We start from the raw sequence: 288,358 nt of genomic DNA, 5'->3' as shown, positions 1-288,358 counted from the left end.
TAAGCAGAAGTGTGATGTTTGAACCTGTCTCGCAGCTTGGGAATGTACTTTAGTTTCTGTTAGAGTACGTGCAGATTATGACTGTGCCATGGAAAGGGTGATTAAGGCAGTTTTAACCTTATAAACAATCCATGGTACAGGAGGACAGTTAACTCTTGAGAAGGATTTGGCTCAGGATGCACTTCTGAGGTTGGCATATTCTTCTCCCTCATTTTTTTTGCACTGCTTATTCATGGCAATGTTGGTTTATTATAATCCTGTCACTCATTCCCATCCTTGTGGCATGGTGGGCCTGATACTGAAAATGATGATACTGAATAGGGAAACACATTATTTCAGCTCAGTGAATTCTGTGGAAGAGCCATAGCGGAGATTTCCCAGTAACTGTGGGAAGGCTTGGGTCTGTTTCAGACACTCTTGCAGCCAAGTGACTGCAAGTGAAATCAGAAGGTGAGAGACTTCACTGTACAGGAATCTTATGCATGAATATTAACGATATGGCAGCTTGTTCAGAATCAAATGCTGCAGTACTTGGGATGTAGGCTGTCCAAACAGAATCCAGCTCTCCTATTCACCTTGCAGTGACTTAACTACATGAACACTTCTCTCACCTAGACAGCAGATGTGATAACCAAACTAGGGTGTTGCCCATGTTAAAGAATATATTGCCTGGAACTTTTATTTCTTTTAGTAATAAAAAAAAATCTTAAGAAGGTCGAGACAATTTATTGTGTACATTTTGTATGTGTATACCTTAAAGCACTAGAGAAATTTAAGTTTTATTGCAGATGAAACAACATGAATGTTTCTGTCCTGAAAAACTGTCCTTGTCCGTTCAGATTCCCTCCACTGCTTGCTTTCCTTCAGCATGACTGTTCTTACCTGCAACTTACACAACTGTCTTTTTCATTGCCTTCCATTACTGGCTCTGTGCTGGCCATCCTTCCATCTACTGGAACAGGTTTACTTTCATTACCCATGGGTGTAAAGGTACAAGGGTAGAGATGCATAGAAAACAGTTCACTTCTCTAGTGAGAACAAGCTTACATGTTAGTTTTGGGTTTGGTAGTCAAAACTGAGTCAGGTCTATGGTGCTCAAATTAGAAGTGATGAAAATTTCTTTACATGTGTAAACCTCTGCTATGAAAACAGTAGGCTTCTAATAGATATACTGGAAATAAATCATTAGCCAGATACATTACTTTTGCATGGCGAAGGATTGATTTTGAATTGTTTTTAAGCTAAAAGTTTTCAGACATCTGCAGGTCACTGGGAAGATGAGGTCACTTTGCATTTCATTCCCAGTTTTGTAGATGAGGATTTCTGTGGCTTGATGCCAGTATGCCTCTGGGAGTCAGAACTGCTTATGGGAAAAATCAGCATCAGAAAAACACTTACTTTCCTTTTACGTGTTTTTTTTGGTGCAGCTTAGCTGCTGGAAAGAGGTGAGATTGGGAGTATTTGACTGTCTATATATACTCTGTGTACAACCACAATGGTTTGATCCAGAAAGCACAATTAGAAACAACTGGCTGAAGCAGGTGCCAGCTCCTTGCTTTGTGTGGTACAGGGTTTCTAAAGCTTGCTGAAGTTTGCATCCTTGTGGAATTAGTCCCCTTTTGGCTTAGGAAGTAATGTTTTCCAGAGAAGATCTGTCTTTTAAAGCCCACTTTCCATCAGATCGTCAGGTACAGCACTGTAAATGATACATCTGCTGCTCTGACTGCTTCTGTAGCATGTGAACTGGCCAACTCGAGGTCTGAAACCACAGCAAAATTAACAAAACTAGAAGGACAGGATATTCAGGTAAATGTGATATTTTCATCACCTATAGACTTGGATACATTCCTCAGTGGGATACTCAGAATTATTATTCATGACAGAAAGAAGACATAATGCAGCATAGTCTCAGTTACTTTGTGTTCACTTTTCATGGTATACTGGAAAAAATGAAAATTGCCATTTTCCCCTTGAAAATAGCAAATTGTTCTTGGAGGCAAGTTGTCCTATTCAGTGATTGAAATTTTACCTTGCTGGCCATGAGAATGTGTGTTTTTATTTAACAGAAATTACAAATTCTATCTGTGATAGAGTACCATTAATACTCAAGAAAAGTCACACTGGGTATGAAAACCAAAACTTTGTAGCTTCTCACAGCTTTCTGACAGACCCTGAAAGCACATATCATTCATGGTATCATGGAATGATTCTGCACTTTCATGAAATGCTTCCTAGCTGATAATCATCAGAGGTAAGGCCCGTATGACAGGGTTAGATCTGTTACAGCTGCTATTACCCTACACCCAGCCACTGCAGTGCACACAGATGGTGAAGCACTTAAAGGACTCTGCTCCTAAAGCTGGGACACCACATATTCTGGTGATAATAGCTTGTGGTTAGTGTTGTGGGAATGAAATCTGAGGCATCTAGACTTCAACATTTATAGCATGTGTCATCTATTGTTGATATAAATACATATCTTTTATTCATAGCATGAGAATTAGAGTCAGAATCTTTTATTAAACAAAAAGGTTGTTTGGTTCTTGAGTAAACAGTGTACACTGGGTTGTGGAAGTACCACACCAGTGTTACATTACAGCAAGATAAATCATCAAATTGATTTTCCGTTTCTTATTTTAAGTAAGTACATAAATGGTCTATTTGTTTAACATCTGTTCTACACAAATTCTGGGACACAGATTATCTTCTGAATAGATAACTGTAAAGTAACTAACACATGATAAAGACCTCTATATTTTACTGTCATGTAAATATTAAAAATAGTCTCATCAAATGGCTTGGACTGCCATATGGAAGTTAGAATTTTTTTTTTGAGTAATTAATGTGTTAATGACAAGAAGCAAAGGATTTAAAATTATATTTATCTACATTATGTAATTTCTACTTCTAGACAGATTTTTTTTTCTGGTGAGTTTCATATAAGAGACTTTTCCCAGAGAAATCGTTTCCTATGTAGTTAAATGTTTACCTTAACCCCACTGCGGCAGCATCTGAGTTGCAAGGCTAAATGCTTGCAGAGGGTGCTTATATCTAAATCCCAACATAAAGGTTATGATTTTTTGGTGTTAGTGCCTAGTGGAATGTTAAGTTATGTAGAATTATTTGGAACAAAACCACAAAACACATTTTTAACTGAGGCCTTTACTAGAATTTAATTTCTGTAGTTTACATTAACAAATTAAACACAATATATAGAGGAAATTAGAAGTTCAAGGGCTGGAAATGACACCTAACCTATTTCTGCTGTGATGGCAAATGCTTTTTAGTGGTCATTGATGTTTGTTCAGTCTATATTGTGATTAGAATCCTACTGAGAGTTCACAAATAAGTTACAGGGAGATAAACTAGTGTTCAAATTTGAAGCATTTTAATAGTTTTGTAATAAAATGCCAACACATATGTTCTTATCTCAAGTAAATATGTGAGATATGTTGATCTGTAATGGAAGTAAAGTCTTTCTGCATAGTACTTGAGGTGTTAGTGTTGAGCTATAATGTCTTAGTCTCTGCTTGGGTCCCTTCAAGTTTAATGTCAGCTCTTTCAATAATCAGCAGAGGCTTGAGATTGCTTCCATCGTTTTGGAGATGAAACAGGACTCCAGCTGAGCGTGTTCCTTGTCATCTACAATTCTCCTAACTCTCAAAATCATATCTCCTGCCTTTTTTGATTGTAGATATGTTCTGCAAAAAACTGTGTGTTTGAACAGTATATATATGAGGCAGAGGATGGATTATTTTTTTTCCACAGTGAGGCTTATCTCTCTTTAAATCCATGACTTGAATCATTATGGGATGTGAGAAGGAAGAACATATTTTCTTTTTAAAAGTTTTATGCTTTCTTATTAAGTATTTAATATATTTTTTTCTGTTTTCCTGTGCTATATATGTAGTAATGTTTGTCTGTGAGGTATATGCCACCTCATAATAGTATCTTCTGGATGAGGTTTTTATTAGATGACAAATAAGCAAATATTCAACCCCTAATTTCTACTAGATTAGTACTGTGGAGTTCAGAGTGCTTTCAAGCTGAAGTTGTATTCTGTCCAACATGTATTAGAAGAATAAAACTGGAAATTAAAATAGTAACATTTATTCATAACTTACTATTCTGTGGGAGATGTTTGGTCTCCAAATACGATGAGCTAAGTGTATCAGAATCTAAGCATTGCATGAAGCTACAGAGCTTGGTGCTGGGTCCTGATGGACAAGTTGAATATGAACCAGCTATGTGTCCTTGCAGCAAAGAAAGCCAACAGCATCCTGGGGTGCATTAGGAAGAGGTTTTATCATCACCTGATGGGAGAGTGTAAAGAAATGGAGCCAAACATTTCTCGGTGGTATACAGTGGCAGGAAAAGTGGCAATGGGCACAAATTGAGATGCAAGGAATACGTTTAAAACATTTAGTTTTTTATCCTGAGAGTGATTGAAAACTGGAAGTGGTTGCCCAGAAAGATTGTGGAGTCTTCATCCTTGAAGGTACTAAAAACCCAACTGGAGAGAGGCCTGAGCAGCCTGCTCTAACACTGCTTTGAGAGGGGAGTTGTAATGCTGTGTCTGTGTACAGAACTGTGCTGGCCAGCCCTTTAAATCTAAACTGTATTAAAAAAGAGAATGAATTGGACCACAGGATTGTTAGTTTCACTCTCTTTTTTCAGGTAATATTATGGTACCTGGAATTCTAAAACTGGAAGACAGTCCAAAGAGAAACAGTAATATTTGCATTAGTACAGTTTTGTAGAGGCATTTTTTCTTTGATGGTAAAGATAGTTCAATGTCCTTTTAAGTTCGTGCTCATCGCAGTTATGATTGAGCCACAAAAAGCATCTTTAAAAGACCTTGGAAGTTCTTTAAGGTACTGTTACTGCAAGATGTAATTCATATGAAAAGGTGCTGAGCACTCCAAAATCTATCAGCCAGAAGAGTCAAGTCATGATATTGTTATGTGATTTTGCTTATACTCTCCAATAGGCTCGCGCACTTTTAAAGTAGTTCCAGAGAATTTGGGAGTAGATTATAATTAGAGTTATTTATTAGTGTGTTTCAGTGTGTCATTCTAGTGAGAACATTCCAGTGGCTCTCAGTAGAATTGCACTTGGATAACTAGCAGCTAAAATGCTGTATATTTTTAATAAGCCTTCTGTTACTAAAGCCTATAATTTGGTTTAATTTTTATGGTCAGTTTTTTTAATTAAATGTATCATATTTTCATTTCATGCCAGTTAATATTTTACTAAATGTAATTTCACCAGAATGAGATGCTTATAGTCTAAGATAAGGGTTCAGACAGAGTTCTACTGCAGATCAAAAATGGTAACTTACAAGTAATTATTTTGGTTATGTTTTGTATCTAGATACAGAGATTCATCTGATGTGATTTTAATGATCCAAGTTACTATTAATAATGATATTGTTTGTATAGTTTTTGAATTTTTCTCTGTTTGGGCAATGGAAACTGTTACAGTTTAGTATGATCAGTATTACTTTCAAGTTCTCACTTAGGGGTTTTGTTTTGCTTGGTGTGGAATACACATTTCAGGGCTAGAGTTACTAATTTAGGAGCATTACCATTGGAGTTAAGACAAAAGTCACAGAATATTTTACTTGGTCTGAAATCTAGTAGGAGCTGGTCTGAGTCAAAATTGACTTGATAGTGTCACATTAAAAGTGTATCTGAAGTGTATCACATTAAAAGATCTGAAAAGTATCTGTTTTCATTAAAACTTACTGAACTGTAATGTACTGAAAACCCTTTTTTTGGTAGTGCATAGGAAATCTTGCAGCATTCTGGTTTAGAAATGACAAGTGGAAAACGGCATGTTCACAGAAAGCTTTTGGGTTTGGGTTATATTTGTTTTTTTTCTTGAGGGCAATGTGTAAATAAATGTATTACTGAAACCTTTCTTGGACTTTGACTGTGAGAAGTTCTTGTACATAAACTCTCATGAGAAATATAGAAATGATTTTATTCTCATGCATATAGTGAGGATAATAGGAGGGGAAAATAATCAAAGGTAGCTGTAGGATGGCGGAATTCAGGAATAGAAACAAGCCCCAGGTATACAGCACTACAGAGCATATTGCAGAGGCTTATGACTGAGAGGAAAAAATACCTCAGGATTTAACATCTGAATCTTGAATTGTTGCAGATTCTTTGTATGCCCACAGCTGTTGACTGCTGCTGAAAGAAGCAGGAGGGAAAAGAAGACTACAAACACATTCATCAGCAGGTATCTGCATAATGTAAGTACCTAGTTACAGCCAGTTTGTTTCATACTTAATTTGTTGGGGGGTTTAATTAGCTCAGGTTCTATATGAAGCTTTAATTAGTCTACAGAAAAACTGTAACTGCTCAGAACAGTTGATATAGTGATGACAGCTCAGTGTGTAGGCTGGGAACAATCTCTTTGTTTTGGAAGAGCTAGATAATGTGAAAAAGATGTACTAAAAGGCAGGAACAGACTGTTAAATGAGTGGATTTGCAAGAGCAGGCAAACTGAAGAGGTGAAAAGACATCCACTTTGGCATGTTATGGGGACAACTTTGGGGTAAAATGTTTCTGTGAAGGTAATGATTTTTGAATTTGAAAATTGCATAGGAATTTTCTACTTCTTGTCATGTTGTTCTTTTTCCCTTTTGAGGCTTGTTGGTGTCTCAGAATCAATAGTTGCTTGAAGGGCAGAGAAATAGGAGAGCTTTAGTGGTCCTGAGACTTGATTTGAATTACAGTATTGCTGCTCCATTTAAAAGTCTCAAGTGTTTTCAATGTAGTGGGATTAGGGGGGAATAGTCTTGAGTTTGGTGAACAGTGTTGTGGCTATGTTAGCTAGTTTAGAAGAAGTTGAGGAGTAGCCCCTGAGCACAGGTGGCACATCTTGACACATTTGCAGTCCAATGTTCATTTTTTCTCTGTAAGCATCCTGATAAATGAAGAATTATGTTGACAGAAATGATCAGGTCAGGAGGAAAACTGAGAGTACTCCCTTGCAATTTATTACTTATTATGCATCACAACTAGCAAAACTAGATTTTCATTTGAAAGGACTGTGGATCATCTAGGAAATTGCTTAGGTAACAACATTACTTGTTCAATAGAAAAAGAATAACCACTGACTTTTCCATACACTTAGTTATGTAAGTTTATTTTTACAAAGTAACCTGAATAACTGATCTCGATTTTACAAGTCTGAGTTCCTTCTTAAAGGAAATAATGGTAAATCACATTTTGGTTTGCATGAAAACAGCCAAGCCCCCTGCAGCCCACACATCATGACCTTAATGTCAAGAGTCATAAACTACTGCCTCACCTTTGGAGGGCAGACAGGAATGGTGTTTTGTGAGCACTTTAGAAGGATGATATGAAAAGGAGTGTCACTGCTCCATTACTGAACAGGCTTGAGTATGGCTGTGCTAGGCATGTTAATGTTCCAGATTGACCTCAGCAATATCTTCTGCATCACTGCGCCCACAGCCTTGAATTCAGATAGCCCAGAACCGTCAGGCCAGTGTAGACCCTTGCTTACAAAATGCAGCCTTAGGGGGCTATGCTTGCCTGCTAAATATGGTTAACATCCAGAGATTTTCTGCATTGTCGCAAAATTGATGTTCACATTCCACCTGAGATAAAATAGGTTTTGTTTTCTATCATACCCTTGGCCTAGTTTATAAAAAAGAAAAATAAAAATCATAAACCCTTCCATTTGTTGATAAATGTGTGTAGGTCTCTAGTGATCTGAGTTGGGTCAACAAGGATGTTTTCTGTCTATCTAAATCATACTGAGATTTTTTATGGTCATTTTGTGGGTTGTAAGGCTATCATTTATAAGCTAAGTGCTATCAAAAGCCTTATCCTGTTCTGTTGAAATCAATTGGTGTTTCTGCTATTGCTTTTCAACTGTAGTAGGATTGATGACTGAAACTGAGCAGCTGTCGAAAGGTTAGTTTTAAAGTAGAATTGTGGTCAGAAAAGCAAAGTGACCCTGTCAAACTGGCATGCTGGGAGCACTACATTTATTTCTTCTCAGCAACTTCCAAACCAAATCTTCTCAGTTTATGAGTCAAACATTTTTTATTGACTTCCAGAATTGCAAAGTCAGCCTCAAATCAAAACTGTTGCTTCTGCTTCAGTCTGCAGAACGCTCTTCATTTAGAACTTGGTTGACATGTCACTGATGCATGGCTCAATCCAGCGTGCCTTTCTATGTCTTTCCTAACTCTGGAGGGTGAAAGCTGCCACAGTAAAGTTTTATTTGTTAGGAGAGTAAACAGATATGACTTGCAGAGATAAGGAGATTAATAGGGGAAGTTGGGGTCATTTTTATATCTTTCTTCTAGTTGTATCTGCACTTTAACCCTTAACTTCTGCCATGATAACAATTTAATGTTTTCAGATTTCTTTAATATGAGACTGGAGAGTCTAAACTGTCTTCATTGTAAAAGATAGTTTCAGAAGTGCTTAAATTTTATGCTGAAAGCGATGATTTCAGGATCAGTGTATGACTTCAGAAACCAGACATGAAAGAGGTGACTCCTCCCATGTCATGCAATTCCTTGTTTACTCTCAAGGGTTCACCAGGTTACACAGGGATGTGTATTGCAGAACTAATTCAGTTTATTACTGAAGACCTCTTAACATTATATAATCACAGGAGGGGCTTCAGCAGATGCTCTCCTGTCATAGCTGTGCCTTAATCTGACCCTGACCTAAGAATCTGGATGTGGCTCCTCAGGCAGCACATACATCATCTGATCTTAATTGCTTATTTGATTAATATACCATAGTTAAGATGTATGCTCAGTTGTAAAGTTAAGGCCAAAGCGCTTCCCTTCTATCACAAGTACAGCAAGTCAAACAGATTCATTTAAAGTCCAAAGCAGAACATCATCTTTCTAATAAGGAGATTAATTAGATCTGTTGTTTAAAATGTGAAGTGGCTTCCATTAGCAATCTATGGGCTGTTTTAGAAGTTCCTCTGGATCTTTATTTTGTCAGTTATCACAAAGAGCAGTAGTCATTCCCGTGAATGTGTGTGTGCACACTTGCTTACGATGAAGTGCGTGTGACAGATGCACAGTAATTTCTACCATGCTTTACACCACACATACTGTCTTGAGTAATGCTTTGTGGAACTTAAGTGTGTGATCTGAAACAATAGCTATTTTTAAGGACAGCCAAGCGTGAATGACTCTTCTGAAGTGTGAGTATATGCTAATTGAACTCCTTGGGTGCTACAAAAACTGGTCAGATTTTTACCATTTTTTCATGTTTTTTCTAGGGTTTTTTTCCCCATTCCTCAAATTCACCACCTGTGAAAGATCATAAAAGTGTTGGTGTTTGCCTTCATCTCTAGTGTTCTTCCTTTCTCCTGTAGACTGCAGCATTGTTTAGTGACTTTGTTTATCTACTGCAGGTGAGACTTTTTGTTTAATGAGATTGTGATATGGGAGGAGCTGCTTGTTGATCTCTTTCTGCTTTCTTTGTTGCTAGTAAACCTTTGAAGGGTAGAGGAAGATTGGTCCTCCCAGAGAAAAGCTGAACATGTACAGATTAGAGAAATTTTTGTGAGCTGGGTATTACAAAGAATGGGATAGAGAAAGTAAGGAGCAGGTAGAGAAGGGTGGAGATTAAGAAAGTGAAGTGGAGCAGAAACTTTTCTGCAAGGGGGCTACAGCAATATTTGTGGAGGTGGTAGAAAGAAAGAAGCTCCCTTAAACATGCAAAGGGTTGTTCAACTAGCAGCTGCTGAATGAGACTGTTGGGAAAGTTGCAGGCTTCAAGATTACCATCCTTGGAGTGCAGGTTGGTTTCAAACCCCAATCTTTCTGTTTAGTGTTTTGCCCTGCAGATGTTTTCTGTTTTTGAGGTTTCTCCCCTACCATCTTTATTTTGGGTGCAATCAAGAGCCAGTGTCAGAAATTCTAGGTGTTTGGTATTTGTTGATGTGCTTGCTTTTTAAAGAAGCTATCGAGTTGCTCTTACTTTTCAAATTGTGGTAAGGTGTATTTTCACGTGGATCCAGTGTTCCCTTTGTACTGAGGTATGTAATCTCTTTAGGAACTGTGATCTCAGTTATGTAAAAAGCCTGTGTGCAAACATATAGTAAAACTAAACCATTTATGCATCCAGATCAATGCATTGAATCCCTGATCCATTGTGTTCTACTTTGCTGTTTTGCTGTGTGGATCTAGCTCAGGTTAATAGTACAACAAAAACCAACCAAACAAAACCAGAGAAACTTTTTGTTGACTTGGGTTTAGTCAAGCAAAGCTATTTGTATCTTCCAGAAGACTGCCTTGGTTTTGAGATTGCCAGAAACTGAAGTACTGAATTCTTATGTGAATTAGAAGTTAATACATCTACTTTACAGTTTACAGGTGTTATGCTCGCAACCAGGCTACTCTTTCAGAATATAGGGAGACTTTCAGGTTTCTTTCAATCATGAAAAATACAATTTATGCCCTGAATATATTAGATATGGATCAGGTAGGCCAGAGAAATAATCTGCAAATATATTTCAAACATTCACTGGGGATTATCTAAGTATACTAATTCTGAGGGTGTTTATTTCTTGTAGATGTTGTTTAACATATTCCTTAGTTACTAATGGACTGGAAAGTACTTCATAATCTTGTTGTAATACTAATCTGTCATCCTGCTTCACTCCAAGCATACAAGAAAAATGTACTGAACCTTTTGTCTTTTCTACTTCGTTAAAAACATTCTGATCTTCACAAAGGACTTTGTCTATTGCTATAAATCCTTCTAGTTTTCCTCATTCAGTTCAGATTTGCCAGCCAAGTTATAGCAGCATAAGATTAGCTATTAAGAGGTCAGTTAAAATCTTTGTCTCCTCCTCAAGCTCCCAGTTAGCCTAAGACAATAAATTTAGAGTCAGATTTCAAAGATATTTTAAGTTACTACAGATTTGGGGTTTTATTATATGCATATGTTTTTTTCTTTGCTTAAACTTCTTACAGTTATTTGTTGTTTTTATTAAATCAAACCATCAGTATATTATTATGAGGGGAGAAACCACAATCTAAAAAAGCTGTTGAGACACTGACATGGACAAATTTGGTAAGAATTTATTGTATTTATTTTGAGCATAACTAAATAAAATTTGAGTTTAGAGTCAGTGCAAATAGGAGAACAACAATACAAACTACTAGTGTTTGGGTTTGGTTGCTCAGGAGGTTTTTTTGTTGCTGTACTGAATAGGAATTGAGCAGGCTACCTTGTTTATCTGCTGATGTACCACTTAGATGTACATCCTGTATTCAGGTTACAGCTGCTTAGATGTACACTTGATGTTAAATTAGTATTAGTGGTTTCATTTCAGTCTGTGTAGTTCCTGGTTCTGAAGAAGAAATTCTACAACCTGTGAGCCCATCCTGTTTACAGCTGCCCTTTCTTTCTCCAGTCAACAAAACTGCCTATGCCACCTTTTAAATACAACTTGGCCACCTCCTCTATATTGCTCTTCTGTGAAGAGTATTCTTGACTTCATTGACATTCAATGATGTTGAGGTATGTTGCTAATTATTGCCAGCATGAATGCTTGCTTATAATTGCAATTTATCATGAATGCCTAAGATGTATTAATGATTTTTTTAAAGTTTTTTAAACTGTTTTTTAGTTGTTTGGGTTTTGGTTTGTTTTTTTTTTTGCCTCAGGTCTTGAGGCTTTTAGTGTTTCTAAAGCTGCTGAATAACCTGCTGGTTTGAAAATAGCAGTTAATGCATACCACCTACTGGTAATAATTATATCCAAGCTTTTTGTTCCTTTTAGTCTGTTAATACTGTCGAGCTTTATGAAGTCTTTCCAGACAGAGAGCTCAGTTTTCCTTCAGTGCATCAAAGTTAAGAGTACAGTAGAGGCATTCTCTGGCAATACAGTACCTACATAACCCACCTCTTAACATTACATAGGCAGTGAAGAGCCCTGAAGCAGTTTTGCCAATGCCACAGCAGTACAAAGGATATGGAAAAGGTGACTTCTCTAAACTGAATAGTGGCAGTTTGCATGTGTGGTAGATATATATATGGCTATGGGCTTTTTATGAGATGGGTTTTCTTATAGCTTTGGTCAGGGCTGTGCTAGATCTGGTTTGATGTGTTTGAGCCTATTCCTGGAGCAGTTACTTAAAACTTGCTTTGCTCAAGTTGTGCTCTGTACTGTAGCTCTGCATTTCTCCAGGGATTGATTCTATTTTGGTGAGTGGCTCTGGAGCTTTGTGTCTGGAACTGATTGCTTGTAAGTGTGTGGGTCATATTTTCAGGCTTGGAAGCATCTCTTCTTTTTTCTCTATAGTGGCAAAGGGTATTGAATTTTACACATATACACCCCGCACATCTCCCCATGTTTCTGGGTAGAGAATGTCCTGAGATGGAAGTAACAGCAAATAGAAATATTGTAAAGTTCTGTTAATAAAGAGTAATTGTGTGTTTTAAACTGTAGACACTGAAACAAAATTCCTTGACTATTTATATGTAACATTGCTCTTGGACTTTCATTGGAATAAAATAGATTTCTCAAAGACTGACCAAAGGTATGGTTTGGAGAAACTTTACTCCAGGGTGTAGTCGCTGCTGGTAGTATGGTCAAGACTTACAGGTTTGACTTCCTCTGTTTTATAAAGTCCTCTTAATGCTATTCCTAAAGACCCTGGATCCTCAAGTATCTCCAGCTCATCAGAGCATGAAGTGCTTGCTCTTAGCATTAGGCAGTAGAATGCTGTGACAATGTTCTTGTTATTTCAACATAAGGTCCATGGAAGACCCAGGCCAAATGTTGTGTGGTATTGATGGGACCTGTCTGAATCAAGCTGTTGATGATGAGGAGCACAAATGGATGTGATCACTCCTAAGAGTGTCTGCTCTTAGCAACATTTGCTAATGTCTGCTGTTACAGTGCAAGTGGAACTGCTATGTGATGAGGCAGGTGGAGGTAATGGGTGTCCCACTGGTAGGTCTTTTCTGTACCAACCTAAATGCCATGTTATATACTGAAATAAGTTAGACTAAAAAACAATTATGTTAAATACTTGCTACTAGGGAAGATGAAAGCAAGAAAGAAAATATTTGGGTAGGGCTTTATTCATCATTAAACTCTCAAAAATCCTATTACATGTTTTGGACTTGCTGCTAACTGCTGGGTTCTTGATACTGCTAATTGAATTCAGGGCATAGGTTTTAAGAGAGCTTTAATTCTCATTGTATTGTCTGTATTTGAAGTTGTATGGGGGAGTCACTGAAATGTGCAAAGCAGAAAGGGGAATTTTGAGTGACTAGACAGATTCAGAAAACAATTATGAAAAGGAAAGTTGTGTTTGTAACTTCTTATCAGGGCTGTGACTTTGAAAGTGCCATCTCTACTGCCTGGCTGTGAAAGCAGCTTCTTTTTCCCACATGTGCTGATTAGAAAAAGAAGGGGTGGGATTTGCAGAGCAACCTCTGGGATGTTTAAGTATGTGTCTCCAATTAGTTTAAATACTGTAGTGTAACAAAGAAACTCTGCATGTTAATCTCGGGTTATGTGTTCCTTTGGAGAGGGGTTTTTGGAGGGGTGGAACTGTACAAGTGATGGAAATATTTAGTATATGAAGCTGTGTAAAATGTTGAGAAGTAGCTCCTGTCTAAAAGCCAAATGCTACTATTAGGATGAGTGAGAGGAAACAAGAGACTGCCTACTAGCCACCTAATCACTGCATGCTATGGTGTTGCTGCCTGTGAGTTACAGGGAGGAATGTGGTGTTTGTGCACAAATTTCTAATTATCTTGGGAAGTATAAGTTTATTTTGACTCAGTTAAAATAGCTATAGTATGATAATCTTTAAGTGAAAGCACAATTGAGACTGAAGGTGGGGTGTAAGTTGTGGCTTTACAGTTATGTTGAGGTGTTTTTTGCACTTCGATGGCAGTATCCATTAGAACAAATGTCTTTCAGAGAGTACCTGCCCTCTGTGCAACTCAAAGTTGGATAAGCCTCTGTGTGCCTGTCTTTCTTCCAGAGCTGGCCATACAGGGCACAGGGAAGGAAATCGGGATGGAGGGTTCCTCACTTCCTGTGAGCTAGTGTCCCAAGCGCACACAGAGCTGATCCTATCCATGTTATGGACCAAGCATGCTCCTGAATGATAGTGGCACAAAAGTCATGTCAGAATTGCTTTTTCTCTTTTCTTTTTCCTCTTGTTCCAGCTGCAGTTTGATGGATGGAGGAAAATCAAGCACAACACTAAGTGATTTATTTAGGGTCACAGGCAACAAAAATATTTAAGCAGATTTATCGTTATCTTAAAGAAAACCCAAACCGCTGAAAACTGGACTAATTTTAGACCAGTCTGTCTGCTATTTTAATCCAATTCAGATTTTTCTAGGAAAAGAAGGCCTGTGTTTTCCCAGAAATATGACTTTTATGTTTTGATATGCTTGCATCTGAAGAGGCTGAATGCAGACAAGTAAAGCAGTTAATACTGGCCTATGTTGATGTAAAACCTGTAGCATCTCAGTAAAGAATAATTCTTATGGCTAGGTGAAAATGGGGTCAAAACTTGAGAATCTTGATCTTGGTGTTTTGAAGTGCTAAAGTAATTCTTGTTTTGCAGTTGCAATAAATTGTTCAGGAGAATATTAGTTTGTGTAAGCTCAGCTTGACCATGAAAACATTGTTCCCAGTTTAAAAAGGAAATAAGTAAGAACAAAGAAATGGTGTGTGCTTCTGTTGCCGCTTTGAAGTCCTGGAAAAGGTTAGTCTGTAGCTCACTTAAGTTCCAGGGATAAGCAAAGGTGATCTTGGTGCTGTGGCTTGCTGCAGGTGTGTGACAGGAGATGGAATGAGGAAGCTGTAGGTCCCTTTGCCTAGACTGCCATCATCAGCTCTTCACACCAGTTAGCTCCAGGGCATGGAAGGCATTGTTGGCTGCTCTTCAGCACAGATTCTCTTGTGCCAGGGAGGTCTTTTATTCAGAGCTCTGAATACAAGCCTGAGGCCTCTTAATTCAGGATTAGCTCCAGTCACGAAGTCTCTGGCATATGTGTGTGGGTCATCTTTTGGTGACAAAGGTAAGGGGAAGAGGTGCTTTGCCTGGGTCAGGATGTATGCCCAGGAGGTTTGCTGGGTGCTATGGATAGTTGGTTTGGTTTTGCTTTTTGTTGTTATTTTCTTACCTCCAGCCACAGCCTGAGGAAGCAAGAGTCTAACTGAACTTCTTAGTGCTGTTCAAGCAGAGACTCCCAATCCTGACATGCCATACACAGCTCTGTAGGGAGGACTGAGATGAAGGGGGGCTGGTGGCTTTTATTTCTTGCCCTGCTCGTACAGGTGTTGCATTCAGAAGCTTTCTGTTTTCTTTGGGAACAGCCATTGTATGTAGTTTAATTTCATCTAACTTAATTAAAAAAAAGTAGTGCATTGTTTAATTTGTCATTAAAAATGCTCTCAAACAAGGAAAAAAACCCCAAACCACAAAACTTTTGCTGCTTTTGATGTCCTGCTGTTACTCCCCAGTGTTCATGTCTGACTTAAAGATTAATTAAAATAAATATCAAGTGCTACTGAAATAATTAATACATTATTTAATTTACATTCGATTGTAAGTGGAAGAATGTCTTACACTTCCCTTTAAAAAGTCAGCATGGTTCCAGAAAGGAAGGAAGTATGCTAATTACAATGCCTTCATGAGTCTTTACAATTCATGGATGAGAGCTGATCAGAAGATACAGAGGAGGCAAAGCAAGCATTTTAATGCTTGATACTTCAGTGCTTCTAATCCCCAAATTTGCCATTAAAACACATAGCAAACTTTGTAGGGCAGTTTGGTATTTCCTGAACTTTTCCATGAAGCATTAGAGACATTCAGGATTGGATGCTGATCCTGTGCTACTTTTGGCACTGAGGTAACGTGGCTGGAGTTTTTCCCAACTTAGACTGGTTAATGTGAAAGCAGAATTAGTTTATGTATCTTTTTACAAATATCCATATGTTTCATAGTGCTTTTCTTAGCATATATGTTATGACGAGCAGTGGTAGCAGAATTACTGAGAATATAGTGGAAGCAGTCTGGTTGCTCATTATTTCTTTTTCCTGCCAGCTGCAGTAAGAACCCAGCTCAGTTTTTGGCTGGTTAGTCTGTGCTCCACATGACTAGTTGAGAGGTTTGAACATGTGTGTATAGCATTCATGCTTAGGAAGAATATTCTCTTAAAAGGGTTTGTTTGGTTTATTTTACTTTGGTGGTTGTTTTGTTTAGTTCTGGCTTTAAATTTGGATTAAAATCTTTTCCTAGGGAAAAATAAGGAAGGCAACAACTAAAAATAATGTTTAATTTGATAATGCTGATTACTATTGGGTTTTGACCTAAATACTCATTAACCTTTGTCCCCAAAAGATTATCTAAATAATCCATGATTTATACTGGGAGTGGAAGAGCAGAGGATGTAGCTTTTTGAACTCTGTTGGAAGATCACTGCCTCTGCATTTAGAACAGGCTTGACCTTTCTCAGGCCCAGGTCCTGGGCTCAGTGTTCACCAGACTTTCTCAATGGTTTTTTTAGGAGGAAGTCAGCACTTGTCTGGCTTGAGACTGTTTCTAACACAGGTTTTTAGCTTGTGAAACTGATACCTTCAGAAAACAGGATGTTTTAGCTGAATGTCACAGAAAGAAAATGTTCTGCTCCATAGATAATTCTGTGGAATATGCATTGTTTCTTGCATAGAATGGGGGAAAGATGGATGATGTTGGTGCCTGTGAGACTTCTTTGAACTGATTTCACCGCATGCTTGCATTGTGAAGAAAGGCAGAATAGCAAGATAAAATGCAGTGGAATATTTCTCTTCTGTCAGTTTTATAGTACTAAATGTCTGTCTTTACAGGCAGCAGCATAGCTGACGATTTCTTATTCCGTTTCCTGAAGAGAAATGAACATATTCTTGGTCACTTTTATTAGTTAAATGTATGTATGTAATACATACACCATGGAGTTACTTGAATTTGTCATATAATTCAATATTTTATCTTCACTTTCTTTAGAAATTGGTTCAAGTAAGGTAGTAAAGATCAGTATGTTAGATGGTATTTGTGCCTATTCATTTCTCTAATGAAAATTTACAAGGAATTTTCAGAATTGGAGAGCATTGTAGGTTTTAAAATGGAAATTTGTGTCAGGAACAAATACCAACTCTCTTCAAATCCTCTAAAGACAGACAAAACAAAATTCAGGAGTCAGTTAGGCAAATGAGAGAGGTTCTTATCTGGAGACTGAATTCGGTTCTGTGCACAATTTAGAGGAAGTCTGGGAATTACGGATGTGTCAAACACATACATTGTTAGTTTATTGCTATGAATTTAATATAAATGATTGGAAGATAACTATAAAAAAAAAGCAAGCATCAAACTGCCCATCTAAGGAAATAAATCTGGTTAGCTTTGAGAAGGCTGCAGAAGGAGGACAAAACAGTGTTCTCCTATGCAAATAGCTGCTGGAGAAGAGAGCAAGAATAGTGTGTATGCCGGATGGAACAGAAGATAATAGATATTGCAGTAAAGATGAATTTAGAATAGAATTGCAGAGTCACAGAATGGTTTGGGTTGGAAGGGACCTTAAAGATCATCTATTTCTGACCCTGCTGCTATGGGCAGTGACACCCTCCACTGGACCAGGTTGCTCAAAGTCCCATCCCACCTGGCCTTTAATGCTGCCAGGGTTGGGGCATTAAGAGATCTTGTAAGAATTTTGTTTAAAAAACCCCAAAACTACGAAACCCCAAACTGTAAACAACAAACCCCCCTCATCATTTGATCTGATGCCCTGAAAAATGTGAGACCTTTAGGAACAAGTTAAATATCAATCAAGAATTGCATGAGATTAATTGATCCATTGCTAGTCCCAGCAATGTATTAGATTATCTTCTGGGGTCCCTTTCAGAGCTTTGACTTTATGATGATGAATTTCTGGTGCAAATCATAGGTTTTCAAATAGGGAAATGAAAATAAGATGGGAGCACATCAACTGGTGCTAGAAAAGAAAAGTCACCTAAGTTTTAAGTGGCACTTAGGTTTACTTAGTCATATGTTTTCAGTGTTTGGCTTCCATGAACCTGTGAATGAGTTTTAGTAGGATTAATGTTCACAGGAAATAAATTTTATGTTTTCACATAGACCTCTTTCAGAAATCACATCTTCAGTTTGCATCCATGTTCTATGTAATGACAGAATGTAAACAGTAAAAGCAGTGGCCTGGTAACTTATTCTGACAACCAATAAAATGCATCTTGAATTTTGGCTGTCGAATAAACATAATCACTTACTTGTAAATTATTCACAATTAAAAACTATAAAAGAGAGAGAAATTATTATCAATAAAGTCTGAAAGGGACAATTTATTTAATGATCAGGAAAAAGCCAAATTATCAGATAAAATGGATCATTCTGCAGTAAAGTATCAGTCTAGTATTTGAGAGTGATTATTTTCTTTTGGAAAGCTAATTTCTACTGAATAGTGAATAGAAGGAGCAAAGCTGATAAAAAATGCTGGTAGGAAAACGAGGTTATAGATTGTCTGAAACCTTGTAAAGTGGTCTTCACTTAAAGTATTTGTTAACAGTGTGTATTTAACTATCAATCAGTCTGCACTCTTCAGTGGCTCCTGTTTTCTGTAGCTGCTTATCCAGTACCTGAATCAGGTTTGAAGAACTGATTTTGTAAATATGGCAGCTGGCAAAGACTGAACCTGCAACGTAAACAGGCCATAACAGACTCATTGATGTGAAGTTACTGCTTTGTTTAGTTGCAGATCTCTACAAGATGTGAACAGTAAATTTCTATGTACAGGATGTAGTAAATCAACATCCAGAGAAGTAAGTTAACTGTTTTTAATCAAATTCCTGCAGAATCTCACTATAGCCAGGCATATAAAATGTAAAAAATGCATTATTTTGTTCAGTAGTGATTGCAAATGTGGCAGGCTCAGTTCAATGCCCAAGTCTTAACTAAATATCAGTGCTGTATAAAATCTGACTCTTGGACCTCCCCTTTTTAACAATGAAGTTGCATAAAGTGTCTTTCCTCAGACAAACTGAACAGCAATTGGATATCAGTACCATGTTCCCTCATTCTTTTTGTTTTGTTTTTAAGAGCATCAGAACTATTAATTGGAATTAGGGTTAGGGTTAGGGTTATGGCTTATGTTCAGGCCAGTTTCAAAGATGCCTCATATTGTGCTGTGGACTTTAATGTTTTCCCGAGATGCACAAGATAACAGTATAGTAGTTGATTTGCCCTGCTGCACCCTTGAATTCATCAGTCATACCTGCAATGATGATGGATCTGGACTCTGTGTCTTGTGACCTTGCTACAGTGAATTGGGCAGAGCATTGCCTACTGCTTTGAAGAACTTGCCCATCCTTGGTAATAGCTTCACAGCCACCATTTGGACATGGCTGCAGTTTGCAGTCATTGTTTTCTCTCCAAGCTGGCACAGCACTGCTGTCACAAGATGATGGCAGCTTCTGGATCTCTAAATCAAGCTGAGACTTTTATTGTATTTGTACCCTTAGGTATTTGCAAATCCTCAGTAATTTTGATATAAGCTTCCAAAGATAGACTTTATTATGTTGTTCTGCTACATAAGATGTCAGCATCTGATAGCCTCTATTGTTGGTACAGTTCTGTAACTTCACAGCATAAATAAAAAGTCCAAATTGACTCTGCAGGCCGAAGGAGGCATTTACTGTGTTGATATGGCTTTCCATGAGGAAAACTAGTTGTTTTTGTCTCTAAACTGAAGCTTTGATGCAGAAAGCTTTATGCTATGCCTGCTGATATATAGCTAATGTAAGGATTATTGTCAGATATGCTGTATTAGCAATACTGTTGTCTGATTATGTGGTTACTGTGTTTAACTATGGTATTTTATGAGGCTGTCTTTGAACAGTGGGAATCTATGTAGTACAATGTAGTTCGTTGGAGGAGTTGTTTTCCTCCTCTGTCATGGAAGTCAGATTGTTACTGCTTTACCTAATGGGGTGAGTGTGGTGGTGTGGGGGTTTTTTTGTGTGTGGTTTGGTTGGTTGGGTTTTGTGGTGGTTTTTGGTTGGTGTCATGTGTGTTGTTGTCTGCCCCCATCACAAATAAGGCCTCTTTTCTAGACTTGAACTGCCTATAATTTAGGTTTTGTTAATTTGTAGTTATATGCTGCTATTCTTTAGCCACATCTTCTGTGATAGACCTTTCCAAAGGGAGTCTCTGTTTCACCCATCACTGGCTGCTTTTAGGATGGCTTCGGAGTGGGTTGGTTTTTTTGGTTGGGTTTTTTTCCTGATACTGATCATCCCTGGAGTTGTCAGGCATCACACTTAGTCAAAATCCTTTGCATCAGTCACCAGCAAGTCCCTTCTAGCTTTTCCTTGCTTTGCTTATCACATTCTCAGATCTATAATGGAATTTGTACATAAAGAGAGAGAAACCTACTGCCTTTTGCTGTCCATAGTGATCTTCCTACACCAGCATATTGTAGTAGCTTGTGGCTATCCAGATTGCAGGACAAGAAAAAGCAATGGAAACTTAATACTGGACAGATACAGGAAGTACAAGACCATAACTGCATAAGAAAGCATTGCTATGTTTATCTCTGAGCCTTGTGGTGTGAACAAGAAGTGTATTTCAGCTGCTCTCTGATACTTGGAGCCTGCCACCAGGAAACTGACATTGCTGTGCTTTGACAGTGTTTTTGACATACATTTGCAGGATCTTTGAGACCTTGAAATCAGTCAGAATACATTGCCAGTGCTAGATTATGGTTTGGGCTATGGGATCTGTGTTAAAAACTGAAAAGCCATGTAGAAGCAGCACAGATGTTTTTTGTACTGCGTCAGATGCTGGAATCTATCCATGTATGATTCTTAAGACTTTATGGCATAATAGTTGAGTGCTGGTAGGTCTGCTAAGACTGCTAACTCATGAAGGTCTGTGAAGCTGTACCTCCACTAGTCTTTGGGCTTGTTGTCATCCAGAACATTCTGGGCAGTGTTCTAGATTCAGTGTTTTCTGAAACCATAGGTGGGCATATAGTCCCAGCTACTGCAGGCAACATTAGGGTCATAGAAACTAAATATATCAATGATGGATGTGTTCTGGAACACTAGAAGTACTCTTGTATCCCTTTCCTACTCTTTTGCATCAAGACAATTAGCATGTATGGCTCAAAAGTTTATCCTTCCCTTTCCTTTTACTTCATGTTTTCCAGTGTCTGTCTATATCTTTCCTGACACGCAAATCAATGCTAACACTTGAAGAGGACAGTTTGATATGCAGGATGCTGAAGTAGTTCTTGACTTCCCAAATGTTATAATTTTATCGGTTGGTGCTGGCTGGCCAACTATAAGTAGTAGTAATAACAATCATTTTATTTATTGGGCAACCTTCCATCGTTAATGCCCTGTTAGATGGCTCACAAAAGATATAATCTGCTGTTAATGTCCTACTTGGAGCCTCATAAAAGAAATAAAATAAAAAGGCAGTTATATGCTTAATGGTTTATGCTTTTTCTTTCATGTTGATGTAGAAGATTACAGTAAAAAGGCCAATTTTGCATCTTCATTGAAATTAATGGAGTTTCAGTGACTTATCTTCGTTCTGAAATGGATCCAGAATACATTAATGCTGGTTCTTTAGATTCAGTCATCTGATGCTGGAACACTCCTGATTGATTTGCAAGGTACCTCAACTGGATTAATTAGAGGACTAAAATCCTGTTTCCCCCTCTAAAATCTGCTTCCTGCAAAACCCACTTGCTATAAAATGTCATGTTAGGGAGTCTCCTTTTCCCCATCTTCTGCCTAAATTGCCATTTCTTATGCTCATTCTTTTCATCTTTTATGTTGTTCATTAAAAATGTTACGTTTTATGCCCAGTATTGTTCACAGTCTACAAGGTTTTTATCACTTAGATAAAAGCAATCTGCTTGATGCACAGCTGGTCTCCAGAGTGATCTGATTGCTTTTGTGATAGGCCTTAGACACCTAATGCTGTGCAGAGCACTTCTATGCTTTTCCCAAATAACTAAATTAAATTACTTGCAGATGAACTTGTTTTATAACAACAAATCTGAAGAAGATTTTTGGGTTTATGGCTGGTCTTTGTCATGCCTTCTTACATTTAGTAGCATTGTTTTCTTTGAGTGGTCCCCCTGATTTCTTGCAAAACAAGGTACAACTCTGCTTAAACATGACTTCCTTTTTCTCATTCCTCTGGAATGGGAGAAGGGAGGAAAGCTTCTCACCTCTATAGAGGAGTCACAACTGTAACTCTTCAGAGGAAATACATGCTTCCCTGTTAGTGTGGACTTGGATGTGGAATTAGTTAATTACTAAAGGTTGATGTTGGGACTCCTCACTGAATATCAGATAGCCTGGCCCACATACTTCCGTGAATCCTCTTTTTAAGGTGCCTGATTTTCTACATCTCTTTGAGACACTGGCCACTCCAGACCCAATTTAGGATTTCAGTGGGTAACAGGGCACCTTGCTATTGGGTATTGGAGTATGATGGCTAAGTTTTCTTTGCTGATTTAGTCTGAAAACAGTTGGCATCCTGCTTCTCTCCAGCATGATTCTGCTTTAACTGTATGGAATCTACTTGCTCAGAAACAAACAAAAAACTTCTTGCAGTAAGTTACTGCTTTTGCCCCATTGTGCAAAGTGTTTTCCTATAATCTCAGTTTATAGTAAAGCAAACAAGAGGTTTTTAAGAAAACCTCTTATAGTTTAGTGCACATACTGAGACCACTTAGCAGGTTTTCTTCTTTTTGTTGAGCTTTATATTTTAAGCTGCCAGCCTCCTTCCAGATGGTGTAATACATGGGTGGTAACAGTCAACTGGTACAAAATACACTTTCATCCACACTTCTGTAGGAATACATTACGTGGCTGGCTTTAGTCCCAACCAAGACAATCAAATAGTTGCAAATCCTAGGTTACTAGCCTTCATCAAATCCTGGTTAAAGTTAGACCTGGTCACCCTGTAGCTAAGCCAAACTCATCAGACTTTTTGGTCATGGGAAATGTAAATCCCATTCAGGTTTGATTAATTTTTTAGAATTTTTAAACCTATTTAACAAGAATTGTGTCGTCCTCTGTGGGCTTAGAACTGTTTTACAGAGTCTCTTCTGTTGTTAAGCACTGCCTGGCTTTGTCCATGCTTCATTAATGGCATGTAGTGGCTCAAGAGGATTAGGATGACTCAAACCCAGCATTTCTACTCCCAGCAGAAACTAATCTATTGAAAAGAAAGCTGTGCAGGTTTTGTTCTTGCTTTATGTCTTAAACTGCCTGTAGCTATGTTCAGTCAGTGTTTTAAGGACCCCAAAGCAAAGCTCAGTATAATAAAATGTTTGATTATGCCTCTCCCTGATATAGTCTCATATAAGCCTAATTACTGTATCTTTGGGCTTCCTAAATCTCTACAGTAGCAATGCCTATTGCTCTAGATAATGCAGGTCTACCAAATCTAAAAGACTATGAAATTTTATATTGCTATGTGTGACACAAGATAATTTAAGCTTCTTTTCCAAGTACTATGAGTAAAGTTGGCTTACCTCAAGCTCTAGTTATTCTCTGTGCTAACAGACACCAGATGTTTGCACCCTGCTTCCAGTTGCTGTTGTGGTTCCCTCTTCCACATCTTTCTTTCTTTCTTTCTTTCTTTCTTTCTTTCTTTCTTTCTTTCTTTCTTTCTTTCTTTCTTTCTTTCTTTCTTTCTTTCTTTCTTTCTTTCTTTCTTTCTTTCTTTCTTTCTTTCTTTCTTTCTTTCTTTCTTTCTCTCTCTCTTTCTTTCTCTCTCTCTTTCTTTCTCTCTCTCTTTCTTTCTTTCTTTCTTTCTTTCTTTCTTTCTTTCTTTCTCTCTTTCTCTCTTTCTCTCTTTCTCTCTTTCTCTCTTTCTCTCTTTCTCTCTTTCTCTCTTTCTCTCTTTCTCTCTTTCTCTCTTTCTCTCTTTCTCTCTTTCTCTCTTTCTCTCTTTCTCTCTTTCTCTCTTTCTCTCTTTCTCTCTTTCTCTCTTTCTTTCTCTCTTCCTTTCTCTCTTCCTTTCTCTCTTCCTTTCTCTCTTCCTTTCTCTCTTCCTTTCTCTCTTCCTTTCTCTCTTCCTTTCTCTCTTCCTTTCTCTCTTCCTTTCTCTCTTCCTTTCTCTCTTCCTTTCTCTCTTCCTTTCTCTCTTTCTCTTTCCCCTTCCCCAGAAAGAAAGGTTATCAGTAGTTCTTTATAAAAGCTTAAAATTTTCATGACTTTTTTTGTTCACAACAAATATGACATGACATGTCATGACCTATCATGACCTGTTTATAAGCTATATACTGTTCCATTGCAGTGTATCTTAAAACAGAGTCCATAGATACAGATGTAAAGGGGATGCTGAAAATAAGGAGAAAGTATTATGGTCACGTTTTGGCATTGTTCTTGGAAGCAATTACATCCAGAAAACTGCAGAGCTTATATTCCATTAGTCAGCAGCAGGCAGTCCTCAGATTTGAAGTGATTTGGATGTGAGCTCAACCTAGCAGTGGTGTATGTCTGTCATTGATAACCATCACTATTAGGTGATGGTCATCAGTGGTTTAGGCTAACGTGTTCTAGTTCATGCTGGTGTGGCCTGTGCTCACAGGGAAGCAAGTAGCAGTAGGACTGCTCCAGAGCAGGTAACTTGTTGAGACTTTGTAGCTCATCTGTTTTTATGCCTTGCAGAATTCTCCCTTTCTAATTTTCATGAAACTGAAGTAAGATTCTTCTGCTCTAATCAAAAGAAGATGCCTGACAGTTCCCTGTGTACTCATATTGTAAACAACTGTGGGTAATTGTGCTTTATTTTCTTTTGTTGTTTACTTCATTTCAGTTTTCTCTACTAATGTTTTATACAGCACTGTACAAAGTAGTAATCAAAGAAATAGAAATACATTCAGCATCTGCACTTTTTGTTTTCCAAATCGGAAATAATTTCAGGCTGTACTTTGGTTGTATACGTTCATATTCCTCATATACCTGAGAATCTCTTTACCTAAAAGTTACCGGGACAGATTTTTGGCTTGGAATTCTAGACCATTTGGGAACAGGAATCTTCACTGTTTGAGTTCTGTAATGATACATTTTTAGAAGCTTGTGGAGAAAAGATAAAAGCTGAGCTTAATAAGTATTGAGGCTAGACTTGAGACTCAGCTGACAAGATAGTAAAGCTGTGCAAATGTTTGTTGTAAAACTTCACCAAGTACTGGGAAGCATCATATCTGAGTGTGGAAGTAAAAATCTCATGGTTTTGCTGTCAAACAAACCTTATATTTTATGTGAACGGTGGTTTGGTTTCATTTAGTTTTGCTTTTCTTCCCTAGGTGGAAATTACTAGGTCATGTTATCACTCATGAGACAGGACCTGGAGTGAGAAGCTAGCATTTACAGTACATTTTCTGTATTTTTATTCTTTTATTTTATTTTTTCTGTGGGTTTTTTTTGTCTGTTTTTAATGAAACTCCTGCAATTTTGATAAACACGCTACTTGCACTTTTCTTATTACATACATGTACACATACACATCTTTATGGCAGAAGAGGACTCAAGGTCAACATTCTCTTTTTCTTAATGAAAACTGCTTTCCATCACTGCCCCAGCCACCACCATACAGGATATGGTTCATAATTCATTCAGAACGCATGTAGATATTGCAGTTTCTCATGCTGCTTTTTGTACTGTTTGGTTTGGTTTATTTCTTAAAGAAATCTCTCGACAGAAGTTGTAAGTAGAAGTCAGAACAGTGTCTGTGGAGAACCTGGTTGGGCAGGGTGGTGTGCAAGTATTCTACCATATACCAAAAAACCAAACCAAATCCAAACACCTAAAAACGCTTGCATTCAGCGACATTTTCATTTAGGATGGTTAACAGCTCTATGACTGTTCAGCTGTTGTCAATAGCATTTTCATATTGCACCTTCTGGGCGTTACTAACTTGCTATTTAAAAATAAATAGACTGATATATAGGCAGACAGACCAAAAAGAGGTAGTATTACTGACAACTCCACTATAACTTTCAGCCTGCTGACATAAAACTCTACCACTAAATCTCTCAGGGTAAACTATGCAGATAGAAAGCCCCAAGGTATTAAGAGTGATTTTGATATAAATTCCAATTTTATTTTATGACCATTTTACAGCTGCTTCTAGGTATCTTCTCTCGTAAACTAGAAGGTACAAGGCAAATGTTACCTCTTTCTTTTTCTGCAGGGTTTCAGACAGTTGGTTTATTGTGACATGTTAGCAGCTTTTTCTTTGCACTGCACATTCATAAAAATGAATTTTAATGACACTAAGCTAGCAGAAGACCCATAAAGAAGATGCAATTATGTTTTAAGTATTCATAAAAAAGTTACATTACGTTTACACATTTTGATTTTTGTCTGTGACAGTCGAAAGACATAGAGGGAGAGCATATGAGGCCATGTAAATCCATACAGTTGAAACATTACTGTATGGGCTGCATATCCCGAAAACATTTCTCCATGCAAATAGAAAGCTTTTTGCTGGGGAAGGTCAGATTTGGGGGGGGAAAAAATGCAGTACTCTGGCACTGCCAAGTGGATTCCTAATTCCTATTGGCATCACTGCTGATGGCAGAGAATATGGACACTTTTTTTATCCAGTTCCTCTTTTGATTGCAGTTTTATTCAACTACCTGTTTATATCAGTTTATCACAGTACAGAAATTCTGCCTTTTTTCCTTCATTATTTAGATATAATAGGATTTTTATTTGACATTTACGTCTTTACAAATTAAAAACCCAACACCTGGTAACTAATTCCAGTTCAAAACGCATAACTCAGTTCATCTTATTACTACTGTTCAGAGCCATATTATGCTGTGAAGAACCCAAAGTTTCTAATTTATGTTAAAAACTCATGTGAATTTGAGACTGAAAGGCTAATATCATGGGAGTACTTGATAAGTTCAACCTTGTTCAGCTTTTCTAAAGGTTGAGTCAGAGGGAGTTGGTGAATCCTGCTCCATCGACTTAGTACCTTTGAAGTTCTTTGCCAGTCCCATGTGGGAGCCTGCCTATTACCAGGCTAAATATCAGTTTCGCAGTCTAATGGGTATGCTTGCTCCTCCATGCCGGAGGTCTTTAAAGTACTCCAAAAGATCTTTTTATTTCCAGCAGAGTGCGTATTTGTTCATAGACTGGACATTTGAAGAGCAAATAGTTTTGCTTTGAAGTCTGTGAGATCTTCCTCCCTTGAGCCCCATTAATGACTTTCAATTTTTAGTATAGGATTATAAATATTTAGTATAGGATTGTGTCTAGATGCACAATTGTGTCAAATGTAAGCATCGCTTAGAAAACTGGATTTTGTATTTTGAAAAGACTTAACTATGGTTTAGATTAAAGATGTTCTTGGTGAGGCAATCTTTCTGCAACTTCTGTAGTTTTTCCATATCAGCTAGTTCAAAACCTGTATTTCATATAAAGTTGATGCTTCTTGACTGTAAACAACTTTGCGAGCACAGTGTTATAGAGGCAATGGTGGAAAATAGTTTTCAACAGTAAGTAGTTGAAGTATAGACTGATTATATCTCAGATATCCAAATATTTTGGAACAAACTGTTTCTGTTACGTGTTGCATTCCCATGTTTCAAAGAAAAAAGATACGTAGTACATGGCACCATAGTAAACGATTAGTGATGTATAGATCATTAATTTTCCACTGACTGTCAAACAGGAAAAGCAATTGAGCAATAGTCATCATTGCAATAAACTAAATTGAACAAGATGTTTCCTAATGTGCTTTATCGTGAATAACAGGAGCGTGTGAAATGATTCAACAGCATAAGGCAACGTTTAGTGCTTTTGCCCCAGGCTCATGTGCCACTGATAACATCTAACTAAATTGATGTTGTTAAACATCAGACAAACAGGCTCCTGGGGGTATGCTTGCTTGGGTTTAGCCAGTGGTTTATTTTGGTTACAGCTTTTTCTCTTTATAGTCAATTTAAGAGGAGCTGAATTCTGTTGTTTGTGATTTGGGAGAAAATTGTCCATGCTGTAATCTGTTTCCATTGATTTAACCAAAGTTTTAATCTCAATTGAGTATTCAGCTAGAGCATGTATAAGGAACATGGTAAAAAAAAACTCTTGAGTTTACGGTACATTTACATCTGTTTGACTTTCTCCCCTAAGTTTCCAAGATCCTCAGTAAAAAGTAGATCTTGTCCTGCCTTTCTTCAGTAATTAATGCCGTTATTCAATGACTGGTGGTGTAATTCACAACAAAGTTTGAGGAAGGCATTTTTGTATTTCCCTATTGTACAACTACAAATAGCTCCTGGCAAGAAGCTGTAGTGGTTCATGTTGTAGATTCCTTAGGAATTAGGAACTATTTTTTTTTAAATGCAATGAAATTATAGTTAAAGAAATGCTGATAAAAACTACATGGCAACCAGAAGTATTTCCCCATTTCATTCCTAATAGGGTCTTCCTTTGTTCACACATCAGACCCACTGCAACCGCAGTCTGCTAATTTCTCTTCTTGATTAAATTGAAACATGGTTCTGATAAAAGGTGTTAAGTATTTTACTGTAAAAATAGCTCAATTGAGTGATAAGGACTTTTTAATTGATAATTTTTTTTGGGGGGAAGAAAGACTTCTTGGTCAGAAGAAGAGCAGAGAGCTGAGACAAATTTTCATGTATAGTGTAACAATATCTAGAAAGAGAGAGAAGAAAATGATGACTTCTCCAAGGATGTCAAGAATAAGGTCAAACACGTTTGAAAAGTATCAGATCACACTTTGTCACTGTAACTGAATGCATATTCATTATTTATTTTCAAGCTATGGGCACAAGACTCCCTTATTAACACAGATACAGTATCATCATGTAGATCACCTTTTGTATCACTGTTTTGTTCATGTTATCGCATAGAATTATCTGCATACCTATTTTTATGTGAATATATATAAGGATGGAAGTTACCTTGATTTCTAGTGCTCTTACTAAATACATCATAACAATAATTCTGACCTTATTTAACTTCTTTATCTTTGCTGTATTTTAAGCTTACTACAGGAATTTTGATCCTCCTCATGATGCTGCAATGAATGAAAATGTCATCTGTCCTTAATGCCAGAAAAAAGAATAATCGGGTGTGGGTTGGGGGTGGTGTGTGGTGTGGTTTTACGGGGGTCGTTTGTTGTTTGGTGTGTAGGGTTTTTTGGCTGGTTGGTTTTAAATTCCATCCTTCTTGATGAGCTGCCTAGATTCCTAATTTGGGAGAGGGTGGGGAGAAGGTTGCAGTACCTGGTAGTATTGAAGTATGAATATAATTATGAAATTGTGTGTAATATAGATAATGCTCAGATTATCTTTGTTGATTCTCAGTCAAAAAAAACGTAATGGATTTTCATGAAGCACTGTCAATTTGTAGGCTGTCTGTGGATTTTAGATTTTCCCTAATACATGTATACACTATCTAAAACTAATTTTGGATTGTCTCTAAAATAAATTGTTCAAGACCGTTTTGTCTGCACAATTCAAGGCAGGTTAATGAAGTACTATTCTGACTTTGGTCCAAGGCAAATTGAGAACCTGTTTCTCCATTTGTGTTTTCAGTAAGCTTCTCTTTAAATAATATGTATAAATAGGATTAATGAGAAATGAAGGCTGGAAAAGCAATATGCAGTGGTCTGTAATCCTGTTATGGTAAGGTTGTTGATACTAGGCAGTTTTGGGTTTTACTTAATTTTAACTTTTGTGTTATAGTCAGCTTCATTGTACAGGGTCACTCACTAACACTGATCCTATACTTCAGTTAAATTATAAATAATTCAAAAATTACGAGTGTTACAGTTAAAAACACATAGTGATGCTTCTCATCACTGTATCTGTAGTGAACTGGTTTTCTGAAGTTAAAATGTATACAGTTGTGTCTAATGTGTTTGAGGTATACTCTGCAACACCTTGCACACAATGGATGTGCTCGTGAAGATTAACGTTACCTGCAGTTGACAGTTATGGTTGCACAGTTGTGCAATACCATCATATATTGGGAAAGCATGATTTAGTACATTAATATGGATGAAATAAGTATGTGTTAATATCAAGTCCCTCTTTGACCACACTAATTGTATAGTGATTGATGCTTACTGGTATAGGTAATACTAAATCAAGCTATTGTTTGTAGCTCTGCAAACCTGAGAAAATTTTAAGATAAAATAATTTATCTGCTGAAATTAAGATATTAATTGAAGAATGAAGAACCCATTTTCTCCTTATATTCAGTTATCACTGAACTACTTCACGTAAAATGAAGCGTTGCATGCAGCATCCTCATAAACAACTTTTATTAGTTAATTCACAAAGTGAATGTTGCATGGCACTAGATGCTGGTAGCAGGGTAGATTGAGATCTCCCGAGTCTGTATTGTGCCTTCCAAGATGACATTGAGATATTTCAAGAAGGCAAAGCAAAGTAGCTTGAATTGCTGCTCACTGCCGTATTGACTATCCTGCACTGTTTTTAAAAGGTACTTATTCCCATTAATGACTTCTGTGAGGTAACTGAGAATGTAATATCTACTCCTCATTTTAGTACTCTAAAGAAAAATACAGGAATGAAAATGATCCCAAAGTACTTTGTTCAAGCGAAAAGCATCAGAGAAGTGAAAGAATCGCAATCTTTTCAGGTTGATTTTGTGATTTCTTTAGTTTTTCAGGTGGTGACTAGTTTTATAAATAATAAATAGGTCTTTTTGTTGGGTTTCTTATGCAAGCTGCTTTCAAAGTTACTAGATTTGGTGCTCATCTTCTGGCTTATCCTGACTGGTGTCATCAGCAGCACCTGGTCCATAGCACTGTATTTGCAGCTGTGTTCTCGGAAGGGGAAAAAGGTGTCTTGGCCTAGTTGTCCCTCTGCATCTGATCTCCTTTCCTGTAGCTGACATGGTTGTCTTTTTATCTTTGGAGCTTGTGAGGACTGATGTATGGTGTAGCACACAAAAAAATACATAGAGGGTTTTTTGAGTCCATAAATCATGCTTAGTAGCAACTCTTTCTTCTGAAGAGAGAAAATAGGAGAGAGGAAGGAGAAGTAGGAAAAAAAAGCATCTTGTCAGGAAAAGTTCATTGTGTTTTCCCCTGTTCAGGTTAGAAAACTGAGCCCTATTTTTAATCCCCAGTTCACTGCAACAGAACACCAGGTAGTTATTTCTAGCAACTGTTTGTCATAAAGTAAGGTATACCCTAAAGAGACGCTCTTCATAAACACTGAGCACCAGAAATACTGTTCGTATTAAATTGGACCGCATGAATAATACAGAAGTCATGAATTTATATTATTACTGGCATTTGGAGAAAATGGCAATATTTCAGCCATTAAGTAACAACTTTGCTTTATTTCTGGAAACAGAAAGTTATTAAGTTGTAAATCATATTGATGCTATGGCTTAGATGTATTTCTGGTTCTCAAACCATCCAGACATCTCAACAGAACTGTGTTGCACTAAATTGTTTCCTTCAAGGTCAGCAGCCCGCTCCTGTGAGATGCTTGGGCAATAGCCATGCTATAATGGCATTATTTTATCATCCTAGGCTAGGTGCAACTGTTTGTGGAGCCAAACCACCACAGAGTTTTTGAGGTTGATTGTCTAACCCACCTTGTGTTTGTTTCTGCACTTCTGTAAGTGGTGGTGTTGGAAAAGCTATTTATTTAAAGCTAACTTGGGTACAGTACACTAAGTAGGATTGTTGGGGGAACTTTTTCTGCCTGTTTTTCTAATTTTACCTGTTTACCTATCTTTAACAGAGTAGGACAAAAGCTTTGCCAGATGATGACCTACACTGGTAAATAATTGTTTGTAGTCCGCAGCACTCATAATATGTGTTTCCCATTCCTGCTGTTCGTTCACCCAACCTACTATGACCACCAGTGAACCACAAATCATCTTAGTCATTTTCTGCTATAAGTGGCTTTCTTTAAGGAAAGCAAGTGTTCAGACATGCTGAAAATAATTACTCCTTTTCTCCTTCACACATGCCTATAATTCTGGCTTTTGAAATACTGGAATAAGTTCTTTACTGTGAGGGTGGTGAGGCACTGGAATGGGTTGCCCAGAGAAGTTGTGAATGCTCCATCCCTGGCTATGTTCAAGGCCAGGTGGGACAAGAGCCTTGGGCAACGTAGTTTCATGTGGAGCATCCCTGCCTATGGCAGGGGGGTTGGAGCCAGATGATTTTAAGGTCCTTTCCAACCCCAACTATTCTATGATTCTGTGATTAGAAAATTAACTGGTTTTGCTTGAGGTGTTTGGGGTTTTTTTTGTTTTGTTTTTTTCCTTTAGTTGTAATATTCTGTATTAAATAGAGTTGTATAATCCATGTGAAGAAAGAAATAACATTTGGGTTGTTCCACCACGAAGTGTAAGATAAAATGGAAAATCTTAATATTTCTTCAGGCTAATTAAACCAAAGATATAGCAAGGCAGCCACAGTTTAGATTAAGACACTTCTCAAGAAATCAGATTAAAAATAGGATAAGGCTCCCTATTGGTGTCTCATGATGTAAAATATTGCTAAAGCCCTATTCTTTATCCTTAGATTTCTCGTGCCATTTCTCAATTAATCTTTTCTTTGCAGAAATAAACATTTTAATAAGCATATACAATTACACCAATCACTGATGGCAATTACTCTAAGTAAAATAGCTACTTTTATTGCAGCAAATATAAAATGACAATTTTAATTATGTAAAGTCTCTAATGCCATAATGATTTTAGCCCATTTACCATGTTTGTACATGAATGCTGGCTCCACATTTTTACTGTTACCAGAGTTACAAGAAGATATTATTGGGCTTTAAATGTTTATTGTCATCTTAGCAAAGTGGCTTTTATTTTTTGTTTATGTTCTAAAAGCTTGGCAGAGTAGTGGCAATCCACACACTAATGGCTAATCTGGGTGTATGCCAGAAGAACAGTAATAGCTGCAAGCAGAGAAAAAACAACTGAAGAGTAAATGCCAAATTAATCCCTGGTGTAACTCTTTTGCCTTAGTGTAGTTACACTAGAGAATACATTTTTCATAGTGTGCATCCTGTTATAATCCTTTATCTTCTAAGGGATCTTGCCTTTATCAGGACAGTCCAGCACACTGGGTCTAGCCATTGCCTTTCCATCCAAAAGAATCCTAAATCATACTGACATTTGTGGTCTGTGTGCCTTGCTGTTCAGAAGAGCTAAATACATGTGATCTCCCATTGAGAAGCCTAAATGAATGACACCTTTACAAGTGAATTTAGCACGTTATAACTGCCTCTTAAATGCCATAAAACCTAAAGAAACAGGTAAGTCCTGACAGAGTCAAAATAAGTTTTAATGGTAAACACTGGTGATTTTTTGGCTTTGTTCAATACCGAATGTCACTATTTCGATGTATTTCATCTTTTAACCTGTTAATACGCTTATTTATTGCCACAAAACAGGAGAGTTGTTTTTTTAGAGAGACAATGTATGGTTATTTATGCTTGCTATGAGCTAAGTTTTGTTCTATAGAGAGTGGCAGTGTGTCATTGCCCCTACTGCAGGGTTTTAAATTCATCATGCTCCAACCTTGGCAAAAGGAGGAAAAGAAGGAGGGTTCAGCCTCCATACAAGGAGGTTTTTGTGAAGTGTGGAAAAGTATTATCTCTTAATAACGATCTATTAAAAAAGAAAGTTTCTATAGGCTGAGGCACCTCCCTCAATAGCCTATCATTAATTTGATTTAACCAAACAATGGGACAAAATTCATCACTGATTTTAAATGTATAGCTGTAGAATGTACCTTGGAGGGTTATTTTTTTCCTCCACCCACCTTGTATTCTGCCTGTAGTCAGTATAATTTCTTCATGACTTCTCTCACCATGTTCAGATGTATTGTTGGATTATAGAGTAAGAAACTCTTGGTGGTTCTCTGTCTGCATGGGCTTTCCCTGCTGGTAACTGTTAACCATAATAACTGAATAGCTCTGTTATTTCTCTGCTCACTGGTTGTGGACATGGTGCTTTGCTGGCCAGGTGAAGTCTGTGAGGTCTCTAGCAATGTCTTAATTTTGACTCTGTCTTCCTAGCCTGCTTTTGATACATTTTATAAGTAGCACTATCATTTCTAAACAGGGGAACCAGAGACTGTAACAACTGCCCAAATGTAATATTCACATTCACGGCTTCAGTTTTCTGTCTGCTACTGATTACAGCAATCAAGCTTACACATTATCTCTCAGAAGCTTTATCCAGTCATTGCCTAGATTTAATTCATCAAAATCCTGGCTACATTCTTGTCTGGGATCACAATCATCCCTGTTTTGATTTGTTTTTTATTGCAGCATTGCTGCTGTTACTTAAGGAATATTTGTGATCTCCCTATTGTTCTTTGGAGGTCATGATATTGTGTATTTTGAGCTGCATGTTCTTTGTGAGTTGATGAGCATTTCAGCTGATTGTTGCTGTTATATTCCCTGTGTAAGTAAAAATTTGTACTGAATTCAGAGCATATTCATAGAATACAAAAGATTTTCTTTGGAGATACCTGCATTACCAGATGTCATTATTGAATGTGCCAGAACCAGCCAGTGCAAATGCCATAGTAAACTGAGATTTCCACAGTTATTCTGATAATTCGTTAGGGCTTTACCTGTACCTGTTGGGGAATGAAATCACACTTCCTCTCTGGAAATCTGTATGTAACCCATTGACCTGCCTGGTTTGGAAATCGTCATCTCATCTTTTTTCCAGTGGCTGTGATTTACCTGCAAGCCAGTTGCTAAGATATAGTCAATATAGTTGTTGAATGAAACTCATTTATTTTCCATAGACCCCTTGAAAATGTTCTGAATTATTTCCAGTTATATTCTCTGATTGTGGGTGGGTTTTTCTTGTGCTTTTCCTGCTCCCTTGCAAGCAGTGATGTTCTTGATTTCTTATATTTCAAGGTTTTTCTTGCATTTTACTGTTTAAATATATGCCTGATGTTCTGTGTATCTTACTAAATTGTTACATTGACCCATCTGGGATGCTTCATCCAGAAATCAGTTGGTCATTGACCCAGTAAGCGCTCCACATGCCTCAGGCTTTTCATTCTGAATGCTTTGTGTGACTGTCTCTTGCTGTATCCTTTTGTGAAATATTTGCCTTCATTCTTAGTCCATTTTCCCTTGAATGCTTACTATATAGGACTCTTTCCTCTGTCATCTTGAGCATAATGAATAGTTAACCCATAATTATTGCTTTCTTCTTATGGAGGTAGAAGAAGGCATGAGAGACAGAAGTTCTTTCAGAACTCCCTTGATTCCTAGTTCTATCTCATTGGTTTAAAAAGGAGGGTAAAAAAAACCTCCCATGGATTTAGGGTGGTTTTTTTCTCACTAAAATGCAGAAGAATTTAGTTTTTCAATTTAGGAAGAGATGTAGGAGAAATGAGGATTGCCTCCTGTGAAATGGTTGTGTTCCAGCCAGAATTAAACTGAACCCACACATTTCTAAGCCTATGTCAAAAGCCGTAGACACTTGATGAGATGCCCAAAACCTGAACTGGCAATAAGGTTGTTGAAATTAACTGGAGTGGCCGGTTGTACCATTGTTGTACCATGCAAGCTGGTTGTACCATTGAAGGACACCCCAAGTGCTGTTGACTGTCAGTTTTTTAACAAGATAGTTTCTGATGTCTTCCATCTTGCTGTAAAAGAATCTGTGAGCCTAACTAATGTGAGGAAGCATTGCTACTGCCCTGAAAGAAAAATCTGAGCTAGGCTGAGAAACAGAGTTCCATTTATTTGTAATGATTTCTTCATTTGTGAGGAATTTGCCAGAATTTATTCCTGGCTGTCTTGAACAAGATTTTGATTGGAGATCCCATAGGGAATGAGGAGGTGGAAGAGCACTGTGTCTTCTCTGACAACTTGGTACTAATTCTTATGAAAGCAACAAGTCTTTTAGATAGCTTTATTGTTAAAGGCCTGTATAGTTTAACAGTGGAGAAACAAAATAAACTTTTCTGGGGTACATCAGTAACCCACTCCACAACTGCTTCCCCCCCACCCATTCAAATCCATGTATTCCACACTGATTGGTGTAACGTATGAGGGATGATACTACAAAGAGACTCAGAAATGCATATAAAGATCCCTATGCCTTCACTGAATATTTAAAATAGTCAACAAAAACATGGTAATTTCAACTCTGTTTCATTTGATCTAATATTAAATTAGCTGCTCTTGGGATACCCTCTTTAATCAATCAGAACATATTTGTACGCTCACGATTTTCTGTGGTGTTCAGTGAGAGTTAAGGAATTGAGCATCACTGCTTCAAGTAGAGATGAGAGACTTACCCATCCTTCTGCCTACAACACTAGATCATTTTGACCTTCTGATATTTTGAGCATGAAAACGATAATATCTACTTTTCTGCTTAGAAACAGGGCCATCACTGCTGTCAGCTTTCCAATACAGGAATGAAAACTCCATTATTTTCAGAAACCCACTGAGTCAGGCATATCAGAACCAGAACCAGTTCCAGGTTCTAGATTGGGAAAATGAGATGTAAAATTCTTGGAAGAAGATAAGATAAGGTGAACTTTCTTCTGAGGACTCCATATGAGAAGAGAAGTGAGCTTGTGGGAAGAGCAAAGTATCAATGATGTATATAATTGTGAGATTATTTTCTTTTGATTTAACAATAAATATGAAAAAGAGATCAGCAAGACCAGAACCCTTATGGTATTGGAGGTTGCTGCTATGTGATCTTCTAGTTTCATTTGTTTTGTGTGAGGTCTAAAAAAGAGAAAGTAAGTTATGGGTGTTTTAATAAAAATAAAGTTAAATATTAAATAAAATATCGTAAGACCACCACCACCCCCCAAAAAAACCCCAAACAAACAAAAAAACCAAACCCCAAAACCCCATTCAAATGAGAAAAGTCCAGACCCACTATGGAGGGGAAATGTGTGTGTGGGAAGCCCCTTGAGTCCATTAATTGCATTGCGTGTGATACTAAAAGAAATAGCTTTGGGTTAGCTAGCAACTGAAAATCCCATAGGAACGGGTTAGCTCGTGTACATGCTACCCAAGAGGAAAAAAAATTGTCACATATTTTGCTTAAGGTGTGGGAGGAAAAAATCAAATCAAATAGCATTTTACAAGCGCATGTAATAACTTGAATTTAAAACAAGATATGTATTATTCAAATAATTCTGAGCATGGTATAGTAAATTTTTCATGAGGGTTAAGAAAAGAATGACAGAAATATCATTTAAACTGAGTGTTTTTGATGCTGAACTTGAAAGTGGGGGATTTAATGGAACTTTTTTTAATATGATGAGTCTCGGATAACATCATATTTGGCAAAGTGCTTTATTGGTTTTTGGATTAGAGTTTTTTCATACATTTTTCTCTCCGAACTAATAAAATTGATGTAGCTGTCAGTTTGGATTTGATCCCTATTTTGTTTTGCCTCAACAGTGTAATCTCAATCAGTCTAACTTATTTTTATGCTGCATTTACAGCATATAAAAATGACAAATCACTCACGTCTTAGTGCTGGTATTTTATCAAAAGTTTAAATGAATGTTAAGGCTCAGGACAACAGAGAAGGATGAGGCTCAGAACAGCAACAGCTGTGTAACAACACGGGCTGGACAGATTCTTACGTCTTTACACCACTGCACAATAGTGCCTTGTCTTAACAGTCCTATATAAGTCAGCTTTGTACTGGCAAAGTGCAACCTCATTTGTTCTGAGGAAAGGTAGCAGAATCCTTGGGGAAATGGGGTAATAGGGAATTGGTGAGGTCTTTGTTTTACTTTGATTTGAGTGTCACTTCTAATGCAATCTTTGCATCTTCTTCTGATGTTAGTTTCTTTCCTGATTTGTGCAAAAGGGGTGATGGTGGTCTTGAGATTCATCATGAAAGGACTTCAAGTATACTGAGTAAACTAAGAGCAAGAAAACTAAGGACTTTCTATTATATTGGATTTATATAGATTTTAAACTTCTAAGAACAGGGACTGTTTTTTCCACCATGTTTTCATGCAACATGTGTCTCAAGTGAGATGTCTAGGTGGCACTGTAGCATGTAGAAATGTAAGAAGAATTAAACTCTGATAGTTTGAGAAATGAGTTTGCTTTCATAGGGATTTCTGTGCTGCTTGGTTTTTCTCTTTAACTCAACTTCTTTTATTCAACAGTCTTTTATTCCTGGCATGTAAGATGATGTGGAGAAAACAGAAATCCCTTGAGCATCCTTTGTTGACCAGGCAAAATGTTTCAGGGGAAGAAGTTGCAGAGAAGCATTTTTCAATTAGTTTCTTAGTCTCTAACTTGTGATGAGTCACGAGCAGGCAGGAATGTTAGCAGTGAATTTATCCTCCAAGGTTCCATCTCATGTGGCATTTGAGATGATTAGAGAATTAGGAGGATGGATTAATGTGAAATATCAGGCACAGGAGCTTCTTGTGCCAAAGTTGGAGGATCAAATATCAACCTTTGGAAATGAATTGCAAGTGCTGAATCAGAATTATAATGCGCTAAATAAGAGCACTGAAAGGGCTATGCATTTATCTGTAGCATTGGTAGAGGATAGCTTGGGACGTCACAGAAAAATGGAAGTTACACAAATCAAATTAAAATGAACTGGATATAACTAAAGACATGATGTAGGAGCTGCTTGATCTCTGTGTTTCAGCTGCAGTTGATGGAGCACAGAGTTTTACTGTGTTCCTCAAAACGTTTTTTTCCATTGTTAAATATATTTGATGGTGAAGTTTTTACTGCAACTCATCTTATTTCTTCAGAAGGGAATAAAGAAGCAGTGATGTAAATGAAAAGTACATGACAAGAAAATCACTGTTATTGCATAAGGAAGAAATATATTTTATCCTCATATAAACTCATTTGGGGGAGTACAGTCTGCATCTTAAACCAGTTTCTTGCCAGTACAGGCTTCTTGTATTTTGATTGTTAAATCGTCAAACTTTCACCATCTTCCTAACATAAATCTATAAGTACCTAAAAACAAACTATAAAGCTCTTTCTTAGAAGTTTTCTTAGTTTAGTTTTAGTTCTTAGTTTTTTCTTAGATCTTTCTTTAAAGCTCTTTCTTATGGCAATAATGAATATGTGGCATAGTGTTTAGTCTCACCTCTTGAAAAATCTTCACTTCTTACTAGTAAACAATCTCCAGTGTTTCTTTACCCTGGGTGAGTGGTACACTATCCAGTACCATTTGGTTTGTGTTTTGGTCAGTTACATGTTACTAATGAACTGTGACTGAATTTTCTAGGCAAGTCCTCAAAGTCCTCACTTCCCCTTTTCTCTTCCAAGCCTCCCAAATGTATGTTCTAATTTTAACCTTCTACACTATCAACAACCTCTAGGAATAAACAAATAGAGGAATTGAAGCACAGAAAAACTGACTTCATTTCACAGACTAGATCCCTGATCTCTTGAGGCTCTGTCTAGTGTCCATCACTTATGACAGCTTTTAGGTGGTCTTTAGAATCTCACAAGTTGAGTTTATGTAGTTTGCCTTTCTCTGAAGGTAATATAACACTTTGTTGCCAGGAGTTTGTTTAGCCCAGATAAAATGATTTGGTAGTCTTAATCCTTTCCATATGGTTTGTTGGGGTTTAGAAGTATGCTGGAAATGGCATCTCAGTAAAGACATGACAAAGACTGAAAAGGTAGTAAAGACAAATATTGTCTTTTTAAAAAGAGATTCCCCTCAGCACTGGGATGAGTTTTATTGTCAGTTTAAGGATATATTAATATATGGCCAATAATACGGGTATATTATCCATACCAAGCCTTTTCAGTGGTTTGAAAGCACTTGAAGCTCTTGGCTTGCCAACCTGGCTTATTTTTGATAGCATACTGTTAAGTTAGAAAAATTTTAAACAATTTTTATACCAACTTTTCATTATTTAGTATGAAAATGAATTTACTTCAAAGAATCTTCTTGCTGTCTTCGTAAAATATACTTTTTCTTCTGAGGCCAAGGCCAATTTATAATTTCACTAGCTGTGAAAACCCTGAAATCTCTGCCTGTATTGAAAGTAAGAAAGAAAACAAAACTCACTGATGTTTGTTATTCTTGAGAAAGTTGCTATCTCTAGATAATGAATTAGGCACAACTAATTAGCTAGATGCCACAACTGTGAAGATTCCTGTTAACTGAACTTCAAAGCTTTCATGCTGTTTGCAGGAGAGTATTCATGCTACGATCATCACTGTGCTTGTCTGTTGCTTTTAATAGTGTCAGCAGTAACATGAGATATGCACTGATTTCTTTAATAGAAGCTGGAGGTACGAGAATCCTAGTGATAGGAAGAGGCTTTCAAAACCTGCCTGAAGCATATACATATCTTAACTGACACATAGATATGGTCGAATTTCATAAGAATTTCCAGTTATGAAAACTGTGTCTAAAGGTGTATATTGAGCCAGCCAACAGGACAGACTTTTTACTTTATCATGGCTTCAGTTTATCCTGGTAATAATAATGTAAGAAGAATCTATGTTCTGTGTTTCAGTGTGGGCCTGTATTTCTCTCACAAATGTGATTTTGTAGATTATTCCTGTGTGCACAAAGTCCTCTTAATTCCCACTCTAAAGGCATGGAAGTCCTTGTAGTCATTCGTGTGGTGGCATGCATGCATACCTAATGCTCCAAGTGGATGGCAGAGAAACTTTGGAGTCAGCTAGCAGCAAAGAAGAGGAGAAGGCCTAGCAGAGACAGAAAGGGCAAAGACCTATGCTAGCTCACATCCAATCAGGATTTCAGTTACCTTAGGCAAAGAACTGAGAAGCTCTGTCAGTATGCTTCCTAGGAGCTTGGTGGCTCAGACAGAGGTAAAACCCAAGTCAGAGCCCCTTGCAAATAGCTGTCTTTATTTCCCAGTGAGCCCATTATTTCATGCTTATAAATTGGATATAATATTATTTCCAAGTTGAAAACTTCTTTGCTCAATTGATCAATTTCTTTAGGTTCTTCTGTACTCTGAATTTTCCTTAGAGGTATTTGCAATGTTTTCCAAAGCAGTGTTGGTTGCAAGTTTAATTAACTTCCTGATTATTTTCCTTTCTGACATTTGATTTAAATTTTAATATATTTAGCGTTAATAATAGTCTCTGCCATAAGGAATTTACAGTAGGATATGTAGAATATGTGAATGAGAATGTCTTGTTTACAATTACAAATTTGCCTCTTGCAGCTATTGTGAAAGCACTCTTGAAGAATGGAACTTGACTAAAAGGCAATTAAAGCTTGGCTTTACAGCTTCCGCCTTACGCTATTCAACACCTTCAGAAAAATGATATTGATAAAGACAGTAACTGCTCAGTGTTCTCATGAAATTTCTGAAACATAAATATCTTTTTCTCCTTTACTTTTTCCATATACCCTTTGTTTTTTGTACTTAAATCGGTGCTCTGATGAATGGATGTACACAGAGCACTGATCCTTATCTTATTAGCCTCCTGGATCTGATTTTATCTCACTTAGACAGAATCTGGCTGCGACTCAATGCTTGCTGTTGTCAGATGTGTTACTGGGCATACTAAGAGCTACTTTGCTATTGTAGTGGATTGCTGGATTGGGGACCAGCTCATCCCTGTTAAGCAAAGATCTGAGTAATGTGCATACTTTAGGAAAGCGTTGAAGCTGTTGACCTTAGTGCTTGCTGCAGGGATGGTGTGTCCTGATAATGCTTTACTGAACTTGTGCCCTCTTTGTTTATTAAGCACTGATGATTCGTTATACCATAGCAAGCAATTTTGGGGGATCAGTTTCTTTCTACAGTGCTGGGCTTTGGCCTTGCTTGCCATTACAACTCTCATAAGAATTAAATGTTACAAAATCTTAAAACACTATTAATAAGAGGGCAACTGGTTCCAACCGGGTTCTTTTTTACCAGGGTTTTAAAAAACTATGCCAAATCTAACCTATATGCACTTTAAATACATGTAAACACACTTATTGTTAGAAATCAGCGAGACTTCCATGCACAAAAAGATTGCTCTAACGCAATAGCTTTCACTTTACAGAGCATGTCTTGTTTGTAGCTTTCATGCTTATGCAAACTTGGAAAGCAGTAATTTTGAATTTACTTGCATGTGAATATGGATATACAAGCAGAAACTTCCTTAAGTGAACCTGGCAGAAAAGGGAATATCTTGTGTGGTGCTCAGCTGCACAGATGGTACTTGTTTCTACTGATAATCACTAAGAACAGTTTACAGTAGGTCATCCTAATAAGAAGTTTAGATTGGATATAAGGAAGCAGTTCTTTACTGTAAGGTTGTTGAGGCACTGGAATGGGTTGCCCAGGGAGGTTGTGAATGCTCCATCCCTGGCAGTGTTCAAGGCCAGGTTGGATGAAGCCTTGGGTGATATGGTTTTAAAGTGTGAGGTGTCCCTGCCCATGGCAGGGGGTTGGAACTGGATGATCTTAAGGTCCTTTCCAATCCTGACTATTCTATGATTCTCTTTTATGATTCTATGATACTCCTTTAATATGATGTGGAGATCATAGGCTATAAAGTTGTGGTAGTTGTTAAGGAGTTATGAACAGTCTCGTTCGCTTGAGTTTAGAATCTGTAACCCCTGGTATTTTAAGGCCCCTTCCATTGCTCTAAGTTAATTGAAGTTTTTAGCAATGATGCGTTTTCATACTTGGCAGTTCCTTTGTCCATTGCTTTGATGGTTCACTGGTATAGTATAACTAGAAAACTGTCATATTTTTGAAGCTCACATTTGAAGAAGTGTTAGACCAGAGGCCACATGTGGGTCAGCTGCAGTTCAGCACAAGCAGAAATGAGTGGGTGCTGCGTGTCTGTTGTCTTTGTGGGAAAACTTGGTTACTGAATCATCCCTGCCAAGCAATTTGAGCAGCTCTGGTTGCACAGTTGGACTCTCTTCTTGGACTTGGAGTAGCAAGGCTTACTTTGTGCCCGGCTGTCTGAGTGTTTTACGGTTCATGCTTGTAATTTTTCACTTGCCTGACTTTTCTCCTGCTTAACCCTCAGTTCAGTGATCAGGGCTGCAAGCCTTTTCTCCTTTCCTGTTCAGAAAATGCTTGCTTCATCTGAAAACCTTCAAAAGTCGTTTTCTATACTAAGCTGAAATGATCTTGTGTTCTTGTTTGCTTCTTAAAGTCTCTGAGAATAAAAGGCTGCAGTGCTGGTTCCCACTCTCTCAGCATGATCATCCCCTGGTGTGCTTTCTCTGGTTTTGACTAGGAAATCCATCATAGAGCTTAGAAACTTTTCTGGTGGAAAAAAAGTAATTTAGCAAGTTACATATTGTCACAAAAGGTTTTGGTTTTGAAAGATCAGGAGGAGTAATTGGGTTGAAAAATTCAGTTATCCCATTCGGTGGTGCTCACCTTGAGAATGGTGGGAGTGAAACAGGCTTTATCCCACTTACAAAGCTGCTTTCACATAGGAAGACATCAGTTTTAGCTGTACTAATGCGTAACAGAAGTCACTGAAACAGGAGCTGTCACCCATGTTGTGTGCTACTCTGGGAAGAAAGTTTCCATGAGGCAAGGCCTCTTCTTGCTGCCTATGAAGGATGGGGCAAGGCAGTGTTTGATATGATAAGGCCCTTAGTGGCATGGTGCAGTGGTGGACTTTGCAGTCCTCTGTTAAAGGTTGGACTTAATGATCTTAAAGGTCTTTTCCAATCTAGCTGATGCTATAATTAGCTATTCTCCTGCTCCTTAAATCCACCCATTGTATACTAAATACAATGTGATAAACCTACATTAGTACAGTGCATCAATTGGTCTAGCACTGCTTAGATCAAAATCCCAAACTGCAAGTGTCATGGTCCTGCCCCTTTTCTTCAGCAAGATGGCTGTTCATCAGGGAAATGTTATTCCCATGAATAACATTTAACAGCATCCTGTTCACATGCATACCATTAATTCTTGAAGTGCTTCATTAGTGGTCTGACTCTGGTTTGCTTTCCATTCTTCACAGCAGAATTGCTAAGGGCCTGCTTTGCCAAAGCAGCTTAGTTTGCTGAACTTCCTTTTTTCTTTGTTGTTGTTATGAAATGCTGAAGTTCAGATTAAATGGTATTGGAACAATAGAGTCAAATCCATTCTCAAAAGCACTGCAGTCATGACTGTAAGATTTTGACATTCTGGACAAGTGTTTTAATGTTGAAATGGGGCCCAGTTTTGCAAGTCTGCTAGTGGAGTTGGAAGCTGTTTCCTGATTGCTAATTGGCTTTTGTGGGGTTAAACAAGCATAGCTGGGGCGGCATTACTAAGCCCTCAAAATCAGTTTTAGTTTAAGTTATCAGGGCTTTTTATCTACATGCTTCAAAGTGTTTTTGACACTTTTGCCCGTGAGAAACTTGTAATACTTCATGTGTGGATGAGGATTTTTACCCAGAGCTGGCAGTATGAAAGAGGAAATACTGAATTGTGTGACTTCTTGGCTTCTTGTTTCTTCTTGATGCATTTTCTTTTTCTTGTTTTATAGCTTTTGTGGGTATGCTGTCATCTTTCAGGCAGCTACTGTTAGTTAGAAACAAGTATTCACTGTAGCTGTCCTTTTAAATCAAGGTGAAAAAGAGCAAGCAAAAAAAGTGTAATGGGAGAAGGATGAAGGAAGCAGCTAGGGATGTAAAGGAAAAAGTTGGCAATAATGTTGGAGCAAAAAGGCAGAAGAGAGAACTCTAGCTTGCCCAGAGAAAGCCTATAAGCACTGAAAGGCAGCTTGTAACGGGGTTACCCAGAACCTATTGCAGTTAACAGAATTGTTAAGGTGTTAGGTTAATATTTCTATTTTTTTTCCTTAATTTGCTGGGAATTTGGTCAGCTAAATATAGGCCTCTATTCACTTCCTGATTGGATTTAAATGTATTCCCAGAGGTGAGGTGGTGTCTTTTCTTATTCTCTTTCTCTGCTTCAACTCCTTTTCTTTCCTTACTCCTTTTTGTATCCTGGTTTCATGAGTTGTCAGTTTGCTCTCTACAACTTTGTTTTCTGTGATGTTCCTCTGCTCCACTTTTGCCTCCACTGCACTTCTGCTTTAGCTAATGCCTTCCTTCCTCTGCTTATTTCTTTCTCCATCCTCTGCTGCCCTCTCTGATGACTTTATCTATTTTGCTCCACTCCTTATTCGCTGTTCTTTCCTTTGCTCCTGATTTTTTGATCTATTGCTATACAGCTTTGCCTGCTTTATGGCCCTTTTTCTTTCTTAATTTCCTTTCTTTCTTACGTCTAGTAGCATTAAAACAACCTATGTCTTAATGGGTTTTCATACCGCTGGTAAAATATCCAGACCAATGAAATTATATGCAAGTTGGAATTAAAGGCAGACTTCTGCATTTTTCCTCTTTTTCCTCTCTGAGAATAAGGCAGAGGATCAAAAACCTCTTATATGTCAAAACTGGTTTTCTAGTTGTCCAAATGAATTTTAGCAGTTGCTAATTCCTAACCAAATGTGCTTCCAATAGATTTGTGATTGATCTCAAGCTCCATCAGGTTGTTGGGGTTTCTTTATGTGTTATATTAGCATCCTAAAATCTGCAGTGAAATCTGAGAGCACCATTATCTGTGACGCCAGTAGAACACATCCCTGAAACAGAGACAAGAAGCACAGTAAGATGTATCTCCTTAGATACAAGATCAAGTATATAAGATAGGTCTAAAGATGCATTTTTAGAGGTTTTTAGAGCCAAAGGTTTATTAAACATGTTCCCCTGGTGAGGTTGCGCCATCAGGAAGTCCAGAGATGGAAATAGATTTACAACAAATCTTGTGGGAGCCCTGACTATGTCAGAGCAAAGAAACACAGAGTTTTAGTCACCAGCTCCAGTGGCTTTTTGTCTCTTCAGCTATGAAAGTTCGTAGTGGTGAGGCTGCCCCATTACATTACATGAAGCTGTTGTTTTGGGTTTGTTTTCTGCTGTAGTGCTGTGCCTTTACTGAGGAAAACATGTATTTATTATGTAAAGGATTAGGAGTGTTTTGTGTTGCTGAAGTGCTTTCCACCTCGAAAGGAATATAAAAATCTGGAGTTTGGTCAGAAGGCTCATTTTTCCCCTCCGTAATAGACCTGAGTGGAGAATATAACTTTAGGGGTAACCCCTTCAAAGACTTAATATCCTTAAAATAGCAACTTTTAGTAATAGTCTTGATTTCTTTCAGTCTTGCAGTGGAATATCCCTAACACTACAATATTATGTAGTGCATTCCTTCCATACCTTCTGAAGAACTTTACAAGCAAAGTCAGTATCCTTGTTCACATTTTGCTACCAAATTCAACCTTATACAATAAATGTTTAAATCTTATAAACCATTTTTCTGCTTTTCCTCGAAGCAGTGGTGTGAAATCCTGGCCTACCTGAAGTTGGTGACAGAAAGCCCCATTAACCTCCAGTGGAGCTAGAATTCTACTCTCAGTGCCTATCATCTATTTTACTTTCTCAGTTCTTAATACTCTGGAAAATTGAATTCACTGAAGCAACATCCCCTTCAGGCCAGGCTCCAGGGAATTCTAGCAGCAATTCTGCCTTTAGAGATGTGGATGGATCATAAGCTTTTGCTTCTGATAAATGGAGGAACAAGGGGGACCTGGAAAACCCAGTATTCTTTCTGCAAACTTTCTAAAAATACTATTCAGAAAAAAACTCAAACCGAAGAGTGTTTCTATAAGGGAGTGTTTCTATAAGGGAGTGTTTCTATAAGGGATCCTTGTTTTGAACATGCTAGTTCTCTTTCAACAAGCTGCATCTCGCTGAAAGAGGGTATCTCTTGACTCATGCAAATGTTCCAGTGGTGCAACAAATATGGGACTGATAAAGATTAGTAACTGAACTTCAGCAGTTCTTTTGAGCTTATAGTTTCAGATGTGAGGTAAAGAGCAACGAAAAGAACTCAAAAATGCTTGAACCTCAAAAATGCAATGCGGAGTTTTCTTCATTCTCTGCTACCTCTGTAGGTTCTCAGTAGCAGGATGGCTTAAGCTTCTCTCTCGGAAGTTAAAAGGGGCACCATCCATAACTCCATATTTCTTCCTTTGGTATAGATGCCTACATAAATGTGTATCCAGTGGTTGCTGTAGTCTGCTCTGATTGGAAAAGGCAAAGTGGTGCTTTCTGCAATGAAAGCACAGGCTTTATGATTAACTGTGTGCATCTTAACTACTTACATGATCTTCTAGACCCTGAGGTTGAGTCAACTTGGATACCCAGATGTTCAGAATTTTACTCTTTCCTGTCATAAATTCAAGTCTCATGGCCCTTCCATGATTTTCTCTGCTTAAAGCTGCTTTTGGGTACAAAAGCAGTGACCATAATTGCTCTTAAAACAATTTGGAACTCAGGAGGCATGGGTTTATTTTGCAGTCATGATTGTTTCTACTGTGTTAATAGTCCCCTGGCTGCTGCTGTTACGTGCAGAAATTTGGGATGCCACACATCAACATGTGGCTCCAGGGCCCACCAAGTTATCTTATGGTCATCCTAAATGCTGTAAAGTAGTTACTAAATTTCAAACTTCACTCTTACTATTTTCTCAGCTGCCTTAATCTATCTAATCCATCTTCATCAAATGTGGCTAAATAGTTATTTTATGTTTTATAGCTGCCTAGAGACTTGTTTCTGATGGGCTTATTTTCATAAAAATCACCCACCAGTTCAAAGCAGAATCCCAGCCTAACCCAGAGAAATCTAATCTGAGCACAGAAGCAGGCTGGCTATGTAACAGTACAGCAAATCCATTGCAGGTTTCCTTATCCAGGCTTACATATGCTTTCTTCTTCCCGATACCCTTTAATGGTGTGCTTGAATCAAAGTCACACAGGTGCATTCTCAGAGTTGTCAGAACCTGGGTGGGTAAATGAGCTTCCATCCCTGTTCCAGCCACTTAATTAATAACAAGAAAGGTCGGTTCTTTTGGTTTTAGGACTGAAGATTTAACTCCTTTATTATAGCTTGTAGATTTGTGATCACTTAATCCTGACTCCTCTTTGTTTACTAAAATACTGCTTTGATTGGGTCTCACTAAAAAGTCTTTGTTTTACTGTAGCCCTTTTTATTCAGCCTCACAACATGTTCTGTGTAGCAGTTTCCTGAACCCTGTATGGAGGGTCCTTCTCCCACCCAAAAATACTTTGCATGCAAGTGCCAGTCACATTCAAAGCAGGAAGAAATATATCAATCAAAGAAGTGAATTTGGTTGAAGTACTGCTCCCACTTGGCCCCATCATGTCCACAGATTTTGAACACTGCAAGGACAGCAAGACTTCTTCATATTCAGTGATGGAGTTTAAAATGGTAAGGGTATCACTTCTCATTGTAAGGGTTCAAAGGGTTAATAGGGAATTTCATTGCATTGAGCACAGTACTTACAATAGTCTTGATTTAAACTTTAAAGGACAGGTGAAAAGAGAGCAAGGGAGCTGAATACTTGCCTTATATGTTGGAGAAATTGTTCATTCATGTGAAGTGCTGACCTCTGTCATCCTGCCAAGCTGACTGGGCCCTAGGGTGAGCGGCTGCTTGAGTGCCCATTGCAGAAGTTAAAGCTGCCTGGGGAGTACTTTAAAAGGACAATGTCAAGGTTGGTATACCCAAAACCTGACCTATCATTTATTTTCCTCCCTCTTACATCTATTTGAAAAGTTCATGTCATTTGTTTTTATGTTTTTTAAAAGTCTTTTAATCTAAACCAAAATGCTTCAATTGCTATTGAAGGCCAGTGATTAGGAGGAGAGCTTGTGAGAGGTTCAGTGTAGTGATACGGATGTTAAGAAGAAGGAAAAGTCCTGAAATAAAACACAAGTATCCAGATTACCTTTGAATTAGGTGATAGTAACAGAGAGTTCAGGTTGAAATGGTAAAAAGATCAATGAAAATGAGCAAGGATAATCTTTAGTAATGAAAATACAAATGCAGGTCCAAATTGAAGTTCACAGTAAGTTAATTTAAAACCTTCATTTATTTTTGTTCTGATAGTTTTTATTCTAGTTGTATGTACTAATTCTTTCTCAGTAATATCAGTTTGTTATTTGTAATTTGTCATAACTGAAATATATCCTTCCCTTTTATTTTCTTTGCCTGATGGCTTAAATAAAGAGCACATTATATCAGTATTATTTTTTTTCTATATGGTGTAGTATCCCAAGACTCCCATCACTGTTATAACCTTGCTGTGCTACTTGCTATAGAAGTCTCACACAAGCATTGCACTTACTCAGATAATTCCTAGTCTAATTGGAAAATAGATGGAACAGCTACATCTGCAATTCATAAAATGAAAATAACAAGGAAATTGTAAAACCAAAGTAAGGAAAATACTTTTTTTTTAATATAATTATGATGTTTACAAGAAGATGCAGGAGAGTATGGGGAAAAAAGCCATCCCAAAACCTGGACTCTGAGGACTGCAGTTCACCTGTCGTTTTACCCTGCAAAATCACAGAGAACCCAGATAAAATGATCTTGTAATATACTTGAATGATCACAAGGGGGCGACGAGATTAGGTTTACACATTTGCTTTCAAGCTTTTCAAGCTTTCATGAGTTTATCCTGTTTTTAACAAAGTTCCTGTGAACTGTGAGAATCACTTTTAGTTTCTTTCTCAGCTCTGAAAAAACCCCACACAGCTACTAAGGAAACCCTGGAATGTCACAATCTCTCTCATAGCTCCACAGTAGTATCCTTCCATCTCTTTATGTTGGACAGGCTCCATCCCTTCCCACCTGAATTGTCACAAACCATGCTATGCCTTGGGAATATTGCTTTTGCAAAACCTTTGGAGGATATGTAATGTTCCAGTACTTGCTAATAACAAAGATGATGACTGAAAAAACCCCACAACCAAACACCCACACCACCTTTTTGCAAGACAAACTTCTACAATAATAAGTTCTGCTTTCTCTTTGTACCTAAGGTTTTACATGTTTTCTAAAGCAGACTAAAAACCCAGGCAGCAGTAAAGAAGCTGTCTTGGTTAGAAGATACTCTGCCTCCTGCCAACAAGGCTATTTAGTGTTTATCTCTATTACAGCCATCTGTAGCTAATTGCATAGTTATGGTAATAGTGCCCTCCAGAGGAATTTTGAAGGAATTATAATACTCGGAGCTAATAAAAAAAGATGTTTTAAAAATGAGCGCAATAAAAAGAAGGAATATTATTAAAATGATAAAATACTTGAACCTCAGGGGGAAAAAATCTCAATATCAAAGCTCTTTCTATTTTGCATGTGCATTTACATCTAAGAAAACCATATCCTAGTTACAATAGGCTTCTTCATAGCCTGATAGCAAACATAAACTTGCATAACTTTGTTTGAATCACGGATATAAAAGTAGATCAACCAAGCAAAGAATGAGATAATTATTTGTAGTCTGCAGCAGACATGAGCAATGTACTGGGTGGGCTCCAGATTCACTATAGGATGTCTGGAGTTTTTCTGGACCTGCTGCTATAATGTAGGCATGACATGGTTAATTAAGGCAGGCACAAGTAAGCACAGATGTTCAAGGAATTCTGTGGATAAGGTTTATTTTAATATAAACCATGTTTATATTCTCAAATTCCAATATAGAGGCTTTTTTCATGGCCATTGATTGTAACATGCCGTGACTCTAGGCCTCAAAGGAAGGGCATGTTACTGTGGTTCAACGTGATATCTCATTTTAGACCATATCCTGGAGGCCTGCAGTACAGCCCTCTGAGATGACATCTCAGCACCTGGATGTCAGGTGTATTTAAGTTTGCTTAGTTTTCTTTCTTTAGGTTCTCAACCTATAGGGTCAAGTTGCTCTGTCTCACTTTCTGAAACCCCTGTCCCCTCCTCCTTCACAAAAACCCCAACCAGCCCTTAATTAAAACCTAAATGACAGTGCATTCATTTGCTTTTAGGCATACCTGAGGCTCATGCTTGACCTGAATGCTGCAGGTTTGCAGTCAGGTGTCCAGGCTTGGAGCTTTCATCAGGACAGTTCCCACGCTAATGCTGCCAGAACTGGAAGGAGCAGTCTGGTGTTCCTGTGCTTGGGATCAGATGGATCTGGTAAGTTCAGCCCTTCCTTGGGAAAGAAGGAAGATGGTTGTGCTGCTTGTGATGTATCTCTTTGTCACCACCATCAGTCTGAAACTTCTAAGCTGAGGTTTCTTATTTTGCATGAACTTCAAAGGAAAGCAAAGTAAGCTATGCATAGGCTGGTAGGGAAGGGTGACAAGACATCACTGCTGAATGCAGGGAATGTACCTAACCCCAAAGCTTCTTTATGTATAGACTGTCGTACTTCTTGAATGAGGGGTTTTCATGGGTTGGTGAATGGGTGCGGATGTGTAGAGGACTTTCCTTCTTCTCTCTTCTTTTCCTAACCCAATGCTTGCCAGATGATTGGAACTCATTCTGAGCTGGGAACCTGTCCCTGGAAGGTGGCAGCTACCTGTAGAGGTTTATTGTGCATGGATACAAACTTCTCCTTCATCTTACCCTGAAGTATCCCTACTTCAGTACAGTTTTCTCTTGCCCTCCACACTTCATCCGTGCAGTTCCTCTCCAGCTGTATATGTGCAGCAGTTCATCTCTGATGTGAAGCCGTGTGTTGCTGACTCTTCCCTTTTTGGGATCAGTTTATTCCTGCATGTGAGAAGAAGACATAGCGAAGTTGAAAGGCCATAGTATCAGAAACAATAAAGGTTGTCTGGGCTGCCCAACATAATGTAAGGCAAAACAGAAATCAGAGTCATAGCTACTGCAATGGGATGAGTTGAGTGTACTTTTATTACTGCAGAAGTGCTGCAGTGTGAGTATTTAGCGCAGCCCCTGTGTATGCACCTCACCCATTTAATCTACAGGTCCAGTGAGCAGGGTCTTCCCTGTTGATTCCCTGGTTCGTAAATACAAAACATCATTAGCAAAACCAGCAGGTTATTACAGGACCCAAAGCAGCAGAGAGCAGTTACTACTGCAAGAATCATAGAATAGTTAGGGTTGGAAAGGACCTTAAGATCATCCAGTTCCAACCCCCCTGCCATGGGCAGGGACACCCCACACTAAACCATATCATCCAAAGCTTCATCCAACCTGGCCTTGAACACTGCCAGGGATGGAGCATTCACAACCTCCCTGGGCAACCCATTCCAGTGCCTCAGCACCCTAACAGTAAAGAATTTATTCCTTATATCCAATCTAAACTTCTGCTGTTTAATCTGTGTTGGTACCATTGATGGAGAAGGTACTTTCGGGTGATAGATGAAGCTGGATTCTCAGTGCTGCAAATATCTCTTTGCCAGCCATTCATTCATGGTCAAGTCTAGTCGTGGTGGAGGACTGCTGTGAACTTAATGTCCACGTAGCAGTGTGCAGAAATATGTTTTATTGCAGGTAAGCAGTCCCATTGAATTATTTATGTGAAAACTCAAGTAAATTATTGGCTTTCATGCTGCAGGTAAAGTTTTAATGAAAACAGTATTGAATGCTTTCCTGGCATGTATATGCAACCTAAGTATGCAGCCAAATTAGCTATGTAAGCAGATGCTTTATGTTCTGTATTGCATATAAGGAATACTGTACTTTTGGTTTAAAAAATATGCATACATCAATGAACTACATTTTTTTTGTAAAACACCTTTTTTTAATAAGTGTTTCAGTTGCACTGTGAGCAATTATGACACTAAAATTCAAGTCTGAAGAAAGATGTAAGAACCTTCCCATGTGCAGGAGGTCAGGAAAAAATCAGGCATTGCATTGAGATCTAGCACTGCAATATATACACTTGAAAATACAAGCAAAACAGTCTTGTGGAAGGGCAAATGGAGACAAGGTTAATCCTGTGTAAGCAAGCTACTGTTTTGGCTTTAGATGCCTGCATTTTTATGCTTAAGCAGTTATTAATTTGTTTTCTTTGATAAAGACAGTAGAATCACAGAATCCCAAGGGTTGGAAGGGACCTCAAAAGATCATCTAGTCCAACCCCCCTGCAAGAGCAGGGTAACCTAGAGTACATCACACAGGAACTTGTCCAGGCGGGCCTTGAATATCTCCAACGTAGGAGACTTCATAATTGCACCCATTGTTGTAATTGCAATTACACCCATTGCCCCTTGTCCTACCACTGGATATCACTGAAAAAAGCCTAGCTCCATCATCCTGACACCCACCCTTTACATATCTGTAAACACTGATGAGGTCACCCCTCAGTCTCCTCCAAGCTACAGAGCCCCAGCTCCCTCAGCCTCTCCTCATAAGGGAGGTGTTCCACTCCCTTCATCATCTTTGTGGCTCTGTGCTGGACTCTTTCAAGCAATTCCCTGTCCTTCTTGAGCTGATTCAGATGTACTATGTTTACAGTGCATACTAGGTTATAGTATTGTATGTATTGATTTAGGTCATATGTATAAACTTAGTATAAGGTTTTATAATTTCACTGATTTCACTGAAGGTACTTGTGGCATCAATAAGAGGAAAGAAAGGATTCAGTTCTATTCATGTGAGTACTAAACAACCACTGAGCTCACATGTCATGTGAACTAAAAGTCCACTCACAGCAGAACCCTACAAAGAGTGAAATGGGTCTTTATTACTATTTCTACTGCCTTCTTATATAGGTCACTTAGGAGTTGAATTTAAAGTCATATTTAAGTTGGGTTCTCTTCAAGGCAATCATAGTATTAACAGCTCAGCTCCCTGAGGCAGCATGTCCAGGCTAATATAGTTAAGTCACCCTGGCTCTGGCATCCTAGCTGAGTTCTGCTGGAGTGGTTGAGCTCTGTGCTTTGGGGTGTTCTCTGCTCTGTTTTCACTCTAGCAATCCTGTAGAGCCCCATGCACAATGAACTGCAGTAGAAGGAGGGTCTTAGGAATGGTGGTTACCATGACTAAGTTTTCCATGAGGAAAAGCCTGCTGTAGTTGGCTAGGCAGTTTGTCTTAACAGTGTGCTAGTATCACAAGGCTGTGTTTTTATATTTGTACAGTCCATGATACGAACAGTTTCTGGAAAGTCAACAAACCCTATTGAATACACTGGAATGACAAAGCTGAACTTCACAGAAAGCCATTGAGCTGGCACACTGGACTGGGGAGACAAAAAGAGTAGCATAAGAAAACAGTGGAGAAAATCACAGAAGGTAAGAGAAATGGAATAAACCAGTTCAAATTGAAATGTACAAAGCCTTGTGAACAGAAGGTTTGCCTTGAAGTACTTTTCAGCTTTGGGATGTTTGACTCAGATGAAACTTGTGGCTTGACTTCTTTTCTGAGGTGTTTAAGTTCTTTTCTTGGGTCACTTAGTGTTTATGAAGCATTTATATGTATGTATACACATACTAGGCTTTTATAGAGAGCTCTTTATAAACATACAATTATAAGCATATATATGCATGTATGCACATACATGTATGTTTAGGTACATATATTTATATGTAAGCCTACATATATCAGAGTGTATGTGTATATATACAAATAAAAATCTGACTTATTTTAATTCTGTGTTTTAAGGTAGCTGTGATAGTTGCTTCATTTCAACACTGAATTTTCTCAGCAGTTGGGGTTTTTAAGCTGGATTGTTTGTTCCAGAAACAACTGCTAAAGTGTGATGTTCCCTTCAGAGGATCAAAGTACAAAAGATGGTCAAATAAAAGGAAAGATTAAAATCCATAGTCTGCGTTTAGTCATGGCTAGCTTTGCAGTTGGTGCATGCAGGCTGTGGAGGTTGCTCTTTCACAACAGCATATTTCAACCCTCAGGAGGGTGTTGGTAAGTTAGTAATGTATGTTGTATGTAGGTGTCAGCAGAGCCTGTGAAAACGTTTCAGAGTAAACCAAAATGTTTCTTTTTTTTTTCCTAGAAAAGTGAAACTTTGCTTCTCCCCCTGCCTTCCTTTTTTTCTCTTTGTCCTTTCCCTGACATGTTCTGTGTGAGTAAATAGTGGGTTAGGACTGTTTTTAGGGCTGAAAAGTACTTCTTGCCCTTTAGAGCAAATGTCATCTTTACTGATGAATCATTTGACAATGACTCAACTACTGTATTGTGTTTGTTGCAGCTTTTAGTTTCTTTGTCTGGCAGCATCTAATCTGCTGAGTTTTACTAAACTGGTAAGAAGACACAATCCCTGCTTGATGAAGCCCCTAAATGAGAAAGAAATAAGGAGCTGTAATACAGAAAAAAACCCCAACAAACCAAAAACCCAACAAAATAACCAATGCCCCCAAAACAATGTTCATCTGATGCTTCAGTGCAACAACATCTCAACATTTGTCTTTACCAGCACATGTAATTTTACTACTACTTTGTTATTGCCTTGGTGCAGCGGTACCTTAGAGCACTGATGTAAGAGGGGTATCACACAGGATACTACACAGGCAGGATCTCAACAATCATCAATCATTCCCATCAAGAGCAACTTTGACAGGGCTGTTAGTCAGTGATGATGATAGATACGATGACATTCCCTGCAGCAGGACATAAAGTTTGCCAGTTTCCGATGTGCTAGTCAGGAAACGACAGTAGGTGGCACTGGAAGAATAGTGTCACAGACAGCTAGATCGGTTATGAAATGGAGCAGTTTCCTCACTGGCTCTCAGTTTAGCTGGTTTTCTGGCCCCACGGATTGCTGAAACACTTCATTGCATTTCCTTTGCAAGCCTGTTATTACTCAAAGCCTCAAGGCTTCAAGTGCAAGGGCGTGATTTGGGAAAGATCCAAACAGGGAGTGAAGCAACACTGAGAGCAAAAACCTGCTTAAGATGCTGTGTTTCATCTCGGGGTGTGTTAGAGGAACTAACTATTTTAATAGCTCTTTGCATGCAGCTTTATATCTGACCTTTTACAGGTAGGTCTGATAAAAAGAGGGATGTAAAGAACTAGCAAAACTGCAATCCATGGGGACAGAATTATCCAACCTACCTTGTATGAGCACACTCACATATGGTTAAATTGAATATATGGTTCTTTAATATGAGTGAGATGCAGGCTTCTGACAGTTGGTGGAGCAGCGAGAGTGTCTAACAGAAGGAAAGGAGGTATCTCAGACAGTATCCAGTTTTCTTTGTCTCTAGAGATTTTGTCCCACATGCCAGCAAAAGAGGAGGAGACAATTCTTGGTAGTTTTAGGAGGAGTTACAGTAGAAAATGACTCAGCAGTTCCCTGCCTACTGCTTTGGTGGGAAACAGAAAAACAGTGGACATCTTAAAAGCTTAATAAACTCCTGAAAATGTTCAGTTTCCCAAGAAAAACCTTCATAACCGTGTCCTAGCACAGTTCATGTTAGGAATATAGCCTTTGTTTGCTTGGGAATACGAGCTCTTCCCACTCGTATGTCCTCTATTTTCTCGATCCTCCTCCTTTTACTGTGTCCGGTCTCTGCGAGATGAAACAATATCACACTGCCATAAACTGTGAAATGACAGCTCCTAAACTTGGTGTGTTCCTTTCTCTCAGGATCGCCTCACAATAATCACTGCTAACAACTACAGTTCAGCACAAACACCACCAAAGAGTTTATGGGGCAAGTTGACATTTTGCGGGTTAGAGAATAGATGGGAAAAATGCATCACCCTTCACCAACTGAAATAAGTTTTGTCCTTGGCTAACTGCTTTTAAATCACAGTGACATCACTGACAGCTTTTTGCTGTACTTTGAAGGGCAGGGTTTTCCCTGTAATGCTTTATCAACTTATTGCTTCATTTAGTTTATCAGATATAAGATATCTGAGATTAATTATTAACTTGAAATGCTTTATCATAATCTGTTCATGTTACTGCATGGCTTTTTATATCTGAACTATTGTTTTGTTGATACTGACTCCTTCACTATTTTTGAGGATATTTTTTTCTTCTCTGTAACAGAATTGGGATTTTGTGTAAATTCTGAATAACTCAGTGGAGCAATTTATACCTTTTTAAGGAATGGTATGAAATGTGAAGGCAGATGGTCCCTGAGGGAATCCTCTCTGCCTTGTGCCTGGAGCAGACTTTGCTGCTCCCTTTTATGGAGGGTCTCGGGCTCCTTAAGGTCTGTGAAGATGTTTGTGACCAGTGCTTTATTTACTCCAGCTCTCCAGCATGCCTTCTGCAGACGGGCAAGACTTCATCAGTCTTCCTCCATTAGACTGTCTTGGCTTTGTGTACTGAGGATTTGTACCATCCCCTTCTCCGGTGAGCAGACCTAGGAGCTCCTTTCAGAGCATGCACCACCAGTGCAGACAGATGGAAACTGCATGAAAGTGGAGTAAAAACTCTGAATCCTGTTCTGGTGCACAGGTCTGTTGAAGAGGCAGGTCTTTCCTTTAGACAAGCTGTGTTATTTTAAGCATGTTTGATTCTTGTACTGAAAGTGTGAGATCATCTACCACCATTTAGGGGAAAGAAAAGAAAGAAAGGTTGGGTTCCCAGGTTGAGAAAGAGAACAGATAAGGTGTTACCTTTTAATTGACTGCTGCTTGAAATTTCCCTCAAGGAAGACATGGGAAAGAGTCATTACCACAGTAAACCGGTTAGACAGGAAGGAAAGCTTCTGATGAAAACGTTACACCCCCTTGATACTGAAAGCACATAGGTCATCGGAATGTGTCTGTGAACAGGAAGACCTAGGAGACTATTCTTCTAACAAATTATGTGTTTCAGGTAAGAGGTTGCAACAAATATTCTTACTGCTTAGCGAGTTGCCCATTTGTCCCCTCCCGGGTTCTGATGAAAAACGGGAAACCAAGCCCATGGCATTTCAATCTTTTATACTAGAATGCATGTGCATGATGCAGCAAGGAACGAGCTCAGCAGCTACAATGTTGTGAGCACTGTGCCTTGCTGTCAAATCTCTTGATTTTTAGTAAATATTGTACAGAATTTGTTGGGATTCTCTCTTAAAACCCCTGACCCCAGAACCGCATGATTATGTGAAAACACAGCTGTCATTTCAAAGGAAAAAGAGAGCTTCTCATATGTAGAAGAAAAAAGCCAAACCCTCCAATATATGAACTCAGAAACCACAAGACAAAATAAATCTGGAAACGTAACTTATTTCTTTCCTTTTGATGCATTATATTTTCCTCATTAGTGATTTTTGAACATTCAGTGGTATTGATGCACTTTGTACAATTCAGATGGAACAATAGTGGCTGCCAAAGAGCCAAATCCTTTCCTGAACTGTGCTGTTTCGAAAGGGATTGGGAGTTGGCCCAAATATGGGCCCTAGTCTTACTAACCAAACTACCAGGTAAGACTTAAACCACAGAGATTTACAACATGGCACAGTTTCCAGTGTAAATGGTTAGTTTTAAATGCAAGCCTGTGTAAAAGAGAGCGCTCCAATGTGGTACAAATGTATGCTACCTGCGAGGCCCCCTCTTTGCCTTGATCCATGCTGGGAGAAGAACTCTACTGCATCATGCAGACTTCTTGTTACTCATGTGGACTTCCCAGGCCACTAAGGAGAACAGAGGAGCCCAATGTACTGACTAGCTTCTGGTATAATAGCAAAACTCCATGCTTTTAAAAACCACTAGGAAAGCAATGCTTCTGCAGAGACTTATGGAAAGTGCAGGAGAGAAGCATTCATATACCAATAAATGGAGGTAGGCTCTGTGTGTGCATGAATATTTGTCTGTTGGAGAAATATGGGATGCTACACATAGAAGTCCTAATGGTGAATGAGCAAGGTTAGCTGTTAGACATTAATGTATCATCATAAACAGAATTTGTTGGAAATGCAAAGAAAATAGTTTAGAAATAATTGGAAGGGTGTAAAAGCTTTATTTTCTTTGCCTGATCTTCCAGGTAGCCAAACTTCATTAAGGAATCATAGAATCATAGAATAGTTAGGATTGGAAAGGACCTCAAGATCATCTAGTTCCAACCCCCCTGCCATGGTGTGGAAATGTCATTCTTTTATCTCTGAATTTTCCTGAAGCCTTCAACTTTTCAAGATTGTTTTGGTTATCTGGTTATCTGGTTACCTGGCTTAGTGTTATTTCATAAATGTGTTGGTTTTTTGTTGTGTGGTTTTGATTTTTTCCCCCCAGGATGGTTAAAGGAAACCTAAGCACACAACATGTGGAACCGCTAAGTTGAGCCCTTGAAAAAGTAGTTCAGCCTCTTGGAGGTTTCATTTAATCCTATTTAACTTTTCATTTCTCGTCTCATTCCTCACTGTGGGTGACAGAAGCCTATGTCACCTAGAGTTTGACTTCAAATGAACCAAAAATAAGGTTATGATGAATACCTTCTGTTGTAATATAGATTTTCATTGCAAGCAGCTATTACCTAAAATAATACACTATAGATCTTGGGGACATATTGGAAAAGCTGGTTTTGGAGCTTAGCTTTAGCAATTTCTAAGCACACATTTATCTTGATAGCTGGTTTGTTTGGTTTTTCTTTTTTTTTCCTGCTAGGGATTATTTTTCTTTTTATTGCAGCATTAAGTGAGATGTTTCCTTTGTTTTGTTTTGTTTTGTGGGTTAAAGTACCCAACACAACTGTGTACTTTTTGTAGTACTTTTTGTGTTTCAGGCCACATCTGTATCAGTAAATGAAACAGGTCAAGGCCTTAAGGGCAAGTGGTCCAGAATAGATTTTGGTTTTAGAACTAAACTCTCTTCCTAAAAGAGATAGTCTCATGCCTACTGACATGTAGCATCATGACTTGCCTCATGTCTCCAATACATACTGCCCGTCTGAACCATAGGACTACTTGGCATATGCCAAAATTACATCAGGAAATTTGCTAGTAAGAGCATGAGTGATGATGAGTTCCTGCAGAAGTTCATGCATGCCCTTGCCTGTTAATTTACTAAAAAAGATACAGGCTTTGAAACTGTATCTGTTTTGAAAAGCAAAACCAAAAGAAGTCTGTAGTTCATTTATTTATATTTGGGTTTCTTTATGTATGCTGTATCCAAGCATTTGGGTTGTGGTATTTTGAATATTAGTTGGAGAGCCATGTCTTAAATATTCTTTGATTTAAATGATTACATTAGGATAAAAAGTGGTAGAATATGAAGACACTAAAGACACAAAAGAAGAAGATGTAAATGAAACTGCCACTAAAGTGATAATACAAAGCTTTCCTACCAGCTTGTTTTAGATGCCTGCATTGTGTGCTATACAAATGTAAAATAATTGATAACACAATTTGCCACAATATTTGTTAGAATTAGTATCTTATATTTAAATCAGTTGTTTCAGACATTCTGTTGCTGCTTTTTAGGAGTCCATAATAAGATTTTTTTATTATTATTTGATGATAATAATAATAAATATGTACTTGAATGAGGATCAGGCAAAACACTTTTCAAGCTTCAGATTAAAAAAGCATTTCCACCATGTGGAGAAAGTTCTAAAGCAAGAAAAGACCAAAGAAATGTATTGCTTTCATTATACTAGATATTTTAGAGTTTAACTTTTATTCTGTGTTTCATTTCAGTGGATATGTAACTCCTGTTCTGAACATTGCTCTTGACCTTGGAACTATTGTAAGACCTCCCTGAGGAGTAACAAGACTGAAGAGAAGAATCAGGCATGACATACTTTGGGAGGCCGCCTTTCTCGTACAATGAATATGATGAAGGACATCCTGAGAAGCAAGCATCTTACCCAGTATACCATTCTGGTTCTGCTGGAGAGGTCAGCCTAGGATTCGATCGAATAGTTGATGAAGTCAGCAATGAATATTTGTTTTATGGTTCATCACATTCACATCATCATGAAGAAACTTTCTTCCCATCAGATGTCTTTGGTCTGCATGTGCCTGACCAGCAGTTTTGTGGTCAGCCTCTGGTTGCTTATGGTGAGCTTTACCCTAGGAATCCTCTCTCTCACTGGCAACAAGGCGCAGTGTCACCAGCGGTTGGCTTCCGGTCTTCTTTACTGTCTGATTATCAAAACTTGGTTCCCCACTCCTACAGTCAGGAGACAGAACTCTATAGAGGGAATAACTTAAGACCAGTCACAAATGTGTTTGATTCAAATGTGGAAAGAGGCAACACAAATGTGAATTTTCAGACAGGCTTTGATAACATAGATGCTCCAAGTCCCGTTTTCACAGACAACTATCCCTTTGGACAAGAAGTGAAGGATAAAAGTGGAAATGGAGAAGTTCGTTTAACTGATCCCTCCAGAAGATGTGACATAGAACCTACCTGGCCCAGCAGGTCTGGACATAACAGAGAGGTATTTAAGTTTTCTCATATTAACAGTGCCTAAAGTTCTTGGTTCTTGTTTGTGTCCTTGCACTTTGTGTATTTGCTCAGCCTGATGCAACATCAATTAGAAACACTTGATTTAAAGACATTATGAAAAATAAAACATTTAGGCCTTGTGTGGAAGCAAAAGCATTTTACACTAAGAGAATCTAGATTATGGTCTAGAATGCTCCAATAGGCTCATTTTGTGGCTCATTGAACCATGAAACTGCCACAGAGAGGTAAGTACAGAAATGTAGAGTAAGATGTGTTTGAAAGAGAGACGATAACAAATCTTACGGTCTGATATGGAACCTGAGATTCAAAACAACAATGCGTTATCCTGAATCTGTTTTTCTGTTAAGCCAGACTGTTGTCTCTGTGTCTAGTTTGGCTGACATATCCTGATCCTGAGAGGGAAAAAATCACTGTGTCCTGCCTTCATGTTCTGCATATATAATTACTTTCTAAAAATAGGTGAATTTACTGTAACTGCAGAAGCTGGATCCTATGACACAGACTGTCATTAGCTGTCTTTGTCAAACAAATGCTCTTTTTTTTCCTCCTTCCATCAAGTGTTCTTAGCTCCATTCATGGTTTTGCAGTTTCTAATAATGATGTCTTATGGGACTCCCATGACATTCTGATGTTATATCTCTCCTCATTTTCTTTCTTTCACAATCCTGACATAGAGAAGGGAAAAGAAAATTATAGATCCCCCCTTTTCTCTAATCCTTCTTAGCATTCCAAATCATTACAGGGATCCTGAAATAGCCTACAGGGTATCTCTGCATCTGCACCATGAATATTAAATGACAGTTTAGGTTCACTTTCTGCTTTTAACTCCCAGTGATCATAGTATTGTAAAGTAAAAGTGAAGAGGCACTTGATTGACTTGTGTTTATGTCTATGAATAGGGAGAACTATAGAAGTAAACATATGCAGCCCAGACAGATGGGGAGGCAGGAGGATAAATATATCTGAGGACAGGAACTCCTAAGACTAGTCCTGGGCACCGCATTTTGGAAGCTCAGCGATGGATACAAAAGAGAAGGGGATGAATAAGTAGTGAGACAAAAGAGTGGTGGTGCTTTTTGCTTATGATAGGAAAACTAAAGCATAAGAAAACTAAAGCATCATGATGAACAAGGCTTCTCATAAGAAAAGTAGAAAATAGTAGGGTACAAATGAGCAGGAGGAGATTAAATTGTGGTACGGGAAGAAGAGGTGCTGGAGGAAGCAGACACAGAAGAACAGGCACAAATGCTTCTTTGACAGAGGAGATAATTATAGGAAGGAAAGGGAAGAGATGAGTGACTCAAGGGTGACTACAGCTGAATGTGTGGAAGGATTTGATTAAGCCAGGGAAGTATTTGAGCAGTTTAGGTAGAAGAGGAAGAGGTAGGAGAGAGGAAAGTATTGATTTGTACCAGAAAAACCCGTGTGGTCACAGGAATTCTTTCAGGCAGAAACAGGCAAGTCAGGATAGAGAGGCAAGATAAGGGGTCAGCAACTGAACCTTGAGATAGTAAGAAAGGGAAAATTGAGAGTGAAAGAAAGTTGAGATAGGGAAGGGTGAAAAAAGACTGTGAAGAAGTAAATCATTGCTACTGAGCTGGGAGTTGTGGAGAAGAGAAGAAGGGCTGTGAGGTGACAGGGTTAATGCAGAGAAGAAAGAAAATTAGCAAAGATTGGATTGGTGAAGTCCAAGATGTGGAAATGATGCATCTGAGTAGTGGGAGATGAGAACCAAGACTGCAGACAGAGTGAAATTGAAAGGATGCTGCAACGTGGAAATTAACATTGAGATTGGTCATATGTGTGCAAAATGAAATACTCATATAGTAACTGTCATCATAACATCTCTGTAAAAAGAGATTTTTTTTCTCCATATTAGGAAGAAAACTGAAAAGCAGCCTATAAAGTATCAAATATATTTGGCTGCTCCATTTACGATATTTGGAATCTAATTGTTTTCAGAAAAACTAACAAAATTCACTTCTTCACCCAAACCCAATCATTAGACCAAACTTCCTGATTCCAGTTTGTGTGCTTCAGAAATGAGAAATACACAATTAGTATTTATATTTGGGAAGGATGGTTCAGGTGACTTGATTAGTAGCATAACGTGAAAAATCTGTGGAAGTGAAAAGGTATATTCCAGTCATCCAAGGATGCACTGCCTTAGTTTATCACTGTTGTCATCAGTTCTCTCCATACATCCTTTGGTAATGATTTGATTAAAATGATAAACCTTTCCACAACAACTCAAGTTTCCTCTTCAGTGACATGTCATGACATTTTCAGTCATTTCTTCAGTGACATACCTGACATTTTAAGCCCCTTCTCTCTCTGAAGGGGTTTAAAAGTTGGTGTCTCAGAGGAACATTGTATATGTCTCTATGTACAAGGATAGAATGGGCTTTCTTTCATATGCAATGGTATTAAGCTCTTTCCTGGAGCTAATGTTGTAACTAAAAAGTACTATGGCAAACAGACAAGGGAGTACTTTGACCTATAATAGTGGCTCAGACCTTTGCTCTCCAAGTTTAGAGAAATTATCTAGTTTTTTTTCATGTTTAACAGAATACAATGGTTTCCCGTTACCTGTTTTAGGGACTTACTTGCCAGGTTGATGGAATTTGAAGGGATACTGAGATTCCTTCCATAGTAGAAAATGTGAAAATAAGGATTAAAACCCACTGCACCATAAGCTTCATTTTGTCCCCTCTCCTTTAGTCAACTAGGCATACATCTTCTGCATTTGGAGTGCAGACACAGATGGATTTTGAAAGCTTTGTCTGCTATTCCTTACATTCTGCACAGGGAGGGTGTGTAAAAAGTCATTAAACACAGGGTAGTTGATTCTTTGTGACTTTGTGTTTTTCCTCTGAAAGCATTTAGAGTGCAGTCAAAATGGTGCTATTTGTGCTTATTTTGGAGCCTCCATTGATCAAGTCAGGGGAGGGATAATAAGGTATGAAAGTTCTCATGGAGGCCAATGCAGTGTTAGCCTTGTGCTGCTTCAGCTTCTGTTATGATCTAAATAACTTAGTTCTGTTTCTTCTGGTGTCTTTCTGGTGTTTTTAGGCTACAGGTTGGTCTATCCAGCTGGTTGAAGCAAATCAAGGAAGTAATGAAAACACAGTTGCTTTTTGCAATGCAGTGGAGAAGTAAGTAATGAAAAAACCTGTATATTGTGTTTGAGGTGGAGCTAATTTTCCCCCTAACAGCTCCCCTAGTGCTGTGATTTGTACTAATGTGTTGTATAACTGGAACGTGCTGATACCACACTGGTGTTTTGGCTACTGCTGAGCTTTGCAGCAGAGCATCAGTGCTTTCTTTCCAGCAATTCCCCTTCACCAGTAGGCTGAGAGTGGGTGAGATCTTGGGAGGACACAGGGCCAGTACTGCTGGCTCAAACTGACCAAAGGGATACTCCAAACTATATGATGTCTGCTCTGTAATAAAAGGTAAGGGGGTGGGGGTAGAGGGTATCAGGGTAAGTTGCTATTATGAAGATTTTCTTCTGGAACAACTGCTGCATGTATGAAGCCCTACTTTGCAGAAAGTGGGTTGGACATAGAATCATAGAATAGTTAGGGTTAGAAAGGTTCTTATGATCATCTAGTTCCATAGTGCCATAGGCAGGAACACCACACATTAAACCATGTCACCCAACATCCCCTGCTGATGGGAAGCAGAGAATCTTTGATTTCTTTTGCTTCTGTGCATGGCCTTTGCTTTTGGTTTCTTTGGTCTTATTCCCCCTCTCCCCTTTCTTCCATCCTGTTGAGGAGTAGAATGGGAGTGTCTTTGTGTTCTGGAACAGAGCCATAATTCTAGGACCTACTTAAATATGAAATGCTCTTAATTTTGGTTTAAAAATTAAAATTCACAAGGTAATGTTAATTCCAAAACATATTTCCTCCCTTACCTGTTCCTGTTATCAGTGACAAGTACACTTAAATCTTCAGTGTTGATGGTTTATAGTGTGTGAAACTTAAGTTCAATTTTCTGCCATTGTCTTGGACAATATTAGTACCTGTATAGCTCAGAGCAGGGAAGAAATTGTTGGAGGGACTGACTGACAGGGAACAGAATTACTACATGCTGTCGTGATGACAAATCAGATTTAACAAGGGACAGAAAGTCCTTTAATTATTGTTTACCATTACAGGTAATAGCATAGCTTAATGGGATAGAACTCTCTTTACTCAATCTTCTTTGGAAAAAGAAATTGTCTTGAAATCCAAGAACACTTAAACATGCAGGTTTTTAGACCATCTGTGCAGATTCCTTTTCTTTGGTTAGGTATTCACTGGTCACACTGTGAAGTTGTTAGCACAGATGCATACTTTTTGCCCCAGCAAAGTGTTTGGAAAATAGAATGCTGTTGGGGGGGGTTGGGGTTAGGCTTTTTTCCTATCACATAAACATGAAAACATTCCTAGAACAAAATGTCACAGCAAGCAAAAGACAGCAAAAGTCATAAACATGTAAGTAACATTTTCAGTCTTGCCAAATGAGCATCCTTTGAGTCACAAAGAATCTTAATAACTGGCTGTTGTATATCGGAGGTGGGATGTATAATTCGAACTGTGTCTTCCAGGCTTGCACCTCCAGCATTTGGCTCAGATAGAAACCTATCAAATGTTTCTGTAGGTAATATTAATACAGGTAGGAATCGATAACTGAAACATTTCATTGTACACAACTGTAAAACAGTTTTCCAAATGCCTTTATCAGGTTACTTCTGCAACTACGGACATAGCCTATAGTGAATGTTCATCCATGTGTAGCTTTCTAAAGTGAGTTTGATAACAGAAGATGCCAAGTTGATAGCCTTAGGTTTCAATGCTGCAAAATGCAGTTTCCTGCACCTCCTACTGACTCCAGAGATGTGCTCTGCACGCCAGAGAAATTATGAAATGCTGTGAAATAACAAAACTCTCTAAATGTTCATACTTTCTTCATGCACTGAGTTGTTGCAGCACAGAAAGGAAGTAGCACAAGATTTCCTTCATTAAATACTTGTGTAGTACTTCAGTAATGCCTTGAAAGACCTAATCTTTCAGACTTTTGTGATGGACATGTTTTGCTCACCTGCTCAGGCCAGGTGCCCTTTAATCACTTAAAAACAACACATTATGCACATTATTCTAGAATACAGTGTGTGGGCAGGGAAGGAGATGAGGTTTGCTTAGTTTTGAAATGATTGCCAGAAGGTTCAGGAGGTGATTCGTGCCCTGTGTGTGTGTGTGTATGTAGTCCATTAATCTGATGCTGGAGAAAGAGTAGTGAAGTTTCCTGTCTTATTCAGTCCTTGGCCTTCTTACAGAAACAGGCTACAAGAGTGAATTTTGTGATAAGGGAAAGCTTTATGTGTATCTTGCTCGCAAAGAAAAGAGACTTGACAACGACTACATAGGTCACCAAAGCAGCCTGTGTAATATAATGATTTTTTACTGTAAGTATAAATCTATCTCATACTGAAGGTATTGTCAAGCCTCATTTCCTTCTACCCCTCTGAAACATCATGCCCCCTGGCTTTTCATTATAAGAAATGGGCTGCTTCATTGGATTATTAATTTTGGAAGCCTAGGCTTTTTTTTCCTTCTCATGCTATAGAAATACATGACATAAAACAGTAGTTCATACCGTTGTTTAAGAGAGTTGGGCAGCAGCCCTGAGGCAGGAGGTAACATAGTGATGAAGAACTTTATGCAAGAGAACTATGGCTCAAAATACACTGTAATCAGAGATGATATAAAGTGCTGCCAACTCAGAAGCTGCAAAATGCTGCTTGAACTAACAAACAAATAAGGAATGCAGTATGCTTAGTACAGGATGTTTGGCTTAGCTGCTAAATTATTCAGGCCAGTTAGTGAAATGTAAAGCTTCATTTGGACCAATATGTACCTGTACCTACAGCTGTAAAATGTATTTGCTTAAAAAGCAAGTTTAATCTCAGATGACAGGCATAATACCTGCAACCAACCTTCATTAGAAAATGGTACCTCAGGAGGAATTATTTTCTGCAGGTCTTTGGTAATTGGAAGATGGACGGGCAATATATTTTATAGGTAATGGTATATCAGACGGACTCAATGACTGTGATAGTTATTGCTCTCTACAGGCAGTCATATAAATACCCAGGGTTTTAGTAATGAGGATTTAAGATTGGATTCTAGAGCACTGTGAAAACAAGGACTTTTAAAGATTTTGCATAGAAAGTGTGTGCCTGACTTAATTTTGACCAGCTGTCCTAGTCTCAGCTGTCTGTACACATGCTCTTGGTTAGTTTTATGTTAAAAGTCTCCAAGTACATATTTGAGCTCTCTTATTTCTGCTGTGCTCAGTGTACACTGAAGTCTGTGTTTAAACTCCTTTTGGCTTCACTGAGGTCATGTTCATGAAGATGTTACTGATGGTTTTCCTACATTAGTAGGATGTAGTTATATGGATGTAAAAGATGTAGTTATATGGCTTCTATCTGATCTGCAGTTATCTTACTAAGTTTGAATTGCTACCATTTTACCCTCCTTTTGCACATAATTTTGTTCCTAACAGCTCTCTGTACTGTGCGTTAATGGTATCTTGTAGATCTCTTGTTTTGTTCCTATGAGAGTTCTGAACTGCGCACTTATTTAGACATCATTTTATCACGTTCTTTTCAGAATAAGGAATGCCAATCCTGCTTTTGACTTGAAGACAAACACTGGGAAAATCTGGAGTGTTGCAACAAAATTTCCCAGCCATATCCTTGGTGAATCAAAATTCAGAATCAGTGTTTGGACAGATTCTTCACCACATCCTCTGCTTCTTACACCACATGGTAAGTGATTGAGGTGTTCATATCCTTCCGCTATTCAGTTTCATGGAGATTATACAAAAAATCATTTGTTATCTAGAAATACACTTGGAGAGCAAGTAAGGTTGGAAAATGACTTAAAATCTCAAGTAGTGCTTAAAATAGTTCTCAAAATTCTAGACTATTTTTGAACAGCAGATTGTGCAAACTGACGTAACACTTCTTTATATATATAATATGTAATCATAGACTCATAGAATCGTAGATATCATTGAAATCATAGATATCATAGAAACATTAATACTATGTAATTGAGATATATTTCTATATAGTTATGACTATGCAAAATATTAAATATACTCATACTATATTGTATATATAAAATGCACCTGAGTATTTATTTCTTGGTTATGGCTAAAAAGGTGGCACAATAGAAACAATAGCAAGTAAAATTCTAGAGCCTTCTTGTGTCATGAACAGCAACAGTTAACTTTTGCATCAGCCCACGTGGGAATTGTACCAAGATATTAATCAGAAAAATAAAAATAAAATTAAAAAATAAAAATAGAAATTGCCATTTTTCTCATCCTTTCTGCTTAGCAATGTATTGGGTAGCAAATGGTTAATGTCTTCAAAATGGACAAAATGGATGTAAATTCTGTAACTTGCTGTAAAGTATTTGAACACAAAAAATCAGGTGTGGCTTGATCTAATTCCTCTTGATGGAGCTAGTCTGCAGCAGTAGTCAGGAATTGTAAGTAAATTCTTTGCTTGAGCATCTATCCTGGAATTCTCTAGCAAGCTACTATTAATTTTTCTTGCTATCGTTATTTACAGCTGGTTGTATCACTCGTGCCTTAATTGTAGAGATTCTCCAATGCATTAATCAATACCCAGTCCAGGAGGAATGCCTTCTAAGTGTCTGTGGGTCTGATGAATTCTTACAAAAGTAAGTATCTTATTAAGAGTTGGTATTGAGTATGTATTGTGTAATATAAGCTGTGCTTTTAATGCACTCTGTTTACATGCCATGTAAACACAACCATAAGGAGAGTTAGGGTTTTATGTACCAAACAATGCATAGTTTCTAAAACTCACAGTACTCGAGTTCTACAGAGAGGATGGTGTGCTCTAGTGCAAGGATTCAAATCCTGGCTTGCTATATAAGTTTCATGCAGCCTTGTATAATTTGTTTCACTGTTGCCCTTCTGGTCTTTCACATCTATAATAGGAGGATGCTGTGACTTTCAGTATCTCACAGGAGTGTTATAAGCATGAGAGGGTATGCATATCCTCCAAGGGGGAAATCACCAAAGAGAGGAGAAACAGTATAATACAACTGCACAGCAGGTGATTTTTCTTCATATCCAGTTGCAACAGTAGTAAATAGAGCAAATGAAGTCAGCACTTTGGTGCTGACTACAAGTTGACTAAAACCACATTATACATATAAGCAGGTCATTCTGAATGTATATAGTCTACAAGTAAGGAAGTAAATGCTCTGGTTTGCATTAATTCAAGCAAAATCTTGTGGTAAAAGCACTACTGGACTCAGCTAGTTGTTTCTTGCCCTCTGGCAGCTTAAATTCAGCTGTCAGCAAAAGGGAGCAGATTTTGTGTTGAAACAGCTGAAGTGCAGGCTCTTGTCAGCTGTGCTGTAGCACTGGTGACTTTCAGCAGAAGGGGAGAAGTTGGCAGTTCTCTGTGTAACATGTTAAGCTGGCACTGCAGAAGTCACAGCTCATCTGTTAGAGACGTAAAAAGCGTTAGATACAATAGTGTACATCTGTAATGGAAAGGGAAATCTTTAGAAGCAGTCGTATTTGCAATATAGTGTAAAGGTTGCCTGAACTAGCCCAGAGCAAGTCAGCTTGATTAATGAAACTAATGCAGTTGTGAGAAGCAAGTGTCACACTGTAAACTAGCTTTGTTCTATATCCAGCTTGGACACTTGTACTCTTACACAGGCCAAATGTTCAGATGTTTGTGATGAATTATGCTTTGCAACTAAAGATGGGAACTTCAATATTTCTAAGCCTGCTCTTCACTTGTTCAAGTCTTCATAAGGCAGGAACTGGTACAGCAGAGCACTGTGTGAAGCACTTACAGCACTAGAACCACTGAGCAGAGAATCAGGTCGTGCACAGATCTCTCAATTATATAAGAAGGCCAGGGCTTTTTTGTTGTTTAATTGTTGTTGTTTTCAAGACTTTCTTCTCATTTCAAACTAATTACTGAAGAAAATGGGAATAATGAGTCACTGAATTAACGGTGAGCTCAGTGCATTTCAGTACAGAACATAGTACGTTGTAAATAGTTGTATTTTCACTGTTAGGGAGAACACATCAATAGCGGACTGTTTAAATTCCAGCACTTGCACAATCTCTGCACGTCTCATTAGCAGTGAAACAAGGTCAATAATGTTCTTTGCTTTTCTTGCTTTGCTCCTGCACTGTCATGCAGAAAGCACTGAGCTGCACGTCTGGCCTTAGCAGTCTGTAATTCTATGCTGCGCAGTGCTTCCAACTCTCTTTTCTTCTGTGTCCTCATCAGAGTCCTGTATCAAATTTGAAGCTCCAGACCGTAATGATCCCCATGGTAGCTTAACACAGCCTTTGGAGTAGCCTCAGGGTGAGATTTTTTCCTGTGTTTGGGCTATCTTTTGCTGCAGATTGCTTTCCTAAAGATGTTTCTAACAGAATGATTTGATGTACTTGTGCAGGGTTCTTCCCCAGAAGAGTATTTGGAAACTGTTCAGTGATGAATACCTGCAGAAGTTCCCCTAGTTATGAGACAGCAAAGGGAATAAACATGTTGTTGCTTCTGCTTTATTGTAATCCAGAAAAAGCTAAAGTGAAGCCAAAATGGTGACGTGATGAATTGTTCTCACCAGAGTGTTTTAGTGAAGCAGACTACTCTGTGAAGATCTGTCAAAAGCTTTCATTTACTGTTATGTTGACTATATTAATGAGCACTTCACCCTACCTCCTGCAGAAGCACCTGATATAGACTTGATGATTTCTGGAATCCATTTAGCTTTGAATTAGATGGTGGAAAAAATACTTTGTACTAATGGCCATTACACTTAGCACCACAAGATTTAACCATCCATTATTCCCTTCCTATGGAGATATCCTCAAGCTTAGGCCCTATCTGACTCACAAGAAGAGTATCAGTTTTCAAATACCCAAATTTGAACAAAACAGAAGGCTGTGTGTAAACTGCAGGTCAGTCCTAACTAATAGAGCCATCTGTGAAATTCTGATTTATTATCTCATTTGGTTTCTGGTTTTAAATTCATTTTGTTTGCTGATCAGAAATCCTGGCCTTGCTTCTATCTGCAAGTTTCCTTTTTGCTTCTCATGCTTCCTTTTCCTTCAGGGTTTTCTTGCAGTACCTGTAGAAGCTGTCAGGATTCATTGCCACCTCGTCCCTTCCCCTTCTTTCATTGTAAGCTGTACGGTACTTACTTCCCCAGTTAGTTGCTGCAGTTTGGTTTTTAGATTTCAGTGTCTGAAAGAGACTCCTTGAAGGAAAAGAGGAGTAAAACCCATATTTGTGTCATCAATTTTTACCACTATTCATAGAATTTTCTGATTTTCATGTGCATCCCTAAACCCTCCTTCTCTGGGTTTCCCAGCTGTGGGTACACTCTCCACTGCCTTATGCTTGTGCTGTTCATTATAATCTTTTATTTCTTGGAGGGCCATCTGCTGTTTCTAAAAATTCTTTGCTTCATCATCCCATCATCCAAACCTTCTGCTCTCAGACTTCCCTGTCTTTTGTCAAATTTAGAATAGATGCTCCTAAAAATGATGCCTCTTCAAGAAAGGTGTTTTATACGAATAAATTAGGTTTAAGCAGCTTGTATCAAATAGCTCCTAGCTCTCAATGCCAGCAGCAAGACAAAACCAACCAGTCTCATGTGACACCAATGAATCAATCCATTTAGGCTTTTTTTTGCCTTTAGAACTACAGGCCACAAACTCAGGGCATCCTGAAACACATAATAGAACAAGGTGCATGGATGTATTATAAGCATACAAGGCACTCTATTTTTTTGTTCATTATTTATTGTTTTATTGATCTGTTTGCAAAAGGTTCCAGTAATGCAGAACCAACAAAGTCATGAAGTCCAAGGATATTTATAGGCTTTCTTCTAAACATCCTTTTTTCCTTTCTTTTTAATAAGGCATCAGATATTGTAAAGGATCTTTTGTGCTATGTGTTTTTAATTCCATCCATGCTCTACCATATTGTAATTTGTGCAGTTACCTTACTGCTTTGCAGTTTAGCCAACACAGTAAGCAGGGGTATAGAACAGATTCTGAATGCTTATTATTTCTCCTCACATGCTTACTGATGACAGGTTTTTGCCTTACTAATTCTATTCTCTGAGAATTAAGACCTAAGTAAGAACTTGTTTTCACTCAAAGTGAAGTTTAAGCTATTAATTATAGGCTGGGCAGAGTTCTATTCATGCAGACTGAGATTGTAAGAAGCAAGCACCTTCTGGATGAATATGTTCTTTGTAAAAAATAAACTTAATTTTCTCTTGTCACTGCATATTAAGTTTCTCATTCAGAAACACTGCTCAGCTGAGTCCTTTAGAAAGAAAGTCTGATTGAACTGTATTAGGATTTGGAGCTTATAGCACATCAGAGGACGTTGCTGAGGGGAAGCAAAATCATCTAGTGGTGAGGGAGTGTTGAAAGACTGACATTTTCCATTGCTCTTCTTCTGATGTATTGTGGGACCACAGGCAAGTCACTTTACTTTGACTAGTTCATTAGCATGGCCCTTAAAGACAAACACTGCCTTTTGCTTTGTCTTTTATCATGACATTCTCATGAAAACTGCATTCTCCACATAGTAATTCCAGCAAAAAATAGGGGCAAACTGTTAATAATGTTGTAGTGGTTTTATTTGTGTTTCCTTTACAGAGCTTGGAGCACTGTAAACCAGTTACTAATAATCCTGCTATCCTCTAAAGGGGGCTATATTACTTGTATCTTAATAGTACAGCTATAGTAGCAGATCCACATAGAGTGTTACAGCCTGGGGTATGGCTAAAAGGTAGCCTGTCAATCTATTGCAAAGCTGTATCTCTTTTACTTGTAGTTCACCTTTCATCTAGAGCAGGTTTCCACATTTATGAGGCATTGATTAATTTTGTTTAGTCTCTTGTGTCATAATTCCTGTCATAGTTTTTTGTGCACATAAAATCCACTCATGGATTCAACTCTATGGCCAGTACTTCTGACTGCAGTGACTCAGGCAGTACAAATAACATCAATAATGTCCAGTACCTGCCTGACACAAAACTAACACAAAGCACTAGTGTAAACATAGTTATAACTATATATGTAGTTTATCTAATCACAAAATTCAACTTCTGTTGGTGTAGCTTGTTTCACTTGGAAACATGATGACATGGAATAGTTATACTTGGAAAAAATGGGGTTTGTACATTTCTGGTACAAAACTGTAAGTAGAGAGGAGGGTATAGCTATATCACCTGTTCTAAGGTTGAAGTTAAGGGAGAATGGAAAGATTAGGAATAATGGTGGGGTAAAAGGTATGAGGCAGTTCTAAAGGATACAAGGATTTTAGGACAGTTCATCATTAATCCCAAGATGTAATTTGGTGAAATGAGGAGAGAGGGAAATGTTCAGGAAAGCCATGGGTAGGCACAGCACAGGTATGTGCTGAGGAGCAACAGAAGACAGTCTATGCAGTGGTACAGTCCCAGGAACCAGTCACTTGGACTTGTGCTTGTAAAGGGATTTGAGAAGGTTGAGGCATAACAGTGATATGCTTCCTGCCAGTATAGATACTTCACTGCATCGACGTTACCTTATCTCACCTTTGCATCTGTGCTTTATGCTCCTCAAATCAGGGAACTTTACAAATATATAGAAGCACTATAGAAGGACCTTGCCTTAGGTATTTACTGTGTTAGGTGGAAAGGTCTGTGACCTTTAATGTGTTTGGTTTTAAAAATCCTTACATCTACACTTTCACCTTTTGTGACCTGTAATGAAAAGTATGTGTTTCACTTAACTACATTATAGAGTAGGTGCAGAACATCTACAAGACACATAAATTCCCTGCAATTGTGCGGAACAGAACTTACATGCAGCACATTAATTTAAGTTTAACCATTCACTTGTGCTGGGGACCTCTGCTGCCATGTGAGATATAAGTCAAGCTTTCTATGATTTATTCATCAGGTTAGTGTTTTTTCCGAACCAAATCCAGACAGTTTTCAGGTATTCCATCAATTCCGTTTAGGTAGAAGAAACATAACTTATACTTGCATTCTGAGTTTTCTATGGCACTTGACAAACCAGAGAAGAATCGTCTTTCTGGCCCAGAGAGTTCTGGAATAACATATGTGCTGTAGATCTGTATAAATATGGAATATCCCTTTAGCACTTGTGTGGCTGGAGGCTTGAAAAAAGCAACATGAATGTAATTGGAAATTCACTTGAGTTGTAAGCAGTGAAGCATGTTAACTTGTTTTGGTGATGAATTTGCCTTTGCAATAATCAGTGTAATGTTTCCTACACTTTAACCCCACAGGATTTTTAAAGATGTAAAAATATGTTTGCCCTAACTCTGAAATAATTTTTACATTATTTCACCTGATTAAGACAAAGTTGAAAGGAAACAGTGAAATTATTTTTGTTCCAAGTAATTTTAGGAGTTATAAACTAAGGCTGTATTATAACTTGCAAGAAACTGCCAAGAGTGATAAGTGGACTAGAAACTAAATAAGAACGAGGAATTTCCCTGTCATGGGTTGCTACATCATACTAGCATATTTGACCAGCAGCGTAGCTTATAGGAACTACTCCAGCTGGGTGAGTAGAGCTCTGCATTTGGTCTTAGCTGGCATGTGAACTGAGAAGGAGGAAGACTGACTCACAGCTTCTTTCACCACCTCTCTGTGAGCTGCACAGGATAAGAACTTTAATGTCTTTTGCGAATCAAGCGCCACCTCTCTTAATGTAGGTGATCTTCAAACTTACAATTAATACTTGATTTTTTTCAACTTGAGTATCAAGCACTGCAACTCATTCTGCAGTGGTGCATTCATGACCAAGATACTCTGAATCAATTGTGCTGATTTGGTTTTGAAGGATATGCATGACTAATCTCTAGGTTTGGGAGCACATGCAGTTTGTTTAGGGTATTCTTTCTCTGTGTTTTTGCTGTTCTGTTACAGAACTTAATGGTCGAAGATGTAACTGAGCACTTACTCTAAAATTGTTTCACCAGTTTTCATTGTACTAAGTGCCAAGTATAAGATTTACATTATTCAGTCTTCTTTGTACTTAGAATTTAGACCATTGGTGCTTTTAGGAGAAGTGTCAAGCAGAGATAACCATTTGCTTGTGGTTTGTTTGCTTGTTTCCCCCCAAACTGCAGTAATCAAACTTTGGGCAGCCATGAAAGTCTTCGCAAGGCAACCACCTGCATTCAGCTTCGACTACACAACACTAGTAATCTGAAGCAAAGTTTGGCTCGAACGGTATGTCAACTTCTTTTCCTCCATTTTCTTTCAGCATCCCTGAAGGAGTAAAATCACACCTATCCTTTTAGGTAGCAACCTGCAGTAATAATCAAAGAGAGATTATTTGCTTTCGTATATTATCGCTGAACTCTAGTTGAGACTTAGTGGGGAACATCTCTGCTTTGCTCTTGTACTTAAATATAGTGAATTACCATAGAGAGCACGCAATTGAACAAGACCAAAGGTTACCTTTCCAGAAAGGAACAAAAAGCTTTTGCAGAATTTAATGCAATTATTTGAGATGGTCAGTACATTTTTTTTTCCTTTCTATGGTAATTCCATGCAAAGTACTGTGAAAGACTAATTAGATCTGGATTAATGTCATTACCACTGAAAATCAGAGGAGGGTGATAAAAGTCAGAATTGCACTTGGTGTATTTGTGCATGTGTGATGCATACTTGTGGGTGCATGTGCTTGTTATAGACATGCAAAAACGTTGTCCATAAAGGACATCTAGTCCTTAAGAAAACATTGCTTTATCATCATCTTAAATCCAGGGAGATTCCTATTCGGATTATTTGGGCTTAAGCAGCCTTGCAATGCATTACTGAGCTTTAATGATGCTGACCTGTGCTACTGAATGTGAGTTTTATTCTCAGTGGACAACCTTGAATTACCTTCAACACAAAGTTTGCAGTACCACAGAAGCTTTGTTCTGGGCTGTGTTCACTGGCAGTGTGTTGACTCTGTTCACAGAACGTACCAATTACCAGCTTTGCATGGTCTGCTGTCAGCCTGAGTCTGTCAATACGTGGGTCAGGTGGCAGATTTAGAACAAAAAAGGGCAGGGGTTTTACAATATGTGGCACCATGTGGGACATTAAGTTCAATACAATGCATTAAAAAAGGTCTATAATGAGGTCAAATACACACGCATGTATATATATGTATATGCTTGATCTCACTAGAGAAAATAGGTTGATATCTGAATATACCTTCAGAATGTATGAGCAAGTGTCCCTCTTATGTCCTTTCTCATCTCCTTCCCATTACACAGCAGTAGTAAGTCCAGTGACCACTGGAATAAGGTTTTTTTGGGAAAGTGTGGTGTCTCATTGTTGTTTAACTGCAAGTTGTTGAGATTGAAGCAGGAATCATTATGTGATTTCCATTCTCCGCATTAAAGAGATTCGATGGTCATTGTAGTGTTTTCTGGTGTTAGATCAGTAATGAGGTCCTGTGACAGAAGATGGGAAACTTAATTTTTCCATTTAATGCTGTCAAAGAAGGGATTGAGAAGATTGGAGTGTTGATTATGTGATATAATTATGGATGTCTGTAAATGTGTAATGGTGGAAAAATTATTTACCTTTTTTAGGTCAGCATCTCTATTTTTTAGATAGAATAATGTGTTATTGACCCTTCTGCTGGGCAGTTGCAGGTTTCCAACATTTCCGTCCTGAGAAATCAGTCACATAAATTAGGATTTTGGTACAAATGCATTATGCATATAGCATATGGTGAAGGTGGGTTTTTTTACATGTGTATATTGAAAGGAGGGAGCCTCAGTCAGCTTTCTGCTGATCTTCTCTTCAGTCTCCCAAGCCAGCGATTGATTCTCTGCAAGTTACTCTGCCTTCAAACAGAAAAAATAAAATATGGAGCAAATTACCTTTTTGCTGTATATGTATCTGCTATTACTATAGGTCTTCAAAATTCTGTGGTTTGGAACCAAGTGACATATTCAGGAGTCTCTTCTGAAGCTTTGAACTTCTTTGTGTGCTAAGGAAGCAAAACCTATACCAATGCCATCTGGAGAACGCCTTCATGATTCTTGCTTACCTTACATAACACTGTTCAAATCAGGATGCATAATTAGAAATATCTGTCTGTACATGCAAATTACTATTATTTTACTATTATGCTTAATAACCAGTATAAGTGGATACTTCAAAGTAATGTGCAACTAATTTATTTTCTTAAAGCCAGACAGCTTATTAACTTTACCAATAACTAAATGTTCACATTTCTTCAGTGAATTCAGCTGAAAGATGTCATTTCCTTTCCTTTTGTGGGAAATTAACATACTGTTATGAAGTGGTTATAAAGAAGAAATTGTCTTTAGCTGAGCAGTTGCAAGCGAGAAATATGGCCTGGGACTTAACATGGAATCTCAGGCCTTTCAGGCAGTGGATGACCTTTATATTGGTTTTGGGTTTTTGAGACAGATTGATCAGCCTTAGCACTCTGGAACAAGTCTTTTAAGATCCAATTTTTTGAGGTGTTAGATTTCTCTAAACTTAACATTTTGTCTTATTCACAGGATATAAAGTTATCTTTGTAATATAGAAACATATTGAATCTCAGTTTTCTACCATCTAGCAAAGCAGAACTTCTGGAGTGGGAATTCTCCTCATTGCAAGTTTTTCTCCACACATAGAAATCTTGAGAATGACAATGAAGATGGAAAAAATCAAATAGTCCTTTTGTCAAATGATGGACCAGTGTACAGAGGTTACAATAATAATGAATAGCAATTGCTATGTTTGTTTTAACTACACACCTCTCCTACTCTGTACTTACCCAGTGTTGGTCTCTAAGGGACAACATTTAAACATGAACTCCAGGAGTTGTAGTGGGTCAGAAGTGTTAAATTCTTAGTGGCTAGGTCATGTTTTAGAAGCAAGGCATAGTGGAACAGCACAGAAGCAGAAACCTTTGTCTGGGTGCCATTTCCAGTGAGTGCTGTGCCTGTTTGAGAGACCCATTTTTCAGAGCTGTCCCCATATACTGGTTATATGGGGAAAGAATGAATCTTTGCAGTGGAGAGGCAGCAAAGACTACTCTGAGTTTCTAATGGGAGTTTCACTTGCCCCCAGGAAAGGATTTTTGGACTCAAGCAGCCAGCAGGTGATATTTCCTTAAAGTTCTATATTCATATATACCAGTATTCATATTTTAACAGACATATTGATTTAAGTGTTCACATTCACAAGGCCAGGTTGGATGAAGCCTTGGGTGACAGGATTTAGTGTGAGGTGTCTGCCCATGGCAGGGGGGTTGGAACTGGATGATCTTAAGGTCCTTTCCAACCCTAACTATTCTATGATCCTGAGCATAATCACAGATTAAAAGAGTCAGTGATCAGTCATAAGGTGGGGCTTTTTTCCATTATTTGTTTGTGACTTTTTAGAGGGATATGTGTAGTATCTCAAATAGAAGGGGGGCTTTTCTTGTGTTTAAGTAGCCCATGAAATTGTGCTACTGTAAAATGCTTGATGTTGCATTAATATGTGCGAAGTCTCCTTTAACTGTTACAGTTTGACAGAACCAAATGAGGTTTAATATTCTGCAGTGCACAGTGGAGGAGAGACAGCATCTCTTGATGTTTCATGATGGTTACAATTACCAGGTAGAATGCTTACAAACAAGCAAACAGGTAACTGACAAGCTTGGGAGACAAATTAGTGGCAGTGTTCAGGCCATTAGAAAACATCTATTGTCTCAGAGGATTTGTGGAACTATAATAATCTACAACAGGGTTTAACCAGGAAGGGTGACATTTTAAGGTATCTTATAGTGAATTATTGATCACCTCTTTAGGGTAACTGACATGTCTCTGAAAGCTTCAGGCCATGAAGTTACTTCAGGTTTCTAATAATAGCAAAGAACATGAGCAGCTCTTGAGCTGGTATAAGTCATAGATCCAGAGTTTTCCTCTTGCTCCAGGGTATGCTTGTGACAGAGCACTTATATTAGGAAGGAGAAGTTCTGTTCACAGGCAAATCTGTGAGCAGACAAAACCGAACAGAGGGGGAAAATACTATGGTGCACTGAAAGCTGCAGTGTTGCCTTTCACTTTGGACCCAGTTCTTTTGGTCTACTGAAACCTGTGCCAGCAACCCTGAATTCAGGGATCTGAGGTAGTGTGCACTGAGCTCACAATCAGTTTTGTTGTTGCTGTTCTCTGAAACTTGTGGCTTTGGTCATAAAATGTATTTGGAAGTCACAGACTTAGAACCAGTTTATGGAAAATCAATTTCCTTCTCTTAGAATTCATGTAAAAAGATTTAAAAATAGTGTGCTGCCTTTTTTATGTAGCACAAAGACTTTTAAGATTCTTCAGCTGTCTCAAAGTCATGCACATATACAGCTACTCTTTATTCTTGTGAGTTAATCTGTGCTTACTATTGGGGAGAATTAGACTTGTGATCTATTGGATCCTTTTGGAATATGTTATTTTATAGAAATCTCCTCTGAGGCTGTAGTTTAGCTAGTGTCACAGATTATCTTGATGGCCCAGATATATAGTAATCAACCATATGTGTTCAGGCACTAAATAATTCACATACACTCACTTTTGCCCTAGTCCGTCAGGTCCCCTGAAGCTTCTAGATTCCTATCAGTCACACAGACCTAATTTCTCTCTAAGCTTCAGGACTTTGTCCTTCCACCTGTCTCACACTGTTTCCAAATACATCCCTGCCTGTCCTTCTAGTGCTGTCAATGTATGAGACGGAAAAAGAAGTTGTAATTTAACAGTCTTGCTCTGTAGCTCAAACCTTGTCCCTGTGATCATTTAGTCTGGATGTGCTCTGCTGTTTGTAAGGTCTCCAGAGGTGGCAGTGTGACAGCTAAACATTCAGCAGCATTATAAAAATGCAGGGTAGAACGTCTACACTACCCAGCTGTAATGTTAGTTGGGGTTTAAAAAAGGGTATGATCTGCTGAGAGTCAAGATGAATGTGATTGACTGTGGCTCTGTCTAGAAGTGGCAAATTCAAAGCATGATATTATAGCAAGTCACAATGGAGTGCTGTGTGCTATTTCCTTAAATGGACGCTTCTCATTATGATAACACTACAAAATACTCTCAGGGCTTGAGATATTGTACAAGTCCTCTAGCATGCATTGAATCATCATGATAGCTGTCAGAGGTCAGGTGCTCCGATCCTCAGAGTATAATATGGGCAGAAGACTTGAGTTGTGAGCAGAACCAGCAGACAGAGCCATATGTGGTACAATTAGTGCTGCACTCAGGAAACTGGCAACCATAAACTGGTTTTGTAGCTGTTTATGTCTCATAGTCATTTCTGTAGGAGCAATGCAGTTGGGTTCAGAGGCATAATCTGAAATCATCTACTCCCAAATGCATCCCCTAACCCCTAGATACTTATTCTGTCTTCTCTATAATACGTATAACAGTCACATGTTCATACACAGAGATAAGGAACACAGGTGTTTGTGTCCCTTACACAATGCCCAGACACAGCGGAGGTCAGTGCTTAGGTGTAGGACACATATGTCAAGGGTTAATGCATGAGAATGTTTTATTTCAATTACCCCTTCAATTTCATTCATCTAATTCAGCTTTCACTTACTGTCACAGTGTGATAAAAGAGATAGTAGCACTCCAGATGGGATTATTGCAGAACATCTGTAATGTATCTAGCTCAGCAGCATCCTGCTCCTTAAATTGTGCTATTGCTAAATCTCTTCATAGCAATCTAAAGCAGAATTAGTGTAAATTAATTCACATGTCAATTAACATATTTAAATTGAATCCAACCATATTATCAACACAAGTTGCTCAGGAATGTTAGCTTTAGGCCATAAGTGTACTACAGTTAACTGGAAAGAAATGCTAGTGTGGTCACCTTTCTGTGAACAAGCTTTCAATATTTGAATCCACTGACATTCAGAATATTAGGAGAAGGTTTCTTTACCCAAGCAAATAAAAGAATGGGCTTTGGTGGCTTTTTGTGTGTTTGTTTGGACTTTTTTGGAAAACACACATTTTCTTTCTAATTCTGTTGGAGGAGGGAGAATAAGGAATCATAATTCATCACTGTTGGATTATACTGTTCTCTTTTTGCTCACTGTATAAAAGTTTCATCAGTAAAAGATTAACAGAGTTTTTTTCTCATGGATATGTTGTGCTTAATGTTAACCCATTTTGTCTTCCTGCACAAAGGACCTGCAAGTTCCATCAATTTAGTCCAGCCTAAAATGGAGTCACCTTTCTGATTTTTCTGGATCTTTGGCCAGATATCTTTTCTGTCCTTTGCTTCACCTTTGAGCAACCAGATGTTTTAGATCAGTACACATGTAAACAAACATCTGTAGCCTGGTTTCCTAAGCTGTGCCCAAACCAGCCATCGTTTGCATTTCTAGGGGTACTAAGAAGAATAATGTCTGGCAGCTGCCGTAGCTGCACTAGATGCCTATGTGCTGTGATGCTGTCCTGCTTCTGTCTTATTGGAACTAGATGATCTTAAGGTCCTTTCCAACTCTAACCATTCTGTGATTCTTACTGAATTCTTTTCTCTCTCATCCCCTCAGGGTTATACCTGTTCATAAGTGTCATTTCCTTTAGGAGCCTTGACCACTGAATTTGGAATTGTACTTGTCACAAGCCCCTCATTAATTTCCTTGTAAGTTATAGGTGTATGGGCTCAACCATGAGTCAGGAAAAGGCAGAATTTCCAGGGCATGGTGCTGCATGCCTAACATTGGGCTGAGCTACCACCACGGGGTGGGAGGTGGCATTAAGGGCAACAAATCCATGGGTCTGGAGAAAGGATGTGTTGAATGGGCACAGGTTGATCAGCAGAATGCATCAAACTAGGCAAAATCACAGAATCATTCAGGTTGGAAGGGACCTCATTGGATCATTTATCCAATCCCCCTGCTCAAGCAGAATCAGCTGGAGCAAGCTGCACAGGTCAGAGCCTGGTCAAGTTTTAAATGCCTTGGCAGATATTCAAACCTACTCCACAGCCTTCCAGGGCAAACTCCTCCTGTGTTTGACTGCCTTCACTATACTTCTTTTTTCTTGTGTTAAGCTGGAATTTAACGTGTGTTAATTTGTGCTGTCTGCCTTGTGTCCTGTCAGTGAGCACTGAGAACATCCTGACTCCCTTGTCTTCATTATTTCCCATAAGATATGCGTACACGTTGATGTGATTTCCCCTGAGCTTTCCTTTCTCCAGACTGAGCAGTCCCAGCTCAGTCTGTCCTCATACAAAACATGCTTTAGTGCTTTGATCTCTCAGTGAAGCGTCACAGAGATGAAGTCCCTTCACAGAGTGACAAAGGATGGTACAGATGTTTTCCATTCTGTTGTTTTAGTGAAGGTAGCAGCAGAGAGGTGGTGGATGCAAACTGCATTCTGCTTCATGACTAGTGTGTATTGCCATTGCAGAGGGTTTTCTGAGGCCTGCTATAGTCTTAGTTGATGTGTAGCAGGAAGAACTATGGTGACGATTTGGCTTTTCCTCCTACAACCCAGTGTAAAATTAGAGATGCATCAATTACAATTTCAGACCAAAACATTCTGAACACTCCTACAGTTCCTAAAGAACATGCTGACTTTAAAAGAGAAAGCAAGTCTGTCCAACATGCATTCTTCCATTCAGCACACTCTGTTTATCTCACTATATGCCTCTGTTCTACAGCATGAGGATGACCAAAGACAGTTTGGTGTGAATCAGCTGTTAGAAGATACCTGTGCCTGGAGACTGACTCGGTAAGAACACTGTTATTTAATTTCTATTTGTAATTGTTCATGTTTGTATTGAGCCTCGTAGTCCCAAAGGACAATTCCCAGACCTACAGGTAACAGAAGTGATACCAAAGAGAAAATTGGTTTAAATGTTTTAGACTCTTATTTCCAGACTTTCTGATTGCTTAGTGAAAATCAATAATAATTTATAGATCTGTGTAGTTTTCTCTGTTCTCTCCCTTTCATGTCATAGAAGGTTTTAGTAGAGTTTTCATCTTTCCTAAAGATTCTCAGCATTGAAGGAGTCATAATTTTCACACATGCATTGCTCTTAGAGAACTTTTGAGAGTAAATACTGTAAAAATAATAGGTTTGCTCTTCATTATTCCTGGTTTTCACCGTTGAGTGATGTTTTATTTTGGTTTACTTTTTTAATAGTGTATAACTATGACAAGCTTTTTACATGGCACTCAAAGTGCATCTGACTCTAAAACTAACCTACCATGGACAAGCACTAAATGAAATAGATTCCTCATTCAACTTTCATTATGCTCCATTTCATGCACTTAGTTAAAGAAGCTGTTAACAGGTTTTTGTAATGTTTTTCATCAGTATTATAAAGTGCATTGCCAACAACGGTCAATGCCACACCTGTCATTTAGCAGATGGAGGAAAACAGAGGTGGTGACTTATTCAAGGTGAATATCTGGTGCTTACTGAGGACCCATCTGGTTTCCTAAGAGCATGGCCCAAATTTCCATTTTGGTCTTGCTATAAAGAGATTAAACCAATCATACAATCTATGCACACATTACTTATTGAATGTTTTATTTCTTGCAATGTAAAGCTTGTGGCCTTTTCCATTGAAAAGGGAGTCTTCAAAGAGGATATGTAATAAAAGATGTTGAGCTGCAAATCGACTGTGGTCCACAAAATTTCCTCTGATGTTGTAGTGCAATAAATACTTTCTCTTCAACCACAAGTTCAGTAAATATTGTAAAAGTAAAAGCTTGAGCTATATTTGATTACTGTTCCCTGCTTGTTCCATGGATCATTGACAGGTAGGGGAAAACATTTTCCAGCAGTGATGACCCAGAAAAATCAGTGATCAGACCCTGTGTTCTCAATTGTATTTCTATCTTATCTAAAGGAAAAAAGAGAAATAGCTAGGTGACAAAATTTTGCTATCCATAATGTGCACTGGAGCTGCCTGTGATGACTTACAGAAGGATTTTACAGGGCTGAGTTGAGTGTGTGATAAAGTGGCAGATGAAATTTGGAGAAGATAAATGTGTAGATGGGAGGAAACAGTCTTAAATTCACAGATGAAATCATAGGCTCTGAGTTGCCTTTCACCACCAGGAGCGAGTTCTTGGGGTTATAATAAATAGCTCTGAATGTCAGCTTGGTGCACAGCAGCTGCAAAAAAAAAAGATAAAACAAATGGTGGAAATTATTATGAAAGAAATGAAAAATGAAAAACATATAAATATTAGGCCACAGTATCAGTGTAGGGTGTTCATTTATCTTGAATATGGCCGACAGTTCTGCTTCCACCATTTCAAATATGATGTAATAGAACTTGAAAAAGTGAAGGGCAGCAAGGATGCTCTTGAGTAATGAAATGCCTTCCATATGAGAAACAAATAAATAACAATATTCTTCATCCTGATGAAGAGATAATAGAAGATGGGTAGTTTTATAGATGACAAGTCTATGAGATTGAGGAAACAGAGAATGCCTGCAGAAAAGTATCATTTATTGTATTTTACTGGGCAGGATAAAGGGAGCATGAAGTGAAAGTAGCAGATTCAAAACAGACAAGCTTTGTATAAGACCTAATTAAGTAATGTCTGGATACAGCCTGACTTACCTAGGACTGTGTCCAGATGTTTTCTGAATATGTCCAAGGACGGGTACTTCACAACCTCCCTGGGCAACTTGTGCCAGTGCTCAGTCACCCTCAGCACCTCCTGTGTTAAAGTTTGTGCTGCATTGCCTCTTACCCTGTCACCTGGCTCTTCAGGTGACTCTTCATTAGGGACCATAGTGATAGGACAAGTGGTAACAGGTTAAAACTTAAGCAGGGGAAGTTTGGATTGGATATAAGGAGGAGGTTCTTTACTGTGAGGGTGCAGAGGCACTGGAATGGGTTCCCCAAAAAAGTGGTAAATGCTCCATCCCTGGAGGTGTTCAAGGGCCAGGTTGGACAGAGCCTTGGGTGACATGGTTTAGTGTGAGGTGTCCCTGCCCATGTTGGAACTAGATGATCTTAAGGTCCATTCCAACCCTAACTCTTCTATGATTCTGTAACTTTAGAAATTCTTCTGAAGCCTGCATTTAGACCAAGCATGCTAATAAGCATACTTACTTGTATGCGTCAAGGCAGCAAAGCAAGCTCATTTGTCCAGAACTACTTTTGAGCTGGGTAGTGCTATGAAAAAGATGTTATGCATGGAGGCTTGGTCAAAGCAGAGCAACAGCTTGTATTAGCTGTGATTTAACAGGATTACAGGAGGAATTGCCAGGCAGCTACTCAATGCATAAACTGCCTGGCTAGATAAGGCTAGTTCAGATTTGAAATAAAAAGCTGTAAAGGCAAAACCATGTGTAGGAGGAGGTGAATAGTAGGCATTTATGGGGAAATGCACTCTAGTATTAGCACAAGAAAGGCCACCTAACATTTCTTTATTCTGTATTATGATTTCAGTGCAATGACTCTCTTTCCTCCTCTTTCCTTACAATATGTGTAATCAAAGTCTAACTGTGTACCATAAAAACTGTACTTTGGACTGTAGTTGCAAATTTAACCTTTGGTTGCTCAGTTAGTCAAACTAAGATACAATTTCTCTGTAAACAATAGTCCCTTTGCTCTGAAGTGAAGGTGACTTTCACCTACCATACTGCAAGGAGGGGGAGAACAATTCCTTCTAAGTCTTCCCCTTTCTGAAGATTTGACCTTGAAGAGAAGGCTGTCAAAGGAAAAGGAAGGTGTATTCCTGTGTGTAACAACCTTAGCCATGGTCTCATAGGCACCTATTTGTTCCAGCTGACAAACAACAGCTAGAATTTCACTGTGCTTGAAACATAGAAAATTACACAAGTTTGTTAAAAGCAAAACTGATTCTTGTTATCTGTTGGGGATAGCACTTGGAGCCTGCAGTGCTAAAATGATGAGGTTTACAGCTGAAGCATCAGTCCAGGAGTTCAGTGTAGTGAGGTGTATACACTTGTTCATAATCCTAATTAATTTACCCTTTGCTAGGGCACAGCAATCTGCCTGTGCAGACTTTATGGTAACTTCTGTAGCATAACAAAGGCATGGGACTATGGAGTCGTGTATGCCTGTCTACAGACGTAGAACAGATTCACAGCTTAGCTAATACTATGGAAAAGGCAGTTATTAAGACAGTGTGCACATGTAAACTTGAGAAATGTAAGCAAATTTAATGAATTATGAAGCATTGGTTTCCCTGTTTAGAATATACAGTTTTATAATTGCGACAGCATGGGCTCTTGAAATGTAGTTTTCCCAGATGTTTTCCAGATGGTTTGCCTGATTCCCTGCAGCTTTAGTTTGTGAAGTGATTGAGAAAGAAGGCATTGCAGCATGTTCATGCTTCTTCAAAGTAATATTTAAGCATTTGCTTAACCTTAAAGAGTAAAATAGATGGCATGCGGAGTTCAATAGACACTGAAATAGAGGCTCGCATACTGGAGTACATTTACTTGGGAAACTTGTATCCTCCAGGTATGAGTAGAAGGTTTTTATACCTGCCCTTTGTGGGAAATGTCTACCAAAAAAGCCATGGAGATCCAGGTTCAATTACTTGATGTTCACGTAAGCACTTGTCTTCATTTCATGCCAACATAAAATCAAACTGTTCCAAATATATGGTGGGGGGTGGAGGAGAAATCTGGTCTCTATCTAATCATTATTAAGTGAATATTGCTTTCTTTTTCTGCTTTCCAGACAGAACCTTCTATCAGTTATTATGAAATACAATGGTCAAGTGGGATGTCTACTGCAAGATGAGGTATTTGTTCTTATTTTGTTATACCAGAAAAGCATAAACTTCTACATGAAAGGTGTCTAATTATTAATCTGTCTCAAATGCAATTAAGGAAGACTTTTACTTGAGGTTGTTTCACCTGAGTTTGAAAGGATATAAATTCTCTTAGTCAAACTTTTATTAAGAAAAAAGTTCTATGTATTTAAAATCTCAAAGGTGACTGTTTCTAAGTCTCAAGGAACCTGTAAAGAAGCCAAGATTTTGGGGTTGGCAGTATAACATTTGGATATAGTGGAGGTATGAGATGCTATCTGTATCTGCAAAATTTGTCCCTGATTTTACAAAACCACAAACCAGATGTTTACGTATTTAGGATATATACTGAAGAATGCAGTAGTCTGCAGGATTAGGTTTTGGCACCAAAACTCATAAGACTTTATTTTAAAGTAGTGAGCTGCTAATTGAATGTTACATTATTAAGGGAAAAATCTCTTAGAAAATCATCTCTGCTAACTAATGTTTTAAGAATAAATGTCTTAAAGGACAAATGAGTATTTGAATGACAGCTTGGAAGAAACCAAATGGCTATTTGATCTGAGTTTCAGATTGTCCTGCTAACTTACTTTCTAGGGTTTGGAACTGAAAAGAAAATGAAGGACATTAGTAACATCAAAGAATACTGATGTAGTGTGGAGATATTCCATTGTTTCCCTTCCAGAGTTATCACTTGTGCTGAAAAATGTATTTCTTTGGAATATATGTTAAGACATACACTTCTTACTTTGTTTCAGAAATCTGTCACGTGAATTCAAGTCCAGATTTTAATCTTTCTGGCTATTCTTGTTCTATTCTATTTTGAATACTCAGAAAACATACACGTACGTACAAGTATGTATACATATACGCATAAACATATGCCATATGCATACAGATTTGTACATAATGTACATACACCAATACATAAATATATATCAATACCTATGTAAATAAATATATGTAGATAAAAATTCTCTACCTTCTTGTATAAATCTTTGGCACTTTTCTTCTGCAAAATGCATACAAATTTAAAAGCTGTTGAACTGTGCCTACCTACTGTGTAGGTATTCACTGACTTCATTTGTAAGCGACTTCTCAAAGAGGACTATTTAATGTGTAGCATGTGATGCAGCCATAACCATTTGGAAAATTGAGGTCCCCAAGCTCAAATGCACAGATATATTTCTTTACTGAAGTACACCCCTCAGTGTAGTTACTCACATCCACTTGAAACTTTAGGGCCTAAAGTAAGAAGATTCCAAATTCAAAGCTATAATCTCAGCATTAATGAGGTGTTACAACCCACCCTCTGCAAATGATGCTTTGTAGATATTCCTCAGACCTGTAATGAAGCACTCTCAAATTTGGTTTTGCTAAAGATTTTTACCTTGAGTAAGCAATTACTTGAGATCATTAAGTTTTTATAAAGGGAAGACAAATATTCATGCTATGCAACCAATATACCTGTGTTACTCAGAGCTACATTTCTTTGTAGTTTGGGTGTTTTTTTAACAGTCGCTTGTCTACTCAGGCAAACTCAGTATAAGTTTGTGTGAACTGCTTTAAAGAGTAGGATTGCAAGTTAATGATGTAGGTCAGATCACCATGCAGATGTTTTCAGAGGTGTCACAGTGTATGGAGCTTTTTCAAACTTATAATAATTAAAACAAGTGTTAGTGCTTTGTCTTAATAAGTGGCTTAAAAAAATAACGGAAGCTATAATGTAATGCATTATGGTCATAAATACATGGTTAAAGAAAGCAAAAGTTGAGAATCCTTGATTTATTTGAATCCTTGTTTACTTATTTTCTCTAATGTGTTATTAGATTCCTTTTGAAAGTTTAAATATGAGATCTTTATAGTTGTTCCTTATCCCAAGGTTACACAGGAATAATTTTGTTGATTTGCAAAGCCAGCACTCGCATCACTGTATGGGTTGTTACCCATCTGATTCACAACAGTCCACACTTAGCACACTCTGAACTTTAAGCCACTGAGAGTTACTCACATATACTACATTAAATGCACACATATCTGCTTAAGTTCTGTACTCAGATAGAACCTCCATTGTAATCAGAGAGATTTTGAGATTCTCAGTTGCACATTTATCTACCCACTTCCAAAACTACTTATTCAAGGATGTCTGTTGAAAAGCCTTCGAGAAACCAGTTCTTCTGACTTATGTGACAAGCCCACTATCATTAGTAATGATCAGTAAATGGAAAAATCATTGGATGGATAATGCCTTTATAAAATGAAAAAATCAGGCTGTTTGGCACACAGTTTTGGTGGGATTGGTGTTGCTGGGGTTGAAATGTAGAGAGTGTTCCCAGGGAGTGTGTGCAACCAGAGAACTAGGCATTTTGATTGCCCTGATAATCAGTTGACATGCACTTCATTTTAACTCTGTTCAGAATGTACTATTAATGTAGAGAGAAAACTTTGTAAACTCTTAATACAGAGTGCAGAAGTTCTAGAATGAAATAGCATTTTTTAATTGTCTAAATAATTTAAACACCAAAATATCCTTCAAAGGTTCTGTTGGTATTTAAATATGTGGAGGGAAGAACATATACAAGATGTTGACTATAATTCTTTGGTACTTTCAGAAATTTAAAACTTCTGTTAGAAATTAATCTCTGTCTTTCCTTCTTTGGGGCAAAAATCAAAAAAATCAATGTCATATGTCTACATATGGAAAACTCTTTATATCATAATATACAAAAAGAAAAATAGTGAGAAAGAGGTCATCATTCATAGTATACACTATTACACGGGTTTTTTTCATGCTTATTCTTCTCGATCTGCAGTGCTCTCCTTAGAAGCAGCTGCCATATAAACCAAGTCTATGGTATAGTAGCTTCTATAAAATGTTAAGTACCTTGGTAATTTATCTCTAAATGGCATAGTATATTTTACAGGAAGAAATACATTCCTCAGGATATCCAACTGTCTTTGTAGAACAGCACATCTATGTAAGTACAAGAATACATAAACTATTGGGACGGGTTTTTGGTTTGGGCTGTTTGGGCTGTTTTGGGGTTTTTTGGTTGGTTTGGGGAGTTTTTGGTTGGTTGTTTTGGGGTGGGTTTGTCTTTGTTTTTCCTGCCTGGCAGTAGAGCTGTTTCTCTAGTTAAGAATTACTCCTGTGTATGTCTATTGCTTCATGCGTTGCTCAGAAATTTGTCTACATGAAGATGTCTTTATAGACATAAAATCCCTTGGTTTAAAAAACCATAGCTACTTGTGAAGGAGAAAAATGCTAAATTAGAATTATACTTAGTTTATAATTTAATATATATTATAGACTTTATTTTTGCAAATGGTATACAGTAATTAAAGAATTATGTATGTATATGTGTGTATATATGCATTTTTTCAACAGCTGCACAGTAAAAGAGCATGTGTAATGCTTTGGTTTTGTCAGTGTTATACATGGTAAGCAAAGCCATGCCAATTTTACAGATTTCTACTTCTGCTGGCAATGTGTGTGTATAAAGAATAAATCCAGCAGGAGTTCAATTTAAAAGTCTTAAATGGAAGGAAAGAAGTAGGAAAAAAGGAAATGGACTCCTTGTAAACTGTCAGAATGGTGAATCAGCTTCAGAGCAAAGAAGGCTCTGAAGTTCTCGAGAGATTACAGTCAACCAGAACCTTTTTCTCTTTAGAATCTCCAATATGAAAAGGTGTTGCTGTGTTTAATCACTAAAAATTCCCCAACAACCTGTATTTAAAAGATTTGAGAATATTTTATGTAATTCATTCCTATTTTACTTCTGCTCAAGGCAGATAATGTGGAATTAGTAACCTCTATATTTTTGTATTTATTTATATTAATGATAGGTGGTAACCTTCTCAGTACAGCCTGCATCTAGACCTTAAACTTGAAATCAGAAAGCTCATTTTGCTGCAGCTTTTCTTTTTCAGGCATGAAACAGATCAGTTACAGAAATGGTTTTATCAGTACACATGCTGTAACACACTAAAAGGAGCATTTATCAGTACAGAAACATGGAAAATATTTGTAAAAGAGTTTCTACTTGTTCAGAGAATGTATTTTAAGTTTTAATCAAGTGATAGAACTCTACAGGAAACATATGAATTTTAATTTATTTATTAATTTTCCTGAGCATGGAGTACTTGATATTTGAAGATTGCATTTTCCTTCCTTTGTGATACACATTTTTCTTCTTGAATCCTCCAAAGTATTTCTGAGATTATTCATCTGGAGGGTTTTTTTCATATGGTAATATTTAAAGATCTAAATTTATTATCAATAAGATGTAATAATTTGAACTATATATACATTTTGCAGAAAAGCTAGTTGCAGAAGTACTCAGTCCACAGGTGTCAGATTATGCAGCCTCCCACAGAGTCACTATTTTTAGGAGGAATGTGGCTTTTTGCCAGCTCTCACAGAGACGGGTACTAGACAATATTGGGGATGAATTCACAGCACAGTATCATAAAACCCACAGTCTGTTTGTGGATTAGGTTCATGTGTCCTCAGAAGTTTGCTTTTTCAGGGCTTCTACACTCATGGAGTTAGGACAAGTTGAAGTTTTTCCCCAAAATCAGTTTTAAATATCAAATTCGTCTGTTTTCAACGAGGTGCTTTTTGTAGCAGGTAATAGGACTTTAACGAAAACTATGCTATCCTTAGGTCACTAGCAATGTCAGTGTAGGCAGACTAATGCCTGGTGTGTTTGAATTTTGGATGAGCAGATTCAATTTTCTGCATACTCACTGTTGTGAACTTTACATTACAGTGTTTCTAATAAGTGGTATGTGTCTACTGTGTGCCTTTCCTCTCTCCCCCTCCTGGCTTTTGCTTGTTGTCAGCAGCATAAAGTTGATAATGTGATTGAAGTAGCTAAAGCTATCTGCAGCATCCTCTGTTTTGTGGAAACCAAAGACATTACTGATGCAGTCAAGAAACTCCGTGCAGCGCTGTTGGTGAAAGCACAGGTAAAAGATGCAAGTTGATGTCTTGTTTTTCTCTTTAAAACTGGAGCCCGAAAGTGTATCACTAATTTTATGATTGACCAAAGCCATTCTACTGTCTTACTGATGAGTTTTCCTTCTTACTGTATGCACACATTTATTTCTCCTCTGACAAGCATTAGGTAAAGGCCCTATCAAAAAAGATGTGTGACAGAGGAGCAATAGAGGACTTGTGCTGTGTTTAACTGTAACTGAGATGCTCCTTTGGTTGTTCTTCTTTATTCCCACAAAACACACAAATCTCTGCTTTGCTATAGCACCTGTTTACCAAATCATGCAATCTCAAAGTATTCTATTAATAAATATAGCATAGGTTGTTAACAATAAAAAAAGGTTTCTATAAATATTTTATAAATTACAAGTTTTTCAGATAGAAATGCTCTACTATTTATGTAAAGAAGGACCAACATCATATACTCATTATTTTAGCTGGAATACTCTTAAAACACTGAGGTGGATTTGTCAGGGGTTTCTGTATAGTCACTGTCACTTTGAGGGCAGTATCTGTTCTCAGTTTTGTCATCAGCCACTTTGGTTTGACCTTGGACAAGTCACTCTGACCTGATTTACAGAAGTCCTGAACACCCAAAAACTCTTCTGAAATCAGCATCTTGGAAATACAGGTGCTCAGCAAAGTTGAAAATCAAGCCATTAATCACTTACATTTAGTGCGGTGTAACCTTAATTCATGCTAATTCTTTCCCATCCTAATGAAATTCTTCATTCTTTTCTAAAAAGCTCAATAAGTTACTAAGGATTTCTTTATTCTTTTCATTTCTTATGCAGTCTCTGTCTTTTCATTCTCTTTCACATCAAATATTGTTTGCATGCCAAACTAGGTAAGGTGGTTGCATTCTCAGAGAGTTACCTACTTACAAAACTTGTGTTCTTTCTCTTTATTGAGTTGTTTTGTTAGGTTTTTGGGCTGTTTATTGGGTTTTTTTAGCTGTTGGCTTTAATGTGTGTAAGAGCACTTCTGACAGGAAAGTAAACAATGGGATAGTGTTAACTGAGGTAACTGGTGAGTGCTCATTAGAAACATGTCTAGCTAGACAAGTGGGATTTATTTCGTTTTGCCTGATACGCTGTTTGAGGTCCCAAGTATAAGACTGAGGAAAGCTAGCATAATTCTTTTTGTAACACTTTTTGTGTTGTAGGAGTGATATATGGCAAACTAATTATATATTGTCATCCATATACAGTTACTCTTGACAGGTTCAGACCCTCAAATACTCATCTTACAGGGAAAAATTATTTTTAAGAGGTGAAAAGACACAAAAAACCAGAAAGTCTGTTAGTTGAAGAGGCTCCAGTGATGCTCAGAAAACCTCTTCTCTTAAATCTTTGCACTTTTAGTCTCTGTTTATTCCTCTTTCAGGTTGGAGGGTTAGGGTAATAGTTTCCAACTTAAGTAAAGTACAGGATCCAAGCAGATAAGCTCTAGAACATCAGTGTAGGTCTCTGCATGTCTGGGTTGTAAGTAAATCCTTGCACCATGTTTCTGGAACAGAGGACACTAGAGATCATTGCTGCATGGCCCTGGGCAGAACCAGCTGTGACCTTCTGGAGTTAGTTATATGGCTGCTGTCTATCTGGCTTTTGGCAAGTATTATTAAGGACCAAGATGCAAGAAACAACATAGCTCTAAGGTTTTGTTGTTGTTGCTCAGAGCTGACCAGCTGATTCACATAAGTGCCTTCTCTTGCTTCCCTTCTAGGTCATGACTCACTGTAAATCTTGTTGCTATAGCATCCTCAATCTTTTCATGTCCACTTCAGCATCAATTATTATAAGTCACTGTTCTGGGTAAATTCCAGCAGAAATGGGTCTGTGGTCTGTCATGTGGTTGATTTAAATGGAAATATCTCCATTTAAGAAAAGTTATTTCTGTATATTAGAGGACACATACAATAGAGAAAGAGATAAAAGGGGTAACAAAGAATTCACATGTCCACTTTTGAGTTAAACCCCAGGCTGTCCTGAGAGGCATTAGGCAGATCAGTATTTTACCCTTGAGAAAAGTATTTTGTCAGCCCAGAATCTTTCTTAAGAGATAAAATAGAGCTTGGTCTAGTAAAAATATACAGAAGACAATAACAGAACATTTTCTCCTTTAGGAAGGAATTAGAGCAAAAGAAATACTGTTGGCATTAATTTGTTAAAACACTTCTTTGGGAGTTCAGGAAAATTTAGTGTATTTTCTCTTTGAAGTCTTCCTGTCAGTTCTCTGAACCCACCATGTAAACTGCCTCCTATGGCTCCTATTTACCGAGTATCCCAGAGTCCATTTTTAGCTGTATCATCCCTGAATTCCAGCAGAGAAGATCGGTTCCTATTAGTGTGGCCTACCCTGAGAAATCGAAAAACCCCACGTCATGACATGAAGAATAAGATAATGGGATAAAACACAAAGAGTACATGTCACCTATTTCAAGTCTAAGGTTTCTGTTGATGTTCACGTTTGCTTCTGCTTGTTCTGAGTCACTGTTATGCAAGTATTGGTTTTATTTTAGATATTAAATGATTGGTACTAAGCAAAAAAATTGAATTATGAGCTGATCCACCTGTTGTAAAACTAAACCAACCAGCAAAAAGCTCTTCCTTAAGTGTTTCCAGCTTCCCATTGCTTATTCTTTAACATGTGTCCAGTCTCCAACTCTACTGTATAGTCTCCAATATGGTACACGTTTTGCTGATCGAAGTTCCATGTACTTCCTTGTACAGAGGAACTTTCCTTTTCCTGTTTCACTTCTTTAAATGGTCAGCCCTGCAGAGCAAGGAATGCATCTCCTTATCTGTATATACAGTCTCCAGCACAGCAGAGTGGCTGTCCTGGCTGTAATCTTTAGAGGCTAAAAATATAAGTGATGATGATAATGATGGTGTTTGCTCATCTGTAATGAGCAAAATGATACTGTTCCTGAATACCCTCTTCTGAATGTTAAAAAGTGTCTGCCCTGATTGAATATTTTATCACTAGTCTTAAAATATTTTTCTGTCCTAATAGTCACATAAGAAGCTGCTCCACATTTATCTTGGAGACTACTGACTGACTGAATTCTTACTTATTTTTCAAGGTTTTTAAGTTATTTAAAAACTTAACATTAAATGTTAAGAGGTTTTCTTCTCTTAACATTTCTTTTCAGGCTTGGTTAGCTGAACTGGTTGTCTGTCCCTTGAAGCCTTCTACTAAAGGCTGTCTGTGACCTTGAATGACACTCCTGTCCCCCTTGCTCTCTCTTTGGTGAATCACACCTAACAACTGACTTCAAACAAATGGAGCAGGGAAAAAAAGTGTGTGTGTGTGTGTGTGTGTGTGTACATACATATATATACATATGTATATATATATATAAAAATCCAACTGTTCCTGCATTAGCAAACCCTGTGGCTGCTGCTTCTTGGTTTTTACTCCTTTGAGAAACAAGTGCTAGGACAGTTAATCAGACTTCAGCAATCTAGAAGAAATTCAGTTTTGATTTTAAAAAGAGCTTAATATTTCTCAGCAGCAACTAAGCCATAACATAAAAGCAGGAAAATATATTTCTTCAAGTTCTGTAAATCAAGTGCTGTTTCATTTTATGAAAATAGAAGTTAAACATTGTATGTAACTGCCTTAAGTACTGAATAGTATATAAATACAGCAAATAAGGTTTTATTTATCAATATTTATACAAAGATAAACTCTCCTGTCTGTATCAACATATGTAGCCAAAATTAATACTCAGCAGTTGGATGTTTGGAGTACCAACTTCTCCAAACCTTTTTTGAGTTCAACTCATATTTGAAGCATAGGGGAATTTTCTGTGAATTCTGGGTACTGACAAGATTATTAAATCCCACAATATTAGCGTATTTTGTCAGCCTGCTGGATTGTTTCTGTTATGTTCAACAGCATAGTACCCCAAGACTTTCTGTTAGGCAGAAGGGAGGCTTTTTGCATTCGAGCAGGTAACGTGCACCACAAGTGGATGAATTGTTTGAGGCTACATTACATCTCCAGTGCCTGCAGGGTTATGCATTGGGTATGAGAAAAATGCCAGAAAAAAGAAATTCTAATTGCTTTTTTACCATGTTTTCCTGATGCTTTAGTGCACTGTGTGGTGTGGTTTTGCATGGAATACCTTTTAATGCATCCATTTGGCAAACCCTGTGTGCACGTGATGCCTTAAGGAAATTACTGCTTACTCCATCCAATGTAAATTGCATAGGGTGCCAGAATATGTTTGTGTATACATATCTGTACATGCATGCTCACATAAGTTTAAAATCTCAATGTGTTTCTATTTAATTCTGCTTTTATGAGGAAAGAAAAAAGAAAACCAGAGAAACTTACTTCCAATCTTCTGTGTTTAATTAAACTGTCCCTATTACCTCCTTACTGCCTGTTCAGTGCCAGCACCGTACATTCCTGTAACATGGTTAAAAGATGATGATAAAAACTGGGCACCAGTGATACTGTCTTCTTAACTGATTGCATCTCTTTATAAATGTGATTCATTCAGACTCTAACCAAGCCAACCCTGGGATTTAAAATCTGTTCAGGGGAAACTCTGGGCCTGCTTGTGCAATAATGTTTTTCATTTCTTCCTTTTCTTTTTATCTCTTCCTTTCTTGCAGCAGCTCACAGAAAGTCCTAGGAGATCAAATCCTGCCAGAACAGGCACTAATCCACTATATATTAAATGGGCTACACTATGTTGAAATTATAAGCTCTGTTCCAAAAGGTTGTTTACTTTCCAGAATTTGAGAGAATTGAACAAAGGTCTTTGTTCCCATTTGTCTCACAGCATTATAAGGATTGTGAAAACATATTTCTTGGTATGGATGTTGTTTTTTCCCCCTCAAGTAAGCATTTGACTTCTCTTTATATTTACCAGACAAATGCTGGCAGCTCCAAGCTTGGTACTGGAGGGAAAATGTACATCCAGCATTGTACTTCTTATGTCACCTCTGCATCCACTGTCATTTTAAGAAGCATCTTGCTGAATACCTATGTAGTAACATGAAGCATTCTCAACCTGCTGCAAAGGGATTAGTGACTGGAAAGGATAACAAACCTAACAGGGACAGTGGCTCAATCAGTGTAAGCCACAGGAGATACTGAAACCCAGAATTAACTTGACAGTCTCTCTGGTCACGATTTGCACCTCAGTAACTTATTTCTGTGTCACCTTAGTACATGTGAGTGTGATGGCAGAGCCAGGCAAAGACAGGGCAGCCTGAGCAGCCAGGGAACTTGGTTGCCTGTTTTTGCCTTTTATACTGAGGCTGTGTTCCACCTGTGCCCCAGGGATGCAGATGCCACCCATTCTGCTCCAGGCCACCTACATGATGTTCTTTCCTGGGTGGATGGGGAGGCACAGGCAGTGTAGCAATATGTAATTTTCTCAGTGTCTGAGAAGCCTGGAGCAAGGTCTGATTGATGGCAATTATTGTACTTGGGGATTTAACATGGCAGCTTTTTAAAGCAGGAAAAGAAGTTTAATTAGGCTGGTCAGTTCAGTCTAAACAACTGGCCTGACCTTTCAGCAGTCATAAGCACCCAGCAGTTCTTGCTGACAGCAGTGGGATATGGAGTGGGAATCCAGATGCTGAGTTAATGTTAGGCATCAAGAGGTGTGTTTAGGCACCAAGGTATAAACACCTTCTAAATCCCTGCACCTAATATTTCCTGTAGCCATCTCTAAGTTAGCTGCCTGCTCAAGGGTTTTTATAGAGCATAGCTATTTTTGCTGATTTGGCACAGGAGCGTAGGTGAAATGTAGGCCACTTCAGCTTTGAAAGGATGCTGGGGCTCTGCCTGCTCAGTGTGGTTGTGTCTGAATATGGAAGGTATGTAAAGGGATGAAGAGGGTATTCATATCTCTGTTATACCAATGCGAGGCTGAAAACGTGTATGCACCTCAGATGTTGAAAAGTGCTTCTTTGTATCTTGACATGCCTAAATACCATCAGAAATCAGGTCCTGAGTGACTTGTTTGAGATGGTAGAGGAAGCAACTGGAAAAGCTAGAAAAATCAGGTCCTGGTATTCTGAATCCCATCCATGTCTTCTGTAATCATAACATTAGGATACATCGTTCCCCTTTCTCACCTTATTTTCCATGAGTAAAACTAATGTAACTGCTATTTGATCTTTTCTGAAGTAACTGATTGCTTTTCCCCTTGGATTTTGTCTTTGTAGGATTCGCTTCAAAGCATAGAAAAAACAGAAAAAGGTAAAGTGTTATTTTTAAAGTATGTTAATTCAAGATGTACCATCAGAAAACACATTTTCCTTGTGTTTCTTTGTATTAGTGTATTGCTATAGTTGGCATAGTGTAGATGTTTACAAATTTAGTTGTATTATAAGGTAATTATGACAAGGTAAATTTTAAGTGATCTAAAAATGTAAATGAAATGTAGTATTTCCTTAGTCTTTAGTTTTTGCCTCTTTTGTGTAAATAGTGTTTTAAGTGATACACTGTCATAAGTAGTTTAACAGTAATGGACAAAATAATAGATGCTGCTGTACTTCATTCCTCAGTTAAAATTGGCTTAGACTCACTGGTTGATGGCCAGTACTGTTAGCATCACTGTGGTGGACCTCGCAGGCTGATGGGTGTGCAGGAGACTGTCATAGATGCCTGTGTTGGGTTCCCACTGGGCATGGCCACGCTGGGACATGGGTCTTGCTCTACCCCAATGTGGCTGGCTTGTGACAGGCAGCTGGGGGTGCTATGCAGGCATTTTCAAAAGGCCTTCCATCTGAGCACTGGAGTGGCTGTGGAAAGGGGGTCTCTGTTTTATTTGAGGGAAAAAGTGGCCTCTGAGATGCTTTTCTTCTCCTCTCTTCTTTATTTGCCTTCTTTTGTCGATTGCAGTATGCTTAGAGAGGCAAAAAGGTGAACCAACCACAAAGACTGCAGTAGTCTCAAACACAGAAGTGGTTGAAACACAGGATTCCAAATGCCAGGCTTGTTGTTTCACCATTATTCGACTTCATGAACAGCAAACAGAGAAGCAGCAATTATATTTGTAAGCTGCCAGGAAAAGCTAAGCAGCTGGAAGGCTGGGGGGAATGGGGGGAGAATACGCAGGTGCAGAAGGGAGGAGAAAGTAAATACAGTTTGTAGGATTCTTCTCCCTTGGATATAGTAATTTATCCCATGAAAAATTATTAACACTCTTAAGGACAACTAATTGTTGAACATTAAAAGGATTAATAGTTACTAATCAACATCTACCTTAGAAACATGTGTCCCCTGCACAGTGTTCAGATAACCTGTCTGGAAAGGATCTAAAACATTCCTCTACTTAAAGAGATTTCCAGATTTGGACTTGATTGTATCAGCAGCTTCCTCAATGAATTTCTTGAGTTATGGAATAACAGTAAAGGAATCTGATGTTTTACCTCTCTACTTCTCTTTACCTATTTATTTATGACAGGAAAACTTCAGCTGTGAAGTGTGATGCTTCTGTTTGTTCTTGGCACACCCTAATTTCATAACAATTGCAGAGTCCTTTAGGTAATGTAACGTTAGACTCTTCAGATTATTGATTGCAAGTCAGAACTTGCCAGGCCATTAGTGATTCTGGGGGGAAGCCTCTATTCAAAGTTGTCCAAGGTAACCAAAATCCAATTTCACCTCTCACGTGCATTGATGATACATTTCATGTATGTTTTAACATACTACATTCCTTATATTTGCACCTATTAAGCTTCTAAAAGCAAGCAGAATATTTAAACTTAGGCTAACAAGTCTAACCATCATATCAAAGCTGGTGTTAAGAGAATGTCTGATAAAATAAAAGCACGAGAGTAATGACTAAATCTGATCTGCTGGAACCTAGGTCTGATCCTCAAGAGATGTACTTCAGTATGGTTAGCTGACTATAATTGCAGGCATGCAAAACTTTGCAGGCCAGAGACTCAAAAAGTAAAGTAAAATCACTACCGTAGCTCAGTACTGGTAATATTTTCCAGGTCTCTGGGAAGCTAAAAACCCATGTGCTTTGCTTTCTGTAGGAGCACAGTCAAATGAAGTCAGCATTGACAGCCGAGGAGGAGACAGGCTGTATTTCCCTTTTGTACTGCTCTTTTCTGTCTCTTGTGTTTATCTTGAAGAAAATAGGATCGAATTTGAACAGCAAGAACAGCAGCCAGTTATTCCAACTAATAGTTTATTTTTCCTTTCTTCTTTCTCCCCCAGGTGATAGCTGTTACCCTGAGTATCATAAAAGAGTTTTGGTTTTCTTCATTGTAGCTTCTCTACCATAAAAGAGAAAAAGAAAAAGAATACTATCAAAATTAAAACCTTACTCAGTAATCTGTTTAGAAGCTGCCTTGATCTTTCTTTTTAATAAGAGATGAGCAGAGGTTTAATATTAGTCATTCACCATGGACTAAGCAAGTCAAAGACTCTGTTCAAAATATCTAGCCTTGATTTAGTGTTGCAGTAACTGGCTCTGTTAAGTTTTACCTCTGTAGACCGAATTATTCCATTGCTGCAAATAGAACAGTGCTTATCCATTTATGGCTAAGTCTGGATCATGTACTTTTCCTCTGTGTGAACTCCTTAGAAGATTAGTAGTACTCAAAGGATGTTTTTATTCTTTTTTAAATGTGAGGAACAATGTGCATTTCTAGACATTAACACTTTCCTGCATCATCAGGTGTTCCCAGAAAATAAGGAATAAGATTATTCACGTCAATAGAGATTTAGCCTTGGAATTTGCTTCAATCCAGGGTGCAAAAAGGCAGGCTGCTAGCGGATACAAAACTGAGTCCATGCATGTTTCTCAAAAGCTGATGAATTAATGTTTATACAGTGTCTACAACCTTGCTGCTTCAGGCGGGGATTTCACTGGATCAGACATAATCAGCTTTTGGAATCTGATCCATAGTTCTCTGGGACCCATCCCAGAAAGTCTGGAATGCACCACAAACTGCTGTTAATGAATCAGCAGCCTGGTCCAGCTGAATTGGTGACTTAGGATCTTTTTGAGTGAATACAGAAATCTGATACCTTGATGGTGATCCATTTAATGAAGTCAGCATTAGATTTAAGGCTCTAAAGGTTCACTAATTGTGCTTGCAATTTGGTAGTTGCTTCTAGACCTGATCATAAAAATATCCACTACAGAGAGTTGAAAAGGGGAAATAATGAAAGGCTTTTTGAAGGTTTTTGCATATAAAATTGAAAACTCCACTTATTTCTATTCCTAGCACAAAGCCATTGTGGTTTTGTTTTGGAAAAACCTTTTTTTGTTTCAGAGTATGGAAAAATGTCAGGAGATTGCATTTCACCATGTCTCCTGCATTGCTTTCAATCTGAGCGTGGCTTTTTACCTCTGAGTTGTTGCTGTGTCCCGTCCTGTAACGTTCTGAAAGCCAGCGGCATTTTTTAACCAAGACCAATGTTTAAATAACTGCAACCTCAGTAGCTCTCAAAAAAGAACTATTAGAAATGATCAAGGCCTTGTAAAACATCCAGTACCAGAGACATTTTTGATACCAGGACAGCAGAATATTTTTAAGTGTCCTTCAAGGCATAATTCATAAGATTCTTCCACTAGCAAGAAGAAACAATATGGTAAATGTTGGTCTTGGAAACCACATCTGATCAGCATTTGCATTACAAACTTGTAATGTTTTGCCTTTTCCTTCTTGTAATAATGTTCTAATTAATGCTGCTTAGCACCTCACCTAAATCTCAAGGGTTTTTTTTATAGGGGGGAGTGTGTGTGTGTGTGTGTATAACCTAAACTGTATTTAGGATCTTGCTGGTTTTTATCTCCCTGATAAAAAAGTGGGAAAGAACAATATAAGGCTCCTGTTCTCCCAGATATCTTTAAGTTGTCAAAATGGTCTTAAGATTTCATTCCAAATTCTGTTCAACCAGATATTTGTCACGTTTTACCCAGAGAAAATGTGCATACAGAGTCAGAGAGGGCATGTTCAGTATGTATTGAATTTGCATCAGCTGCAACTGCAATAACAGCAAAGTACCTACTCTGTTGAAGGTCCTGCACTAAAATAATATATGAATTGTAAAACTGGACTGAGAAAAATAAGATAAATGGTTTTCTATAAGGAATACGATAGTATGTTCCTTACTAAACCTTGAAGGTACCTGCAGGTATATTCATTGATTCTTTCAGGAATGGTGTGGATTGTTCTATTTCTCACCAGGGGTGAAATTTATTCCTTCAGACTTCATGTACAAGGAACATGTGTCAGAAATAAGCGTATCTGGCAGCTGTGGTTAAAGTTCACTTCCCTTGGTCTCATGTAATTTCTGCACGTCTCATTTCTTCTCACCTTTGGTGAAAAGGTGATACCAAATAATTTCACACCAGAAATAAATCAGGCGGTTTGGGTTGTGAGACTGTTAAACTTGGTCACAATTCACTTTATGGTGTATTCATTGTCTCCTAGATATTGGCTATGACAAAGGGACACCTTTCTAGAAATAAACTCTGTCACAGCTGAAGATGTGAATCTGCTGTAGGAAGTCTCTAGCCTGTGCTATGTAAATCAGTGAAACACTGTAGTCCTTTCTCATCTAAGATTTATTAAACATAACCATCATAAAAAGCAGTAAAGTTCTCTGGCTTCATGAATGGGCAATATAATTTCAGCATGCCAAATCCTATTCAGCAGCTCATAAAAATACAGTGAAAAGATGCTGACCAACTTTTGTGAGTAATGGACATTTACAGACTACCCAAGATGTTTGCCTCTAATTTAGTTAATTGCTACTGGGCTTAATGAGTAAATGGGGGGTGGGAGGATGGGGAAGGGCTCACTGGCTCAGAAACCAGAGTGTTTCTAAAATGAGAGCTGACAAGTTAAGAAAATGAACATAGTAATAAATCCTGCAGCTGTAGTCCAGGTCATACTTTGATATTTGCTTACACTGAGGAACTCTGTTCCTGACAATATGTTTATTCTGAACCTCCTAATAATTGATAAATAAAGCTGAAGTTCCATTTGTCTCCCTTTTCTGGCAGCTGAACTGATTGCTCCACTGCTGTCTTCAGCCCTGCCATTGTAATGAACAGTTGGTATTCTCCCAGGCCCAGCTTCCAAACTAGTTCCATTTCTGCAGTCAGGCACAGACCCTGCAAGCCCACAAGGAAAAGGTTGAAACTTCAGAGGCAGAGGATTAAAAACACAAACGTTTCCAGGCTCCCTTCAGCAGAGTCTCATGAACCTTGTCTTACAATTAAGTGAAGACTTAACCTTGTCTCATCTAGCCACATATGTCTTGTTGGGTGTGCAGGTCCCTGACACCCAGGAAACGTTTTCACCTCACCACTGATACACTGAAGCATGTTATAAATAATTGAGGCAGAATTTGTGGGATTCCTCTCTGTGGCTTATCTGAAATATAATACATTTCCTCTTGTTTCAGAGCCAAAATTTGAAGCATTACCTTGCAGCCTAGAGCACGGGTTGCATAAAAAGTGCTTGTGGCCAAAGTGTATGTTTCAACACACAGAGGGAAGTTTGCACAGGTTCTGAACTACATTTCAATCTCTTCTGGAGTAAATGCTGAGCAGGTTCCACTCAGCAATCATTGGATTCAATAGGCCAATTTGCATAAATAAGGGGTTTGCTATTACACTATGTCTACCTGTCTGCCACTTGGAACAAATTGGAGCCAGGAAGTCTGCTAAGTAGCTGTTTTTCCTTCATGTAAATAGCATAGTACTTTTCAGATAAAGTAGAAATACTGGTTCAGCTAATAGTCTATTAATGTGCTCTTCTTCACCTCTTAAGACGGGTTTATGTATATGATCACAGGTAATTCCTTGGAATATAAAAGTGTTCGGTGCAAATTAAACCTTTTGTTTGGAAGGTTCTAAGTTATTACATGTCCAAGAGACCTGGGTGTGAGAATAAAAGGTATTCTGGGGGAGAAATTTGAACAAAAGGCTGATTCAAAATGATTATGGTGGAGGATAATGAATGAAGAAAATACTAAAGAGAATAGATTAAAAGATGATTAAAATATGTTCTAGATATCAAAGTAGGCACAGAGAGTAACATGATTGAGTTTTCTTAACCCTGCTAAGTTTCTAAAATGATTCAGTTTTCATGTTATAGACTCATATAATGATTTGTGTTGGAAGGGACCTTAAAGGCCACCTACTTCCAAGCTGCTGCGATGGGCAGCGACACCTTCCACTTGACCAGGTTGCTCAAAGCCCCCACCAACCTGGCCTTGAACATTTCCAGGGATGGGGCATCCCCAGCTTCACTGTGTCAGAACTATAACAGGAGGAGAGTATGTTCTTGATCATAGTGAAATCCATGAGTTAGAAGTGTGGGAAAACAAGAATCTGGGGTGGTCTTTGAAGACAAATCATCCTGATCATAGAATGATCCAATGTATTCTGACACTCTCTCTCAACTTGTCCCTTGCTTGAGAAATGAGTGCTTGTACCAGCTCTCTTTACTTGATGGAGGCTGCCAGGGCTGAGGATTTTAATTTAGCTGGCAATCAGGCAATCCCTAGCTGCTCCAAAAACACAGAGAGAGGCAGGATGGATGAAAGCCAGTAATTACAGAAAAAGAGCACTGCAGAGCTGAAACAAGAGGAAATAACATAAGTAAAAGTGTGATATGATGCAGTGTACAGCCTGCATTTCACATATATCCATACAGATATATATTTCAGTGTTCATTGTTGCATAATGTTATCACCAGTCTATGACCATCTGAATGCTGACGGTGTTTGATTGTGGATGCTACTGTATATGTTTTATGACTCGTTTGCATACAGTTGCAACAGCTTTATAGTCTTAAAATTTAACCAGTGCCTTTTCTCTGTTCTACTGCATCATTGCCAGTTCCCTTGAACTAAGTAGCTACTTAGCTGCTGAAATTACAAAATACCTATATGACAAAACTCTTTCTAGCACAAAATTTAACACACTAAAATGGTGTATCTGAGGCACACACTAATCTGCTGTAGTTTAAAATGCTTACTTTGAAATGAGCTAAGGCTGTTTTGAGAAGCACAGGTGGCTAATTGGCTTCACTTGGTAGGTTATGTCATTTTAATTACATTTTATTAGGAAGCATTTCAGAACTATAACTGATGGTTTAAGATAAATATGATTCTTTATAAATGACCTATTGCTAACCTTAGTTTCTTTCCCTCCTCTCAGCACTAATAAAGGCTGCATTGACTGAGCTCTCCATGGCCATCTCCTATCTCATCCATGTTTACAGCAGCAGCTTTGATGCAAATTTCCAGCTTTCCAGCATACCTAAAAGCCCTTTGTGTGCAGATGTCAGCCTTGATTCCCAGCTCAGCTTCACTGTATATGCTGCCCATAACATCCCAGAAGCCTGGGTGAACAGGTAGGAGGAGATCCAGCGGGTGTTCACAAGAAGAGGTGTTGTCTCTTAGATCATGTATTTTTCACATATACTAGACTACATCTGTTGCTTTGGTGATATTCCTATATTAACGTTAGAGGCTGAGGAAGTGGGTGTATTAGTCAGTGAGCAAGAGAGTGTACAGCATTAGATGTAATTAGCAGTTTAATAAAAATCTGAGAGGATTTTCATTACTTAAGATAATAAATACAGGACTATGGTCACCATGCTGATTTTCAGATGCTTATACCATTCCCCCTGCATTTTATGGTTTACCAGAAAAACGTGAAATTACATATGGTCTAAGGGCCACTGATGACTTGAATGCTGTGTTCAAGTATGTAGAAATAAGAATCTGTCTTCCTCCTTAATTTCTCTTTCCAGTTATTCCAATATTCATAGCTGGCATGGGCCTGATGCTCGGACACCTGCTTTCCCCAAATACTCTACTAGCCTCATTCACATGCATGCTCCCTGTTCTTACTACTACACTGCCTGAATTGTGCTGAATTGTGCTGGCTATGTCACAGCTTTCATTTTCCCTTTCCTGAAAGTCACATTTCATGATCTTGGTGCTATTGATAATATATATTTTTAATATATGTTCCTTCATATGTATATGTATTATGAGTGTTAGAATTTTGACATCCCTCACTGTCTGACTCATTGGGGTTTTTCTCTACACATACCATTATGTGATAAATGGCTTTCTTTTAATCATTTGGAGCAAGGGAGAGTGCATTGTCATACATTTTACAGAGTCATGCAGGTGTCCTGTCAAATCCGTCTCAAGTTCCGCTTTGTGGACTGGCTTTTTGTCAGTTTTCATATTTATGCTCTCAATTTCTTATTCCTGTCTTACTGTGTGAAAAAGATAGGTACAGACATTATAAGTGCAGAGTAATGTTGCAAAACTAATTACTTTTCTTTGTTTATTGCATTTTATTTCTTCTTGTTTCTTTTATCAGTTTCTTGGTTTATCTGATTTAAATTCCAAGCACATGTGCCTTATTTGCTGCCAATTACATAATGTTGCTAGCTTGGTGTTTGGCTGTACTTTTTTCTACAGCCCCCAAAAAAGCAGATTCCTATCTGCACCTGGGTGATAAGAAGTGACTTTGGGGACAAGACTATAGAGTCATGCCTCTGAATTCACAGGGAGACTACCTATGCAAAATGGTCTACAAAACCTAAAATAGATTGAAGCACATGCACTCTTTACAACCTTTTTGACTTCAGGCAACTGAAGCATTGTATAAGTCAAGATATAGACAAGTCATATCTGTATATTGTGTATTAATACTTCTGTTTAAACATCAATGATTAATCATTTAATTGTATTAAAACCCATTATTTCCTGCACTATCCTCCAACTGTTTGTAATGTTTATACTCTTGAGGAAAGATGCTATATTTAAGAGATCTCTTCTGGAAGAGTTCAAACATCATTTGTGTAGCTAAGACAAAGCTACACACCTCCAGTCTGCAAGTGCTTAACATTTCCTGTTCAGATTTGAGTCTGTTCATCATTCCTGAGTACAAAGTGGTCTAAAGCTGAGAGTGGCAGGAAGATCTGGAAGTTGCAAGACTAAGTAAGAAAATCAGTTAATCATATCCTATTCCTCTGTTTGCCTAAAATTTTATAAGATTTCAATAAGAATATGAAACTAACAGTCCCACACCCAAATTACACTATGAAGGTAGTCAGTTAAGTATGCATGTGAAGGAAGTTAGTAAAGCATTTGAAGAACGCCAACACAGAAGGCTTTAATGCATCTGTTGCAATGAATGTATAGGATCCCTTGAGTACTAACCTGTTTTTTACAGATCGAAAACGTTAAGTATTTAAGTAATTAACTGTTGACTGAAGTTGCATGGTGAGCAAGTTGTAACACTTCAAAACTTGTGTCCAAACATCCTTTTGCTGTAATAATGAAAAATCAATTAGTCTTAATTACAAAAGCATGGAACAGAATCTAGGTGTCTCAGTTCTTTTCTTGAACTCCTAATATAAAAAAACCCAAACATTCAAGCCAAAGTAAATACATGCAGATGCCCATTAATATGGGATTTATTACTTTAATTCCTTTTTCATAAGGATAGATCTTCCCAAGGTTCTGAATATTTAGCCCCAGATTTATTGTGCATTGCATTTACATGGTAACATTGCAATTAATCTTTTTTTTCCTTTTCCTTTTTGTAGCTACAAAGTTTTCTCTTTTTCTTGTTCACTAACTTATGCTGGGAAGACAATATGTCAAGTGAAGATACGCAAAAATATACCAGTTAAAAGATCTTTCTTTTTCCTGATTGACTGGAATGAGAAGTAAGTTTTGCATCTGTGTTTGATGCGTGTTTGTCTGACAGATTTTACACATTAAAAAACACAACAAACAAAAACCAAGACCCACATCTGAATTATGGATCTTCTGAGCAAATTAGATACATATAATTCAGAGTATTCTGTGAATACATGGGGAGATGGGAGTGAGAAAAGAGTAGGGTAGCCAGAGGAAGAGAATGGCTTTCACTCATTGGAGGCATACTGGAAATGAAAGGAGATGCAACCAAAGACTGTATTTCTATCCTTTTTTGAGATCTTCTGTCCTTTGGGTACACCTCTAGTAGTAATGTAATGTTTCTTTAAGAGTTCCCTTTTTAGAGTACACAGGCTGTTGTGGCAAGGGTTTTTTATTTAAATTTAAATGTTATTTAAATTTATTTTAAAATGAGGACCTTAGTTTGAGACTGGAATTTTAGAATAAGGTTACCAACAGCCTGTTAACTGCTTGTCTGCTTCAAGCAAAATAATTCCATTGAAAAGCAAAGCATACACTCAAATTACATTAACTTAAGGCAGTGGGGTGACAAAAAGCCTATTTGTGATACATGAGAAAGAATAAGTACACAGTTTTTAATGATTTGGTGGTAATACTGTATTCTTCCAGCTTTTTGGGCATGATGTGTTTATATTTACAATCTTCGACAGTTTTGGTATTTTACTTCACTGTTTATTGTATTCCAAATCTGCAAATATCTTGATTGCATTATAATTGAACAAAGGCTACAAGTAATCTGAATATGCAGAGCGCAATTCAGAATGTCTGTTTGCCTTTACCTAAGACACAAAACTGTCATCTCCTGAGTCAGTCTTGAGCGACCGCTATCGTGAGCCCATCGAGGCACCAGTGGCACTGCCGTATTGCTATGTCTAGGTGGGATTCTGACTTAGATGCGTTCAGTCATAAGCCCACAGATGGTAGCCTCACACCAGTCATGACAGTCTTGCTCAGAACAGAGGAGAAGGAAAGCTCCTATCTTCAAACCCGTGCTGATGGAGCTTTTCTAGCCTTGTATGACCTCCCATTGAAGAGAGGGACACACTTACAAAACCTATGACCTGCGGACTTTGCTGTCACCATCCTAGCGAGCCAGGCCTGGCAGTTAAACCTCAGGTGTAAAGAGTGGGGCCAGTTCTGTGCAAGCTGCACCTCACCTAAACAATCCACAGCACAGGCTGGAAGGGTTTGCTCTCACTTGTTGGTATGGGCAGGTGAGGGTCGAATCAGTAGGTGATCAGGTGCATGGGAAGCTGCAGATCCAACCTTTCATGCGGGCGGACCAGCACATCAGTAGCTTGTGATTACTCAAGAGATTACAGTCCTGGTTGGACACTTCCTGATTGCCTAAGCACCCTTTTCAACCAGATTTGCATATCCCACTCAACCCTTGGTCATAGTGCTTGTAGTAAGTGTGGTTAAAGCTCTTCCCAAATCTTTGTTTGCAAAGCCAAGCCATAAAGACACAAAACAGTTTGAGGCTGCTCAGATGGAAGACCTTTTTATGTCAAACCTGTTACACCTCTTCATTACTGAATATTTTGCATAGCTTTCTTACACAGCACTCCTGAATAGATATAGGAATCATAGTATGTCTGCCCCATGATTAAGAAACAAAATAGGTAATTTCTGCTAAGCATCCGGATTAGTCCTATTATGCACTTTGATGCCTCAGTTGAGTAGGTAGTCTGAGTGTTGAACCCTCAATTTTTTGTATAATTGGGAAGTAACTGTTGTCCTTGTGTTAAAAAATGAACAGGATCTTTCCCATTTGTGCTGCATGAATTTTCACCTTGTCCAAGAATTTGGTTAAGTACTATCTTCTGGTACATATGGGCAGATATAATTGAAGTGTAGAGGAAAGATTTTATTGCTTATGAGCATTTTTGGCTTCTTTTGAATTATTTTCTCATCAGTTTCATTTCTCAGTGACTGAGACCTCTTAATTATTTTATTTCTTTTGCCTTAGCTGGTTGTTCTGAATCTATTCCACCATTTGCTCTTTTTTCTATCCTGTGTAATTTATGTTAAACCTACAGACTTGAAATATGGAATTAACATTAAGCTTACCATTCATTGCCTCAGATACTTTCTTGGCATTGTGTCTTCTCCATATTTTCTTTGGCCTGTCTTATTTTGTTTATACTTTCTCAGGGCAAAGCCTGGGTTGCCCTGGAACACTCCTGTGTTGAGTGCTTTTATGATATTGGGCCCTTGGCCTTTTAAAACCAGCTGTATAACTTTCTCTAACATCCATGAATAACACAGTGAGTAGCTTCTGTTCTTCTCAACTACTGTTGAATTTGTTCACGCACAGAGTGTCTTATTTCTGGCCACTGTTCCATTTCCTCTTCCTTCTTCTTAGTCATCCATTTGATGGAGCCTCATGTGGTCAGAAAGGATTATACCAACTGGGTAAGCTCATGAGCATTAATCAAAATGCTTAAAAGCAATACAGCTATTCCCCTTCTCTGTGTATCACATGTCACTGGAAGGGAAATATTGGACATCCTTGGCCCATACTATAACTCTTGTAAAAGTTTCCAGCTTCTTTTCCTATTGATGTACATCTGGAAATACTATATATTGTGTTCTAGGGAACCACTGGCAAGCATTTGGTTTCTGCAGTGGGGGTCTTATGAGGTTTTTTCATTGCTCCAAGTTCAGAGTGTTAACAATTCTCTGTATTAGAAAATGCATGTCTCAATTTTTTAGTCTCTTCACAGATTTAACAATGCTTTAAAGTATAACTCCTTGTTGAACAGTTTTATGTAGCACAGGCAGAGTTGTCTGCCTGCAAGTGAAAAAGACAGAACAAGCTATCTATATAACATGTATAACAGTTCACTTTCCCAATAATTGCTTCTAACTATGAGTGAGGTAGAGGGCATGAGAAAGGGAAAGCAGAGCTGAAAGTTATAAATAGGGACATGTGGGAAGACAGTCGAGAATTCCTTCTCAATTCTACTCATGTTAACCAGAAAGAGTGGGAAATTGTTGTCTTGCTTTGTTATAAAGAGAAAGAGGTATGCAAGTTTGAATAATTTCCACATGTTTAGAACTGATCATCTAAAATTTTGACACTAATGCTGATTTGGAGTACTTGAGTGTTTCAGCTGGAAACCTTTTACCTTCTTCTTTAAGTGTCTCCTCAGTGCATCCAAGGAAACTTCCCTGAAACCAATAGAATCTCAACAGATTTGGGACTAGGAGCGAAATCTTAAGCTAATTTTCCCTTATGCAGATCCTCTGTTATCCTCTGAAGACACAGGAAGGCAAATAACTCTTGGTTTATAATTTACCCTTAGGGAATGCTTATTCCAAAATATTCCCTCATTGACAAGGTCATGTTAAAGCAGAAGTTTAACAAAGCTTTTCCTGTCTTTGTCAGATCTAGTTGTTGCCACTGAAGTAAATGACATTTTATATGCCTCTTCTCAAGTACTATGACCCAAGTTAATGGTTAGCAGTACTCATCAATGTATTGAAGGGATCTGTCAGTTGTATTACCTTCAGAGTGCAATTCTTGTAATGTATAGCTTGATATCTGTGTTAAGGCATCTAAAAAAAAGTAGAACTCAGGGTAACAATGCTCAGTTTTAAAAACTTTTATTTTTCTCTTTTCTCATTTTCTTTTAGAATCAACTTTCCTCTACGAATAAAGGCTCTTCCAAGGGAAACTATGTTGACGATAAAACTACTTGGAGTTAACAGTACCTCTAAAAATACGGAAGTGCTTGCTTGGACATGCTCCCCATTGTATTCAAAAGAGTAAGTTCAGTTTTGTATTCTAGCTTGAGACCATGCTTGAATAGTGTTGCACTCAGCTTGGGAGAAGTATAAAAAGACAGAAATACTAATTTCAGGACCTTCCTGTAATAAGACTGAGACAGTCACAATAAACTGCTCTTGATGTGACAGTAAAAGTCTCATCCATAAGTTTTTCTTTATTTCCAATGCACTGCTTTTAAACCTGGCTTATGTAACTGTGTAACACTTAACAATAAGGTTCCCTGGGCCTGTTGAAAGGCCTTGCTGTACCCATTCCTGTAGCTTTGCAAAACCCTTCTCAGCATAGCTTCTTGTTCACAATGATTGGGGTTTTTCCAGCCTGCATTCCGATCTCTCACCCATTCATTCTGCTCAAAGTGAGACAGTTAGTGAATGCTGCAATGAGGACATTCCCCTTTACACACCACTTTAGAAGCTTTCTCCTCTTTTTTAACCTTTTCTTTCTATACGGCACAAAATGTAACAGTGGTTTAGCAATGCCAGTGGCCTTTAGTGTCTCTGTAGTGATGCATAAACAGGGATCTAAGGTAAATTGTCTGCAGTGCTCTAAATGGACTGAGTAGGACTGAGACATCTAAATTTAAAACAAGCCTTTATAATGATTCTGAATTTTTAGACACCCTAGCCCTGCATGCCCTCTGGTCAATAGATGGATGCATTGAAGCTCTGCAGGTTTAAGCACTAGCATCCATCTCTAAGCTGTAAATCTTTCCTCATTTGAGACATCTCCATCCACTTCCCCATATGGTGGCAATCACCATTTAAAACAAAACAAACCGAAGAAATCTGATTGCATGTATGAATTACTATGTTTGAAAGACCTTGGGTTCCACTGAACTTTAAAGCTGAGAGGCTTGAAATACTAAAAAATAGGTTGGACTTGGCTAGAGGCTTTTTCCATCCTTTCAGAAGAAAATTCAAGATTACTCTGTTTAGAAAAGGAGAGCATTCTTCTGTGTCCTGATGATTAGAGGACTTAGCTTGAAGGAAGGAAAGAAACATGTATCAAATCTCTGCTCCAAGGATTGCTTGGGCAATTTATTCATGACTTTTCTTACGTAGTTAGTCTGAAGTAGAGCACATCACTCTTCCATTGTGTGTGTTTTTGGGGTTTTTTTAAGTGCATTATATTTGAGTATTTCTACCATCCTGGTGCTTAGGGGTAAAATAGAGAGAAAATCTTGACTGAGAATCTAACTTGAGGTGAAGTGTTAAGATGTCCTCATCCCCAGCAAGCTGGCATGTTCTGAGTATAGTCAGAAGCAGAGCATTGCAATAACTTAATTGGGGAGCACTTGGGTACCTTTGCAGGTAACTGGGATGCACAAGAATACTGTCCTTGAGGACCCCTGTTGTAGAGGCTTTCTATAATTCAGATCCCAAGGGAATGATTTTTAGAAGATCTTCAGCCACTTGTGATAGATATGTGTGTATATATATACGTATATATAATCAATATATGCCATTGGAGCAAGCATGTTGATTTGCATTAGGTAAAACACCAACTGATTTGAAAATTTCCTGAAAAATGGCTCTATTCTTTCCTGGTACACACAATCAGCACGATGAAGGGGATAAGGGCCACTTCTCTTTCATCTGCTGTATAATTGTAGAGCTCATTGCTGAAATGACCCTTCAGAGCAGAAATAAAAGTTCGGTTGTTGGGGAGGAATGATTTAGGAACAGCATGTTCAACACCCCTTAATATGATAGCTGTGTCATTTACAATTACAGTAATTACCAACACAAAGAAGCCTAAATGCTTTTTCCTCTTTCAGGCAGCCACAGCTCCACAGAATTATTCATTAACCATGATTACAATTGATAGTCTGACTGGTTTAAAAATAAGGATAGCCCTGAAATGTGAAAATATCTGAACAGTGACCCAGCCTGCTTTTCCTTTCCTTTGGAAGATGACTTTTTTGGTAAACTAGCTCTTATTGTTGCCTGCTTAGGCAGCAGCAGGATTAAAACTATCAGGTAATTCTTAATAGGTAATACTATCAGTTGAAGTAATTGAGAAGCAACAGTAGGACTTTGAGAGGCCGTTTTCTGCTCCATAAAAATGCTAAAGTTGATAAAGGCTCTTACTTGATTCACAAACTTTGTGGAAAGCATCAACTGTTAGCAGCGAAGCCAGCTTCACTACCCTTGCAGCTGGAATGGAACTAAACCTGAAGACTTCTTTCAATAGAGCATTTCTTAACTTGAAAGTATGTAGCATGAAAAGATTTGTACCTATAATGTCATGCTGATGTGTCAAGAATACCATATATTATTGCAGAGATTATGGTATTAGGGTCCCTAAATGAACAAACTTTGTAAACGTATATAAAGAGATTAAAGAAATCTCACCAGAAAATCTTTGACAAAACATTTCTAACTTGGTAAATAACACTTTCTCAAAAGAAAACTTTCCTTAGAGTTGAATTTGAGTTCTGAAAAGTCTTAACATTCTCTTGTCTAGGATTTAATTTACAGGGGAAAGGACAGAAATAAGCTGTTTGAAGAAGCCAGTAACCCTGAGGTATTTGCCTGGGTCATCAAACATCCTTGTTCAAATTGTTGTCACAGTTGGTCACTGAGCCATTCTTCTCAGGGTCAGCAAATAGGAGTACAAAGCGTGGCCTCTTTTTCTCTATTCAGATGCTTGTTTAAAAAAAAAAAAAGAAAGAAAAATTAAAACATTAGGAAAATAAATGTCAGACATTAAAAATACTGTTACTCATTTCTGTCCCATTGTTCTGATTAAAACCATGGGAATTCCATTTGATCTGGTTGTGGCTTATGTTAAAAAGAGAAGGGGGAAAAAAATCATCAGTTCTGGATTATTCACAGATATTACTTAGGAATCTTGATCTTTGACTGCCCTAGGGCAAAAGAACATTGTATTTTGAAGGACTCCTCTCTGTAAATTTGATATCTATGTTCTCTTCCAAAATGCTTATTGTCATTGTACGGCTGCTTCTCTCTTTTACACTCTTATTCCTTGTTTTACTTTGAACTGAAGATGAGGGAAAACCAACTTGTTTTAACATACAAAGTATACAAACTCCTTTCATGTGTTTTCAAGAAGTGTGAAGAGTTTCTTGGGTTGTAATGTCCCCCACATTGCCCATTGCTCTGACTTGGCTGACTCTAACACCACCGTTTATTTTGAACTGGAATTTCCAAATCAAGCAGAGCAAGCAACAGACATTTCCTCTTGCTGAGTATGGTGAGGGATGTGTTCCATGTGACTTCAGAACACAGTTTGATTTTGTTAATTTAGGATAAAACTTGAGCTGTCCTTAAATAGAAGTGTTTTCTTCTGTAATAAGGTGGGAAGCTTATTTTAGTTGTGGTAAAAAATGAGAGCTGGGTATCTGTGTAATTCTAGGGCTTTCCATCTGCCCTGATCTTACATGAGCATATACATAAATAAATGGCAGTAGGCACAGAACAGCAGCTGTTTATTCACCTTCTGATGTGCTTGATGCTGAAATTGTCACATGGAAGGCATTGTCTATGGCTGTGATCATTATATAGTCTTTACAAAGGGCAGTATCACTACCCTCACCCTACAGGTTTGAAAACTGGCAGGCAGAACAGGGAGTGAGCTGTCTGAGCTCATCAACAGAACCAGGTAACACAGAGGAATTTGTCTGTTCTATAAAGGTTATGGCTATCACGTTCATGATGCTACCTCCTTTTTTTATGAATGGATCCTGCATATTCTCCTGTTTCTTTTTCTACAAACAATGATGCACCTTTTTACTGTTTTATTCACCTGTGTGGCTGCTGTTACTGTTACATTTGTGTGTTTCAGAAGCAGACCCAGTCCTGAAGAATGTTAGCACAGTGTCCCAGAGATTACTAGGGAAAACTATGCTGCAAAAACACACGCTGTATGTCACAGTTGTCGATGCTTTTTCACATCCTCTAAACATGCCTCCTGTGCTTACAGACTAGGCTTAGTCCAAAGACTGACTTACTGATTGAAGATACATAAGTTGTTCAGTTATTTATAATATATAAATTAGGCTGCTCTGTTTACAAGGCATAAATATGTATCTAGTTCTACAAAACAAATCTGCACTATTGAAGTAGTTTAATATCCTTGGTTTTACTCACAGTCCTGTCATTTGGTTTAACATGTGAAGTCTTCTCAGTCAAGCAAAGACTGGCTTTATTTGCTGTTTCTCCAGTTAGGACTCTCAGAACACACCTTATCTTATTCTTCCTTATCCTCCTGGAAAGTCTTTGGCCACATCTGTACTGTGTGCAAATGAGTTGAAATAATGAGCTCGGGAAATGCCTCAATTAAACACATATGTACAGTGCCTCTGAGGTCTGTGGCATTTCTTGTATCTGTCTATACAGGTTTCCCAGGAAAAATATTCACTATATGTATTCTTTCTTAAAGCCCACTGTAGTTTTAGAGTACAAATGGAAGTGATTAGTAGTAATGAGGGCTTAAAAGGGTAATTTAGTATTTGTGTTCATTCAGTTTTCAGCTACTCCTCTGCCTTTTAACAGAAGTGCCAATTAGTTCCAATTATGATGTAAACCTCTGTCAACAAAAGAGTGGTTCAAGAAATCTGACTCATTTATTAAAGGTCATCCGAGGACACATCACAGAAAAACAGCGTTGTATCACCACTGATTAATTCCCCATTCACATTAGTGACCTAATTGTGGAAGACTTCAAATCACACAACTGCTTTCCCCAAAGTACTATCTTTTTCACATCACAGCTCCTTTTTCTATCTCCATTCCATCTGACATCTTCATCTCAGGTAAAAGCTGCTTACTCAAACCTCATCTACGTGGTTTGCTGTTTCTGATGAAATGGGCAGCAGAGAATCTTGGCTCATTTTCTTGGTTGATTTGACAGAGCAGTGCTTGGAACGATCACAGTACAAATTATTTGTCAGTAAAAGAAAGAAAGTTGAACATAATACAATTTCTGACCTCACTAAGCATCAAGATGTGGACAAATTGCAGGGTAAGTCCAGGGTCCTGCATCTGCCTATGTTCAGGTACTATTTTCTTACTTTGAGTGGATTAGTTATGATTAGAGTTTATACCTGAGCTTTCTGATTTTATTCCAGTTCTCTAGACTGAATTTTGTTGACCTGCTGGTTTTCTTATCTGCAGACCACATGCATGCCTGTTTCTGATAAGACTTTTGTACATGTAGCTCTCAGATTGGTACTTCATACCATAATCCTTCATCTGTCCAAAATCCCCTATGCAGCACATGTGGACAAACTACCGCACTCAAACTCCTTTCAGCTATTTGGAGATTCTGATATCATATTCCCTTTTCCCTGCCATCTACACATAAAATCAGCAAGGATCCTTCAAGATTGCAATAGGTGGAACAAATTCATACCACTCTCCACCATACACAGTGTGTTGACACTTCACAATCTTTGATATATTTGTTGTCAAAATTAAACCTTGAGGTAGAAATATGGTATTATCCTTATTTCACACCTAACTTAAATGGCAAATCCTGTCACACAAGAAGTCAGTGGTAAAGTTCAGAGCTGACCTAGGGTGTCTTGGCAGCATGATTTGTGTCATGATCCCTGCAGCTGCACAGATATGACTAGAGCAGTGAGGCCATCAATATGCAACCTCTACTTAACTAGGCAAATTTATTAGACACATAAAGATAAAAGGTTTGTTTTTCTTTTGCTTGTTTTTTAAGCTATCCAGCTCCATGTTCTTTGATGTAATATCAGTAAACCCTGTTCAACTTGTCTCCAGTACCTAATGCAGTAGTCTGTGTGTATTGCAGGCGGCTTATTCATGGAACTGTGCTACTTAGCATGACATTGTACAGCACACTTACAACAACGATGATTACCCCAGGCATCTGCAGTACCGATACACCAACCTCAGTAACACTGCAGGTAAGAAAGCGAGAAAGCAAAGGAAAAGGTTGTTTTCTAACAAAAGTCAAGAATTGTTCCCATGGCTCATCAAGACCTCACAAATTAAACATCCTATTTCCATTGTAGCTGCTCAGGGAGAGTATGTTAATGTTAGTGGATGGAAGTCTGTAATTCTGCACAGTGGCAAAGATGTATGATACTTTCCATATCGAATACCACCTCTGAGGGCTAAAGAACGTTTATAAAGAGTAATTTTTTTGGGGTATAATCTTGGTTCCAAAAACACTTTTGGCACAAAATAATAACTTTGATACCTGACTTATTACTGTCTTTTCAAATCTGAGCTGTTTTTCTGAGTTCTATTGAATTGCATGCCATTGTAGAAATAACATACAGCTTGCAATTAGACTGAGTAGCATAAAGGATTTGTAAAGGAGCTGGCTACAGCAGCTGTCAATAAGCATCAGTATAGCTCTCTCTCGATGACAACATGTTGAGCACCCACTCATTCTGGGCAGAATGGTGCTCGCAGTATTGCAAATGCATTAGATCTGCATGGTAGTTTTTTCACCTTTCCAGTTTAAATTAGCAATTGGAAACTTCAAGAGCAAAGCCAATTGTTTTCTATATTAAAAAGCTGAATTGCTGTTCAGAAATAAGTGTAAAAGCATATAATACAGATAAATGAAGCTGTCCTAAAAATAGCCTATTTTTAATAGACGAGCAAATGGGAATTTTCTAGTCTGAGAACTTGAGTCAAAGATGGTGCCTTAAAATAGCTCCCCCTTTTAATAATGAAGGGCAGTTGTGACAGTAAATGGGTATTAATTTGTAATCTCTATACAGAAACGGAACAGGAGGATCGCTCGTTCCCTCCTCTTCACTTTTAGTTATTCCCATACATGTGACAGTATCATAATCTGTGAACATGTTGGGAATGTCATAAAGAGAGCTTTTCTGATGTTGACTGACAAGACACATTTTGTCTGGAATAACTTTGTTAACCTTTAGAAAAGTAATGCAGTTCTAATATGTATATTAAAAAAAAATAGGTACAAATGATTATGATGTGCATAAAAAAAACCAAACAGGAGATTCAGACTGAGCTGAACTTGGAAGAACAACCTGAATTCTTAGTGAAGTTTATACTTAGATTATCAGTCACCTCAGGCTTTTTAATTCCATTTCAGTGTTTTCTTTCTCTATCTTAAAAACATTTTCCTAAATTTCTGACAGTTGTATATAAATGTAAGAAATGAAAAATTAGTAGATGCTGCAGAATATGTATAAAACTTAACATCCAGAAGTGAAATCAGGAATCTAATTTCCATCTCTTACACTGCAAAAGTATAGATCAGAATTATGCCTACTTCTATAGACAAAAAAAGGCAAAACAAAAAGAGAATCTACATTAATGAAAGGTTTTCATTTAAGAACCATCTCATTTAAAATCAAGATAGGAGAAAAAAAGAAAGGAAAAACTTATGTCAGCTTTAAGTTCTTACAATTTGTATACAATTGAAATACAGTGGATGAAATTCTCTCAGAAAAGTTAGTGACAAAGCTCCCAGTGATTTTCATGGGCTGAGTTTATCACCAGCATATTTAAGTAATATATTGCATAACAGTGAACAACCTCAAAGAATTAACCCCTCTTCTTTCCCTCATATTCTGTATGCTTCCTATACAAATCCAACAGATCATTTTCTGACGGTTGTATCTGAGAATATATGTGGCTAAAAGGACTTCTGACTTTTTGTTGTTCTGTTTTCAAATAAAGATTGACTGTCCAGAAACTAATCTGGAGTTCGTAAAACCTGAACCTGAAGAAAGAAGAGGTGATCTTGAAGAGCCAACCGAAGACTGCCTGAAGCATATTACAAGACTTTCGCAGATATGCTCTGTCTTGCTGTAAGTTGTACCCAGCCACCCCTGCTGATTCTTGGCTTGCTGTACTTAGCCTGTTGATCACAATTATCCAATTCTAGAAAAACAAGATTTTCCTCTGAGAGAGTTTAGCTTGGTTGGTTTGAGTGGTAGCACCTCTAAATAAGAGAATAGATTGCAGCAAAGCCTAGATAAGCCCCTGGAGGTGGCATTGTATTTTATCAGTTTAGAAAATAAACTAATTTTTCATTCAAAGCCTACGTTTTTCAGGTGATGTCATTAAGTCTATATCAGCATAAGCAAGAAATCTTTGGGTCTTGTGAAAATATTGTAGTTAAATGATCGTTAAAACAGTCTGTGTCAAGTTACAAGCAAGGAAAGAAGTATGGAAATTTAACCTTTCACAGAAAGAGGATAAAGATGGGGTAAAACAAACCACACTATATACTGAGGCAAATTAGTATGCTCAGCTATATGTATAATATATATAATAATATATATATATAATATAATTGGCCCTCTTCCTGTTACACAGACATCTGTTTCCCCAGTAGCTGGTGCAGATATGTGTCCTTCCCAGTAGCTGACTGTCAGACCCCTGTCTTTGGTAGTTGGCTGAGATCACTGGTCACCATGATCAGCCAACATCTTTTGGCTGTTGATTAGTGAAAAGTTCAATGGGACTGAAGGAAATTAACTTCACCATATGGCTCTTGTGCTCCTCACAGCCCTACATGGTATGCTGGTTTATGATCTTTGGCAACACCACCAAACCAGGCGAGACTAGGGGAACCAAGACCCAGTGAATTCATTTGTTACTGCCAGCTGCTTTGGCTGGCTTCTGGAACCATTTCAGATGTGAGCCTTTGATTCCTTTTAGGATTACAGCATTTGAAATATATAGACCAGGAAACTAGCCATCTGATGTAATGGCTGCTCTTCCAATGTGATACAGCCTGCTTGTGAGCTGTGGCTCCCAGCTTAAGGATCAGAGACTGGTTTGAAGTCGGGAAGATGGCAGTCTTGTTTCTGCCATCTTTCTTTTCTTCCTTCATTGTTTTTCTTATTTTACCACTCTTTCATCTTTTTGTCACTTATCTGACCAGAATCTAGTTTGCCTACCAGCAGTCATGAGTGCAGTGTTGCTGTGAATTGTGATTAGAGATGCTACTTCTGAAGGGGGACTAGTGGAACAGGTCTAAATTGCAGAGATGCTGTACACTTTGCTAGTCTGTTCACAGGAGAGAAACTTGCAAGTGAGAATCAGTGCTGGGGGACAGAAGTTTCCATTTGCTAGCTTTGCTGCTTTTTCCTGTTTTTGCCTTTTGTCTTGTTCTGATTTAGTATTGAACATGAACAACAAAATCGACCCAGAAACATTTAAATTCATATTTGCCATTTCCCCCCACAAAAGAAATAACTAAAACCAGCTAACAAAGCTTTCATAGAAGCTGTTTTCTTCATTTAGCTAAAGGGATTAATGAAAACTTTTAAACTGAAAACTGCTGAATTATTTAAGTTTTGAAACTTTGTTTTCATTTGTGTTGAGAAGAGAGCTATATATTTTAATATAGCTGTTACATGGAGGGCAATTTAGGTACAGTTCTACCTAAAAAACCAAACTGCTTTTTTATCAATAGAGGCTTCATAAACATCTTGCCCCTACTGAGCCAAAGAAATGTCCTTATTAGCATAACAATCTTCAGATGCTGTATGTATGCAAAGTACTTCTACCATTGATCTTAAATGTCCTCTTATATGTGTTACAACTAAGAAGTTTAATATCCAAAACTAAAAAAACCCACACCATACCGTCTCTGATCTTTAAAACATGGAAAGAGAAAATGGCATTGCCTCTGGAGTGAAGTCAGACAGAGAAATCTGTTATTTAGAAAACCTGATACAAGGATTGATTTCTTATCTCCCTTTGCAAGCTGAGTAGAGGCTTTAGCTGCTTTAATCTGAACAACAGATTGTCTAGTTTGGAAGATGCTGTTTGAAAGCTTAAATTTCTGTTTAAAGTCAATCTATAAAAGGGGTCGTTTAGCTGAGCTGTCCTGCAGAATATCATCCAAATGCATAAGATTGCCAGACAGCCAATAAAGTCTCAGACCTACTTTTATCTCTTTTTCTGTGTGTGACTTCTTCACACAAGGCATCTATTGTCACAATAGACATGCTGTGAATTCTGAAGCTGTTACTTGACGTGGTTACCAAAATGACACTTTCCTTGAGATGATTACTGAAAGTCCTGACAGAATTTGTATCACAGTTAGGTTCATCTTCTGCATATGTTTATGAGCTTATCCTCCTAAAGGAATGAAATAAACATTCCCTCTTGTGACAGTAAAAAACATCCTTTGTACCAATATTCTCCATTCCTAAATGCTTGGCAGTTTAGAATTGCAGAGAAGCAAAGTTCTCTAGTGCATGCAGAGCCAAAGGAACTCATTGCTGTGAGCTGTGAAAGCCACAGTCTCAACAGAGCAGGGGTAAGATATTTTTTGGCTAAGAATATCCCAAAACATTGTAAATATAAAGATGACTTGAAAAGAATGTAAACACTTGGATTTTGAGCCCTGCTTACACATCTGGATAAGGAAATGCTTGACCGAAAAACAGCTGTTTGCTTACTGCCTTCAGCAAGGTTTCTCACACCTTGCTCTGAAATATCTAGGTCCATTTAGTTATGGACATAAGTAGATGTATGACCAGTCTGATGAAGTATGACCAAGAACACTGATGTTCCTTTTGGTTTCAATAATGATTTGTGTGAACTGGAGATCAGTTTGCAATCTCCAATCTTGCTGTTGAAGGCTCTGATATCAAATTAAGGAGAATCAGCCTTAGGATTTAATATGATGTGAGGACTGGCCATGTTATCAATGTCATTTAGATGTCTAATATCTTTAGGAGGAATTTGGTATTGAATCCTTTTCTGTAAGTAAGTACAGTGAAGCTTGGTAAGCTTGGCCTTGTGACAGACACACAAGTTGCAAGGAGCTTTCTTTCCCCTTTGCAAACTCCTGTCTGTGTTAGGGATAATCACTGTGTGTGTTCACATGGGTAATGTTCTTGTGTATGTGCATGGATGTGCCTAAACCTTATTTTAAATGTGAATACACTAAAAATAGACACACCTGCACTCAACAGTCAAAACAAAGTCAGGAATGAAAGCTATGGCTTGCAGTGTTGTGTGTCTAGTTGTTACAGTAGTTTATTAGAGATGATGTGTAGCAGATGGATGTAACAATAATTTGTCTGGTGATAACTGTGCTTTTCTTTGTCAGAAAACCCCAGTAAAAACAAACAAACACCACCAACAACAGAAACAGTAGAGAAGAAAAATGAGAGTGCTTGGAAAGTGAAATAACCATATATGTGTGTCTTTTGACACTTCATTTTTATATGACCCAAGGCTGAAAGATCCAGAGTATAAGTATCACTTTTCTTATAGAAGCTGGTCTGCAGGAAACGATACCCTACCCCAAGGAAAACACGTACTTAGCCGAAAAGCAGTGTAGTGGATGACTTGGCCCCTCTGTACAATAACTGTTGCTACACAAAGCTCCAGGTGGTTTTAATTTCAAACTGGATTCTAATCTTTTCTTGCAGACTCTCAGAGCAACAGAAAAGAATCTTATGGTTTTATCGTTACTACTGCAATAATCAGAATTGCTCCCTTCCTCTGGTACTGGGCAGTGCACCCAGTTGGGATCGAACGACTGTATCAGAAATGTATACTGTGTTGAGGAGGTGGAGATTTTCTAACCCCCTGGAGGCACTTGGGCTTCTGACCTTCAGGTAAGTGAAAATTAACCAAGTAGGAAAATAACAAGAAACAAATACATGCTGATTAATTCATCACCATGTCATGCTGCGGTTCACTGACTGTGCTTTCGATTCTGTCACTGTGTCAAAGTGAAGTTGTTGTTGTAACTCTTGTGATGACCTTGAGCTGAATATGGCAGCCCTGCCTTCCTGGCTGGGAAGGATAATGAAAAGTATTTCATTCTTTGTAGCAGATTCAGTTTCTGGTAACAAGAGATCAGTCAAATACTTAGCCCTTACATATCACTCTGTATCTTCAAACAACTGTACAGGCATGGAGTGACTAATGGGAGATAAGGAGGACTGAATTTGCTTCTAAGTTATGACACCATGTAAATACATACAGTCCCACCTGTAGCCTATCTTTCTGAAGCAGATAGGATAAAACTTTGAAGTCAGTTCTCCACACTTGGAGTAAATCATGTTGTGATACCTTGTTCTACCCTGACTTACACTGGGAGTAGATTATTGGAAGGCTTTCTTGATGCTGGAGATAGTCTTACCTGTGATGTAGTAGCAGATGTCAGGGGACAGAATCTGTGTCATCAGTTATTTCTCCTCCAGAAGCTTGGAAAGTGTTGTACATTAAGTGACCTACCTCTGAAGAGATTAAGCGTGCAGATGAAAAGGTTGAGCAAATTTGGTCTATCAAGCCCTTGCTTGTCTGGCTAAGCACAAGCTGCACCAGCTTTGCAATGTTCTGTGTTATGCATTTAGAAAAAACACCTCACCTGAAGCTTTACTTGAGAAAAGACTATATACTGACTTCTGTGTTACTAAAAAGGAGTTATTTCATACGATAAAATTGACTATTGGCTGTTATTTCCCTCTAGAAGTGATTTCCTAAGAACACCTGGTTTATATCTGAACTATTAGCAGTTCCACATGTTTGCATATATGTCTTTTTTTATGTTTTGTGGGAATGATGGAAGCAAAGGTCCTGAAAGATCAGGTTCTGGAGCATATTACTGTTGTCTTGTTTACCATTACTAAATTACTGTAATCCACTTCTCATAGGTAAAAGAGACGTAGAAAGGAGTATATGTGCCGTGTATTTTCTTACACAGCAACAAGAGGTTTTAAGTCTTTCAGAGCATGCCAGGCTTTCAGATTAGACCTTTTGTCATTATTTGTTTCTGCGTATGGGTGGCATTTCTGCAAGTGAAGAGCTGGATTGCTCTTTGAAGATGCAGCTCTGCATCAGGGTGTGGTGCAGAGTATCAGTCCTGTCAGGTGCTTCACAGGGTATTTAATATGACTCAGCCTGACACAGAGCTTCTCAGTGTGTAGTAGATAGAGTATACGCACTTCCTTCTGGCTACCGCAGAGATTGCTGGCATGAAAAGATGGGAAGATGTCATCACTTTGTGTCTCCTGGTGCCATCACTGGGAGTGGCTGGTATCTACAGCCGTGCCAAAGAGTAAGTACTTCTGATCAGGATCTCAGCTGGTTTGTCCTTTTAGTTTCTTTCTTACAAAAGATAACATCAGTCCATTTTGTTTTGTTTAATGCTAACACTGCAGAAAGAAGTTATGGATCTGAGTGCAAATCCTCTTAAAAAGCAAATTAAATGCTGCCCTTCATGTATCCATGATGTTTTGTAGGTGCATGAAACGCTAACCTTCAGAAACAGAGGGGCTACATTTCCTTGAGGATGTCTAGTTTCAGAGATGTCTGGGTCACACAATTTAACTACTGAGAGACACGTATATGCAAATAGAGTGGTTTGAAGGAGAGGAGCACTTCCGTATAAATGTATTCCTGAGGTTTCTTCTTGGTTCTTTTTTTTCTCAGATTTCAATCATTTTGGAAAGTAAAGTAGCACTGGATAGGGTCCAGCTTCCCTTCACCATTACTTTCACTGACTTTGGATTTTGGGCTCTGTAACGAGCTGTTTTGGAAGGTTCATTCAACTCTATCCTGTATTATGTTTGGCACTGACAATTCATCAATTCAGTTCCTCACTTCTGTCATCCACGAAACAGCTCTCTGATTTCTTGTGATTACTGAGACACAGCTGAAAGATCCAAGTTCATATAAAACATGAGTAGAATATAAAATAAATGTTCTTTATATATTCATGTCTATTTTAAGGACTTGTGTTACCATCAGTATCAAGTCATAGGTAAGTAAAACAAATTAGAGCTGATCTCTGTCTACATCTATTGCTAACATAATGCAAGAATGCAGGAGCAGCTGCACAAAATCAACCCAAAAGTCATCCTAGTGCACCCTGTCTCCAGTGATGGCCAGCAACAGTTACGTAGGGAAGACAATGAAAATGGGCCATAAAGGCATGGTGCTGCTATCCCATCTTTTTAAGAGCCCTCTTGCATTTTTCTTCTGTGATTTTTTCCATAAATGTGTGTGATTTCACATAAATATTCAGCTTTCAGAGCATCATTTACCACAAAGATGCACGGTTCAGCTCTGTTATACCGTTCCTGTGTGCCACAGTTTGCCACATTGTTAACAATACTGTCAAAGAGACCAAGAGTTTCCAATCACTCTGAATTTTGGATGCTTCCTGAAGGTTCCGTTTGCAGTGCCTGAAAAAGAACCTGTATTTCTTCTGCAGGCATGAGCTTACTCTTTACACACTTTAGAGAGGGTACTCAAAACTGCTAGTCCCTTTAGCAAGCCTTGGGCTGGGAACTAAATTATCCTTTTCCTCAGAGCAAGAAGGCAGCATCTGTCCCAGTGATTAAGCTCAAGCTTATATTTGCAAGGATAAAGAAATTAAAATCACTGGAGGCGTTTCCTCATTGCCTGGGTTAGAAGACAGCATCACAGAGCTTGGGGGGGAGATATCATGGCCCATCAAATCAAGCCCCATTGTCATGCATCTGTGTTAGAACGCTCTTTGCAACTTTCTGAAACTGATGAATTGTTTTGTTCACTACACAGTTAAAGGTACAGTTTAATAGATGTTTATTGTTCTTTGAGCATGTTTCTCTTGCTTATGCTCTTACACTTTACAAGCACATTGTAATGCAGCCAAAAGATAGTATATTTATGCAGTGGAAAGAAAGAACTTTCATAAATTAGAAATACAATCATGGTACATTTCACAGATAAGTTGAGTAGCAGCCTTGCATCCAGTACTTGAAGTAAGTGCATTGATTCTTAAAGCTCCAGAAGCCAACGCTTAAAAATGCAATTTAAAAAACAATGCAAGTTTCTTTAATCAATAAATAGAAGATGGAGAGGATGGCAGGGGATGTGTAGAAGATTTTACACTCAGTTTTACCTCTAATTTCAGGGAAGGATGATTATAAGCCGTTGCCTAAAAAACAGAATTTTCCCCAAGACGGAAGTTATTGAGCTGGTCCCTCATACTCAGCACTGCTTATTGGTGCCCTGTGCATTTTGCCACTGACTTCACTTACTGAGTTTGGTAAAAAGCCAAGTTTTAGTGGAACTAGAGCTTTCTTTAACTGTATTTACATTGCATGGCACAGTAGCCAGGGAAATAACACCAGTGCACTTGTTTATTCAGTGCAATTTCTTGATGACAGAAAGAAACCAAAGGCAGTGTTAGAAAAACCATTGCTTATGATGACTGAGGTTCTTAATGACATCTTTGCCTCAGTCTTTACTGGCAAATGCTCTGACCACACAACTCAAGACTTGGAAGGCAGATGCAGGGACTGTGAGAATGAAGACCTTGGGTCCACTGTAGGAGAGGATCTGGTTCAAGACCATCTTAAGAACCTGAATGTACACAAGTCCATGGGACCTGATGAAATCCATTTGCAGGTCCTGAAGGAGCTGGTAAATGAAGTTGCTAAGCCACTGGCCATCATATTTGAAAAATCATGGCAGTCAGGTGAAGTTCCTGACGACTGGAAAAAGGGAAATATAACCCCCATTTTCAAGAGGGGGAAAATGGATGACCCAGGGAATTACAGACCAGTCAGTCTCTGTGCCTGGCAAAACCTGGAAGCAGATTCTCCTAGAAGGCATGCTAGGGCACATGAAATATGATGAGGTGGTTGGTGGCAGCCAGCATGGCTTTACTAGGGGGAAATCCTGCCTGACCAATTTGGTGACCTTCTATGATGGGCTATGGAACTGATGGACAGGGGTGCAGCCCTGTGAGATATTATGGCTAGGAATCAGGAAATCATACTGGAATCAGTAAGCAGTCACCAAAGAAGGTATGTAATTTTCCAGCTTTGTGCATGGCTGCAAACATTCTGAAGAGAGAACATATTGATATAGACAGTGGAGGTGAAGACATAAAACCTCCCTGGTAGGCTTAGTTTTTTCCTAGAAACTTCCTGCTAAATTCTAACTCTGTCATGGCAAGCACACAGGAATGGACATGCCTTTAAAGCTGTGTGCCAAATCAGAGAATTTTGAGATCAGGCATTAATGTGTCAAAGGGGCTTTGTACTACCTCACTTAATCCCCTGTATGGAATAGGCAGAGTAGATGAAAATAGGACTCCTCTTACCTCTCCTTGACCAGAGATCCCTTTTGGTTATAGCATCCCTCAGCCTTTGATTCTCACAGTATTATTGTTGATTTTTCATGTTATGTAGCAGATTAGCTATTGAGTTTCCGTAGTTAGGGTATGTACCAATATATGCAAAACTCACTTTCTAATATTTACAAGAAAATGTGATAGCCTGAAGCCAGATTTTGTTATTGCACATTTGAAAATCAAATTGATGTAGAATTTTTGAATCAGATTGTCATTGTCTAATAAAACAGAATTTAAACTGTTCCCTGAGAGTTCACAATGGCATGCCCAATAGAGTATCAAACAGATACAGCTAGAGTATATCTTGCCTGTTTGCATCTTACTTGGTTTAAAAGACTGTAGTTGTAGATCAGTGTGGACAGCAACACAGGCGTATGCAAAGAAATAAGATAAGAACAAAGCAGAAGTCTGTAATTAATTTGATGTACAGAACACACTACTGATAAAGCTTTAACACTGCTTTCTAGTAATGTACGTGAAATTTAGTGATAACTTTTGTGGGGATGTATGCATATGTTCATTTAAGCACCAGAATATAATTATTTTCTTCTCCCCCCCCCCCCCCCCCCCTTAACCATTTCTAGCTTTATTGGCAGTAAATATGAAGTTACTACAGGAGACAGCTATAGCAAGACAGCTAACAATGGACAACTACATAGGATATGACATGCTCTCTGTACATAAATGTGCAATCTAATCAGAAGGTTAAGACTCTAAATAATCAAGTTTTCTTTTTTTCTTTTAATGTGACAGGGAGCAAACTTTGTGTCTTGGGTGCGAAGAACCTTCTAAATCATACAGGTTTCAAATGCAAAGCTGCTTTCCGTTAACTTCTTCCTACTCTTGTTCTCTCATAGGATATGGTTCACCATATGGTCTCCATGACATCTTATTGCTAGTTGTTTTAGTCACGACTTCTTATAGAAAATCTATGTAAGCATTACTTAAGTGTATTTTCTGTCAGTAAATTCTACAGGTTGAGCTGGCTGTCGGTCAGCCAGGCAGTACCTGATGTATCTGACCATGAACTTTGCCATGTGTGGGGATGGGGTGCGTTCACATGTGTTATGGTGAATGAATATGTTGCTCTTCTTCAACTGAGTATTTTGAAAACCAAGTGTCCTTTTTACTGACAGTATTTTTTATCTTTCTGTATGTTCTTTTAGTCCTTGCCATTTTCTAATCCTCATGCACTCACACAGTGTTTGCTTTAGAAGCCATCAAAGGAATGAAAACAATAAGCCCTGCTAATGTGTGCTAAAACTGAAGGAATTCCTTAATCATTATTCTATAAGTTTCTTCTCTCTTCCTGTCTAATTTAAAACCAGTTAAATGGCAAAATAAAACTTATCTGTCTATTCTTTTAAACAGTTCATAGAATCATAGAATGGTTTGGATTGGAAGAGACCTTAACAATCATCTAGTTCCAACTGTCCTGCCATGGGCAGAGATACCTTCCACTAGAGCAGGTTGCTCAAAGATCCATCCAGCCTGTCCTTGAACACTTCTAGGGATGGGACATCCACAGCTTCTCGGGCCAACCTGTTCCTGTGCCTCACCATCCTCACAGTAATAACTAATAATAATAACTAACTTCCTAATAACTAATCTAAATCTACTCTCTTTCATTTTAAAGTTATTACCCCTTGTCCTGTCACTGCTTGCTCTTATAAAAAGTACCTGTCCAGATTTCTTGTAGGCCTGGTAGAACTTAATAAGGTTTGCACAGGCCCACCTCTCAAGCCTGTAACCCTAAGCCCCTAAGCCTAAGCCTTTTTGAAAATGCAACAGAACTTAAAATATAAAGGGAATTGCAGAAGTTTGTGGTATGTTATAAGCCTCTAACTTAAAAGACGGGTCCTGAAAAGCCATACTGTTCTCTACAGAGATCCTCACGTGTGAGAAAATATAGTGAGCTGTACAGTTCCATTTACCTGACAAATATTTTCCAGCCTGGAGCTGAGACAGTGCAATAAAATTAGGGTAATAAAGCTGTTAAAAATGAAATGCACATCTATTTCTCATTTACAATCAAGTCACCACTGGCAGATGCTAAAGTCTCAGGAGAATTTCACTAATCCACAAGATGCCTCAGCAACACTTAGTTTTCTGTTTGAATCTGATTTAGCTGGAAAGTACATCTAGACAAATAGCTCCCTATTGGCTACCTATATGAAAAGTATTAAAGCTGTTGCTACCTCTAAAGCCTATTGTAATCTCTGCTCATCCAGCTCAAAACGGAACTTACAGAAACTGCCTTAAAGTCTCAGCGGAGACCTAAGGGGAAATTTAAAGTCATGCATAGTGTAACCTATTGCTAAGAACTGGACTCTGCTGCTATTATTTGTATATTGTTTGGTTTTCAGTAGTAGTAGAGTGTGTAAATCTGGAACAAACTTGTAAGAAGTCACAGTCTTTGTTGTGGAGTACTCACTGCCTGAAGAGAGAACAGATTAAATTGGCCAAAAGGAGAAAGCTACAGTATATTACAATGCAGACAAACAAGTAAATGAGAAACACCCTCTATTTACTTATTTATTGACCAGTAGGTTTGGGTTTTGTTTTTTCAAGGAAAAAAGAACCAGCTGGAAGTAAGTGGAAACTTGGATGAAAGCTACCATAAAGAATGAGCCATATAAGTATTGTTAAAGGTTTTTGGCTTAAGTTGCTTTTTCTTTCTAGCTGAATTTTCAGAGGTTTTGGTAACAACCATAAAACAGCAGGGAAGGGTTGTGCCTTAATCTCCTGTCTCTACTGAAGCCATTATCAGCAGCCACATGTCAGGAGCCTGATAAATCCGTGGTTCAAATCCTTTGCAAAATTGATCTGATACAGGTGAGCTCCTCTTCCTGAGAATACCCTTAAAGAGTGGAATATTGAATCTGTTGTAATACAGTCATCTTGTTTCTCTGCTTTTAGAGTTTTCATTATGTGTAAATAGTGGTGTATTCATTGTAGCAAGCCCTGGAAATCACCTGTCTTCTAAAATGAAATGAAAATGTCCACCAAATAGAGGTGTATTTCTCAGGCCTAAAGTGATTTCTCTTGCATTGAGTCAGAGGGCCAAACTATCGATTAATTGCATCCTATAATCGAGACTAATTTATGGATTACTAAAATTAGATTTGCCGCAGTGTTCAGAAGTTTGAGAGATTATTCACTGGAATTAAACCCTCTAGCCCTAATTAATTACCAGACTACAAGATGGTGTCATTTCCAGACAAGTGAAGGGTAGGATTTTTTACTCAGATCTGCTTCTAGACCTTACCCTGTTACTGAGTTTTAGCAAATACATTGGTGAGGCTGCAATTCAAACACTGCATTTGATTCTGGGCCACTCACTACATGAAAGACATTGAGGTGCTGGAATGGGTGCAGAAAAGGGTAATGGAGCGGGTGAAGGGTCTGGAGCACAAGTGTGATGAGGAATGGCTGAGGGAACTGGAGGTGTTTAGTCTGAAGAAGAGAAGGCTCAGGGGGGACCTGATCTGGAAGGAGGTTGTAGTGAGGTGGGGATCAGTCTCTTCTCCTGAGTAACAAGTGATAGGACAAGAGGTAATGGCCTCAAGCTGCACCAGAGGAGCTTAAGGTTAGATATTAGCTCAGGCATTGCAGCAGGCTGCCTGGGGAAGTGGCGGAATCACTGTTCCTGGAGGTGTAGATAAGGTCCTTAGTGACATGGTTTAGTGATGATCTTGGCAGTCCTGGGGTAAAGGTTGGACTTAATCATTCTAAAGGTCTTTTCAAACCCACTTGAGTCTATGATTCTATGAAGATCTCATTCAGGAAGAGTGACAAGAGCCATGTTTCCCAAAGGAAACTAACCTGTAGGTGTTTCACTGCAGTGCCTATGCATCTAGCCATCATTATTCTACTCACATCTAGATAACTTTTGCTAGCTTATGTGTAGCCCCACTTTTGACTTGGAGCAATTTAATTCTAAACAAATCAGATATTAATGGTTGAATTTTCTGGAAAGGTTGGGATGAAAATAATTTTATTGTTCTTTGTTTAGCTGTAAAAATGTAGGCTTTTTATATCAGCATTGCATATATTCAAATGTTGGGTACTAGTAAAGAAAAGCAGTAACTAAGTAATATTTTTGTGCTTGACTTGGTGCCTGTATAGGGCATAAATTGCTGTTCAGTAACCTGTTGAACTAGGCGAGAAGGGAAAAGTAAATACCATATTATCTATACATGCTTGGCACACAAACCTGTAGAGCAATTGCATAATTAGGATGATATGAAAGGGATTTTTTTCTTTTAGTATGCAGTCCTCCTTCAAATATGTTTTGTTCTAAATAGCCATGTGAATATTCAAGTAACAGCTTCATATTCCTAATAGGTTGGCTCGAATAAATAAATAAGTAATCCTGGCAAGATAGGCTAATTTGGGGCTATCATGATAATTTATTTATAATGTATTCCCTCTATCCCCATCAAGGCCCTCTTAGCATTATGCAAACAATTATGAACTGTATTAAAAACATAATCAAATGTGTACCACAACAGACAAATGAAATAATAAAGTTAGACCTGAGCTGCATGGTTAAAAGGGGGTTGGAAAGTGCTAGAGGTAGTGACTGATTTCAGCACTAAAAGCGAAGCCTTTCAAGCAAGTCCAACTGTTAGCTGTTTTTTTCCCAAATATCCACTTCTTTTGACAGCCTGTAGTTAATCTGATGATCAAAGTGTGCATATTGTTCTGCTTCAGCTTGTTTTATTGGACTTAAAAGCTCAAGTTCAGAGCTGCAGGTGCCATTATACTTCTGAGCACTTACCTTTATAGGTTCTTCTCTTTCTCTCTTGATAGCAATGAGCAGTCATTGCTGCAAATGTGGTATTCTCTCCCATGGTTCACTTCTGATTTATTTTTCTGGTGGGTATATTGTTGTCAAGAGGGGCTGGATGGGAAGCCTGGAAGAGAAAAGTCTGGTTTAGTGTTGAGTTCATAAAGCAGTAATTCTGGTGGCTGCATTACACCTGCTGCCGTGCATGATGGTTCTGATTTCAGAGGAGCTTTTCCAGCATGAATTGACAGGGTAATCTCTGTCCTTCAGCTATCATTATTATGTATGCCTAGATTGCCAAATCAGAGACTTTCAAAAGAGCTTAACAGACATATCAGTTCAGAGGCAAGGCATTCACTGCTTTTTGTGGGGCAGGTACTTGCCCTCAGAGAACTGGATCAAACCACAGCAGCTCTTTCAAGCATCTAATTGATTGTAGTACTGTTTGAAGACATACTTGCTTCTTAGACAGCAATGACCATTCTTATGGCTCTAGTAACTGAAAGGTCTGTGTAAACATTTCCAGACTGCTCGGAGAAGACAGAAAAGATTGGATGAGTTACAAGTGCTAACACATAGTTAAGGGTGATAGCACATAGCAGACATACACAGAAGAGCACGTTTCTTTCCTTGTGAAAGTGGGACAGTAGCAGAACAACTAACTGTGAATCAATGTAGGCAGTTTCTGTGTACGTGAAATTCTCCCTTTATCACGATTAATGTCACAAATGCAACACATTTAAAAGTGGAAATTGTTTTTCTATCTTTTTTCAGAAAAAGTCCTTAAAAGGTTATTTTTCAGATATGTATACAGAAACACTGTATACTGTATACATACTGTATACTGAAATTAGAACAAATGTTCCATTAAGAGTCAGTTTTGATCAGTCAGGTTGCATCATGGTTTCATTCTTTTCCTTATTTAAAGACAATGTTTTGACCACCTATATTATTCAGCCTGCTGTCCCTTTTTTAATCATTGCTGCTACACTGTGTTTTCCTCTTTTATCATTTTTGTGGTTACAGCTGCATCACAAAACCTATATTAGGCTACAGCCACCCTGTCTTCAACCAGAATTTGTTAAGAATACAGCTTATGCTGAATACTCAATCATTTTCCCATCAGAAATGGCTTTTTCACTGACTTGGTGTGTTTGTGGGGGAAGGTGTTGATTTTTCACCGAATTTTCCTTTAGGAAAGCTAAAAAGCAAAGACGTTTTCCATTTCAAAATCACTTCTATTTAAAAAATATCTTTAGTGTATTATGATATGAACCAGAAAAGCTGACATTGGAATAACTTATCAGGAATGAACCATTTTTATGTTGGAAATTTCAAGCTTTTATGCTGTTGCTCAAAGAAAGAAGTCCTCAGGTGGCTGTTAAAAGTTCCCATGGCACAGAACTTTCTATTTCAGGTAAGTAAGAGCAGCAAAAGAAGATCCATAATTTGCTTCATATCTCAGAAAATTGTAATACATGATAGCTCAAATTAAAGGTATTTGAAGATCAAGATTGGGTTTTTTTCCCCCCTGTAGGACACTGTAACAGTCAATCCAATTATCTGCTGTGTGTTTCTTGACTCTTGCTACAGTAAAGCGAATGAATTGATCTTTTTTCTTACTCCATTTTGAGGAAAAAAGCTGGTTTTCTTACATTTTGTATCACTGAGAGCTCAGGGGAGCTGCAGTGGTTCAGTGGCTCTTAATGATACCTATTTATTTTGCTCTAGTTTTCCAGATAAAGATATTCGCAGAGCAGCAGTCCAACAAATAGAGAATATGTCAAATGATGAATTGTTAGACTATCTCCCACAGCTGGTTCAGGTAAGGAAGAAATTGATAGCCAAAGAAGTCTTCTGTCTAGATCAATAACTTCATTAAATACATCTTATTCTTTCTGTTTGATTGATACATTGTAAGAGGAATAAAAGAAAATGTTGGTCAGCTGATGCAATGATTGAATTAACAACAAGGCTGAGATATAGACTGTTTTTCACTCAAGAGGATGTGAGTGTATTGGCATGTTGATTGAACTTCTCTGTATGCTAAAAGGAGGTATTTTCAAGTAACAAAGACAAATAAAACCAGCATCTGAACAAGAGAAATGCTTCTATGACCACTAAACAAGGGGCTGGTGGTTGTAGGGCTTTGTTGCATCAAGGAAGCAAATGGTGTTTCAATAAATCACAGTTTTCTTAATATCACATATAAGTGGAAAATCCTTGTCAGCACAGAGTAACCAGGTATTTGGGTATGGAATTGCCTCTTTGTAGATGCACATTGTGTTTCAATAGACTTTAATGTTTTACAAGTTATGGGCCCACTGCTTCCAAAGCAATCACTTTGTGGTTGAGTAGTTGTGTTGCAGTTAAGGAGAAACTATGGAAACTTTTATCCTCTTACTTCGTAACACTGTGCACATGGATTGGTTACTGTTTTATGTTCCAGAGTTCCTCAGAGGGGTTTCTGTATTTTAAAATGTATATTTATATACATTACACATATATACACGTATCTGTGTAGATGTACATGTATCTGTACATAGATATATACGTATACATGTCTTAATATATATATGTAATCCACTAATCCACTACTGTGAAATGGCAGAATCTGTAGAGCTTTATAGCTTTCACAAACTGACACACTTATATGACCTTTCACTTTCCACGGCTTCTGTTTCACAAATAGGTTTATTAAACCAGGTAATCTGATATAAATTTAAATATAGCATTGACAGTTTTAAGTGGGGGAAGAGAAGCTACATATGTACAGCTATGTTAACACAGAACCAGGATGATATCTGTCTATCTTACAGATCAGGGGCAGACACTTGTGCCTGATGTTTCTTTCTCTTTGCATTACTAGGGAGTTCTCCATATGTTGGATTACTTCATTCAAACTAAGGACTTTCTGATTAATTTTGTTATAAAGGGAAGACAATAAAGCCAACATACAAGTGATTCTTATTATTAATTTATCTGTTAGGTGCTCAAGTTTGAGTGGAGTCTTGAAAGCCCGTTAGTGCAGCTCCTCCTGAATCGTTCTCTTCAGAGCATCCAAGTGGCCCATCAGCTTTACTGGTAAGATCATTTACCATTACTACCATAGTAATTTTTGTTACAGAGAACTTTTCCATGATTCTTTTTGCTTAAAACAAACAGAAAAACTAAGGTTTTGCTCCTTTTTCATCCCCGTTTCAGTACTGGGTATGGGTAAATTGTATAAAACACCTACGTATCTCTGCCTTCATCCTGCCCCTGTGTGGTGGGGCATCACCCTTTAGATCAGTACTATTGACCAAGTCTAAGTCTAAGACTAAGAGGAGATCCAGCTGCACTTAGGATCCACCAGGAGTTTAGAAAGCAAGGAGGTCTATTCTGAACCTCATGATTCAACAGGAGGGTCTCCTTTGCACTTTATGCTTTTGATCTCTGTATCAATCATCTTTAACTCAATTTTACCTCAAGTTTACCTCAGTGCTTTATCCACCTAGTGAGTAATAGAGTGAACCCTCAATTGTATCTGTTCAGTCATGCCTTTATAAATCATATTAAAACTGCTCTTGCTAATACTTCCAGTGGTTGTTCTTTGAGCGACCATAAACCACTCATTTCATAACACTCTGGCAGAAAGGAGTGGGGAAGTTCTGTTCACTTAAGTAAGATATCATTTGTATTTTGTTGCATTTTCTGATTTGAGCCAAAAATGATCTTCCTCAAACTTTGCAAGTCCCAAGCAGCACTGGGTTACTTATAAAGGATCCTGCTTGCTTGATTTCACTGACCTCTCCTGAAGCTGTCAGACTTCTCGTGTGTCGAAGTGTCTCTCTTACCCTTTGTGTATCAGTCTGACTTGTGATGGTAGAGTTTCCAATAGGTCCTTTTCATGATTGTAAACATGTACTACTCCTGACAGTAAGTGCTGTTCACTGTACTTCTACAGTGTAATAACCTCCCTAAATGTATTACTGCATGCAGGGGTTATTCTGTTTGCTGTGCTGTTATGTCAAGGCTCTCTGAATAGGCACGTGGCTTTCTGCCATCTGAACAACTGCCCTATGATGTGAAAATCAAACTCTTGGTGTTTGGGTTTTTTTTTCCATGTTTAATGATGATAGATGAACTGAGCTTTCATTTGCAGTTCAACTGGTTTAGACCCCTTAAAGCAAAAGCTTTCCTCCCTGCACAGGAAAGACAAGAACTTGAAATGTGATTATTTGGTTGATAAAGTGTAAGGTTGAAAAGAGCAGAGGTCATACTTTCATACCTGCATGATCTCTGGAAGTGTTAGTGGGTAGAAAACAGTTATTAATGTGTTTGTTTCACTGAAATGAGTAGGATAGCAATAACATGCCTAAGGAGCATATCTGTCAAATAAAGAGGAAACACATTTAACAAGCCATTTTGCTGGCAGTGCCTGAAATAGGCCTGAGACAATCTCTACTATCTTATATTAAACTTAGTCATACTGGATGTAAAATATCCAGTCTAGAGCTCTTAGATGTACCCAAAGTGTTAGTAGTTTTCCTGTGAGTTTGCTTCTCTCTTCTTTAACTCCTCTCTTCTTGGAACTAAAATGACTAAGTATCTGTGGTCATCTTCCTCTTTACCTTGCAGCACAGACCTTTGTAGGTCCCCATTTGTTCCCCAAATTTTGCTCAATCTGTCTAATACTGTAATCTTGTGTAATACAGAGCAGATATTCCATCCTTAATAATAGATGCCCTTATCTGCCATGGTACAGTTTAGTGTGGCAAAGTATATTTATTTTATGTATAGCTTAATATATTGCATAACTTCATACAAGCATAAAATAGCATACTTCTGAATGTTCACTGTATTCTCTGCCTTTCAGTTGATAGTAGCCCTGTTCATGGTAGTTACCTCTTTTATTTATGTTTTTGTTCAAATGTTTCAGTCTAAAATGAGAACTTTAATATGGCACACATCTCTTAAAATTTTCATACTTATTTTTAATTGTAGTGAATGATATTACTATCCCACTATTAAATGATACAACATTGTGCACAGTGTGCCCGCACAAAATAAAACATGGAAAGAAGATTCTAATGTCATTCAGAAAAATGGTGATGTGATTTCAGAACCACAGGGGAAAAGTCAACTGCTTTTAACTTCTATGTTTTACAACACTACTGTGAATGCAGAAAGTAGTTACCAGAAATGGTGTTGACTGACAACATTAACTTATTTTAATGATAAATATAATAAGATCTCTGTGATTTAAAACTTACTCCAATTTCCCTGCACATCAGAGATAAGCAGCTACACAACAATGATATACCAGCTCATCACCTTTTTATTATTAATGTTGGGTAGTAAATTGTCAGCTCCTTTCCATCAAGCAGTGATAAGTTTGTTTGAAGATTTTATGTAAAAAATATGTGACAATAATCGGCAAAGGTGGACAGAACAGATAGAATATTCAGTTTTGGGGTACCACTTCAGCTGTTGTAAAGCAGTATAGCTTTAGTCTGTTCTTTGCTTCCATTTGCTGCATTCATTCTGCTAAGTAGATTGGAAAGGTAATTGATCTTACACCCTCTGTTTGTGTGGTTTTTTTCTTATCATGTGTAACTTTTCCCCTCTCTAAACTCTCAAGGAATTTGGGCCATCTGCTTCCATCAGTGTTTCAGTTCTGCACTGATACTTTTGAATGCACTCCCCTTCTCAAGGACACTAAAAATTGCCCATGCATACACTGTCAGCACGGCACCCTGTTTAAAACCACTTAAAACCCATTTTAGTCTTATTTCAGAAGAGTTCCTAATGCCCATGAGGCAGGGGGAACATTGACCCTGCCATGCTGCCTTTTAGAAATTCATTCTAATTCTAGTTTTGAACAAGTTTCCCATTCCCTGGAGCTATGGTAAGAAGAGAAGTTATTAAACTGATTCTAGCAAAGCAGAAAAGTTGCTTGCGGGGAAAGAAACCTGCTTGAGCCCCTGTAGCCCCTCCTGTTTGCTTAAAGTCTCTGTTTATCTCCTTGCTACTGCATTTCACACGCATATGAGGGTTGATTTTCCTTGTCAGCTTCTTTTCTAAGGTTTTAATCCACCCCTGTCTGTCTATCTCTGATAGCCTGACAATTGGTTTCCCACTTGTTTGAGTGTGTTTTGCTAGTTTCAGCTCTTTCACAGGTGGCAGCTGCAGCCTACAACTGGAACATCTGGCTGCAGCAGCAGCGGGCCAGCAGTGTGTCTTCCACAGGAGGATTAGAGTAATGGGGAAAAGCATAGTGTCCTCTAGGATCTGTGGCAGCTGCTTGAAGGTGGTGCTAAGGAAGAGATTTCATTGTCCTGGAAGAGTGCAGGTGTTTGTAAATCTTGGTGAGAACCTGGTATGCTTAGCTCAAGAAAACAAACCCAAAACTAAGGTGAAATCCTTGCTGAAGCCAAAATGTCCTTTTGTAGCTTCTCCTCTAAGTCACTAAATCTTCATAGAACTTTTAGTTTGCTGCATTTCTCAACTGTATTTTAACTGACAACCAAGGAAGAAGGGAGTAGTCTCCTGTCTTTGCCAGTACACGTATTGTGAGAATATGAGTTTAAAAAGGAATTGTTATTGAAACCCAGCACACTGAAAACAATGTGATTAGTCTATTGATTTCAAGGCTGGAACATAACATTTTAATTTCTTTTTCTATAGAAAAAATAACTAAGAAGCAAAAAGAACATAAGCAATGTATAAAGGTGTAAAAAGACCCTTGTTAAATTCTCTACTATTGGGAGCTTTGTCTCTCAACAGTATGTTTCCAAAGTTGTTATCGCTTAGTTTCATTCAGCACCCCAACATTGGAGCATAGATTATTGCTTCGTATTTTCTGAAATAAAGTATATTCTTCACTGTGAAAACTGGTCTGTGTTAACCATGATTTAATTGAAGACTTCAAAAGAACCAATAAATAAAGCAGATACTCATCTGTCCGACACTCCTCATTATCTGAACATTAAACAGGCAGCCATCCTCTTTCTGGAGGACATTATGTTGTCTTTCTCTTGCAGTCAGGAGCTATCAAGTCTGTTAATTATTATTGAACTTCCTAAATAGCTGTGTAGAGCAGGTTGAAAAGCCCAACCCATTAAAACGACATTAATGTATATACAAAAGGTGTCTCTTTTGTTTTGTGTTAATTCGGTCCTTTTACTGCTCACAATCAAAAGATCATTTAATCATATCAGTGACTGTGAATAGCCACCTTGATCAGTTGTCTTGTTACTCTACATTAGGATTTGAGTCTGGATTTGCTCAGTGTTACAAACCTTCTGATGGCAATGTGCCATTCAACCAAGAGATGATTATAAATATAATCTGAATTCAGAGTACTTGATGTGATCATCATTGTGGTTTGGACTGCAGAGAACCTCAACCGTAGAGAGGATTCACCTTCAGTGATTTTAGTTCTGAAATCCTAATCCTTGCTTATGAAATGCCAATAATTGGGAGACCTTTTTTTCTCTAGTTACTTAAGTTCATAGTAAATAACACCATTAGAACATTATTTTTTGTGAGATAATGATTCACCATCTACTGTGCTGAGTGCTTCATTATTAGCCATTTGGGACTTGGATTATTGCCTTGGAAAACAGACAGATAATTGTTTTGTTTCCTAATATACAGACTCCAAATTTTCTCAGACTCCAGTTTTAGAATAAGATGGTGTCAAATAAGACAAAGGGATTTTTTGTGAAGAAGCACAGAGGAGTAGCATAGCTCTTTGCTGGCTTTGACTTTTATTATTTACAGACTGAGTGGACAAATGGTACATTTAAATAACTAATCCATGCCTTACAATTAACTCAAATATTCTAGCTTTTAAGAAAACAATACTATTTTAGACTTACTTTCAACTGGCTCTGAAGAAAGAGGAGTAAACTGGCTGTGACTGCAGCTGGAATTGGTAAAAGAAGGTGCTACCTGCTGTCAGTGTCTACCTACCCTGCGTCTGTCAATACTGCTCAGTATAAAAGGCTTGAGGAGCAAGACCAAGTGCTAGACCTTTGGTCTGCCATCATTTGTGACTGCTGTCTTTCTCTCTGGCACTATTTTCAACTGCTTTCTCCAAGATCCGCCTTGAACACAGTTTGTGAGTAGTCCACTCCAGGAACCACCCCTATAAAAGACAAGATAGACAAAAGCGCACTAGCTTTGACATACTCAGTCCTAGATACGGCTCTACCTGTACTTGCATGCTCATGTGAGCCATCTGAGGTAGATAATGCTGACCTTCTGTCTCTTTTAATACCTCTACTATTCATACACCATAACTGTCACAGTACTTCTGAAGCTATGGGCTCAAATGCACACACAGAGAATTGTATCTCATTGGTCATGACCGCAGGGTGTAGTCCACAGAGCACGAGGGAGACCCAAGGTCCAGTTGCAGACACTGAAGATTCATTCTGTGTGCTGCAAATACACTATATCTGTGCCATTTGGCTCCAGGTCCAGCAAGTGCTCCACGAGTCTCTTATTTAGTTGTGTAAGTGCATCCTAAAGCGCAGGCTGACTATGACTGGGATAATTGAAAGGCCTGGATTGAATGCTAGAAATAATACATTCAGGAAAAGCTACAGGCAAATTCACAGGCATATTTGCCATATCTGTAAAGCTGTTGTCTATACTGTTCCATGTACAAAGAAGACAAGTCTGAATCCATACCCCTTTGCAGTTTATAGGACTTTTTCCATTGACTTTAGTGACCTTTTAATGAGGCATTTTTTTTCTGGGACTAACACCGTGATATGTTTTGCTAGAACTAAGTTCACTTATTTAATTTAAACAGCTCTGCACTTAACATTTGTTTGCCAAAGAGCAAAGATGTTGCAGATGCGATGATTTTGCGTTCTAAATTTAAATATTCTGACTAAAATAATAACCATAATTGCAAACACTACTGGGAAAGGTTAAAAACCTGAACATGGCATTTTAAGGTTTTAAATATAAAGAGGGAGTTAGTTTTCCCACTTCTTCCATGTAACCCCTAACAACACAATCAAAGCTATGCCTTTTTGTAACTTAGTGAACATGATATAATCTGGTGAATCCTTGACAAATATAAACAGCAGATGTGTCTGGTTTTAATTATTTTAATGATTCTTAGTAGAATGAATGTGTTCTTGAATATTTAGAAATCTAGGAATGCTATGTGTTTATTCAAACTGGGTACAAGCATGAAAAGAAAGAGGTAAGGCACCACTGTGATCATATATCAGGGTAGGAATGGAGTGGAGTGTGATTGGTCACATCATTAATTGCATTTGTTCAGGAAAGTATTCAGTTGTAGTGAAGTTAGTGAACATAGAGATAAATGTGTACGTGTGTCTCCTTTGGAACAGGGGAAATTCCATGCCAAAAATCATACTTGAAGAGGATTAACGTTGTCAAGTGCAACATAAAGAAGTCTGTAAATGCCAAAGTTATCAGCGCATGTTACTGTAATGGAAAAAACACCACTACGTATGTGTACAAGTGAACCTACTTACAGTTGAAAAGATACACTAAAAAAGAGAAAAGATTCCTGAAAAAGACATTTAAAAAGGAGCAACTGGCTTTAATTCTTTTAGCTGTTTTGTGATTTATAATGTAGCCCTGAGGAAAAACGCTTTTCAGTGCATTGTTTTCCCAAACACTGCTTGTCTGATTTGTTTTTGGCTTGGCTCCTTTTACATTTAAAAATGTTGAAGCTGACAAATCTACTGGAAGACTCCCTAGTAGCTTCAAGTCATATCTGTCATAACCCTTCCAGTGCTGTAACTGAATATGAAAGATGGGTGTTGTCTTTAGGATATCCACTGTACAAAGGATTGAACAAGCCATTTTGGTGGTCTGTTACAATGTCACTTATGCTAGGATTTGATGGATCATAATAACCTGCTTGTGGAGTTGAACGGGACTGAGGAAGCAGAGTGGGTGTTGCCGAAGGAGAGATTCAGAGCAGGGCTCTGTGCAGATGTCACACTAGGCTTTCATCTGTGCCTTTCATCTTCGTTTCCATTAAGAATGTTTTATTGTTGCTTCCCTCAAACAAAACAGAGCACCAAAATCTGTCCTGATTGATACCTCACATAATCTGTGCTTGTCCCAGAGGAACATTTGGGGATGTAAACCAGAGTAGCAATAAATCAGGAAGGCTTTTGACAAAGCATTCATCTAGTTCTGTCACTTCAAATGGATAATTTTCAGTCATGAGTTTGATAGATGTGGAGAAGTTGTTTTGGGTTTTACACTATGAAGGACTGCTGGGAAAAGATGACTAAAGAAATCCATGGAGCTATGTCTTTACCCTGAAATTTGTTTCAGGTATTCATCGAGCTAGCCCAATATGTGAAGAGTGACCAATTTTAATAACCTGCAATGTCCGAGTCATAATTAACAACAGTAGCTGCAATTTAAAGATTATGCAAATTTCTCAAATCAGGCTGTAATGGTTTTGAAGAGTGAAATCCTCAGTGGGCAAGTAAACAGCATGGAGAATCTCCTGTGGTTCTCACCTGAGCAGCTGGTGGTGTGTTTCACCAGTTAAATGTTGCCTTGTTCACCCAAGAGCAATCCTGCAGTTGAGAGGGATCCTCCAGCAGGCTGTTTCTCTGCTACAAAGCCACTGTACCTGATTCTGATTGCTGAGGTGAAATACTAGGAGAGGATGCCTCACTCTAAATGTGTCATATATAACATCAGAAAAAGTTTATTTTCTCGTATTTCATGCTTGCACTTTCAGCTTTTAACTTTTGTGAATGTTTGGAAACTATTTCATTGCTATCTCTTTTGTATAGAGCTTTTTCTATAAATGGCAATTACTGTATGCAAAATGAATCTGCAGATGTTTCAAAATTGCATCAGATTATGTGAAACGTTTTAGAAGTCTGGCTCTGTTATCAGACTTTTCTCTTTCCAGCTTAGCAAGCTTTTGTATTTTAATTATGGCTGTTTGAACCAATGTTTGGCAAAACTTGTCTTGAGCTACCCTAGAGAGTTGTTTTCAATCCACTTTCCTTTGAACGTGTGTTGCATGGTTCTTACTGCATGACTTGAATAAGTGCAGTGCAGGCTGATTTTCTTGGATTGATGTATTGGGAATCCTCATTTATAGTTATCATGCAGTTGATCACGGCCTTGTCTGATAGGATGGAGTTTAGTACATCATTCCCATTTCTGACCACTTTCACTTGACATCTTTTAGGGAAATTATGAATAGACAGAGAGAGGCTTCAAGTGGATACAGGACATTCAGTGTGATGAATTAGTGGTCATCTTAATGTTGCTGTCAGTTGTGTATTTTTATGGTTAATATTTCAAGGTTTGATGTTCATTCTCCACTAGAATGAAAGCTGAGCCTTGGACCAGAAAAAGAAGAATCATGAACTAGACTTTGTTGAATATGATCCATTGGTACGTGTTTTAATAGGAAATTACTTTGTGACCAATGGGAATTTTTCTGAGGAAAAATTTCCCTAATGTAAAACCAAATATAATATTAACAGGTTTTTAAATAAATGAATAAATAAATAGAATAAAAGGCAGTATTTCCAGGGAGGAGATAAAAGGTCCTGCCAGGTCAGCTGTGAAGAAAGATTATAACTCAGTATTTCTAGTTATTTGCACATGATGACTATTTCAGTATTAAATTAATAAAACCCATTTGAAAATACTTCCTTAAGCATTAATTGCTTTCTGAATGCTCACCCATATTAAATGCTATATTAGTCTAATCATAATGTTGTCATTTGGACAGGGACCAAAGTAAAAATAAGCTGAGAGAGGAAAGAAGGAATTGTCAGATGAATTGTCTTTGCATGGCTCTTTTCCTTGAACACTGCTAACATGTTGTAATAACCTCCTTTTAAGCAGGAGAATTATGCAACAGACCATGTCTCACATTATCTCATTCAGTGTTTCCTTGGCAAAGAGCCTACTTGTTTGAAACTGATGTATGTTGGACCCTTGAATTAAATAAGACAGTGACCAGTGAATCTAAGAGAATTAATATTTGCTCCAAATCTAAAGCCTGTAAAATTCTACCCAATAGTCATACAAGTGGTAGACATCTCAGGAAACAGACAGCTGAATTGTTCTTTAGCTTTCACTGTAGTGACTGTCAAATACACAGAATTCTGTTTGGTAAAGTTCATGATGTCATTTCCTTATTTCAGAAAGAAATTCAGGCTACAAGAATTTACTTTTCTCCTTGAAAAGTCCCATTATTCCTGCATAAAGATATTCAAAGATGAGTTATCACAATATTATATCAATAACGGGTGGCTGGAAGATTAAGGTATAGCAGTTACAAATCTTTGACTGAATTTTGTTGAAGAATATGCATCAAAATCAGAGCTTTTGACAGAAGCATGGAGCTCAGATGCAACATTCAGATGGGATATGAATTGCCAATTCTTAATACTTAGTCACTGAAGATCTGACTGAGCTAACCTTGTGAGTGCCACCTTGAGCTATTTGAATTATTGATCTTACTCCCCCCCATATATTGTTAAAAGTTATCCCATTCATTCTAAAGCATTTTTTTCAACTCAGTTTAGGGAAGATGCAATGCATATTTTAAGACAATCCCAAATATAAAGCTTGTTGTATTAGGTACATCTGCTTTTGGTGTCCATCTGACTTGCTCAATCGTAAACCATTGACAGGCTATTTCGTAGCTTGAAAACACACCATCTTTTAAACTTCATGATTTGTAAAATACCATTGGTATTTCACCTGTGCTGTGTGTCACCTGGCTGCTGTTCACTGATGGCTGTTAATTGAGGGAAAACCTATTTGCTTACGTTAAGAAAAAGTCATTAAGTGGAGTGTGGGGTTTAAGACAGTATCAATAGCTGACAGCTTGTGTACAGGCAATTATTTGGTTGTAAATGTGCTCAAAGCTTCAGTACTGGAATAGACAGTGTGTTGGCTTGTTGTTGTCTATCTTTCTGTCAAAGAGCTAATACAAATTACCTCCACTGAAAATTTTAAGAGGTGGATACAAATTTGTTTCTATTCATAATTTGTTTCTACTTAGTTCAGATTTTGGTAGACAGCAGCAAAATAAAATGCTGGCTGTGGTCTTACCAGAGGAAAAAATAGAGGTCTGTATTTCAAAGGTACATTCGAGCAACAGAGGCAAAGTGCCATGAAACATTTGCAGCTCTAGAGTGGTGCATGTTCTGTTGTGTGGATGAGCAGACGTTGAAGTAAAGCCAACATCTTTTGTTAGCATTATTAATGATGAGAAGAATTGCAGAGGTGATAATTTTTGAGATGCTTTAGGAGATGGCATTCAAAAATAGCCTGACGCAAACTAGATAAAGGATTTCTCTATTGCTGACTGTTCTTGCTTCCCTTATAAGGATCTAGATAAACTGCAGTGAATAAGCAAGTAAAAGGAACATCCTATTAATAAAACTAAGCATAGTAAAGCTCTCTCCATTAAAAAGGGGCAGAGTGCTGAAAGAGCTATTGCAATAATCAAACTCAGTAACAAAAATTGAATGGTCACTTGAATAAAGAAGCAATAGGACATACACAAGTGGATTATGTTTTCAGATTGGCGCCATCACTCTCTCACAAACTGAGATTTCCTTTCTTATCTCATCTAATAAATGGTTTGGAGAGCTCAGATCCTTAGGCATAAAACTCCTAAGTATAGCAACGTAAACAGCAGAGCAGCTCTCAACATACCTCTTAATAAATTCCTATTCTATGTTTCTTACTCTTCTTTCTTTTTTTCAGCTTGTGTAGCAGGGCTTATGTCCAAGTAGATTGAAATAAATAAATACATAAATAACCTTTTTCCCCTTACATTAGTGCTTGGTTTTTGTGTTCAGCTTCCCCCAGCAATTGTTCACAGACTGTCATCCAGTGAAACTAAAATAACTGTTCCCCCGACTTCTCCTTCTAGGTCATTCCCAGACCAATGCTTTCTCACTTGTATGCAGTTGTGTGCTTATATTTACAGGTATATATACCCTGGTGTACATGCTTTCCTGCATTCAGCCTTTATAATCCAATCCTTGGTGTTTCATGTTTGGAAATGGAAAGTTTTCTTCAGGATTCACTTGGACATGGGTAGAGGATGTAATGTGCAAAGCAGCATGCTTCTGGCTGTTGAAAGAGTTGAAAAGGGGAATTCCTTCCACGTGGCTCTGCAAACTTTTCTGTCTCTTCTGCTTCAATCCCAGTTCTTCCAAGCTCAGAAGTCTGAGCAGTCCTTACTGCTCAGTAGAGTATGGTTTGGAAAAGGAGGGAATTGCCACAGTATTTCCAGTGACTGCACAGAAGTATAGAACTATGAAGTGATGAGAAATTGGCAGGCTAAGGAATAGAAAGTAGTCACTGATGGAACTGAGAAAGATAGCAAAGCAAAATATCTTTGTAGGAGGAAAGGTGCAGAAAAGCAAGAGGAGAGCAGAGATAAGTAATACACAAAGTAATATACTGCTGCTGTGTTCTCTAGGACACAAAGAGTTCATTTTTCCTGATGTGAAGTTCAGATTCAGCTGAAGAGCTCCTGAGACAACTGGGAGATCTAGAACCGCTTCCACAAAAGAACATTATTCCCAAGTATAACCTGCCCCATTACTCTCCCTTCTCTATATAGTATGATTTTGATTTGATTGCCTGTATTGCTGTGAGTTCCTCTGGAGACCCTTGTGCCTAGGTATATAACTGCTCTGTGCTTCTATCTCAGTCTATGTTATTGATTCTAGAAAGCAAGCAGCCATCAGCCGTTTCCTTTCAGAGGAGCCACTGGAGACTCATACTTGATTATTTCACACAAATTCTGGCTCTGACTGAACTCTCCTCCTTTGCCTGACAGCTTTTTTAAGAACCTGAAGTATGGCAAATAGTGGTGAGTAAGTAGTCAGCCGTTCATTCAGAGAAGGAAGCTCTTCCATTTCTTGCATTGCAAACACACAAGAGAATGTTGTCCAGGCAGTGGCATAGGCAAACCCCCAGTCTCTTTTATTCTGTACCCAAGCATAGTTCTGGCTGATGTGATTTAGAGAGTATAAAGAATAATGTGGAATCTTTGTTTATATGCTAAAATTAATCTATATGAGTATTTGCTGTTCCTACAACAGTTGGGCTGTAGCTAGAAGTGCTTATAAGAGATTGTTTTTCAGATCCAGTGCAGTTGATGAGACTGAAGGCAGACCAGAGTGACATTCGCATGTCACTGACATGTGAATATCTAAGTTATTACAAATGCAGTTCTTTGCCCACTTATTCTTGCTACTATTTCCAAAGAAGTTATGATGGTCAACAGAATTTTATCCTCCTAAGGTGAACCACCATATTCTTGAAAGCCTGCCTGTCATTAGGTTGTATCTTCTGAAACTGCCTCATGTTCTGAGGACCCATCATCATATGGTCAGATTGCACCACTGTTCTTTCCCATCTCAACAACTTTCCCAACCTTCTGCTGAGGCCAAGCCCTCTGAACAACCTGATCCAGTATCAGAGCTAGCTCTGCTTTTGGGAACAGGGAATAAAACAGAGGACCTTTTGAGGTTCCTCCTGACATCAGCTCTTACATGTTTCTGTAGATTACAAATGAATTCTGTAACTGTCTTGGCTTGTTTACTGATTTAGTTTCCTCAGTCCTTAAATTCTTGAGCCATGAGTGGTCCTCAGATAACGTATTGTACAAAGGGTGCTCTCATCTTAGGAAGGATTGAGAATGATATCAGTGTTTCCTAGATAAGCAACTTGGTAATAGGTATCATTTGTTGGATGGAGACTTTCATCAGTAATTTTATGTTTTCATCAGCTGAAAGATAGTATCACAGTGAAAACCACAGGATAGAATCCCAAACAGGCAAGAATGATCAAATGATCTGTTCAGCACCAAGAAGCTACTTGCCATCAGTGATGACAATGTTTGGCCAGTGCAAACACTCCATCACACAAATATTAATACTGTCCTTCACCCAGATTGCAGTGAAGTACATTTCCTCCTCCCTCTGGTCAGTTCCTTGATATATAAATATTGACATTCAGTTGTAGCCATTGAGGGATTTTATCTTTTGCATTAGAATAAGAGCAAATGTCATAGCAGTAGGGATGTGCACTTTCTTCTGTAACAGCTGAAGAAACCAAGCTTAAAGGCAAGCTCAACAAAGCCAGAATTCTTTAGTTGATAAACAAACAACAACAAGCCTCCCCCCAAATAATAATCAAACAAAAAGAAGGACTAAAAGAGCTGGGATTTATGCTTTTATTCATTTTTCTCAATCAGAAGTTTTACAGATAGAGAATGGAAAATGCAAAGAGAAACTGCTGAAATGGAAACCTGCAAGAGAAGTTACCTGATTGTTCCAATCTACCCACATCACCATTCACGTGCTTGGGTATAAGATTTCTGCAGCTAGGCAGAAAACACAAAATTTGATGATGATATTATTTGAAAAATAGCCATATAAAAAGACATAAATTGTAAGTGACAGGAGATCCTCTTTGGAATAAGAAATCAGTTTCCAGTTAGTGCTAAATGAGAAATTATGTTATGTCATCTGATATTAAATGGGTAAAAATGTCTGGGTTAGTACAAAGTTAACTGATGTCTGGTGAAAAAATAATAATTTACTGAATTAATATTAATCAGGCTCATTAGCTTTAGTGTGGCAGCTGCCTTCTTGACTAATAAAGAAGGGATTGAACAGGGATTTCCAGAGCCTAATCCATGGATTTAAAGTCCCTCATCATGAGTCATGTAACACATTCTGGACTTTTAACTGAGGGAAGACCTTTTTTGTACATCAGCAAAGGAAGTGGAGTTGTGGCTTTGAAATGGGTTAGGGTTAGGGTTATGGTTAGGTTTTTTATTCTTATATCTGCCTTAAATTCTTCTGACATTACTACCTGTATCAAATACCCCGTGAGCACTAGGCAGAGATAGTAAACAAGATTTCAGTGTTTCTTAGGGCTTGACTTAATGACAGCTGATAAAACTCTGCTTACCTAGTTCAGCTAATTTCTGCTTTGACCTGCGTAGTTGAGTTTGGTATTAGAAATCAGTGTCAATTCTTCTACTTGGCCTTCTCCACAATGTCATTTCATTGTGTGTGATGATTTCTAGCAGGAAAAGCATTACTATTAATTAAACTTTTCTAATGGACTCTGCTTCGCCAGCTTCTGAGTGGCTCACATAACCCACAAATCTCACCTATGTCTTTTTGTTGATAGAGCTGTTTGTTGAAATGAATTTAAGCAGCCATCATGGCAGATATTCTTGCAATTGCCCATGCTTTGTTCCGTGTGTTACTCAGAAGTACATTGCTTGGTCATGGTATGAAAATGAAAAGTCACTTAAGTAATAGCCCATTTTAATATCATTTTGTTTTGCATCTGTTTAAAGCTGACACATGCAGTTTCCTGCTGTTGCTCTGCTTTATCGTCAGGTTTTTAAACAGAATTTAAAGGAGGTTTAAATAGTAATTTCCCTTGCTCTGTAAGGCTCGCCCATGGCTGCCATTCCATGAGTACTACCACTGCTTTGCTGGTAGGAATAATACGGTGCTTACCCAATAAGATTTTTGGCACACATAGATTTTTGCTCACTTAGCAGAGTAAACATCTAAGGAGAAACGTGGTCAATTCTGGTGTATTCAGGCAATAAGAATAACTGAACATGCGTACGGTGGGATAAGGGAGAACAGTTAGGATTTCTGCCACTCAGTCCACTATCTCTTTACCTGACTCAGGATGTATGGAAATATGACATCTGCTTACTGCAATAATACTTTGACAAATGTAGTTGTGACTCTTGGAACTAGAGCTGAACTTTTCATCACAAGAACTAAACCTTAATTCTGCTTTTCTCATAAGTGAAAGAATGCTCTGGGCTCCTATTTTCTCCCACATCATAGAAAAATGCTGGATATAGGAGTGCACATAGGAAGGAGGTGGAAATGTTATTTACCAGACCTATTTGCCTTGGCATTTGCCTCTGTGACATAAGAACAACTTAGAAACAAATACGACATCCTATGGGAAGGTAAATAATCCTTTCTCCTTTGCAAAGGAATCCAAAGTATAGCAAAGTCAAAGTATTTGCCAAGGTCATTCAGCAAGTACAATCAGGAATTCAAGACAGATTTTTATTCTTATATCTGCCTTAAATACTTCTGACATTAAAATCTATGAATTTTAACCCCAAGACTGTACGGTTTGATCTGAAAAGAGTCATGTAAGATTTCCTTGATAAAAGCTTAAGAAGTAAGCTTCTTGGTTAGGGGTTCATTAAAAGAGAATTCAGCTTATTCAAAGGTTTATCCAGACTTAGTCCCACAGCTGAACACGTCTCAGCAGAGCTAAGATGGACTTGTAAACTCAGACAAAACAGTGTAAACCAATGAAAGAGCAACAAGCTGTCTGAAATGGGAGATTAATTTCAGCAAGCCTCTGTAAGTTAAGCCAACCTAATTCACATAGGTCTATGCCTCACTTTCCTACTGTGCCTGCCCTCCAGCTCTTCTTTCCTCCATGGTAACTAGGCCAGCTGCCGACTAGGAAAATACCCTAGGGCCAGCTAAAAAAGAAGTTTTCTCTTACTAATATCTTACAGGAAGCTTTCCCTGGAACATGGATTTAGCTTCAAATTCCCACATCTTTTTTTACAAAGCCAATATTTGGTGGCAATAAAGCAGTGAAACGGAAGGAAGATCAGAACCAGACCAGTATTTAAGAAAAGAAAAGAAATCTAAAGATATTTCTTTCTCTGCTCTGCTTTCCTATCCTACCTTTGCAAAAGATACCATTGGATATGTAGCGGGGAGTGGAAAATGAACAGAGACCAGGGAAAGGGGAAAAATAATAGAACTAGAGAGGAAGAAAGAAACCAGGCCTAGAAAGGATGGGTATGAAGATAACAGAAACACTCTTCTTTACAATGTAAATGCTTGTCCTGCTGCTGACAGGGATGAGCTGAGAAAAGCCATCTTTCATGGTCTCCTCCACTTTAATTAAATGAAAACATGGTAGGTATCATCTTGTTTGAAGGAGACTGCAAAGTGACCTTATGCATAAGGAGTACTGTGGTCTGAAGAGAGCTCTCGCTCAGAAGAGTCTGTAAAAAGATAAGAAAGTGTTATTTGGACTCTAGAGACTCCCCTCTTGAAAAGTCTGATTCTCTCTTCTGTTCCCTGAAAACATGAAAACAAATGAGTTTCACTAGTTATTTTTGAAGTGTAAAGGACCATATGTCTTCATGATGCCACCTTATATGAGCTATGGAGATTCTCTCAAAGTTACTCTTTTGATAAAGTCACACATGCACACAAGTAGCAAGTTTCTGTGATCTAATCCATGCATCCTTTGTTGTGCAGCATGAGATGCCACATGGCAAATTACCAGAAAAAGACTTAAAATCTTACAGAAAACAGACTACGTGAGATACAAGAGGTCTACTGAAAACAGTGGGTTTTAATCTTGTAATTACTCTTGAGATACCATAATTGCTGAAATACCTAAAGTAGTACCTGCTGAAGGCGCATTATACCTCCCTATTCCCGTATAATTCTGGTAATTTGAAGAAAGTTTCCTTTGTTAGAAATTGGGAAAAGAAGACAAGCAGAGACACTAATTTAGGGCAGAGATGTCCGCATGAAAGTGAAAATCCAGAAGAGACTGACCCATTAGGAAGTAATATGGGGTCAGGATCCTAGTCCTTCTTGTAGCTGTATTACCTGCTCTTAAAACATAACAGTTCTACAGATAGCTTCTTCCAGAGAAGTAGAAGTGATGCTGCCTTAAAAGAAGTGTTAAATCTGTATATATTTGGAATGTATCAAATCCCATTGGCCCTTCAATTGGCATCTGAGCCCCTTGTCTGTAAAAATCTGAGACTCTACTTGAAAGATAACAGCTTTGGCTGTAGACATTGTTAAACAAAGTGGATTCCTGAAACTGAGTTCAGAGCAGTGTTAATAGGAAAATTAACAGCCCATCACAAGATGTACTGTCTGCAGAGTAAATTCCTTTAAATTGCATAATATTTGCAAAACAAGGTCACTTTCTCATCCTGTTCCTTCCCAAAACACTAAACCACTTCCTTCTGAAGCCCAGAGTGAGTCATAAGAACGGTAATCTGAAAGCTGTAGGATTACAAAGTACAGATCTGGCTCAGAATGCATGAATGAAAGCTTGAACTGCTCCTAATATGAGCAGCTATAAGGAGCTTGGAAAGACATTTTCTTCCTGAACCTACTTCTGTATTAGTGTTAAGACAAACAACCATAACAACAAAAAACCAACCAAGTGCATACATTTTAAAGTTAAACTAATCGAAGTGTTGCAGTGTATCTCAGGTCTAATTTTGCAGGTTTGTGTAGTTCTGAATTGCCCAGTGTATGCAGAACCATACAGATTTATTCCTGTGTCATACGTTTTGTTTTGTAGTGTCACAAGGGGTTTTTCATTCCAGCTGTAAAGCTAATGGGAAGCTACAGAAGCTATCCAAAGCTATTTTGGTAGACATGAACTACCTAAACAATAGGCAGATGAGGAAAAACATTTTCAGTTCCTCCTCAGTGAATTGCTGCTGCAGCTGTGGCCTGAACTGTGATATGGTACAAAGTTTAGCAACTCCATTGGTTCTAGTGAGCCTGGATTAATTTTGTGGGGTTTGTATATGATTTGAAAGTAGAGTAGTTCAGTCACCTCCTGTATCCAGTTAATTGCTGGCATATTTGGACATCATCCCATTAAAACCATTGAGTCTGCTTATTTTACCGGTGATTATCCTGTCTAATCCCATTCATTGCAAGCTTCCAATGCAGATACCCACTGGGAAGAATACAACAATTTCTGTTGTGCCTGGAATGAATGGCACATTTTAGTTCCCATGCCACAAATGTACTCTAAGCTATTATAAAGATAGGTGGTTGGTAGCTTTCAAGCTTGCTGATTCTGGTGTAAGACACTGCGTGAAATTCTGACAACAATATAATATTGTTCTGAGGAGAAAATCCTCAATTTTGAAACAAGCACAGACAGGAATGTACCTTGGCATGTGAAGGAAGCCCTGGCAGAGATGGAACCAGACTTGGATGCAGTGATGCCAGACTTGGATGCAGTGTTTCTCATTGAATGCAAAATAATACTGCCCCATAGATAATCTTCATGGAGATATTAGGTGCAATACATTTGTTAAGCAGCTATTTTTAAATTCAGAATACTGCTTTTGGAGGGATAAGTTCATCATTCTTTTTTATTCTCTTTACTGAGACAATGGTGCTTTTTTTGTATTAATAGTTGAGAACAGTTGGGCCTATAGTTGCAAGCCTGAGCTTAAGTCACTTGATAATAATGACACTTTAGGATGAAGGCATTTCATCCCTGTATGTTTGGATTGACAGTTTATTAGAGTGGGGTCTTTGGCGGACTGTGAACCTTCACTCACAGGTTTTGGAGTTATCCAGGGTCAGCACTGTTGTATACAGATGTTGTTGGAAACAACCACTTGTGTTGGTGTTCTGCTACAGGTATTTTTTGTGTTCATGAGAGTTTGTTAATGATTTTGGTCCCCTGCTTCTTGCAGACTCCACACAATGGAGCAGACTGGAAAGAGACCAACTTTGCTAACAGTTTTATTCTTTTCTTTCTTACAAACTGAGCAGAAAGAGACTGACACTGACAGCACTTGTTACTAAATGGTGCTTGTAGCACTTATGTTGATGTTAACATGTCCATTCAGCAAATTAGAGAAGCCACGTTATGATGCTGATCAATTCTTTCTTAGACTTTAGACCAGGTAGCATCAACTATCTGGTTGTGAGAGTGGTGCCTCTCCTGTTAATTCTCAATGCAGTTAATTTTCAAGGTAAATGCTCTTTCTTCTCTGGACAAAACCAGTTTGATCTGGGGTTTATTTTCTTCATACGGAAGTGTGCACAACTAACTGTATTATGTATCAAATAGAACATATTTCTGCTAGGCAACCTTAGCAGGGTTTGGCAACTTACTTGCATAGCGTAGCATAGCCTTTGTTTTCCCTGATCTGCTGGTTTTCTGTGAGTCAGCAGGACACGCATTCCACAGCTAAGGCATTCAGCGGGAGCAGGGGGAACTGGGTTGACTGAATCTACTGTTATTTTCTGTATGCAAATTGTATGGGTTTGTTCATAAAGATCTTTGAAAGACAGTTAACAAAGAATGGCAACCAGTCCTTTGGCTCCTGTAGAAATGCTGTGTTTCTCAAGCTTAACCAGCATATTTCATAATATAAAGTCTGCAGCAATCTTTTGTTGTTTGAGGGAGACCATTGTTTTAGACATCTGTTCTAAATTATGTTGTAAAAAAAGGCTCAGAAAAACAAAAGCAAATGTATCACATGGCCTTTTAAAACAGAATTTCAGTTCAAGCAGAGGTGTTTTCTCTTCAAGGGCAATGCTTTGAGAAATGAGTCTGTAAAAGCATCTCTGTTGTAGGAGAAGCAGCATGTGAAACTGACTGCAGTAACTGACTCTAAAGAGCCAAAAGTGGACAGGTGCTGCAAGCTACCAAACAGCTGCTGCTCATACATCCTGGGGACTTACTTGGTTAGAAAGATGCAGAGGAAATACTGCACTGCACTTCACTCTGTCTGCTCAAGAAATGTAAGACTTGGGAGAACCGCTGTGTCCCTTCCATCTTTGTTGGACATTAACTCTTCTGCCTAATGCACTTTGATTATCATTCCCCCCTGCGGAATAGTTCTGTGCTTCCCACTTGTTTGGTTTTTACGTCACTTTGTTGTGTCCAGTTTTGGGCCCCTCAGTTCAAGAAGGACAGGGAATTGCTTGAAAGAGTCCAGTGCAGAGCCACAAAGATGATGAAGGGAGTGGAACACCTCCCTTATGAGGAGAGGCTGAGGGAGCTGGAGCTCTTTAGCTTGGAGAAGACTGAGGGGTGACCTCATCAGTGTGTACAGATATGTAAAGGGTGGGTGTCAGGATGATGGAGCTAGGCTTTTTTCAGTGATATGTAGTGGTAGGACAAGGGGCAATCTTTAATATGAAGGGCTGTGGAGAGTAGTGTTAAAACAATTATTGTTATGGCAAGCAGCAGTCTTGTACTGATACTCTATTCTTCTGTGACTCCTCTTGCCTCCTGCTTAGTGAAATAGAAAGCAAGCATGAAGTATAGCAAGAAACCATATTGAGTTGTTCAAGTTTACCAAAGATTGACCAATGGAGTAAGTACTTATGCACTCACCTTAAAACCCTAAGGCACCTCATTTTCATTTGAATTCTCTGAATTCACAGCATCTTAAGCAAATAGTATACAGTGTGTCCTGGTAGGCGCAGCTTTTGTCTAATAAATACCAGACATTGCTTGGAAATGCATTAACTACAGTCACCGCTTTGACATCACACATAAATAGTCCCATGAAACTGTGCCTTGCTCTTTCATAGCAGGTGGAATTAAACCTACACTAAAATACTGGAGATTTGGCCATTTTTTGCTACAATGTGGTTTAACAGGCTACCTGCAAGCTGATCTGTCCTGTCAGACCTGTCCTCTGGTCCACCCTGCTCCCCTTGCTGAAGGAGACAAGGAACAGATGTTCAAACAGCAGAGCTGTCTGAGCAGCCTCACTCTTTCATTTGGCTGCCAAATCCAACTCAGAGAGCAGACTGTGTCTGCAGTGAGGCCTTTTGAGCATCAACTTCCCTCTCTCCCCGCGCCACAGAAGCATAATGAGGCCAGATCACCTGTTTTGGTACCAAGATCCAGAGTGACAGAAAGGGGGCTGGAGCCACCTTGCAGGCATGGAGTGGGTGCATGCAGAAAGGATGAGAATGAGGTGGTTGCAGAAGTTGGGGGCATCTTTCAGGGTGCCCCAGTATCTGACTTGGACCCTCAGTCTAATTTGCTTTATTGCTATATTTCAGGTCAGCATCCTTCCGTTTCCAGCCCTGTTGTGCTACTTTGCACAAGTGACCTTGGGATGGTTTCTAAATTCCCCTGGTCTTGCTGAGAGCGAGGGCGTTTGACCCAGATCAGAGAACCCTGAGAAGTGAGGAAGTCTCCCTATTGCTAGAAGCAAGATTCTCTATCTAGGCCTGGCATAAAGCCAGGCATTTATATTGAGCTCTGTCTTGCAGAATCCTGTGAAAGTTGCCAGGGAAAAAAGCCACAAAACCCTTCAAATACTTCCTTATTGGCAGCCATGAGTTTTAAACCTTTCCAATTTTGCCTTCCTCTGTCACAGTGAGGCATCCTGTTCTAACTTGAACATTTCATTAGCGTCTTGAGCATTTCTCCATCCTGTAACCTCAGAAGTTGCAGACTTTCCTATCTCTGCTGAGCTCTTTCACTGCAGGGTGAAGACGTGTGTGCAGGAAACTAGAAAGACAGAATTACAACAGCGTATTTGTTCCGTTGTTGAATAAACATTTCAGCAAAGCCTACAATGAGTCATCACATTAAAAGCTGTCATTTGTATCCTCATAGGGACTGCTTTTATAAAATGAATGTGAAAGTCAGACCCAGTTAATCCAAATCATTTCTCAAATTGAGGTCCACCGGCTGTTAAAAGCTTACCTACCCCAGCGGGCTGCCAGAAGGAAGCTGTGCTGCCTGCACCGCAGTCACTACATGCATTTGGAGTGTAAACCCCTCATGGGGCTGCTGGGGAAGCACATGCACTGTCAGAAGCTGCCACGTGGGCTCAGGCTGTGGAGTGTGTGCTGGGCTGCAGCTGGCATAGAAGTGGGTTTTACCAGTGAGATCATAACTGCCTCAAGTTTCCCTGTGGGTTGGGCTCATGAGAGAAGCACATGAGAGAGGATTCAGACTCTATATGTCCTCTGTCCTTATGTACAAATTATGCATAAGCTATCTGAATCTGGCCCATGATCCTTTCTCAGGTTAAAAAGAAATCTTTATGTTGTATATGTACATAAGCTTATTTTCTGTGAGCACTCAGCCATAAGAATGATCAAAAGTATATCTTCTAAGTAAATCTGTTTTATGTAGGGAGTAGCTGTGTTTAAAATAGAAAAACATTTTTGTTTTACTATTTTGATTCCTGTGTGTGAAATCCTAAGCCTTTCATTTTAGGAAAATGAAAAGTTGGTTTAATGTTCTGTATATCTGAAAGGATTAAAGGGACAGTAAAATAATTTTCTGGATTCTAAATATGTACTGTTAAAAATGGAGTAAATGAATGCTCAGGAGATGATTCCGATGCAAGCCAGAGTGCAGACAGAAGATTCTACACCAGTATAAACTGTCCAGTTCCAAATAGATATCACAATGATGTCGTCTTTTCTTAGGTTCCCATGTCTTTGCAGGGAAGAAGTTAATAGGTTCATTCTGCCTGTGCTCCAAGAGAAATGCAAACTGTTCAGCTGGACTGAGCCTGAGCTGTGCTCTACTTTGGTAGACTAAAATTCCTGCCCATGTGACAGTCTAGACTGTGTCAGTAATGCTTTTGTTGATAGAATAATCACCAAGCCTGTTCCTGACTTGCTGCTGAGGTGAATAGAGTATGTTTTCATTCTAAATCACCTTGTTTGCCTACAACTGACTTAAAAGGCCACTGCAGAGTGTGATTCAGTACCCTAAACATAGGCTACTTTAGACAGCATAGGGCATCTGAGACATCTGCATGGGAGCATCACACAAGAGATACTGCCTCTAGTGGACCCATGCCCTTCCAAGGTGGAGGCCAAATAGGATTTCCTGGGATATCTAAAATGGCACAGGACATCTTCATTTAAGCAAGTTAATCCCATCCTGTGGAATCTTGGACTTACTCTGCTTGAAATCTGGAAGAATTAGTCTATCCACCTCCATATGCACATGTTCTCTCAGCCTTTGTCAGCTTGGGGAGGGTTGAGGGTAAGAATACAACTGCCTCCATATGGTGGGGTTTGCCTTCCACCAGGCACTGCAATGACAATTTCTGTTTCCTACAGATCCAAAAAGCAATTATTTGTTTTTACTAGCCTACAGGAAACAAAAAGATGCCATTTTTGTCAGTCTCCTCCAGAGAATAGTGATGATAAATTTCTCATATCTCTTCCTTTTCATGTCTGGGCATTTCTGATAGAAACACCACACATTCTTTTAACATTTTCAGTACTTATAAATCCTTAGATGCTCAGAGCTTCTATGTTGCTGGAGAGGCTTTTCAGAAGCTGCTAGGTAATATTATTCTTCATTGAATTATGTAGGAAAAGGGGACCTAGAAGGAACATTGCCTTATAAAAGATGACAAGAATCCCTCGTCACCAAAAGATGCATGGACTGCTGTAGCAATACTGTAGTGCCTTATGCATGATTTGAAGGAGTTGAAGTGCTTATAGGTATTATTATTTTAAACCTTTAAATATCAGTGCTTGATATATATCTTGTTCTTGCTTTTTTATGTGACATATTCATATATGATGTGCCTTTAAAGTCAACAGCTTCTCTGATTTCCTGTGAAAACTAGTGTTATTTGTTAGGTTTGAATAACCTCTTCAGGTAAGGGAAGCTGCATTAAGATTTAGACATGTACAAGGAATTTAAGGTTTGAGATGTACTTAAGGATGAAGTTCTGGGGAAGAGAGTTTGGACAAAAGCAAAGAGCAGTTCGTCAGTCCTTCAGGCAAAAGAAAACCCCAGGCAATGGGCAGGATGTTAGTAGCTTGTGATTACATCTACACTTATAAAGATAAAGCAAATGGGTACTAAACCTCTGGTCCACATACGGAAAAGATTTCCCAGTGATCAGTTCAATTAACTAAGAAAATCTCCCTATGCTCAACAGTTTTCCTGGCCTAAATGAAGATGTAATAACTTCAGTTCCAAAGCTTTTACAAACTGCAGGAGAACTGAGCCGAGTTTTTGCTTTAGACCAACACTTACCAGTAAAGAATGGAATAAAGTGGGCTCATTTCACTCTTTTTAGATCTATAACCAATTTCAGAAATGTCTCCTCAACTTAAAATAGAGAAAGTTTCTAGAATGATGATGTCTGAATCAAAAATAGTCTTTAAATGCACCTCCTAGCTGAAAGATAGGCTTAGTTATATAAGTGTACTGGCAGGAGCTGGGGGGAGAAGGAATAATAGATTTGGGGATATATATTTAGGGCTGGACTTCAAAAAATACCAGTTATTTTGTAAAGTTTTCTTGCAGAAATAAGAAGCAATACAGGCACAGAGCTATGTTTGACAATGCATACAAATGGCAGGTTCCTATTGATTCAACACACTCAGAATCTCATTAGTTATCAAATGAGATTTGAGTACTGACAGCAAATACACAACATTCTGTTTTCATTCTCTGCTGCCCAAAGTCACCAAATACAAATTAATCTGGAGTCCATTTATTGTTTCTGCTAGAGGTTGTGGAAAATAAAGATCAGTTTAAGATACACAAATGTTTTTTCCCCTCCCTCCTTCAGGCTGTTGAAGAATGCACAGAATGAAGTTCATTTCAAAGTCTGGTATCAGAATCTACTGGCTGCTCTCCAGTTCTGTGCTGGAAAAACCCTGAACAATGAGTTTTCTAAGGAGGAGAAACTTACTGGAATCCTGGAAGACATTGCCAAGAAAGTAAAAGCTGCCAGTGATGCAAAAAGAAAGGTTTGTTAAAAATACCTCCTACCATCTAAGTTAGTTTTTGTTAGGTAACACCTCTTACCTATAGTGCCCTTTTCATAAATAACCTCAAGATTTAACTGAACTTTGTATAATTTTGTGCTGCACTGAAAACAAGTAAAACATTTGTATTTAATGGGACAATTCTCAGAACTATTACTTTGAGGTTAGTAGATCTGTTAAGCCATTTCAATTCCTTCTTTGATGGTTCCTCAACCAGACTTGGAGGTGGTCAGAAATAATGGCAACAAAACCAGTTAGCATTTTACAGAGAGGCATGCTCACATTCAGCACCTCATCTCAATACATGTGACTCCTGTAGAGCTTCAGTGTTTCTTGAAAACCTTGTTAGGAATTGTCCTTGACAGGCTGAACATCCTAATTTCTTAGCAAAGCCAACCAGATTGGACTGTACTGAATATCTTAAATACAGCATTCGGCAATTAATACTGCACACATACCTGCAGAAGTGCATTGGTACCAGCAGGCTTGTAGTCCTCCAGCAGACACAGCTTTTACATTGCATAGGTACATTTCCAGTTCAAAACTGTTAACTTTCCAAGACAGCTGTTGTTCCTTACCTGATGTGTAAAACTGATGCTCGCTGGGAGCTCAGCAAGACAGACCAGAAAGCCAAATAAAAGTATACCTGCCACTGTTGGTTATCATGAAAAATACCATAATTTCTTTTTGCCTTATTAGGGATTCAAAGATTTTCAAAGGATTTTTCAGAAAACTCTTAGTGTTGCTACTGAGAGCAGCAAAGCAAACATTTATATGCAAATATGCAAAGCAAACATATATATATTTATATACAGGACTACATACAGGAAAAGGTATGCAAAGGGAAAAAGTCCATGCAAAGAAAAAGAAATAATGGTACATTATACACTATTTATGCATAATTGGGATTTTATAGATTAATCTCAAAGCTGCAGTTACAGTGATATTGAGAAACTCCCAAACCTTGCAGTTAACACGTCTACAGTTAGACGAGGGAGATCAGTGGTGAGGCAACAAGCAACAAATTGTAAAGTTGTCCATCAAGGCAAAACCAGTATGAGATGCAGCAAAGCAGGTGCAAGGCTAATGAGGCTCTAATGAAGGGTGTTGAATCTGAATTGACATGACAGCATGAACTGGTAGTGCACCTAGTCAGAGAAAAACATGAATGTGGAGTAAAATCACAGTTCTTATGTTTAATAGCTGCACCTCAGCATGACCTCATTAGCTGTTATAAGCTTGCATGGATGCCGCTAGCTCCAGAATTGTGCTGCTTGTTTAAAATACAGGGTTTGAAAGCTGCTGCTATGTTCTTTCATGTTGCCATAACGATTCACATGTTGCAGGAGGTGTTAAAGGTGGAACTCAACAGACTTCAGCGGTTCTTCCAGGAGGTAAAGATCTGTCGGCTTCCCCTGAATCCCGCGCTTGTTGTCCAAGGCATAAAGGCAGAAGTAAGTCTAGCTCATGCAATGAATTATGGTTTTAATTTGGGTCTTTTTATTTGGGTTTTTTTAGTATAAAGGGGGAAAGGGAATGAATAGCTGCATTGACTGGGAAATACTCTTACTGGTATAAAGGATGGGTCATCTGGGAAACTGACACCTAGCCTAATCCCCTTTAAACTGGGGGCCTTTGTTTGAGGCAGAGGTGAAGGGGACTGCTGGGGTGGGTGTTGCGTACACAGCAGTGGCAGCAGAGATTTCAAACTCTGAGCAGCCTGCTCCCAGCTCAGATGCCCTGTGGTGGTGTCAGGATTGCCAGGGTTACCGTCCTGCCCAGCCAGCTCTTGGTGGCAGGCTTTTTTGTCATCTAAGACTCTCCTGTCAGGTATGAGAGCAGCTAAAGGTCTAGAGATAGCTCTTGTTTCTGAGGCAAGACTAGGCAAAGGACTGAGAATAGGTAAAATACTAAATATGCACAATAACTTACCTGTGTTTGTGACCTTTGTTGAAAATGACTGAAGAAACAGTGCTCTTCAGTGTGACTTAACTTTATTTTGACCACAGTAGTAAGTCTCAGTTATTTGCTGTTTAGAACTATTTTCATAAACAATACTATGCCAGGAATAAGCTGTTCCATCTCTGGAGAAAGCAAAGGTATCCAGCAGCAAGAGAAAACAAATCTGAACACCATATATATTACCAGTTTCAGCTGCCTAATTACAGCAATTTGTGCTCTATTTTTGTTCTCTGGCTCATTATCCACAGTGGACCTGAGTCTAAGAGGTGCTGATCCCTTCAGTTGCCTTTGACCCATGATTCTCCCAGTAATTGCTATTCAGCCTTGATCTCTCTGAGAACAGAGGTCTTCCAGCACCCTGCAGGCCTGGGCCAATTATGTGTGATATAAGTGAGAAGAATTTGAAGCCTGCTGCTTCTCACTGCTTTCAGGCTTCTCTGGAAATAATGGCTAATGGGAAGGTATTTCACCATACAGTCATGCTATTTATACTGCACCAGCTTGGCTGGACAGATACAAGATGTTTAAATGAAAGTATCTGAAGAGAAGAACTTTGGGTTTTTTTGTTGTTTTCTTATATCATTATAGGCCATTATCTTGCTATAAATGTATGCAGCTTCTTGATTGAAACATATGTCAGTATAATCATGCAAATTAGAATTTTTAAGTGCTTATAATTACCTAAATTTAATTCATTTTGGTGTCATCTATTGATTTTACTCGTTGCAAGTACTGCTCCCAGCTCTATCGGTAATGCATTATCTCACAGTAACATTTCAAGCACTTAATGAGACATTTCAATTGGCAAAATTCCATAGGGGGGTCACGATTTCATCATCAATGATAGCTGTTGCATGTTGCAGAGATATGATGTGGCTAAGACAATATTTGCATGCTTGTACCATGTTTTAAGGTGTTTGGATGCTAAGCAAGAAGCAGCTGTGTCTAGTAGTGGTTTTGTTCAAGTTAGCCTCCATTGCACTCCAGCCAGTAAGGACATCAGTGGCTCCTGTGGGGCACTCATTATTTCTAGAAACCAGGTCATTAATTTACCCTTGTCTTTGGTTGTTTTTTTGGTGGGTTCCCCCCTCCTTTTTTTAATGATGATAATACCACTAACTCACACAGGATTTGCAGTGCTGGGCTCATTAATCTGTTTTGAAGCCCTTTGAGGTCTTCAGGTGGAAGGAGCTGTAGGGCATGAGAAGTCAGAGTTTATGTGTAATTAAGATAAATCCCACATAAAATAGATGAGGATTTTTCAGAACTTCCTGTATCCTCAGCCAGAGTGAGGTCACCAACAAAATTAGCAGGTTATTTGCTTCCATAAAGGTTGCAAAGGGGCTTTGGTGGGTTTTTTTTCCCCCAGAAAATAATAGGACCAAAAGCTTTTCAATGCTTTACAGATTCTCATTAGATCAGTCTTCTGTGCTTCATTCACTTAGTCCCAGGCAAAGATTGTTGTTAATAGGCCTGTGTAAAAATGAAAAACAATTAGTACAGAAAAAAAAACCCCATTCCTATAATCTGATTATTGAGTGAAATAAATTGTCTGGGAAAAAGAATTTCTCCTTTTCCCGATCCAATTAAACAGTCAATAATGTAAAAGTCGTATTTAAAGATGGTGCCTTTTTTGAGTTACTGTATTATCCTGATGTTTTGTATATGTGACGCTGTTGTTCTTCTCTCTCATCTTTTTTTCCCTGAAGTCATGTTCGTATTTTACATCCAATGCTTTTCCATTAAAAATCTCCTTTGTCAATGCAAATGCTCCAAGTCAAAACATCAATATTATTTTCAAGGTAAGTTACTCCTCTAATCCTCAGTTCCTTTTGTATGGAAAATGTTGATTTGAAGTTCATGTAATTTATGTTTTAAACCTTGAGCCTGAGAGTTTGATTTGCCTCCGTTGTTTGCTTTTCCCAGTTATTTCTGACATACAACTTATAATGCAATACATTGAGGCAATGCACTGAAGTATCACATTTTTGGATCAGTAGAGAATCAAACAACTCCCTGCAATTTTTCTTTCTCTTAGTGGAGACAACCAGGCTAAAACATTAACCTTATCTTTTAAACCTAGTTTATTTACCACAATGAAGTCAGAGGGCAAGTCTCAGAGAAGAGATAGTTCTGAATGACTGAATCCATTAGCCTTCACCATATAGCTCTAACAAAAATACTGGAGTGTTAGAAGGTGCATTTGCTACACAGAAAGCAAAAATCTTACATAACAGTGGATATTGTTTTTAAAGGAGAATACTGAAGTTTGTAGAATGGCTGATGAATATGATATGGTCAGTGTTGGGAAAGACATTGTTCCTAAATCCTTTGCAGTATAGTTTTTCAAACCAGAAGTCTGTTAATGGAGGCTAGCAATGTTAAGTTTTCCTGAATATTCAGAGTTATGGTTCTTGTACTATTTCATCTGAGAATCGATGTTAAATAGATAGGTTCGTACTCAGCTGAGTAAGTGCCTGCTTATGGGACATTTAAACGTTTGTGTTTGTTCTACCTAGACTGTATCTTCCCTGCCCAGTAGCACTCAACAAACAACTGTCCAGCTACAGTTTTAGCAGTATTACAGCTGACATCACCATCCCGTCAGCAAACCGTTGTGTTAATATATCTTGTGCTATACTTTCACTGTTTAATCATTATGGATAATGTGTATGGAAAATGATAAGCATTGATATCATGATACATTGTCTGCTGACTTCATATGGGAGAGAAGGAGAGAAAGTTAGTGGAGCAAATAAGATTTTTCACAGGTTTAGGTACTATGAAGGGTTAGTTGGAGTCAAGATTACTTTTAAATAAAAGAAAAATAGATTTGGTTTTTTTCTTTTTAAGATGAGTTTATGTGTTCTCAAGTACTCATTTTGTGGCAGTGAATGTCTGTAGATTGGAATGCTTGTATAAAAAGGATGTAATAAAAGAATAAACCACTTAAAAATACCAGTAAAAGTCACTTGTATTTAGATGGGCTAGGAAAGGGGAAACAAAAAAAAGCAGGGCTTATGTTTTCACAGGCCATTTACTCAACCATGGTTGAAAATAATCTCATCATTACTTCTTGTGGCTATAATTAAAGCCCTATTTCACTCAGATTATTGTTTGACTGACTCCATGGGGAGAACAGTCAACACCACATCACTGTTTGAAACTGAATATGAATCATGTAATGGATAAAATACAAATTCATGATAAAATTCCCCTTCAGCCTGCTGCAAATACCAAGTTGTGAAGCTTAACATTAGCCAAACACTGTCATTTATGAAAAGGGATCTAGCATTAGGTAGTCTTCAGAATGTAACTAAATTAGGATCCTACCTCTGGATTACATTTTCAAACTCTCATAATTACACAGGAATAGTAAGCAGTAGGGCTGCAGTGAATCACATATCATTTGTAACCATCTCAGTGGCTGTCAAAGCTGTTTCTGCTTATGTGCACCATCTACTCTGTCCTCTTCTGACATGGAAACATAAGTAGCATTTTGAAGAAAAACGAGATGGATTTACTGCAAAATGAATATAGCTATTTTGGTGGGGGAAAAGTCCAAATGGAATAGGAAGTTATTTCTGTCTGGTATTGGAAGAGAAACCTGGATTTCTTGTGCAATTTTCACAGATAGGCGATGATCTACGTCAAGATATGCTGGTTCTGCAAATCATTCGAGTAATGGACAGCATTTGGCTCCAAGAGGGACTGGATATGCAAATGATCATTTATAGGTGTTTATCTACAGGAAAAGGCCAAGGTCAGTTTTAGATTATAAAAGTTACCTGTATTACATTATTCATATTTCATGTAAACAGCAGTATTCAGAAATCCTCCCTGTAGCTTTTATATTCATGGATGTCTTATTTATCTTCCTCTGTTAAGAAAAAAAAAGAACAATTCTCAGGATTTCAGTTACTCCAGCTCTGAATTTTAATGTTGATTTTATTTATTCATTCTGCCTCTCCAGAAGAAGTGCAACCAAACTCATTGAATTTTGTAGCAGCTTAGGCTAGAATTATCCCAAAGCCTTAACACCATCAGCTTGCACCAGATACCAAAAGTAACTTCACACATCAAGAAGAGAACTTTGAAGCATATTTCCTATAGCTGCTGAAGTTTTAATCCAGTGTGATCCTGCATAGATGCTTAAATGAACCTGTAGCATGTGGCTACAGAAAGTACCTGTAGATAAGTGATGACAGCTTCACAGTGTTGATTTTGAAACATTAATATTGCAATTTATGCTGCTAGGGGCAGGTCTGACTCATCTGAAAGCTTTTTCCCCCTCTTTTGTGGTTGTTACAGCACAACTGTACCCGGGACACCAATTGCTTGCTAAAGGAATTTACTGACAGCAACGAGCTTGCTATTTTTTACTGACTCTCCAGTCATTGACTGAAAATAATCCTTGCACAAATAGAAGACTGATGTATCCAGATTACCTGCTGTACAAAACTATTAACATTTAAAATCAAAAAGAATCACTGCTTTCTGAGCTACAAAGAGGAAATGAGGGAGGATGAATGATCTGAAGGAACTAGGAGAAAGTTTAGATGAGTTCACATGATGGGTGTTAAGGTGACCTGAAAAAGACTCCTTCTTTCTTTGTAGAGATGGGAGTCAAAGCTTAAAGGCTTCTGCTTCAAATGCGCATAATACAAGAACACTGTTTCCGATCGTATTATAGTCTCTGTTAAATTCTAGCACTTAATTTGATGTTTGCCAAGAAAGATACAGGGATCATCTGCAGGTATTCTCTGCCTGACAGTGTCTTCCTTTCAGCACAATGGTAGCAGAAAACCTCTTGGTGTTCAACAGATTTTCCACACAATGTCTTTCTTATGAGCTACAAAAGTGCTAATATAATTGATTTACACTTAATGATTAGGGATAAAAGGAGCAAGTGACTTCCCTGTGGTCATACAGTATATGTGCTTAAGTAAACTTGTGTACCCAGGTCTTCCCAGTTGTAGGCTAATGACTTGCTCCATAGGCTAGCTTTTGCTTACAAGGAAGTAGGAGATGATCATTTCATAGTCATGGGAACAATGAAGTTACTTTTCACAGAAGTGCATCAGGGACACATGGGGACAAGGACAGAAGGCAGCAAGCAGGGTCTCAGTTCCAAAAAAGGGATTAAGTGCATGCAACAGAGACAGAGAGGACTCAAGTGAAGCATTGCGAAATGCTTGGCTTCTCTCTGCACTTCAAAGTCCCAGTTTATGTCATATTGGATCAGACTGATTTTTGTGTTATCTAGTATCCTTTCTCCCAGCTGTGATTAGCATCGCATACTGCAGAAAAAGATATGCAGCATTCTAGACAGTAAACACATACAAAATATTCCACAGTAAATATCTAATCCTATTTTTTACAGATTTTTGTTCGTTTTGTACATATCTTACCCACTTTGAATCTCATTAAGTTGCTGTCCTTATTTGTACCTGAAAGAAAGAAAGAAAGAAAGAAAGAAAGAAAGAAAGAAAGAAAGAAAGAAAGAAAGAAAGAAAGAAAGAAAGAAAGAACGAACGAACCTTGTGGCAGTTATGACCACAATATTCTTATTGGGTTTATTTCTTCCATTTTTTACTGTCCTTTGTGTTTTGTCTCCAAGAAGAACAATTCTGATCTATATTTTTGATTGCATTCATTATATTTTAAGCTTTTATGCATGTATTTTTTTCTGCATGGAATGATCCAACAATAGGCAGTATGTATTGATGTTGTTATCTTTTTAAAGTTAAAGGTTTTTCATGCAAACTTTTTTCTATCTGATTAGGGTTGGTACAGATGGTGCCAGATGCTACCACACTAGCGAAGATCCACAGGGAGTCTGGACTGATAGGACCATTGAAAGAAAACACAATTAAAAAATGGTTCCGCCATCACCATCCTCTGGAATCAAGTTACCAAGAGGTAACATCAAAATGAAGCTTATTATACATTTCATGTTTTACCATGGGGGGAAAAGAAACCAAATGCTAGTAAGCAGCAAAAACAAATGACTCAGACACAAGACAAACAAGTCACATGCATAGAAGCCAGGGAGTTGATTTAAATGCCACTCTAAGGAGATACTGCTCTGGATCAGGTGCATTGCAATACATTTTCTATAGAAATGTGTCATAGAGATTTTTGAAATTTAGTAGTAAAGTGAAGCAGAAATTAAGTATTGAACTCTAAGCATTTGTTTTTTAAGTCAGCTCTCTAAATACTTTATTTCATATAAACCATGCAGAATCTCAGTGGATTTCCTGTCGTTGGGAAAACCCATGTCAGTACACACAGTTTTGGAAAGCTGCTTTATCAAAACTCCCTAGTCATATGATACATAAAATCATGTTTTTCATCTCACGTTGTGGGATCCTATGTAATGCATCTGATTTTATGAAACTTGAGATTATGCATCAGCCAAAGAATTAGAAATTCTATTTCTAGAAGCAGATGTTTCCCAAATGAACTTAGTAATTCTTTGTTGGTTGAGCATGTTCTGAGGCCCATGTAAAACCTAACATTTATGTTGCTGGATGGTTTTTAGAACCCTACTCTGTGCCCACAGTAGATTAGTAGCCAAAATCTTGAATTTAAGGAGGACCTTTGAGTGTTTATGACTCTGAAAATAGTTTCTATAACAGTTTATCAGATATGTACAGCATAAATAAGTTTGATAGCTTTTAATAATTTTGTAGCTATTCCACAGGCATTTGTTCACCCTCAGTTTCCTAAGAATGCTTGAACTCCTGGTATATCATCTTGATTAAATTAAACAGGAACAATCTGTCAAGATTTAAGTTTGTAAGTTTGCAGTGGAACTGGATGATCTTAAGGTCCTTTCCAATCCTAACTATTCTATGATTCTAAGTGCAGCAAACATTTCAATTGAAAAGTTACTATTAGTTATTGATTGCAAACCTGATTTCTTGCTGCTGCTGTGGTTTGTAAAAACTCCCATTAATGCACAATATTCTAAAACCAGTTATCAGTTTTGTTTAGTTTTTTTTCATCATGAAATGCAGTTGGATCTGATTGCATGGGGCATGCATAAAATTGCTGCTGTGCATTCACTTTGCACTCCTTGGCGAATGAACCTTTCTCTTTTTTGACTCCTTCATGATTTTTTACTCATACAATTCTCTATCTAAGGTGCTCAAAAAAACTAATTCAGAATAAGCTTTAATATCCTTATTTTACAGTTGGGTGAGCAAAATCACAGAAAGCTTAGGTGTTTTATCCAAGGTCTTCGAAGTTAATAAGTAGAACAGTTTGACATCAGATTCAGCTAATTCTTATGCTGTGACCTAAGTTTTCCACAGTGCTGTCACCTGTATCAGCCATTGCAGGTGGCACCCTACATCTACAGGGAAATCTGGAATGCCTAAATAATGATTTCCCTTGGACAATGTAGGTTTTGTCCAAAAATATAAAGATTATGGGTTAGGATTTTGGAGGTTTCTATATAAATTAGTTTGATTATGATTTAGATTTATGGGAGATTAAGACTTCTGAATAAGACCTGAATTTTCAGTAAGATTGAAAAAAGGCTTGTACATTTTCCTGCATTTGCCATGGGCACAATATTGGTAAAGAGGAATGCCACAATGTAATATTGTAAAGAGATTTATGATGTAGATCTGAACGAACCAGTCCACTTCTATGAAGCAGACTGACCACGAAAGTACACATCTCCACCATGTAAAAGAACACCAGAGGAGAAGGTTACATTAAACATGACTATTAGACTGGTTTTTGATTTAATCACTCTCTTGGGTTCTGTCTCCAGAAGACTAGTTTGAATTCCATAATCTATTCAGATTTGCAGATGCTAAGAGCAGAAAGCAATTTAGCCTTTTTTTGCTGTAAAATGGGGTTTAATTTTTGGGACAGGAATATTTTGGGGCTTGATTAATTAGGATTTGAGAAAGGCAATTGAGTTCTGGAGGAAAAAGACACATATAGATACTGAACAGTGCAGCGGATATAAAATAATCAAGTTTCACTACAAAACAAAGGGTAAAATTTGTGGATTTCCAGCTAATTTCCAAACAACAGTTTATACGATATACATGCTATTGAACAGAAAATATTCGCTTCCTGCCAAGAAGCTTGGTTTTCTTGCATACATTTCACCTTAGAAATTTTCTGTAGAGTTCAAGTATCCATAATACACAAGGTGAAAATCTCATGCATAGAACTGTTTTTTTATCATAACTTTGAAATTTGTGTATTATTTGTATGAGTACCATTGCTACAACATGTATAGCATTTGTAGAAGTCCAGTGTCTGGTTTTCTTGGTAGTGTTGCAAACAAGTAATTCTGAATATTTCCATTAAGTGCTTTTGTTTTACTACCTAGGCAATAAGGAATTTCTTCTACTCCTGCGCTGGCTGGTGTGTTGTTACCTTTATTCTGGGAGTCTGTGATCGACACAATGACAACATAATGCTGACAAAGGCTGGACACATGTTCCACATAGATTTTGGAAGATTTTTGGGTCACGCACAGACGTTTGGAAGCATAAAAAGGTTAGTATCTATAGTAACGCACATAGTAAACTTCAAAGCAATGTTCTGAAATTTCACAATCTTTTCTGCTCCCATGGAAAAAATACCAAAACAACATCCTTTGGTGTTCACAAAACCCCTAAAAATATAGGAATGACTAGAAAAGGAATTAAGAGATGTTGGAGATCCCCTTTCAGTCACAAAAATAAATAGAAGATAAATATGAGTCCTTGTTTGGTCAGAGATTGGAATGATGCATTTCAGTAGTGGCCAGGATAATAGGGTGGTCTATGTCAAGATAATTCTGATGTCTGTTGTTTATCTCTAACAGAAAATTGCTCCTATAATGAATCCAAGACCATAGATATATCTAAACGACCACTGACTTGATGTATTCAGAGAAAAAAACAAATACAATTCTCATAGACATGGATAATAATTACATTAAGAAATTAAAATTGCAAACTTTTTCATTATCTTTGCATCTCACCACACTGAGCTCAGAGGCTGTTTTGTAAATATGATTTGACCTAAACAAGACTGTGTTTTTTCTGTGTTTCTATCTGGCATGTAACTTTTGTGTCATAGAGTAGTGTGATCATGTATTCAAGTTCCTGATGTGATCATACTATGGAGGGATGAATTGGGATGGAATAAGAATAGAAAAGATAATGACAGTATTTGCGAGAGCACAAAATAAATACATGGTCCCTAACACTGACAAAATGAGACTGTGGGGGTAGGGAAGGGGCAGTTGTCTTTCCTCCATGTTTCCTAATTCCAGGACAAGTCCCAGAATTCATTTGGAGCTAACTTTTCCTTTCCTTCTTCTTTTTATTTTTTATTATTGTAAGCTGGCCTTTGACTGTTTTAGACTATCTCAGTGTGTTACACAGAAATAACAGTGTGGGAGTGCTGATATCAGGGGAGCTGATGGGGATAATAAGTACTTCTAAGTCAGGCAGTCAAAAGATTTAGTTGTGGTGTTCAGAATTATCATCAGTCATTCAAGATATGCTCCCTTAATCCTACTTATTTGCTGTGAAAAGAATAAAGCAGAACAGAGCAACAAAAATAAGATGCTCATGCACATTCTGAGTCAAGTGCTGCATCCTTCACTTCAGCAAACCTCCTTCTAGAGCCTAATAGGAACTTCCTTGAGCAGTAATTTTGCATGAGTGAAGAATTATCTAGTTTGAGTGAACAGGATGAAGCAAACCCAGGGGGACACACAACAACCAAATTTAAACAGAAACAATTTAATAGCAGCAGTAAAAATATTAATTTTACTGTTTTACAACTAAGTCTTACTACATCTTCTTATTAAGTCTTTGAAAATTACTTAAAATATAGTCACTTCTATAAGCAACAACAATTTTTTTCCCCTAGTTTATTTATGCAGTATATTACTTTAAAACTATAAGCTAAAATAATACATTTTAGAACCTCTATTCATGGAGTGCCCTCATGCTTCCATAGTAAAACTAAGACACTTAACAGCAGGTTGTGAACATCATGGGTTAATAGTTGTCTTTCTTATACTACATGCAGGTGATAATGACTACAGTTCTCATGAGCTGTACATCCCTTCATGAAATGTAACATGTTGTAATGCAGGAACACAGGGATATCACATTTCTACATCCCATAAATTTCAGGCTCTCTTAAAATCTGAAAACCTCAGTGCTATTTGTATCTACTGATTCCCAGAAGGAAAGTCCTGAAACAGGTTAAGCCTCTGGTTACTTTAACAGCTCTTTATATTAGATTTTTATTTGAGTTTTTATTAGATTTTTTATTTGAGTTCTTTGCACCCCCAACAATATTGTACATCTAGGGTAATATTAATAAAACAACAGTACAGTGCTTTCAGATCTTTAGGGTTATTAATGCTGACCCTTGAGGTTTTGTACAGTAGATAGTGTGAAGAGTATTGTGAAGTTCTGTAGGTGGCTTTAAAAAATGAAGGTCGTCTGATGCAAATCCATACACATCACAATTTTATACACATCACACAGATAAACTTGATTCTATTTGTAAAATAAAATCTATGCAAATGAATGAAGGCTCATAGAAAGGGAGTCCATGTCTGAACTGTAATGTCATTCTTTCCATTATTTAAGGAGCTGCTTGTGTCAGCTGCCCCTTTTCGGTTCTCAAGGAGCTCTTTTTGCCACTACCAAACTTATTCCTCATAAAGCTTCACGAGGATAGGTCCTCTGCAGTATTCTGCATATTTCTTCTGATGTAAGTAAAGTGAAAGGCTTATATGGCAGCTTTGAGACTGGCATGCTGTCATGCATGGTCTGCAGTTCTTTCTATCAAATCCAATAGGAGTCTTCAGAGAACCGTTTGAAGCTGGTATGATTCATGCAGTTATTCTCACTTTTGTAGTCATAACCACAACACAGGATTAGTTACCTTTTCTAATTCCTGCCCTCTATCTTTTCCACTTTGGTGTACATTCACAGTACAGCAAATATGTTAAATAGTACTGTCTTTACTTGGGTATAGGAGCTAGTGTTTCAGAAGTGTGGAGGGAGATGTATGCTGCATCTAACCAACAGCATAATAACAGAGCTTGGCAGAAGAATTATTCCCAAAGTCGCATAGGGAACTTTCCTATTGAATCATATCTTTTTTCTTTCTTTCTACTTTTTTTTTTAATTATGCTGGATGACATATTTTGTTATTGGTAATAGAATACTCTTTCTTTCATTCTCTTATCCAGCCATTGCATTTGACCCTACATTCTCCTAAACAGTGAATTCTGCAGGTATGCTTCAAACTGTATGAGGAAATGTTTCTTATTTAATTCCATGTAATTGTCCTGTCTGTTATATACTGAGTATTCTGTGAGAATCATCTTAGACTCATTCCAGCTCAAACAGGTGTAGTATTATCCAGGTAATCATACAGAACTAGGTCAGTTGTCATATGGTACAGAAGAAGGTGTCTGGCTCATGGTTCTGCCTTCTGTTCTTTCTTTTGTATTCTTCATTTCACTTCTGATCAGTTCCTTTTGAATATTTCTTCTTTGGTGAAATAAGAAAGAAGAGATTTAAATCGTGTGCTGACTGAACTAATCCTGACTTCATCAGTCTCATCCTCTCCAATACCAATCACTGCCAGCACTGTCATACATATTTTCTCAGTCAGTGATGTATAGTCTGAAACCTGGTGGCAAGATACAAAGTAGTCCAGCTCATGGCACACTGTAAATTCACCCTTTGATAATCTTGGTGTCCAATCTTTGTTTAGATGCCAGTCATCCTGGTTATTTACAACACTCATTGGCCTTTCTTTTCGCTGATGTGAATCACAGACACACTCTTGTCTCTTTGCCAAACTAATCCCGCGTCTTGGTGTGGTTTTCCCACAAGTTAAATCTGCTAAGCTGGTTTTCTACTCCAGAGATAATAACTATTCCATTGGGAAATTACAGTTTTTTGAAGGAAGTTTCAAAAATATGGGAAAATGATGTTTCCCACACTTTCTATGTGTTTTCGTTTACTGAAAAGCACTGAAGAATGTCTGAGCATGCAAAGTGCCACTTTCTATTTTAAAAGTAACACATTTTCTTTTTAGTGTTAATAACCTAAAATGAGTGTTACTGCTGCACTGGAAGTGTTTATTTGGAAAAAAAGAAAAAATTCAGGTCTTTCTTTCTAAACCAGAAAAGTTGTCATAGATAGGGGAAAATACTACACTTTTAACTACATTGTACCTACGTGTGTTCTACCTTCTTTCTAAAAGCAGGGGAAAAGTGGGGAAGAAGGAAGATAAGAATTGAAGAATTTCACATTTTTCTTTGTTTCTTTGTGCCTTTTAAACATTTTATTTAGGGTACTTATCAAAGGAGTTGACCAAAACCTGAAGTAAAAACTTAAAGTAGAATCACTTTTCATTTCCTAAATTTGTACATGTTGGAGTAACCTGTCTTACCTGCTGCGAGATTTCATTAGGAATTCTCACTGTGCCTATTCATTAACTTGTTTTCTGCAGTTCACATTTATTTTCCTGAAGTCATTGGTCTGGGTTCCTACTTTATGTGCACTGGTAACTCCTGATTCTCTGCCAGGATCCACTTTTAGCACTTCCTGTATGCCACCTTCCAAAAATCTCTGGCTGAAATCCTGGAAAGATTTAATTCCATGACTTAAAGAACCTTAGTAGCTTCAATGGTCTTAATAGGTTTATACAGATGTTTAAAGATAGTCATATACATAAATCTTTGCATCAAGATTGGAAGGTGAAATATGCATGAAGACCTAAAGGGGAAACAATGTCACCTTCAAGGTGACAAGGCCTAAAGGGGTTTGAATATATGAGGCATGAAGTCCATCACTTCTGAAAGTCACATGTCTGTAGTTGTCCCTTAATTAAACACCAGAAGCACAAGTCAAGTCTGAGAACATGTGAGAAGCACAAGTTGCAGTCTTAAGTTTCAGATGCACTTCTATTTGCCTGTCTTGAAGAGCAGGTGTTTATTGTTGCCATTCTGATGCTTTAATTGTCAAGCCTGGATAGTAGTTTCCCCTTTACCACTGGTTATTTGTTTTCAATAATAGACTCTTCTGGAGGGCATTCAAATAATACTTTTTGGAATGAGAGTAAATTATGTTCACTGCCTACTTTGTACCCTTAATTTTTTTGGTTATCCTCTTCAAAGTACCCCTACAGTGAAGGAGGTACTGTTGTTCTCATACAGAAAGGACCCTATCAACTTCCTGCTTCAGAGATTTTATTCCTGCCCTCACCCCTTCCCTCCTTCTCTTTGTGTTAGTCACCCTGTGATTTTGCTGTAGACCATAACTCTAGAGATGAGAAGTTTAATAATAAAAGAGAAGGGGAAAAAGACATCACATTCACTATCCATTTTGATTGTATGATTTTATATGTAACCCTTTTCAAAGTATAACTGTTTACAGAGACAAATACTTTCCCTTTTCTGCTCCCATCAGAAACATTTGATTGTATTACCTCTTTCTCCAAAAGTTTTCTATACATACCTTTTTATGTTCTGACACACAGGTATACATCAAGCACTTCTAAAATAATTCCTATTGTTTGATCCTTGGTTTCTTTGTCTGCTTGTTTTGCACACTGTGCTTTTGTCCTTCATCCTTTACTGGACAGTATACTGATTTAATTCATGTAGGATTTACCCCCTGCCCTAGGGATTTTTTGTGCAATTCAATTTCTTCATCACTGGTTTACTTCTCTACTTTGCTTGGTGATATACAAATCTCCTGCAACCATTACTGCGTTTTCCAAATAGCTGTCTCATATTGAAAAGACCTGTTAGCAGAATATTTGATAGCTATGGAATATAACCCCACTTGTTCTACTTACTTTAAGCCAACTTTTAAGTCTGAGTTTTAAAATCTTTTCCACTAGTGAGGGTCAGTCAGAATACAAAAAGCAGTTGTTCAGCAATCTCTATTAACAAGAGGAATTGCTCCAATGTCTTTGTGAATTAAATCTCAAGTGTTTTATCAATAGGGTTAGTAGCAAACTCCTAACAATTCTGGAAAATTTGACTGTCTTAGAAAGTGATCTAAGGTATCAGGAATGCTATACTGAGCATTTTCATATATAGGTATTGAACGTGAAGTATATAAAGGATTTAAATGCACCTTGAAATTGATATGCTGTAACAGTCTGATACCTGGTGACTGAGTGCAGGCTGCCTAATGTGTGTCTATCTGAACAGGGGACCCTAACTCAGCTCAGAAGGTGCATAAGCTGGATGTGGTAGTGCTTTTTAACCAGTCAGCATAAGATATTCATGATTGCAGTAAGACAGTGTTTGAACCTATTGAAGACACGTATGTTCTTAAAGCAGAGTACATCTTTCAGGGAGCATCTTTTCCAAACTATGCATTCAGCTGAGTGTATGAAGTGGTTAAAATTCTGTGACCATCAGTGATTAAATTCTGTGGTCAGACCACAGAATAACTGGTGATTGCTGCAGAGACTGGGTCAGTGCAGCCAGAGTGAAAACCAGCAAGAGACACCTTAAATTGTCTCTGCTTTCCCATCATGAGTCCTGCCAATTTTCTTGTTAACAAGGTAGGATTCCAGATGAGTCCCTGTGGCAATACATGCTGCAAATACTAGGGCTGCACTAGGGCCTGTAAACGTATCTGACCTCACCAGTCAACATTTGTGTTACCTATACTGTCATCATAGTAATCCTGTGGGACCAAATGCGATCAAATCTCATGATTTACAAAGTCACTAACTTCATTTGGCCCACAGTGAAAAGGGGTTTTAGTTAAGTCACATTCCCTTGCGCTTTGCAAAAGGGGAATAATAAATAGTTACTGTGGTTTAGTTTACATGAGGAAACTGCATATTAACAGAATGATGAATCAGAGCCCTTAGCTTAGGTGAGGGTTACAGCTTGTTTTCTACCATATCTGCTAAGCGTGATTAAATCTCAATGTAACCAATTAATTTACTGGCAGAAGTAGATGAATCTTTCAGAATAGGTCCATCCAATGTGTAAAACATTGCTTTTACTACTGATCAAAATAGCAGGTATGTTCAACACTGTGATTTTACTGGAAAGAGAACATTAAGGCTCTTATAGTGAAAAATAACAATAATAGCAAAGTTGTATATACATAAGAAGAACTAAGTGAATAAATAAGGCCATAAAGGTTTAACAACTCTCCCCAGTAACCTAAAGAATTCAGGAGATTCTTTTTAGTTTGCTGTTTCTGCCTTTACATATAGATGTTAATATAAAAATAATGTGTGTAAAATTGTAATCAGAGATTAGATTCCAAATTAGTAGTTAGAAAACTTTTTATGCAGTAGATATCTCAAACAGCAGCATAAAGGGCAGAAAATAGAGTTGAAACCATGTTACCTGTTAAGAATGTACGTCAAATATTTTAGATGCATGTTTTGAATGTCCAGGCCATGTAATTTATCTGAGGCAAGGTTGCTCGTGGTATTCAGGCATCTTTCTGTCTAAGTATTAATGGAATAAGGCCAACACTAAATTCAGACCAGTTTACCCAGGGCTATGTCCAGCTATATCCTGCCAGAATAGTCTTGCCAGGCAACCTGTTTCAATATCTAACTATCCTTATAGTTAGAGTATTTTTTCTTATGGCCAGTCAAAACCTCAGCTGTTTCAATTTTCTCTCTTATTCTAGGCTTTTTTGAAAGCTGTTTCAAATTTCCCAATTCACCTTTCTCTTCTGTTCCTATTTATAGTGTTGTAATTGCTATTTGGCAATTGAAATTCAGACTGTCATGTTATTTAGATGTGGATGGATATATATCAGGTCTGGCTGATTTGAGGAATAAAATCTCAGCTAGAACCTGCTTACACTTCTCAGGAGCGGGCATGTCAATGGAACTATAGGCAAGATTTCTTTACTACAAGAAATAGAAAGCAGAAATGTTATCTGAACAAATCTGAACATAAATTTGCAATACAAGCCAGTGAAAATGCAGGTGGTAGCAACTGTTATTGGAATCAGTGGGAAAACTGAACCATCAAGTCCAGCAAGTGTTCATATTTTATGCAAAGCTCAGAGCTACTGCTTTAGTATGAGGTCACTTAAAATGCATTTACATCATTTAGGTTCTAGGCTTGTTGAAGAGACTGTCATCTCCTATAACAGTGATCAGAAGAATAAGCACTAAAGAGTTCTTCTGGAGCATTTATCTTCTTGAATAGTTATTTTTCCAGGAGAGGATAGTTTTGTGAAATAGAGGAGAAAGAATACATATCATATAACTTGATGCAAGGTAATGTAGCCTGAGTAGAGCTCCTGTAACTTTCAAAAATAGCATTAGCATAAGTTGAGAAAGGACTGCCTAGGCAGAACCATTACAGTAGAGCTGTTTGTGGAGGGTACCTACCTGTGTTCCAGTATCAAGATGGAAGGATACACCAAATGGCATACCATAAGTTTTGTGATGGGACTGATAGCTTTCAATATTTTCATTAGTGATTGGTATGGTAGGATAGAGAATATGTTTGCTCATACTTAATGGAGGCCTATTGTAAAAGTTTTTGACTATGATGAAAGTTGGGATTAGCATTTGTTCAGAATATTACTACAGACGAGTTGAATGTGAGTTGATATAATATTGAATTGGGAAGCATGAAATACAAAGCAATCCTTTTGCTTCACGCAACACTGGTAAAACTTCATCTGGAATGTTTTCAACATTTTACTTTTAGAAAGATGTGGATAAGGAGTCCAGAGAAATTACATAGTCCAGAGAAAAGCAATTAAAATTACCAGACATCTGGAAAACGAGACTTATGAGAAAAGGCTGAAACAATTGTCTACAGAGATTGAGGAAAGACATAATAAGTGTGCAAATACATTAGAGGCTGCTGTAAAGAAGATGGGATCTTCATGTTCCCTTAGGAAAGAACAAGAATAGGATGAAAATAAAGCAAAGTTAAATTAGGCATTAAAGAAAAAAACTCAGCAAAGGGAGATATTGGAACCGAAATTTGATAGGGAGTTAAGAGAAAAACTTAGGCTAAATAAGCATGTTTATGGTTGATCTTGTCCTAGTAAGCAGAAAGATGGGAGTATCTCATGTTCTCCTTTCCAGGCATATATTTTAATGATCCTTTATGTGCTTGCTTGGGACAAATCATGTTCTGCAGTTGTTCAGTTTCATTCTTTAATATATGAAAGGAATATACTTGCTCATGTTTTTTTTCTGTGTCTACAAATATATATGATTACTATGATTAGATATTTTCACTTGGCTTAGAGAAATAAGCACTTGTGTTAATTTATTTTGTGAGTGTTCAGTAAGCTTTTGGCTTTTGCTACAGAGCAAAGGATGTCAGCATTCAAATGCTCCCTAAAAGCCTTTTCTATTTTACTGGGTACATCCAAATTCCATGTACTCATCCTGAATGCTATCAGTCACTCTTGACTAAGTCAGAATGGTTTTAAAGCAGTCAAGGAATCTGTGGGGGTGTAGGCTGTTGAGCAGCTGATTCCTAAATTGCAAACAGTTCTGTATGGTTTCTCATGCTCAGTCTTCTGTGGCCTTGTGACAACTTGGACTACAACTATTTTGACCTCTTTGTATTACTCTGTGTGACTTAAAACTTTTCCATAACTACACAATTAGGAAGTTTAGATTGGCTCATACTAAAGGTCGTTTGTTGTTCATCATCTCATATGCTTTTCTTAATATAAAAGGAAGTCGGTGTATCATTCTCGAATGTTTTGTACTGTGAGATTCATAGTAAGAAAAACTAAAACCATTGCTGACCTTACAAGCTTTGTTAATCAGTTTACATCTAGTGTTTCATAACAAATCCTGATGATCTTGTTGGTCTTCTAGGAATGCACCATATTTCTAGTCTATAGTGAAGCCTCAGTAAATGTTCCCATCACCCCAGACTAAGTTTGTTTTTGCATGATGCTCTTTTTAGTTGATGAGGTTTTCTTTATTTCCTCCCTCTCATGACATATCATCCAAACATCCTTAATCTCCAGAGGAACTGCAAAACACATTCCCATGAAAATCTTAAACCTCTAGAGCAGTACACAATAAGAAAACATAAAACCACCATAAAACTGGACTTGCTTCTCACTGAATCACTTGAGTAAACTCTTTTGTTACAGCCATCATAAAGTATAAGTCTTTAAGGTCCAGGACTGCAATCAGACTCTGCCAGAAACAGGCAGATAGATAACTTCATGTTAGCAAGCTATTTAATGGATGTATGTTCAAGGGAATTATGTCTTTCATAGTTATTGTCAGGTCTTTGGACACATTGCATATCTTCTGAATAAATGCCATCATATATGATCTTAGCTATATTCTACAGAAGGCTGTCAGTTAGAGATGTACTAGTTTAAATATAGAAATACAGGCTGTGCACCAGAGCATGGTTCATTTCCATGTGTGTGTGTGATAAATTAGAATCCTCATACAACACCAGGGCATGCATTGCTTCTTTTCTTATGCAGGCTAAAACATCCTCTGTTTGCTGATGTAAGTTTTCCCATTCAGCGTGGACGGTGGCTTGACTTGGCTGTTTGTAATTTTGCTGCAGTCATTTTTAGACTGTCTTCTTCTATGTTTTTATATTATTCCCTTCTATGTTTTTATATTCTGAAGGAGTTTGTGAAAGCAGCAAGGAATATTTTGCATCTATATGCAGGCATTCAGTCCTGTCACTTGGGTTTTCAGAATCCTTTACGTACTTTTCAGCAAGTAAGCATCTCCTCCCTCTGAAACTGCTTTTTAATATCATCATGAGAAATGACTGTGTTGTCCCTTCTAGTGGGTGTTGTCTCCTATACTACATTGGGTTTTTATGCATTTTTAATTTCAATTGCAAAGTGTTCCCCTCATGAGCAGCTGGCTTAGACATGTGCAGGAATGGAGCTTCAGCATCTGACTGGTAGCAGGGATTACCTTGCAGGAGGGGCTCTGATATCACAAGACCTCGAGCAAAACCAGGGAAAGCAAACTCCTACATCATATTGTGCAGGTTAATAAGGGAGGACAGGTCTATGACCTTAGAAATATAAGAACCTTGTAAAACTGCTTAAAATTATCTTACAAATAAAATTAAACTGCAAGTAATATAAATATCAGTTATACATTCAAATGGATCCTTTAGCAACAATAGTAAGAGAACTGACTAGCTCTGCAGTCATTGCATTATGTGGAAATTGGCCCACAGCCCAACCCAACAATGTTAACACCATATTTCTTCCCATAAAGAAATTTCTGATTGCAGTATCTGTTTTCAGCTCAAGTGGCTTCATGCAGGAGACTTGGACTAGCAGAAAGAGCTGTGTTTTTATAGTGTAATTGCCTCTCTTGATGCAGTTGGACATCAGAAACCAAATATGAATTTTGAACAAAATGCCTAATATGGAACCTTTCCAACAATAGTGTTGACTTGGAATATTTTAGCCCCAAAACATAATGCAGGTGAGAAACAGATTTGGGGTTTGTATATTCTCAAGGTGCTAAAATGCTTTCAAATCAGGATTTAGTTTGGACTTCTGTCCACTGCTAAGTGAAGATGTTAACATTGCTGATTTTGTGTCTCTCTCTCTCTTATTTTCTTCGACAAATTGACTTCCATTACCCTAATTGTATTTAATTTATTTAATACTGAATGTCTATTTTAAATACCACTACTAAACAAAAGATAAGCTAATGAATGAATGAAAGAAGATTCTGAGGAAATCTTGCTCTCTGAAATCAGTAGTAGACACAAGGTTTTAATTCTCTTAGAGGTACAGCATAAAGCTACACAATTACTGTGTAACATACTATAATATAACTGTCACACTATGAACTCACACAGAAAAACATGGAAGGAAAGAACTACTGTTATGGAACTACTATAACTTCATCATTCCTAGTTCTACCTATCTGAAATCATATAACATAACTTGTGTCCACCAGGACCCTCAGGTCCTGCTCTGCAGAACTCCTTTCTAGCAAGTCAGACCTCAGCCTGTGTTGAAACGTGGTATTATTCCTGACTAGATCCTTCTAAACGACAGCACAGCACTCTAGGGTACCAGGCACTTTGCTGAGGAGGCATTCCATCACTTCCAAGTCACTGACAAGCAAGTTGAACAATATTGGACCCAGTATGGACCACTGGGGGACACTCGTTCAGCATGCACTCCCTGAGCTTGCCTGTGAGGATGCCATGAGAGACAAGATGATCAGGGGGCTGGAGCACCTCCCATACAAAGACAAGCTAGACAAGCTGGGGCTGTTCAGCCTGCAGAAGAGAAGCTGCGTGGAGACCTCATAGCAGCCTTCCAGTATCTGAAGGGGGCCTATAGGGATGCTGGAGAGGGACTATTCATTAGGGACTGTAGTGATAGGATAAATGGGTTAAAACTTAACAGGGTAAATTTATGTTAGATCTAAGGAAGAAGTTCTTTACTGTGAGGGTTGCAAGGCACTGGAACAGGTTGCCCAAGAAGTGGTGAATGCTCCATCCCTGGCAGTGTTCAAGGCCAGGTTGGACAGAGCCTTGGGCGACATGGTTTAGTGTGAGGTGTCGCTGCCCATGGCAGGGGGGTTGGAAACTAAATGATCTTAAAGTCCTTTCCATCCCAAACCATTCTGATTTTATGACAGTGTCAAAAGCCTTGCTGACATCCAGGTAAACAGCATCCACCACTTTCCCCTCATCTATCCAGCCAGTTTGGTTAAGCATGGTTTCCCTTTGGTGAATCTATGCTGACTACTTACGATATCTTTTTTGTCTTCCATGGACAATGGCCTCCAAATTGAGCCATTCCATCACCTTTCCAAGGATTGAGGTGAGACTGAGTGGCCTGTAGTTCCCAGGGTCTTCTTCTAGGGCTGATTCCCATGGGATTCTTCCAAAAAGGTCCCTGAAGAGGCCAAAGTTGTCTATCATGATGTCCATGGTTGCAATCTTATTGCTCTGCTTCCTCCTTGAATGGTACTGAACTCCATGATCTCATAGTCACTGTGTCCCAAGCTACCCCCAGCTTTCAAATCAGCAACCGTTCCTTCCTTGTTTCTTAGTCTAAGATCCAGCAGAACCTTTCCCCATTGGCTCATTGGTTTCAAAGTTAGTTTCAGTGTGAATCAGAAGTGTTTCCAAACATAAGGATGTGAAGGCCACCTGAACATTTCTTGTAACTAAGACTTCCAGCTGCAGCCTTGAATCTCACAGCAACTTGACTTTCTTTCTGTACTATGAGGCAGGCGTTTTTATGGGAAAATGAGGAAAACTCCTAGGAAAACTTCTCTGTCTCATTTCTGAATGAATCAGTAAACAGTAGGTTCAGACTCAGCCCCTGTTTGAGGTGTTAGCAAGAAAGAGAGGTCTCCAAATTTGTTTCTATATTCAGGCTTCCTAAGAATATTTTGTTTATTCAAGTTAATTTAGAATTAAGGGTTAACATGCAGTGTATATTTCCTTGGAATATAGCCCTCTAATCTGTTTACATGCCTCTGTATGCACAGTTGTGATGAGTAAATCACTGCAGTAGTTTTGTCTGGGAGGATGCAATATATCAGGCCTTTCTGAAGCTATCAAATGATAGGATTGTTAGCAATAGCATACCATAACCACAAACTGTATTAGTGATAAGGAAAAAAGCAAGACATTCTGTCAGATTCTGCACCTCATTTACTGTAGAATGAACACAGTAACTGCACAAAAAACAAGACAATGTATTTTAGGTTTATTCTGTTAAAACTTGGGTCAGAAATATCCCTTCAGTGCGTATAATGATAGCATCATATGTTGTATCATTTTCTGTCTGGACTGTGGAGTTGTAGGATTGTTCTTAAATTCACTTCTTGCCTGGTAGGGAGTTGATATTTATATCACATCCTCTTGTTGAGAACTTGTTTCTAGATTTACTTTCAGCCTGAAGTCGAGAAATTAACACAAAGAGAGTTTTAAAAGAAAGGCAAAGAAGAGCCAGAAGAAAACATGTCAGCTCCAAACTTGTTCAGTTGTGGTGTTTCTCACTAGGAAGCTTTGCTGTGAAACCTGTCTCTGCCCCAATTAGTCAGTGGCATGAGGCACAGAGGCACAGCAATAGAGCTGTCCACACTGAGGAGGAGAGAGATGAAATAATGAGGAAGGTAATACTGGGAAAGGAAATGTGAAGAATGAGCTACAAACATTAACTCTCTTGCATGATTAGCTATTTTGGGTGAATTTTCTCGTAATTGTTCTCTTTTCCAGGGACCGAGCTCCCTTCATCTTCACATCAGAGATGGAGTATTTCATCACAGAAGGTGGGAAAAACCCACAGCGTTTTCAGGAGTTTGTGGAGCTTTGTTGTCGAGCTTATAATATAGTCAGGAAACACAGCCAGTTACTCTTGAACCTGCTGGAGATGGTAAGAAGTTTGAGGATGAAACCAAAAATCAATTTCCCCCCTTGTTCTCTTCCCTTTTACCACTTCTCTGCTGCCTCCAGTAACACTGTGATTTAAAGAGGTTATCAGCTGCACTGCTGGAAATGTTAGTGCTGATACTTGTGCAAAGAAACTATCCAATTTCAGTACTAATTTCAGAGAAAAGAAAAGCTGCTTGGGAGGTTTTTCCCATTTATTAATGCCCACTTCTTATGAAGCAGTAGAAAACTGCAAAAGAAGCTGGATACAGGTTTCATATTCAGGAATTTCACTCAGCCCTTTTTCTAGGTCTTCAAGAAACCATTTACCAATCCTGTTCATGGTTACAGCAAGACAAAGTAAACTAAGTATGTCGCAGAGTGGGTGATACGACAGTACCTAGCAGCATTGCAGCTAACAATGACGCCATTAGAATGGTTTTTCTGTACATTTCCACAGTCCCTTCTTAGGATGGCAAACACAGGAAAGAAAGATCACTGCCTGTATTGACAAAGGCTTAAAAATCCTTTTGTATAGGGTTTTCAGATCTCTAGAAGGTTTTATCTCTTGAGTATTCATAGAATCATAGAACAGTTAGGGTTGGAAAGGACCTTATGATCATCTAGTTCCAACCCCCCTGCCATGGGCAGGGACACCTCACACTAAACCATATCACCCAAGGCTTCATCCAACCTGGCCTTGAACACTGCCAGGGATATATTCACATGATGTGGCAGATTCCATAACTGCTTTATGCCTCTATTAATTTGTTTGTTCATGGGTAGAATGAGAATATTAAATTAGCTAATATTTGCTAAGTTGCTTGGCTAAGATCCTAATCCAAAACTTATGTCCAGGGCCCCATGCAAAGCCTAGGTGACTAGCCTATGCATGAAAAAGTCAACACAACCTTGCAAACAGAATCCTTGCTGAGGCTGTGATACAGCCAAGAAGTTGCTCTGTAAATACTACTTTTTAATTTCCAACTTCTGCAGTGGGGAGAATTTGCTCATCTTCTTTTTTCTGTCATGTCCATGGATTCTCATACAATGAAACAGTGAGTGATTTCCCAATATGAGGCAGGAAAGATTGCCCCAGATCTCTTAACCCTGCTTCTAAGTAATCACAAAAGATGCAGCAAAACTGCATTCCCATCCTAGAGCATAGTTTTGCACTGAAAGCAGTGCAGAGTGCAGTTGTATGAGGTACTGTCAAAGTTAAATAGCCTCTGGAATACTCACCAGAGTAGGGGAGCACCCCACTTCCTCATCTACAGCAGTAATCCCTGCATTTCTGAAGAGGCTGCCTAAAACTGCAAGCTGCAAATATAGCTACATCTTCTGCCCACCTTGTCCCCAGCACAATCTCTTTTTGCAAGCAGCACAGATAATGATGTTAGATTACCCTGGGATAATAGAGAGAGATTGTTAGGAAAATGTTCCCAGCAGGAGCACTGAAATAACTAACTATCACTGCCTGGCTATAACTCAGGTTTGTCTATATTCAGGACATGCTGCATCTTCCTCTGTTTCTGCTGATCTTTAAGTAGAGATAATAGTGCTGAGCTAAAACTCATACAGATGGGTTTTAGTATTTGTCAATAAGCTGCAGTTCGGTCAATTGTATTGCATTTCATAATTGAAAACTGGCAGTGTACTCACACCCCATCGATGAGCACTTCATATGAAGGGAAATTAAACAAACAAGAGTAGTTTGCCTTAGTTTTGGGAAGGATGATTCTGGCTCTGCACTTGAAATGGGGTGTTGGTCAGAAAGCAGAAGTATCAAAGTGTTTTAGTTCAATGTCTCATTTCTAGGAAAGTAAATAGAGTGAAAACATTGCACTTTAAATTTATATCCACACAGAATATCAGATATCATCATGAAGGGGCAAGATAAACTAACCACTGTTCATTTGTAATAATGACAGCCTAAGGTTTCCTCTTCCTGTTTACATCTTCCCCCTCCCACATTCTGTTCTCTGAGATGCTGTTTATAAAACATGATTAAAAAACCTAAGCAATAAGGCTATTTCCAAAACTCAGTAGTAAACTGCACCCTGGATGGTTGGTAGATGTTAGTGCCTTCTAGCAAAATATGATCATGAACAGTTTGGGGGTTAATGCTTTTCCTTGGTGGTGAGCAGCATGTTGTTAGAGCTGCACTGACATTTGCTGCTGGGAATAAGAAATAATCCATGAAGTTTTCATCACTCTTGAAAGCAGAAACATCTGTGGTAGACCCAGAGTCTCCTGCCAGAGTTCAGCTACATATAAACACCTGTAGTTCATCAGCTTTGCTCTCTTTAAAGATTTGATGTGAACTGTTATAAAGAGGGTGATTGGAGGACACAAACACATTTTAACTAATTTAAAGAAATGCAGAATCCATTATTGTTACGGGTAGAGAACTATTAAAAGGGGCTTAGAGGTGACACTAGACAGCAAGTACTTGATCCGCTTGCCTCTGTTGTGACAAGAAATAGGTTCACCTAATAGTATAGAACAGGACAGAGTACCTAGACAGAGCACAACTAAGAGTCAAGAATCCCATGTCCCCTGTGAAAAGACATACAAGTCTTTTCACCCTTCTAAATTCAGAAATACCATTAGGGAAAAGAGGATCTGGAAACACACATTTTGGAGGTCTAACACATGGAAAGTACATGCCACTGCTGTTAATTTTTCATGGGATGATGGGTGTCACACACCATCCCTGAATCCAGGCCCAAGGAGGGTGTAGGCAGCTTCACTCAGTGAGTCAGAAAGTCTGGGATAACCAAGTGTGGTAGGTCAAGACATGTGTGGCCAAATGAAGGGAGCAATGCAAGCACTTAAATTTAGACATCTAGTGACATTTGAATTGCCTTAGGAGACCTGTAGTTGTTTTCAGAACAGTTGTTCCGTGTCTTCTCTAATTATCATCTAGTATCACTAGCCACAGTGTTCAGAAACCTCCTCCATCAGGGGACTGGAAACATGAACCATATGCTATATGAAATAAAAGGGATGAAGCAGTACAATAAGCCTCTAGCCCCTTGGAGACAGCAAAGCACTGTGTAAGTGTTGCCCAGCCAAAGACTCCTAGTTCTTTGCTCCAGCAAATGGTTTTCTACCTTCTACAGTGCAGAGAACCTAAAACCCATACCATACCTTGTTTTTCAGTTTCACTACAGATCATTTAGATCGTGTTCATACCTGGTATTGTTCTCTTTCCTAATGTAAGGCAAGAAGCTTAATTTGCCTGTGCAACATGGGTTGAGGGTATTTAGATAGATGGCATTCTTAAGTGCTGAATGCTATTATCCTTGCTCTCACCTCTCTTAAATCCACCCCGTTTAGCTTCCTGCCTCTGCTCTTGCCAGCCAGACCTCTGTGGGACAGCAATCTATCCAGTGGTAATACAGATTTGGAATGATATGAGGCAGGATTTTTTCTCATAATGCCAGGAAGAAAATATACGAAATATTGAAACTTGACTTAAAAATATTGAGCAGGTTTGAAGGCATAAATAAAATATGCCACCCGCTCCCTGCATCTCTTTTCCCCTCACTCTATTTATCTCTCAACCAAACCTTAAAATAAAAGCAGTGCTTTCTTCTTTCTTTGCTGTTACTTGCCAAACTCGGTGGGTCTTTCTGTCTGAGCTAGTCATAAATATCAACGGAGAATGCACAGCAGTGACTGCAAATTCAGATAGATTTCCTTCTGAGGAATGTGGAGTGATTTCTTCTCCATTACACACAAAGCATCACTCTCATCTTCCTCTGATTGTTGGGAAAAATCAGTCGGTTTTGAAGTAAGTAAAGATTATTTCTGTTGCTGACATTCTAAAATGCCTGGAGAGAGCTGTATGGGCAATTGGATGCACTCAGTTGTCTACCCTGCTTGTGTTGCACTTGTTCCCTACTTTGCAAGGGGAATATTTGCATTACTTGTCTTTTAAACCTAACTTGACCAACTAACTAGACTAGCACCATCCGTCACTGATGGAGAATGATACCCTTCCCAGAGGTCAGTTCTCAGTGCTCACATTAAGTCTCCTGCTAAGGATCAACATCTCAGAGATCTTTTCTCCTCCACTGACTGTAAAGGGAGTGAATATATGATCCCTGTGCAGGAGAAGTCCAGAGCAGTGATGGTGGAATCAGTAATTACAAATGAGAGGGTGATGTTGCACTAAATTGGATTAGGAGTATGGTAACACTGTGAGCATAACAGAAATGTGGTTACTATTGTTCAGGTTGCTGAATTTAGTTGCCTTCCCTTTATCACCATTACAAGGCTATGAAGGAAGCTTAGAAATGCACACATTGAGATTATGAAATCCAAAGAGAAAATAAATAGCTAAAACGGTTTGATTTTAACCCATGCCTCAGTACTGGTACCTCGGTGTGAAGGTTTATAATGCAATATATTCACCTTAGTATTGAAGGCATTGCTTTTGCAACAGAACTACTTTGCAAGACAGCAAAACTGTGTTTTACAAGAAGACCTTTCATTTAAATTTCTTGTCAGTAGAATGGTGGCTAATGATACTTCTTTCCTTTAAGATGCTGCATGCAGGGCTGCCCGAGTTAAACAGCATTCAGGATCTGAAGTATGTGTATGATAACCTCCGTCCTCATGACTCAGACCTCCAGGCAACAAGTTACTTTACCAGGTAAAACCAGAAACCTTATGTCCTTCAGGCATGAAGCAAAGCTGTCAAAAGCCAAAACAAAATGAAACCAATCAAACAAAAAAACCCACATCAGTTTTCCTGTTATGTTCAAAGGTCCCAATCAGTGAAATTACACAAAAGGATAATTGTTCTTCACATGTTTGCTTTTGAAAAGTCCATTTCTTATGCACATTATAACCAATCTCTTCAAATTTCTGGAAGAAGCAGTTGTGCCTTTGAGGTGCATTTGTAACAAGTCACTTATGTAGCACCTAAAGATTTCTTTGGCTTTTATGTTAGAAGCACCCTGACTTATATCTTGTCAGTTTTCCCCTCTGCTTTTAAGGCAGCACCTACATGGAACAGGATTTGGACTGTATAAGAGGTTTCAATTTGCTAGTGGTCTGAGTGAAGACCTAGAATTCCTGCCTGTTAGTCACTTTTCTGTTCTTTTGACCTGTGTTGCCTCAGGCAAGTTACTTTCCCTGTTAGCCATAGTTTATCATCTGCAGAATGGTACTGATTCTTCCTTTTAAGCACTAAACAGACCTTGTGTATGCTCAAAGCTTGATTTGTGTGGGATAATGAAACTTTTCACTGGTTTGTGATAATAACTGCAGATTATTGATGAGGAGCTGCAGATGATGTGTATAAAACCAGTTTCAGGACAGGCCTATGCATTGCATATAATTTCAACTGTTGATGTGATTATGCTCCAGATGGAGCCAGTGGAGACTGTCTGGACTTGGAAACTCACTTTTCCATTCTAAACACAGTACAATTAAAATAAAACCTCCTTATCAGAGCCTGTCCTGTGCAGCACCATCATTTCCCAAGGACAGTGTATGAATTCATGCATCCTGGACACACAGGCAAAGCAAGTCAGGCTCTTCCGACCTTCATTTCTGGTGCAAGTGCAGGGCACATACCCAGTTCACAGCACTGGACTTTGACTGAAGGGCTCCTTTCAAATTCAGAGCCCTAAAGGAGCCTGCTATAAGGCAGCACTGTTCTTTGTACATGCAAACTGCCCTGAGGCAAGAGCAATCCCCCTACACTTCAGTGCAGCCAGAGGGCACATTGCAATGAATAAATGAGATGAAAGCTTGAACAGCAGCTGAGCTGTTGAAAGCTTGAACTGGCAGCTGAGCCAGTCTACTTATTATTACAGAGGCCTATATGAAGATTTTGGGTGATTTGAATTGTTATTTGCATGTTTCCTTTTTGTGTATCAGAATCAGAAGCTAAGGCAGCAAGTTCAGAACAGAGTTTAAGGAAGGCTCTTTGAAGACAAAGAGGGATTTCTCAAACAAAACTGTTGTTCAATTACTTCACACACAGCAGAGCAGGAAGTTCCTTCTCTTTTAACACTTGTTTTTTCATATGCTTTCACTCTTGCCCCTTAGCAAGATTGTTTTACTTTAAAATGTAATTACAGCTTCACATTTACTGTCAACTCCTACCTTATCCTTTCCTTTAAAACTTTACATATTCCCAAATGACAGACTTATATTTCCACTTCAAATAGGAAACATGCAGTTTCTAATGAAACTGTAAAAGTCTTGATTCTGTCAAACAGTTTAGACAGTTGTATCTGTCTCTCGTGGGTAAAAAACCCAATTCATTTAATTAGTGAAAAAAGACTAGGATATACATAACAGACAGGGAAATGTGAGTCTTGAGAGTGAAAATTGCATTAGTGTCATGCAAAGCTCAGAGCTAGTGCCCAGTGCTATTCTGGAGGTGGAAAGGATCGGTCTGTATTACAGTTGGGTAGGATTAGGGTTATAGATAGGGTTAATATCACTGCAGTCTTGCTTAACTGGAAGACTAATGATGGAGGCTGGGTTCAGGACAGAGCTCTATCTCCATGATCTTTCTGCTAGCTGGGCAAGGTGGTTGTGGTGTTTTGAGGGTTAGGGTGGAGGAAGTGAGAGACATGAGAATTCGGAGTGGGAATTTGCCTGCAGTCTTAGCCGAAGCTTGTGGAATAACACCTGGAATTAAGGAGATGTTGCTCAGTGCTGTTTTGGAGGCAGGAACAGTCGATGTGCCTTGTTGCCTGGTAGAGGTTCATATTAAGGTTAGGAAATCCTGTTCAGCCCAGATTGACTATAGGTAGAACTCAGAGGCCAGTATGTCCTTCTTCCCATTAGATATCTTGCTAGGGCTGAAGGTCTTCAGAGTGGAAATGCCATTCAAGTCCTGCTTACTGACATAGCTAGTATTATAGTGCAGATCTGTACAGTGCTGTGGGCTCTGTTGTTATTTGAAACTGTATTTTCTGCTAAAATTATTTTTGTGAGCTCCAGAGCTATTGTTCCAATTTCCTTTAAAAGGCTGAAATGTAGATTTGTTGTTGTCCACTGAGATTATTACATCACATAGAAAAGTCAGATATTGCTAAAGTTCATATTTTATTCTTTAATAGTCATACTGTATGTTTGTATTAGATTAGACTTTTTGTAAGAGCAAGTAGTGATAGGACAAGGGGGAATGGCTTTAAACTGAGCGTAGATTTAGGTTAGATATTAGAAAGTTCTTTACTGTGAGGGTGCTGAGACACTGGCACAGGTTGCGCAGAGAAGCTCTGGCTGCCCCATCTCTGGCAGTGTTCAAGGCCAGGTTGAACGGGGCTCCAAGCAACCAGGTCTAGAGGAATGTGTCCCTGCCCATGGCAGCAGGTTGGAACTAAGTGGTCTTTAAGTTCTTCTCCAACCCAAACCATTCTTTGATTCTATGATAAAGACTTTGGGAAGGCCTGAGAGCAGGATCCATGCAAAACTTATGCCTCTGTAAAAGCATTTTCTGACCTGCACCCAGAAATGTCGATATTTTTGTGAGCTTTACCTATATCATCTTTATTCCCATCCTTTAGAGAAAAAAAATCCATATCTCCTTGTTATACAAGATGTCAGGGTGAGAAAAAATCCAGTTACACACTTCTCATGATCACTCAGTAGCTTGGTCACTCTGTAGCTTATTCCTGTTTCTACTTTTCAAGCTGTCCTTAGAAAGCCAAGGAGACTGAAACTTCTGGTTCTTAGCATAACTTCCAGTAGCTCCCAAATCCTTTGCAATTTGTAGCTCCTTTTTCTCCATAACTCCAAAACCACTTTATTGTTTTTAAAATGTTCTGGACAAGGCGTGTGGCCATTGGAATGTTAAACATTGCCAACAGAAAGTTATTTCTTGTCCTAAGCACAAGGTAGTTATTGTAATCTTTCAGATTCAATCATGCACTATATCTGCTATAAACCCCAATCTTCTGCTAGTGGAAATATAAGAACAGTATTTCTCTGTGTTTCTGTAGGAATAGGTTGCCTTTAGCAGTTGTCTGAGTTTGGTTTGAGCAATAATACTGACATTGCTTCTACTGTTGTTTAAAAGTAACATGAAATGATGAACAATGTCACAAATATTCCTAGCAAAACAACGTTAATTTGTTCTTTGCCGTCACCTTTTCAGCCAACAGAATAATGCTAATGGAGTTGGAATTGTAACGTACTGGCCCCTTTCAGGGTTGTAGAGTGTTCTGTGTTTTACCAAATTCCTTTACTCTCATTCTTGATTTAAGGCATGTTCAACAATCTGTGGTCGCATTTGTGTACTGTGTTCTGCTCACATAGGGTCAGTTCACTGTTACGAGCTGACAAGCAGCAGTGTTAAGCCTCACAGCTTACAGCCTTCTGGAAGGTCGTACCCTCAGATCGTAGATAAACAATGCACCAATTGAGAGTTAAACAAGAGTTTCTGTGTTTGCTTGTCAGTTCTGTGCACCTAGTGCCAAATGAAACATTGCTGTCTCTCCAGCATCTGCCCTGAACTCAGTTTGATCCTTGGAACTCAGTTTGATCCTTTCCCCTCCCTTCTTTCCTCTTCCCCTGACAACAGTTTCACCACAAACTGGAAACCCATCTTACCTCTGGGTGTAACTGTTCTCTTTGTTTTCTGCAGATGTCTTCAAATGTCAGCATGGTGTGTCATGCTGGATGACATTTTGAATGTGCCTGTAAAAAGGGATGTATGTTTAGAATTATTTTAAGGGATTAAAGTTAGTCTAATGCAATGCATAGAGCTGATTTCAGTTGATTGCAGTATGCATTCTAACCCACTCATAGAAACCTATGAATAAGAGATACACAGTTGATCTGACAATTACTAGAGAAGCACCATTACATATTAGGAGGTGTCCCTGCTCATGGCAGGAGGGTGGCAATTAGATGATCTTAAGGTCCTTCCCAACCCTAACCATTCTATGATTCTATGGTCTTCAGGAGCCTGATTGAGGGGAGTGCTCTGAGTCAGCTGATGCTTTTACCTATTTATTAATGAACTATTTGGTAGGTACCTGCCATTGCCCAGGTCAGGCATATCCACAGTGCAAATCACAAATGCCTGCAGTTGCAAAACTGGACAATTCACAGTAACTCCTTTCAAAACATGATGCTACTCTCAAACTGATCAGCCAATATCTGTTCCTCAGGTGGCTGCAGACACTCCAGCAAGAAATGTCTGGAACACCAGTGAAAGCCAGTGACTTCTGAAAGGGCTTAGGCAAAACTACAGTACTAAAATTGCTTTCAGTCACATTCAGGTAATTTATAAAGATATTGGTATATGTGCCTTGAGGGAACAAAAGGCAGACATCCTCCTTGAGTTTATGTTGTTTGAGGCATTCATACTGTTCTACGAATCCCACATGCCACCAGCTCAGGGGGAAGGAATGTCTTCCGTCCTGGGAGAGGCACATAGGAGAACTGGTAGGGAAACTGGACTGGAAGATGTGCTGCAGGAGAGTACCTGATGTACTCAGCCCATGGGATCAGAGCTAGTCTGATGCCCTCAGGAACAATAAAGAAAATGACTCTGAAGCTTGGGGTGAATATTTATTCTTACATAGGATCATATAATCAAAGAACAGTTAGGGTTGGAAAGGACCTTAAGATCATCTAGTTCCAACCCCCCTGCCATGGGCAGGGACACCTCACACTAAAGCACTATATATACCAAGACTTAAGATGTGGATAACTAGTAATAATGAGTGTATGTGTTCTTAAAAGGCTATGGAGAGAGGCAGGTCTGTCCAAAAAGCTCTAAGCACCAGCCCTCTTGGTACATGTCCCATAAGAATGTCTAATTCCTAAAACTCAAGGCACCAACTATCACTAGTCATTCTTGAAAAGGTTATCCAGTCCTTTAATACATCTCTGTTTACACAAGCAGCCAGCCAGTCTGTGCATTACACCTGATGCTGTAATATGACAGTCCTGTAGATAGACTGAGGCAAATCTGAAATCCAAAGTCACTTCAGCAGGTGGAAAGTGGAAAGTCATTACTTGTCAATAATCTGGGTATTTAACTCCCTGTTCTGACAAATAGGTCAGGAGCCAATCTATGTGGTAAATGGATATTTTTTGTGTGAAAAGAAATACTTTTTCTGCCTGAAACTGTGTGTTAGCAATGTTATTGTTCACAATCAATGTCACTGTAGTTAATGGTAGTTTTCTGTCCTTCTGATGCCCTTCTGTGCTTTTGATGCCCTTCGTACAGCTCGCTTTAGTTTTTCCATCTCCCACCATTAAGCTCTAATTCTCTAAGCAGCTTGGGCTAGCAGGCTCTAAAATAACTGGAAAACTGGGATGGTAAAGGCCTAGGGAGCAAGAGCATCTCAGCAACAAATACCCATGACCTTACCAACTTCTCCTATAGCTAAACTTAATGTAGCTGTAAAGAAAAGAAGGTGTATGGGGATCTTGGAGAGTTCAAGGAGAAAGTTCCACCACTGATCCATAGGATGAACTTTAAATATGCTATCAGAAAGGGTAATCAGGTACCACAATGTGATAAACTGAGTCAGTGAACTAATCCATGCCAAAAATGAACTGCAGGATTAAAACAGAAGACACAAGGGGTTGATGTACCCCACTGGTCCACACATAGTTAGCAACCAGCTTTTTGGAGGCTGTGGGAAAGAGGCTTTCCTTAAGCCAGTTTGCTTTGAAGGTAAGTGCAGAGAACCATAATAGAGTTGTTCTACTTTGCTGTTAAGACATTCTCTGAGATGTCATCAGAATAGCAAAGAGGCCTTTTCAATTCTTTGTTGATAACATGACGTAAGGATTGCTCAGTGTTTTACATTCTAACATAGAGGACAACATATAGAAAAAAACAGAATAACAGGAGAGGAAGAAAACATATACCTCTGTTTTTATCTTATTTTAAATGTAATAATTAAATTAAGTCACAGGGAAAATCTGCAACAATGACAACAAAAGCTTCTGTTTAGGTTTAAAGTATGCCATTAGCAATTTGGGTGTTAAAAGTATTTTAGAAGCTTAATGGACCCATGGAAAAAAGTATTGGTAGTCTGATGTCAGCTGCTCTGCACAGTGATGATGTCTGAATTAATAGTAGTCTATAAGCTGAGGCCTGCTTTATGCAAAGTAAGATGCACTGTATTTAGCTATAAAGTTAACATGCCTCTTATAGTAATTTTGTGAATTCCCTAGCTGCTTTGCTATAATGCAGCCCAGTTGCAGATTCTATAGCCTAAATCACGTCCTAGTGACTTAGGAAGTGTTTAAACTAAGCATGAAATTGAATACATAGAAGAAAGTTCAACACATGCAACCTAATTAGTCAGCACTGAATTGATTCTGTACTAATATTTTGAACTGAGATTTGTTTTCTTGTTTTCCATTTGAGTGTTAATTTGTGTCATTTATTAAGTAGTCTCTGTGGTTGTGTTTCTGGAGAATGTAATTAATAATTAAGATAATGAACGGAATCAATTCAAAGATACCTTTCCTCCTGTTACATTAAGAAAAGCACATCTTTCCTCAGTTTGCTATGCTTAATTGGTGTATGATACATTCACACAGTGTTTTGAATGAGGTCTCAAGTGGGTGGAGAGGAGGGAGGCAGGCTGGGGAGCTGTCTGCAGGTAGGATGTTCTTTTAGGTGCAGTTGCATCTATGAAGCTACAGACTTTAGCCAGAACATCAGAGATCATGAAAATTAGGCTAATGTGATGAATGGAGCTGATTTCGATTGATTACAGTAAGCAATCCAACCCACTCACAGAAAACCATGAATAAGAGTTTAATTTAACATGACAGATGAGTCATTTGCTCAGCTTTGAACAGGGGATGACGAAGGTGGCTATGGGTATTGTCAGCCTTGCAAGCTAGTTAGATACAGTCCAAAACTGGAAGGGAAACAAAATAAAACCAAAAACCTGTAGCAATTTGGTAGGTTTACTGCCATATGGCCTGAAACTAGTGGGCTGTTGTTCTTTAACATCAGAACCTATTGGGAACATCTTCTGAGAGCTGTAGAAATAAGCAGCATCACAGTTAGCATCACAGTTAAATGCTAATAAGTTAGCATCACAGTTAAACAGATCTTAACCAGCAACTGAATTCAGGAGGGCAAGTGTTTTCTAATGAGTGCTACAGTTTACTCTTCAAAGACCAGCGATTATCTTCCAGTGCTATTTCTTTAGTTCACTTTGATGTTAAAACACATCTGCAGCACATATCTACATCTAGGTATTTTTTTATCTATTGTGTCTTTTCTGATGAAGGATTTTAAAACTCCAGGAAATGAGAAGTGTGTTCTGGCACCCATTGCACAGGGGTGAGATGGGGGATAGATAGGGGAAGAATATTTCTCTCTTCTGTTTCTTTCATCATAAGCAGCTCCATAGGGATAGAGCATTTAAGAACTGGGCAGAGGATTTAGCAACGCATCATGCACAGCTGAATCAGAAGTTGGATGCAAGAGCCTTGTGCAGGCACATGTAAATCCATGTGTGGTTAGTGCTAGAGAACTCGCTCCTACCTGTTCAAGTGAACACATGTTCCATCCTGGAATTCCTCAAAACACATATGGAAATGTTCTGTCTGCATCTCATCTGAAAGAAGGCTGACGGTACTCAGCTCATGAAGAGTAACTACCCCAACATAAGCCATGGGACAGGCTATGGCAACAGAACTCCTTTAAGCTGTAGAGTTCAAAAGCTAGATATGCTGTATTGCTGCAAATAGTGATAACTGGCATGTACAGGGCTACATGTTTGTGTGAGGTGGGTTTCAGAATTTAGGGTTTTTTTGGTTCTTGCATCCCAGGAAACCAAGGATCAAGAAATGGAAACAATATATCTATAAATAATACCTCTTTTGTTTGTTTTTCCTCAGGAAAATAAAGGAAAGTTTGGAGTGCTTTCCTGTTAAACTCAATAACTTGATCCACACACTTGTACAGATGTCAGTGACAGGCTCTGCAAAGCCTCCAGCTCCAGAGACTGTCCCCCAAGAGTGGATGATGTTGAATGCAGAGAAATCCATCGCAAGAGCCACCATTTTGGGGTTCAACAAGAAGCCTGACCCCGTATGTATTATGTTCTTTGCTTGCCCTCATTTGTCTTGGTCTTTAATGACTCTTCTGTGAGCTTATATACTCCCCTTTCTCCTTTATAGAAGATGTGCCATGTTAAAAGCATCACAGGATGAACAGCAGTTCCATAAGCAATGATCTACAGGAGAAATAGAACACCATGCGGTTAGCTATTAGCAGGGAGCCGTTAAGGAGAGCAGTTCATGCCCTATAGTGAAAAATAAATCAAGAGCTAATTAAAGCATCCAGAAGGAAAGCATGGCACAAAATTAGGGAGCCTAATAGAAATAGGAGGCTGTTATGCGATGCTTTAATGGTGCACTATTAGTTTTCACACACTGCAGTGATCTTTCAGTGTTTGAGTTGTGTGCTATCCAGGCAAGTTTCTCTTTCTATGCAGCAAAGGCTATAAATTACAAACTGAATTCTCTGGAGCTTGGCACTATATTAAAGAAAGGTTTTTCTTTGTTAAAATCACCTTGTATTTTCTCATGTACATTCTTTGTTCTAATGTGCCTCTCTGATCATTTCTCTTTTCGGTCTCTCCCTTTTCCCCAATACAGCTATACCTCGTCCAGGTGGTACAGACCTGCAATGTGGTCACTTTTGTGGAGAAATCCTTTGACCAGTTCTCCAAACTTCACAGCCATCTCCAGAAGCAATTCCCATCGTGTGCCCTCCCAGAGTAAGGCAACGTATTAGGGGATGTTATTCTGCTATTTAGTGCTTCTCTCTGTGCACAGATGAGAATGTGAGAAATGTACAGCAGGTGTATTTTTAGAAACACAAAGGCAATGTGACATATTCTATCAAGCCTTCTATTCAGTCCCAGAAGGAACTGAATCATAGGCCATTGTGACAGTCTAACTTTTATATGTTTTATTGTTCTTTTTTAATGGGATGAGAGGGGGAGAAACAGCTTACGCCTGACACAGCTATTCCTCAAATAAAAGGGTAAGTGGTATTGACTTCATTAAAGGCCAATAGGGCTTCTAATAGTTTTTCTTTTCTGCATGATGCCGATCAAAACACATAGCAAAATCCATCTATTATAACAATGTAGGAATGTTCACAGTGGGTTGGAACAGAAACAAACCAGTCTCTGACACTGGCAGGAGTGATCAAAAACATGCACATACTTCCCAGCTGAGAAATATGTAATAATCTTATATACTATCCTGGCCCTAAACCCTGATACTTTGTGCCTATTAAATTCAGTTTAATATCTCTTGAGAAATATGCTGTCATTAGTTGTAATGATTCTGAATGTTACATTTTAGCCATGTGCCTGTCTATTCCTGCTTTTCATATTCTGAGACTTGTTTCTTCAGTTCCCTGAGACACTGAGTCCTACAGTTTCTTTCTGCCTTATGTAAAACAGTTTTGCCTTATGCAATGACTGTCCATGGCTTTGGTAATACAAGTGGAGTTATATGTTCTACAAATATCACATACATTCTACTGCATAGACCATTGAGAACAAAGTAGTCCTCTCTTAAACAGTCATGATGTCTTATCTGATACAAGGCCCTCTTCAAGCTGAATCTACAATAAGACATAAAGCTGGCCAAGAGGACAAGCAGTTTACTTGAACCAAGCTGAGATTCAAGTGATAGACTAGAAAAGTAGAAAGGTCTTAGAGGTTTGACCTGAAGTAAATAGTCACAAGCAATATGATTTTGACTTAAAAAATAAGGTCTGCAAAATTCAGATCCAAATTTGATATCCCCCTGGTTTCAGGTTAGTTAATGCTAGAGGATCTTTTTACTGCCTGAAGGGGATTTTCATTGTCTTCAGTTTGACTCCTTATGACTGGCTCACATAGAATGTTTTGAAGCAGCTGGAGAGAACTGTAATTTCACTAAACACTGGAAGTGCTAGAATCATGGGTTTGATTTGGAGATATTTGCATGCAAAAGAGAGTTCCAGAACTCACAGAGGGTTAATCTGAGTATACCAAATCTGTCTCTAAGAGCTCCAGAGCTTTATTGCCATAATTCAGTCCCAGCCATAGCCTGTCACTGTGAGATCTTTCCCCAAGACTGTGTTAAAATAATTCATTTTATGATGTTTCTTTATATGTATGTTCTTTCATTTTAAAGTTTTTATTTGTTTTCAAAGAGAAATTTCTCAGTTTCAGGCTTTTCATGTATTCCAGTTTTTATTCTACTAATAAAGAAATTATTACTTTATAGGAAGTTATTACCGAAACTGCCATAGCACATCAGAATATTTGTATTGCAAAGCTCCAGCCCTGGCCAGTGCCAGATACTTCAAAGGAATCAAAAAGCCTTGTTCCATAATGTAACCACAAGAGCAGTTTGAAGATGTATGATTTAAAAGGAAAATGTCTGATATTATTAGAATAATTAGAACTGCTAAAAGAAATGATTTGGTTACTGCTTTGTATTGATTCGTGAAATTGTATTTTTTCATGTCTCATTAGGAGGAGACATCTCATTATAACTCAGTATAAGTCTAGTTCATACAAGTACTAAATACTGGCTATATATCAAGAAACTGATGTCAAAAGCTCCGAGTTCTCAGTGTCTAAAACTTTGCTATTGATGTGTAAACATTCAGCCCAGTTTTGGAAGTCAAAGCACAGTTGCCCCAGGCAAGCCTTGCACTTTAGCACCATCCCTCTTATTTGTTTCAGACAGAGTTTAATTGTGTTCAATTATTGGTTTTTAAAAGCCAAAAATCTTTTCACCCAACAAAGCATTTAAGTGACATAATTTACTTATTAGCTCAATGAACACAATATGTTTGTTCTTCAAGCTACTAAGTAGGAAATGGAATCTGCTATGCAGGATGACTGTGCATGGTGCAAGTTTATACTTTTCTGATCTATTTAAGGTAGATACAAAGCTCAAAGTCATCTTGGGAACTTAACCTTTTCTGGCACAAGTCTGTTCTCAAGTGCAAAGTCAGTTTCAGCCAAAGGTATAATTCAGCAAAACCATGAAGGCCTTTTAAAGAAGCTTCCTATTGTCCTTCACTGCAGCAGAGTTATTGGCACTGTCAATCCACAGTTTCTCTGTCCTCTGTTTGGCCACTGTGCTAAGGTTGCATCTTCTAGGACCTACATTTTAGAGCCAGAGTCCCCTCTTTGTGTTATACAGCCTGATTAATTTTAAGCTGCTTCCAAACAGATCCTCCCTTCCATCTCTTGAAAGAAGTCCTTTTTGCGCCCCAGAGGAACCCAGAACATTCACAGCCTATCTATGTGTGCCAAATGACCTGGGCTCTATTTTAATCTGTGCAGTTCATATATGTCATGGTCCTGGGTCATATCACTTCCCCCTTCATTAACGTGTCCTGCCACTGTAATTTTGTTAGGCAAGAATTGCCTCTTAATATTCATTTGTAAAGTGCCTAACTGTGCCCCGATCTTTCAGTGAGGGTCATACATACAATATGCTGCTATCATCCTGCCCCCTTTCTTTTTTAATTGTAAAATACATTGCAGCTCTTCTGCACAGTCTTACACAGCTGCCTTTCAAAAGACTGGCCAAGTGTCTCTTTTCAGTATATTGCATGCTACAAGGCTCTTTAGTCATTTGTCTGAAGCCTTCAGAGATCTCTTGAGATCAAGTGTATAAACAAGGTTGTAAGCAAGACATGGTTGACTATTTACAGTAGTGGTGTAACATGAAATACACCTAGATCAAAACTTCCACCAATTTCACACAAGAGTAGAGGACATAAAGCATAATATTAGTTATGAACCCCAGTATAACCAATCCATATCACAAAACCCATTACATGAAATTTAGCACAGATATCTTTTCTAATGGTCCTTCAACCTGAGTTAAATGCTTCTTTTCAGGGCAAGGTTAATATGCATTGATTATGTGTATTGATAAAAATCTAACCTTTTGATTTATCTAATGTGCATTGTCTCTAAAAACAACTGGGAAAAAGGGAAATATAACCCACATTTTTAAGAAGGGGAAAATGGAAGACCCAGGGAATTACAGACCAGTCAGTCTCTGTGCCTGGCAAAATCTTGGAGCAGATTCTATTGGAAAGCATGCTAAGGCACATGAAAAACAATGAGGCACTTGGTGACAGCCAGCATGGGTTCACTAAGGGGAATCCTGCCTGACCAGTCTGGTGGCCTTCTATGATGGGGCTACGGAACTGATGGACAGGGGTATGTTTGATGTCATCTACCTGGACTTATGCAAAGCATTCAACACTGTCCCACGCATCTTAGTCTCTAAATTGGTGAGACATCGATTAGATAGGTGGACTCTAAATATCTGAGGTAAAATAGCAAGCAATGACATATTCATCAAATGTCACATTATTACAGTAAGGCTTTGGTATTCGATATTCTATGGTGAGGGTTTGCATAGCATGAGTCCTGGGCCAAGTTTAGAGATCTATTTTGCTGTTCACGGTGCAAAAAATGGGGAGGGTAGTGAATAAAAGGCCAATTATTTAGAGCTATTAAATGCCATGAAATGCAAATAAGTGTATTTTGGGGGTTTTGAATCTTTATTTTTTAGTTAATTATTTAGACAGTATGAAACAGAATATCAGCATATTATTGGAAGTCAGAGGGTAAACTGTCCTCTGGATACTATACATGTCCCCTGCCCTACGTGCAAAATCTCTTAGAAACTGTTAACTTACTTTATAAAGTAGATCTGGAAATATTAAGAGCAAATACAGTACAAGAGTTATACTTACAAATATTCTTGTTTTACAGGTTTCCCTACTCGTGGCATTTACCTTATGCAGATCTTGAACATAAAAGAGTGAAGGATTTGAATCTCTATCTGAAACAGCTACTAAGTGGATCCGGGAAACTGGCTAATGTGAGTACTTACTGTATTTTATTTGCATATGGCTCTTGGTAGCATTGTACCAAAAGATTCAGGAAGCTTCCAGTGGCCTCATTTGAAAACACCAAGTGAAAAAATCACATAAATGACATAAGTTCTAATGCAGCTGTTTTGAGATGGAGCCATTGTAGCATTCATCAGAACTTAAGACAAAGACAAGAGTGACTGAAGAATTGTTTATTAGACCTGACAGGGCATTTTTCAGACAAACTTCTCTTTCTTTGCTGCCATTCAAAAGTAGTGATTCACTGAATTTCTGACAGTAAAGGAGTAGGTTCTGGTGAATGTAATGTCTCAAAAAAGAGTAAGTTTTAAAATACTGAAAAGTCTGATTTTGACAGTTTTAAAATGAAAAGTTCTGTTCTTTCAGCCCAGAAATACCCTTCATTTCAAAATTTAGTTAACATGTAGAAGAAATTGTATTGCAAACATAAGACCAAAATTGGAATGTTTCAATATTATCAGAATGATATATTGTGAACCCTAACCCTAGGCTTACACAGAGGTGGGTATGTTCAAGGGAGCCAAGGCACAAAGCTCGTGCATTGACCCTGCTGTGTCACTGCTGGCATGTTAGCAGAGCCTGGGCCTCTTCCAGTTGAGCCACATCATGTCTTGTGGCCTCAGGGCCATAGCACAAACTGGGGCTGGTTTGGTTTAATAGCGTGAACAGTCCGGGATGCCAAAAGAGGGTATGACAGCATGGTCATCTTGCAGGAGGAGAAAAATGTTTACTGCCTAGCTATATAAATTCCCCAGCTGTGACTGTGTAATGGAGATTAAAGAGCAAATTGTCCATATGTGAAACAAACAGGAGGGTTTTTATTAATATGGATATAAATTCTATGCCCTGAGTTGAAATGAAGATTTCCAAAGAGGATAGATAATATCTGTCTCACAGAGGTATAACTGGTTTGGTATGGACAGCTGGCTTGGGTGCTTGGCTCCCTTGACTGATCTTGCCAGATGAATTGCACGAGCTGGGGTAAATTGTTGTGCAGTTTCTGTCACTCACATTAGGGTTGTGGGTTTATTTTACATTAGCACCTTTTGGTCACAGCTGAGGAAAAACTGATACAAGCCAGTGACCTAGAAGTGAAGGGCTCTGTGTCTTCTGCTGTGTGTCTGGGCTGCTGTAAGGTACATGGATTTTCAATTTGGGCCAAGCACTGCTGTGTAGAAACCTAATCCACAGCTGAAAAATTAGACTGCTTAAATCCCTGGGATAATAATACAAACATTTCCCAGTCACACACAGAAGCTCTCTTTCTCCTGCTCCATGGTCTGTGAATGGGCTAGTAATCAGCCAGAGCATGCTGCTTTGCACTGGGCATCCTAATGCTTTCCTCCTCCCTTTATGGTCCTGCAGGATGCACTCACGTAGCTGGGTATGTTCTCCCAGCCCGTTGCTGCAGGGACACTGGGCACAACCACAAATAGGGTATTCAGAGGGAACTGTGGACACATTTACTGGGCACATACACTGGTGTGGATCTCAACCAGCCCAGTGGGGCTACTCAAACATGATGGACTAAGCAGCTGCTGAAAACCATTCCAGTCCAGCCTATAGTGCTGAACCGTGAGGAGATGAAAACAATTCTGTGCAATTGCACAGCTACTGGTGTGCTGGACTTGGAGGGCACGATAATGAATGGAGTAATAAGTAGATTGTTTCTATCTGTAAAGTGCTATTGCATGCAGGAATCATCTTGCTTACCACCATGAAGCTAACCTGCAATTCTAGAGGATAACCTTTAAAGTTATTGATACTTGACAAACATTGAATCATTATTTTTACTTCAACATGCTTCTCCTGCTGGGAGATAAGAGAAACTTAGAAAATACTGACGTGTTCTGACCCACTTAGAACAAGAACAGTCAGTGGGTAATTTCCTTTGTGTTCCAAACTGAAGGCTTCCTTTTTTGCTCTTCTCTTTGGTATGACTCCATTAGAAGTGTCATGGTGTCCTCGTGGTTTTACCCCGAGCAGAAGGCCAAGCAAGGAGGCTGTCTTGATAAAAATAAATACATTTATTTTGTGTCTTTTCTGTGCCTTGGACAACTTTGCAGTTCAATTTCTCCTTTTTCTCAAGACGCTAGGGAGCCTGACCCAAACCATTGAGTGAGTTGTCTGTTCTCAAGCATCACCAAACTGTCATTCCTATGAAATAGTAAAACTAGGTAGGAATAAATAATTAAGAAATTTGTGAAGAAATGTTGTAAGAGCAGGTGCCTGTAGAACAGTGTTCCCTTTACTCTCTTGACATAGTCATTCTGCTGAATTATGCCTGTTGGGTCTTCTAGCTGTATCGTAGCTGTACAGTATGCTGGAGTCTCTTCTGAGATGGAAAGAAAAGCTTTTATTTCATTATAAAATATGCTTGCTATCACTGTAAGAACATTACCCTGATTGACTACACAGTTTTCAGCTCTGAAAAAGTTTATTCCATCCATACAAAGCTGACTACATGTTTGGTTCTACCAATCAAGTAATGGAAAATCCTAGAAATAAAGAGAAAATTGGATTATATCCAGTTTCCTTCCCCAGTCATGCCTAAAGTGCATGCTTTTTGGTCCAGACTATGTTCTGATTATGAAAATTGTGTTATAATTAAGTATAGGTCAGAATGTCATTGACCTTTTCTGCTAAAGGGTTTGAATGAAGGAGGAGAAGTGGGAAATAGCTGCCTTCTCATTTGCACTTAGCTCAAATGTAATTAAACGTTTCTTTAAACCCTTCTTTAAAGGGCTCAAGCCACCTTTCTCTATCTCTCACTTTTAGTAAATCAGATGTAGTAATTGCAGAAACATCAGTTGATTTCCTGTTGGGCCATTTTAAATGCTTAAACATGCTCATGCCCACCCTGTGCAAAGCAGTTTTACATCATGCATATGCCTCATTCATCGACTTCCTCTTAGACATTCATTGAGGAGTTGCCTGGAACAGGAGTGCTTTTCCTAAATTCAGGTTAACCCTCGGTTATAAATAACTACACCACCAGATTATACACCTGAACAACAAGCTATGTTTATCACATCTGTCACTAAAATGCAAAAGTCGATGCACCTTCATTGTCATAATGAGTCATTTAGGACAGGATCAAAAGCAGGTTTCAGCACCTTTTTAGTTTCATTCTACTCTTCCCAAAACAGTGGCAATATATGTGATCACACTGTGCCAGGTGCACCATTGCTGACTGCACTGAAGTGCCTGGGTCTTCTAGATCAGCAAGACAATATGCTTAACAGTGCTTAGACATCTGGAGTTTTGCTTCATTAAATGGCAGAAAAAACAAGTGATGCCACCAGTAACAGGTGAAACATCAACTAAGAATAAATTAAAGGTTGGTAACATGTAGGAGAAACCACATTATCGAGGTGTAAATCACATTTGTGAGGAAAGGCAGCTGCTGCTGGCCACTGATGTTTCTCTCTGTTTCACTCTTAACTCTAGCTGAGCGATGGGCTGAATGGAGATTGCAGCCCAAACCTCATAACCTATCATATAAATTAGGGCTGCCCTAGTGGTTTGTCACTTTACTGCTGTACTGTAGGAGGGTTGCACACTCCTTTGGAACACAAAAGCAAGGTAAAGCTCCATTAATATAACCTTGTGTCAAACAGCAGCATTCACAAAGCTAAATGTCTTCATGTTTATCTTGAAAAGACAGCTTGCACCTGGCTTGGGCATTACAAGAGAAAAATCTAAAACTGAATCTAAAGCAATGTTTTATATAGCAACCGTGCACATTCAGTACTGTCAGACAGCTAATATCATTCTATAGAGAATTCTCTCACAATTTAAAAGAGGTGGCATTTAATTTGTGGATATTGTTATTGATAACACAGCTCAGAGACTAGATATTCATACTGATCTTGCAAAACTTCATGGCCTTAAATAAATACATGATATTAGTCCCACAGCTTCCACATAGATTGGTTTTGTGTGCAAGTTCAGTGGGCTTAGATGTTTGAGGAGGTTTTTATCATGGTAGGGGCAGCTGGCAAACACACTAGTGCACAGTAGGCTAATCAGTAAAACAGAAATTGGGCATATGGGAGTTTGACTACATAAAAATTGTCTAAGTATCCAAATTAACTAAGCACTTGGGCCAAAGTGCAAGCAGGTAAGCAGTGATGGTGTATCAGCTATGCATGGGTTCTATAAACTGCTTTATGGTGACTTACAGGCTGTGTAAAAGGGCTTTAAAGAGGGGATAAAGTGGAAATTATTGTAAATTATGTTCACTCATTTTCAAGCATACAGTGAAAACCAGAACCACAGCATTGTTCTAGAATGACTAATGTTTTACAGTCTAAAAGTAATCAAGTTTCATAAGAGCTTCCCATATTTCATTTGTATTTTGTTCACTGGCACTACTTGGGATTTGCAGAGATGAGAAAATAACTCCTGCAGTGCCTGTATGGAGGCACATAATACAGTGATACAAAGTGCACCAGAGGTATGTCGGTCCCATAAACTCCCACAACTCCTGTACTCCTGCAGTAAGCATCCTGCAGAGCCAAAATGGGGAGGGTTCAAAGTCGTGTCTTTTCCACTGCCCTTTCCTGAAGTTATAATAGCTCCAGCAAGGTCAGCTTTTTCTGGTTTCTTTCTTTCCTGCTGATTCTCCATCCTGTTAAAGTATAACAGGTGCATGGGTGTTCTTTGACCCCAAATCTACTCTAACAGAGCTGAAAAGAAAATGGAAAGCACAGGAGAAGCTGCTTTTTTCTTCTAATGAACTTAAATCTGGCTGTGTCACAAACAGCACAGTGCTTTTCTAGTTAGTCTCTGGAGAGCAGTAGACAAATTCTACCAAGCTACAATGGTGCAGGGCTGTGCCAGCTCCCTTAATGCCAGTGACATTGCTTGTTTCATTTGTATCCTAGTGTGAAGGTGGAATTTATCCCTTTTGAGTTTAATGGCTGAAAACAGGGCATGCATGAGTTCTAGCCACACCAGCACTGATGCACCCATACATACCTGGCTGCTCCCCAGCAGGCTAATGTTACAGAGTGACCTGGAAAAATATCACCATTGCATATTAAAGATTGTTGTCTTATTAGGTAAGAATGGAAAGGAGACGTTCCTAAAAACCCCTAAATGGGCAGTATATTAGGGGATTTCCATTTACCGATTTAAAAGTAAGAATTCCAGGGGTTCAAAGGGCAGGTGAGTGCTTGTGATCATCCTCAATGCCTGCCTATCTGCCAGGACTGTCATGGGGTCTCTGAGATTCCACCTATGGTCGAAGCTTTGTAACAATTGCTTGTTTAGAAGTGGACTCTTACCTACTTGAATACAGCACTTTACTCATTCGTCTGTTCAAAGCACTGATGTGACTGTTTCTTTTCAGCAGTGTAATTAGATGCACACTTAACTCTTCAGCACATGCTTCAGTCCCATTGACTGGGGTCCAATTGACTGGGGTCCAATTGACAATCCCATTGATTTAGGAATCATCAGACAGTTCAGCATGTGGTCTGTTCACAAAGGGGAACTTAAGAAGGTACTTGCACACTTTGATAGTGGAAGCCTAAAAGGTGGACTCCTGCAGCAGGCAAATTAACACAGGTCAGGAATAATTTACTCTGTTTTGAATAAAAGTCTGCAAAATGCTGATTGCCACAAGCATGTAGGAGATCTTCCCCATTGTTTTTGAAGCACGTTGCCCTGGATAGATGCTACTCATGCCCCAGTAACATGACCTATTCAGTTATATTTTTGTGTTCCATTTGTCAGCATTAGCCTTGCTGCTTCCCCAGGTGCTTCAATACCTGTTGAGTACAGTGGACACACAGTCAGGGAAAGCTTTGAAATCAGTACCATGGCAGCAGCAGTGTTGTGCTCATGCCTTATGTAAGATCTGCATTAATTCCATTTCTGTACTTAAACAAGTGTCATTTTTCCCAGTGTTGTCTCCTTTAGAAATCGGAACTATCACCTGAAACAATCTTTGCACCTCCTGTTTACAAACATCTGTGCTCATATCTTTCCATTTATTGCTCAAAGAGTAAGTGGAGAGGAAGCAGAACACCAGGCTGCTCAACGTGGAGTATTTTACTTCTCTTTCAAGTCAGTTAGTGTATCCTTCCTTCCACCTCCTGCCCACCTCTCTCAAGGTCTTTGAACTCAAAGGGCTACTAAAGTTTCTCTGATTATTTTTATGTTGTCAAAGACTGAGCTGCCAAAATACCCTCTTTAAACCCTAGAGAATTCCTGCACTTTGGACTTGTGCTGAAGGAGCAAATGCAGGTCCCACAGAGAATAACTCAGCTGTTTAAAGCCACTGAAAGCTGAAGCAGGTGTATGTGCTTTCTCCTGTAAACTATTTGCATGAGATGAGAGAATAATCAGTCATACTCAGAACAGACAGGTATATTGGCAGACCACTCCTAATAGCTTAAGGATTAACCTTATCTCTATGCTGAACATACGCATCTTGCTCCTCTGTCTTCTGTAACCCCATGTTAACTCCTCGCTGGCTGTATTTGTCACTAAAACCTTCCTTTTTTCCTTGCACAGAATCATGCCACATCTTGTCAAACTAAAACAAGACAAATGCTACATGAAGTACAGCTTGCCAATAAGAGACACTATTTTCCATGGCCTGGGAAAAAAACACAATGTGACATCTTAATGCTAGAATCTGAAAAGTCTCTTGTTCTACCCATTCATTATAGTGTCAGTCCAAGTAACATCAGTATGAATGTAGCAATTTTAGCAGTCTTAAAGAATGGCCATTCTGAAATACGGCTCTATGAAAAAAGCTAACAAAATACAGTTACTGTCCACCTTTGATTCAGAATCCTGCGTCCATTCCAGAATTCACCATTTTATTGCCTTGCACAGTACTCAAATCTGGGGATTTGGTTTATTGTTTTAATTCTCTGCAGCTGAATGTAACTACCCGTTATATATGTTCACTAGAGCAGCACAGGTCAGTACATAAAGAGAAAAGTTATAGTGCAGTACATAAGGTGGATTACTCTTTTAAAGAGGATGGCGAAATATGATCATCCCTTTCACTCCCTGTTGGTTTCTGATAGGAGTTAACACTCTGTGGAGCTTTTCAGTGTAAGTGTCCATTAAGCCTCCATGTGAAGGAGGCACTCACATTATCTAAGCCTCAGGGAGGCACACGTCAGGTCAGATGCTTGGGGTTGGTTCTGTGCCAAGGGCAAATTGCATGCTGACTGCACATTACACAGTAAAGATATTCCCCTGCATTTGTTTCAGATGGGCTGCTCTGTAAAAGTAGTTGCAGCTGCTAATACATATCTTGAGACACTGGAGATCAAGCAGGAATGCAAATGTGCCCATGTGGCACACTGCTGTTTGGAAGTGTGCTGACAGAAAGGGGCCAGATAGGCACCAATGCAGCATCCTTGTGCCAGTGCTAAGGGCCATTAATGTCTTCCCAGTGCCTGAGTAGACATCATTCTCTGGTATCCTTGCCCATGCTCAGAGAGGAAAGGCTGGCCTTTATTGCTGATATATACATTAGAAACCTATCAGAAATCTACTCAGAGATGAATAATTTAAGGCACAAAGCACAACATAAGATATTCCCTAAAGTATTCTTATTTTCTTTCAGAATGAGCTTGTACTTGGCTTCTTCCTGAATTGGTCCAAGAACACCTTGGCAGAAGATTCATCATCTGTGACCTTAGGTATGTGGGTTACCGATCATATCTGTTTTCTAATGACTTCTTAGAATAATACTAAATTATTAGAACACAAATATGAATTTCTCAATAATTTGAATAATAAATACTAAACATAGACACAAAGTGAGTCTAAAGTGTTTGGGTGACCTTTTTATTTAAGGATACCAAAACTAATTCCTGATTTCTCAGGGTTTCTGATAATGTGTTCCTAATGTGACCTGTAGCTTTCCTTCACTTTGCAATCTTCTTCTCAGCCTTGCTTCATTCCTTTTAGAGTAACATACCCATAAGCATAGTGAACATTTATTGACACAAACTGCAGCAGGTTTCTTGCTCTACAAAACAAAATCTTCAGAGAAGAATGTGGAAGAAAGTGTCTGAGTCATGATAAGGCCCAGTGGGTGCTCGAACAAGGGAAGAAAATAAGGGATGACTTCTAAAGTCATTGTCACAATAAGTGGACCAGGTAAATAACAGAACATTACATTAATGCCAAGGTTTACGTTATTAATGACAGTGGCAATTCAGTTCTTACTAAATGAGAACTTGCACTGTTCCCTTACCCTATCTAAATATTTAACCCATTTCCCTCTTCTGTCCAGCACCTAATTTAAGCTAATCTTTGGCATTATAGCATTAAGAACCGAAGTGTAAACCATGAAATATAGACTGTGAATGTTTATTGTCTTCCACTGCAGTAGTTCTGGACTGAAAATAATCATGTGTAGTCAGTTTTTAAGCAAAATAAATCTCATAAAGAAGCCTGCAGCTGCACTCTGCACCACAGCAGCTCAGCTGGTTGTTATGTGCTCCAAGTGATAGGATAGTTTCCAAGATCCACACTTGAGAAAGGAGTGCAAGTATCTGTGCATATTTAGTTTGCATGTCCATTAAGTTAATTTAATCTCTCTGCAGACAGGGGCTTCATTATCTCTTTTGCTGGGACCATTTTTTTGAATCCATCAAAACAAGATAAATCCCATTCTGGCTTCTAAACCTTTGGAAGATTCCCCTGTGCAGAGTTTATTTGATTAGGGCATGCCATTATCATATTAAATCCATTATGACTATTAGAAATTGCTAATGGTTGCTCTGACTTTTACAAGGGAACAAGGAGATAATGCAACAATGTCCTAGGTGTTAGGAATCTACAAGGCTAAATCTTGTAATAGAAAATCCAAACCAGAGTTCAAATGTAACGTGTAGTCTGGGTCTGTAGGCTGCCTCTCTCTGTAGATTCTTTAACCAAAGATGCAGACATGTGACAGTGAGCCAAGGCATAAGGGAGTTAAAGTCCCAGGTCTTCAGAAGGATTCTGACATTTCACTAATATTAAGGTGCCTAATTATTACAGAGAATCTGTGTGTAACAATCTTATGCAAAAGCATGAACTGAATTTGTAATAAAGTTGAGAATTGAGGCCTCCTAATTCCTACTGTGGTGTCCTGATCCAATATAGTCTGAAAGGTACACCTTTTGTTTTTGTTGTCAATGACATAAAAATCAGAGAGGAGGATAGATAAATGTAAGGATGTGTTTAGTGGGTATTTGATGAAAGCTGTGTGACAGGTAACCCAATCTGCTTGTTCACTCTACAGTTAGTGGAGGTGAAGGTCTGTTGTGGTTTAAGTCCAGTCAGTAAGTCAGTACCATGCAGCCATCTGCTCATTTCCCTCCCTTCTTCCCCCCAGCTCCTAGAGGGATGGGGAGGAGAATGGAAAGAATGTAACTCCCACAGGTTGAGATAAGAACAGTCCAGTAACTAAGGTATAACACAAACCACTGCTGCTGCCACCGATAATAATAGTGATAAGGGAAATAACAAGGGAAGAGAATACAACCACTTACCACCTGCTGACCAGTACCCAGATGACTGAACAGTGATCTAGCCCTTCTGGGTAACTGCCCCCAGTTCTACATCCTGGGCATGACATGCTGTGGTATGGAATACCTCTTTGGTTAGTTTGGGTCAGGTGTCCTGTCTCTGCTTCCTCCTGGCTTCCCTTCCTCCCTGGCAGAGCATGAGAATCAGAAAGTCCTTGGTCAGACTAAACATTACTGAGCAGCAACTAAAAACATTGGTGTTATAAGTGCTGTTCCCAGGCTGAAAGTCAAAACCACAGCACTGAACCAGCTACTAAGAAGGAGAAAAATGACTGCTACTGCTGAACCCAGGACAAGGTCACAACCTGGTTGGGGGAGATTAATATGTCTCTGTCCTCAAGACATATGGTTACAGAAGGAAGTTTCTTTTCCCCTGTGCAGGAACTCTGACTTTTAAAGTTTGGACACTTCAGTTCTAGACTGAAGCAAAACCTTTGTTTAACACAGTGGGAAAAATCAACCAACCAAAGAAAAACTAAAAAACCTAAAACGCTCTTTTTGGCCTAAAAACTCATCACTATCAATTATTGATAGAATACCAGTAGCACACAATGTCCAAATCAGGAACCAATGAGTTAGACTCTGTGAAAACAGAGAACACGAGTGATGGACTGAGTTACTGTAGCTGAGTCTCTTTGGTCTCTCAGCCTTTATGCAAGCAAATCATCTTACTCTCAGTGCGGATCAATATAAAATAAAATGAATGCCCAGTAGAAGCAGGTTATGAATTTTGATCAGACAGCATCTTTCTCTTGCACTGCTTAAATTTATAAATGTTGTAGGTAATTACACTTACTAAAGTAAAATAAAAATTAAAATTTATGAATTTGTACTGTGCTCCTAGCAATGAAGAGATTAAAAATCAGTGCTAAATTTACTTTGACAAGAATACTGATTCAGTACGCCCAGTGGGGTGAATTCTGAATTGTACTGAATATTATCAGCATTTCATTATACCAAGCTCACTACAGGGGAGTGAGAGCAGATATAAGGAATGATTTCACAAACAGCCTTCTATAAAGGCTCTTTAGAAAAAGGAAGAAAGAAAATGTATTAAAACCATTTTTATATCAATCTTGTTTATTTTTATTCTCTTGAGAGTCTATCTCCTGAAAATATGAGTAATTCAGAGTGTTTAGCCAAAGTTATGAAATCATGAAGTCTTTGCCCTTGGTTTTAACAGTGCACAACCCAGGTCCAGTTCTGGCATGTTTCATTAGTGCTCCATGTATTTCAAATGACTTCTGTCCATTTAGTGGAGTAGAGAAACTGGCTTTGTGTCCTTCTAAAGAGAAACAGGTATGGTGTGCCTCTCCATGCAGAATGTAATCTAAAGGTCTAATCAGAATCTGAGGGTGCACAACAATTTGAAAAGCTGAACTTCATAATGGCAGTGCTGTTATGCTTATTTAATTAACATTTTAACATTGCTTTGCAGTCCATGTGTGAAAAGCAGTGTATTATTAAGTAATAGTTTTCCTATTGATTTTGTCCGTCTTCTGTGTAGCATCTTCTTAACTTTTCACATCTTATGCATTGTGCAAAGTGTAGTGCAGATCTGATTTTAAAATGTTACTAATGAAAACATTGCACAAAGGATAGATTATAGAGCTCATAGTTCTCCATCATGTAAGAAAAGACCATCTAGATAAAGAAAATAACTTCATCCTTTGATGCAGGCTTTGAGCAACCTGGTCTAGTGGAAGATGTACCTGCCTACAGCAGGGGGCTTGGGACTAGGTGATCTTTAAAGTCCCTTCCAAACCATTATATGATTCTGTGATTCTAGACTACTCTGAAGATCATTCCACAGTAGAAATCTGAACAATAGCTGTCTTAATTTTGCCATTCCAAAAGGAGAAAGGACCCATAGTTTTCTAGTGTTTATGTTCCTTGATAAAAGAGATTATAAACTGGCACAGTGTTTGAGTTTTCCTGCAGTTTTCTGGCTGACTTCCACTGCAGAGTACTGGGACACACAGGCACAATTCATATAGAAAAATACTATGAGTGATCCAGGGTCCTCATTTGGCATTTGACAGCTTTTGCATTGACACCAGTGAGCAAAGAATCAGTCCCTGTGAGGGAAATCTTGCTTCAGCTGAAGTCAGTAGAGCTTTGTCCTCTGTCTACAACAGACTAGCATTTGGTCTTTGCCTATAATGGAGTGCAAGTAGAGCATGACAGTTCCTAAAAACGCAGGGTCTGAGCTCAAGTCCATCTGCCCATGCTGGGAAGTAATTATTGTATGTGTACTTTATTACAATTTGAAGCTAAAATCACCTACACTTCAAAAAGGCAATGATTTAGCGCTGAATGTGGGAAGACCTAAAATATAACAGTTGGGTATAGCTACCAGTAACTGTCATGTATAATGAAATACAAGCCATAGAAGTTTCTTCCAGTTATCAGATTCTCTGCACTCTGTTCCTTTCCCTTCCTTTTGTTTTTGAATTTATTTTTTCATTAGTACCCAATTTATTACATAGCAAGAGCAAATGTTTTCATAATAGTCATGCCCATAGTGTGTGGTTTAGACTTCATTTGACACACTCTATTAGAAATGCATTTTCCCCTCCCATGTTTTTCATTATTTTCAGCCTGGTCAGAAACTTATTTACATTTGGGTTTTTTCCTAAGGAAATGCCAAATTCCTTGACTGAATATGAGCACTCGCACTATAAAACTTAAGTAATGCAGAAAAAGGCATTGGTATTACTGGTGGGAGAGGAAAGGCACAGTGTTCAGCTGACTTCTAATGGTGTAATTTAGCCTCTGAAATCCACTGCTCTTGCTAAAGTGCCCAGGGTGACCCACTGCAATTCACAGAATTATCAGAGCCTCACACGTGTTTTGTGCCCATATGTTAAAACACTACTTCCCTTGTGTTACACTATGTTTAATGACCTAGGATCCTACATTTTCTGTTGCAAATTAAAACAAAAAAGGAACTCACTACTTTAAAAAAACACACAAACCATATATGGTAAAATGATGGCAGGAAGAAACAATTTCTGTGGGCTTTTTGTTACTCAATATTGTCTCGTTCATGGAGTTTTCATCCCCTATCTCTCCCTTCCTTTGTGTACAACAAGAAATGAACTAAAATATAGTCTGGCTAAGTGATTCTTTTAAGTTTCTAGAGGAGAATAACAAATGAACTGCACCTTAGTCTGCTAAGTCCCAGCTTAGTGATTTCTTTGTAAGGTCTCAATTCTTTCGGAGTCTGTTTCAGGCCCTTTTCTAATTAGGATGTGATTAAAAATGTAGTTTTGTAGTCCCTAAAGGGAAGAAATTGGATACGGATTTGTATTCTAAAATCCAGTTCAAACATCAGAAACTTGGAAGTGTTGATATCCAGGCTGCCTGGAAAAACTATATTATGGCAGTTGTATGTTTTAATTCATTTTAGTTCCTTAGGATAAATGACAATTGCAGTAGCTCTGTCAGAGAGTGCACAGGTGTCTGCTAAGGCAGACATGGGAATCCTGCCTGCTATTGAGGAGGAATAGTAGTGATACTCTCTAAAAAGCCTCTTCTTGCTAGTGCATAACCCTTGCTTGTGATGGTAGCTCTTTCATTATCATCCTTTCTCATTCATTCCTCTTCTTAAAAGATATGTTTCTATTTAAAGAATTAATAATGACTTTATTGTTCTCTCTCATGTCATTACCTCACCCTGCAGAGGGTTTAAGGCTGGTGTGTCAGTGGCAGATCCCAGTGTGCATGCAGGGGAGCAGGGCTTTTCTGTCTGAGATCTCCAGGTTAAGCTACTTCTTTAACAGGGAGGCAGATCCTGCTCATGAGATCACTATTGCGTTGTAAGGTTAGCAGGATGGAGTTCTTATTCCTCTCGGTATGGTGAATATATAATAACAGTTGTAACACAGCTTTGATCTAATTGAATGAAGCCCTGTTTGCATAAGTAAAACCAGTATAGTTCACACAGCAGTTTATGGACTGGTTTTGATGATGACCACATGTGGAGAACCTTAGGTCTCAAACCAAGTGGTACAAAATGGCTTATGTCCACCCTCCTCCTTGCTTAACACTGCAAAGTAAGAAGGTCAGATAGATATCGAGGAGAGGTTGTTGTGTTCCACATTACCTGGCATACTGTGGTGAAAGCCTTTCCCCTGCTGTCTCCTTGGGGCAGGTAATTCACACTACTTACCCAACTTCAACTGTCTCAGTGCCTCCAGCAGAAGGAAGGAACAGGATATGCTTAGTCATTTCTTCCACATTATAAGACTGATCTTTCTGGCTTGAAAACTGAAAAATGTTGGGTTGTGTTTTTTTCAGTAGGAACATAATCAAACTCTGTAAATGCATCTTAGTAGAAAATGTATGAAAGCAATGGGCTGCAAAGAAAAGCAGCCTGGAACAGGAAAAATACAGAATGAAGAAGGGAGAATTTATATATGACAGATATAAGTGTTGTTTCTATAACAGTTGTTTTGGAATTGGTCTGGAAGCCTGCTTTTTTTTTGCTTTTTTTTTTGCTTTTTTTTGCCTTTTTTGCCTTTTATTTTTAATTTCAGTTGGAGAAGAATAAAAGAAAACCAATGTTTTTAACGAGACACAAGACTTGCATCAATGCTGCCTCGTGTCGTGGATGATTGCCAGCCCTCTCCCTCCAATTATTTGTTACTCAAGCATAAATTTCCCACTGAAATTCAGATTGATGGCAATTAGAAAACAACAAAAACCAACTCTCTGTCAATGTATAAAAATTGAGCACTTCCTGTCAGACCACTTTCTTCCACCACACTCTTTATCCATGCTTTCTAATTGCAATAGTGCTTTAAGCACACAGTAGGTTCTTTCTATATGTTAGTTCCTGTGTAGTGCAGTATTTTACAGATGTACTTCTGCTAAGCTGTTAACTCTAAAACCAAACTATTTGGCCTTTTTTAGGTCCTCAGTCAACTGATCATAAGCCTGGAGTACAATTAGTCATATCCTATGAGAGCACCCGTCTGACAATAATGTTGAAACACATGAGGAATATTGTGAGTATTTTTATCCCAGTCTGTAACTTATAATAAGTCCTTGCATTTGCAGAGTGCTGTGAATACATTAATCCTCAAACACCCTTTGTGGGATATCTTAATTTTAACTCCAAATAATGACAGTGCTGTTCTGTCGTCATTTAACGCTTGTTTTCTTCCTTTGAGCTCGCTCAGTACAGGGTTGGCACAGATACAGAAACTGGGTTTCCTGAATGGTTGGTAATGGCCTTTTCCAGGCTACACAGAAAACCATTTTGTATCACTATTTTGGCCCTTTCAGCTGATGCATTTTGATACCAGACAGAAAAAGGCATCATGCAGCAGCATGACTTTTTGTAGGCTATCAGTCTGGCATTATTGATTGTGTATCCATACATTTCTCTCAAGTCCAGCATTACATCAATGCACAGGGAAGAGCTCAACAGAGTGGTGTACTTTAAGATGCAGTGTAATTTGGCAGGGTGATGCTCAGCTTTGTAAGATGCTCTATCACAAGGCTAAGTGGTAAATGCTGTTTGTTCCTGGAGCCAGACTATGAGAGAGGGAAGCTGGCAGCAGTCCTGAAGCATAAGACAGGTGAAACTGGCTCATGAGGATGTCTTGAGAGATGTAGCTGGTGCTGTGTGTGAGCTCTGGGCTGAAGCAGCACGTCTGCTGTTTCATAATGAGTTTGGCCACTTAGATGTGCTCATGAATTCCCAGTGGCTCAGGTCTCAACTAATGGCTGTAGCAAAAAGATCCTTCACTACCTTTGTCTAGCTAGAAGCTAAAAGCATTTATTAACTGTTGTGGGTTCTCATCGCATACACTGATGCCACCTCCATCCCAAACTGGATTGCAATTGCTTTCCCTAAATGGGGCCAAACTGGAGAGCTTATGTGAGCACCAGCCAGTAATGAAATGAGGCTGAATGTTTAATTAGTTGTATGAGACACATGAGGCTTACACAGCTCCAGCTGTTCTCTATTGGCCGCTTCAGCTCCTGATTTGCAATCCAAGCATGTTCATTTTGGTCTATAACATCCAATACATCTCTGTCCTGAGAGACTTGTCTTTTGTTTCATGTGTGCCACCTTGACAGGTAAGATCAGCCTCTACTGACAGGTCCAATTTATACAGACTTTACCTTCTGGATATGGTATAAAACCCTGTTGGTTTTTCTTTCCTGTTGTGCTTTTTACAGGTAAGTGAGTTTGATAAACATCTGTTAAAGTTCTAGTTGATGGGAGGGGTATATTCAAATGATTGCCATGCTGATGATGTCTCTGCAAGTCCAAGCAGGTGCTGTAGAGATGCATACAAACAGAGATACAGATGTCAGAAATAGTCTTTCTCCTTCTTTCCATCATTTAAAACCTATATGTTCATAACTGTGTTCTTTAACTTGGAAAGTTCCATCCATTTAATTAAATGGAAATAAATTACAGCATAGATAGCTGTGTTTAGCAAACATAAAATCTAGGGAATCATTATGGACAGGGAGAATACAGCCTTAGGTTACAGTGCCAGGCTTGAAAATAGGTGACTTAAATCCTACTTGCAGAGGAGTGGTAGGGTTCCAATTCAGTAAGACAAACAGTGGTTCACCACTCAAAAATAAGGTCATTGTTTTAGAACGCTAACTTAGGCAATCATGTTTTTAAATCCTGGGCTTCTAATTCCTTTTTCCATCTGGCTATCCATCTATCATCATCTGAGCTGAAATACGAAATAGTAGTGCTTTGGAGTACTGTGATACTGGATTACCTTCAGATTAGTAACCTAAAATATAAGGTTTTTTAGTTAGTAATCTTCTCAGCTTTCCAGTCATATAGAGCAATCTCTCTGGCATACGTTTTCCTTTTCTTATTCCTTTTCCTTTCCTTTTCCCTTTTCCTTTCCTTTTCCCTTTTCTTTTCACTTTCCTTTTCCTCCCTTTCCCCTTTTCCATTTTCCCCTTTCCCTTTTCCCTTTTTTTGGTTGAGTTGAACAGGGATTTTATAAATATGCCAAGATCATATCTTATTCAAGACATATTAAAGCTATTTCAGGTGTAGTCAGTCTTTTGCAGTGTCTCACTAATTACATTTTAGTGGTTCATCTGCACAGAGATTACTTTGCTATCTTGTTTTATTTCATAATTTATAGTAAATAATTTGTGTGCTGCTCTTCCCCATTTAATTTATCTCTTTTAGAGATCTTATGATATGTTCAGATGTGAAAATAATTGTAGCGGGCCAAAATAATCCCAAATGTAGCTTCACAGAACTGACAAGAATTGTGATAGAGACTTTCGATTCCTGCAAATAAATGTTATTGTTTGTATATTTACTTCTAAGGGGGTTAATAGGAGATCTACATCCTGCTGTGCAAATCCTGTATTAATGATGTTCATTGTCACATAGAGTTTTTAAAGGAGGAAATCAGAAGAGTACAATGCTGTCACTTTGTGGGACGTTTTCATAAAGGTAACCTCATTCATGTGGGATGTCAGAGACAAAAATGTTATAGCAGTAGAGAGTATTAGTCTGGTGCAGACAAGCCAGAGGTCTGTCTGATGTGGGTGCATGTGTGGACTCCACAGCGCAAGCATGTTTAATCTAATGCATCCACACGAGCCAATTTCCTTGCAGATCAACAGGTCACTCATCCCTAGATCTGCTTCAGAATACCCTCTCCCTTGCCACTGCAACATTCCAGTCAGGTGTTACTAAGGCCAGTCCTGCTTGAAGAAAACTCTATCAAAGGTTCTTCAAAGACCAACAGTAGAGAAGAATAGCCTTATAGATTCTGTGACTGGAAAGGACCATTAATCTAATCTAACATCCTGGAAAGCACAAGCTATATTTTGTCACTGAGAAAATTCTTTCATCTAGACCAGCAATATGGCCAAAGAGACTGAGCAGAGAAGTGTTAAGATTGCTTGTGAATGTTTGTCTACAGTTTAAGATTGGGTGCTCAATGAAGACGGGTTCTGTTAATAGACAATGCAATACTGGGCACGTCATGCATAGGCAGTACAGGCAGTATTGCCTTGATAAAGTGAAGCTGGGCTAGGAGAAAACCTTAGTGTAGGGATGAAAACCATAGGGGTTATATGGTGTGTCCAGGAGAGTTCACCCCTGAGGTCACAGAGGATGTGGCAGGTAGAGAGGATGAGACACAGGAGGCTTCTACAAACACAGTATCACAGTACAGGCAAAGTGCAGTAAGTGGTCTTAGGAGGAAGATACAGGAGAACCAGGGGAGGTTTGTTTTGGCATGTAAAAGGACTTGTTAGCTAAGAACAAAACCAGTCTGTTTGTGGCATCACAATACCCAGAAAGGCAGGAGTAGGAGGAAAAGGGGATTGCCAGGAAGAAAGCTTGAGAGTCTACCTTAAAAATGTAGGCTCCTAGTTCTATGTAAACCTGTGGAGGTGGATTTATGAAAGTTGAAAGATGCATAGGTTTTGAACTCAATCCTCAAGACTGGTTCCCTTCATCTGTATTAACCAATAAAGAATGGTGGATATCAAGACCATGCCAAATCATACACAGAGCAGACTATGTACTGGCTTAGTACTGCACAGCCAGAAGCAGCCAGGCTATGTACTGCTGCACTGCTGGGCTTGCTCATCTTCTCAAGAAGACACCAGAGGAAATAGAAATAGCCATTTCTGAAGCTCAGCAAAGGCTGGCTGATATATCTCTTTTTCTGCTTCACAGAGAGCCAGAAGGGAGCAGTGGTTCAGTACTGGCTCAGGAGGAAGTCTCCTTTGTCTGCTGACTTCACTGCCATGACTTCAGGCATGCCCTGTTTTTCTAGATAAGCAGCTAAACTTCCAATCCTTGCTGCTAAACATCATTGCCCATTACTTCTTGTGGACGGAATAACTCCTCAGGGTAGTGTGGAGGAGAAGCAAAGCCAACTTATCCTGAACCTCATGCCAATAGATGTGAAATGTTCCTAGAATTCAGGAGCATGTGTGGGTGATGAATTCACAACCAGTTTTATAGGGGCGAAATTTGCTGCAAGAAAAATAGACTCCTACACTACTTTCCAAAACTACTTCCAGCTTTCCTTTTAGGAAAGCTCTGAAGCTGTCATGTAGCACTCTTGGTGATTAATGATTTTGGGTTAGCTGATGTGTGGGTGACGGATTAGCAATCAGCTTTGGGCTTAGACATCCAGCCTCTTTCCATTTCATGTCCTACACCATCTGAGTACAAATGGCTTCCAAAAACGTTGTGAGACATGATGGCTTAAATGCGTTGTGAAGAAAGGTGATAGCCAAGCTTCCCCTAAACCATGGAGATGAAATCTGTGTCTAAGCCTGCAGGTGCAGGGCTGTAGGGAAGTTCCCATGTACAGCACAGGTTGATGCTCCACTGCCTTTGCTGGGTTTTGTCTCTAGATTGAGGTCAGTAAGGGATGGGGATTTTTGTTCAGTCTCATTTGGTTCCCATTATTCCCTTCCTTGGCTCACTAACTTTTATGCTTTATGAATATCATTATATAGATTAAAATGGAAAATATATTACCTGCCAGCAATGCAGTGCCTGCCAATTAAATAAAAGCCACATTATCCTTTCAGAATGAGTGTATCCTGCTTTCTTTACTATGGCACATGGATCACACAAGTATTGGGAGGAAGTTGCATAGGTAAACCAAGCCTGGTCAGTCATCCAGGGATGGAAAACAAGTGGAACAATTCTCTCTGAGCTGAACAAAAGTTATTCAGAAAGTATTGATGACAGAATGAAATCAGCAGCTTGGCTGATGGAGGAAGGTAACACATTCAGATGGAGTACTCTGTAGACTGGCAGAGAAAAACAGAGTAAAACACCATGGAAAGAAAGCTCTTGTGCTAACTCTAGTTTATCATAGACTCTGGATTTAATTATATATTCATAGAAAATGCTTTTGCATTAAAATTTAATGGAAATTAACTTAGATAGACTATGTTGGGGCTGTTCAGCTTGGAGAAGAGAAGGCTGCATGGAGACCTCATAGCAGCCTTCCAGTATCTGAAGGGGGCCTACAGGGATGCTGGAGAGGGACGCTTCACTAGGGACTGTAGTGATAGGACAAGGTGCAACAGGTTAAAACTTAAGCAGGGAAAGTTTAGATTGGATATAAGGAAGAAATTCTTTACTGTTAGGGTGGTGAGGCACTGGAATGGGTTGCCCAGGGAAGTTGTGAATGCTCCATCCCTGAAGGAATTCAGGGCCAGGTTGGATAAAGGCTTGGGTGCCATGGTTTAGTGTGAGGTGTCCCTGCCCATGGCAGGGGGGTTGGAACTGGATGATCTTGAGGTCCTTTCCAACCCTAACTATTCTATGATTCTATGTCCTCTTTTGGACTGAAATATAGCTGAACACCTGCAAACAAAGTGCACTACTACTCAGCAGTAGTTTAAATTAGAAAGGGATGAGGTCTGTTTCTCATGGCAGAGGGATTACTGTTGGATTCCAATATATTTGTTATGAAAGGTGTTTGACAAATTTCTGTTGTACAGAAAGTTGTGTTATTATTTCTTGTTAAACCCTTTAATCTGTCACAGTCATAATACTGCCTCAGCCCTAAATTCTAACTGCTAATTTTTAAATAAGTAATTCCCTGCATAGCTGATAGATGTTGAATAAGGGGAAAAAAACAAAACCCAAGAGTGAGTTCTGTTTAATAATGTGAGTGATCTGGTAGATGAAGGTGAACATAAATTAAACTTGCCACTGGTTGCAAATGAAGAAAACATTAAAAATAGGGTAGACAGCAAGATCAAGAGAATAAAAGTAACTTCCAACAGCCTTCAACCAGCTTGGATAAATGAGAAGTATTTCCTCAGGGAAATATAGATCTATATCTCACGGTAATGTGAAGATAAAACAAGCAAATTGTGAGACATGAGGTTGCTATGAGAGATGCCAATGAGATACCAGGCCAGATCCTGGTTTCATGGTGCAGAAAGAAAGTAGTTCATCTTTATAAGGCTTTGATAATAAAATATTTCTCTCAGGACTTTTATATTCTAAACTAGAATACAAGTTCAAAGAACAGTTCTTAGTAAGGTGGCTTGGGAGTGATTGATCCTTTAGGAGTGATTTATTGTTACTAAACTTAGTTAAGAACAGACTAACAAACACAAGTCAATTGTGCAGATATTTAAGGGAAAAGACAGCAAGGTTCAAGACGAGTTATTTAGAACACGGAGCAATGGGGTCAGTAGAAGTCATGGCAGGTAATCAAGGAACAGGAATTGCATGCATTGTATCATGAAATCCTTTCTTACAAAGGGAAATGGCAAGCTGTATAATAATCTAAAGGAAAGCAGAGGGAATTGCTGTACAGTTTGAGAAATTTAAAGCATTCTGGATCTGACATATATATATACTTCCTTAAATAATTAAGAAACTGAAAAGGAAAATAGGGTGAAGACACTGATAACAGTGTCACAGTTTATGTGTTTTTATATTCCCTTACTATCTGTGCCTAGGCAAGATAAGTGTATGTATGTGACAGAAAGATAGAAACAGAACAACAGCTTTTGCTTATGTTTATTTCTCAAAAGCTGTATTTTTCTCATGCCCTCGAGCAGGGAATGGTGTTAATCTGGAGTGATTTCAAAGGAAAAGTGAAATGGGGATTTGTCTTAAGTTTTTGTTCTCCCCTGTGCTTTGTTTGAGACAAGAAATGCCGAGATCCATGTGTCTTAAGGCCCAAACCAGATCAGTCTTATCTCAGCCAATGTCATAGAATCTGCGATTAACTGTTTATCTGAAATTAAGTGTTCCAAGCACAGTGATAAAGCAGGGTTGAGAGCAATGGAATTCACCTTCTTTTACAAGCTTGGTGGCAATTCTGGAATGAAAGTTTCAGAGACTTGTTCATGACATCTGCTCTCTGCATTCTCTGCTCTGCACCAACGTTACTTATCTGTAAAATAATGCAATTTTAAAGCATGACTGAACCTTGATTTCTTTCATCTATGAAAAACAGGAGAGTTTAAATGACTTAAAGATAGTAATACAGCATGTGGTTCAGGAATCTGGAACACATCCTGTCACTTCCTTCTCTTTTGGAAAGAGTCTTCGGTGTGGTTCTTGTTCAGATCTTTAACTGGGAATTGTACATATAATACGTTCATACTTCTGGTTATACAGTCTCCTTTTACATTATTCTTGCAGCCTTCATAGCTTTTGTACCCACATGGTGCTACATGGAGCACCCAGTAGTCTAGTGTTGGTGAAATATCAGAGGGGTAACAGAGCTCATGAACTAGGCTTAAGCTTTAAGTGAGCTGAGTAGGGACACAAGCCACTCTAAGATATCTTTGTTAATTCATGAACAGTAGTAAATGCACACAAAGCTGTGTCATTACTTGCTGGAGCTAAACTCCAGCATTCCTTGTCTGCTACTTCCAGTGGTCAGTAAAAGGAAAGAGGCTGTTTTACCTGTCAGTATAGTGATATGGCTTTACAGACCGCCCCATTTTATTTGGGACTGTGTCCATCTTAATATCTTAACTCTTTCTGGACCATCAAGACAATAAATCATTCTCTTGAACTGGGCACCAGAGCTACATCTCACTTCCTTTCTTCACCTTTCTGAAAGCGTTCAATTATGGTTTCAGAGTGCTATAGAAATAAAGACTTAACAGGGAAATCTTTATGACTTTTTGGGTGTCACAGGCCAGTTTTCACTTTATTTCCTTCATTTAAGCAAAGTTAGATGGCCTTTCCTCTAAGTGACTGAAGCAGATTGGAAGCATTTTGCATATTTCTTAGGAAACTCTGAATCTTTTGGGATCCAGCATACTTCCCCTCCTGTCTTTGTCTTTATAAGGAAAAAAAACCAGTTTTTGTTAAATATTTAATGTGTTCTTTTCAAAAATCTCACAGTCTATGTGCCTTGGCCTAATGGGAGTGCGATTCAGTTAGAAGCTAAGATACATACATATATGATATGATGGAATTCAGTTGCAAAATCACGGCTATTTCAAATACCATGAAATATCTTGCTTGACTTCTGATGACCACTCTAGGGTGGTGCCAGTTTCCTATAAAGCTTATGTTGCATTTCCAACTCCGTAAGCACCTTTTGTCATCTGAAGTGACATGAAGCAACAGTATTTGAGAAACTGGGTTCTAGTCTAGGTGCCTAAACTCTCATTTTGATCACAGGAGACTAAAGTCCTGGTTCATTTTCCTAAACACATAGGACATGACCTAACACATCCCATCTGTCCTTCAGCTGCCACTGCAGAAGAGGAGGGCCTGTATCATGTCTGACGGTTTATACAGGTATCTTAATCACCTTATATGTTTCAGATGTATTTCTAAAAGGCATAAATGCCTGCTCAAAAAATGCTTTCCAGGACTTACCTGAAACAAAATCTGTGTTGCCCTAAAATGCTGTATCTTTTTATTTCCCTGCATTAACTTGAGAGAACCTTCATTGCTCTTTTTGTTGCTTTGCCATTGACCTCCATGTCAGTGACCTCTATCACAGTGTGTCTTCTGTTTTTATGTATACACCCAGGTGCATGCAGAAGAAGGAAAGAAGTTAGGAATAGGAATCAACTTGCTCACAAAAAAGAAGGGGGGAATCAGGATGAGAAAATAGAATAAAATAAAACTTACCTTGCAGAGAAGCAGTTAAATGTTCTCAAATTTTAGGTGAAAAGAAGAAAAAAGCAGTTCTTGGCATAAAATACCTTATTAGTGCAATCACTTTTGGCTGGTTGCTTTTCTGTTTCGTCTTGCCAGTAGCAGACAGTGCAGAACGCACCATAGCGATGCAGTGGATAATCTTCTTGTGTAATTATTATTTAATTACTGCAGATGTGATTTTATTTTTAAGGTTTTTTAAGTCATTTGTAAATATGTTGTGATAGGAAAGCTAAGGGCTTGGTAGCAAAGTAGAATAGAGGTGTTCAAGACTTTCGGATATGAAGAGCTCAAAGGAAAGGTCTTCAGTCCCCTGGTAGGGTTTAGAAAATAACAACACAACCGCCTATTCACACAACAATCCTGTTTGTCCTGAAGGTTTATATATCTTATTAATCTGTTTTTGAAGGAGCCTCTTTGTAATATTGTCTTACTGCTATGATATACTTACTGTAATATTGTCTTACTGCTGATTATTTTCTCAGCTCTTTAAATTCAGAATTAGCCCAGAGGACGTTATCTTTTTCTAAGGCAGAGGCTATATTTGTTAATTAAGCTGCAGCCTACAAAGACAGGGTTTAGCCTTTCTCTGCTAAGTTACACAGCAACTCAGACAAAGTGAAGGGTGATGCAGCAGCAGTGATGGTTTTCCCACATTTTATACTAGTTTTAATTTAGTCAGGAGGCAGCAAGTAATTTACACAGATTTCTGGGGTGTGAGGCTGATTTCATCTGTGGATCTTTTTCTAATCCTCCTTTATTGGATAATAATCAAATCCGCCTCATGTCTACACTTTATATTAACATTTTGCTTTGTTAAGAGCAAAGGAAGGTTTCATCTAACCATTTGCTATAGTCATAAGAGTTTTAAAGATGTAAGGATATTAAACATTAAGGAATATTTTGTAGTCCTTTCACTATGTAGAATATAAATTCTCATGGTGGTGCATGGAAAGGGAAGAAAAATGGAGAGAAACTGATGACATGATTGAAATTTGAGGCATTAGTCCCCAAAAACATTTGGTGTGTTTTAGGAAGAGGAGCAATTTAAAAAGTTTTAGGATAAATGATACCTAAAGTGATTTTTAAAAAACATAAACTTTTTCTTAAAATTCATATGAGTGAGGCCCAATATTCATATTAGCTGCTAAATTGCAATGTTTAATATATGGCAAATGTTGAAATAGTTAGGCCTTTCATAATGCTAACAAAGAATCCATTCTTAAGGAGAGCTGTTGATGGTTACTAATGATCAAGGGAGTAAAGTCATTAAGATAATGTAAGTCTTGTGGAAAATGTGATTGAATTTCAGCCATTGTTTCCCAGCTACAGCTAGTATATTTGACATTAAATTAGACAGGACACAACCTATCTGTGTGGGTTTCTGTAAGTAAATATCAATATCTTGGTTTGGAAGGTAAAATTGGAATGAAAAGTGTAACACAGCCATAATAGATGTGTGTCTCTATGAGTTTTTCAGTGCTGAATTACGGATGCGGAGAGAAGTAAATGCAGAGTCTTATTTCCTCTCCTTCACTTCCCTTCATTCGTAAATATTTTCATCACCTTCTGCCTGACTTTAGAGGAAAATGACATTTCAACAAATAAACTGCTTTTTCAAACATATATATAAGCAGTAGCAACTGAGTTCTTTAAAAACATTCGTTATTATCAAGGTCAAGTAGGCAGGTCATTCTCTGAGGAAATGGCTTAGTTGTGACTTGTTTGTATTTGAAGTAGCACAAGGAGTCAGCTTCTCAATTCAACTCAATGTTTTTTATTGCAGATCACAATCACATGGTTTCTTTTCCCCATAGGCAAAACAGGAAGAGCTATGGCATGTCTGTTGAGAACTTGGGTTTATAACTTTTCAGCCTTACAGTTCTTTATAGCTTGAATTTACTCACAAGCATATGCAATTGAAGATTTAAGACAGTAATTTAAATTGGGAGTAAATTCTTTATTTGTGTGTTAATGAAATGACTATAGAATTAAACATAAATAAATACAATCTAAAACTCTGTGGCTTTTCTGTTTTCTTGATCACAAGTCCATTCAAGCTATAAAGACTTTGCAGAGCAGTTAAAATGCAAAATGGCATTCCCAAGGTACCCTTTGATTTTGTTCTGGCCTGGACTGTGAACAGAAATCAGTAATTTCTGAGCCATTAATAACAGTAACAGAGGTTTTTACTGGATTTCAGAGTTACTCATAAGCCCACTAGAAATCTTTACTCCATGTTTATAATGGATGCACCAGAACAGGTATTCTTTGGTGCAAATGAGGCTGGCATTTAGGTCAGGTATTCTTCATGTTTACCTAAGTTTACAAATGTGCCAATGCAGACTGAGTTAGAAGCAAGAAGATAATCCAAGGGTTTTGTTCACTAAATGTGACACTGTAATATGACAGAAGGCATAATCTTTAGAGCAAAAAGAAATGAAAATGAACATGAGCTAACTTCAGTGTGTGCTTACAGCCTGGAAACCAACCATATCCTGGGCTGCATCCAAAGGAGCCGTGACCAGCAGGGCGAAGGAGGTGATCCTGCCCCTCTGCTCTGTTCTTGTGAGACCCCACTTGGAGTATTGTGTGCAGTTCTGGTGTTCTCAACATAAAAAGGACATGGAACTGTTGGAACAAGTCCAGAGGAGGCCACGAGGATGATCAGAGACTGGAGCACCTCCTGTATGAAGACAGGCTGAGAAAGTTGGGGCTGTTCAGCCTGGAGAAGAGAAGGCTGCATGGAGACCTCATAGCAGCCTTCCAGTATCTGAAGGGGGCCTATGGGACTCTTCACTAGGGTCTGTAGTGATAGGACAAGGGGTAACAGGTTAAAACTGAAGCAGGGGAAGTTTAGATTAGATATAAGGAAGCAGTTCTTTACTGTTAGGGTGGTGAGGTACTGGAATGGGTTGCCCAGGGAGGTTGTGAATGCTCCATCCCTGAAGGAATTCAAGGCCAGGTTGGATGAAGCCTTGGGTGATACGGTTTAGTGTGAGGTGACCCTGCCCATGGCAGGGCGGTTGGAACTTGATGATCTTAAGGTCCTTTCCAACCCTAACTATTCTATGATTCTATGTATTTAGCTACATTCAAAGGGATAGCAAGTAGTTTTCTCTCTGTGTTTCATATGGCCACAGCACATGAAGTCCCTACTTAGGTTTTGGGAGGAGTCTGCTCATGGAGAAAGGTTAGTTGACTGAAGGCTAGATAATATGCCAGCATTGCTAGCAGGGAAACAGGAGCAAGTCAAAGGCATATTGACAATTTTATCTGGGGTTTTTTTCCTATTCATCACATGTGCTTCTGGATACCCCATCCTGTCAACAATCACAAGGCAATCAGCTTGGATTCTTTCCCTGGAAGGTGAATGTCACATTGAGCCTGCTTCAGATGCAAACAACGATTCCTTGATCTGTGCCTTTGTTGTCTTGAGGTGCACAGTGGGACACAGCACTTGTGATTTGCCCTGTCCTATCTGGCAGCTGAAATGGGAGCAGAATCAGATGGATGCAGCCATCCTGTTACCACTGTAGCCCATTACTTACCAGATGGGTTCCTCATCCCTGTATTTAAGGCTACATTTATTTCTCCTCCCTGATTTTTAAAAGGGTGTTCAATTTACTGTTATTTGTAGTCCTTGGTTGAAGCTTTAGTATCTTCCTCGATCAATAGAGATGGACTTTCAAATGGACAATGTAAACTAAAAATCTTGTGTTAACAGTGTCATACTCTGTCCTAGGAAAATATCTGTTAGTTTCACTGAAATTTAATGACATTCTTACTTTCACCATTGAATCTTATGCACATTTTAAATCATATGGACTTTGGAGAGCTTAGTATAGATAACATCAATAGTTCACATGGCGCTGACATTATGTAATGATTTGAGTAGTGCATCCTTTGATGCTGTGTAGTGTTAACAATAGCAGTAATAAGCTTTAACAGTTGACCACATCATCTGCCTTGAAGGATTATTTCAGATAACGAAACCCAGAGATTTGTTGTGCAAGAACTGATTGCTCACACACACAAGCACTGTTTTTCTTCCCATAGACAAGTTATTTATTGCTAGGACACCAGCAGTTTCTCCTGTCACAGGGGTATGTTGTTGATGATGCCTGGAGACAACCACATATTTCTAGACACATACTGTGAATAATCAAAATCCAAGAGATTATTCTGAGCCAGGTAAAATTACAATGGGAAATATAGATGCAACCGCATGTGTAATGCTCTGGGTTCTTCAGTTCCAAACATTTTAAGATCACTTCTTTTTGCCTGTATTTTCATTTACATCCTGTCACTGGATTGCCTGTGAGCTCTCAGGTAAACTTGCCTCATTAAAATGCTGATAATACAATTTCAATTGCTGATATTTAATATGCCCTATTTTATGCTTTCTGATTGCATACTATGTTACCAACACAAAGGTTTCTGGTTAATTATAAGCTAAGGACTAAGTGGCATATGCTGGCAAAATACATGTTTTATAGTTTTTCATGATTAAGTTTCTTCTGGGTTCTTTTAAAGCCTCTCCTACTACCAATGTGGTTTCTGAGTCATTGTAATGTTGCTTTAGGAGTGACCTTACAGCTGTTCAGAAGTTATCAAAAAACTCCCCATACACCAGCATTAGCTTATAGCTGAGCCTGGTTAATAGATTAGCTCTGCCCTCAAGTAGCTGCCATAAAATGGAATATCTGGAATAGAATAATAGAATCACAGAATTGGAAGGGACCTTAAAGATCATCTAGTTTCAACCCCTCTGCCACGGGCAGGGACACTTCCCACTGGCCAGGTTGCTCAAAGCCCCATCCAGCCTGGCCTTAAACACTTCCAGGGGAGCCTCATATCATTCAGTAACCTGAACTTGAAAATTACAGCTGAGTGGGGGAAGAGATTTGAAAGACTTTTATTGTAAGAATCCTATTCTGCCCATATTGCTGCAGGAAAAGCTCCTGACTTTTCTATAGTACTATGCTTTATGAAACACCCTTAGAAACAATCAGTTCTCCTCAGCATCAGCACTGTTACACAGGGGTTAAAATCGATAGGAGCTTACTCGCTAGAATCCAGTTTCTGTGCATTGCTCTGGAAAATGGAAGGGCTAGACTCTGTATCAGATTAAGCACAGTTAAAGTAGACTGAGGCTTAAGGGTTTTCCCATCAGAACATAAAATATTAAAGATAGGCAATTTTATCTTGTTCTTGTATTATTCCATTTCTATTTTCCTGATTCAATGTTAAGCTGAATTCTAAGAATCCCTGATGTTTACTGCACTAGCACTCCGGTTTAGCCAAGAGAATACTGAGAATCTAACATGTTTCTGTGTCTGCTTAAAGTCCACATTTCATTTGGTACTTTTTATTTGTTTTCTTTGCTAGAACATGGGCATTCATATTTATGACCGTTTTGTTTTTCAGCGCCTCCCAGATGGCTCTGCCCCAAGTGCACATGCAGAATTCTATCTTCTGCCGGATCCTTATGAGGTCAGTCAAAGGAAAACAAGAACAGCTCCAAAAAGCTCTGACCCTACTTACAATGAAATTGTGAGTACCAGTCACTTTTTTCCACCATTTCTCACTTGATTTTCTTTGCTCGCTCTTGAAGTAAAATAACAATACAGCATTTAGAGCTGTTGCAATGAGTAAGATCAAAAAGGAGGAATATATCATAAGCTGAACCACAAATAGGACAGTCTTCTGCTTTCCATCTTGCTCAGAAATGAAACAGTCTCTTTATGTCCCTCTCTTCAGGAAAGCAGTTGGATTCTTTCACTGCTTTATTTTACCCAATAACCACAGTTACATGTTAGCCAAATGAGACCAAGTGCTGTTGCAGCAAAACCAAGGCTGTTTTCAATGCAGATTTTTACAATAACATTAAAAAGTACTAATTGAATGGATGCTATTATTCATATTCACATTTGAAAATCAACAATCAAATTGGTTGGCATTGTCCTAAATGATAGCACAATAATAAATAACCAAGTTCTTTTTATGTGAAAAAGCTAGCAGTTGACAGCCATATGTAATTACTTCACACACCACTGAAATACTCACGCCTCTGGGGTGAAAAGAAACAGTTGTATAGAGAAGCATTTATAACAGAATGGGAAGTGGCATAAACTATATTCTTTTATAAGGGCAGGTTTGACTCAAACAGTATGAAGATGATTATAGTTGTTGCATATAAGGACTCTCCTAAAGACTTCAAAACAATTTACAGACATCTTTGAACAGGTTTTAAAGTGTAAGGCATGGCAAATACTACCCCTCCACCCTTTTTGATAGATAAGGTATGATGAAACATGAGTTAACTGAGACTGAGAGTCCTTATCTCCTCATTTCCCAGTCCTGTGGTTTTAATGTTTTTCTTTTCCCACATCTATTTGATTACAAAAGTTAACTACTTACTAATGACTTTCAGTGCTTCTGTAAGAAGTAATATTGCTGCTAACAGCCAAGACAGATGGTATCAGAGGGTGTACCCCTCTATGGTACTGCAGTAGAATAACAGAGAACTAGGATTTATTTTTTGTTATGTTCTTTCCTTTTTTTGGCAATCAAAAAGACGGTGCAATGAGTGCAATTGACCTGTCTGAAAAAAGTCCTTTACATTTGAAGGGTATTTAAAGCAAAGAAATATAATATGATAATATGATTATATAACATTCATTCTAAAGTATCCCAAGTGTACTACAGATAAGAACCAGCCAGCAACAGTGGAAGTCAATTATTGTGCTAATCATTTTTAGATCAAGTTGAATGCAAGAAAATCCCAAATCAGTCAGACAATAGTCACTGGGAGGAGGTTTAATTGTGGTTATGGGGCATTCCAATGCTGTTAAAAGAAATTCCATGAGAACTTTAATATCCTTTACTCAAAACTCACAGGCTTCTTCACAGATGCTCTATCTTTTTCACCAGGAACTGCTAATCTCAGTGGGAACATATGGTTCCATTGAACTTGGACATTTCAAACCGATGCTTGTGCTGTTAGCAGCTCTGTTCTTCCATATGTGATGTAATTCTGTATGCATTTTCTGTCCAAGGCTGGTAGACTGAGGCAAAAGCCGCCCCAGGGAAGAAAAACTACTAAAAATATAAGTCAGCTGTCTTTTAAGTTAGTTACTGTCCAAATGCTGTGTACAGAAATGTACCAGCCTTTTTTATGAGTTCATAAGTTTTTATTAAAGCCAAATCGCTGGAAGGAAGCTGTATATTAATTTCTTTCTGTGTTTGAGACTAAAAAAAAGTATGAAATGTGCTTCTCTTGGGTATTTTTGGTTTCAGTTTTGTACTTCTATTGCTTATGACTGCCTACAGCAAATTATTGGCCTTGCAAAAGTGCATTTTACTTTTGATTTTTACTCATGTGTGTGAGAGTAAAGACGTGAAAATCCAGGGAGGCTGACAATAGGATGAACTATGCCAAATATTTTGGAGTTGCTTTGAACAAGCACTCCTTTTTGTCTCTTGTTCCTTTATTTGGATTTGGGTGTTTGTTGCGTTCATGTTGGTATAACATTGCATTAAAAATGATGGTTGAGAAGAAGAGGAAAATGGAATGCAATGTGAAGAGAAAAAAGATATATACTTGTTTATAGATCAACATTAGGAATCAATGAGTTACTCAGGAGGTTCCAGAGCAGTAAAAGAAAGTAAAAATCTGAAGATAAATCTGAATGATTGAAGCTTAAACTCTTGCCAGGAAAAGCTGCAATGACCAGAACCAACAGCAGTGGGGTCTTGCTTATATATGTATCATCTGCCCCGAGACATGATTGAAGGTCTCAGTTACCCCAGTTTGTCCCTTGAGTGTCTGCATGTACACACACCCACAAAATAAGCAAACCTCCAAGACAGAGCAGAGTGTGCATTGCCAGAATGAAGTCAGAACAAGACCTCTCTCAGCACTGCCCTTGAGGTGTGGCCAAATGGGAGCAAATATACCTGGACCACATCAGCGTGTTGGTGTTACTGCAGTTGCCCTTGGAGCAGAGGGGACGCTGGCCTGAAACACACAGAGTAGCCCCAGCAAGCTTGATGGAAGAGGAGAACTGTACCAGGAGCCACAGCTGCTCCCTCAGCACCATGTGTCAAAGATAATTTGGACAATTAAAAGCAAATCTAGGAACTGTGCCATAGCTACCTAAGGAGAAGCAACTGTCCTGCATTTACAATTAAAATGTCATTAGACTCCTGTAGGTCAACAGTCCTTCTCTTTTTGGAGCCAGGTATTCTTGAATCCCAGCCTTAACTGTCCCACTGATTTGCTGCATGGCCACACATAAATCACCTCCATTTGATCTGGCTGTATAAATGGGAGGCAAATATTCTTACTACACAATCATTTCAGGACTTAACTGTTCTGATTATGAAATTCTGGTGCCTGTTTTATCCTCATACTAATTCAGCTATCACCAGACCTTTCTTCTGTCCCTACATCCTGATGATTTATACCTTACTCCAGTTGAATTAGTAACACCGTTTTAGAAAGTTTTTAGGGGTCATTTGAATGCTACACACCCTGCACTGTAAGGTATGTCACTGCTCACAGTTTAAGCTTCCTTTTGTCCAAAGATTGAAATTTGTTAATTTCCCCAGTTCACACCTGTTATAATCTACTATACTGAGTATTTCCTTACTCTTACAGCTTACATGTACATTTTCGGTGATATCAGGCAATTTTCTTTCCCCCACATCCCGTGGCAGTGTTCATCAGCACTGATGATCCCCCTGCATCATGGAGCTTGGTATCCTGTGCGTTGTGCTTGCTGCCAGGATAGCTCGATGTCCTGCTCAGTATGGCACTCGCTGCGACATCTCTGCAGCTTGCAGTGCAGACAAAATCACTGTGCGGTCCCACGAGGGCAGCCGAGGCCATAATGGTCCACCCCTGAAGTTCAGAAGCCACCTTTGTTGCTAAGCAGTGAGAGGAGCATTGCTGATGTGCAGCCTCTATCAACTCTATGGCTGTCTGCAGAACATCTCCCTTGGCCATTTCTGCTTCTTGTAATTGGAGGTACACAGAGGTCTCAGTAGTCCAATGTAGAGACCCAAGCTAGAGGGAGCTCGGTCTGACTTTTCCTCAGTATAGACTACATTTGAACTGCAGGGTAAATCCAAGCAGGTTGACTGCAAACACCTTTTAGGCAGTTTCACTTTCCCATTCTCCTGAAGTGACAGTATGTCATTGTGTTTGCTTTCTAAACTGCACAGGGAGATTAAAATTTAAAGCATTTTCCATTGCAGCTAAAATAGAAAATGATTTCCAGCCATACAAACTTTAGATTAAATGTACTTCCCTTAACAAAGCTTACCTTTCAGGCCTGAAGCTGGCTGAGAACATTCTTTCACATTTTAGTAACCCACATGCAGTTCACTCAGCAGTTTTTGGTTAATGCAGAGACTGAAATGTAGGAATCCGTTTTGAATGCAGCTTGTTCTTGTTAGCCTACCACTCCAGACTGGCTTTTTTAATTCAAGAAATACACCATTAACCTTTCATAATTAACCTCAGTGTCTTCTCATAGTATTAAGGTAATTTCAAGGATATTTTAAAACTATAGGACTTAGTAATCTTCTAAAGAAATGCTAAGCAAGCTGTCTCATTTAATTTGAAAAGTATTAACAGCACTAGTCTAGTAACAGAAACATCTAAAGTTAGTAAATTCCACTTGCTAAATTGGGTCCAAACACGGAGATGTTCAAATCCTACAACTTTTACTGAGTGGGATGAGCTTTGTGTTATGTTTAATATTTGACAACCCCATTAAAAACTGCAAGCATTTTTCTAATGGGCACATTTGGATACAGTTAGCAACCAGAATCATGCATAAAGTGATTTGTATTAAAATTGTAAAATTTATAGAGGTTTTTTGATCTAGAACATTTATTAAATTTAATGGAAGTTTTTGCTTAGAAGAAAATATGGTTTTGCTTTGGCTTGATCTCTTTTACTCTGGTATGTAGCACAAGGTTTAATCGCAAGCACAGTACTGAGGAAAAGTTCTGAGGTACTGTGTGCATTGATGTGATATGCCTTTGTAAGACATATCAATGCAACAGAAAGTTGATTTAAGGTACTACTAATGAACACATAACAAATGCAGCATACATAGGTTACAAAAATTGACATCAGCACTATTTTCCTCCTGTTTTTTTCTGATTTTGCAGAAAAACAATGCCATTTATCAAAGCATCTGTTATGAAAAGATAATCTACACTTCTGCAAATTTAGCTATCTTTTGTTTTCATGCTGCTACCCATGATAACCTTCCATCTGAATCTCTTCTCCAGAAAATCAACTATATTATAATTTTCTGGTGAACTTCATGAAGGAACTGATATTTCTTCACATTTGAATTCAAAACTCTGCATAAGTTAGGGTTTCAGGGGAAAATCATATACACCTTATTTTTTCCTCAAGAGTTGCCCACCACAGGTTTGGAGATGCTTGGTAATCAGATTTCACAAGCCTAAACTGGCAGAATCTCTTTTATATAAACTACATATGGTCAGATATATTTCTGAGGTAAATTCACCAAGGTAAGTGAACTTGGCTGATGGTCAGTAGTTTGTAATTATGACCAGGAATTCAAAGCAATTCTTACAAAGTTATATTGGTTATCCTGAATGCTGTACTAAAGTAATTGTTTTACCTGTCAAATAGATCTACAAATCCATATAACTGGGGTGTTTCTTTTCTATTTCACTGTATGTTATTTCAGGTTGTGTATGACAAAGTCACAGAGCTCCAAGGCCGTATACTGAAGCTTGTTGTGAAAAGCAAAGGAACATTTGTGGGAGCTGTTAACATTCAACTGAGCAGTGTCCAGTTAAATGAAGAAAAGTGGTATCCGCTGGGAAACAGTGTAATTTAAATGTTGTCTGAGATAATTCAATTATTTATCCACTAATGTTTCTTTATCCCATTTCCCACGGCACATTTTGTCTCAGTTGCCCTTGAGAATATGCAGTCATCTGCTGATCGCATACCTTAACATTTCTAGTCATAAGGCTGTTAGGTTAAAATTGCTACCATCTTCCTGCAACAGATTCCTGCCAGTGTGAGTTTAAGAAATCACACACTAGGAACCTGTAGCATCATGCAGGAAGTACTTATGATAGCAATAAAGGCTTTTGGTTTGTTTGTATTAAGTAGTACGGTAAGAATGTTAAAATCTGTACACACTGAAATGTGGGGCCTAATTCTTTGCCCATTAATTTGACTGTGTTGAAGCAATGCTGATAATAGTGTAATTTGTCAGCCTCCCCTGTGACCCCACTGCATATAATGATTTCACCAGAGAACCATGGGATGGTTCCCTGGGTGCCAATACATTTCAGATGTCTGGCAAATTTTACATTACATCTTATACAATCAATACTTAAAAAAAGAAAGAACTTGAAAGCTTTGCACTTTACACAGTTTGGGCAATATATGTTGGTGCACTTTTAACTTTTGATGTAATGTACCATTCAATTCAGGATATTAATTTGTCAATAAGATATGTAGTTATTTCTTTTATTCTGTCATTCAAGAAGCAGGTATAGCCGGCTATTTGTGGGAAGAAAGGAGAAGGCAGAAGCTAATGTCACAACTAAAACACAGTGAATGTGATCTTTCGGTGTGGTATTTGTTAAAGATTACACTATAAGGAATCTGTTCACCAATCTTACTGCATTGCATTCTTACTGCTGCGTAAGGGAATCAAGTCAATACATGCATTGACCTCAGGGCTATAAAATGTACATATACATATTAAACAATGAATGTGAGTGGTTCCTTTGAGCTCACTGAGGTAATTATGGGCTCTGTTCTTCAAAGCATTTTTACCTACATTGAGGAAGCACTTAAGCACATCTTTAAACATTTAGCATGTGAGCAGCCAGATTGAGCTGTCCATTACTGCCAGCCTCTTAGACACACATAGCTGACCATGTATATGTACCTTTCCAGGACCAAGGGCACATTTTTAAGGCACAGGAGACATGTTTATTTGCGATCTGATCTGCTGTAAAAGTTTAAGTTTCCATATACTGACTAGGTCTGACATTTGTCCTACCAGATAGAAAAGTGGTCAGCAGAGGGATAGTAATGGCAGAAGCTGAACATAATTGCCTTCTTCTCTCAAAGGATACTCACAGATCAGTCTTTAGAAGGTAGTGTTGTATAAAGCTCCTGAAATGGGACTCAGAATGTTATTTAGGAAACTAAATAAGCTGGAGTTTTTTTCAGCATCAAACCAATTGACTATGTCACTTGGTCAGTTTTTATCTGAGGATAATTTCCCCAGGCAATCTGATGTATTAAACTCCTCTGTAAAGAGAGCTGGGGGGAGCTCTGCCTGAATATTAATATTATTAACATTCTTCAGAGCTGAAAAAAGATATAAAATATTTACCACATAAAAGGGATATTGGCTAGCATACAAATGTGATCACTACAAAGATCAGTAAGTCTAACATGTCAGATTATAGGCCCTCCTGGGTAAAGAATCAAGTGTCTTGTCACTCAGGCACAGAAAACATATTGAGGCCAGATTAAACGTTATCAAATTACCTGACCTTACAGTTCAATATCGATTTTAGCATCTTCTTAGTCTACTGTCTTGGTTTCCTTATTATATCTGTAATGTAATTTTCTAATAGTCTTATTTCCTGTGACATTTTCTAATCATTGTTTACTGGTTACCCTGATTTTCCATCTTAGAGCAACATTACATAAAATAACATTAACATGGCATTAAATAAGAAGAGCATTAAAATGTAATATCAGAACTGTCTGCAAACATCAGCAATACTTTTCAGTATTAAAGAAATAAACCTATCAAAATAGCATCCTTTAAAAGAAAACACCACATGTTTGAGTAACAAAGCTGTGATTAACTGGGTAGATGATACTTTCTTGTGGAAGCTCAATAGGGCTTCAGTTTTGTAAGGAAGATGGGAACATTGTGTCTTATGGGCAACATCTACACCAATAGCTATATCAGGCAAGAAGCTGTCCTCAGAGAACTTAAATCACACAATCCGCCCTTGCCTGTTCAAAAATTCTTCTAATTCACCTCAAAGCATTGTACTTCCTATTTCCTGAGTTCACAGTCAGATGTATCCTGAGCGCCCTGCTGTTATGAGGAACACAGCACTTCACAAATCAGTCTGCGAATTATTTGTCTGTCTTTAGCAGCAGGGGTTTGAAGACTAATCTGAGAAAAGGTATTGATATTAGCATCTGAGTTTTTATCATTTTAAGAGTTGTTTTTCTCCTCAAAACTGTTTCCCAGGTAGCAAAATTACAGTGGACATAGGCATAGCCCAATCAGAAAGGGTACATTGCATGTGTAATTTTTCCTGTTTTCTCAGAGAGATACAATGGTAAGAAATCTTGTTCTATACAAATGAATATGTCAGTTTAACATGCTCAACATTTTGCTGTCTCAGATCATAAATATTAGACCATTTTTCTCAGTAATTAATCATAATTTTGAAACTACCTGAAAGTGAAATAAACAAGAAGTCCCATTAGCTTAATAAAACCTCAAGAACGTACCACTCTGGAAACCAGACCACGGGGCTGTTGCACGACAGGTGATGTTGCTTTATTGAGCAGGGGGTGATCGTTCAGAACTGTTACTGCAGAGTGTCATTAGTAGTACCATATATGAACAAACAGTGATGCAGGTTTGAGACTGGTACCATGTTTGTTCAGCAGGGGAACATTACGGTAACCTGTAAATATAATGACACTTTATTAGTGTATTAACCACAAAGGTTAAGATGGAGTGGTTTTATGATCTATGCAAATAAGGAATAATTTATGATTCTCTAAATAACTCTAAAATAAACTGAAATTATACAAAACCCGTATCCCATTTCTACTGGTTTTGTCCTCTACATTTGCAGTATTCAAATTCTGGTATGTTTTAACACAGAGTAGTGAAAAACTCCAGTGTATTTTAGGATGTGAGGTTTTTTTTCAAGCTAAAGACTCAATGATATTTAAACATGGAGAAAGCATACATTTTAACATCCAAAGATATTACGTGCTGCATGCATTGTTCTGACAGCAAATTAAATAGCTTGTGAATCAAGAGTGCTAGTGCATTAGAGAAGAATGTTGCTGCAGCAGTAAGGAACTGTCCAGCGAAGGTAGAAAATAAGTGTAGTGTAAGATCTACCATGACATCTTAACTGTGTTAAGAATCTCTTTTTATATATGAGTGATTCCCAGTATCAGAAATAGGGTATGCCTCAGAAACTACATGTTAATCTGGTTGTCAAAGCACTTGGAGAAACTATAGTTCTCAATTTCACACTTAATTTACCTCTTCAAAGAGCAAAAATCCCCTCTCCAAAACCCTGAGCCTGTATTTCTTTAGGTCACTGTAAATGTCTATTATTTCATAATAATAATGTAACTTTTGATTAAGAAACATGTTCTGTGTTTTATCTATGTATATGTAACGGCAGCTATTTAAGTAAGTTAACTTCTGGGCAGCAGATATTAAAGCTGAGACCAGGCAATATGCATCTGAGATAACTTTTAGCAGTTATCTCAAAAGTATCTAGAAGACATGATTTATTTCCTCTCCAAAGATGCATTCAAGGACAAAGACTCATTTCTAAAGACCATGTTCTAGCCCCTACCTAGAGAGTATTCTACAAGGCATTCTGAAAGGAGTAAAGCTTTCTTATAGTATGAAATAATTAACTATTAATTTATCCAATGATAATAGCAGTAATAATTGAACTCCTGTCTACATAGCAGGCTCAGTGGGACAGGGACTGTAACCCAGGACCCCACTACTCTTGTTAAAGGTTAAAGACCATCCAGTTAGAGAATTATTCTCACTTTCAGCCCTTCTGAATATACCTACTTAATCAGAGCATACCTACTTAATCACTGCATGAAAAATCAAATACTGGTACATGTAGGCAACAAGCATTCTTCCCCAGTGTATGCTACAACTGAGCTGGGAGGCTGCTGCTGGGTAAAGGAAGGCAGTGATGATATACATTTGAATTCTTTCAATAGAAAATCCAGTGGAGGGTGGCAATGGCACAACTTTGTCCCACTGCCTGTCAAAGAAAAGAAAGATAGAAGCACTGCTCAGCTTTTGGAAGCACCTTGCCCTCAGGGATATGAATCCCAGGGAAGAAGGCTCAATCATGTAATACACATTAAAGCAATTGGTGCCATGAAGAGTAAAACTGAAATCCTAACTCATTCTTCAGCATAGTTTAGACAGTTCTTTCCTAAGAAGAATGAACTCCCAATTTTGCCTGAAATTTAGACCAATTGATGTTTTTTCAAGCATATGCAAGCCTCAGTGTCTGCTACATAGGTTTGTCTCAGACATCCTGAGTTGGCATGGGTTTTTAATCTTTAACCTATAATATATAAGTAAAAGGAAAGTAAAAGGTGATCAGTGTAAAATTTATGTTGGAAGAAAAAAAAGAGAAGTGTGCTTTAAGAGTAATGTCTTTGTTCTTGTGTAACTCCTGAACCTCAGCTAAGAATCACAAACAGCTTTATGATTTCAGGACCTGGAAAGAAAAAGCCATTAAAAGTCCTGTTAACCGTAATAAGAAAGGCACAGTGCTGGCTGACTGCTCCAACATTTTGCCTTCCATCTTCATTCACTAATAAAAGTTGGTTGTTTGTTTTGTCAGAAATAGCTTTGGAAATTCAATATAGTAAGTAGCCATTTTACATAAGCTTTTCTCCTTGGCCTGCTGACTTCTGTGTCTGCTCTTTATGTGCTGCCTATTAATCATGTACAACTCCAGAAGCTGTACACTAAAACAAACAGTAGAATGAAAATTACCACAGATATTTTCCTTAATTTATATTCTTAATTCTCCACTCTGAAAAACTGAGTTTTTAGCTGGTTACCTGAGCATTAGGGGTTTAGTTTTTGGTTGATTTGGGGTTTTGGCTTTGGTTTTAGTTGTTTTTTTTCTAACTTCGCTTGTATTGGGTTTTGACCCCTAGTAGAAAGTGCACAAAAATGTTGCCTTTATAGTGCTTCTGACTAATCTCTTTTCCTGTTTCCTATTGCAGTGTGTTAAAATACCATCTGAGACATTATTATCTAAAGTGGAATACTGCAGTAGAAATGATTGACTGTCATTAATATCCTTTTGATTTCTACACTGTGGAGTTGCATTTGGAAACTATGGTTACTTAAAAAGAGTGTAATTTTTACGTATGGATATGCAATTCTCCTTTGGGAGATAAAACATAATGCTGTACTCTATCAATCATGCAGTAATGATAAAAGCCTGAAATACTGTTGGTTTTTGGTGTGGGGGATTTGGGGTTTTTTGAGCCATTATAGGTTGCTCACATGAAAATATTACCTTTATTCAGGCTGAGCACTGGTAAGGTGTATTGACCAATGAAGTCATTTGAAACCACAGATATCTCATCCTCCACACAGAAGCGTATCAATGCCAGTTCTGGAACTTGGATAGTAAAAGAGAAAGTTTCATCCCATCTAGGGCTCAAAGCTGATGAAAAGAGAAAAATATGCAGTATGAAGATACTGATTCATTCATTCTACTTAATACCTGAATTATTGTATCTCCTATCAATAGTCTGAACTGGTAAAGATTCATTCTTTTTCCCTAGATTTCTGTGCCCATTTAAACAAATGATGAAACTTCCACTGACTGCAGCAACATATAAGTCATACTTTTTGTATAGATTGTGAACTATCAGTTCTCAGAATGAAGCAAACATAGAGAGCTTGGGACTTGCAAGCCAGCCCCTTCTAAGAGTCGTCATATATTAGCTACATAATAGTGTAAATCAAAAGCCTAAGAAAGGTACTGTCATCTCAGAAGACAGTAAAGTGGGACTGATAGCCAGGTTAAAAGCCTCTTCTCAATTGAAACTTTCCTGTAGCCATACTGATTTTCATGGTTTTGCCAAAATTTCTCCTTTTACAGCACTGGAAATGAGGCAGGAGCTAAATAAATTAAGGTATCAAAGCAATCACTTGACTAGAAATACGAAAAGAGGATGTGGAAAAGGAGGGAGGTGCTTTGTCTTGAGAAAAATTCAGCGGCCAATTTAAAACAGCAGCCATAGAAGCTGAGAGATCACAGGGAACTTTTCGTCTGTGGCATAAAGAAGACCTATATAATAAAGGTAAGTGAATACTCAAAGACAACTACAAAGAGTACACTGTCAAGCAATTAAGAGACTAGTCCTACTAGAAACTTCAGATGAGCTAAGTGGTTAAGTCACAGAAACTTCAGAAAAATAATTTCTTTAAATTTAACAATTTGTGTGTTGGTTTTGGCTGGAAAAGGGTTAATTTTCTTCATATCAAGCCGTGTGGTGCTATGTTTTTGATTTGTGACCAAAACAGTGTTGCTGACACATCAGTGTTTTAGCTATTGCTGAGCAGTGCTCACATAGTGTCAAGGACTTCTCTCTTTCTCATGCTGTGTGGGGCTGAGCTGCTGTCCAGAGTGAGCCCACAACAATGAGTAAAGATAATGCATTCTATCTTCCTGCAGGAGAGTACTACTAACTAGGAGAGTTCATGCTTCCTCAGCCTACTAGTCTACAAAAATGGAACGTAGCATGAACTTCTGCTACAGATTCTGTGCCAGAATATCCTAGTCTAGAGAAAAATAATGGCAGTCTCTATCAGTACATAACAACTTCTTCAGATGAAAAAAAAAGGGTAATTCATTATAAAATATTATTGTGCTTTGTTCACAATCAAAAGAGTAAGACTGATGCTTACCATTGCTTTTTATAACACTAGATTTCTTTTTTCTTCGATCTTCTGGAACACCATAAATTTCTATCTGCACCAAAGGGTCAGCTTTGTTAGTCTTCGACAGGTTACTGGGTGGCAGCTGATGACCACTGATGAGCTGAAAAATTATAGTTGTAGTTTACTGAAATAACTAAGAATGAACTTTACATAGTAACCATGTAGTAGTCATAGTAGCAAAAACTGTTCCTTCAGAAAATACTATAAGCATATACCAGTCATAAGATGTTATAATATACATATTAAACGTAATGAGATAAAGAATGTGGTGCTTCCCATTTAATTTAATTCTTGGCTAATTTCATAGAATAGTTTGGGTTGGAAGAGCTGACTTTTAAAGGTCACCCAGTCCCACCTACATTAATGAGGGATGTGTTCAGCTAGACTGAGTTGTCAGAGCCTTGTCCAACCTGACCTTGACTGTTTCCAGGGTTGTGGCAGCCACAACTTCTCTAGGCAACATGTTCCAGTGTTTCCTCATCCTCATTGTAAAAAATACATAAATCTGATACCATCTGATACCATGCTTTAAATAAAAATTTTCTGGTTTAAGTTTTTATTCAATATTTAGTCATTAAAATTATACTTTATTACCATGCAAAATAATAATGTTGGGGAAATCAGTCTTAGGATTTTTGCATTTTCTGAGATCAAGCTCATAAATTCTTATTAAAGCTGTGTCCAGTGGACCAGCACTAACACCCACAGTAACATCAGCATTATGTTACAGGGTATGTAGCAGAATGCATTACCTGTGTTCCTTCTCTATCACAGCAACACATAAAACCTCTGCATTTAGTAGGCTCCCTGATGTTTTTCTCCTTAATTTAGTTAGCTACCTGGAAATTTTGCCTCACACTGCCCTGTAGTCTGGCACCCAGCCTAAGAAAGGATTTATGAAAGTCACAACTTTTTCTGTTTCCTATCTACAGTTCAGAACACCTAGGAGAGAATAACCATCTGTACTGTAACCTGCTTTTAGAAACAAACGTAAGGAATATATCAAGAGAGATATACAAGCCTGCAAGCCTAGGTGAAAGATATGACTCCTGATCCGGATCTCAGGACTAAGCATCAAAACTCATGATACAGATCCTTATTCCCATCAATCACCTAAGAGTCAAACCCCACAGATTCTACTTTTTGCTTAGGTATTTTCTGTATCACCTTCTTCCAGAAACAGTTGTAGCCTGAAATATTGAAGAACAGTGGCTTGGCAAACCCTGGTACTGTCCATTTCTTTCCAGAAAACAGCTAACACCTTCACTATGTAAGATCCAAGCACTGATGGACTGCCCACTTACAGGGGAGGCTCTTTGACATGCTTGAATATCATGATGACAATTCAGACATATTGCCCAAGTCCTGCTTCCCAATCTTACCCCACTGCCATATTATGTCTAACTATGTTTCCCACAGGGTAGGAAAAGAGGGAGATTTTTTCTGCACACAGTGACCAAAATCCGTAAATCCAATTTTTGAGAACCAATGTGAAGTAACAATATAGAGAGAGTAACAAATAACACAGTAGGCTCGGAAGGCTTCTTATGGAGTACCTTGCATATTTGTATTTCTGCTTCAAAGGCTATATGCTTGTTGATGGGAATTGTGGCACATCATGTTAAGAAGGATATTGAATTCCATAAAATTGGGCCCTGTGTGATTTTTGTGTTCACTCACATTCTTCACTCAATCACAGTCAGTTTGAGAAATTTGACCCCCAGTTGTTTTATATCTTTGCCTTCTGATAAGTAATTTTTCCAATCTCTTCTTTAGCAGAAGCTGGTTTTCCTTTGACTCCTGCCCCTGACTCTTTTTGTCTTCAACCACTTCCTGGTTTTTGCTGCTTACTTTATCAATGGGGCTCTCTGGGCTCTACAGTCCCTCAGCTGTTAGGATGCTGCTGCTTCTTCAATACCCAACCTACATCCTCAGTCTATAAAGCTGCCTATCTCTTTTCCAACCTCTTCCAAACTCTGAAATTTACTTACAATTATCAATGATTTTGTCTGTCTCATGCATTACAATTGTGGATTTTTCCTCATCTTAATTACAGCTTTATACAGATAAGGGCTAAAATAACTGCTGTATATGCATGGGTGCTTGAAGTCCAGTAATGTCTATTCATAATTGATATGCTTACTGTTAGGACACTAAGCTGTTCTTGATTAGGTGCATACATTATGTAAGTATTTTATAATTGTTATTAACTAATGCTTTATCTCTACCATTTATTTTTCTGAAAGAAACAAAATATTAATTATACACTAATTTTATGCTAATTAAAAGACATTTATGCCTGTTGTGTACTATGTAATCAGAAATAGCACTTTTTCATTGGAAAAGGTATTCTAAATAGTGAACAGTTGCAAAACATCTACTTGAACTCTAAGTTTTTTTCTAACCCATTATTTTAAAAAGGGATGTATTTCTAATAGTTTAAAGAAGTAAGTCAGATTTTAATTTGAGAGAAGTAGGAAGTAGAAATAATTCAAAAGCTTATTGATTCAGCCCTCTTTTTATACTTACTTATATAATTTTAGGACGATAGCTCTTTATGTATGCACGAGAAGAGAATGAAATCTAAAAGCATAAATCTTATTGTATCTTTAAACATTTCCATTTGTCACTTAGCATTATAATAGTATATGTGGTACCCCTAATACTTAAAATTAACACCAAAAGTGCACGTTTAATTTTTATTCAGATTTCAGTCTCCACAATGGTAACTGACAAGCCCCTTTGTCAGCTACACTTGAAACGCAGTGAAAGTTATATTTCTGCATATAACACCATGAAAACTCATGTATTTTTACAAACTCTTACACCTCCTGAACACCTATGTATTTTTAGCAAACAGAAGTGAATTACATATGGGAAATCATCCAAATAGCAGTAGATACTATATGACAATTTTAACATGTTGTTAAGAAAAAAGCATTAAACTTCTCAACAACTAGAAATGGGGATAAAATGACAAACCAATAATACATAAAAATAGGTCTGAACTACATAACGTTTGTTTTCACATTTTATGGTACAAAGCAAAAACTACCCCAAGCTTACCTTTATTGACAGAGACATGGGTTTACTGTATTTTCCCACATTGTGTGGGGTAAATGATGAACCTCGATTTCTCAAGAATTCTGGTTTCAGAATATAGCCAGAACCACCATTGTCTAGGAATTTTCCATTTTGCAAATCCATTTGCACTCCCGGTGTCTGGAAGTTTAAGGCCACTATAAAATTAAATAGATATTGATTTTAGTGATTTACAGTCCATACTAATTTATAAAACTGCTCTCTGACAGCAAACCCAAACAGCAAATAAGATTAAAATAAAAATCTTTCAACTCATATGTAAGATTCTGTTATTTCTCTTAAATTCAGCAGTAATCAGTGATGAATTATTCATGTGCAAAGGAAATGCACTACGTAGAACTGCAGCACGTTTTAAGAATTACCCTATAGTTCTTTTTTACACTGCAGTTGTGTTGCGTGATTTTCCTTTTCTTTCTAAACTAGACCTTGGATAATATGAAATGTGAGATCTTTTTTCACCATAAAGACTAAATTCACATACTCATTTCTCTACAGCAGCAAGACCCCACACCCTGAACCTACTTACAAAGTTTTGGTGCAGAAGGCAAAAACATAGGTTTGTGACTAAGCACAGTTATGGTGCACAATTCATCACAAAAGCATGTCACCCAGTAGATCAGTAAGCTTTAGTTTAGAGTTAGAATACTCAGTACAAATACATATAAGTTTATAGAAGTAGAAGCTATTTTAAAAGTGTCCTTAAATTTATATGAGCAATCTCTCTTCAAGCTTAATCCTCCGGTACTGGTGTTTACTGTTAGTATACACCTGACAGATTTTCCTTTCCTTGGCATCTCAAAACACATCTGGTTTGCTGCAGGAGCAATAATAAAGTAACACACTTCTCATCAACAGGATATTGTAATCCATGAGATAAAGCTGATATCGAAATAGACCTGTTTAATGAAATTTCCGCCTATTCCAGTACACTGGAGCTTCTTGTCACATTCAAAATAGAAAAGGCACAAGTCAAATCAGGGAAGTGATAACATGACATGTGTTAAGTAGAAAATGATAAAAAGTGATTTACTTGATGGTTTGGTAGGAAAAAAAATGAAGAGTTTAAACAGTACAAGTGACTCATAATAATTCAGGAGGACCTTATTATATGTTCCTATGGAGATAATCTAAATACACTGAATGAACATTTGGAAGAATTCAGAAATCCTTATCTCATATGGAAAATACAAGAAAATTAGATCTGTTTCACTGCAAAAAATATTTGTTTCTTCACTGCTTTGATGATCCTTTAAAAAAAGTCTCCAGTAAATGACACAAATAGGAGCAGATCTGTAAAGTAGCTGGTATTATGGATGGAATGTTTGCACTACGCATGTTTTCACTGGGGTTACTACACAGAAAGCTCTAACTTGGTCCCACGACCTCAATACCAATTAAGAGCTGGAATACATCAAGTGCTCCCAGAGTATCATCCTCTATTTCCTCTGAAAGGAATCCCATCTGTGCTAACTAAGATTGCTCTGCAGCATGACCCAACACGCAGTAAGGAGGAACAATTGGGAACCTTGCATAAGAAAAGCCCGAGACAAACAAACAAAAACAAAAAACCCCACAACACGCACTCCTGTTTTGAACTAAATGCTAATGTAGATGCAGGCACAGATTCTGTGTCAATATACAAAGCAACTTTAAGCCTAATTTACCTTTAACAACAGTAGTTAAACTATTAAATGTTCATATTACCCACTACACACCACTGCCTTTTTAAAGAGGGTGTGGGAATTCTTAAAGAGCTAAGGCCACGTAGTGAGCGATCCCGATACCCTGAGCCTTATTACTATACAGTAAGAAGATTCTTGTCAGGCATAAGCAAGGTCAATTGTCTTGTTAGACCTCTGTAATTTTCCACTGAAAACGTGCAGAGAATGATCTCTGCCAATGTTGTAGTTTCCCACTGTATTTTTAGAGTAAGGTATTTAATCACAATTATAACAAGTTATAAACATTAGCTTTGTAAACAGTAGTAACCTCTAGACTAACCAATTAGAGCTCAGTATCCAAGGCTGATAAGGGTGTAAGGGTATAAAAGGAGCACTGTATCTGAATAAATTTTGGCAATCATTTGATCATATTGATCGTCTCTGCGTTGTCCGGGACTCCTGCGTCGACAAGAGGGTAAGTATTCTCTTGTATAGTTTAGCAGTTGTTCACAATTTGGTTTTTATGACTTAACACATCATCCAGAAACAGCCCCAAATGTGGTGCTATATGACCCTTGTATCTTAATACACTGATTCCAGTTAAAGAGCTGCAACCCTGAGATGCCCTGAAGCCTAGGTCCTGGTAAGACCTACAGATAACCCAGAATCTCTCAGTCCATGGGTAATTCCTAGGCATACTTTCAAAATATGTGGTTTAAAAAGTGTAACTGAAATTAGGCAAATTGAACAGTCATAGCTTCAAATAGCAGTTTCCACATGATCAAACAAATTACATGATTGCACATAATGAGACTGTTGCTAAATTTGCCAAGCTTTATAGGCTACTAAGCAAGAAAATCTGATTTAACAACAGAAACAAGCAGAAGAGAATACTTTGCATTTTATCATATTAGGAAAATTACTTTTGCAACACAAGTGAAGGGCAATGTTATCATGGGTTGATATCTTCAAACATCAATGCTATATTTTTACATCATTTAATTTTTACCTTAGAATAAGTTAAAAACACACTGAAAAGTAGTTTTAATTTACCTATTGATTTCCCAGTTGTAATCTGATTAAGGTAAGCAAACTGGAAATTTTATATTCTCTGAGATGCTTACTTCTACTATATCTGTTTGCAAAATTCATACCTGCTTGGGCGTCCCAGGACACTTTATGGAGTACTGTTGAGGCATAGTTTTTAATAAGATGTAGTCATCACCCTTACACTTCTTGAGAAATGGCAAAATTCATAAAGTAAAACCTATGTTTGCCATTGTCTAGCAGTGTGGTTTTAGTAACATCTTTCTGCAAAGAAGACTGAGTTTTACTCAATGTTTCGTTTTAGTTTTGCTGAATTCAGGAAATGAACTGTCGATAACATGCTTTGTACTGTTGTTTTATAAAACAGTAGAAATTTAATGCATGTACAGATAGAGCTTCAAACTGCTGGTTTAATTTGGAAAGAAGCCCAAATAGGCTTGTGCTATGGAATACTTCTTCGGTCAGTTTGGGTCAGGTGTCCTGTCTCTGCTTCCTCCCAGCTTCCCCTCCTCCCTGGAAGAGCATGAGACTCAAAAAGTCCTTGATCAGTCTAAACAATTGAATAGTAACTAAAAACGTTGGTGTTATCAGTGCTGTTCCCAGGCTGAAAGTCAAAATCACAGCGCTGCACCAGCTACTAAGAAGGAGGAAAAATGACTGCTACTGCTGAACCCAGGACAGCACTGTGTAAGTCAAACTTTCTCCTCAGTCCTTTCATTAAGCACCAAAAGTTTTAGTATTGGCATCAAAATCAAAACAGCAGAGAAAAACATAGGCTTGGAGGACAAGCTGAGCAAAGGATTCCTGCATCAGATCCAATTCTTCCTGAAACCATGAGGCCACATCTCCTTCAGATCAGAATATTTAATACTCAAGCCTTCTTGCAAAGTACCAAAGCTGCCATGGCTATCCCTGTTGGCCCTGGGTTAAATAACTTGTGTAGCAAATGCAAGATGACTATGATTTGAAGACAGTTGAAGAAAACTGCATGTCTTATGTCTGTGATGCTGCCTCCCAATTAATATTCCTATCAGGACTTTAAAACTGTCATTTTTTATCTTTTATTATTTGCCTCCTGGTTCTATTAACTATATTACGACCCTAAGCTTTAATATATTTTCTGTATTTAAAGGGGAAGATTTTAAAATGGATAAGCACAGATTTGTCACCAGTTTTCCTTAAAATGTGTTACTTAATTGCATTTTATGCCATTTAAAATCCATCTCAAAATGTCTGAATTTTATGCAATCTCCAAAAATACCATATGCAAAAAGCATTCAGTGCCAGTATTTCTATCTCTATGATTTACTTCACTCATTTGAGTCTAAAGAGATGTAATAGATCACACTTCCAAACCTTTGATCAGTCTTACTGCCATCCTTTTAGGTTTTTCCAGTTGAATATGTTGTTAAAATGGGCTGCTCACAATGAATGCAATGCATCTTTTGTGCCTTATATACCCAAAAATTGAACTGAATTCCACACAGACTGGGAAAATGAAAACAGGACCATAACAGAATGTTCTGGTGTATTTTATCATTGGCTATAAGATGATCTATGTGATTGGATTTGAAGACATTGCATTCATTCCACATTAGTACTCCCAGATAGGTGTTGACTGTCTATCCTTTCTTCTCACATACATGACCAAGCAGTCAGAACATGTAACCTGGAAATACGGTGTAAGGTGGTGTTTTTAGCACCTTTTTTATCTGAGTCTGAGAAACTACAAAGAATTCCAGCATAATTAAGACTGCCAAATTACAACGGGGAGGCTCTAAGCTTGAGCATTACTTGTTCTGATCCTGTCTTGACAAGTCGCTCTGATCCCCACTGAGTGCTTGTTAATTCAGGCTCATGAGCATACTGTCCAAAATCAGTTTTATAAGTGTCCTCAGGATCCTCTTTGCCTTGGACTTTATGATTTTTTTAAATCTTTGTGAAGCTTTAGCCCTCTTGTCAAACCAATGAATAGGTGATATCCCACCCAAACTATGCAGAAACACTTCACATCTTCTAGGAAGAAGTATAGAGTGATGATTGCTTCCCTTACAGCACACAGCAGACTTAACTGGTTAGCAAAACTTTTGCATACAAACTGCCTCTTATGTCTTTTTCTTACCAAAAGCTCAATGTATTTTTGACTCTCCTTGCAGAATAAAGTGGGGCTTTAGCTATTCAGACTCCAAATTTTATTAAGCATAATTATGAACTCTGGCTTTGCTTATCACTGATGCGGTTTGAAATGAGTGTTCTTATTCTACAGAAGCTTAATTTATAAGTGACTTACACCAAGTGGTATTCTGCTGTAGCAAGAGGGACTACTCTTCTGAGAACTGAGTAACATGTATAACTGCCTGACACACCATGCTTGGCATGTGCAGTCAGTATGTTCTTATCATCTTTGGGCTAATTCAGTATTATTGCTCTAAAGACACTGTCACTGTCATTAGAAATGTTAAGAATTCAGTAATTCTAATATTTATAATTGCTGACATTGTTAGTACTTAATTACAAGTAGCTCTACTGGAAAAAAGATGTCAGGCGACTAAAAATCATCCATTGTTCAAATAGATTTGCAACTGGTTTCAATTAGGTCTCCTCTCTTGTGAGGCTGTCATGGGAAAAGGACCCAAAGCATTTCTGATAAACTGTCAAATCTAAGATCTAAATTGAATTTTGTATTTAATTAATGTGTCAGTCTGAAAGTTACACTTCAGTAAGCCTGAGCATCTTTTGCTTGTCATTTCATTTCTTTCACACCTGAATTACATACTTTTCCATAATAATGTTAAAATTTATTTGCCTTCTGCTTCTTGGTAGAAGAGCATACATTATCAGCTTCCCTTTCCTGTCTTAGTCTGGGTCTCTAAAACAGGATTTAGAACAGAGTTCAGAGACAATTGTGTCCCTGCAATTTTTTCTGTCTTTCTTTAAAATTAACTAGATTTCAGATCAATTATTTAGTGTTCTATTACTTATCTAAAGTTGTGGATTTAGTGTATATAGCTGGAAAAATTAATGATAAAATTTCCATGTTTCTTTGCTTTCAAGTGAAATTCCAGTATCTATTACACAAAAAAAGCCTAAAAAAAGCAGTCTCCAGAGTAGCCCAACAGCTTTATCTCCTGCAAGAGAAACATGAAACCATTATTCCAAACACCTCCAGCCTTTGGAGCCATTCCAAAGGAAAGTTGAGTATATTTGGATAGTTTCATGTATCAAGGTGATATTCTCCCACCTAAATTGTAGACCTCTACACAAGTTAGCTGCCCCACTACAACTAGTGAGATCTAGTTGATGAAGTTTAAGGACAATGTAACCAAAAATGGGTCCACAATTTTAAGGATGAACTTAATCATATGCCTGGAGTCTGCAGTTCTAAGAGCTGCCCCATTGGGCTGAGAACTTATGGGAGCAAACAGTAAGAGGTAAAGCAAACCTGCTTTGGGGATCCATAAACCGTTATGTACAGAACACCCTGTGCGTGTTTGCCATGAGGTGTATGTGTCAGACCTATACTCTGGCTTTGAGCAGGTGTTTTAGTTTGCAACAAAATCTGTAGCCCAGTTTGGTAAAATAACTGAAGTTTTTTTTAATGGCTGGAGACTAGATATGTTACTTCACAGATTTCACTAGAAATTGAGGCAAAAACAATTCAAAGCTCTAATGTAATGAATATTTTAAGTTTGTTTCAGATGTCACATTAGCTGTTGAAAAAAGCCGCTTGCTTTACCCTTTTGTTGTGTTATAAAAAATTTTCCAGTAAAATAATAACCAAGAGTATGAAATTATAATGCAGAAAAACTAATTATGTCTGTAAGAAAAAACAGTGTTCCAGTCTTTTAATAGAAAAGCTTGTGTTTTTCCTTAAATTCAAGTTTATTAATCCATAAATTCCCTGACTAAATTTAACACTCCATCACATATTCTAAAATGCATAGTGTTCATTAACATCTTGAGAATATCTGAGCTTCCTATGATCAAACATAATCTGTTTATTTAGGCACAAAACCCCACTTGATCAGTCCTGTTGTTTCTAGTTTTGCCATTTGTCCAGGGAGAAAGGAAAACACAGCTTCACAGAAGATACACAAAAATAGAATCATAGAATAGTTAGGGTTGGAAAGGACCTTAAGATCATCTAGTTCCAACCCCCCTGCCATAGGCAGGGACACCTCACACTAACGCATGTCATGCAAGGCTTTAACGCAAGCCCCAACTTCCTCTTTATGAGGCTTTCCAAAGTCTGCCTCTTCTTTAAGCTTTCTCTCACTTAAGCAGACCCAAGCAAAATCAGACTTGATAGTCATTTTTCAGTTGCATGGATGATGCATACCAAGATCTAAATGAGTGGGTTCCTTTTCTCTTGGTAGCTTCAGAGGTTAAAATCAGAACTAGCTGAAAAACTCTTTATGACTCATCTCTTTGTGCATTACTTTTCATCGTACTATTGTGCACAAGATTTGGCCACAAAACAGATGTGATTGATAAAATTGCCAAGCTGCATTTCAATGGCACAGGCCAAAATAAAAACTACAATGAGAAAAAATCCATCATACAAGTATTGGAACTTTCACAGCATCATATAAATTTTTATGAGTGCTCCAGAAAACATATGCTTTATATAGCCTATTGTAAAACAAAATTCTGTACCTGCCGTATCATGGGTTTTTTTCATATAAATTATTACATATTTTAGTCATTCCTGTAGATGGCTTTGGTACGCAGACAACGTTTTCTACTTCATGTAAAGAACATATTCAAAAGGATATTTAAGTCTATTTGGTTGGGTTTTGTTTGTTTCCCACTGAGGTTTTGGGGTTTTTTTCTTTGTTTTTCTCAGTTACTATAATACAACTGATACCTGTATATTTAAATAACCATCCTGAATATTCTTTCTCTGCATAAATCTTCCCATTCTATTTTATTTGCTAAATAAAAAGCAGAAATGGATGAACCAAACCAGTTCTTTCCAGTGCCACACTGCAGTTATATGCAGGAAGCATACTAATTTTCCCTGATAACAAAAAGTATTTTTCTCTATAATACCTCTTTGTTCACAAAACCTATCCTGTTCTGATGAGTCTCAACATTCAGAGAATGGTCACTGAGTGCACAGTGATATCCAAAGCCATTTTGTGGAAGCTGTACTTTTTACTGTGGCTTCTAACTTGCCTTCCTCTGGAAATTAGATTTACACAATTACATAACTCGCATCCTCAGCCCCAACAAATCTTCAGCCTGTTGAACCATTTCATCCTGTTTTAACTGAGTGCCAGGTTGCTCTAAGTTAATATGTTCCAACCAATTTAGAGAAAATTGCTGTCAAGGTACAGAAGAAAGCACTGTTTTGAGTGTATCACTAAAGGAAGTGAAAAATAGCTCAGCTATCATCATTTACATGATTCAGAGGCCTGGCAGGGAATATTATATGTATATTTGAACAAAACCTAATATACTTTCTTTGTCCAGCCATAACAATTATGGAAATTAGAGGAACTTAAAGGTGAGAAGGGTAAACTAGAAGGTGTAGAGGGTGAAAAGAGCTGAAGAAGGCAGATGCATGACATACATAGGAGAAATCTGAGTGCTGTGAATGGGTTTAGGAAAGTGATAGAAGGTATCTGGAGAGATTACTTCTGTGCATGGGGTGCAGAGTATAATGGCAGGAAGACAAGGGAGGGTATGTAGGCTATATGGACACAAGCACAGAATTAGAAAATCTGTCTGGAAGGACATCAGCAGAAGATTCACTGAGTGGAGCTTTGGGAGTTGCATTATGAAGTTATATTTCTGCCAAACAGTTATCTGAAACAAATTAGGGAATCAAGAATAGAAGTGACATGCCTTGGAAAAAATATATATGGAGAATTGCTTATAACATCAGCTTATTCCCATGAGAAAAAATGCTTCTTTAAATGGAGATGCAAATGATGTGACCAAGAGGGCAGATGTAACCACTTCCTGCATAGTTTTAATTCTTCCACGAAGGGGCCCAAGGCTCCTATACAGCAAAAAACTTTATGGTTTTTACACTAATGTTTAGTTTGACTTTTCATTAAAGTTTACTCTGAGTCAACAATCAATGTAGTCATTCTGCAAGACTTCAGTCTGTTTGAGATCTGACAAATCAGTACTCTGCAGAGATCAGTGTGGAGATTTGCAGGCTAGAAAGAAAACTAGTTAACTGCAGTATGATAAGCCTGAGATGTGAATTCAGTTTTAAACTAAGTACCTCTGGCTAGCCATTCCTCTAAGCATGAAACAAACTTACCAGTTTTTAATAGCAGCGTAGATAGGATACAGAGTGCACTACCCCAGCTAAATAATCCAGCAATAGCATGACATTAAGCTAACTGAGGATCAACCACGAGGACAGAATATAATCAGATTGCAAATGGTATTGGAATGGCAAGATACTTCCAGCAATAGCCTAACCCAAGTCCAAATTTCTTCTATCAGTAAACATTTATAATGACACAGACAAAATGTAGACTAACTAGTAGTTGTTTTATTCCTGCTGTACTAGTAAAACTATACCTCAAAGCAAAAGTCAGGATGAGAAGCAGAATTTGTAACAACGTGAGAATTATGGGGTTTCTGAGTACATTTCAGTTCTTTCATGGAACAGCCAGCATTGAGTGGCCAAATTCACACTATCTCCCTAGTCATTGTTTCCTACATTATCTCAACACATGACACTGACAGCACAACTTGGGGTTGGGGCTGCAAATGATAAGAAGTTTAGGCTTGAGGACTTCCTCCACTGCTTGTGGTCAGGGCCACAGACATGGGAACAACAGTCTCCTAGTGAAAGCTGAGCCATGATGCTCCTAAATTCTATAACTGTAGGAGAGTATCTAGACAAACAATAGGGGTTTAAATAATAAATACTATGCATGTGCAAGATTGATTGAAAAAAGCACACTGTTAAAACCATTTCTGAGAAGGTAACTTGAAACAGAAGATATTCTGGGAGCTGAGAAAAGAAACAAGTGAAAAAGAAAGCCTGGAGCAAGGGCACACATAAGCTGCAGAGACCTACAGGTAAAGTGAAATCTGTGCTCATCTCTGTATGAGTGTGTACCATAAGGTGAGACCATATTTTCACCTCTGAAAACATTGAGCCTATGGCAAATTGCCCTGCTCACCCGACAGTCTCCCTCGGGTGGCCTTGATATGGAATCAAAGATAGAATACACATGTGGATGCAAAAAGTATTGCTCTTTATCTAAGGCTGAAGAAGGTGTAGCAGACTGCCAAAGAAAAATAACTGAGAGTCTTTTAAAACAAAGAGATAAAGGCAAAATCACCTCTAATGCCATTAAAAAGCGGAAAGTGTTTACAGGTGGGAAGTTTTTCAAAGCCTGCTGAGTACAGAAGTCATACTTATTTTTAACAAATCTATCTTGAAATTCAGAGAAACAAGATTATTGTTATTTAATTGCTCAGGAAACGAATATGCTTTGTACTGGAGATTAAGATACTAAGCTTACACTGCATCTATACAGTCACTGAAGCCTTCCAGCTGTTCCTGGGTATTCTGCTGACCAGGATTTGCAGTAGTATATCATAATCTAGGAATTGTTGGCACCAATATTAATTGTTGTGCCCACATCTCCTGCATCTTTCCCGTTCCAGTCACACAAAACAATTGAAAACCTACACATCCTGTAGATGAGGCTTCCATTGCTGTGTAAAAATTCCTAAACCACACATATATATCTTTCCATTGCCTATTCTAATTCAACGCTATAGATCAACCTTTGGAAAAAGCAAATGCAATTGCATTACAACAATATCCACTTTTAGCTAAAGAGGCAGATGCTTCCTTGTGCTTGCTAAGCTGTAAAGAGTGCTAGACCTCAGCTGAAAAAGAATCTTTCAAAGAGAAATTAGACAAAAAGAGAAACTAAGGAAGAATAAGAAGCTGCCATTGCCATTTTCTCTTCTAAACATGTTCTATTTACACCTTAGCCACAGCTAAGCACAGTGGTTATGGGATTTGATAGATAGAGCATGCAAAAAGTTATAATATATTTTCATTTTTGTGAAAGGCATATTGTATTTTTTTGTCTTTTTTGGCAGTACAGTGCCTAATGCAAAGCACACTCACTTCTACCTTAAAAGCTAAGGTAACATACTTAACACAATTTCAGCCCAGACAGGCTGTAAAATACAAATTATCATTTAAACTCTCCTTACAGACACCCATATTTAAGTATCGTAGAACTATTAATAGAAGGAGATAATACATAAAGAATAAAACTCTGGTTTAGCTGTTGAAAGCTGTTTATATACAGTCTTAGGGCTAAGAATAATGCAAAATAAAGTTCAAAGCTTAAAAAAGTTGTATTCTTACTACTGTTTTTTCTTAGAATCAAAAAAAAAAAAAAAAAAAAAAGAAAAATAAGTATTTTAAAGAAATTACTGCATTAAAAAAACTGGGATATTTAGGGGAAGGTATAGCTGTTTAACAGCAAGTGATATATGGAATTAATTAGGGCCTAATTGTAACTAATTCCAAAAGTAAATAGATGAAAATAATATTCCCCTTAGTTGTTACATACCAGAATTCCTGGATTCTAGGATAAAAAATTATTCTAGGATATGTAGACTGAAAATTTAGATAACACAAAATGAAAGTGATACCACTGAGGGAAAATGTGTAACCCACATAACAGAAAACATACTAGAGGAAGGAAAATCATCATCTTCTCTACAAAGCCTGGAATGCAGACTCTGCAAATGTACATACCCATTTGACACCCCACATTCCAGAACTCTTGAGGATTATAATTTGAAGAGGTTGCTCTTGTTCCTTTGGGATAGATTCTTGTAATGAATCTTGACGTATGTAAAACAAAATCTCTAGCTGAAAAACAGAATGATAAAGCCTTGGTAAGGAAAACTTTATTAATAAACTAAAAAGGGTTTTTACTCCTAGCAGTTTTCCTTCACACAAAAGCATAAACTACACAGATGTGGAAAATTTCAGATGACTTCTATGTACACTATTCCTGTTTAGTAATAAAAAAGGAAGCTTTCATCTAGTTTTCACCATTCATCTAGTCAACCATTGAATCATCTCCACAAAGTGGTGGATGGCAGCTGGGCTGACCTTAAATGAATGGGCCTATGGCAGACTTCATTTTCATGGTCACTGATCTCTGTTCTTAACACTCCCTTACAGTTGCTGGTAGACAGCTGGAGTTAAAACAGCAAAGGCTGCACTGTTTTGGCTGCACCAAATGGAGAAGCTCCACACAGATTGCGTTTTGAGTAATCCAATATGACTGGTATAAAAGACCTGGCCTAATGGAGCAAGCTGCCAGCTATGGGGTTTATTCTTTCTGTCAATGGAGAATATCTAATTCGTGCTTATCATCAAAGCCAGGATTACTGCATGCCCAGCTCCAGTGGGTACTACAGACTGCCCATGGGTGGTATGTGTGTGTGAAATATATTCCACACACTTTCAGATATTGACTGTAACATCTAAATTATTCGATGCAGAAAACAATGAATCAAAAGGTATTAATGTATTTTGTATACTATGTTAATATTTGTTCTAATAAAACTACAAGAAATTAAAGCTGACTCTCCGTTTTCCTTACATAACCAACTGAAACATAAAAATGCAGCTCAAATAATTAGGTATCTCTATAACAGTGCTATAAAGACAACCAAATCAAATTGGATAGCATGCATTTCATTAGATTTTAACCCAATGCCTAAGCAGTGAACCATAGCCACATTGTAACCTTAGCTGATTAAATCAAAAGGAATTACCTGAATGTTTTACAAATTTTCGTGCTCGAGTTTCTCCAATTGAATTATTTTCATAGCACCTCTGATGACCTTGGGAGTGCTCAAAGCTCACAAACTTCTCAGATTTGGTATAAATCACAAGGTCCGACAATGCAAGGGCAATTTTTACCTTTTTCATCTGATAATCATAGTATAAAATAATGAAGAATTAAAAAATCACAAAATACACATATTTTGTTATTATTAATTACAATTAAGAAGGTATAATTTTAGATGCATAAGGCATGGAAAAATGTGTCACAATTAATGAATATTTGAGTTTAAGATATGACTTTGGTACTGAGAGTTGACCCCACTCAGAGACAATTAAGGTTGTTGTCTCTGTGTTCATCATTGCAATCGTAAGGTGAAAGGAGAGATGCTTCCAGTGCTTTCTATACAATATTCTGTTGGACAGCCTTGTGTAAATGAATATAAATTTTCATGGCTCTTAACATTACTCATTAAAAACATATGTCCAACTTAATACTCCTCAAGACATAAAAGTACTAGAAAAGGTATTCTGGTAGGAAATATTTAAAGAAAAAATCATAAGCATCTATACATCAATAACAAAAACTCAACTAAAAACTGTGGAATAACAGGCAAATCAATCATAGGTATGTTCTTCCAAGCATTGCTCTGAAATTAGGAAAACTCTTGTTATTAATCAAGATGGAAAATTCTCCGGCCAAAGTTTTTGTTCAGTCTTGCCCCATTTCCAAATCAAGCAAAAGTAAAGGATGCTGTACGTTGCAGTACACCGAAATGTTAAATCTTATCTCTTAAACTGAGGTACTATGTGACATCTTCATTCTACTTAGCATGGATTTGGGAGGTAATTAGTGGTAGTAACCAGCAATGAGCTAGTGGTACTAATAATATTGACATTCCATTAGAGCTTTTGAAGGCAAATTCTCTGACAAAATAGTAGGGATTGCCTGCTTATGGGTCTTTAGCTGCATAAAGTTCAAGTACATTAATTCTTCTGAGGTTGTGTCCTACCAGGTGCAGTAAAAGCCTGTTGTCACAGAACTCCTGAATAATACAACTCTCTAGATGTAGAAGGCAGACATAGACAAAGCCAACAGTATCACTAGGGTAATTTGGGTATGGATTCAAATGCTCTCCTACCCTTCAAGAGAGCAATAGAGTGAGACCGCAGAATAAATACTCCCACTCCAATAGCCTGCATCCCCAGAAACCATTTTCACTTCTGCTTGTGAAACATGACCAGGAGTCTGTTGTTACTGCTGTTGATCAAGATGCATTATGGTACATGTTCTGGTCTGTAACATGATGTTACAAATACATGAGACACTGGCTCTCAGCAAAACCAGAGAGCCATGGGGAGCATTGCCAGTTTACTCTCATTCAGATAAAGAGAGCATGATGTGCAAAAATGACTGGATACTGGAAGCTTCCTGCCTGCTTAAAAACCTTGAACACAGCAGTTTGAACCTCGATGGAGCAACAGGTTAGCATGGCAGAGAATTACTATTTGCTTGAAAAAATTAGTAAGTTCAATTTGAGCATCTAAAAGAAGACTGAATCCAGTTTCCAGTGGATCAGAAGACTGAATCCACTCTCTTTCAGAAATAGTATTTAATGTTAAGTCTTCACAAGAGAAGCATACAAATACCTTTTATATTTTAAGTGCTTAAAAATATTTTAGCACAATCAGAGTTCTACACCTATTTGCATGCATAAATCTAGAACTGAAGAAAATATGGGAATGGAAACTCCTCAAAATTTCTGCAATAGGATGGTGGACTGTAGGACGAAATAGTTCACTTTATCCTTCATCATCAGAAACTGCTATCAGTGCTCTCCATGCATAGCTCCAGGAGAGCCTTGAGACCAATAAAGCAGTTGGGCAACTTCATTTTAGTTCTATTATGTTATTGAGCATCTGGGGCAAGCACAAGATTTGAAAGTAAAAACCATAGGTGGAGTTAAGGATGGGACCCAAGGGAAGGTTTGCTTTTTGCTTTTTAGTTGGATGCTAAAATATGCTCTAGTTTGGAGTGTCTTGTCAGAATGAGGAAAACTCTGAAACCTTGAATTAAAATGTATTATTTCAAAATGTATTGCTCCAAGTAATTTTGAAGCCTACCTATTAATTTTTTACTCTATTTTAAGATAATATATTCCTTCTATTTAAAAAACAGCTGGCACACATCTATGTGTTTTCTACATTCAACTGAGACAAAAATTACCTTTGCTTTTTTTCTGGCTGGGGCTGAATGTGTACTTTCACCTTTTCTTTTTGAGGAATCACGCTGTGGGCAAAGAGCGGCTGTATCTTCACTGTCATCATCATCTTCAGATAAGTTTTCAGATTCAGAAACTTCCCCTGTCTCACCATGACTGTCTAAATCTCTCCTGAGCATACTTTCCTCAACTGTTCCAACTTTTTTGTTTTTTACTAGAATTTTGAATTTTAATGCCTGTAGAGAAAAGATTAAACAGTAGTAACTAGAATTATATGCAGACTAATTGTAGGTTTCACATCTGGTTGTTGTTTAATCCATGCTCAAAGCTGGTTATTAAGTATAATGAAGTCAGGTAACACAGTGAAGTGAAGATAAATACTGGTGGCAGAAGTCAAAAGCAAATAAAATAAATAGAATCTGGGGATCAAAGTATATAGCAGAATGTGAATATCTAGTTCCTTGACAGGAAAAAAAGCTGTCCACCACACAGATAAACAAATGCTGAAACTATAAGCAAGATTAAGGTAGGAAGTTAAGTATGTGCTGTAGATCATGGCCAGGTAAGACATAGGAGGTATATTTCTTTACTATGCATGAATTAATTTTTCTATATAAACTTATAGACATGTATCTGATATGAATTTATTTTTAGTGATCATTGCAGCATCTAAATACTTTGTACCCTTTTCTTAGTGTATTTGCGCACATCTGTCTAGCACACCAAATTAAAACTTCTGTTGTTATATCATTTTGCAGTGGACCCTCATGTTGATCTTACCTGGTCAAGGAAATTAACAAAGTTTGGTAATTTCTTGTCTAATCAGTCTATTTTTAAATGGGCATGTTTCAATTTCCATAATATAAAAATGGGGGGGAGGGGAAATCATGAGATGTTATTATTTCTAGTAATATGGCTTTCATATATGCACCTGTATCCTGAGGATAAATTTCACTTAGACTTATGAAGTAATATTCATAGTAAAACAGCTGTTATGTAGCAGACATTCATCTCTACCTCTGTACAAATCAACTGCCAGTGAGTAGCAGGACTTGCTTAGAATCTTGGATAAAGTGGCCCACAAAAATATTCCCAGAGTTTCATATGCATTAATGAAAAGGAAGGCTACACTACTGGGAAGGTTACAGAAGCAAGGAACAAATACTTACACATTAAATAAAATATGCATTTTAAGGTATCCATTAAGTAAATATGAAAAGCATGGATGATAAACATATATATATATACAAATCTTTAAATTACAAACTAGAGCTGTAGGCAGAGAAATGGGCATTCAATTTGTTTATATTGCAGTCTCCATTGCTGATAATCCTCTTATCACTTCAGATCTTATATTAGTAGTTTGACAGTGTGCTACTGGAATGAGATATCCTATGCTTAATATCTATCAGTGCCATCATAGTGTAAGATTTGGTTAGTCTGTCTGCATTGGTGATTCAGAGTAAGGATGCCCTTTAACATTTCCTTCATTTCTTATTTATGCACTCTTTTTTTTCTATATTATTTTTACAAGAGGGTATTGGTACTCATATTTTTAAACAGCTCCTTTGCATCTTCACATTTCCCAGTATTTAAAAGCAATTCTATCCATTTTGTTATTCGTATTTTGTTATTCATAGGTAAGATTCAATTCTACATTTTGGTTTTTTGTTTAAATACGTGGTATACAAGGGAAAACTTTCCTATGGATATATTACTGCCTCCTATATGTAAACTTTCTTTAAGTAAAAAAAATTCATAGTCAGTGTCATGATATAAAAATGGGCCATGATGTTTTAAGTCAGATTGTTCCTAAAATTCTGTTTATGAACTGTTAGCAAAGATGTGAATACCCTAAAGCAACACAAATATATGTATATTGTTTTTTAAATAAAGATAACATGTTAAAATCGTCTCAAGAACAATTACAGAAAATACTCCAGCTAGAAGAAATTTTGCTATCTTTTGGCCAGAAGCAGGTTGCAATAATAGTTAACCCAAATTACAGAAAGTGACCCATGAGCTGAAAAAAGACATACCACAGACTTCAAGTCTGAGCTTCAAACAGCTCTTCATAACAAACATATAGTTACAGAATCAATGACTATGTGAAATGAGAGTTCTAATTGGTAATCAGCAGTACTAAATATGTGGCATCTGTTTGTACAAGTGTCTAAACCTTTTAAGGAGATAATGACCTGAAACTGAACATTCACTATGAATTTTTTCTATCTTAAATATAAAATGCAAACTATTAAAACCGATATGAGTACTTAGTACTCATGTATAAACTGTAAGCATCCTAAACAAAAAACATTTAAATAAGTGAAACATCTTCCCTAGGGGATAATGGGACTCTAATGATGGCATAAGCAAAAGCCTGTAAGTACAGTCAATGGGAACAAATATTTAAATGATTAAATGGGCAAAACTTATTTCTTGTACTAAATAAGCATCCCAGTTAATGTGAAGTATAACACAATTCAGAGCAGCTGAATACAAGACTCCAGGACAAAATCACAGGTACTTTGGAATGAATCAGGCAAGCCCACCTTCTGATCACTGCAATTAATGTAAAAAGGGACAAAACTCACTGCTCAGAAACATAGAGAACAAACTCTGGATTTGGGTCATCACTATTAAAAAGAGAATAGCCCCCTATTTAGATTCAGCATGATTTTCTCTCTTCTCTCCTACCCAGCTTGTAAGTGCTAGAATCATAGAATCGTAGACTGGCTTGGGTTGGAAGGGACCTTAAAGATCACTCGGTTCCAGCCCCCCTCCTATGGGCAGGAATCCTGCTGAGTAACAAGGTTGAAATGAGTTTAAAGTTTTACATCATTTTCTATTTCAAAAATGAAATTATTGTCTTAAATACAGATATAAGGTAAAGCTGAGACACATTCCATGAAATCCACCATGGGGGAAACTTTTCAGGAATTAAGAAAATTTACCTTGAAAATAACAGGACATTATTCTTAAGTACAGCTGATAAAAAAACAAAACAACACAAAAAAATGCCCCATAACAAAGATATTCTTTACTTAGCGAGGAATAGAATCATGCTTAGTAAAAGTGTGAATAGATCTCTTTGTGGCAACCTTATAAATCACAGTTACTGAGATATTTCAAATCAATACCACCAGTAACCCCTTAGCTCTAGTTAAATGGATATTAATTATATCAGAAATACCTTCTAATCTCTTTCATAACAAGTTTTCATATGACACAGTTACCTAGTAAGAAGTCCCCTACATTAAAAATGCCAGTTCTTTGTTGTGCTGTGTAGTAGATACAAAATACATGAGAGGATCTTCCTAACGGTTATTTTATTAAAAATACAGAAAAGAAATCTATGCCTAAAAAAGGAAATTGGAGGGGTGACACTGACAGCCTAGTGTTCTGGGTGAAGTGAAAACTTACACAGTCCTGGGTAAAAAAGCATTCCAAGGAACACTCTTTCCTTTAAAACTGTTTTGCAAAGTATATTTCTCATGCATCTACTGGAAAGGGTCCCACTCAGGAACCAAACTCCAAAGATGGAGAACCAATTTGCTAATGGCTTAGAGGCTTGACCTATTATAAACCATTGGCAACAAGTTAGATTCCGTCAAAAAACAGAATCCTTAGCTGGCAATGCTTTGGCCAGTTTTACCTGAGGACTCCATCAGATGTAAGAGAAATATGAAAAAGCATAGACTTTGCCAACCATGAATCAAAAAGACATCTTAGAGAAAGTTCTAGTGTAGATGATTTTGCATTTCTTTGAGAGTTAATGGAAAGAGAGGGGAGTGTAACAGCTCCATCGATATGTTGCAAATAACACTATTAGCTGACCTGCTGCTCATGGTTCAAGAATCTGCAACTGAGAATCTGGGCAGCTGTGGACAGAGATGTTTCTGAACATCTACAATACAGTAATTAATCCTCCAGATCTGTGGTAAACATTAAAGATAAATGGTAAAGCAACAGTAATTGCCACTTCAATTTCAGTTAACAATGCCTCAATATTTCTTTCCAATTCTGTGATAGGAAACCTGCAACTAATGAAAAACTCCTAAGTAGTTAATGTATCTATCATGACAGCAGTGTAAGGTAGTTTGATGTACTACAATGCAAAATAATTGAGGAACAAACATTCATCAAAAGCATCAGTGTGTTTACAGTCTTTTGTGTGTTACATTTGAGGCTTACTTGTTTCTTTCAGTCTCTGTCAAACACATTAGAGAGTAAGGATTCAGCAGGGTAAACAAAAATTGATCTCATTTGTATGATTTTAGTATTTTCTAAGCTCATCTACACTGCACAGGCGCTGCACAAGACACCACATTCTGTCACTTTCTATCAGCATAATCCAGTACTTGTGCAATCATCAGGAATCTCTGGTATCAGTCAGTGATGTCAAATACAATTTAATGTGCGAACTGGCTCAAAGGAACTGATATTCCAGCTGATATTATGGAAGTTCATGAAGTTTCTTTAGAGGCATCATCGCAGCCAAGACTGTGAGGAAAGGATTGTAGTGAGTCTGTTGCTTTGGTTGGCGAAATATGTGCATGGGAAAGAAGTAACAGAATACAGTAGAAGAGATTGGTAAAACTCAAGGGTGGCCTCAGTTTTGATAAGGGCTGTGTGAAAAAAACAGTGCAAAATTCCTCTTTCCTTTACTCCACATGTCAAGGGAGAATTGTCTCTTGGGATGCTGTAGAATAGTTATATTCCAGGGAAATAACAATATTAGGATATTTAGCTGCAGAGTGAACATATAACTGAAGTCAAAGAATTAAAACATAATCTTTCCCTGAAGTTTTATGGGGTTTGTGTTTCAGTGCAAGAAGGTTTTAAAACACAGAAAAAGTTAAAAAGAGCAGAAAGCAATAACATTAATGACCATCCAGTTTTCTTTTCTGGATCTCCTTGTGATATTCTCTTAGACATACAATGGTAGGAGACATCATGCATGAGCTGTGGTCCAAGGAACAACCTAAGAATGGATTTGCTCTGCATTTTAAACCATCTTCCAGACACACACAGTCATCTCAGCTGGCAAAGGTGTAGCCCAAAATCTACATAAAAAAGGAAGTAAGGGGCTGATCAGACAACAGAGGAGAAAATCATTTCCATGGAGATCTCCAAATCTCCAAGATCTGAACAAGAATCTGTAATTGACAAATGTTTCTGTGAAGTTGTTTGGTAGAATTATGTGGCATTCCTCTTCATTTTCAGACAAGAGAACCATTTGATTCAGAGCTGGAAGAACATTGACAAGTTGGTATTGAAAGAGAAGCCTTGCATGAGCTGCATTTACCCCTTCACAGCAAAGGAATAACAGCAGCTGACAGATGAGGATTTCCAACCCAAGAAGCATAATGTTTCAGTCTTGTGCGACAGGGACAAGCTGGATGTTTAGAGTCCTTGCCAAAGAAACCTGACAGAAAAAGGGAGGGCTGGTTAGCCCAGAGCTAGGTCTTTGAGGAATCTTAATAGCAGGTTGTAAAAAAACAACTAGCAAAGGAGGCAATAACACAGCTCATGAGCACAAGAGGTGACAAACAAGTGATAATTAACTTGCTGTGACACAATCAGAGAACTCAAGGGACAGAAGGATGCCCATTACATTTATAGGCATGTGAGACATATGTAGCAGTAGAGTTTTGTGCTGTGCCTCTAGGAATATTATTAGATTGGACTATCCTCCAACAAAGCATATTATAAAAATGTGGTTATTATTAATTTCAATTAAGAGCAAAAGGTTTCCTTCCCATCTCCTTACTAAGATTCATCCAAAAGTGCAGAAGGTGGAGATGAACTCAAGGCAGATAAAGATGGCAAAAGATGACAAAAGAAGGTAAACAAGATTGTAGGGGAAATGGAAGTAATGTGCTAAAACTCCAATCCTAATACCTTAATTTTGTAAACCAGAATAATTAAATTCATATGTATATATGCACAGCCACAGTAAAATGACTTGAAATATCTTCACCTTAATACTGAGCTACTTTAGTGTGACTTCTATGTCCATTTAGGATCAAGATAAGTAAATATATTAGCATATAAACAATCTATTTTGTTTTGATGCAAGAGAGTGTAACAGTCTAAAGAAAGAAGCAACACTGAAGACAACATAATTTTAAATAAAGATTAGAATAAATAAAGATTAGAAGTGCAGTGGAATGAATCTCACCTGAAAAGCATACATTTAAGTGAGGAGTAAGTATGGAATCCAGCTATGCATTTGCAGACAAACTTGTACAGAGCAAACCTATGAAAACTATAAGCTATGGTAACATGAAGTATGGATTCCATGTATCACACTAAACTTATGGTAAGGAACATATTTCATAGAAAGTAATATTTTTAAGTATCTGATTTAGTGAGTCTGTGATTCAGACACAGTACACCAATTTTTTTATATGGAGGACGTATGATCCTTAGACTTCTATTAGACTGAATGCAGCTATGCTTTGGGAAACCTTAAAACAAGCCATCACATTTAATACAGTTTATATTTTTTCTAATGTACAGAACAGTTTTCAAGGTTGGAAAATCATATTGAACAGTGTGATATAAAAATTATTAAAAATAAAAAGATATAAAATATATCTAATATATCACTGATAACAGTGACAAGCCTAAATAACTATTCTATATGCATGTATGCATTTGTGTTACATTAAAAATAACCTTTTGTCCTTCAAACACAAATATGTGCAAAGACTGGAACAATAGGAATCTACTTCTTTGAGTTTACAATAAAATTTTCAACACCCATCTAATTGCCTTTTCTGACTTCATATCCCAGGTGTCTCAAGCCACCAGCTGAGAAACACTTCCTTAGGGAGAAACACACTGAGAAAGAATGCAAGTAACCAGACTTGATGAAATAGTTTCATCAAAATTGTTATTAACAAAAAAAATGTAGATTCAGGTTTCCATGTCAATAATATTTTTAAATTTCAAGATTTATTTTTAACCTAATGAACAACAACTAAATACACAGAAAACCAGATATACTAACATGTTCAAAGTGAAGATTTTGTAATTTTGGATCAAAGCATAATGTTGTTTAAAAATTGATACTTTGTTTCCTCTTTTAAAACTAGCACACTGGAAGTCTCATATCAGAGAAAAGGAAGAGGAGAAATGAGAGGAGACATTGCTCAGTTTAACCTCAAAAGGCTGACTTTACAGCTCATCAGGAACTTTGAAACCATTCATTCTAATACAACATATCAATAACTTGAAAACTTGAAATTCTGAAAATAAATTACTCAGGTGTTTGCATAGCTGTCAGATTCAGAGTTCAAGTTCAGTAGTGCTTACTTCTACAGTCCTTAGCAAGTCATTCCCTGTGTATAAATCCACTCTCTTTAAAGGCAGATGCCATTTTCTGTGTTTAGGCTACCATGTCTCCAATATAGAACTACTGTAGATGAACCACACTATAACTTAATTCTTAATAAATAAGTAATAATTTACTTAAAGTAAAACCAGAGTAATTTCAGTGTTGCTACTCAGTTTTTAATATGCAGTTAATGCAGTGTTAGTAAGTATGATTCAAGAAAGCAAGGCATATTACTACAGATACCACACGAAATAAACTTCAACACACAACTTAATTTTTCTTCTGTATAAAATAAAACTAAACTTTTAATGCATCCAAAACACCAGAAGTTGGTTTGATCGTAACTAGAAGATCTAAAGCTTTGCAAAAATATTAGTATGTTAGCTTTAAAAAAAATAGATGCTTCAGCATTGTAATAAAACCTGCTTTCCTTTAAACAAAAACTTCCATACATCAGTACACATGATTAAGTTTTTACCTTTCCTTTTCAGTTTATCAAGTGATTTTGTGTGAGTGGTCCAATTATTTCTTGTTACCACTTGAAGTCTATTTCAGACACCAGATGAGCAGTTTTATAAAGTCAGTTTCAGAAGATTTAAAAAAGAATGAAACAAAACAAAACCCTACAGAAATACAGTGGTTTTCCCCATGTCTTACAGAGGGAAAAATGTAACGTCATTACCTCAGGAGATGGAAGCTGAGTCACCCTTGTTTCACCAAGTGTTGAAGTCAGGAGTTTTTCACCTAGAATACTTTCTAAATAGTCTGCCATTACTTCCTGTTGCTGAGGGCTGCAGTGGTTCTCCAAAGAGAGCACAACTGGGTAGTCAGACACCTGGAAATATATTTTAAAGGCTTTTGTTATAAACAAATCAAAGAGGACTGCTTGATTTCCCCACAATAACTTACAAAAGTCCTCTCCGTAATCTGTATTTTCCTTTATTTGCAAAACTGTCAGAATATAGATCACTTGTTTCAGGTTAGTAACAATAATAAAGCTCACAATATTTACAGAATAAAGAAGGTACAATTGAAGAAGGGAAAAAGTGCATCTTCAGGAAATTAAGAGATGGCTAAAACAAGGTTAAACACAGAGTTGAAAGAACCCAAAAACCAAACAACTAGTGAAATCAAATGAAGATCAGTTAATGACACAATACTTTGTTAGATAAACCAGGTAATATCTGTGATGATCTTTGGAAAACACATATTGAAGTTTATTTGTCCGATAATCTATAGAATATAATTTATCAGAGGCATTTAATATCAAGATTAATGTTGGATGTAAAGGAAGTAGGGAGAAAATAAGTGTTCAATCAGCTAAAAATCAGGCTGATTCAGTTGCACAGGTCAGAGTATAACCTGAAAGGAAAAAACATTAACTCTTATGGGGTCATTGGCTCAGCTGATATAAAGAGCTTTTAAAGAATGATGCATTGGCTATCATGTGTCTGAAAGAGCAGCTCTTCAAATAGATTTGCAAGGAAAGGATGATAAGATAAAACTCCCGGACATATTAAAGCATAAAAACTTATTTAGGTTCATTTCAAAGGAGACTTCAAACATTCTGAATTCTAAAAGCATCAGTGTTGGACATTTTGGTGTTTTTCAAAATGAAAGTAATCTTCATATCTTCAGACCTAATATCTGCTCCTTCTTCTGTACCTAAATGTTATGTCTGAAATTTTGTTTAGTAAGACATCCCAACAGGGTATTATTACATTAAGTAGATTATTTTCTTAGAAACAATGACCAAGTGTTATTAAAAATAATTTCAATAAGGGGAAATGAAAAGAAATACAGAAAACAATATTATTCCAAATTTTATGTATCTATAAGAAGATCTTGTAAGCTTTGACATAATTGTGTATATTTAAATTTACATCTGACATATTTACTATAGGCTACTTCTAGAAACACTGTCTCTGTCCCATATTTTTTCACCCTGGAAAATCTCTGAAAACAACCATGTCATGGGGCTTTGCTAAAGCCATCATCACTTTTCATCCAACATTTACTTATATATACATACCTCAAATGCATACTTTTCTATTACTTGAATTACAGAATGAAATGGAATTTTGCTTGTCAAAGTGTGACCATGATACACAACAGGTTCATTGTTTGGGCCATCCCAACAGTCAATTTCCAAGCAACGACATCCTTTTAAGAGAGCACTTCAAAAGAACAGGAGAAACAATTTTACAGTCAAAAGAAAGATACCATGCTTTCCCATACAAGTCACTGTATTTCTGATTACAAGCACATTAAGGAATAAGATGGATTATCTGAATAACTTTGCAAGCAACAAAAAGAGAGGACCAGAGATTCAAATAAAATCAATCTGGAATAATGGCAAATTGTTGCTTAAATTAGAAGTAGAAATGTTTTAATTGGACAACTAATTGCTATTTGTCTGAACTGTGAGCATCATTACATAAAACTAACATCAGCATGCTAACTTACAGAATCAGGTTGTGCTTGGCCTTTACATAATCAAGTTGTTCTCCCCACCTTATTTCTAAGAGTGAGTGCTAAAAGTTTCTTGAATGACTTAAATTTACTCTGGTTTAATTTTAATACTTTAAGGGCATCCCTTAAAGTTCTTAGGTTTTTAACATTTAGCTTGTTACTAATTTAAACATTCTTGTAGACTATAGCACCTAATTACCAAACTGTCTTTTACACTCTGCCTTTGATATGCTACAACTATCTCAAAGATGTTCTAGCTTATTTTTAGCATTTTATATTTTCCTTACACAATCAATAGATAAGAGGGGAGGGATATACCTTTTTTGCATTTACTTTCAGCAATATACTATCAATGTCATATCATTCCAAATACCCTTAGGAGCAAATTCTCTAGTGTTTCTCATGGTTGCAAGCTACAATAGAATGTGCAGAGAACAACCAAAACAAAACAGTTTGGGTAGATGGTGGCTCTGACTGCTTTCACTTTACTGAAGTAAGACAAAGTAATATGAATGATGGACGCCTGTCTTCCAAGTTCATCATACTCTGTCCCACTCTGAATTGCCTTTAATACATAACCCATTTTCTCCTTTTCTAATCATTTCTTCTAAATGTGTCTTGATAATAAGGCATAGTGGTTTCCTTCTCCTCTTGGAGTCATACACTAAACTTTCAAAGATTAAGTTTCTCTCTCCTGGCTACTTTACTGACCACAGTTTCATTTATTTATTTATTTTTTAACTGAACATGTTGCAACATATACTGATCACAGATATCCTTGACATACTCCACTGTACTGTGCCTTTATATCCTGTATGCATTTATAACAGTTATATATTTTTGCATGGCATGTTGAGGTTAAAAACTGACTTGATCATATTTTGTGCAGCATACTATAGATTTCATTTGGTATAAGGCTGATATTTTCAGATGCAAGTAAAAAAAAAAGAAAACCAGACTGTTTCCAGACTATGAGCAGATGGTTTGGCAATTATATTGAAAAGTGTACACACAAAATAAAATACCACTCTCTTGTATCTGGGATAAAATACCATTCTACTTGTATCTGTGATGGTTTTGTTCCTTATTGCTAAGCAGGATTATGTATGATTTAATATTCACAAAAAAAAAGAATACTTAAAATACTTTAAAACAGTTAACAGTAAAATAAACATATTTTAAAATCTAAATACCTGGTGTATCCCCATAAATGACTGGGTCCTATGAGTTGGTCAGATATCAAGTAAGTGTTGTGAGAAGATGAAATAAAGTAGTCACATAATGGGTAGCTCATATCTTGGTAGATGGTCCTGTGAAGGCTTTTAAATACCGAACACTCTTCTGAAGCCATGTACCTCACAAATCCTTCGAATGACAGCTGCCTTCTTTTCCTCACTGAACAAAAAAGAAAGCAAACATTTCTGGAGTGAATTTAAACTGATGGTTATAGCTGTGTACTTTCCATAACTTTTAATGGCCAATTCTGAACATTGCTGAAGGGTATACAGCATAACACTTTCCTGCAATTTCAGAACTCATAACAAACAATGTAAATAACAAACATCAGATATGTGCAATCCTGTAATTGAATTGCTGTGGTTAAAAATTATGACAGGAAATAAATATGCTCTGACATTTTTATTCCTCTTTGGGCACCAGTAGGAAGAGCTTGCAGTAGTCCTAATTAAATATAAAGGAAAACATTTTGGTCTGAGTTTTGGAAAGTAACATGCCAGTCAATGCATGAAGAGAATCTTCTGCTCCCTGTAGAAAGAATAGGAATTATTCTCCAGAATGTTAGTTGGAGGCTGTCAAAGCAGTCTTGCAGAAATCATAATTCCTAGCACAAAAATGTCATCTTCAGTAGTGGAAAGTTCCAAATAAATACTGCTAAAATAACATCTAAATTAGAAGTATTTGAAATAAAAATAACATCTGAACAATATAAGACACTGTCCACAAAGATGAACTGCAAATCAAACTTATTAGAATCATAGTATCAGAAAATAGTTAGGGTTGGAAAGGACCCTGAGATCATCCAGTTCCAACCCCCCTGCCATGGGCAAGGACACCTCACACTAAACCATATCACCCTGGCCTTGAACCCTGCCAGGGGGTGGAGCATTCACAACTCACCTGGGCAACTCATTCCAGTGCCTCACCACCCTTACTCTAAAGAACTTCTTCCTTATATCCAATCTAAACTTCCCCTATTTAAGTTTGAACCCATTACCCCTTGTCCTATCACTACAGTCCCTAATGAAGAGTCCCTCCCCAGCATCCCTGCAGGCCCCCTTCAGATACTGGAAGGCTGCTATGAGGTCTCCACGCAGCCTTCTCTTCTCCAGGCTGAACAGCCCCAACTTTCTCAGCCTGCCTTCATACAGGAGGTGCTCCAGTCCCTGATCATCCTCGTGGCCTCCTCTGGACTTGTTCTAACAGTTCCATGTCCTTTTTATGTTGAAGACACCAGAACTGCACACAATGCTCCAAGTGAGGTCTTATGAGAGCAGAGTAGAAGGGGCAGGACCACCTCCTTCGACCTGCATCTATAAAAAATACATGCTAATTGCTGCCATACCAGCGATAGTCCTCATTTGTTTCATTTTTAATTAATTTAATGACAAACAGATCTATTATACTGCCAACTGCTGCTTCAATGTCATGCTTTAAATGTAGTAATTTTGCAAATCTTATAATTTCAGAAGTCAGCTTTGCTTCAGATATAACCTAGTTTGAATTAGTCAGGGATTTTGCCCAGTTCTGTCTCTAAAATAACATTATTATTGTCACCACAGTAGGCCAGTGATAATTAAGCAGTAAGTAATCCAAGATTACTTCCTGTTAATGAGAATTTAGAGATCAATGTACACAAACTTCTGACAAACAACCCCCAAGCAACCCAAAGCCAAAACCCAAAAAACTTCCTTGACCTGTTAATTCTCAATAGAAATGCAAGAATCGCAAATTACAGGTTAGAATTGCAATTCTCAGTCTTCAGGATGTGTACAGACTGAAAGTTTTCTATCTGAATTCATGAAAATCACTCTGATAGCAACACAAATAAAATAAGTGTTTCAAAATTATGTCAGCTTTTGAACTAGGAAACTTTGCAACATTTTAAAAGGCTAAAAGGAATAGAAAATAAGGATGAAGGCCCTCCAAGCATCATACATATGCTGTTTTCCTTAACCATACAAATATCTCCCTACCAGGAGTCTGTAGAAGCAATTCTTAAAAACATAGATTAATGAAGAATCCACAGATATCTACATAATCCCATTTCAACCCCTAAGTAAACCCATTGTTAAAGTGTTTTCTACAATATTTACCCTGAAACTTCTTTGCTGTATAAAATATTTATTCTGGTTTGTACTGTTTCGTTTTGTTTCCACAGTCTTGTGCATATATGAAGACTGCTATTACACTTCCCCTCATTCCATTGCTTTCCAGAAGAAACAAATCTAATTCAGTGCATCTTTCTATTCAGCTATGTTTTATTACATTTCTGATCATTTTAGTTGTTATTTTACAACTCTTTCAATCTGGTGAACTTCCTTCTCAATGCTTGATGCCCTAAATGGAACATAGTGCTTCTCCTTATTGAACTCTACCCTTCCTTTCTCTATCATCCAGATCACTTTGATTTCTAATCTTGTTCCCTATTATACTTGAAGTTTTGGTGTCAAACCTAAATAAAATTAATTTCTATTCCATCATCCAGCTTATCAATGACATAATTGAAGTCTGGATCCCAAAAGAATGCTCAGTGAAAGTGTAGATTGATGTGGCCTTTCATTTTTCACTCTAACTCACGGATTAATAACTTCTCAGGGTAATTATTTAATGACTTCCTTATGTACTATGTAGTTAGTTTGCCTGTTTCCTCAAATTGCTTTTTAGAATTCAAGACAGTGTTAAAAAGGATGTTTTTTCTTCTATCCACCAGCACTCTTACTCTCTCATAAAAGAAAACTGGATACTATTTCTTTATGGTAAGAACCTGACAAACTGTTACTCATCCTTACAATATTAGAGGTGATTACATGTCCATTGTTTTCCCAGTTTTTCCTGGTAATGGACTGGTGTCTGGTTTTTTAGATGGTCCCTTTCTAAAATAGATATTAGATTTGATCTTTCCCAATCTTTCAATTCATTATTCATTCTCCACAGGTTTTCAAAGGTAACCTGTATTAGCCAAGCTTGTTACAATCAATTTACTAAGAACTCACATTTATCAACCTGTCTTCACTGATCTGATTAAGTCTTTTAAGCATGTCCTACCCATTTTTTTCCCCACTTTTGGCTGAGATCTTGCTCTGGTCACATTAATAATATTAACCACCCAATGTACTTAGGTAGTGCATCAAGAATTTCATTGGTCTTTCTTTTAATTTATTTGCAAAATGACTTATTGCTACCCTGATGATTCTTGATAGTTGCACATTTAGTATATTGACCTTTTTGATTTATTCACATGCACACGTTATATTGTTTTAAACTTGTAGCAATAAGATTAATATTCTACTTTCTGGGTCTTTAAAATATTTTGAATTTTTTATATTTATTTATATATTAATATATATAATTTTCTCAAACCAGAATACATTAATTCTGTATGTTTTATCTCTAATGAATTAAGTGAATTGTAAATTTGATTTGTTTGAAGAGAAGGCTTTTCATCAATAGTATCTCAGTTTGATTTCTGATTAATTTCTGTTTCATGTTCTGTATATTTCTCTGTGTAATTAGAAGTTGGATCACTAACTCCATTTACTTTTTTTATTCATTTTTTATATTAGTGAAAAATACTAAAATATGTGTATTTTGCTACAGCTTATTACATACTCTTATATTACATTGGCTTATATACTTTATTCCCAGGTATATGTAGTTGCTGTCCTCGAACTGCATGCAACCAAAGTGTGATAAAGGTGAAGCGGCAGAAAGAAATCAATAAATGCATTGACCACAGCAACCTGTAACACCTGATTCTTCACTGAAGAAACCAAGCACAACCTGCAGTTTCAGATGATGGGAGATGTGTGGCCTGAAATGGAGACTAGGAAATGCGGAGAGGAAACTAATCTGAAGTTGAGCCTGGAAACAGGAGAAAAGTGTTTTCCCTGGTATTAAATGTGTGTATGCTTTATATCCTAATAGCTGAATTAGTAGAATTCAGAAAGTAGAACTTTCCAATAAATATGTTTGAGTGGGTGTATTAGTTCACTTGAAGGAGCATAAATAATACAACTATTATTTCATTCAGTAAGATTATTTCTAATTGCAAAATAAACAATTTTATCACAGATGAAGAAACAAACAAGAATTTGGCTCAGCATCTGAAATTTAAACCAGACATTGAACTGAAAACCATAGAAACTTCAGTTGATGTTTACAAATGTGTTTTCTGAGTAAAGAATCTTCATAGTTTAACTACTTTATAGCTATTAACTTTCCCATACAAATAGATAAAACATTCACTTATTGTATAATTAATTAGTAAACATATTAGTTCTCAGAAAGAGTAGAATGTATTCAGTAAAATGTGTTCTATTTTGAAAGGCAACCTCAGAGAGCAACGGCACAAGGAATCAAAGGTCTTGTTGCTATTAGTGAGTGTCTCTTAATGAAACTGAATGTCTTCTGTTTCTTGTTGAAAGAGTAATCCAGTTTCTCCTTTCAACCACAGTGTGAATGCTCACAGAGATCTTCCAGGGTTACTATCCCAAAAGGAAGATTTTTTCCTTCTTGGGTTTTATTTTTCCTAATCAGTAATCATTTCCACCCATTATCAAAGGCAGAGAACCAAAAGAAAGTGACAAAGCTAAACATCTGAGCTTCATGTTCTACTGGCCAAAGTAACAGCTTGCAATAAAATTCAGTTAGCTCTGATTTCCTTTACTTAGCTTAGCTGAAAATTTTGCCTCAAGTTATGTTCAGTGAAACTCAGCCGAAATGTTTCACCATAACTTGAGGCAGCCTTTTGTAGATGAGGAATATGCATATTACTCCACTCATCTCGGAGTTCTTAGGATTCAGAGCAGGTGATCAGGCACCTACAAGGATCTTGCACAGTGGTGCTTCTGCAAGTCAGTCATGGGGACATAAAAGTCTTTGGGTGATGGGGGAAGAGGGTTATCACTAAATGACTCAAGTGAGAGAAGACAGTAAAATGAGTAGACAAGTAAAATGGTGGATAAGAACCCTGAGAAAACTGAAGTAAAAAATGGTGTGTAATGACCAAGAGTGAGCTGAAGAATAGAATATACAGGACAAGGGGAAAAGTTACATAAAGGCCAGAGAGCAGAGAAAGCAGACCACCACAGAAACAAAGAAATAGAAACACAGAAAGAAAAAAATAACTATATAAAAAGAAAAGGCTTTTAAAGCAATAAATGTACAAAATGCATGTGGTGAAACAGAGGAACAGGTTGCCCAGAGAGGTGATAGATGAGCAACCTCATCTGGTTGATTATTGCAGGGGGGTTGGACTCAGTGACCCTTTAATGGTCCCTTCAACCTAAACCATTCTATGATTCTATGATTTCATCATTCAATTCAGGAAACTACAAGTTTGCCAGTTGGTTCCTGGTGTAAGAACTCTTGGAAGCCATTTCTGGGTACATGAAGGAGACTATGGATCTCTGTCCTCAGATGTTTTCAAGTTTTGACTGAAAAAATGTCCTGAGAAACCTATTTTAAAGTCATTGTTAACCTTGCTTTGAGCAAAAAAAACTAGAGTAGCTGCCTCCAGAGGTGCCTTTCCATCTAAACACTTCCATGACTCTGTGACAGTAGAAGTCTGTGTCTAGAGACCTACTCTTAGAAACTGATCAGAGTGGAAAATGGAAATGGAATTTCAGCATATTTTCGGCTATTTTCAACTATTAATAATAGCATTATTAATTAATTATAGTTTTAATCCCAATACCACAGATAATAACATCAATATATATATAATGAGGCAGATTAATAGTCAGACCCCATGCCCACTGAAGATGCTGAGAATCCACCACATCTGCAGGACTGCTTCAGTGCATCCCTGATGTCATTATCAGTCATACCTAGCTGAGGGGAAGCCACAATGTAACTGTCTAAGTTATCAGTCTTGTAAGTAGATACATCCTTAGAAGTTGTTTTCTTCTGTAAAATCTCTGATATTGGATTATTTCTACATTTAACTTTTCCACCATATAACACTCAATTATACCAAGTGCAAAAAGCATGATTCATGGAGAATATTCTATTAAATCGTAGGTTTCAATAGTACAAAACATAAGTACTATAAGAAACTCTAGTAGCATGAATTCTTTTCATTTGTAAGATAAACTTTTGGCAAATGTCTCCACTGTATCAACAATGCTGTACAATTTATATGACCCTGAAATAAGATTAGAATGATATTGGTTGCAAAATATGCTTTGAAATGGGTTTAACTACACTTATTTTCACTTTATTATGATTGTGAATCACAATAGTCAGTAGAGTTACACTAAATTATATTACATTAAATTCTGATATTTTCTAGTCTTCAAAACCAATGTCATTAGTCTTAAGATTTTAATACTGTAAACTTAACAAATTAATTCATTATTACTGATTTAATTATGGTTGATTTCCTCAAAGACAGAGATCCTGTGCTGAACAGACCAGCTGCTAACAAAATACAATCTATTATTTTTTAATCCAGTATTCATATTCCTCTAAATTATTAAGCAAAATTACTTTTGAACAATTTAGCTAAACAAAAAGAAATCAACTTGTTTTCCTAATAATTGTCATTCTCACGTTTCAATGGGCATTAAAAAGTTTTAGTGCAGTTTGAAGATTTAGTGTTTTCTTTGAAGCAATCTACATGTAGATTTTGTACCAGAGTGCTGCAAACAGAAGTAAGAAAGATGGATCTGTTATGTAATATGCTATCATTAGGCAATAGGTCATGTAAATTTATTGTGCTTTATTAATGGGTTTTTGTATTATTACATTCACACTGTTCAAAGATCTGAATTTGAAGTAAACCAGCATTTCTACATATGCTTACAAAAGATACTGTATAACATACAAAATTATAATATAATTGCTTACATTAATTTTCTATATTTTTTAGTTTGCATTGTCAGGTAAGTATTCAAAAACATAAACACAGTCACTGACAGTAACACAATAAATAAGAACTAGAAATCAAGTACTTAAACTATGCATACCTTCATCAATGGGTTCATACTTCAAAATGATTTCTAAGGCAGTTATTTCACACTCTTCAGTTTCATATTGTTCTTTCTTAAGGAATTCAACAACCTGGCCATGAGCTAGAACTTTGCTGTTTGGAGAACAAGCACGGAAAATTTCAAGAAATTCAGGTCTGTGCACAATGGTTCGATAAATTGCCCTGAAGTCTTCTATGTTAATCGTATGGTCCTTCCGTTTGTCAGTTGTTTTCTGGAAGGGGAAAAAAGAAGAGAAATAAAACCCAAAGAAATAAAAGAAAAAAGATACCACAACTAACACAAACACCAAAACAATCAAGACAAAGATATGCAATGATGCAAAGATACATACAAATCACTATTGTAAGGGATCATAAGAGCGAGAATAATAGAAAAGAACCTCAGAGAGCTGTGACTGCTATGCATTATCAAATAATATTCTTCTATATGCAGCTCTTAGATTTGACTTTGTGTGTTAAAAATATTTTATACAAATTAAAATATACCACGTGACATAAGTAGCTCCGAAGTAATCACAATTTCTATCTAACATATATGCAATATTAAAACACATTATAAAAAACCTCTAAAGTGCTATGCAGAATAAACCTGCAGTATGGAAATTAGTGAGTGGAAAATATATTTTATATATATAACATATATATGTTACAGCAATTTAAATCATATTGTAAATACTGTCAGTCAAATTTACATACAACATATGGAAAACAGTAACCTAAAAAATAAGGATGATCAAATTATTATGAGATCAAATCCTTTCAATACATCAATTTATTAGTTTTGTGTGGCAAAGTTTTGATAGCAGGGGGGCTACAAGGGTTGTTTCTGTGAGAAACTGCTAGAAGCCTCCTTACATGAAACAGAGGCAATGCCAGCTGGCCCCAAGAGCAGTTAAAGTTCAAAGTTAAGCCTTGGAAGAAGGGAGAGGTGGCAGGAGTTGGTTTTAAGATTTGGTTTAATTTCTCTTTATTCTACTCTTATTTGATTAGTAATAAATAAAACTAATTTCTACAAACAAAGTTTGTTTTGCCCATGATGGTAATTGGTGAATAATCTCTCCCTGTCCTTATCTCAACCCATAAACCTTTCATTGTACTTTCTCTGTCCTGTCCAGTTGAAGAGGGGAGTAATAGAGCAGCTTTGCCTGGCACTTGGCATCTAACCTGGGCCAACCCACCACAATGAAATAGGAAACACTATTAAAGTTTGAAGACAAGATATTTTATAATAACCTATGACATTATGTTCTATTCTTAACAAGCCAGAATGTTTAACTCAGATTAATTATTCACACTTTCAGAATTCTTATACTGTAAGCTCATTTTCGGAGTTTACAAAATGTTAGCACATTAATTAATTTCAGTATTTCAGTATAAAAGCCACTCAAAAAATCCAAAGGGCAAAAGCATTTGAGTAGTATAACACTTTTTTACTATTTGTGCCATTTACTTGTTTCTCAGGCTTAAAAATCTTAATTATTCTTAAAAAAATACCTACAAGAAATATTTGTAGTTTGTGCATATGAAAAAATGTGCCTATAAAATATAGATCTTCCTAACATTTTAGCTTGCATGATTCTTTAAAGTTGCCAAATTAAGAGATATTTTGGATACTTATCAACAAAGCTACTCACAAAAATAAATAAATGGAAAATCATTGCCTCATTCTTTTTTTACTGTAAGCTCATCAAAATTTATAGTTGTTGTCTCTTTAAACTGAGACTACCAAAGAGGCTACGTTTCAAAATCTACACAACAGCCAATGTGGTTAGTACAGCTGCTCCAAAAGTGTCTATAAACATTAAATGGTTTACTTGAGTCCTGGCTTCTCTTTGATGAAGAGTTCTGATTACTACTAAGTAAGATTAATTTTGAAGAGATACCATAAAGCCTGAAATGATAATGATGCATTCTTCCTATGCAGTACAGTTCCTGCTAAGGACATGTCTGAAATAGTACAGTGATAAAGAATGCATTCGATAACTAAAACAAGTACAAAAGTGAATTTCATAAGGAGTTCTAGGCAAAAATTTACAAATCAGTACATAAGTACTTGCTTTGAGTTTGTGAAAGACATTTGTAATGATGATTTTTAACAGAAATCACCATCAAGAAAATAATTCAATACAAATGCTAATAATACTCATTTCATTGCTGCTTGAGAAATCCCACATCTAAGGTTGATGTCTTCAATCTGATGCTTAACAACTCTAAGAAAACAACAAATTTACTCATAACCGTTAAGTAGAAAAAGAAAATACCAATTTATTTTGGAATTAACCTGTGAGGACCCTGACAATGTTCACTTAAGTACTGGCACAGAGTAAAGCTGGGCAAAAAGTTAGATTTTCTATCTCAGCTATGTCTAGATGAAATACAGTCAATAATATTGTACAGGAGAACTTTTCAAGCTAAAGTTATGAAAATTATGTTGCTAAAAAAAAGATTTTTGTTATTTTTATTTTTCTTACTTCACATCAATTCTTTGCTATTCAGAAGTGTCTTGGCAAAGACAGACTTGAGAGGAATTATATGAAAATGCATTATACCTTTAAAATCTTAATGTTCATTGTTCTGATAATGCTCAAAGGAGCATTGGAGCATTACAGTAAAACAAATTCAATGAGACTAGACAAGAAAGAATCAAGATATTCTTTAACAAATGTTTCTAAAAAATTATTGTCATGTATAACCATTCAATTAACTGTTAATGCATAGTTACTGACAATGATGCTGGTTAAGATTCCCTTCCAGACAGCTTTGGATTTTTACATATTATTATACTGATGAACAAGTTGAGCCCTGAAACTACTGCATATACTCAAATCTCTCTCAAATAAAGAAGAATACCTAGCACTACTGCTATAAATAACTAAATCAGACTGTTGAGTATATTATAGTGTTAAATATAACTAAATCAGACTTGTTCTATGAAGGTCACTTCCTCATATAATCACTCTTTCTCTCTCCACAATTGATCAGCTATCTATCTCAGATTTCTGTCAGAAAGTAAAGTAGGTGGAAAATACCAGAAACACTGAGAAATATTCTCAAGTTCTCATGAGATTCTCATGGCTGGAAACTCTTTCAATGCTGTGCAAGTTCAAAAGCCACAGACAGCCTCTTTAGCAAGGCCTGAATTCACACTGCCTTGATAAGGCATAGAACAATGAGATAGGAATAAGATAGAGTGAGGAAATTCTAACGCCTATCCTCTGCCTGCCTGCCAGCATGATGTGATCTAAAAGTATCAGAATTGCCATAATTAATATTCCTCATAAAATCTGGACAGAATCAGCCAGCTGGTTACAAGACTCTCAAAGAAATCACATATGTATCGCTACTTGGCTTCAGTCCCTTAGGAAAACAGCTTTGCCAAACAGCTAATATGTTAAAAAGAATGAGCTAAAAAGAAGAATCATATAACTTTTGAGGAGACCTGAGGGAACTAGAGGGGACCTAAAGAACATGAAAACCAAAGACACTCAATTTTGCAGTACCTTCTCACTTAGGACTGCGTTCATTTTGTGGTATTTTGCTTACCTACATTAAATTAACTTATTAGTAAGTCAAATTTCTAGCTGTATCATGTAACTTTCATAGAAATCTTTTAAATATCTCAAACCCACATCATTTCCCAAGAGTTAGAGTGCAAACACCATCTATTCTGGCATACCTCTTAAATAGTTCAGAGAAGAGGTATAGTGAAAAATTGAATTAACAAGTGTGCTGGATCTATGTTGTCCTGAAGCCTCAGAAGTACAAACAATTCCATATTGTCCTCCCAGCAAAAGGATTTGTAGGAGGTCACTCTAATGGGTTCTGCTCAGCATCAGACAGGTATGTCTGGGCTTGCTAGCTTGATCACAGAAGGCTGGGATGAAACCAGAATGCTTTAATTTTTCTCAAGTGAAGCTATGTTACAAAAAAGCTGAGAATCAAAACCTATATATTTTCTATCACAGTACAATATTATGGTGTGGTGAATTTGGGTGTTATTTTGGTGTTCTTCTGCCAAGTAACAAGTGGCAGGACAAGACAAAATTACCTCAAGTTACACCAGGGGAGGTTTAGGATGGATATTAGGAAACAAACTCTTCACCAAAAGGGCTGTCAAGCATTGGAGCAGGCTGCCCAGGGCAATGGTTGAGGCTCCAGCCCTGGGATGTGCAGATGCCTCACTTAGGAACATGATTTAGTGGTGTACTTGTCAGTGCTAGGTTGATGGCTGGACTTGATATTCTTAAAGGTCTTTTTCAACTTAAATGAGTCTGTGATTCTATGATTCTAGTGCAATGGTTCAGTTATCTGTTTTACACAGAAGCAAAAGACCTGGATAAGACAAGTTATTTGCTGGTTTTGCAGATCCTACTAGCATGACATTCACTTCTCAAAATGTTAATTTTTATAAGTCAGCAAAATATAACTGGACTTCTAAATGTATTTAATTACATTATCTACATATTCCTCACCTTGAAAACATGTTTTACATGTGCGTAATCAAAAGGCAATTCAAATTTTTTAAGCAACTCCATTGTATCTTCTAAATTGATCTTCCCATCCATGAAATCATCCTGAATGATGTTCAGAAACCATGTACGAGAGATCAGGTTAAGGAAACATCTGGCTCATGTTATTGCCTTTTAATAGGGAAAGGGGAGAGGTTTTCCTTTTTCTTTTAGCCTAAAAAGCTTTCACTTTGTTATTTTCATACTCTAGAACATCCTTGTCTTCTGATTTCTGAGGATGCAGCAGTCTCTGAGGCACAAGGGAACACATGTTTTGCTCCATGCCCAGAGACTCTGAGGGCAAAGGTAACAAAAAGGTTCATAGAAAGGGAAATGGAGGGTGTGAAGGAAAACAACAAGTGGTCAGGGTGAAGAAAGAGATGTAGTGAGAGGAGGGAGACTTGATTCAGCAATGGTGGGAAGAGGAGTGCCAACAGCAAGCATCACCGAGGACCAGCCCTGCGCCTACCCAACCAGCATCAACAGCCCTGGCTGCCACAGGCCCTCCCGATGCAGTCATAGGCCATGCACAGGCATGGAGGTGGGGAGGTCACACAGCAGCAGTTGTCACGGGGGGGGAGATGGGGGGAGAGGATAAGGAAGAGGTAAAGCAGCAAAAGGAAGAGAAGGTCCAACATCAGGAGGATATCTGTTCTCCTCCATGCTGGCTCTGGTATCCCCGCTCAGGTGTCCTCACTGCAGTGGTGTTTGGCAGGACATCACCTTGGCTTAGTCCAGTTCCTGACCTACCCCACTGGCACAACCCTAGAACCCCACCAGCGCTGCCCTAGTGACGCTGTGAGGTCACAGAGTGCAGGACCCTAGCACAGGCCCTTTCCCAGCACACAACCTCCCTTCCCCTGCCTCCATTTTGTACCTTATCCCTCCATCATGAAGTGCCCTCCCCTCACCTGCAGTCCCTTTGGGTCACCATAGCCCCCAGCATGTGCACGAGGCAGGACCTGTGCAAGCCAGAGAAGGTGTCTCTCATTTGCAGCTTCCTACGACAGTCTCCTCCTGGGGAATTCAGCCATGTGGTCCAAGATGTCTCTGCTCTGGTGCAAGATGAGCAGCTGGTGAGGCAGGAGGCTGCCCGCATAGCGGCCTGGCACAACAAGAGCAACTTCACCCCCATCAAAGTAAATGGGCACACTGTGCTTCTGACCCACTACAATGACCTGGGGGGAAACCGCTTCTTCGACCCTCAGGGCAAGTTCTCTTTTGAGCTTGACTACCTGCGTCAGGTCACCAGAAAGCCTCAGCTGCATGGGGTGCTGCTAGATAAGGGTGAGCTGTGGAGAGAAACCCTCCATAAAGGCTTGAAGGCATATATAAGTTGCCACTTTCCCATAGCGAACTGCTGTGTGTTCAAGAAGAGCCTGGGGAAGAGGCAGATGCTTGTGGCTTGTATTGAGGCTCATCAGTATCAGCCTTCACACCACTGGAACAGCCACTGGAAGTCAGACTGGACTCTTGCCCTGACTCCATTTACCACCCAAGTTACAGGGATCTTTCTCCTCCAGATACACTACTTCAAAGATGCCAACCTCCATGTAACTGTCAGCAAGTCTGTGAGTGATACTCTACATATGATAGACCAAAGTCAGTTTGCCACAGACTTTGTGAGGTTCCTGAAAGCTGAGGACACCAGGTTTCATACTGCCATTCTGGAAGACCTTCAGGCTTGCTCAGAAGATATATGGGGGAAAAACCTGCGAAGGAAACTCCCTGTTACTCGCACTTTTATCAACTGGAGCAAACTGTTGAATCATCAGCATCTGAACACTAATGTCTCCAATACAGAAATGTCTCTGAGCTTACTGAAATGTGGTATTGATATGGTGGCCTAAATTAAGAAATTAAAAACAAAGTATAAAAAAAACAACAAAAGAAAGAAAGAAAGAAAGAAAGAAAGAAAGAAAGAAAGAAAGAAAGAAAGAAAGAAAGAAAGAAAGAAAGAAAGAAAGAAAGAAAGAGAGAGAGAAAGAGAGAAAGAGAGAAAGAAAGAAAGAAAGAAAGAAAGAAAGAAGAAAGAGAGAGAGAAAGAGAGAAAGAGAGAAAGAAAGAAAGAAAGAAAGAAAGAAAGAAAGAAAGAAAGAAAGAGAGAAAGAAAGAAAGAAAGAAAGAAAGAAAGAAAGAAAGAAAGAAAGAAAGAGAGAAAGAGAGAAAGAAAGAAAGAAAGAAAGAAAGAAAGAAAGAAAGAAAGAGAGAGAGAAAGAGAGAAAGAGAGAAAGAAAGAAAGAAAGAAAGAAAGAAAGAAAGAAAGAAAGACAGAAAGAAAGAAAGAAAGAAAGAAAGAAAGAAAGAAAGAAAGAAAGAAAGAAAGAAAGAAAGAAAGAAAGAAAGAAAGAAAGAAAGAAAGAAAGAAAGAAAGAAAGAAAGAAAGAAAGAAAGAAAGAAAGAAAGAAAGAAAGAAAGAAAGAAAGAAAGAAAGAAAATAAAAGGCAAAACAGTGTTGCTTGGATTATTTATTTTGGGATTACTTGGGAGAGTGCAAAAACCACCATCAATCACCACTTTGAAACTATTTCAGGTCTGTAGTTACTGAAAATAATTTGCTGTGTTTTTAACATTTTCTTTATGTACTTTTCAAGTGCTTCTAGAGTTACTAGAAATGGTCAAAATGTCCAAGTCAGAGGAGTACTGCAGGTGACCCAGCAAGCAAACTCTCGCGTTCCTTTGTAATTTTACCCAATATTATATTATGTAAAATCATATTATACATCTCATTGGCTATAAGGAAATTGGTAAGGTAGGCTGGCAAAGATATTGAGGCACTATTTCTAGGGTTTTCTGAATACTGAAATGCAGGAAACTCATCCTTCAGGCTTTGCTTGTGCATACCACTTTATATACACAAGAGACATATCTAACATAGACACAGGAACAAAGGCAGACCAGTACACAGGAGGAATACATTTCTTATTTTACAATGCAAAAGGTATTTCAGGAGTGACCAGGGCTGAGTGCTGAGTGTTGTGGAATTACAGAACAAAGCAATGCTGCTTCCCATCTCCCAGTGTTTATTACAAATGCCAAAACCAAAGTATGTGATTTTGGTTTACTTTCAAACTATGACGGTGATGTTTTGCTATCATACTTATTACAATAAATGGAAAGCCCCCCACACTTTGTGTTCTGTAAACAGTTTCATTTCAAGCAGTAAACATTAAGCTTTCTAAAAATAGTGACATGAACATATAAACGTTCTTACAAATGTCAGATGTTTTTAATGTAAACATTTTGTTCATCACTACTGGTGGCAATTGTGTTGTCACATGGATTGAGCACACCCTTGAGCACACACTGGTCAGTGGCTTTACTGCTAAGGCTAACCATGTTTGCTTTCATTGTCTTTGCTTTAAAAAGTAGTGTTATGGGTTTAGGGTTAACAAACATTGTGAAAAAATACTATCTTCAGATTACTCTTTGGACACAAAGATTTTGCACCTCTACTCACACCTGATTTGGGAGGTTCCTTACTCTATGCATCTGGATATGATAATTAATTATCCAGAAAACTCAATAACCAAAGGTGTCTAATATAAAGCACATCATTCTCCATGATTCTATATTGTCCATAATGTTGTGTGCTTAATTTTTATTAATAAGTCTATGAATTTACAAAGCCTTATTGCAGATGACATTGCAGTGTTGCAACTATTGGAATGAAACTAAAATTAATGTGTATGTTGATATGTACTGAATTTCTTCATATTTGCATAGATTAGAGCACATTTTTTCATGTGGTTGTTTATTATTTATGGTCACTCCACACAAAGATTCTGGCCATGCTGTAGGAATCTATGTAAACCTCATTACATAAGGTGTCCTTCTTGCAAGCAGACAGCAAACTTCTGCCCTTGTAAAAAAAGTCCCTTGACAATGCCTTGTATAGATGCTCATTTGTTAGAGAGCATGAACTTGAACAGGGAGAAGGATGGAGCATAGAGAGCATTTTCTGTGCTCCTTCTTTTCTTCACAGAAAGCTGCAATACCTATGGGTCATTCTCTTTTCACCCCACAGCTGTTACTGAGGTCAGTCCAACACCAGTCCAGCATTTTTAGTGCCTATGTTGCTGCTGGAGACCATTCAATGAGTAAGCAGCTGCCTTTACATAGTATTTATTTGAATATGTGATTATTTCTTTATTGAAAAGAAGAGTAATTTTATTTAAAATGCTCTACAACCCAGGGCTGCTATAATGAAGATGACCTGTAGTGAATGTAGCTCATGTCTGCAGTACAGAATAATAGAAGAGATTTTGGACATAAATTTAAGTCCTGATAGAAACAGGGACATAACACTAGAAATTCTGGATTGTGAAAAGAGTACTTTATTCAAACACAGATATCGAACATGAAGTGACAATGAAGAACAGTAGGTAACAATGGAAAAGACTAAGCAGTTAGAGCATTTTCAGTTTGAACATTTTTCCCACAAGATCAATCCCTTATGAGATGCAAGTATATGACATTTTGCAATATACTGTTCCGCTCTGTAGAATTAAGTTATGTCTTCTTCAAAATGCAGGTATTTTAAATAGGGCAAAACTGTAACAAGGAGTGCAATAATAAA

The 288,358-nt window shown here is 37.9% G+C and overlaps 3 protein-coding genes across 3 annotated transcripts; 2 read left to right on the top strand and 1 right to left on the bottom strand.

Moving 5' to 3' along the window:
* Positions 1–54,111: 54,111 nt before the first annotated feature.
* On the top strand, positions 54,112–239,352 carry PIK3C2G (phosphatidylinositol-4-phosphate 3-kinase catalytic subunit type 2 gamma). The gene is made up of 34 exons (XM_034063146.1): positions 54,112–54,176; positions 60,471–61,216; positions 64,318–64,400; positions 67,908–68,065; positions 68,879–68,990; positions 75,476–75,578; positions 83,019–83,089; positions 87,039–87,102; positions 90,036–90,089; positions 91,960–92,082; positions 98,305–98,338; positions 105,282–105,477; positions 107,698–107,820; positions 111,473–111,604; positions 117,414–117,528; positions 119,291–119,421; positions 123,013–123,201; positions 134,242–134,335; positions 135,500–135,594; positions 159,911–160,091; positions 161,456–161,563; positions 163,781–163,873; positions 165,705–165,834; positions 167,857–167,993; positions 170,431–170,600; positions 184,306–184,462; positions 189,012–189,121; positions 197,323–197,515; positions 198,085–198,206; positions 202,242–202,350; positions 209,979–210,054; positions 216,853–216,947; positions 231,005–231,130; positions 236,317–239,352. The coding sequence occupies exons 2-34, from the start codon at positions 60,566–60,568 to the stop codon at positions 236,467–236,469; spliced, it is 4,488 nt and encodes a 1,495-aa protein (XP_033919037.1). The 5' UTR covers positions 54,112–54,176; positions 60,471–60,565; the 3' UTR covers positions 236,470–239,352.
* On the bottom strand, positions 239,238–284,442 carry PLCZ1 (phospholipase C zeta 1). Its single transcript, XM_005148148.2, has 13 exons — positions 284,429–284,442; positions 283,744–283,867; positions 279,249–279,483; positions 272,235–272,436; positions 270,602–270,746; positions 269,252–269,404; positions 261,230–261,460; positions 258,993–259,149; positions 257,959–258,075; positions 246,454–246,626; positions 243,355–243,487; positions 241,955–242,104; positions 239,238–239,320 (listed from the first exon to the last, which is right to left on the bottom strand). Exons 1-13 carry the CDS (start codon positions 284,440–284,442, stop codon positions 239,238–239,240), a joined length of 1,917 nt encoding a protein of 638 aa, XP_005148205.2.
* A 281-nt stretch (positions 284,443–284,723) lies between these two features.
* On the top strand, positions 284,724–285,629 carry CAPZA3 (capping actin protein of muscle Z-line subunit alpha 3). The gene has a single exon (XM_005148192.2). The coding sequence runs from the start codon at positions 284,724–284,726 to the stop codon at positions 285,627–285,629; it is 906 nt and encodes a 301-aa protein (XP_005148249.2).
* The last annotated feature ends 2,729 nt before the right edge of the window (positions 285,630–288,358 follow it).

Source organism: Melopsittacus undulatus, chromosome 5 (genome assembly GCF_012275295.1).
Source record: "Melopsittacus undulatus isolate bMelUnd1 chromosome 5, bMelUnd1.mat.Z, whole genome shotgun sequence".
In the NCBI taxonomy this organism is placed as follows: domain Eukaryota; kingdom Metazoa; phylum Chordata; class Aves; order Psittaciformes; family Psittaculidae; genus Melopsittacus; species Melopsittacus undulatus.
The sequence above is the reverse complement of the archived record's forward strand: the minus strand, read 5'-3'. Positions and strand labels throughout refer to the sequence as shown.

Bases quoted from the DNA above. Each gene is read 5' to 3' on its own strand.
- PIK3C2G (XM_034063146.1), top strand. From the start codon at position 60,566: ATGACATACTTTGGGAGGCCGCCTTTCTCGTACAATGAATATGATGAA. The intron at 111,605-117,413 runs GTAAGTTCAGTT...TGTGTATTGCAG, and splicing joins TCCCCATTGTATTCAAAAGA to GCGGCTTATTCATGGAACTG. The intron at 161,564-163,780 runs GTAAGTCTAGCT...TTTTCCCTGAAG, and splicing joins TCCAAGGCATAAAGGCAGAA to TCATGTTCGTATTTTACATC.
- PLCZ1 (XM_005148148.2), bottom strand. The intron at 269,405-270,601 runs GTATGTATATAT...ATATATTTCCAG, and splicing joins TAGAAAAGTATGCATTTGAG to GTGTCTGACTACCCAGTTGT. The intron at 258,076-258,992 runs GTAATTCCTTTT...TCTGTTTTTCAG, and splicing joins AAAATTTGTAAAACATTCAG to CTAGAGATTTTGTTTTACAT.
- CAPZA3 (XM_005148192.2), top strand. From the start codon at position 284,724: ATGTGCACGAGGCAGGACCTGTGCAAGCCAGAGAAGGTGTCTCTCATT.